The sequence below is a fragment of the Dermacentor albipictus genome, chromosome 2 (assembly GCF_038994185.2).
Source record: "Dermacentor albipictus isolate Rhodes 1998 colony chromosome 2, USDA_Dalb.pri_finalv2, whole genome shotgun sequence".
NCBI classification, from domain to species: Eukaryota; Metazoa; Arthropoda; class Arachnida; order Ixodida; family Ixodidae; genus Dermacentor; species Dermacentor albipictus.
Window position 1 is genome coordinate 194,488,574 of NC_091822.1, and position 223,296 is coordinate 194,711,869.

The 223,296-nt window shown below is 47.2% G+C and overlaps 1 protein-coding gene and 1 long non-coding RNA gene across 7 annotated transcripts; one reads left to right on the forward strand and one right to left on the reverse strand.

Moving 5' to 3' along the window:
* Positions 1-23,782: 23,782 nt before the first annotated feature.
* LOC135898533 (protein gooseberry-like) lies at positions 23,783-207,607 on the reverse strand. 6 transcript variants are annotated; one of them, XM_065427534.1, is made up of 8 exons: positions 207,473-207,607; positions 150,624-150,747; positions 44,592-44,764; positions 40,544-40,838; positions 34,625-34,863; positions 29,717-29,975; positions 27,996-28,111; positions 23,783-24,521 (listed from the first exon to the last, which is right to left on the reverse strand). In XM_065427534.1, exons 3-8 carry the CDS (start codon positions 44,679-44,681, stop codon positions 24,255-24,257), a joined length of 1,266 nt encoding a protein of 421 aa, XP_065283606.1. In that variant the 5' UTR covers positions 44,682-44,764; positions 150,624-150,747; positions 207,473-207,607; the 3' UTR covers positions 23,783-24,254. The 6 variants fall into 6 exon arrangements, with proteins under 6 accessions (XP_065283606.1, XP_065283607.1, XP_065283602.1 ...); XM_065427535.1 differs by lacking the exon at positions 207,473-207,607 and adding an exon at positions 203,019-203,034; XM_065427530.2 differs by lacking the exons at positions 150,624-150,747; positions 207,473-207,607 and adding an exon at positions 99,915-100,223.
* LOC135898534 (uncharacterized) lies at positions 31,006-34,758 on the forward strand. Its single transcript, XR_010563360.1, has 2 exons — positions 31,006-31,341; positions 34,599-34,758. It is a non-coding gene; the product is annotated as an uncharacterized lncRNA (long non-coding RNA).
* Positions 207,608-223,296: the final 15,689 nt, after the last annotated feature.

Below are 223,296 nucleotides of genomic sequence, written 5' to 3' on the forward strand. Positions count from 1 at the left end.
CCATCACAGTTGGCCGTAGAGTTTTCGCTGCGAGGCTTTCGCAAGATTCCGGATGTTTTGGCTAAGTTTCGTGGCTAACCGCGTCATTGAAGAACTCCGTTTTTGGTTTGTTTTATGTTAGGGATTGATTTTAAGAGTACTGGAGAGAGGTATTTATTATGATAGAAAAGCTGAGAGGTCAGCCTGAATCAATGTTCTAACCTTACTCGGCGTTGGGGGAAGGGGAAAGGGTGTAAACAGAAATAATAGAGAAGACGTTGATTACGAGGGTGAACATGGTGGGGAAATTCTTTCACGTGTATGAACGGAGCTTTTTTCTTCGTTGACGGGGTACGGAGCTCGGGAATGGGCGAGGTTATGCACCGGTGCTATTCTCGGTGCTCGTTCAGATCTGTTTTCCCGATTGCGCTATTGTCAACAGGTGTATGAAGCTATGGAGTGCGTAGGCTGTGTTCTGTCATATATCGCGCTAGAAATGTAACATGTGTTGTTGTAGTGCTGAGAGTGCGTAGCTTTGTCAGTCCATGCTTTTGTTAGGCGCTGCAATTAAATATAGTGCGGCCACAGCTGCAAGGTGTGTGATAGACTGTGGTTTGATCACAACCTCACGCAACTGAAGAGTGTGCACCATTCGGAACAGAAGCTCGAATCTTACAAAACGACGACAACGAGACATGCAGTTGTCAAGAGTCGTTAAAATTGCGCTAAACACGAGTTCAAACTTGAGTACACGACCACCAGCTTCGCTGTTTTGACAGCTTTCACTGCGTGGAACTGGTTTTACTTTTTTTTTAATTACGTACAAGTAGGCCTGTCACCTCATTATTACGAGCCTGTATTTTACGCTACGCGCCATATTATCTAATGCGCATGGTGGCAACGCGTATGGGAGCCTTTCCGATTTCTATGCAAAGCGTCGAATACAAAAATAAGTTACAATTATTATTAGGTATGTATGTGACCACGGCTCGCGACAGCTGAAAGACATGGATGCGCGTATTTAAGAAACAGTGCTATCGCGTCAAGCATTCCTTGCGTGTAAAGTAAGGAAGCTAAATACGATTCAGGTGAATGACGCGGGGAATTGCATGTACTCACACACTGTCTGCATTGACCCCGGCAATTCTATGTTGGTTCTAGCGATGACAGCATATCATTGTCGTGTTTTGCACTTCACGGACCAATTTAGCCGTGTTATGAGTCTCATGTAGCAGATACACACGCTGAATAAGGTTGCATGTCTTATGTGTTTATTATGCAAGTGAAGCTCACATGGGTCAATCAAATTGTGAAACTTTTGCAGCGCCGTGCTTAGATATTAAAAAAAGATAGCTTTCTTTTGCACCTCGTCATACTTCAAGAGCTGCCAGTGCGTCGTGTGACATTGATTGCGAAATTTAACCGAGATCATACCGGCGAACACGTATCTTCCGACCAGCAGCATCGAGGAAAAAGCAACACGAATAATAACAGTACCGATGTCAATTGCGCTTGTTCGGTCGGTTCCTGCGGATTGCTGGAGTTTCCGCAGCGCAATGGAACCTGTTTTGACTACGTGGTGAAGCGAATATCGGCGCTAGAATTGCTGCAGGCGGTGCGAGCAGCGCGCGGAAAACAGTGGCGCAGCTCTGGATCTCTGAAGCATGGTGTACTGGAAGAACACTGTACCTAAAGGGAGCTTATGCAGTAACTCTACTGATGCGTGCGCCATCCGGTGGGGCCTCAAGGAACCCAGCGGCGCACGTTGGGGGGGGGGGGGGGGTGCCTTCCGCTGTGATTGGTTTAATTGTCTGGCGACGGAGACGAAGAAATCCCGGGATCCTAGTCATATACACATTTGCTGTTAAAGGGACGCTAAAGGCAAATGCTAAGTCGACGTGCACTGTTTAAATATCATTCCAGAAACCTCGCAACGCTTGTTTCGCCAAGAAAAGATTAGTTTACGAGAAAACTGCATCAGATATGCCCGTACACCTTTTTCGAAATTCAAATCTCCCGCCACCCGATTGGGGGGAGTGGTGACGTTGCACATGCCATCACCACCCTTTGCTGCCGTCGGCATGGCAACTCTATGGCTGTCGGTGAGTAAAACGGCGTCCGACAGACGGCGGTGCCGAGCCAAGACTTTTAGCGTTGGATTCGCCGCTGCTGCTGCTTTTTGGTCAAGTGGCGTAGACCGATCGGGCATCCCGCGACATCACATGGAGTTGAATTCTCTGCCACTTGCAGTTTGTGCGAGTTTCGCGAGCCAGCAAAACCAGCGCAGCACGACGCGATAACGAAACTACTAGAACGCGAAAGCGTGGGCGGTGCAGAGTCGAGCGAAAACGAAACATTTCGACCGTCCGCGTCGTTGTCAATCAATCAGTTCTTTTTTCTGAAAATAAAATAGAACTGGGCAAGTAGCATTTTATCTCGTCTTATAATACAATACAAGTATGTTTTTTGGAACGAGTGGATGAGTAGTAGTGACAAAATTTAACTGAGGAGTGCTTTCGCCGTCGGGCAAGTACTTGAATGTCCCAGGGGAGTCTCTAATCACGTCCTGCATTTACCTCAATTTCTCAGTTATTAAGGCTCTGTTCGCGATAATATTGACGACTTTGAGATTCTCGAGCACTAATCTATCACTCTAGCTTGACTTAATATTTGCCTTTAGTGTCCCTTAAAACACGTCACAAATGCTTGGGTTGATTTCAAATTTCTCAGGGATCATTCCTGTAAACAAGCAAATTAATGGCTTTGAAAAGGCAATTTGGTAATCCTCGGTCTGGGTGCAATCCGGGCCTTCGGAGCGCGAGATGAGCACGGTTCCCCGACGCCACGGCGGCTGCACGTTTCTCTTTGACTAAAGGATTGCTTAGTGCGTGCGTCATTGATCACGTGACGTCACAGCCAATGGGGAGCAGGTGGCGCCACGTCATGAGTGTATAAAACGAGTGTGTGAAAAAGAAGCATTAATGACCAATTGAACGGCGCTGGGCGGTCCTTCGTGTTGGGAACTCCTCGCGGGCACTCGAGCGCGTTGAGACGTTTGGTGCGTTTCGATGACGCCTTTTTATACCAAGGCGCAGATGAAACGCGGGCGAGATCTTGCGCGGGCAAGGAACGCATGGTAAAAAAAATACTTCGCCAAAGGGACTATTGAATGCTTTCGCATTTCAACACGTAAGCTGTTTAGCACGAGCAAACTACCCTCCTCCCCCCATTTATATATATATATATATATATATATATATATATATATATACACACACACACACACACACATATATATATATATATATATATATATATATATATATATATATATATATATATATATATATGTGTGTGTGTGTATATATATATATATATATATATATATAAGTGAAACCTTGAATCGCAAGATCTGGCAGTGAAACAGAGGTGAAAAAATGGACGTAGGAAAAATACTAGGACTTTATTGACATTTCGGCCGGGGACTGGCCAGAACGTCCATAAAGTCCTGGAATTTTTCCTACGTCCTTCTATTTGAGCGTGTTACCATTTTTAAGTTTTACAGAATTTTAAAAAAATATCCAGTTGCGTATAACATAATTCACATTATGTTAATTGCCACATGATGGATTATTCACAAAGGCGGACATTACTTGCACGAGAAACCGAAACACATGTTCAAGCAATTAACAAACATCCGCTAACTAAGTCAGTCTGCTAATTATCTTTTGATATAATTAGTTTACGGCAGATATTGCAATTTACGAATTGTAGCGGGTGAGTGTGCAAAGCGTTCACCCCGCAATAAAATTTCAATGTGGACGTAAATGTGGCCATGCATCAACTCGGAAGAGCTGTCAGAATAAACTGAGATTTGGCGCTCGCGGAGAGAATGTCGGATAGGTTACGTTAGCGAAGCGACTTGAATACATGAAGTGTTGATCATGATGGTAATCATAATAAAGGTAACGCTGCCACATCGGCGAGGTCACTTGACGTTAACAAATTACGGGGTTTTAAGTTTCTAATCCATGATCTGATCCTGAGGCACGCCGTAGTGGGGAACTCCGAAATTATTTGGACCACCGGGGTTCTTTAACGTGAACCTAAATGTAAGTACACGGGTGTTCTGTCATTTCGCGCCCATAGAAACGCGGCCGCCTTCGCCGGGATTCGATCCCTGCCGCAACCGCGTGCTTAGCGGCTCAACACCGTAGCCACTAAGCAACCACGGCGGTTGTCGCTGAACGTCTAACGTCTGTCTGCGTCGGAGATTTTCAGCTACGGGGATGGGTTCAGGTGACGCAGGGCATGGGGAAATCGGTGATCTCTGGAGAGTGCTTCATCTTGCGATGAACTTTTGTTACTAATATTTCATTTTATTTGATTTGTTGCTTGACGATAATCGGGGTTATTATCATCAAAAGATCGTGAGCTCGCGTCAGGTAAGTTTCTGGCCGACCTTTAGGAGAAAACCGGGAGTGTTTGCAGCCTCGACTTTTGTTCTGTCATCCTAAGGAACAACGAGGCGGTGGTCTCCGTGCAGCCGATTTGCGCACAGTAAGGTGACGTCCGCACTGACTGCAAGCTGGATGTCGTAGTGTAAATACGCGAGCATCGTGTTCTCCACACACGCGCGGTGTTGGATAGCGCACGCGCGCGGCACTCATCCGGAGCAGGGTGCGCACGCATGCCGGGCAGCCGAATGTCCGGCGGCAGTAATTGGACGCATCGAAGTCCGGCGGCGGGCGTCATTTGCGGGCAGCTTTTTCCCACCGCGGGCATCGCCGAGTCCCTTTGAAGGCGCCGCCGCCCGAGAGCGGTGCGCGTCGTCGCCGAAGCCAAGGACCTCGCGGCCGCTTCGCAAACCGGCCGCCCCGAGGATGCTGTCAGGCGCCCGTTGTCCGAGTGCGCTTCGCTTCGTGCATTCTGGCAGTTGCCGAATGCATGGCGTCGCCGCCGACTCTGCATAGTGTTGTGATTGCTGCCCATCTACTGCCTTCCGAGCGTACGGGGCCAGTATGGAAGGGAAAGTAGGATTCACCGTCCTTGCTTTCACTCGGAAATAATAAACGAAGGTGCCACAAGGCAGCTAAAACTGCTCGGCAAGTACAAGCAAGCCAGGTTCGAACTTGCGCAGCGATTTGCAATCAGGGCTCGAATGTGCATTCCCTTTCAAATTGAACTTCATACGTGTAGTGCAGGCGCCAAGATCGCTTCTGTGAGTTTTTCTTTCATTTTTTCTACTTCTTTTTTTTTCGTGTACTTCAAGACAAGACAGGTAACAGACTTTTGCCGTGTGCGCGCTTCATGCAAGATGGTTGCACATTTTGAGACAGTTGCTTGTTTGCCGATGTGCTCATCGCAAACAAACACAAAAGACGAGAGAAGAAGCACGCAGAACAACGCCATGCCAGGCGTGTTTATTCTCTTGTATTTCGTTCTTGTTGGCACCAACTTCTTTTTTTTCCATGTGTATAGTTACCCGCTTGATTCCCTGCATTGTTGTCGAGTTACCCGCAGTATATAACTTAGCTTTCTAATTAGGGTGAGCGTGTGTGAGTGTCCTATATGCAGCCCGTACTTTATATACACTTTGCTGCATTCAAGGAACTTCAAATTTTGTGGCCATCCGTCCCGCATGTATTGTAGCAATCGCAGTACGTGGTCATTTTCTTAGCGACCTCGCCTATTCTTGGTGGTTCAAGTGGGTGAGTCGAACAGCGAGTGTGAGACGGTGAGTGAAAGGAATACGTTTTTTTTTTGTTTTTTTTTGGTTTCAGCGGTACAGTGAGAGCAGTACATGCAAATGGCGTCTGAAATACCGTTGCGGAAACTGTACCTCCGACGCATTTTGCTGAAGCCTATGTATGTTTATTTATATTGAAGGAAATAGCAAAGCGACAAAAGCAATTGTGTGCGTTAGCGTAGCGACCTAAATAGCCGACCTTTTGTTCTATCACAGAAACGCAGCGAAGCGTGTTGCTGTCACAAATATCATCCGTCGCTCTCTCTCTCTCTCTCTCTCTCTCTCTCTCTCTCTCTCTCTCTCTCTCTCTCACCCCTAATGTAGTAATAATTGATAAGTGCACGATAATTGGCTCCAGGCTTTGAACAGCAATGTTTGCCGTTATGTCGGCATCTACGCACGAGAAAAGCGGGCCGTGCCTTCTGAGAATCGTATTGAAGAGCTTCTTGGTAAAGAATGCGGCATCCGCTATGTAAAGCGTATGTCTCACTCTCACTGCAGCCACGTGCACTAGACCGTGCGGGAAGGGCTGGAGCGGTGAGGAACTCCCTGCTGCGGGCACTGTCTCGCTGAACTGTTTAGCGGCAGGAAGCCTTTTTCTCCATAAAGCATTGTTCTTTACTGATCAATCTCACTTTTTTGGTTGTTTGGGTAGCCACATACATGAAAACTATGGGGAACGTGCAATGAGCCGGTGGCGCCGCAGTGCTGCAGGAGCAAGCGAACGCGTCTCGCGTGCTCAGTGCAGCAGCTACGAGTCGACCCTGTCAGGTTGTTAGTGGAGCATATGCAATGTCGAGCGTATGAATTGCTGCGTCGTAAACTGTGCTAATAACTACAAGAGCTGCCCACCTGCAACAAAGTTTTTTCAATTTTCCGGCGCGACCATGCTTCAGAGACCAGCGGGAACGCTTCATTCGCAATGCACGCCGTGTGAAGTAAATGATCGCGTACGTCTACAGACTGCATGCTGTCGCTTGTCCGCTGTGAATTGACGCTCCACGCAAGTTAATCGATATTTTTACAGTGCAGAAGGAACCGAATGGAAGCCGGCAAAGTAGTCACGAGTCTGCAGTCTACATTTCTTTTGCGGAAATAAAACAATCGATGGATCCAACTTCTCCCTCGAGCGTACGCTCCTGCTGTTTTTCCGCCGACCTACCGCAAAACTGCACGTGTGTTGCTACGCATGGACCGATGACTACATATGGGTCATCATCATCATCATCAGCCTGGTTATGCTCATCAGCCTGGTTAGTTCGTAAACGCGAACAGTAAGTAAGGAGCCTCAGAAACGTGGTAAATGCATCAGGGACCGCGCGGATTTTAGCATTTACACCAGGCCCCTTGACACCTCTGTGCTAGCAAGCGAAGTCGCGACGTGACGGCTTAGATACCACATGCAAAGCTGACACGTAACGTTAACGTAATGGTAGCCGTGTGCTAAAAAACATCGGCGTAACGTTACGGTTTCAGCTGCTAAACAGCTAAACGAGCGTCGAATCCGTTCGGTAGCCACACAGATGACCCTTTACGGGGCCAGGGCGAGACCGAAACAGGAAATCGGAAACAGCATGCTTCACCTCTATTGCTCAAGCACTCACGTCGCCCAAGCAACGCCCACAAACGAAACTAAACTACAGAACAGAAAACTTCGCTCCACTGCTACGGCATCATTAATTGCAACCCCATTAGGAGATCGTACGTTTTACTTGCACCTATCGCACTCAGATGTCAGATACCTTTAAAAACAGGTTACACCGCATGTCGGGCGCAAGTGTCATTGTTTACTGGGTAATAAGCAGGAAAAATAGGAATACATACTAACCTCGATTGTGACGTCCCTTACAAAAATCACTGCAGACTTGCTTCAGAAATTCTGCATACCCCGAGTCACCCGGGATGCAGAATATCTGAAGACAGGTGACAGACTTTCTGTCACCCCCTGTCACCTCCCAGCGCCCAATTGGTACACCCTTTCTGCAGAAAGTCTGCTCAATCTGTGTAGCTGCAGGATACAGCATTTCTGCAGAAAGTCTGTCGAGATTGTGGTCACAGGATTACAGCATATAGGCAGACATTAGAAAGAATTTCTGTAGCCCCACTATGGGGAACTGGCATGCATGCATGCAATAAAATAACAGACACAATAGTATTCTTTGCACATTTTATTTGTCTCCGATTTCTTCCGGGCTGCTTGGTTGGGACCAAGAATATCGTTTCCAAGGAATGAAGTAGTGAGTACCGACATCTCATGTGAGTGGCAGTGACCGTCTTGCACACACCTTGTCGCAGCATGCAAATCAAATGCTTTGACGCGCTGTTCAGCCTGCAGAAGTGCCGCAGGCTCCCAAGTGGTGTAGATTCCTCTGGCTCACAAAATCGTGACATCCCTAAACAAGAAGAAATGTTCAGTTTACTGTAAACCCTGCTGAAACTGTAAACTTATGACATAGTGAAAAGTCTCGTACAAACAGCTACATGAAGCTGCATGGTTGCACAAATACCCGATTATTACATCACAGGCAGTTAACATGTAAATGGAACTGGAGCAAACATGAATCTACTATAAAAAACTTCACACAAACGCACTTCTGTACCAAGTCAAATGCGAATTGCACAAGCAGAAAACTCCTTAACACATGATAAGCGTTCGAAAACCTCAAACATCATACATCGTACAACGATGTAATATACGAAAACAAAGCGCCGCTTTAGCGGTGGTCTATTTGCAGTTGCTGCTGTGAATCGCGCCCACGTGTCACCGACGCGCTGTCTCTCGCGATTTCCAGATTAGCGAGGCAGTCGCGCCTCATTTCGCCCCACTTGCAACGTGCCGCACGACACAGATTGTCGCGCCAGCCAATATACCACTCATTGAAAACACGGTTAGAGCTGCGCTCAAATTTCACATTAGGGGATATCGTAATCGTCGATGATTTTTTTTACCACTTTTCCGTGCGGGTCGCTGCTTTTGATGAGCTTCCCCCACATTGATTACGTTGTCCACTGGTTACTTAGCCCTTTGCCGTTGATACTTTCCTCAATGCTTACATCGCATAATAAGTGCCGGTAACCCCTTAGGCATGTACTCTATCCCTATCTTTTCATCCCTGTATTGGGGGTATTGGGGGTCTGCATTGGGGGTAACCCAATGCAGAGTAGCAAACCGGGCGTGCGTCCGGTTAACTTCCCTGCATTTCCGCTCTTCTGCTTCCCCTTTCGGGACACAGGAGTCAGCCGCTATTCCTTTCTTCTTAGTATGGTTCCTCTAGTAATAGTACAAATTGTTAATTAGCGATTATTATCAATGAACGCAGTCTATTAGCAGCCTATGGTCATAACAGCATTTCTGCAATGGAGCGTACAGTCACTGCATGCCTTTGGAACCGCGTCGTATACATTCAAGAACGATATAGTAAAGTCCTTTTTTTTTTTTACTGGATTGCGATGTTCAAACGAGATAGCGGGTTCACAGGAAGATGATGACTTGAACAGATAGTGTCCAAAATATGGCGGCCATGACGTGTTTATGGCTCCCACGATTGTTTCCAGCGCTTGCAGTGCATAAAAGCATGGGCTTGGAAATTGGCATTGCGACTATCCTCCTGATGCCCCTTTCATACATTACATGGCCCATGTAACAGATGCCTTCAACCCTATTCAAAATGAACTCAGAAATGATTATGTAAGTCATTTATCCTAGATATGATACCAGGTACATACACAACTGACATGATAGTTTAATAATGTTCTTCCCACCAGATTTCGAGAAGATCGGTACTACTTCCGAAACCGCCGTGTCGTAGACGACGAAAAGCAACCGTGAAATGCGTTTCGAATACCCCGAAAGAGTGGGAAAATCCGGAACGCACCATTAACATCCCTACCCACCACACGGTGCTACAACTTCAGCTGTGTGTTTAGGCAACGAACAGCAGTGTTCACCGTCACAAGCATCACAAGGTGGTTACTTTGTACACGTACATTTAGACGCTGCTTTTGGCATTTAACCATGAAGTTTAAACAGAAAACATGTTTTTAGTGTTCGTAACATACCGCATGAATAATCGACATGAACAATCAACGAATGGAACTCCCTGCCGGGCGATGTATTTCTGTCCAACAATGTACCTTATGATATAGAAAAACTGCATATGTGGTAATCGGGCGTGCGTACATTCATGCTTTAACGCGTGTTAGCCATCGCGTAAAAATGATGTGTCTATCCTCGCTGCGTAAACTTGATAAGACAGGATTACTTGTGTTGCAACTCCTCCTCCTCCTCCTCCTCCTCCTCCTCCTCCTCCTCCTCCTCCTCCTCCTCCTTTCTTAGCTCTTCTTTTTTTTTTCACAAAAAAATTCTAATTTATATTATATTGTACCTTACACAATCGCTTGCATTGTACATCGATCTTTTTATTATGACGACGTTTTATTTTCCTATTATTATTTTGTTCTCCTTGAATGTTTCTATTTCGTATCAATACTGTATAAAGAAATCCCTTCCTGCCTGGGCCACATGTTGCCCTGCAGTATTCTGTAAATATAAAAATAAAAATGATAAGTGATTTTTTTCCTTTAGCTTTCTTCAGTTCTCAGCGGATTTGTTAAAGGGCCACTCACCAGGCCCCATAGCAAATTTTTGTCATACACTGGAAGTTGTTATTTGTTGTCATGGCTTGTCACCCGTTCGTCGTCGGTGCGAAGTCGTCGACGGGGTATACAAGCCGGTTGGTCGTTCCGTACTCAAGCGAACACAGCGAAGGAGTCAGAATCGGGACAAAGAAAGAAAAAAATATATTTATAGACTGACAACGACGCACAATTTAAACGAAACACAAAGAACACAACACTAACACACATGCACTTAATCTAGATAAATGATGAAAACAAAAGAAATAGAACGAACAGTAACAGTAAATATAGATATTAACACTACACAAAACACACTTAATGGTGGTAAGCTAAACAGAGTTCAAAAGAAAGCAAAAGATTGCATACGCATGGCGGGGCAGCTGCAGCAAGTCCATAAAGCGTGGTTTCGACGGCAGAGCTTTCCCGAAGAACGCCGGCAAGCCGATATCGTTGCGATGGACGCGATTGCTGGGCTGCGTTTCCCGGGAGTCTAGGTCTGACGTCTTCCCCCGAGCAGGTTGAGCTAACTTGAGGGGAACTACTGAGATCTTCGTTGCACACGTTGGTTTGTCGTCTCTTACGCTAACTAGTAACTCTCAGTTCAGACGCGGCTATAGGCGGCCCAGGCGATACTGGACGGCACTAGCTCCTTGACGCTTTTAAGCAGATTGTAGGCTTATCTGGTGGACTGCTTATATATAGTGAGTCGGAGGAAGAAGGAAATTACGCTATTTTCTGCTACCCGTGAGGGAGCACGGCTCAGCATCAGGGGGGAGGGGGAGAGAGGGCCAAAAAAGAGAAATAAGGAAGGGAAGAAAGTAGGATGTGGGAAGGGTCAGCTGTCGCAACGTGTTATAGCAGGACAGCGCACGTACTGGCCGGGGGATCGGCTACAAGGCGGCAAGTCCGGCCGCAGCAGCAAACTGGAAGTTGTAACTGGAAGCTGGAAGTTGTTACGTGTTCTCTAGGGAGTGTTCTGCCGCAAAAGTTTTTCAAATCGGCTGATTAATAGCCGAGATAGAAATATTTCAATTCCGCGAACCCATGATTTTAGCAGGCGGGCTCCACTGCCAATCGAGACACTCTCTCCACTCGCGCCGTCTAGCCTCCGCAAGGGAAATTCCTTCCCTGCGTTCTCCCATGGGCTCCCTGCAAGGCGGCGCAGCGATGGATGGATGGACGGATGTTATGAGCGTCCCCTTCGGAACAGGGCGGTGGGTTGCGCCACCAAGCTCATGCTATTAAACTGCCTAATGTCCTACCTAAGTTAAGAAAGAAAACAAAACAAAACAAAAAACAATATGAACTCCCACAACCAAATTTTCTGACCCCCTTTTGCGAACATTTCTTTTGTACGTCTCCGCTTTTTGTCGTTTCCCTACTTCCCCCAATCTTCCAATCGCCCCATACTAATCTCTATTGCGGACATGTTTACTTTTACCCTGCTCTCGCTGAACCCAAGGTCTTCAAGGAGGCCAGTGGTGCCTAAATCGACCGCTGGGCAGATGTCTTCACATTCTAATAAAACATGTTCCATCGTTTCCCTAGCTTTACCACAGCAGGCACATGCTTCTTCTTTCTTCTTATATCTCGCTTTATAGGTGCGGGTTCTAAGGCATCCTGATCTCGCTTCGAAAAGTAATGAGCTTCCCTTTGAGTTACCACAAATTGTTTTTTTCCTGATTTCGTTTTTTCCTCTTAAGTAGTCTGCTCAGCCGTCAGCGCCACCGTGTCAGTTGCGCGAAACACCGAGGCGGCCACTGCTACGGAGGCATGCTTTTGCAGCGCTCGTTCGAAACCTGTCGGAGGTTCTAAATTGCGGTTTTAAGGCAACCGAAAACATCGAGGCCCATTTTGGACCACCGACGCTTGAAAAAGGACGTCAAATTTACGACTACAACCATGTATGTCGTGTCAAAGAAGTAAACAGCACGGACATCACAGCGAGGCGCTTAAATTAAATTACGGTGTTTTAGGTGCCAAAACCACGATCCGATAAGGAGGCACGCCGTGGTGGGGGTCTCCGGACTACGTAGTGGGGAACTCCTCGCATTTTAAAATTTTTATTTATTATTATTACTATCATTTTTGCATCGCTGCGCACTTCCGCTGACGGCGTCGCGCGCGAGCTGTTTCGTTTCGCGCAGCGCACGGTTTTGCGTGCTGTGCCCAAGGACTAGCGGTATAATTCAGTGCTACGAATATATTCGCGTCGCATTGAATTATTCTGCCTCAGTACACTGAGGCAGAACAAGGGGATCGCAGAGCATGATCGCGCGCTGGAACACGGTAGAAAATGGCATAGTTTCCGTACCTGCGCACGGGACTGCACCACCTTGGGAACAAGCAGACAAAATGGAAGTAAACCAGTCTTGCTGTAGTGCGAAGTAAAACAAACATGCAGACATTCGGTTCGTGTGCTTTATTATTTCTCGGAACAATTCGAGCAACAGATCACACTAATAACAGATGTTGCCTTGGATAATTCTCGAAGTCACGTGTCACCACGAGCCACGTCTCACTGCGGACACGAGTATACGCGTCCCTGCGCCTCCGTGTCTCGATCGCCACGAGTGAAAGGGCAAACGGCGTTCGGATTGAAATTTCATAGCTTTCCGCGGCGCGTAGCGATGAAATTCTTTGCAAACACGATCGTTAGCGAGCATTGTATGCTCTGCGCTTGTCAGCTCAAGACGACCAGACTTGGTGAGGGGCCCTTTAAATGGTCAAATACAGCCCCCTCGTGGAAACATGTAAAAAACGTTCGCTCCAGGCGGAGGCTTCCGTTCTTCATCCTCTGTGTTTTTTTATTAAACAGGTATGTTGTTCCACACAGAGTGTTCCAGCTAACTTTAGCCAGAGTTTTAAAATATGCGAATGCCACGTAGCTGGACAGAACCAAGCTAATATAGTTTGCCGTCGCTTGGAGATACTAGTATTTTTCATTCCGCGTAATTAGAGATCTAGTCTTAATTAATTAATTAATTAACTCATTAAGCATCATAATTAGATGAAAAGTACCAACGAGAAAATTGTAGAAGGACATGAGCAATTCCAGATGCGCCATCCTGTTGCTCAATACGTGCTACATAAAAGTGTTTTTCCGAGCGTGAAAGAAGTCCGCGAATACAAGCAAAGTGCTTCGAGCAACCAGTCGCACAGCAATTACTCTTACTTTTTCCTTACCCTACGAACTTTACATTTGAAAACATGTGAGCGCATGAACACTTGTTACAATGTCCCGCTAAAAGGCTTCGATATTTGCTCTTTAAGTTAGTGCAGCGCGCACGAGCTCTGTTGAAACACTGTCCCATTTGTAAAATATGTGTTTTAACACAGCTCATCGATATCTGATAGATAACGTTGCGCATGCATTAAGTGAAACAAGTTTTTTGACTAGTAGTGCACCGGGGCCGTTGCAATCGTATGCAATCATACGATTGCATACCGAGGAAAGCTTGGACGGTGCACTGGAAAGTATATTGGAAACTTTCTTTAGATTGAGCGACAACTTGTGCAGCCACCACGTGCACTCTTTTTTCATCCACTTTCATTGCCATTAGTTTGACATTTCTTTAATTCAATTAGTAAGTACATGTAACTTCCCCTGTTTTCCTTGGCGTCTTTGTTTGCTGGTTTCTCATGATATGATTAATAAAATATCGGGCCTATCAGTTAACCCCTTTTATTCTCGTTTACTGCATAATGAGGGTCTTGAATCCGGCAACATTGATGCCTTCAGGTAGCATGTGTGGGTTTATTGACCAGCTGCATTCACCCAAAAAGATCACGTTCTCGTGACGCCTGCGGCAGAAAGGATGCTCCACATCCGCTGCCAAGGTTTGAGCCGTGGTAGCTCACTTGGTAGAGAATCGCACGCGTATATAATGAGAAGATGTGGGATCATTCCCCACCTGCGGCAAGTTGTTTTTTCATCCACTTTCATTGCCATTAATTTATCGTTTCTTTAATTCAACTTGTGTGTATACATGTAATTTCCCCTATGTTTTCCTTGGGGTTTCTGTTGGCTTCTCATTATATGATTAATAAAAAAATCGGGTACCTCGGTTAACCCCCTTCTCGTTTACCACGTGCACTGGTCTCTTGTCTTTATTCTTTTCTTTGTGTGCTGGCTCCAGACTTCTTTCTTTCTGCAAAATGGCTTCGCATGCTGAAGTGACAACAAAACGTGGAAACCCTGCGTTCTGTAATCGTGCTGTCTGATTTAATAAACTTCGCTCACGCTTGTGCTCACATGACCTACTCCGTGATGCCTTGAGGCATGTGGGCGCTCTTAATCAATTTCGAGTGTGCGCTGTCGTGGGGCAGCAAGGTTTTCTTAGATCTGGAATGACGTACCCAGCACCACATGCTCACCAAAAAAAAGACCCAGAACAATATTAAGGAACCGAATGCGGTTATTAAACGGCAATGCGTACGTGAACTGAAGTCATCCATGGTGAGTTGATGAACATGCCAAAAATTTCTTCGACTGCGTCCTGAAAATGCATGCACACATTTTTCTTCATAACATTGTACCGAAACGCTCGCGTTACAGACAGGCGTGTCCATCAACTTCGCACGAGTTACATTGTTAACAGAAGATAAAAATATATCGCACAAAATGGGGCTATGGCTGAGCCTGTATACATATGCCTGTACGTTGGATGTAGAACTAGCCATCATAATTGATGGTGGCCGCATGAAGATAAAAATTTCAAAGCGTTAAACAATTGTCACTGGTAAGACCCACTAAATTCCGAAAGTTCAGTTCTCTCATATCTTCTATCCTTTCACGCACAGCTTACGTCAAACCATCACGCGGCACAGAATAACATAAGTCCTCTACATCTCTTGAAAATGCGGTTAGTGCAGTCCGCTGTCTTCATTAATTGCCACAAAAACTTCTTCGGGACTTCTTACCAGAGAAGAGTCCTTTATCTGCAACTTCTTGAAATCGTTTTGTAGAACTTTCCGTATATGGCACTGTCACGACGTCTTCTCGGAAACAAAAGCCCTAAAGGGTAATCGGGCATGTGGGTGTTGCAAATGAAGAAAGCTTGAAGAAACTGTACATTGGTTTTGTTAACAGGCTGCCGCAACAAGTCTATATATGTAAGTCGTTGATAAGCTTTAAGCCTTCTTTGGCTTTTTTGGTTCGAAAGAAACATCTTCCGGGGACGAAATTCCGGGGGGAATTCCGGGGAGGGGGGGAAGCGCCCCTCTCCCCTGGCCCCTAAGGTGTAGTTAGTGGCGTTCTGTTACGCACATCATTTGAGGCTTCTTTCGAGTTGCCTCTACCTTTACAGTTAAAATTTTATTGTGGCTGAAAACTTACTGCATCATCGTTGGCAAGGTCCTGCATGTCTCTTAATTTATACTTTCGCTTTTCTTTCTTCAAATCCTGACAATAGAACAAGCGCATTAGAAGCACGAGCGGCGGCTGTAGATACCTCATCCTTACTTTTTCACCTCAGCATTTTATAAAATTCCCACTGTGAGCACCATGCACAGACAAAATATATTTAAATATATGTACCGGACAATGTTTATTATATATTTAAAGAGAAGGAGGTAGCCAAATAACAATTATTCTTAATGGTATGGATAGACTATACCTAGAGAATGAATATGTTGCTGTATGTTCTCCTCACTTCAGATTGCCTTGAATGCTTTTTTGACCTAGAAAAAAAAAAAACTGAATTCTTCACTGACCGCTTCGGCAGAGTCTTTTATCAACGGCGTGTGAAATGAACGCGAATGATATCTGTCTCAGTATTGCTTTTCTTTCCAGTAAGCAATGTTAACGACTCACGAAAAAAAAGCTCCTCTAATAATTTACAAGATTTATTAGGGATGGAAACATCGCCACTTGCATGGGAAGGTCATACGAAGTTTCTTCAAGTGCAACTGTTATCTAAGGTAATATGCACATGTATGCGCGCCCCAACCTACCTGCGAAACAAAGGAAACTTTACAAGTAACACCGCCAATATGCTTTACCTTTAGAATGCATTCTGCTTATAACCGACAGTATATCGGTCAGACAGACATCCTTTCAGGATACGATTTAATAACCACAGGTCGCACGCAAAATCTCTTTTGAACCTTCCCGGTCACCCTTTCAATGGTCTAAAAGCGGCAATATTGGAATCGGGCTTTCGCTCACACCACAACCGGGAAATTCGCGAGTCCTACCTTATTTATAAGTTTAATACCGCCGCCTCGGGCATTAATGAAAGCACCGGGAAACTCGCGTGCTCGTCCTCCGATTACAACAATGTGGATATAGCCGAAAGGAAATTTCTTGCAGTATAACCACGACGCATGTAAAACGATATTGCTTCATGCTGACAGGTCTGCATGTCCCACCTCGTTTACTCTGGAGCTGCTATTATGTCGCATGCCCCATTCGCACGGCAGGTCTGTGGTAGAGCGGTGTCTTCCGGTGTTCTACGAGACCAAAAAGGGCTGCGACTTCAATGAGGATAGCAATAGGGGCTTGTTGGCACGGCATATCTTATTTTGTTATAGCGCAAGCTTGACACGGACAACAGAAGGCACATCTGGCACACACAGCGCTGCGACTTCAGGCGGCGCGATAGGTAGAAGCCCAAAGAATGCGACTGGCAAGTAATAATAATAATATTTGGGGTTTTACGTGCCAAAACCACTTTCTGATTATGAGGCACGCCGTAGTGGAGGACTCCGGAAATTTTGACCACCTGGGGTTCTTTAACGTGCACCTAAATCTAAGTACACGGGTGTTTTCGCATTTCGCCCCCATCGAAATGCGGCCGCCGTGGCCGGGATTCGATCCCGCGACCTCGTGCTCAGCAGCCCAACACCATAGCCACTGAGCAACCACGGCGGGTACTGGCAAGTAGTTATGGCGATGGGGTTGACACAACCGCATGCTGGTTCTTGCAAGGCTCGCGATGAAAGGAAAGAGCCTATTGTAGAAAAATTTTGCATTAGTAACATCTTGATGAGGGCTAGTTGACTCATATTTAGAATTGATCTTTAACAACGCGAATAAAACAACGCCCCGAGTTTCTTCCGTGTCTCTTGTTTTACTCGCACTATTAAATCAAAGTTCTAAATATGAACCAGCTAGCCTGCATCAATATGTTACCGCTATAACGCTCGTATACGCCAGTTCAGATATACTTCTTCCACAGCTGCAGCCCCTGAGGCGCTTCCACGACAAGCTTTGTATTGCCCGCGCAAGTGCTGCCTGCATGCTTGCTTCATGTAACTGAAGAATTTGGTGCACGCAGCCGAACGAAACCATTTTGCTTGACTTGCGGTGTGACACGGGGCGCGGCTAATCTTTCTTGGAAGATTGGTGAAAGAAATACTCGAGTAACATACTCACCTTCGCAGCTTGAGTAAAATATGGGGCGTAGAAAAAAAAAAAAACGAGTTTGCTGTAATAAAGCCGCGATTTATTTGTTCACTGTATGTTTAATGCATAATTTGCTCCTGTACTATTTGCGCGGCGACAATCTGAGACGTCGTGTCGCAGTGGCGGAAAGTATATACACGAGGCCGATGCTTTAAGGAATTGAAACAAGCACTGACGATGACTACGGAGACTATGACGTTGTCGCGGCAGGTGCCACGAGGCAAGGATTCTGGACCTTCTCGTGACCTCCTATAGATCACACGCGCGCTGCCCATCTCCAAGACAACGCTGATGTGTTTCCAGTTCCCTAAGTTGCCACCACGTGCCGCATAAATGTGAAGTCGTGCTCTCACGCCTTTATTTTTCTCTTTCTTGCGGAAAGGCAATGGAGCCCAATTTGCCTATACCCATCTTGGTGGAAAAGCACCCCAGAGGACAGACAGACAGACAGTGAACTTTCATTGAAGTCCTGAGGGACTAGCCGGTGGAGACCCGTTGGGGCCCCCGGCTCACCGCTGGCTGCTCCCATGTCGGAATCGGGAGGCCAAGCCTCTCCGCTCTTTCACGGGCCCTCTGGACGGCCATGGACTGGAACCCCAGAGGAGCCGTAGAAGGTGCCGTAGAAATTTTCTACGTTGCGAAGTATATGAAGTCTTCCTGATAAGAATTTAATAAAGTACTGAACCCAGAGCGCAATTTGACATGCTCCAGCACAGCACATAAGCGAGTGAGAAATATTGTTTACAAACTCTTCTTGGGGACGACTACGTGCCTCCAGTTGTCGCCAATTTTAATCTTGAAAAGTTAAAATTCGCCACATCTATTTAGAATGATGATGCAACCAAAAAATTGCGCAGGTCCCATGCACTATGGGAATCGATGTTGCGTAAAGCATTTTTCGGATAGCTGGCCATACAACATCGTCTGGAGTTCCGCAAAGCGTTACCAGGTGGACCAACGTCTGTGTTCGAAGTGCATGGTGGTCTCATGCACGCACAAGTGTGTGTGCGTGTTTGCGCGTGTGCGTGTGCGTGACGACAGAAGCAAGACGACGATGACGATCGCGTGACGGTGATGGCGTGACGAAAGTTTTGTTTTTACTCCTGTAAAGGAAACATTACAACCTGTTCCGTTACGACCTGGACCTATCCCGAAGGATGTATACAGCTTCGCGCAGCGTCTTCGTATATATGACGTTGTCGGCCACGAGGGAAGAGCTGGGGAATGTGGGCCGGTCTCGAAGGGGACGCCGTCTGTACGCTCTCGGCGCACCGGAAAGACAGAAAAGTGGCGCACGCCCATCGCTCGTGCTAAGTGTCATGGCGCACGCTCCCGTCGTCTCAAAGAGCGGGCGTTGGCACGAGAGACATGTTTTGACATGTCAAAACAATGTTTGTACCACCAGGCGTGAATCCATTATTCTTCAAATTACATACTGGCACGTTACTTCTAAAAATGGGTGGAATCGCAGCATCTCTTTGTTCATTGGAGTATGAACTGCCTATTATGTCAAAAACCAGGTACTATTGAGCGTGTTTTTCTCGACTATAGGGATGCGGTCTTCCAGATAGACATCATTTAACGAACCTTGAAGATATACTTGTCATTGGACGCCCATGGAATAATGTTTGTAGCAGTAGAGAATGATTGCGGTGTACCGTTTGGCGTTCTAAAGTTGTACGGCCGTGGCTTGCATTGTGTACCATACGGAGATCTCGGTTGCCTATTCGCCACAATCGTGTTGGTGCGAAACCTGTCTGCGAGCACTTTCGCGAGGTGCACAAGTGGTCACCTGTTCCCGAGTTGGTGCCACGTTTAGAAACTGTGCCGCATGTGAAAAATATCTAATTCAACAAGGTCATCCCATGTTAGATTGGCACATGGCAATTCCGCTTATGTATACCTATGTGTATTGAATTTTTTCGGCTAACCTTTGTGTGCATTGAGTTGCGCCGAGGAGAAGTTGTAGAGCGCAGCTCTGTTTATGTATAGAAATCGTCTGTCACATGCGTTCAACGTGGTTGAGGTTGAGCGCATTAGAGAAGGCGATTGGCATGTTCATCTTCTATGAGAAAAGGCGGGGATGAGCTGCAAAAAGAGGTAAAGTCATCCGTGGTGTTAACTTTGCCGAAAATGCACGGGTAATATTCTGCGCAGTTTTCACTTCAAGTCTTCACAATACTTGGAACGATGCCTCCGAATGGGAAGCCAGGAGTGTTATTTACAGGCATCTGTAGTCTAAACCTTGAGGTTGCGTGATTTTATTCGACAGCGTGTCTGTCAGAAGGTTGAGTGCGATATAACATGGAGGTGCCTCTTGCTAGAAAGAGTCGGGGCGCACGCACAGAACGGCGGGTTGTGTATCCGAGTAACCCGTAAAACAGCGACCGCGGCATGCAACTAATAACCACGAAAAGGCCAATGTGTAGCCAAGAAAGGGGGGGCATCCGTTGTCTTTTTGTCCCAACCCGCCTCTTCCTTGTTGGGAACCGCTCTCGGAGCTCCTGGACTTCCTCGTGTTCCTTGCGCGCCTTGCCGGCCCGGCGCGCAGAGGAACGGTGTGACCAAGGAGGTTGATTTAATGCTAGGCCACCGGGCTGGCTGTGTTCGATCCCGTGTAAGGGGACGCCGCGCTGCAGCCGTGCCTCGTCGTGCGCGCGGTGCACACCGTGTTGGACCTGCCAGGGCACCACCGGCGGAGTCGCCCGGCGACAGGCTGCTATTTGGGACGCGCATGTCGCGCGCGCCGATTGTGGTGGCACGGCGCGCAGACAGGTGCCAATGAGGCGGCCCGGTAATGACCGGGCCCCGCGGAGGTCCTCTCGCGTTTTGGCAAGTGGCCATTAGCGGGCGCGCGGCGGCGGTAGGTCGACGCGCGCCGTCGACGACAGTCCCGCCGCGGGCTTGTTTTGCGCGCCCGCGAAGATGCTCGGCCTGTCACGGCGCGGACCGGCCTCCTCGTCACGGGGGCACGCCGCTCCCGTTGCACGCCGCCGATGACGGGGCCCGCGTATCACTCTGCGTGATCGGCGCGAGCGAGGCGAGGGGCGGGAGATAGCCCCCGCATGGCTGCCACCCGCACCCACCGAACGACCCAAAACAACGCCCCGACAACAGCAGCAGCAAAAGGGAGCGAGCTCCGCGGCTCGGTCCCTGCAGTCGGCGCAGTTCTGCGTGCGAGGGTCAGTCCAGCGACACGCGGATGCGGCGGATCGTCGTTGCCTTTTGGTCCGCTCGCGGGTGGCAGGGCAGAAGAAGCGAAAGTGAGTTCTGCTGATGCTGCCGCTTGCGTGGTGCTCGCCGTCCAGCCTGGGTGCAAATCTCCCCGCGCCTGACAGCGCGGCCGTGGCGAGGGGGGGCGCACGCGCCGGTCTCGGCTGCGGCGGCGGCTGCTTTGAAGCGGCCGCCCGCGGGGCGGGGCGCCGTCGTCCGGCGTGTGATAATTGCGGGCCCCGTTGGCAGCCTTTGAGGCGCCGCCTGTCAGGTCCGTGACGGCCCCGTGGGTGGCCGAAACAGACCGCGCGCGCGCCGCCGATATTCGAAAATCCCGCGCGCGCTCGCCCACCTCCTCGCGCGCAGTGCAGCCGCGGGCACGTCTTCCGCTACGCCACGATGCAGTGCGGATGGCGCGGATGCCAAGAACACCTCGATTATATTTGTGGCTTCTTGCGAACAACCATTCTAAGCAGGCTCTCCACGGTCCGTGCAGTTATAAGTGGTAGGCCGTCTGGTGAGCGGTACTCGCAAAGTGTCACTATGGTAAGGGCTGTGGGGTGTGATCGTGTTTTTGACGGTAAATTCGTTATTGTTCACCCTAGAGAGACTGGCAAAACGTTGTGCCCCCGAAAATGGATAGATGAACGCTGTATTTTGACCAAATAATGTATACTTTGGTGAGAATCTCGCGACAGCCATGGAATCCTGTCTCCTATCAAGGGGACAGCATTTCACCAACTCCAGCCCAACAGCATACCCTCGTACGTCGCCTTTCGAGCGTGCAAGTTCGCTTTAGGCGCGTAGGAGCGAGCTAGCGCGCGCTGGCAAGCGACCGTGCGGTCTGGGATGTAGAGTGATAGTCATAGGTTGCCTTCGCAGTGACACTGTTCCTTTTGCACAGAATCATCGGCGGTGCGGGCACTCCTCGAACCTGAAAGAAATCTTGAGCAAGAGTGACAAGAGTAATTCTCACAACTGTCTCATTCTTTCTTTATTATCATTGCTATTATTATTTATCATATCATCACCACCATTGAATGTGTGAAACGCGTCGTGGTGCAATAGAATACACAGATAGCAATGAATTGCGCAGGCAAAGGTTCTTTGGTTTACGGCTTAGTAGCTCTTACAGTCGTGCATCTACCTCTGTCACCTTCCGTGAGGTGTTCTTTACAATGTCGACAAACAATGTTCGCAGCCGCGAGAGAGCTCGGTCATCACGGCCCTCGAATACGGTGGCCTGCGCTGTCCAATGACTATACCTCTCCCAACTTTCTTTTTTCCGTGAAATGTATCAGCTTTCGACCTTCCCACATGTTATTGTGGCTCAAAGTGCGCAGGCTTTCTGTCGTCCAGGAGGCGTTGGACCGAGTCGACCGCAATGCGAACACTGTGTGGTGTCCATAGTCGCTGTACAACTTCGCCCAGGCGTGCGTTATGACCGAGCTACAGCCGCGATTCGCGAGTGCACGAACTCGTCCGCTGACTCCTGTCTCAGACGCTCCGTGCACCGAAGTTGGCGCTGAAGCCAGTGGCGAGCCGATCAGATGAAGGAGGATCGAAGCTTTGTGCCCAAAAACAAAACATTTAGCGGACTTCATTGTCGTGGAGGGCTTCTACGCGGAGAGAGCATCTGCTGGTACGAAAACGTCATATCGAAGTCTTTGCGATCACTGCGGCTTCAACACAATCGTCAAGGCCAAAATCTACTAACGCATCGTGATCTCACGTGGCAAACTTTTTTGTGACCGTGTACAGCGTCAGCTCCGAGAGGGCTTGTTTCGAAGCTGCCCCCATTGCAGCTGCCAATTCAAAGGCTCGTGGACGCGGCTGAGGATAGCTAGCGCATAACATTAATTGTGGGCTCACAATTTCTATTTGCAAGCTCGAACATTTAACTTGCGCACTAGAAGTAGTGCATTAATGTAGTCGCTGCCGAATTTCGGTCGTTATACTAAACGCGGACATTCATGCTCCTGGAGAACACTTCCCGTTGCCTGCGTTGCCGTGAATTGAAAACATAGCTCGTGAACGTTGTTAATGATGCAGCACACAGAGTTACATACATGCATCAGCTTTGCTTAACGATCTAAAAAGCGAATTCCACCGCGTGGAAAGCAACGTTTCGCCGCACTGGCTGCACGCCTTCAACGAACGCTCGACTTCGCTGCACGATTCTGCTGAGGAGTTAGGCGAATTCCCTTGATCGATACGAAGCAAGCTTTTCCGCCCCGCGGGGGGAGCATTTGTAATTGACCGCTCGATTAAGGTCACATTCGCGTTCCCCAGTGGTTGTTCCCGACCGAATCCGCTACAGATCGCTATTTTAACGCGATAGTGTTAAGGATCCCGTGTCACAGAAAATCCAGCAGCCGGCGTCGGACATGGCCTCGAGAAAAATAATTTTCAAACGAATTCTGAACTACTGCATACCCAACCACTTCTCTACCACCAAAGTTGCCCGAACTTTGTCTTTCATTCTTTACAAATTTATTCCTCGGAATTTTGAGAACGGCAGCCCACAAACTAATGTAAGGGAAAAGAAAAGCGACAGCGCATGTCCTTCATCTTAGCTCTTCTCAGAGTGAAATATTAAAAGTGCGAAACAGTAACAAAAGATCAACTCACGCAAGAGAGTACGTCTCTACCTGTAAGCTCGCCTTCGTGCATAGCGTTCGCAGCCAGCCGTTTCCCGGTAAACGTTACGGATACATAAGCTGAAGTTGCCGGGAAGCATGGAAAGCAGTAAGGGGTCTTCGAACGCTATCGGCGTTCCACTCTTAAAGGCGCAGCTTAAACGTCCTCCAAAGTGTTGCTCCACCATGGAGTCACGCATTCAATCTAAAAATTTCCGACTGCTTGCTACGCTTGGCAGTTTGTTTCCGCCGTAATCCAGCGCGTAGCATTAAAAACGTCGCCCTCTGGCACGTTTGAATCAGCGATATACGTAGAGAGCTCCTCCAGAACGACGACTGGAATTCTCCGCAAGTGTCTTGAGTGAAGCGAAGGCGAAACTGCCGCGCGCGATGGTTTCCGTTTCGAGCGCAGCCGTTCACACAGCGACACCTGACGCGCGAGGGCTTCCGTCGGAAGTGGACCACCTGCAGGCGAGCACTGGCCTGAGCACAACGTCCTCACTGTTGGAGGAGTCTGTCGGTTCATTCAGCGCGGTGCCTGACAAGACGGAGCACTGGGCCGTGTTTGTGATGACAAGAGGCGTCACTGCCTGCGATGCGCTTTGTACAAGAGTGGTCGGCAGTGGGGTCAGAGCGGCAGTCCACGAAGTGCCGGGTAGTAGAAGGACGGCTTGAGGTCCAGTCCCGTCGCATTGAAGGGCGGCGACACGAACGCGTCCGCGCCGAACGACGATGGGTCCGTGGCCGCAGCGGTGCTCGGCGCCGTCGGGGCGGGGGACGGCGCCGCCGATGGCCAACAGCTCCCTTGGCTGACCGCTGCCGCCGCCTGCGTGCGCCAGTCGTCCTGCTGCTGGAGGCTGCCGTAGTCCACAGGGCTCGGGAGCATGTTCAGCATCTGCGTACGGCACCGACCGTTGCTCTCCGTAAGCAGTTGGTCTGTCTAGACTATTTCAACACCCTGGGCGTCCGGCCTCTGGTATATATATTGCCCACTGGCTCCCCCATACAAAAACATTGCAGACGATGCCGCGCGTGCCTTTGTACTCCTGCGCCTCTGTACAGGGAGGAGGTTTCAAGTTTGTTTAGGGAAAGTTGATACAAATTGCGTGCAAACACTGTATGGCCCTATAGTCAAAGGCTAATAGTAGTGGGGTCATTACGAATATGTAATTGACAGTAGACTTGTTAATGAAACATCAATGCACTGAAGAAATATCGGGAAAGCAGCATTTAAACAAACAGCATAGACTGAATGGTACACTTGTTTAGTAGTTACTACGAAACAAAATCTCGTTTACAACTTAACAAAAAAAAAAACTTTTATGTACATAGAAAACACGGGGAAGGCGGGAAATGGAAATTCAAGAATATGGGCGAAACGAGAACATGCAAGCTAAAGGCGGGGGCCAACGATTCGACAAGTGGACTTGTCTTTTTCAAAGCGACATATGCTTTCCTCGGCACAGTATATATATATATGTGCAGAAGAACCCTACCTATATTGAAATTGTTGAGGAAAGCATATGTCGCTTTGACAAAGACAAGTCCACTTGTCGAAACGTCGACTCCAGGTTTTACCGTGCTCTCGTTTTGCTCATGTTTATATACAAGTATATATACGTACATGGGATGAACATATTCCGATAGGTTACGCTGCCATTTGCTATATATAGGATTTTTTTTATTAATGTGATACATTTTTGTTCTGTTTTACCTCAAATGGTAAGTCGTTTCATTTATTTATGCCGATAAGTTCCACTAATCTCTGTCCATAGATATTTCTTGTCAGTGGTATATTTTGCAGTTGCCCATAGTATAACTTTGTATTGGACGAGCTGGCATACGTAATAGTCTACGTTCTCTCTCTCCTACAAATCTATATAAATCTATAACCTAGGAGGTGCTGGATAAATTCTCAATATGCGCCTTTTCTAGTTGATGAACCAACCTTCAAAACAAAGGCGATCCGCGAGAGGGGAAAGTCTTTCTCGTGATTCCATCTGTGGTGACGACTGTACTGAACACTATCGTTTGAACAGTGACTATATATAGTGCCTTCATACTGAACGTTATCATTCCAGCAATAGTTATAGTGTCTTCATTGCAAAAGTGGAACGTGAAGCGAACCTATCGTAACGAAAGAAAAGATCGGTTGCGCCATAGCATCAGTGATGATGTACGAGATATATAAGGATGTCCTTGCTAACGCTAGGCAAGCTGTTGACCTAAAAAAAATACAAAAGTGAGCTGGAGCAAGATACGATTTTAAGACCAATCGTGTTCGGTCGACAGACCTCCGACGACGTAAGACCTTAGGTCTTATAATCGTATCACGCACCCTATCTCCTTTATATATATATATATATATATATATATATATATATATATATATATATATATATATATATATATATATATATATATATATATATATATATATATATATTTAGACAGCTTGACTAACGTTAGCAGGGACACATGGCATAGTAATGAAGGAATGAAGCCTCCGGCATTCAACGGGCAGACTAAAGGCGTGCCTGTATTTTGTTACGTATGTGTTGAAAAAAAAAATGCTACAGAAATTCTGAGAATTGCCTACGAAAGCGTAAACATCGTTTGGCTCTGTTGCGACTTCGTTTTTGCTTAGTGTTGCTTACTTGCCTTTCCTAGCTTATGCACGTCTGCCCATGGGATTTCCGATGGCACACAATACTTACGCTTTAGTGGACGATTGTCAGATTTTTCTCGCCGCATCCGACCCGTTCAATGTAATCGTACCAATTGAGCCGGAACGCCGGGCACGAGCACGCCTCTACAGAGCGAAGCGGTCGAAGGCGAACACCAGTAGCTGCCGCAGTATACCGCGTGAGGGGAAGGTGCATCGCCACGATGCCATGTCACCCTCGCTGTCGCAAGCATGCGCGCGTTTCCTTGCCCACACATGCACGGCCGCTCAACGCACTACGTTTCCATTGAGCGGCCGAGACACAAGCTCCGTCTTCGATCTGACTGATGATGATAATGATCTAAAGAAAGGAAAGACGCGCCTCGGTAAGGCCCAATGAAAACGCGCCAAGCGTCTCAACGCACTCGCTTGCCCGCGAGGACGCTCAGCAGCGTTCAATTGGACATTTGGCTACACCCAAATTTCAAGTTGGCCCAACCCCAAATTTTCGTACCACTGTTCGCGCGTTTGTCGTCGTCTTCCACAGCTGGCTGGCTCTATTTTGAAAGCGATCGTCTTACGCGAGGAGGGATGCACGCACGCACGGTCAGTTTTCTCGTTGGGTAGCCGTAGAAATGCTTAAGCATTAAAAAAAATGGCTGTGGCTTAGCTAAGGTTAAGCCCAGGATGCGAAGCATACTAGCCTTTATTTTAGTTGTTGAACCACTGTTTAGCCTGGTGAACTGCTGTCGCTTAACTATATTTGGTTCGGCTAGACGAAGAAACAACTCATGCAGGCGAGCGCACGAGCTGAGACCCGGCTATGTAGCTACGCGGCCGCAAGCGAGCGCACGAGTTGAGCCTCCGCTTTTGCAGCTGTTATGACGTCATATGGTAGCTACGCGGCCGCGCGCGGCGCAGCAAGGAAGAGCGTGGTTGTGCGGCTAGTATGCTTCGCATAAAAAAGCGCACGGTGGTTAATAAACAGCACAAGGAACAGACGCCGACGCAGGAACGCGAGTTGTTGGCTTAGTTGATCCAATGACGTTCCTTGCTTTCGAATGGCGACTATAGCGTACTACACTTTCATTGACTAGCTTAACTCTGTCAACATCAAACCTATTGTCATTCGGCACCTGTCGCTTAGATGGAAGCCATATTTCAATTATAGCTGCTCTGCCTAAATTTTTTTCAGGCGTTCGGAAGGTTACGCAGCTAGAGGCGCCGACTGTTGTGGGTACATCACCCTCCCCCTTTCTTTTTTCTTCTTTTTGTGAGTAAGCCCTATTAAAGTTTCGTTATGCTTCCATTGCACAATGTCCTTTCCCTGATTTTTCTTCTTTAGTTTGTCTTTTGTTGACCATTTTCAATTACTTCCAATCTGTTGAGGCCATAACAACAACACAACCGCCGTTCAATATTCACTCAAGTATACTCACAAGTGCTCGTATAGAGCAGCTGCCTTCAAAAAGCGCATTAGCGTTTTGGTGGCCTTGCGCACTTGTAGTGTTGTTCGGCAGAGTGATAGTTACCTAAATGTAAGTTGTTTCAACAGCTCTAGAAAAGTGGCAGTTTCCGAAGCACGGTGGCCAGAACAACGTACACATGTATCAGGCGAAGCCAAGCGTATACTGCCATTGCTCCGGCCGTTCCCGTGAGGCAGCAAGTGTGAAAAGTTAGTTTTTCGTCGTAACGAAGTCTCACCTGCGGCTTGAGCGGCTGCTGGGCCGCGCTGTAGTGCTGGTCAGCGCCGTATGCACTCGTACGCGGGTCCGATGAACCGTGACCCATGGTGGTTACCACCGGCGGGGGAACGGACTCTGCGACGACGAGAAGAATGACAAAGTCGGGTGGTCACATCGCCGTTCACTATTTGGCTAGGTGCGTGCTTGTAACAGGCATTTTTCATGAGGGACAAAAGAGAAAGGAGAATTAGACGGAAATGCGTGCTGCTTTCTTGCACTCCCCTGCACAGGAAATGTGGTGGTATAGTTAGTGTTCGTGCCAGTTAAAGAACAAGTTGTTTGGCCACAGACACACGCGCGCGCGCGCGCAACCGGACCATGTTTCTAGCTATTGTTTGGCAGATGACACACGCTTTAGTGACATCTTCACAACTCGCAGTGGCGCCCGCTTTGCCTGAGGAAGCGCCCTTGTTGCTCCTCGAACGCTGCTATATGGCCGCAGATGATCATATATAGTCGTTAAGTGTAAACTGCACCTTCCCGCAGTGACTCTACATAGTACAATCTAGTTCCGCATCCACATAAAACGCGTGTACCGGTGTTATAGCTGCATGGCGTTGGGTCGTGCGGGGGTGTCACCGGTGTTTGGGGGCTTATTCGGCGTTTCGGGATTTAAAAAGTTATTTCTTCAGATTTAAAAAGTATATTTAGTTTTTTCCTCTCGGAGGGAGGGATGAGAACGTGGTGCACATTACGTGGAGCGAGGGTTGGATACACACTCGAGATCCACTGAGAAAACGACATATAGCGACTGTCCGCTCTAACAGAGCATGTACGGGTCTTACAGGCGTGCAGACTGCAGTCTTATATACGGTGGACATTGCACGCTACAGGTTGGTGCATGGGCTGCGAGTCAGGAGCCTTGAATACTTTTTACAGCAAAGCTGTTTATGGCTAGGTTCTGGCGGATTTTGTCTCCGTGGACATAGACCAACAATTTTTCATACGTGGGCCGATCCCGAAGAAAGTGCAACACCGGGCCGACCCGCCGCGGAGGTGAAGCATGCTTTAAGCCCTTCCTCTATACGTGGGCCGATTCCCCAAGATAGTGCAATACCGGGCCGACTCGCGGCGGAGGTGGAGTTCGCCATTAAGGGATCCACATTCACAGCTTCGCTGTCATCCTTCTTCACAGAGTGGAAGGGCACTGGATTTTTTTTGTGTGTGCTAAAGGACTCTGGAATATCCACCGCTGGCTTTATGTAAGGCGCCAACAGGCAATAGCATTCGCGGAACTATCTGGTGACTTTGCACATACGATTACGGCAATAATCGTAGGCACCCGAAATGATTTATGTAAGCACGAAATGGACCAAAATTGCTTTTTTACACGCTCATGATTCTTTTTCTCAGAAACGAAAACGTCCGTAGCTGTAGCCTCAGGGATCTTTCTTGCAATGTCACTCACTCGCACGCACGCACACAACACAGCGTCGCGGCTAGCCTTTCGATTTTGCGACTTTCCTGGCTTACCAAGTTTGCCCTCACTGTGCGAGTGTCCGCTTTTCTATTGCAGAAGAGCAATTTATTAATACACCAAACTATATTTTTCATAAAAGTCCCTTTAAGAGCCGCGAGGATGATCAAGAATGGGCTGAAAGCGGCTTGGCTAGGAGCCATTGTGCCGAGGCTGGTTCATATAGCCTGGACGATGGCACGAAGTTGAGCACGTATACGCACCGCTTTTACCGAGTTCCGAGTCCAGAGAGAAGGAATCAGCGTGGAATCTCCACTGACCTTGCGGCGCCTGGGTTGCGTGGTGCGGCTGCGCGTAGGGCTGGGGCGGTGGCTCGGTGGGCTGCAGCAGATACGGGTTGGCAGCGGCTGCAGCGGCTGCCGCGGCGGCCGGGTACACGGGAAGGCTGAGCGCCGAGAAGCCGTTCATCTGCTGGCTGCCCATCTGCTTGCGCCAGCGCGCGCGCCGATTGCTGAACCATACCTGCGCGCAAACAAGCACGACGAGCGCTGCACCGTGAACAAAGGGGGCCTTGCAGTCAACCATCATGCTGCAGACGGTAAGTAGCGCGGGCAGACGGCCTAAAGTTGCGTGCAGTACGATGCCGAACCAGCGCCTCCCTCGCCAAACAAGGCTGGCCACGCTAGAGAACGGAAGCCAGGGAGCGGCATGGGTGGGGCGCTTGCTTGGTCTTGTACGAAATAACTGCCGTGACCGAATCGCATATCGAGCTCCCAGAAGCTGTATACATACGCAGCGTTACGAGCGAGTCGAGCAACATGAATATTTGTAGGCAAGAATGAAACGACGCATGTTTAAGCATTCAATATTATTATTCTTTTGGTATAATAGCGACACAAGAGGATCAGCGGGAGAAGGCGATGAAGAAGAAAGAGCCCCGACGATGAATGAATGAATGAAACCTCGTTTATTCCACATTAAAATGCGCCGAAGACGCTGCGGTGGAAAGAGGAGGGGTGTTATTGCAAAAGGGGAAGAACAAAAGGCAAAAGGGGAAGACGATGAATAAGAACTAGGAAGCCGCGGAGGAATTCATGGTTGTTTTAGGGCGATTCTCTTAAATGCTTCGAACGTTATTTTTATTCACCTCCTCCAGACAAGTTTACCAATTTTAATATTAGCAGCAACTTCCTAATACCATCCAAATCTTGGCCAACCTCCCGCTATGCCATATGCGCCATCATAAAATGAAAACCAAACCAAATGAGAAGTGTTTCATTAGGCTTCCCATGATGATGTCTCTTTGGACGTCGGCACTAGGACGCTGAAATAGGAACTTATGCGATTCCAGACTGCCATGTTAATTTTGTCGTCTTACTTTCCTCAATATGAACACAAAATATTAACTTTAAATTTAAAAATAATATTGCCTGAAAATTGATGTTAACGATTAACGTTCAGTTAATGCCATTCTTAAATTACAAAATTACATTTAAGTATTCTTCTTTTTTTTTTTACCTACTGCCGCCCGATTCATGGCCGATCCCTCGTAGTAGATTGAGCCATATCCGTAGGCACCAAACCAAAGCAAACCGAACGAAGCCATGTTTAGTGGCAACAACAGCGACAACGAGATGGACGAGTCCTAATAAATGGCTGAAGGCGTACTGCTTTCACCGTACATTATATTTGGCGCAGCCGGTAACAGTAACCAGAAGATGTGCGTAACCTTTTACCTCACACGGCGAGACGGCCATCTACTGATCGCAAGCTACGAACTAGACGGTGAGAACTTCATTTGCCGCACCGAATGAGATTACTACCCCTGATCGCCTCGAAGCCATCACTGCCAATGACAAACAGCCGATCAGCGACGTCATCACTAGAGGTAATCTGAAGATCAACATACCGCTCTCGGATTTTGAAACCTGGAACAAACGAAACTTCGATAAGCAGCATGTATCAAGCCATACTGATGCAAGCGCAGGAATGTGAAGCTTTTCAAATGCGTTAATCCAGTAGGCTCAGTTGCAAAAGCAATAACTAGAACAGCAACAAGCACTGCTTACGGCACTTGCATCGGGTAGAGCTAATCGCGTAGCACTAAGCCCGGATATGTTCGACGGTATAATTCGTTCAGTGTAGACAGTTGGGTGAACGTATTTGAATACGCATGTGAGCGGAACCGTTGGTACAGAGACACCGACAACATGCGAGCCTACCAGTCTGGAAATGACAAAAAGTGATTCGACTTTCGTTTCGCCCAGCACAAGGAAGAGTCATGGAAGAACAGCGTTGTAATTGCCTTCAGAAAGAACCCACAACTGTGGAACACACATTGAAGTGATTATATCACGCAGTAGAAGTGAGAAACATGCATTATCTTAAAAGTGCTCCCGTAATTGTTCGCAGGGGCATATAATTAAATAACAAGGGACTGTATTTATTGTAAGCCCAAACATACTTTTCGCGACCGCGGCTGTAAACGGTTCCAACGTCTCAGCACTGATTGACACTGGTGCTTCAATTTGCCTAATAAATGAGAAGATTGTTGATAACCATGAAATCTGTCCAGAGAAACCGATCAGCGTCTGCAGCTATGATGGAACTTGCAGGGAGTTCATGCAATGGACGGAGACAGAAGTTAGCTTGAAAGACTAGGCAGTTCGTGCGAGGAGCCTCGTAATGACTGGTGTCGATTTTAACGCGATAGCGTTAAGGAGCCCGTGTTACAGGAAATCCTGCGTCGGCGTCTCGCGTCGCACGTGGACCCGGGCCTTCCATGTGACACAAGCAATTGACTAAACTAATTGAATTTCTCAATCTAGAATATGTGGAAAAATCGTAAACTACGACTTACACACAAACCAAAGACATGATAGCTCTCGGATTGTAATTTGAATATACGAGAAAACATAATTTTGTTACGCGAAAACTCAAATTCTTTTTTTCCAGCGTTTCTACCGGAGACGGCGTCCGCCATTTGCGCACGCCGGCGCGTAAATCTAGGAGCCCGCGGAGCGACGCGCCCGCTCCCTTGAAACACTTCCAGATGGCGCTCGCCTCCGCCGCATCGCGGCCCATACAAGAGGCCGTGTTTCTACCAGAAAACCCGCCTTCGTGCATAGCATTCGCCGCGAGCGCTTCCCGGTAAACATTACGGTTACATACGATGCAGTTGCCGGGCAGCGTGAGAAGCAGTCGGGTATGTTTGAATGCTATCGTGTTCCACTCTTAAAGGCGAAGCATAAGCGTCCTCCAAATTCTTGCTTTTCTTATACCCCGACCCGACATGAAACTTCACAAAATGAACATACTTTGCGCTGGTGTCATCACAACTGATAACACGGAAAATTCTCTCATATTAGGGAAAAGGAACCCAAAATGATCACGTGCGCCGACGAAGTGACTTTGAAGTATCCGGAACTCATCTCTATTGGCACCTATCCAACAGCTCACACAACGATCGAAGTGCCCTTTGATCTGCGAGACAAAAGTCTCGCCAGAAAGAAGCCATATGTCATGAGCCATGAGAAGAAGACATGGTTGAAACAGGAGCTTCAAGGAATGCTGGACGCTGGCATCCACAGACTTCCCCACCGAAGACTCTACTTGTCAGTTACCACGAGGTCACCGAATCAAATCCCGGCCGTGGCGGCCGCATTTCCATGGGGGCAGAATGCAAAAACGCCCGTGTCCCAAGCGATGCGGACACGGTAAAGAATCTCTGATGATCAAAATTAATCCGGAGACCCCCACAACGACGTGCCTTATAATCAAATTGTGGTTTTGGAGCGTGAAACCCTAGAATTCACCTCTCAGTCACTCCGACGAGGCTGCGGCGAAGAATACTGCACGCGCCTTGAGACTATGTCAGCTTCTCGAGCGCTCGTTAAAATGATTGGGCGACGCTATATTTCCGCAGCTTATCTGCAAACCAGCACCGCGGTGAAAGAATATAAACGAATTTACCGGCGAAGGCAGGACAGGAAACGGAAGGAAGCCAGAGTCGGCGTTGTGCACCGCTCCAGCACCGGGGAGCGTCTCGTATAGAAACGAAGATCGACACGGACTTCAGGCATCGCTGATCAGTCTCATTTTTCTTCTCCAGAAAAGATTGTCCGAACACGTCATCGAATGCTTACTTCAACTGATATCACCAAAATATAGTGGAAGAATTACTATGCACAATGTTGTGCCAGTTATTGCGTCACGCTTCGCATTATGAGTGAAATCAACTTTTTTCTCAAATCTTGCAGTCCGTAATATGTTGCAGTTGACCGTACGTACGAGTCACCCAATAACTGCGTTACAAGTGAGGCGAGCAGCTTCGTGGCGCTTAGCGCGTTGTTATGGCAAGAACTATTCACATCGAACTCGTGGCTCACGTTGATCGTCGACGCTGCTGTGTATTACTATCTAAAGGCGCGTCGTCGTGAACTCTTGACGCTTTGAAGCACGCGCCATAGGAAAAAGAAATAATCTCGAATACACTAATGCATGGCACTTTAGGCAGCATACACGTGACACGTCTTGCACGGAACTGATGACGCGGGCGGAGCATCGCTCTGACTAACTGACGAAGCACGAAAAGGAGCAGCATTGGAAAATTTATCGATATAAAATCGCGGACTTGAGTTTTGCGCTTGAGATGCCCGTCTGAAGGGCTACACTGCAATGTCAGCCGCACTTTCGCTAGATGGTGCCACTAGACGGTGCCATTGAATTGTAATCAATTTCCGGTCGCGTTGCGGTGCTCCTGGGGCATTCCTACAGACCTGTGCATAGAAAGAACGACTGTGGTACTTTCGTACCTGGTGAGCTAAAGCGCTCATCGCTCTGTGGCTTCGCAGTACCAATAGCTTAGAAGAACCACCCGCAATGGCCAGGAGACAGTTGCGGGCAAACGAGCCGCGGCCTGAGCGCTATTGACAAGATCTACAGAGACAGCTGTATCCGGGCGTCTGCGTGTGCTGCTATGCTTTGCCATTCCTTAAACGACTGCCAGTTTAGCAAGTGCCGCCCATAACACAGAATTTCAAAAGACTGCGCCGCTCCCCTCTTACGGCCGCCGTTAGCGAAGTTGAACGCGCAGCTAGCTCATCAAGCATCCACATTACAGGCCTTCCCGCACATGCACTGCAGGTGCCGCCCGCTGCGTGTGGGTGTACCTGGACCCTTGCCTCGGTGAGGCGCGTCCTCTGTGCCAGCTCCTCGCGGGTGTAGATGTCCGGGTACTGGGTTCGCTCGAACGCCTTCTCCAGTTCGTCGAGCTGAGCCGCCGAGAAGGTGGTGCGCGAGCGGCGCTGCTTCCGCTTCAGCGTCAGCCCCGGTTCGGCCGTCGAGTCGCCTCCGCACTCGCCGTCCGAGAACGAGTCCAGGCTGCACTCGCCGCCGGACAGACGGGAGCCTGCGACGAGACGGCAGCGGTGCTATACTGTGATCGCGGCAGCGAGGGTGGAGAAATGGGAAGGCTAATATATATGCAGTGAAGTAGATGCGCGTATGAAGCGGTTTATTTACTCGTGCATCTCAATCGGATCAAGATATGTTTACATGAAAAAGGAAGAAAATGGGCGAACAAAATGGGTGTCAGTCATTCTGAAGAACAGCTGATACATGTCCAAACAGACGGCGTTTGCAAACACATAATTTGAAGATGCGCACAAAAAAAATCAACTTTGAAAGGCAATTGCCAGGTGACAGCAGAAAACGCCATCGAATTTGTGCTATGTCACCAAGTAGCAGCAACAAATGAAGAAATAAAGATAAATAAATAAACAGTGACGTGCTAGTAGAAAGAAGAGAAACGAGGGAAGATGTGACGGGCCATGAAAACAGGCAGCTCAATTTTCCTACACTTTCATTCAAACCAGACGCGACGGTATCAAACTTATAAATAAAAAAGGATTCACGGGTTTCTCCATCATAATTTGAACGAAATCCCGATTCAAACAACGTGACTTTCATCTTATCAAATGAGTGGTCAGGGAAGTGCACGTGCTTTGAGATGGACAGGTTTGGCAACGTGTTAGCGTGGGAATTGTGATTGTTAAAGCTCTATCTAAAAGGCCCTTCTGTCTGTCCAATGTAGTTTTTTTTTTTCATAGCGTACATTCAAGAAACTATATTACGTTTTTAGTATCACAGTTGAAATCGCCTTTGATTTTTAAGCGACCGTTTGAAGCCGTACTAGGCGCCTGCTGCGATGTGCACGTGTAGGGGCATATACTTTACATCGTGGTATTCGGCAAGGATGGCTTCCGATGGCGTCAGGGCAGTCATTCTTAGATGATGATAGCACGAAGGAATTACGGTCACTGAACAAGTCTGATGAATAATCTGACACTTCGGAACCGCGTACGGGTTCCTTGTTCACTCAGTGAACAAGGAACCCGTACGCGGTTCCTAAGCGTCAGATTATTCATCAGAGTTGGTCAGTGACCGCAATTCCTTCATTTCCATGCCTGGCCAGACAAACTTTCGTCAAACCCTTAATTATGATGATAGCATATCTCGAATAATTCTAGCTTGACGGTATACTACTTTAGGTGTTTCAGCGAAAATGTTTTTGAGGCGTTCACTTTGCATTAGAATATTGTGGTGCTTTTTTAGTACATCTGAAACACTCGGGACTGACGCAGAATGTTAGGACAAGGTTTGTCTTAGGTGAGGGAGTCGGTTTCTTCGCCGTGGATAGTAGCGTCCGACGGTCATGCACGTCTGCAAGTCTTATTGCCTCGTGAATTAGTTATGGTGAATAACCTTGTTTGACTAAAGCGTTCTTTAGGGCTCCGAATTTTTTCGGAAACCCAGATTGTTCAGAACAGATTCTTTTGAAACGTAGCCTGACTATAAATAATGCTAGTCTTGCAATGTTTACCGTGGTTACTACCGAAGTGAGCTATACCACGGCGCAGTTTTCCTCTTCACTTTCTGAGGTATTTATGTTTTACTACTAGAACCAACACTGGGAGTGTTAGCCAGCGCCACCACTCACAAACCTTGGTGTGGATGTGGAACATCCTTTCTGCCCCAGAGGTCACGAGAACGTGGTCTTTTTGGGTGAAGGCAACTGATCAATAAACCTACACAAGCTTCATGAAGGCGTCAGTATTACTGGATTCGGGACCCTCGTAATGTAATGAACGAGAAGAAAGAGAACCGAGGGGCCCGATTTTTTATTAATCATATCCTAAGAAACCAACAATCAATGACACAAAGGACAACATAGAGGGAATTCTTTGCACTTGAGTCAAAGAAATGATAAAGTGACTGAAAAAAACAACTGGCCGCAGGTGGGATACGAACCCACGTCTTGGGGTGGTGCTAATAAGTGAAACGATATTGTTGGTCCACATGCGGAATGAGCCATCTCTCAAGAAACGCAAGGACACCGAACGCCGAACAAATATGTAGATTGCGAAGTGAACGCCCGAGCCATGACACGCAAGTTGTCCTGTATACCTGCTATTGGTTGGACTTCTTGCGACTTCGACACTTTTGCAGCACAATAAAACGGTAGCAAGAAAGCAGGGTCACAAATGACGGCAATGTGAAGTCAATTTTGTCAGTCAGTTGCTCAGTTAATCGCACAGGATACACATATTTCTAACGCTTTCCTGTCTCACTTCACCGCAAGAACCGCGAGGCACTCTTCGAAGTGAGCCGCGGCGGTTCTTGTCATTTTCTTTGAAGGAATACGTATACATAAAGTCACATTTAGAATTTTAGTGATGCTAAATAACCAATTACTCACTGACCTAAGGGCTTCGCAAACTACATTTTCTCCATGAGGAGGTCGTTTCGCATTGCTGCATGTGGATTGGTTGCCTCCGCAAGGGATATATTAAGGTCGCATAGTTGACATCTATGTGACAATTTCTATATCGTCTTCAGGTAGCCATGGAGATCGCGAGGTAAAGACAGCTAGCACACGCTCAAACTGTCAGGCACAGATCCCGGGAGCAGACAGAAAGCTCGTTTCGCTCGCACAACACCAGATCGGGCGATCGAGGGATCCAGCTGTTGGAGCGGGCGGATCTCTCTCTCTCTTTACTACGGTGGTCATTTAATTACGCGCACGCGGCGGGAAGAGGAACCAGTTAAGAATAAAAGTCTGCGGTCGAGTGTCCTTCCTGAAGTTGCAGCCGCCGCCCCGAGCGCGCGCGTCGCGATTAATGACGGCCCCCGCGGCGGGGGCGTCACGAGTTGACCCCGCCGGCGGCCTCTGCCGCTCGCTTCCCCCTCCCCACCCCCATTGGTGCCCCCCTCTTCCGCGCCTTTCTTTCCATACCACACAACAGACTAGTGCGTGATACAACCGCAGGGATACACCCTTCCTTCTCCGCTGCTTTTCCGTCGCGCCGCTGCCTACGGATGCTCCGAGTCGGCCCGTGGCGAGCGGCTTCCTTTGCTTGACGCGGACGATGCTGGACCAGTTCCGTTCTAGAACATCCATAGCATGAGCGAGCACGACAGAGCGTACGACCAAAGGAGAGATAGCCATAGACTAGAATTGAACGTTAGAATTGAACGTTAGAATTGAACAATATTCGCTAACTCGCAAATAGTATACGGCAGTTTAGAAGTGTGCATGCTGACAAAATACATACTTAGCAAGTAAGCCAACTGACGTCGCACGAAATAGTACAAAACGTAACAGTATTCGTGCTGCAGGTTACCGTTAACATGTGCGTTGGTAACCCTGTGCAACATTCTGTCGCATATAGCATTTTCATTCACTGATCATTTCTTTCTGATGTGTATGACCACATTCTCTATTAAAATTTCTTAATGAGGCAGTAATTTTTCGGTCACGTCATTCAGCTCACGCCGCGATTTTTTTTTTTGTTTCCTTCTAAATTAGTCAAGGACTCAGCTTTTCTCACGCTACTATAGGACACCTTATCTCACAACTCGCGGCGCGGCGCATGAAAAATAAACTAGCGTCGTGGAGCAGTAAATGTCACTAAATACGACGTGCAAGCTGGTTTTTAGACGAACAAAAATGTAAATGAATAAAACGACTAGACAGACATAGCTCTATCAGAGCGCACAGGAAGGATCAATTCAGCTCACTCTAAATGTTAACGCGACTTTCAATTCACTCTGCCTGCTTCCCTGACACGTTAACTGAAGGTGGATTAGCCTTCGTGCAAGCTTTGTCAGACAGCAAAGGTCGTTGGTTAGAATTTCGCTGCACCGGAAACAGCAAGGGGCTACGTCTTGCACGACTTACCTATTTCTTCCGCCAAGCTCGATGTTGTCCATGTTATGCTAAGAAAAATTATGCACGTTCGTGAAAATAAGGCGAGCTACTGCTATGCCACTTCTGAGTTGTCTACAAAGAGCCTATTATGGCTGTTTGGCACCAGGATGATATGCAGCACCACATGCGAACTCTCCTGTACCGAAGACAATTAATTCACTTAGAAGAGAGTCAGAGTACAGTGGTGATGCCGTGAGCACGGTGAAAGTAAGAAAGGAAAGAAAGGCGTCAGGAATAAACGGAGACTGACCTTGCCTATAGGTTTAAGCACTCAACAAAAACGTCGTCTACATACACGCTAGTCAAATGATGCCTCTCGTTAGCTTCTAATCGCGTACACGGGAAGATTGCTGCACAAAACAGCGACGACGACGCCCGTCGCCGTAGGCGGACACTGTTCCCGTCAGCGCCTATATATGCGAGTGCTGTCATGTTTGCGTTCTTGATCGCGATTTAACGCTTCTGTCAGACTTCAGTGATGTTTTGAGACAACTGTTGCATAGTAGGGTGCTTTAAAACGTACAAAAACTCGGCGGGCAAGAATACACACAAAAACACGCACAGTTTCCGGTGCTGCTTCACGGGCAAGAGCGACGGCGGCGGTGGATCGCGTCTGCTCGACGAAGATAAGCAATCGCGCTTTGTTTACTGCAGTTTTAGAGCGATTACTACGTATTTATTTTCTGCTTGATGTCGCTGCGCCCTTAGTGAACTCTTCCACGTTTAAACTTGGATTAAATTGTGCAAACTCTCTCTGTGTCGTCGTCCCTTAGCATGCTATGGCCGAAGCTGCTCGCAATATTACGTCACATTTACTGGCCACCGTGCCAGGTACACATTTGGGTATGACATACATAGTACTTGCAGTTAGTTCCCAAAGTAGGCTCTTGTTACGGTTACCCACGTGCGTGAAGGAAGACCGCTCTTTAAAATTATTGTGCAGTAATATATGCAGAATTTGTCTGTTTTCCATATTGTCTACCATGTTGCCGTTCCGCCTTTATAATATAGCCGCAATGTAGACTAGTAGATACCGAACGCCATAAAGGCTACCCAAATACTCAATGACCTCGAGCACAGCTCCTGACACTTACTTATATTCAAGAGTTGTGAGACTGCCAAGGAGATCCTTAACGAATGCTACATAAATTATGGTGCATTACGTACCAACACCGCGATCTGGTTATGAGGCACGCCGTAGGGGGGGGGGGGGGGGGGGGACTCCGGAAATTTGGACCACCTGGGGTTCTTTAACGTGCACCTAAATCTAAGTACACGGGTGCTTTCGCATTTCGCCTCCATTAAAATGCGGCCGCCGTGGCCGGGATTCGATCCCGCGAACTCGGGCTTAGCAGCCCAACACCATATCCACTATGCCACCAGGCGGGTCGTTTAAACCTGGTCGCCTCGTCTACAGTCTAGAAGACACAATAAACATTAGGTTGTTGTGACTGATGAGACGGGATGCCCCCCTTTGAAGAAAAAGAAAATGCGAAAAGCTGAACCAGAGAATGCGGAGCGAAGCTGAATGCGGAGCTGATCGTCCAACTGGTTCATGCACGACGGAAAGCGATTGTCTCTGCACGCTGTACTGAGTGCACTGGCATAGAACATGACCAATGGCGAACGCGGCGAAGCGAATCAAAATTCTGCTTCGTACGGTGACGAGAATTTAACTTTGTCTCAACTGCAACACACTTCGTTCATATCGGTCCAGGGGATGCCTCGTGAAAGCATTTATGCGTTTGACATGTATTTGAATAGGCGGCATCGGAGTTGGCCCCGAGCTAAGGCTTCCACACCCGGGCGAGCCACTCACCGGGGTTCATCTCCTTGGCGGCGAGTATGCCGTCGATGGAGTGCTTGTGCTGCAGCAGCATCGCCTTGGGGTCCTCGTCGTCGTCGCGCGGCCCGCGCAGCAGCCGGCTGATGGACGAGACCGAGGGGGCGCTGGCGCGCTCGCACACGCCGTCCTTGATGAGCCGGTCGCGGATCTCCCACGAGAAGATGCCCGGGTTCTCGCGCTTGTAGTCCTCGATGCGTTTCTCCACCTCGGGGGTCGCCACCCGGGGCTTGCTGCCGCCGATCACGCCCGGCCGGATGCTGCCGGTCTCCTGCGAACGGGCGAGGCGCGAACGCCGTCACTTTAACAGTGTATTCACATCCGATACGTGGTGTGAAACGTTTTCAGAAAAGCGTATACGCGACCAACACATGTAAGACATTAGCGATCTTTAGTGCAGTTTGCGTGTGTGCATCAGCTGCAGTTTCTATAGCGCAAAAAGCTTCGACGGGGACACAAGGCAGCGCACAAAAGCGTGATATACCTATTGTAATAAAAACAATAGTTAACAGACACCAACAAGGCCGAACCGACATTCGTACATGTATTGCTGTTCGCCACTATAGCATAATAATGCTTAAGCCACTAGCGACACTTTACGCTAGTTAGCAGCTAATTATTGCAATGATCCGTTATTGCAATAATTACTCTGTGTTCTGATTCTGATCTGCATCACAAGATAAAGAAAATGAAAGATTAATGGATGAGTTCCCGAGTAACACGTTGTACAATATAAAAAACTTAAACGACTACCTAAGGTATAATGTACGCCTTCATGTCAATGTGCCAAATGCACTATACTTGTCACCAGGTATACCAGGTACAGTACGATGTTGCTTGTGAAGATGTCTAGTTGGCGACGCCGGCGCTGCTGCAGTCTACGTCTCCGTTTTCCGTTAATGGATATACGCATAAGGAAAGAGTGAAGCTATATATTAATTGGCAATATTTCGTCTGTTTGCATACTGTGATCGTGCACGGAATACCAGAAAACCGGACAAGCGGACAGCAGCGCTGGCAGTGTGGTGCCTTGTGATGCTTTGTTCAGACACAATGCGCTATAGAAACGTTTTTGCGTTGCAAGAGCGTCGCCGCCGAAAAAGCAAAAGTTATTTCTGCTTTATGACTGTTGTTGATGAGGCATTTACACCAGCAGCTGATTATTTAACGCCTTTAAAAGGACAGACTGATTTGGTATGACATTATGCGTAATGTAGTGCAAGCGAAACACGCAGGACAACAGAAATTTGCGTCCGTGTGTTAGGCGCTACACTGTGCATAATTAACATACTCGTTGAAAACATTATTCCACGCGGCCTGGTTGAACTCGGCGTAAAAAAAAAAAAGAAATGGCGCCACCAGCACTGTTGCTTCTGCCGTCCACGTAGAAACTACCTGGACAGGCTCATACTTTTTAATTCTGAGAGAAAATAAAAATATTTAATAGCGCCGATTTATGAGCGCGATCGCAGGAGCAGTGGTAAGGGAACCAGAGTGCGTATAGTGCATTGAATATTGGACCCTCGCAAAGAATGTGTTGGTACTGTGGATATATGCAGAGTGGATGTGAGAAGCCTCAGCAAAATTGTGTGATGGAGGAGAAATATTGGTTATAAGAAAGCAACCGCCACCTATTTCTAGATTTTCGTTTCAATCAGCCAACTCACCGTGCCGCTTTCGTTCATTGTGGCGGAGATGCAATTGTCGACACGCCGTACAGTCAACAACAATCGTAAAAGGAGAGGTACAACGCGAATTCGAGCTTTGGGCTCCCTTCATTTGGTCCTGACGGGCGTGCTTACCAAGGCGGGGTTCTGACACCCCTGAACCGCCGCTCTCACCTGGCTTTAACACCATTGACTCGGCGTCACCCGACCGCAAGGCAGACATCCTAATCGCCCGTGCCGCATAAAAGCCGCAAAGCCGCCGCAAACGCGACTCGCGCCGAGCCATTGACGCCATTGTGTCACGAGCCGCATTCAGACAACACCGCCTAGACTGATTCGGAACCCCTGCGTCGGCCCGCGGCGCCCGTTCCCTGCGAATTCGGCCGCCGTGCAGTTATGTGCAGTACTGCGGGAGCATCGCTGCCCTGTGGCGCTGGGCTCGGAACGAAATACGTGGGGAAGACGGCTCCGCAGTTCTCGTGCCGTAGGACGCACAGAGAGTTCATCAAGGCGCTAGTTGGTGCAGGCGCGCTGAGGGCGTGTATAGTACAACGCGCGTGTGTGGCTGGGCAAACATGGAGACTCGACTGCGAGAACTCGAGACGCAGGCCACCATTGTGGCGCGTCGGTGCGTGACCCGCGGAGTCATCGAGCTTCCCCTCCTTCGTCGCCTTCCGCTTGCTCCCCGCAACCGCGTGTGTGTTCTACGGAGGCGTGCGAGCTGCGCAGCAGCACGAAGCAAAACGGCGGACTGGAACTGATCAGCTTCCATGCGCGGGCGCTAACATGGCCATTTGCTTGGCCGCTGGACGCAGCGAAGACACGGGGGCACGCGTGAAGACGAGGGGGCCAGCGCTCCATCTACCATATAATATTGAGCAAGCGAAACGCCTCCCAAACTCCCGCGCTACGTTCTGGCAATCCCTCTGCGGCGATAGTGGTGATCACGTGATGGCTGCTGTTCCCCGTGTCCTGGGTCGGCATGCGAGTTTTTCCCACTTCTTGCTGCTGCTTCACCAGTTAGTCGGCAGACAAGTGTTGTGTAATTGAAGCAAGTTGAGACGACTTTGCTCTTGTCTCCGCTCTTCCTGTCTGGCCGCTTCAAGGAAAACAATGAAGATATTTGTCCACGCATATAGTTTAAACGCCTGTATAAGAACATGATTAGATCTTGTTCCCCCCCAAAGGGAATTCGCAAAGGGTAGACACGTGGGCACTGACGCAGAAAGGAGGGGAGCAACGAAATAGAATTTGAATCAGTAAAATAAATTGTCTTGTAACTCCGCGCACATACGCAGTTAAAATATAATTTTACTAATTAAATCTCAACGCAGTTACGAGACAAATTATTTTAGTAATTGAGTCTCCATGTAGTTGCCCTTATTTTGTTTGTATATGCTGCATGCGTGATAGTTTCGAAACGTACTTGTCATTTGATGCACTCCTAGGTGCTATAGAGATATAGCTGAGCTACTGCTGCGCATGTGGTAAACAAGAATGCTTATGACGAATTATGACGACGAAAAACGTGGCGCACGGCAGAGCATCATCGAAGACGGCCTTCGGCGTCGTATAAGTCACGCACAATGTGAAAGTGATCACTTTCATTTTTACCGAGACAGTATAAAACGTCCGGATGCAGCAGCCTGTTTCTGTGAGGAGGTTTACACCGGGCACCAGTGTAATTTCTCGATCAGTTTCTACACATTGCGCTGTCGCTTCCCGAAGACGAAGTCAGCGCCGCGGCTTAGTCGACACGAACACGATCATCAATTCATATCGCGTGACCGCGCACGTTCGCAACGCACTCGCTTGCGCGGTATGGCTCATTACGTGGGCGAGCTACAGTTACTCGAACGTCGCTCACGTGACGCGCGGTGCAGATTAATTTATTAATTATGGGGTTTTACGTGCCAAAACCACGATCTGATTATGAGGCACGCCGTAGTGGGGGACCACCGGAAATTTGGACCATCTGGGGTTCTTTAACGTGTATCTAAATTAAGCACACGGGTGTTTTCGCATTTCGGTCCCCATCGAAATGCGACCGCCGCGGCCGGGATTCGATCCCGCTGACGCGCGGTGCAGATACAGCTGCCAATTCTCAGAAAATGTGGCTCGAGCAGCGGCAGCTTGCCGAACGAGCCACTGTATCCAACTGCGGTGGTCGGAGCACAATGCCGGCGCGCAGATCCTGGGGGATCAGCCGGCGCGGTTCCTCTGACTGTTGTGAGCCGAAATCGGATTATCCTGTTGGGGGCCTGACTTTTTCCGGCCGGCCGCGGAGATTATCGCGGCGTGACATTCGCGCAGGCAGCCCGGACGGCACGCCCGTGGCAAGAGGGGAAGAGGCGTACCTGGTAGCGGTTGAGGATCTTGGAGACGCATCCGTGCGACACCCTGAGCTGGCGGGAGATGACGCAGGGCCGGACGCCGGCGGCCGCCATCTCGACGATCCTCAGTCGAATGTGGTTGGGCAGCGGCCGGCCGTTGATGAACACGCCGCCCAGCTGGTTAACGCGACCCTGGCCTGCGAATCGGGGACGAAACAGAAAGGAATTGTGTGTTTTGCAAGTACGTCGGTTTAAAGACTACAAAAAAAAAAAAGGTTTAGCGCTCGGTTATCTCGGCGTCTAACACATCACGAGAAGGGTATGTGCAAAGCCGGCATAAAGTTCGTGAACCAGTTTTGCTGAGAAGCAACTCACCTTGTTCGAAGCCTAAACGCGGGCAATACATTATTGTGCTCACGCACGAGTCCTGTCGGGGTTATATATCGCAACTCCCGGCTGCGCATGCCTTAACCAGGAAGAAATTTTGCCTCTGTTTTGTTGCACCGTTTGCTCAAATATTTTTGTTCCCGACACAAGGTGAATTTTGATGTCACACGAAAGTCCATCTGATTTGAAAGTTTCAGCCCAGCTGAAACGAAAGTTGTAAAAAAAAAGAGAGAGAGAGATAAGTAATCTAACTAATAGCAAACATACACACAACAAAAGAAATTCAAAGCAGTGCGACGCCATACTCTGTGCCTGAGAATGCAGCTTTGACGTTTTCTCGACGTCATTCATGTTGTGCATACCGGTACTTCTTACAGTCGTGTACCAAACTGTGCAACTTTTAATCTTTGAGTCCTGGCAACAGAATCAACTAACAGAAATGGCACGCAAATGCACTTGAATAGCACGTAAGGCATGCGCTGCACACATTCCTTATGATTAAAGATTCGCTCAGGTAATAAAAAAAAAAGAAACCAAGAACAGTACGAATTCCGTTAACTATCATGCTTTCAACTGAGCTTGAACAGATTTCGTCATCGCCAGCCTATCTGATGCCCACTGCAGGGTGATGCATCTCCCATTGATCTTTAATTACGCATTTATTGCGTCATTTGACCCTCACCTTACGCCTGCAAATTTCCTAATTTCACCACACCACCTGGTTTTATGTATATGACTAACCTACCGTAGTTTTTTCGGCGTCCGGCAACAGAAACGGACTTGGCGATTCCTAACAAATCCATACGGTTGCAATGCGGCGGCGCAGTGTTCAAAATGTGGAACAGATTAGAACGCTCGCCGTGAACAATAGCGTGACGTCAAGGTTATCTCAGTATATAAGCAGGAGAGGTATCGGCGCTAAAAACAGCTCCGTTATCGATGGGGCGGACACGTATAGTTCGTACACCCGAAGAACAACATGCGTACGAGGAGCGCCAGAGGGAACAGCAACGAGAATGTAAATGGCGCCGGCGCGAAACGACCACCACGAAAAACGTTCCCACGATCGGGCACCTCCGAACGAGCAATGGCGCCATACTAGCAACGCAAAAAAATGACCATTCCATTTCTCAGAGTGGAATGGTTGTCATTTTTCGTTATTCTCCAAGTTTCTTTCACATAGGTGACTGTACTAATATAGAATGCTCTTAATTTTATACTCTCCTTTTAAAGAATAACGGCAGGTGTCGCTTATGACTTGAGGTTCATCGATGTATGCGCACCGACTCATTTCTGTTCGTCTATAGAGATTCTCGTGATCCAGATCCTCTGCGACCGATTGACCGATAGATAAACGCACTACCGCGTATAGCTTCAAAAGGATGATTGTATGAACTCCTGTTCCAGACCACTGACAACTACATTGGTCCTTTGTATATTAATACTCGACCATTACCTTAGACATTTACATCAGGCTTTAGACCATTGTATCAGACTTTACATTAGGGATTTTACATTGGACTTTATACCATTGCATTATACTTTGAACCCTTTGTGTGAGTTTAACTTACTGCAAATATCCTTACGGGTTTCTCGGAACACCATGGCTTATCATTTCCCCACGCTTCGATACCGATGTGACTCGGCGAGCACCGGACTGAGCATTCTCTCCGTGTGCATTTGTGCGAGAATAAGTCAGTGTTCAATAAATATATAACAAGTTGTCATCATCACCTGCCAGTGACATTCTTACGTAATGTTGCGATGAAGACTAGAAGCAGCTGGCGCATTAGCAAATATAGGGACGGGCAGCTGTAATTGCGCCACCTTCTCTGCATTGTCTATATGTAACAAGATAATAATATAATATTTGGGGTTTTACGTGCCAAAACCACTTTCTGATTATGAGGCACGCCGTAGTGGAGGACTCTGGAAATTTTGACCACCTGGGGTTCTTTAACGTGCACCTAAATCTAAGCACACGGGTGTTTTCGCATTTCGCCCCCATCGAAATGCGGCCGCCGTGGCCGGGATTCGATCCCGCGACCTCGTGCTCAGCAGCCCAACACCATAGCCACTGAGCAACCACGGCGGGTATGTAACAAGATGACAGAAGTATTATCTCCAGGGTAAAATATTTCATTCGTGGCCTTTCTCTGAAGACAACGTGCGTGCCCTATTTAAAGATTACATATGTTACCCCATAACCGTATCATCATATGGGTTTGTATGGGGATGTGCAGGTTTTTATATAGGATTCGATAACACGGTATGCGATTATGCATATGGGATATATCGTCTTTTTCAAGTAAAGTCAAATAAACAAAACCAAAATTTGTCTAATCGTCTTGACCTATGCGCCCAGCCGTATTGAATAGGTTTGTGTCAACTGTCTTATTTCGCCCACAGATATACTTTTGAGTGGTACTCTATCACAGTTCGCATTGTACCGGCCATGTGTTCTTTTTTAGAGTAGAACAGACATGCATATTGAAATGCTGAGTTCTTGTACATCATAACTTCACGCGTCAAGATAATTTCTCCGCAACTCAATGAAAAAAAAACAGAAAAAACAAAGAAACTGATATAAACAAGTGCACATGCACGGTGCACTATTCTGTGTTACACCGCTACGCACCGACGAATAAAATGAACAGCGTACTACGAGACAGCTCTGTACTTCGATAACTGTACCAGCAACTGCGTATTGCAATACGTTGCCATCGTCATAACTGCCCGCAAAAAAAAATAATAATAATCCGGCCACTTCGTGTAGGCCATGCCGACAGCACGATAAACAGAGCTTCGAGGTCGAGTGTAAGGAAAACTCCTCCCAATCCATCATTTTCTACAAAACAGCTCAGGAAGATTGAAGGGAAAAAGGACTGCAGCTGCACCGAATCGTATAGGCTTCGACGTCTGACAAAATTACGTTTCGGGTACGCACGTCCCCATCGCGAATCGCTTACAATGACAAGCATTGTTTGGCGAAGGCGGCGTTTCGTTCCAGTTGCGTTGTGCAGAACTTGTAGAGTTAGCGGTGTCCGTGTCGGTGAGGACGATGCTTATGCGAGCGAAAAACACGCCTGGGCTGGATGCGACTCGCAGCATTATCGAAAAACGAGCGTTCTCCTTTTAGTACTCGCTACCATCGCGTATAAGATTCATTCCTCCGATGCCCGAAACATATTACGCACGGCACCGATTCGGAGGAATTGGAAAGCATAAAAGTTATAGCTGTATCGTCAACAGATAGTTCCATTTTATTATTTAGGAGAATAACACTACATGCTGCCTGACGCAAATACTTACGTATACCAGATGCATGTTTTTTTTTAATTTAGCAGAGTTTTTAAGAATCGCCTGAGGAATCCAGAAAAAATCCATTCATTGAGCTGGTTTACACTCGAAAACGGCGACGCCACTTTGGCGCGAGAAAGCCATATGTATAATTGAAAATTTAACGTTACTTTCGTGCGCATATTGCAATTTACGATATGTACCGAAGGTGGTGCACTCCAACATAGCGTCTCAAAGCGCTGTCACGAGGGCAGACTGCGAGCACGTGACGCGCGCGTCAAACGTCGTGAAACGCTATAGCCCGAGAGAAGTGTGCACGTGAGTGCGCGTGAGCCGAGGAGAGATCTTCTGAGCGAGTGTCAAAGAGAGAGAAACCGTGGTCTATATAATGGTTAGAGCATCGGGCTCGAAGTCAGAGGTTCAATGCTGCGGCAGTCACACATTATTTTTTTTATTGAAGGTGTCGGTGCTAATCTACTCGATACACGAAGCTACCTTTACCTACCTGCCTATAACTACTGCAGATTGCATGGAATGAGGCAGAAAATACTTTGCATGAAAAGACGCCTTGCATTATATGTTGTATTTAGTTCGTTGTTTGTCTCCGACTCTTGCTTGAATGGTGGCGCAAACAACGTTCCGTTTTCTTTTCGCGCGATTAATCTCGCTCCCTCCATTTCCGTGGAGCAATGTCCTGCCTTCTATATTTTGGTTTCCTTTTCTTTTTAAGTTAGAAGCGGTCCCCACGGCGGCTCAGAAGAGACGCGAGCGCTGATGCGATAATCGCAAAGCGACACTAGTCGCATTTTCACGGAGAATTAATGTGGCGACCGTGAAAGCCGATGGCGACCTCCCTTCTTCGAAAGAAAGGAAGGAAGGAAGGAACCGCTTAAATATTCGCGTATACTTGTCGACGCCCCAGCTGCGTTTTTACGTTGGGTTTTACGCTTTACAGCGCACAGATTCCCTATAAGCGCCATGAGGTCTCCTTTCAGCTATACATGCTCTGGGACCTCCTTCTGTGTACTTTGTATACCACTTATGAAAGAAATAAACTTAAAGTGCGTTTTCTTACGGCCTCTTCTGGCTGGTCGTTTCAGAGCTCCTCGGCGGTGCTGCAACCTTGTGTATACGAAAGCATGCCAACAAGCGGACTCCAAGCAGTGAATAAGGCCCCATAATACATTTATAGTCTCGTTGCTTCGCTACTGTCTTACACGGCATTTATATACAGTTCTGACGTATAGCACCAGCCACGCACATAGTCATTTGGCATTAATATCCCTTTCATAGATTCACTTTCAGTGACCAGTGAAGCCAGCGACCGTTGAAGTACTCGAGCTCGAGCCGCTGGTTATCTCGATGTATAGGCGAAAATACCTGGGTATCTGTGAAGTCACAGAGTCGCTGTTGGCACTGCTGTTTAAGTGCGAAATTCAAGAAACGGAACGTTGGCCCTCAATTTCTTAACAAGGCATCCTCTTGGGCAGGGGGAAAAACAGCTTAGACAAAGTATAATATAGCAGCCTAGCGTGATTAACTTTTTTTTCTCTCCGAAATATGCATTTAAAGTTAACGTGGTATGTCCTTACACTCAACGCAAAGAGTGCCTGAAGCAGCATATGCGCTTGAAAACATTGTTGGCAGCAACGAGCAAAAATATATCCAGGTTGCTTTAAGCTTGGCGCACACCTCGCCGTAAGTTACGAATTAGTTTATGAATGTCAGACAAGGGAGGCGTTGTCTGAGTGTATAAAACGACGATGTTTGAGTCAAACACGTTCTACAGTCAAACACGTATCGCCTACAGAATACAATCTCGTCTTTCTGTTACGGTTGGAGTATTCCCGGCCGGCTTCCATTTGCCATGTCTTACGTATTTTAGTACGAAAGCTATAGCGTCCGCTTATGTATATATAGCGTTACTCATACACGGGTGCGGTACGCGTAGCTGCGGCGTCAGCGACAATGCGGGGTGCAGTACAAGTATAGCATGCTTTGTCGACCAGCAACAAAATTTGGCAAGGCAGATTAATTGATTGAACGGGATTAGATACACCGACCTGGAACTTATTGTTCACCCGCATTCCTCTCAATTTCTCTACCTTTTCTTACTTTTAATTCCACCGACACCGCATTGCGACTGCTGAGGCCGGAGAAAAACCAATACCGACAGTCTCTTGTAATCGCCATTTGGTGCGGTCTCTCTTTGTTTTGGCGCGTCACGTCTCGATGTCGCCTACGCGCCCCGCGTTTTTAATATCGCATACACAGGCGCTATCTACTGACTGCGCTCACTGTGGCGCCCCAGGTGCATCTACGTGGAGCACATCCTCATGTAATTATTACTATCTAACCAGCATCGAGACACACTTCGTGGTCGTCTTGGTGACGTCCCTTATCGGTTATGAAAGTTCTTGGACGCTGTTCCTGCCCATATAAAGAGAAGCTGTGAAACTTCTGGGCGAGCTTTGCAATATGTGCGACAAAATTATTTGTGAATAGTGCTGTATAAATTGTGCGACGTATTGTCTATCCCGCTGTAACGCCACGGTAACATTTTCACGTCTGTGCCATTTTATGAGTTTTACTGCGAAATCAACTAATTTCGGCGTGATTAAAGGCTTATAATGATTACCACATGATATGTATACAGGGTGTCTAAGCTAACACTCAAAATTTTTTAAAAAGTTTTCTGTGGCAGAATTTATTCGGCTGGAAATTGAAAATTGCGTTTTGTGCCATAAGGTAATTAAATAAAACATAATTAGCCATCTTTAATTGGTCTGTTATGCATTTCAATTTCTTCGTGCGTGTCCGCATCTTCGAGTAGACCAGCTCATGACCTGGAATTGTGCTATCCACCACAGGCAATGTTAATTTAATTTTTTTTGAGTGCTCGCTGAAACACGCGGGTGTTTTTTAGTAGCGAAGCTTTCTATATTGTTGCACGGTTAAGAAATAGCAACTAGGCACGGTACAGCGGAAATGATATTCGTGGAATGAGCGGTTCAAGTATTCCGATTATACAGGCCCAAGAGCTGCCGGACAGTTCGTGCAGGCACATTGAAGCGTGTGTAACGCAGAACCAAGGTGATCCAGCGCGTCTGGTAAGCGCGTTAGGAGCCGTTTATTGTGCAAGTATTTCAAGAACCCGTCTAACAGGGACATGACTTACGGGCTGAAATGGCTCCTAAGGCATGTGGACGGCAGTTGCGAGGACGAGAGCAGCATTATGATTGCGGAAGTCACCCAGTGTGCGGTGGAAACTAAAACTCGCATGAATCATTATTACGAGATATTGCATAAACCACAGGCTGGCCTCTCGCGCTCTTCTTTTTTTTTTTGTCTCCATTACCTTCTTGCCGTCTCTGTACCTCAATCGTTCTCCTCCACAAAATGGGCTCTGCTGCACGCATATATGGCGTGAAGATGCGCAGTTGGACTCCTGGGGCGAGACGAACGGTTCCTTTCCCGTCCGCGTTATACTTTTCAGTTTCATCTTCTCTCTTTGACCGTGGGCATACTTAGCCAGCCTGCTGCTACCCTCAAAACACGAGCATAAGGTGCCATCTCGGGCTTTCCTGGTGAGCTTGTGGAGGGACCAAACCAGCCTGTGCGGCCCCGCCATGTGCGCCGAGTACGTCAAAAGGTGGGCTTTATTTCTCGAATGAAAGGTGCATATAAAGGATATTTAATACGTTTGTCTATAACGTTCATTTCACCATTAATTAGGGCTATATTGCGAATGTTCCTCATCGTGCAGAATGCCGGCGCCGTGATACGAACGCTATTGCGGTCTCCTTTTGCTTCTCAACTGAACACTGAAGTGCTGCGCCGGAAGTGCAGTTCACCAGCTTGTTCCCAGCTTAAAGAAGCGACTTTTGCCTGCGCACCACAATGCAGCGGTCTCGCGCGTCCCGCATTAAAGCGCAACCTGGCAATCCCATTTGCCCCGATTGCGCCACAAACGCGTAGCGCTTACGAAGAAAAAACGCTTCTGGAACACCGAACAGCGACAGCGATTTGGCTGCGCGTGTCAACACGACGCCTCGTCTACGAGGCGCGAAGCCGCAGCGGCGCCGATGGGACAACTTTGGGCCGGAGTCGCGTACACCACCCGACACCCGCGCTGCACCGCGGCCGCTGAGTCATGCAGCGGCGAGGCGATAAATGGCCGTCGCCTTCCCCGTCGTCCCCTGGGGCAGCAGCGGCTGCGGAGGAATTAAGCGCCGCGCTGCCCCTGGGCCAGTCGTCATTAGAGAGCGGCGCCGGATCAAGGTGCGAGCGGCGAACATCAAAGGCGGCCGCCCGCGCTGGGGGAGCGAGGGGGTCCGAAGACGCTCCCCCCTCCTCGCGCGACGGGGGCAGCGGCGGCGGCGCGTGAATGACGAAACAAGAATGCGGACGACCCGGCGGTGCGCGCGGGCAGACCCGGCACGTTACGTCACGCCGCGGGGGCTTTTAATGTCGCCGCTGCTGCTGTTGTTGTTGCTGCCCGGCCGACAACAGTCGTCGACGTGGCAGGAGAGAGTCCACGCGGCGGCGATCGGCCCAAGTGCACCGGGCAAGTGTCACACGCTGTGGGAGCGAACAGGGTCCTCCTTTCCGATAAAGGCGCCGCCAAATTAACCCCGCCGGTCGAAAGCGACCGCAGTTTAGCGCTATACTGGCTGCGTAGAGGCCCGCGCAGCCAGGAACAGAGCAGTCCGTCCGGGGATTCTATTAGCGAGGCGGTTGCGGAACGCTCAGTGAGTGTCCTCTCGAAATTCGCCAAGCTACGCGTGTTGGCCCTGCGCGCAACAGAGCACCGTCCCTATACCACCTGCCGTAGCTCCTAGTCAAAATTCACACGTAATGAAATTAGGGGGGTGGAGGTAGGGGGCTGTATGGAGATTCTTTCGCCTTGCGGGATAAAGTGATTTGCTTGCCTAGCTGCACACACGAGGTTCGGCGAACGTTGCACGAACGTGGCACTCCGCCCGTAATTGCCCCTCATTTATATTCTGTTTACATTTGCCCGGTAATGGACCGTGTAGTCATTTCATTGGCGTTTCAATCACTGTGGCGCCAGAGAAAACGGCCCACCATCGAGAAGGCTGCAAAGGCTGTCCGTGGAGACCGTTACATACATGATACGTGGGAAGTACTCGCAGAGATCGGGATGGAGCTAGATCAATCTTCTTTTCACTCGCGTGCTCGAGTCTGTCTTTCTCTGGGAAGTGAAACGCTCGAAAAGGGGGAGTGGTTTGCGCGTACCGCTACACACGTGCCACAAGTCTTTTGTTCACTTACGTGTTCTATAGTACAAAGCTGGTCAATACGAAAAGACACGTTGCCAGCTGTTGTAACAATACCGACGAGAAAGATAATTGAGCAGACTCAGCGCCGCTCATCGTACTGTGTCTCGGTTTTCTTTACGCAGGTCACCCTTAGCAAAGGCACGTCGTCCGTCGTGGTGACATCTAACAAGACTTGCGAACACCGCCGTGCACTGCAGTTCGTGCACTGCAGTTCACTTTACTATGTTACGGCTGAAGAGCTAAAGGAATGAATGGGTTTGCGCGCGTGCTTGTATGTACAGTGTCTCTCGCTTAGCGCTCTGTCTCTCCATCACATTTTGGTGCTCGCTACAGTGCTCTAACGTTGATCGCTTTCAAATTAAGATCGCATTATGATATAACCAGGGGCGTAGCCAGGGGGGGGGCTTATGGGGCTTCAGCCCCCCCCCCCCCCCCCGAAATTTTTTCGTGCTGTCCATGCACCGCCGACCAAAGCGACCCCCGGCGCCGGAAATCACTCTGGATTTTGTCTAGAATGTCTTTTTGACGCTCGAAAAGACATTTAACCGCGAAGATTGCAAACTCGGGCTGGATTTCGTGGCAACGCCCATATACCGGGAGTCACATAACGCCAAGCAGTCCCATCCGAGCACAAAGTTTCAAGGGCGCTTTGACGGAAAGCGGGCTCGCCGCGGCATCTCACTAAGGCCACGGAATCTATGGAGCGCATGGATAACAATTGCGAAATTTTATGGGTATAAATCTCATAAGCTTTTGATGTGAAAGGTGCATTGACATTTCCAAAGCTGTGCTTTAGATTTTCAATTGCGGAACTTTGTGGGTTTAATGTTGTTATAAACATTTGACGCCAAAGGTCTATTGACTTTTCTAAAGTCTTACATCGGAACATACAACGAGACAATTAAGCCAAATCAACACACTAGCAGACGAGTTGACAAGCAGGCAGCGAGGTCCTATGAGACGAAGCGTTGGGGTGGTTCATTTGTGCCGCCATGTCACATAAAACAATATCAACATTTTTTTTAACCTACGCCAGAACATTCATGTCAAGACACTAAAGCCAGCCAAAGTAACTACGTTCTCATTTATTTTTTCTACTTTGACTTTTATTCGCGAGGACACATTGAGCCTCTTCAATTTTTTTTTTTTTTTTTTTTGTTCTCGCTACCCTGCCCGCGGGCTGCCCGAGCCAGCCAGAGCGCATACGTTTTTCTCGTATGGCCCCGACCACCATGCGGTGCGACTCGGTGCGCGTTCGGTTTGCTCTGGCCGACTGTATTTTCACCTGACAGAGTTTTGGACGCTTTCTGGCTAGCAGACGACAAAAAAAAAAAATGGTCGCTCGCCGCCATCACTGTGGGGACTCGAAGGATTGCACCACATTCCTTCAGCGGAACCTTTCCGGAAAGTCTTGTTTCGCCGCTGTAGGATACTGAGCAGTATGCGTATGGTCCTCAGTGGACCAAGCGTCTCATGTTTTCTACGGCATTCCTCCCATAGCCCCATTAGGTGCCCGAAGTAGGCATTACATTCTGGCCAACATACTTTCCTATGCGTTTTTTTTTTCATTTCGGTGCCTCCGCCTCACAGAAAAAAAAATACATTGTTGCGGCGCAGCGAATTGTCGCATGGTCAAAGTTCGATTTTGATACTTCTTTTGCGGAAAGTAATGGGCGACGGGACGCTTCAGTTGCCGGATACGTTTATTATATTATTGCGAAAGCAATTATATGGACATTCCAGGCGCATTCCTGCCATCGCCGTCGCCCTCATGTTTCGTATAAAGTCCAAGGGTGATAACATCGTGACCACGCGCTGCATGCTGTATGTGCGAATGAAAGCGTAGGAGGGGAGGTCAAATGGATGAGCCGACGATGGTGGCTCAGTCTTGTGTGCGCGAAGGAGAAAAGCGGGGAGCAAGCGCACCGCCTTCCGTCGCGCGCAATACATCGGCGGGAGTGGATGGAATGGGGGCGGAATCTAGGATTCTGTGAATCTATGATTGTGCAACATGTTTATTTGCCTTGTTTGACGCATTATATACAGTTACTTCTTCTTACATACATAGACTCATTGGAGACTTATACGTATACTTAAATATCTTGTTGCGAGGTTTTGTGTATACATGTAGTGAACTTTGTTTCCAGTGACACTTTTTTGGCCTTTATCAAGCCGTGTTTTCGCATTTGTATATCCCATTGTACATTTGCATTTCTAATGTTCGAGGGCGAGTCAAATGAAAGTGAGCCCACCCTAACCGCGCAATAATGGTTCGGTTCATTATCTGCAAGGCATGCGCGTAGGAGAACGGCATGTCTCATTTACAAAAGTGACACGCAAGTGTGAAGATAAATGTTCTTTAATGACCTCATACACTGGGTTGAATATGGTTGCGTCACGTAATGGACACTTCAAAAGTTGAACAGATCGGTGTCGCGAAGTTTTTGACAGCTGAAGGTGTTTCCAAAACAGAAATTAATCACCATATGACTGCCGTGTACGTTGAACACTTCATTTCATTGATCACTGTAAAGCGTTGGAGCAAACGGTTCAAAGGACGTTGCAAAGACATTCCAAGACCGGGCCAAAACCATCGTGCAATCACCCCCCCCCCCTACACACACACACAATTTCAAAAGTTCAGGAGCTGCTGAAACAAGAACGGAAGATAAGCATCGATGAACTGGCAGACCGTCTGAACATCAGTCACGGTTCGGTTCACGCCATAATTCATGAGCTTCTCGGTTATCGGCTCTTTGGTGCGCAATGGATCCCCAAGATTTTGATCCATCGCGAGAAGACGGAGAAGTTTCGCACCACCTTGACTTATCTGATCGGGTATCACAATGAGGATGACGCTTCTTGTTTGCAACTGTGATCGGGGATGAACCTTGTTGCCACTACTACGAGCCTGAAGCATGACGGCAAAGATTACAGTGGAAACATTCGAATTTACCACGCCCAAAGAACGTAAAGGCCATCATTTCCGCTGGAAAAGTGTTGTTGACTTCTTTTTTTCGATCGACAGGGTCCATTACTGATAGAATTTGCTAAATCTTGAGAGGCTATGAATTGTTTTCGATATTGTGAAACGCCAGAACGGCAGCGTGTCGCAATCAAGAACGAACAACGTGGAAAATTGACGAATGGGGTCATCTTGTTCTAGGACAACGCCTGTCCCCACGTCGCTTATGTGGTTAATACAAAACTGGCAAAGTTCAAGTGGGAAACGCTGCAACATCCGCCATACAGCTCAGACCTGTCACCTTGCGACTTCTACATTTTGGGGCAACCGAAAAAACAGCTAAAGGAAACCAGATACAGACTTTTTGAAGCAGCTACCCAAGGAGTTTTATAAGACGGGAATCACGCGACTCGTTAGTCAATAGGACAAATGTCTAAATTCTCATGAAGACTACTTTTAAATAAAGTAGCCCGTTGTTGGCTCATTCATTTGACTTGCCCTCATATATCTTGCAGAACTTCTGCTTTTTATACGTGCTCTCTGTTACGACTATAACTTCGGTGCAATTACTCACGATACACGACAAGGGACAGCTACTCCTGCGTAATACATTGGAACAAACGACAGCGTCATTGAAATTTTTCACTGGCCATTGCATATATACAAGAATGTAAGCACGGTTCTCGAATGACAAAGTTTCATTAACATATTTGTCCTCAACTTGTTCAGTTCATTGCCTTTTAATTTTTCATATCAGCGGCATGCACTGCTTTCCTGGTTTCGAACTGACATAGTTCTAATGTTCGTGTGATATTTTCTTTACTTAATAAATAGACAAAAAACATGGAAGCATTGACGTCAGTTATGTTGGGCACAATTTTTGGCACATACAAGTATAATATTTTATGAAAAAATACATATTTTACTTGTATTTACAGTGCGTAGCTTTCAAGAATTCGTTTGCAGCATTTTTGGCAATGACAATGCAGTTATTATTCATGTATTTGATCCCTCGATAAATTGTTTAAGAGGAAGCTTTAGCTCAGGCCCAATCCGACGCGGCCTATTCATATACTTGTAAAACGCAGAAACGCTTTTCTGAGATAATCCTGCTAATCGCTTTTATTGAAATTGGTTGCATTTGAGAAAGTTAAATCCTAGTGTCTGTTGGAAACAGAACTTCGATTTAGGGCCTGAATTTTGTTTAAAATATTTTGAAAAATTCGAAAGTTTGAAAAAATAGAAGCACGACGTTTACAAACTAATAGCTATGCATGAAGAACAAATATTGTGGTTCTGTGAACGGCATTTATTATAACAGTCAAAGCGGACAAGTTTGCTGTGTCAATTTGTATCTTACATGAATTGGTTACGTTGTGTACAAGGGTTCTGCAAGAGCTGTATTTCCACAATACTAAATTTTTTTGAGATTCATGTGTAGTATATCTATTTTGTCCGATGTAGATGTACTATTAGATGCAAGTCACATAATTGTGATATCATTTTTCATTGTTGAGTCACGGAGTTTTAAACTTGATAGTTTGGTTGTCTGAAAATGTTCAATGTTGGCCAATTTTTAATAAATAATTGACCACCTAAATGAAAAATTAGAAACCATTAGTCACTAGAATTAAACTTTTTCTTTTAATTGCAACAAACCTCCTCAAATTTGGTGAAGTGGTTGCAGGGAAAAACTAAAACTAAAGCTTCCTCTAAGGAGGAGGCTGAGCTGCAACGTGCAGCTATATATATATATATATATATATATATATATATATATATATATATATATATATATATATATATATATATATATATATATATATATATATATATATATATATATAGGGCCAGTGGCGTAGCCCCCCCCGAACAAAATTTCTGGCTACGCCACTGGATATAACCACAGATAAAGAAAAACTAGTAGAATTATATTAGTCAGAATTTTGCCCCGGCTGGTGAGATGCCATTGTGAGTGGCTCAGGTTTCGTTCTCAACGTTTATGGTTCTTTAAAGCACACCGAAATCTTAGTTCGCGGGAGTTTTCGCATTCCGCCTGCATCTGAACGGGGTCACCGCAGGCGAGGAGCGAGTCCCGCGACCTTGCGCGCTCAGCCGCGGAATGACACAGCGGCTGGCAGACGACGACGACGACGGTGCTGCAGTCACGCTGTCTGGAAGAATTGGGCGGAATATACAACAAACTGCACTGTACAACGAGACTCGCTCTGTGTGTACAACTTGTTTCCGCCTACGCCAAAATGTCCCGCCGACTGACCCGTCCGTGTGTACACAGGGTGGATGGAGAGAGCGCGTGTGATGAGGGCGAAAGGGCAGGCCGCCGCCGGAAGAGAGGGGGTCGGCGATGTCGTCTTCGGCGCCCTCCTCGGTCCATTCTTCTCGGCGCCGAGTGCGCGCGATGATTTGACGCGGACGGCGGCCGATTGTGTTGCGCCGCCGCCGGCCGACGTCAAAGGAAGAAGCCACGTCCACCGCTCCGCGCCAGAATTGGTCCGGGCGCCCGGATGGCGGATTGCTCGCCCGCTTGCTGCATTTTGCTTGGCGGCCGGCGCGGAATATCCTGCCGCCGGCGTCCGCATCCAAAGGTCCGTGCACAGCCAAATGCAGTGCTTCTTCGATGGCCGCGGTGCACCGCCATACGCAAGTTGGGAAAAAGTAAAATGGAAAATCCGTGCGTTAGGTTAGTGATTCCCGATTACCAGAACGGCCCGCTTCGTTTCGTCGCTCTTTCAAATAACGCAAACATTTTTTTTCCTCATCACCTATGACTCGAATGAAGTTTGCTGCGTTGTATCTTGCTGTAGAAGACTGCATCTAACTAATGGCCGGGAAAGGTTTCTTCAAAAGTATGGAAAAGAGAACTTTACAATATGAGGGCATGGGGAGCGACACAAAATGAGAACTAGGTCGTCTTGTGTGTGTCTTGCACGGTGTTATTCTGTTTCCACTACAAGCCGGCGCCTAAGAGAATAAAAGAATAAACGGACCTTATCCAGATAAACAAAATAAATGTAACACCCCCGGACGTACGAAGCCTCCTCCGTATCTTCTTATGAAGCAGAGCTACTTATGCATTAATAGTGCGCCTCGTGTCAGATCTGAAAACTAAAATTATTCTCTTACTTCGCGCACCAATTGATTGCTCTAGATGAAAAAAAAAAGAAAAATGGGAATCTGCATTTGATTTCACGCCTGTCGTTTGGCCCGCGGCCTCTCGAAAATGTAATACCTGTGCAATACATGTTGCAATCGCAATATCCACAATGTCGCAGTGACGTACGACATCGGCGATGCACTCCTCGGATAATTCTTTTTCCTCTACGCCTTACACGTATGCACTGCCCAGTCAAACCAAGACAGAATATGGCACAAAAGAACCGCCAAGGTGGCTGAGCGGCTATGGTGTTGCGCTGCTAAGCACGAGGTCGCGGTATCGAATCTCGGCCCCAGCGGCCGCATTTCGATGGAGGCGAAATGCAAAAACGTCCGTGTCCGGTGCATTGGGGGCACGTTAAATATCCCCAGGTGGTTAAAATTATTCCGAAGTCCCTTCACTACTGCGGGCCTCACAATCAAATCATTGTTTTGGCACGTAAAACCCCAGAATTCAACATGGCACATGAGAGGAAATTTCGTACATTAAGATCGTTTTGGAATCAACAAACTATCTTTAGTCTGGTGCTGCACCTTCTTCTGGAACAACTGCCTCTACTTGGAATAAATGCAGCTGTCTTCCTTTTAGAGCAGAGAAAAAAATCACTAGGAACAGCTTGGCAACATTATTCGGGCTAATGGAGGATTGATGAACATGAGGCCAGATCAGTCCCAATTTGTTCATCTCCTTATGTTTATTAATTTTTATTCACGGAGATATGTCATGTCGTTCAGTTGATGGCGACCTTCCACTGCAAGAGATGGCATAGCCTTCTCCAGTAGTTTGATGCCCGCTTAGGAAACATTCAGGCATATGTCGACTAAACAGACTGAACGCACTCGGACTCGCTCACAGAATGCCTTCGGCATAAAGCTCACTCAGACCTACCCAAATCAAGCTCGATTGACCCGGGCTCGCTCACTATCAGAGTTGCCGAGGTAAGATAGCGTGGCTCACTCGAACCCGTACACTCACCAAAACTCGGACCACGTCGAACTCGCTCGGACTCAGTCACCAAGATAAGCTAGATTGGGGCAGGCTCACTCGGACTACACTACGTACTCATCTTACGCGGGCTCAACCAAATTCACGGAATAGGAAGAATGTCAGGCACGTACTCTGCAGACTGCCAAATTCACGAAATAACCGGGTGACACAAACGCATGGAATCATGGCAACCCAGCTCGCGGACAGTGAAATTCACTTGTGATCATGTTGAATCAGTCTAACATAAGGTTTGGCATCATAGTCAATGATTACATATGGTGCTACACACGCAGGTAGAATGCGCGCAGCGTACAGCCAAGCAATCGCATGTAAAGAAATAATTCGCTCACGTGGAATTATAATTCATGTCCTTGGGCAATGTTCACTTAGGAACTGGACGCAAGTTCGTTGGTGCGCTATCGCGTAATATTTGGGCTTTATGTGTTGTGCCTCACACAGACTTTGAGAGTGGCGGTGCTTGTGCAAGTATTTTGGAGGCCGCAACAGGCTACATAGCGATGTATCAGACGAGGACGACGTGTCCATCGAAAAACATCAAAAACGTTGTCCTTCAGAAGGTGGCAGTTTCAGCTGTCAGAGCCTGCTGCTGTCGCGGTAAACGAGTTCGACGCCAAGAAATAACTGAAGTCAAAAGACTTAAAGCGAAGCTTTTGTTTGCCTGTATACCCTGCCGGGGTCTGGGGTGTCTGTTGGTGCTGCGTCCTGATGCTGATTACGAGCAATAAAAACAGCGCTAAACGACGGGACGAGTGAAGGGACACAGACAACTGCGCTTCACTCGTCCCTTCACTCGTCCCGTCGTTTAGCGCTGTTTTTATTGCTCGTAATCATGAACCAACCAGCCCAAATGCGTACTCTCCTGATGCTGGGTCGGTCTGTGTCATCGCGTCTCGTACTGTGCATCCGCTTGATTTGGTGCTAGCGTTTCGGCATAGCTGGTGAGCGGTGTAAACATAAACAGTGCGTGCGATTGAAGTTGTGACCCTTTGTGATGGATCGCGTGAGGGTGCCCGCTGCAGAGGATGGAAGTAAACACAATTGTACGGGGGCATCGCCGTTAGTTGCATAAGATTTAATACACAACGCCTGACTAAAGCTTCGCTTTATAAAGAATCCAACACATGTGTTGGATACGCACATTTTTTTTTTTATTTTTTGCCTCTAGGAATGAGAAGAACGCTTACTGCTCACATTACTTGACGTGGATAGTAAAGGGAAGGTAATGGCGCTCCGAAATGGACTCAGGTCGATTGCGTAGGTTAAAAATGGAGAACAAGTAGAACATCACTTCGATGTGTGCGGTCATGACAAAATACAATGAGAAAAATTATCCATGCTTAACATAGTTAATACAAGCGCGCTACATTGCTAGGGACACAAACATGGCGAATCGATATAATCTCAGTGTGCTTGGCTGTTGCTGCTCCTTGTGTATATCAACGACTTACCTAACTGTATTTCGTCCCGCATTTTATATTTACCGATCATTGTGCACTTTATCGTAACATGCTGGAGGCAACCAGGTATACTGCACGTTTCCTTGCTGCAACTTCAAGTAGAAAGAAAGAAAATAAGAAAGGAATAACAAACTGTCGCATCGTGTTTTCAGTAAGACTTCCTTGCGTGCAGCGGCGGTGCCTCCAACAGTAATGTTTTCGCCCAGGCGATCCATCGCACGAAGAACTACCAAATTTAGACGGCGAACCTATATCCACTATCTGAAAGCCACAACTTGCATGATTCTTCTGCCATTGAACCTGCATTTTTCGCAGTCATCCGGCCCATTACGTCCTTCGCGAAAATTCAAATATGTCAGTTATGAACGCGACCATAACTTTATAACTTGGTTTAGAATTCTTAACCCTTTCAGACTCCACTTTATACCGTTGATTTAAAACTTGCTTTCACCATATCTATCCCATATTCAGAATCATGGAAAGTGTACAGCTGCAGAAGAGACTAAGAATGTTCAATAGTTTAGTGAGTTTTGTCAAGTTTCCAGAATTTCGACTCCATGCGAGAACTCGCTACATGAACATCAAATATAAGAACATACAGAATTTCGTGTCTTGGAAAGCTGGAAAAGCACTTATTGAGCCACTTGAAAATTATGCCTGCTGCATGACATCGTGAAAAACAATGAAAGAAGTGGACCCACTACATAAAACATACTGACACAGAGAAAAAACACCCAACCGTCTCTCATCCCACTCATTTTGCTAAAAGATTCTGCACGTTATTCATAATTGCAGCACAGAGTGAGTGCTTCAAGATGTATGCTTCATCCTTTAAATATCATTACTTTCATCAGTGCTTTAGCTGTTGATGCACTATATTGCTCTACACAATTGTGTAGACAGCGTCTTAAAGGGTTAAATATTCACGCAGATCTAGCGTTTTTTTCCCCCATACTACAGAAAAAATCCCAAGTAACGTTCTCGGTATAAATTTTCATCTTCAGTCATTGGAGAAAAAAAAGAAAGAGAGAAAGAAAGGGGAAAAAAATCCCTGCGGCTAAGCGCGTAACTAACGCGATATAGTAAGCCCTCGTGGCACACTTGTTTTTCTTCGAGTTCGGGCACACCCCGTCGTTCCGCACGCGGGGGTAGCCACGGACGCACTGCGCCCTTCATCATTGCAAACTCTATGCGGGTGGTCGAGCGGCAGTTGTGGCGCCAGCTCTCGCAGCACCGCTCGCGCGCCTCGACCAAGGCCGCGAGCCACCGAGCGAGGCGCGATCGAATAGCCGTGTTTTTACCCTTCGCAAGCGTTGTCACGTCGAATGAGACGGCTACCACACAGTAATTTTGCCCAGTGAGTTATCGAAAGAACACACCCGCGATTAGCCACAGCTACTTTGTAGATAGATAGATAGATAGATAGATAGATAGATAGATAGATAGATAGATAGATAGATAGATAGATAGATAGATAGATAGATAGATAGATAGATAGATAGATAGATAGATAGATAGATAGATAGATAGATAGATAGATCTTTATCGGGTGATCGCGTTTCACCGTCGAACAAATGTTATCGCTCAGCACAGGACGCTCCTGCATGTATCGGAAGTTTCTCGAATGTTATCGATGGCTCTTTCTGTTGCCACCGAACCTTGTGTAATTTGATTGCGTGTGCGCGCGACGCGAATTGTGTAGTACTTTCTGGAAGACACGCTGGTGCCAGCGATTATTCTGGAACCTTCGATGACTCATCTATAAAAGCCGACGCGCTTGCCCCACAGATCAGATTTTTTTTTTTTTTAATGAATGACGCAAGTTTCGTCATTCACAGCTTTGCTGCTTTCTTCACCGTCTTTACTACGCGACACTATCGTAACATTTTCTGTGATACTGACCCTGCAATTCCCCAAAATGATTCAGACGCAATTAACAAATGGTGTAAATCCTGCCTAATGTCTCTAAATCTCAAGAAAACTAAATTTATGTATTTTACCAACCGAACCACTCGAGTCCCCACGTACTTCGCATCGTTTACGCAATAGTGTGGAACTCGTTTCAGTCATGTAGGTATTTAGGCGATCTAGGCGTTCATTTGTTTACAACTTCACATGGAATCATCCCATTTACTCCATACTTGCAGCTGCTAATCGTTCTCATCGCATCATCAAACGCAACCTAAAGCATGGTCCTGTTTACATAGTCAAGGAATACTTTGTTTAGCGCAAAACAACAGACACAAGAAAGACGACAAACGTCTTTCTTGTGTCTGTTGTTTTGCGCTAAACAAAGTATTCATGGATTCGCACCAACTAGCCCGCCAACACATTGTGCTTACATAGTCAAGTTTGCTTACACTACAATAATACGCCAAAGCTCGAGTACGGATCGGCAATATCGCATGCGGGCCAGGCATGTATCATCAATTACATTGAATCCGTGCAAAAACTAAGCAGCTCGTTTCGTTTTCCCTGATTATTCATCTTACTCTAGATTTTATTAAAAGCACTCACTAGAGATATCGATTCGCCACAATTCAGCGCGTCTTCGCTTGCTCCAGAAACTTTCTCATCATGCTTCTCTTCATGACTATTTCTTTCAGTGTCTGTCTGCGCCTATCCATGCTGGGATCATTGCTTTAAAACATCAAGCCAATACAACCTCCACACGCTATTTTACCCCCAACAGAATTATTAGAGATTTTTAGACTGTCCGCTATTCCGGCAAACGGGGGTGGTTTGGGCGGATTGCCGGATTTGTGGGGGAGTAAACGTGAGCGACCAGAGCGGTGCAGCAATCTGGTGGCGTATAGTTCAACCAGACAAAACAGAGCTAAAACTGCAGTGACCCACTATATCCTGCTTTGCTGCTGGTGCAAATTTTCTACAGCGGCGTAATTGTGAACACGATTACGCCGCCGTGGAAAATTTACCCCTGCAGCTAAGCAGAATGTAGTAATTAACTTTGTGTTTGTGTGGTTGAGCTTTGCGCCACTAGCTGGCGCCACCGATCTGGCCGCTCACGTTTATGCCCCCGCTAAACCGGCAAACCGCCCGCGCTTGCCGGAATACCGGACGCACTAAAATGCTCTATTAAATTGAACAGCTTGACATCTAGACATTAGCCTGGCTGTTCGTCTGACGTGCTGCTCCAGGCGCTGGGTGATGATTATGATCTAAAGCGATAAGCACTTAACAGCGCGCGCACACACTATAGAGATATTTACACAATTTCGTTAAGCCTCGTCGCCCGCAAGAGCGTCAGCAGCCCTTTCGCGGCGCGTAACGCGCAGGTGGCGTTTTGCCGTGGGCCGAGAATGTGGCGCAGTTCCAAGCTCGAGTCCCGTTGCAAGTGTAGTGCCGCCTTCAACGAATATCTCTCTCTGACGCGTATACCGGCAGCAGTCGCACAGAACATGTTGCAGGTCTTCAGGGGCGCTGCAGCGCATTCAACGCACATTGGCGAGTCCGTAAGTTAAATCTTGCACTTGAAGTAGTTTGTGTAGGCCACGTTCAGGTCTTATGCTGTGTAGGCATGTTTGGTTTTGTCTATTGAGGCCTCGCGGCATGCAGAAGTCATACGAATGCTCAATTTTATGTAGTGGTCCGTACTGATGGCTTGTATCTGTCCAGAGGGATCATTGGAAACATCAAGCGTGTGCAGATACCAGTGTCGCCGCGTCTTCTAATACTGTCACTGTACCTGATCCATTGAAAATTGACATGCTATGTACTCTTAATGAGTTGCCGCTTTGATTTTTGTTTGTTTGTTTGCTATGGATAGCTATCAATTACTTCACTTAGTACTGTAGACTCTGCGAGCTTGTATATATTCATTATGCGATTGTGTTCTGTGAATTACCCCCACCCCCTTTCTTCATACTATTATTGTTTCTTACTCTATGCACACTACTAGCATACTTTTGTTCTGCATTTCACCTCATTCTTTTTGCAACTACTAGGTTGTGACCTTTTATGTTTCTAATGCTTGAAGAAAGAACTACAGGACAGAGCGCTGTCTAAAAACCAAATGTTGAATTTGCGAAATCGTTTGGTTGTTACGGTATAAGTGCTCTGTCCTGTGGTTCTTTTTCGATGTTCTGTGTTGCGCTGTTCAAAGATCTGGAAACGAATTCACAATGCGTTTCGTTCTTAAGCGCATGCCATTGGGCGGTGGCCTTCACTACTCTGCCAAGCGTTAAAAGTTAAAATTGGCTGGAATTTGCTTACGAACAAATATAGCGCATATAGTTTTTAGTGAATACGGCCCCTGGTGTTCAACAAGATGTACCAACCAGCTCACTTTCAACACCCGCATCACTTCGCCTGTATCACCTCGAGTGCAAGCGCGCAGGGCTGAGGACACTCCTGGTCATGTATACGGAGGCCTATAGCGGTGACATCCTTCCACAACCACGTGGAAGGACGGCCACGGGCTAACGTTAGACAGACATATTCAGCTCAACTTACCGTGTTTTCATATAGTCGCTGGCATTGTTGCCACGAACCTTAGTTTGCAGCTGCTATAAAAGCTAGGTTAAGGAGGCGACGGTAATCACATGTTTCGATACGAGTTTTGAAAAGTGCCACGCACGTCCATAAGTAATTAATAAAAAAAAACAGATACTGAGATGCGCGCTGGCGGTTCGAACCCGTTGGAGCGACCCGTGTATATAGTCCCGTTTCACATCACGTCAGCGGCTCGAAACAGTCTGTTAGTCCACAGCATATCTCGGGAGCCATCGCAGTCTTCGGTACGTGATTTATAATTTATAGCATATACACCTGATAATATTTTTACTGCATTTACGCTACGTTTCTTTAAATATCTTGCTGTAGTTGCTACGCTCGCGTTCGTCAACAATGCTCGAAAATTGCAATACCTCCTTCACTTTTCGACGCAAGATCCTCCAGACTGGCTTTATTTGCCTTTCTTCGCTGTACTTTGAATTAATCTCAGCATTTCAGCCCACGTGAGTGCATTAGGCTTTTCCCCTTCCTAAATGACGTCATAGAAGTAGAAAGGGGCCACCTTGTTCTGAACGACAGGTGTAACGCTGAGATGGAACGGAATTTTAGGATTATTACACCGAAAGCGATGAAGACAACGGCACTATAGTTATGCGGTGCGAGTGACCAGCGCCTTTGTTCTTTCGTTTTCCCCCTAACGAGCGCAACAAAAGAAAAAGAATATAAGCGCCCACAGATATGTAGCCGATGCGCGCTCCTGGCAAATAGAAATGTCTAACATTCGAGTGCGAAGAGCGCATGCAAGAGTTCAGTCTCAGAAACAATTCGTGCCCTATTTAGTCTGCTTGATGAAGTTTGAATCCAGTTCAGTTAATTTACGGAGCTTACACGTCTGTAAGTAAATAAGTTCACGAGCGCCTACATACATTTCCGGCTTTGCATGGCATAAAGTACAGACGCTCGTGGGTTAGCTAAACGCCTATAGGTAAAAAGCTCGCACGTTGTCACTCGTTGCAAGCGCAAGCTATCTCCAATGACACAAAAGCGATGCTGATCGTGTTAAATTCAAACAAGTCTTGCACGTACTATATACAGTTAAAGCTCGATTTAACGAAACCCGATTTTACGAAGTTCCCTATATAACGGAGAAATTTACATTCCCCGGCAAGTACCCGTAAGGTTCAATGCTGTCATCAACCCGAATTAAAGAAACGAGCTTGCAATAAACCTGATTTACCGAAGCTTTTCCAGAAATAAATGAGTAAAAAAGCCGAGTTCTTTCTCATTTGGACGCAGACTTGTTTTTCTTCGAGCGTGCGCCCTGACTTTACCGCGTTAAAACATCTAGGCACCCTAGCCACGGCCCTATAGTTTTATTTTGACGAGGCTGCACGCTGCGCCCATGCACGGAACAACGGTCTCAGCAGTCGCTGGCGTTCTTATATATATATATATATATATATATATATATATATATATATATATATATGTATACGTACCAGGTGGCGCTAGGGGCGGCGGTAGTTGGGCCGCGCTCGCGGGCCCTCTACACGCGCAGGCGTGGGTCAGCGGCAAATAGAATGCCGCGGTATCTTCTGGGCGTCGCTACGTTACAATTTTAGACTGCGAAGGACCGAAAAATCCCTTACTCGGTTTTCCGAACTTCCAAATATAACGAAGTAATTCGAGCGTGGTCATCACTTCGTTAAATCGAGTTTCAACTGTCATACAGAGTATTTTTAGCTCCATCTAATTTTATAATCATTGCCTGTGGCAGATGGCACAATTATAACCCTTGATCTCTCAATAACACTCGATGGGGCGGCCTTTATTTCTACGAAAAACTAAAATGCTTAATTGAATAAAATGGCATAATTACAGTAATTAACCCTTTTTTTCCTGAATTACGTTGCGGCGCATATTTGAATCTACAACTTCTCGCTAGTGAGTGCGCAAGACACATCGGCTGAGGAAAAATTCTAAGAATGGCACCGGTTTTTAGATATGTCCCGCCAAACTTGCGGTAAAACCGCACTATTGTTCCACTCACTTTTTTTTCAGTGGAACGCTGTTCTACGAATTGAAGGACAAAAGTAACTGGAACGCCAATGCATATTGTCGCACAAGTTCAAAATTTTATATCTCGAAACTGGCGTAGTTCAGAGAATTCCTTCCAAATGGATGCGCCTTGCCAACTCAGTGGCTACAATTGGTAAATTGGTATATATGCCGTAAAGTATTTAAAGATAATTTGCGTGATTATGCTAATTACTCAATTAAACATTTTCATTTCTCGTAGAACTAGTGGCGGCCTCATCGAGTAATTCAATTCAATGGTTAGGTTAGTGCTGTCTGCCAGGGGCAATTTTTAAAAATTTGGAGCAGCCAAAGAAAAAAGCCCCCTATAAAGTTATGTCGGTACAAATTTTTTTCCCCCCGGCTATGAAGGGTGCTGTTGCCATAAAATCCCGTTGTAGTTCATTTTATGTGTTCCAACGATGATCGTAATTGATTTTGTATAATCACACTGACTCACAAACACAAACAGTCGCGCACGGGCTATATTTAGGGTGCGCCGCATGGTGCCTCTCAGCGATCGATAAGAAGTTATTTAACGAAGCAGGTCCTTCACATATATACTGCTTGCGCCAACAGGTGGCAGCTGACGGCGCGTTCTCTCTATCCAGTGTGGTTCCACGTTGCTTTTGGTCAACTATACTGAACGCCGCACCTTTAGAATGAGAAACACCGTTGTCTCAGAAGAACACCTCGACGAGATCGCGATACAGGCGTTGGAAGCCGGCCAACGCACCTGACCCTCCCACCGCCGACACAAATGGTTCCCGATCACTAGCAGAAACGGATTATTACACACCAGCCCGGCCCTGTAGATCAATGTGTTTCTATTAGCGCTGTCGATCGAAAGCGCACATCGATCGCAGCCATTATCGTTGCTGTATATCTATACAGCAGCCAGGATTTTCCCAGACAAGGGCGTGTCTTTGACCGCTCGAAAACAGTTAGGACGCACCGGTCGCTACACGTATCGTGCGCACATACCGCCGCAATTGCTGGCCCTTCTAAAATTCGAAATTGACTTTTATTAAATCAGTGCCCCGTGGAGCCTGAGCCGGTTCTGTGTCCGTCCGACACGCGCTAGCTATGTACTTTAGTAGGTGAGACATGAAAAATAAAACCACTTGTGCATCAAACATGTCCTATTCTCGATCACATGCCTGTCCTGTATCACGAGATCACCCTTCGCTAAGTACGGCGGCTGTATTTTGAACGGCCGGTACGGTGAAACGATATTTCTGTACGGGAGTGGTTCAGAAGAATAAGCCGCATCGTACTAGCTCAAAAAGCGTATCTGTGTCCTTCGAATGGCTTCTGCTAGGCTCATAATAACTCTCAGAATAAAGCGGGTCATAGTATTTCCTACATAGTAGTTCCAAGATTCGGTGCACTTAATTCGCCATCTACAATGTTCGTTTTGTAGTTGGCAGTATCCTATGCCGTTGTGATATGCACACAGTCCACGATCATGAACGGCCGAATGCAATCAGCTCCTACTTCTACAGCACGCACAAGTGCCTTTAGCATGTGGCAGAAAGCAAGGAACGAGCGCTGTGTGATATGCAGACATTATGCAGAGAGCTCTTATTCAAATCGCGCCGCGCAAGGAACTGCGCTGGCAGAATACGTTCCGACGATTTCCTAGAACACCATATAATGCGGCATCGCTTTCTCGGACTCGCACGTGCAGGTTAGGAGCAAAAAAAAGACGTGCCCGCACCCACAGTGACCCCCATCGACTCGCTGGGCCCCTTCCCGCACAGTCGGTAGCGCACACGCTCGTCTGGCGCTCTCAAAGCCTTCCGCGCGCAGAGGTCACTCGCTTCTTGTGCGACGCGCCGTGTGTTTCCCATGGGGCGGCGGCGCAGCACTCGAGAACCGCGCGTTCTTCCTCCGGTGCCGGATCAAATGATAGGCTGCCCAGAGCTCGCGTGATTAACCGGGCGCGCGGAGCCGGCGTTGAACTGGGGGCCGACAGAAGAGCTCCTGGTTGGCCGTCTCTTCCGGCCCCACGGGGCACAAAACTTTAATCAGCCGCCGTCCTCCCGACAGGCAGCGCTGCTCTCGTCCTGTCGAGTATAAATTTGGCCATCTAGCAAAAGCTGGGAGAGGGGTACACAGTTGTAATCGGCGCTGTTGTCCCACACCTGCTGCCACGAGCAACGATTTGGTCGGCTCGCAATGTTCGCCGAAGAGCGGCCGAGTGCGAGAGAAGGGGCGCGCCCGAAGTGGCCGCACTTGCGCTCGGCGCGCCCCGCTCGGCCGCACCTGGCGGCGTGCGCTACCGTGCGCGCGCGCGCGCCGCCAATTGCTGTGCGCGAAGACTCCGTTTCACGCGCCCCATCGTGGACCCCCATTATCGCCCCGGAGGGTGCAATCTTTTTTCACGCGCGGCTCCCATTCACCAAGGTCTGTGTGCGCGCGAGCGCACATACGCATCGCTCCGGGCTTCGGTGCGACGCGTGCACTTCCCCCTGGCGTTGGTTCGATTGGCCAAGGCCCTCGGGTCGCCGTCCTGCCGCTGCTTCAGGCGACCGGCCGAGAAGAGCGGTAATCCGTGTCATGTTTTGCCTAAACTGAGGTCGAAATCGGAGCATTAACGAGCGCGGAGCGGCTCTCCGTGGGAGCGGGGCGCGGTGGCGACACGTTCCTCAACGGGAAGCGGCCGACGTCCACAGAAAAGTACTCCGTGTGCATTCGCAGCTTGTGATGTAGGAGGCGAGGTGCCTGCGGGCACAGAAGCTCCGGAGCTTGCACTGAGCCAGTGATCTTTATTTGATCGTCCAAGAAACTTAGTCAAGAACAAAACAAAAAAGAGTTGGAACGACTTTTTTTTTTCCTTTTTGGCGACGAAATAGCTTCAGTTTCCAGGTTCTTGAATTAGGCGTTATATGCCAGTGATGGATAACAGTGGAAAAAGTTTGCGGAGAAAGAAAAGGAAGTGGGAGAAGATGACAAAGGATAACGCCGTTTTCTGCGGCATATGCGCCCACGTTGTGGGGGTGCCAGCAGGGGAATCGAAGGCGTCATGCATACCGCGTAGCTGCCCAGGCTCTCCAATTTTGATTAGTCTCGCAGATTGGCCTTCTTCAGAGCTGGAGTTGCTGTACGGAGCCTATACAGTAACTCTTGTCAAACCCACACACTCGGCGATTTGTTGCGTTGGCGACGCATGTTAACGCGAGAACAGCGCCCGTGCCACCGTGGTCCGTGTCATTTATGGCAGTCCAAAGAAAATAAGCCGAACAACATAGCTGTTCGTTGCAAGTATTGAGGAACGTGACGCAAACTTAGACTGCACGAAGCAACTGCATAGGTACACGTAGAACTTGAGACTTCGACTAGTCTTCATGATGCAACGATACTCGCGGCATGCACGAAAAGCAGTTCTTACACGCGGGGAGCGTACATTAACCACTTCGCGCTATTGGGGTCCAAGAAGATCATATAGCGGCTTTAGCCATCGAACCTGCGAACAAGGTGTCAATTTGAGTATATGTCAACCTCTTCTTTGTTTGGCAATACCGCAAGCATGTTGCTGTTCAAATACCACCTCCTTTCTTGATGCTAGCGCAGGGTTCTCTTCACTGTGAGCGCCGGTGGAACTTACCTACCACCGCTCCGGATGTCCGGTCAAACGTATTTTTTTTTATTCAGGTAGGGAAATACTATAAAGAAATGTTACGTAAAGGTTGAGAAAATTGCCCTTTTCTAACGCGCTGTCGACGGGCGGTGCCGTCGTACGGCGGAGCACGTGACTATGCTTTCAGCCACTGTAGCATGACTTTTCCTTAGAGTGTACTAGACAACTTTACTTTTCCTTGACGCAATGCCGCCATTTGGGAAAGATCGTGAAGAGGACAGATCTGAGCTTCAGGTAGCCGCAGCGCCGTATTTTAGCGTGCAAAAATAAAGGCAATGAAAGCGAACGAAAACAGGAAAATCTAGCGGCGCGATTTGCTACTTCTGCCATGTGGACACAGGAGCGCTCCTGTTGACTGACGCGCATTTGAATCACGAGCACGTGTTTCGCGCTCATTCTGACGGAGGAGAGTTCTGCAAACTGCGTCAAAAATGAAAAAAAAAATGAAAAAAAAATTGGTGAGTCTTCAAAATGGTGGCGTGGTCGTATCGGGAAGGGGAAAATACAGAGAGAGAAGAGAGAGAGAGAGAGAGGTTTAGTTACAAGTTCACTCTGAAAATTAAACGGTGCCAACAGTTCTGGTGCGAGTATACTGTGTGGTATATTGCATATCTTTGAGCTTGGTAACAAGTCAAAGGACTGCGCAAAGAGCGCTGGAACGAAGAATGTTAGGCATAACTTTAAGAGACAGAAAGACAGCGGTTTGGATCAGTAGGCAAACGGGTATAAACGGCATTCTAATAGACTTGAAGAGAAAAAAATGGCGCTAGGCAGGTCATGTAATGCGTAGAGTAGATAGCCGTCGGACCATTAGGGTGACAGAATGGGTACCAAGAGAAGGGAAGCGCAGTAGAGGACGACAGAAGACTACGTGGTGCGACGAAATTAGGAAATTTGCTGGCTCTATAGTTGGAATCGGTTGGCCCAGGACAGGGGTAATTGGAGATCGCGGGGAGAGGCCTTCGCCCTGCAGCGGACATAAAATAGTATGATGATGATGATAATTATATTGCATGTCTTTAGATTTAAGAGAGTTACTGCTGCCAGCGCAGTAGCTGTTATATGCACTCGTCGCGAAAAACGTGTGTCCCCGGTATGCAGTATAGATATACGCAAACGCACACAGTTCTCGGAGGCGGCTTTCAGCACGCACTGTGGCCTGGAGCCCGCAGCGGGCTCTGTATACAAATTAGTGCTCGCTTCCTCCGCATCGTGTACGAAGCGCGTTCTGCACCCGCGGACTTTCCCGCCCCCCGCCTCTCGTCACTGTCTCATCCGCTTCCACTTCAGGCGTGTCGCAACAGGCCTCTTCGCATATCCCATAACGCAGCCACCGCGTATACAGTGGCGCCTCCTCAAACTGTCCACGGCGTCCTTCGGCCATGTCCAGCCGCAATCGACGTTTCGTCGGCACGCAGAGGCCATCGCGTTTTCCCGATGGCACGTGACATTGAACGCCGCTGACCACACACGCGGGTCTGGCTGCGCGGCGACAAAAAGGGGCGAGAATAGGCGTCGCATCGCGTGGCGCGCGCGATGACGAGCCGCGACAGGCTTTCGCGCGCGGCACAGGCCTTGGGCGGTCAGGCGGGCGCCGGCGTGCAAACCGATTGGCCGCAGCCAATCCTCCCCGAAGAAGCCGCTGTCCGTCTGTTCCCGGCGGCGAGTGACGCGCAGACGACGCCCCAAGGTCCGGCGATGACCACAAGGGTCAGTCTGCACCGAAGGCGTTGTATGGCACTTCGTCCAGTGAAATATTGAATCTCCGTCCCTCGGTACACTTTCGGTTTTCTTAGTGATGCCGCCCTGAGCTGGTCTTTTCGCCAACCATTCTGTGGGTGTACGGTCGACCGGGGAAGGTTTACGGGACATGAGATTTGCGAAAAGCCTGAATTCCCAGGGAGCGTGAATACACAGCTTCGAATTCAAGGACCATCACGCCGCTTCGATGAACAAGGCGACTCGTTAAATTAGTAACGTCATGCCCTTAGCAGAGCAGAAATCAACGTCTGTCGTAGACCCAGTGTCTGTAAACAATTATGGCCGATCGTATATATTTCCTGCATGTCCTTCTTCGCATTCATTTATGTTCTTTTTCGTAATGGATATGCTTCTAAATTAAGAAGTCCTTTTTAACTATAGGTCTGAATAGGTTCCTGTTAACACACACACACACACACACACACACACACACACACACACACACACACACGCACACGCACACGCACACGCACACACGCACGCACGCACGCACGCACGCACACACACACACACACACACACACACACACACACACACACACACACACACACACACACACACACACACACACACACACGCGCGCGCCTATGAATCGCCGTGAGCTAAGACAACTGCAACAAATGAAATAATGTATTTACCGGTCAGCATGAGTTGCGTGAATACACCGCGGTCTAAGCACTTTCTTCAACCGAAACACACTTCCTCTACAAAAGTTGCATTGAATTAAATGTCAGTGCATACACGTCGACAATAGACCCGTCTGAAGGTGAGTTACAGTGGCGTAGCCAGAAATTTTGTTCGGGGGGGGCTACGCCACTGGCCCAATATATATATATATATATATATATATATATATATATATATATATATATATATATATATATATATATATATATATATATATATATATATATATATATATATAAAAGAAAAAAGGAAAAAAAAGAAAAAAATTTAAAGAAAAATTAAAAAATTTAAAAGAAAAAGTTTAATTCTAGTGACTACTGGCTTCCAATTTTTCATTTAGGAGGTCAATTATTTATTAAAAATTGGCCAAAATTGAAAATTTTCGGCAAACGAAACTATCAAGTTTAAAACTCTGTGACTCAACAATGAAAAATGATATCACAATTCTGTGAATTGCATCTAATAGTACATCTACAGCGGACAAAATAAATATGTTACACATGAATCTCAAAAAATTTAGTATTGTGGAAATACGGCTTTTGCAGAACCCTTGTACACAACGTAACCAATTAACGTAAGATACAAATTGACACAGCAAACTTGTCCGCTTTGACTGTTATAATAAATGCCGTTTACAGAACCACAATATCTGTTCTTCATGCATAGCTATTAGTTTGTAAACGCCGTGCTTCTATTTTTTCAAACTTTTGAATTTTCCAAAATATTTTAAACAAAATTCAGGCCCTAAATCGAAGTTCTGTTTCCAACAGACACTAGGATTTAACTTTCTCTCTCAAATGCAACCAATTTCAATAAAAGCGATTAGCAGGATTATCTCAGAAAAGCGTTTCTGCGTTTTACAAGTATTTGAATAGGCCGCGTCGGATTGGGCCCGAGCTAAAGCTTCCTCTTAAACAATTTATCGAGGGATCAAATACATGAATAATAACTGCATTGTCATTGCCAAAGATGCTGCAAACGAATTCTTGAAAGCTACGCTCTGTAAATACAAATAAAATATGTATTTTTTTCATAAAATATTATACTCGTATGTGCCAAAAATTGTGCCCAACATAACTGACGTCAATGCTTCCATGTTTTTTGTCTATTTATTAAGTAAAGAAAATATCACAAGAACTTTAGAACAATATCAGTTCGAAACCAGGAAAGCAGTGCATGCCGCTGATATGAAAAATTAAAAGGCAATGAACTGAACAAGTTGAGGACAAATATCTTAATGAAACTTTGTCATTCAAGAACCGTGCTTACATTCTTGTATATATGCAATGGCCAGTGAAAAATCTGAATGACGCTGTCGTTTGTTCCATTGTATTACGCAGGAGTAGCTGTCCCTTGTCGTGTATCGTGAGTAATTGCACCGAAGTTATAGTCGCGACAGAGAGCACGTATAAAAAGCAGGAGTTCTGCAAGATATATGAGGGCAAGTGAAATGAATGAGCCAACAACGGGGTATTTTATTTAAAAGTAGTCTTCATGAGTATTTAGACATTTGTCCTGTTGACTAACGAGTAGCGTGATTCCCGTCTTATAAAACTCCTTGGGTTGCTGCTTCAAAAAGTCTGTATCTGGTTCTCTTGAGCTGTTTTTTCGGTTGCCCCAAAATGTAGAAGTCGCAAGGTGACAGGTCTGAGCTGTATGGCGGATGTTGCAGCGTTTCCCACTTGAACTTTGCCAGTTTTGTATTAACCACATAAGCGACGTGGGGACAGGCATTGTCGTGGAGCAAGATGACCCCATTCGTCAATTTTCCACGTTGTTCGTTCTTGATTGCGACACGCTGCCGTTCTGGCGTTTCACAATATCGGAAACAACTTATAGCCTCTCAAGATTTAGCAAATTCTATCAGTAATGGACCCTGTCGATCGAAAAAAAAAAGTCAACAACATTCCTGCGGAAATGATGGCCTTTACGTTCTTTGGGCGTGGTAAATTCGAATGTTTCCGCTGTAAGCGTTGCCGTCGTGTTTCAGGCTCGTATTAGTGGCACCAAGGTTCGTCCCCGATCACAGTTGCAAACAAGAAGTCGCTATACTCATTGTGATACCCGATCAGATGAGTCAAGGCAGCGCGAAACTTCTTCGTCTTCTCGCGATGGATAAAAATCTTGGGGATCCATTGCGCACCAAAGAGCCGATAGCCGAGAAGCTCATGAATTATGGCGTGAACCGAACCGTGACTGATGTTCAGACGGTCTGCCAGTTCATCGATGCTTATCCTCCGTTCTTGTTTCAGCAGCTCATGAACCTTTGAAATTGTGTGGGGGGTGATTGCACGATGGTTTTGGCCCGGTCTTGGAATGTCTTTGCAACGTCCTTTGAACTGCTTGCTCCAACGATTCACAGTGGTCAATGAAATGCAGTGTTCAACGTACACGGCAGTCATATGGTGATTAATTTCTGTTTTGGAAACACCTTCAGCTGTCAAAAACTTCGCGACACCGAGTTGTTCAACTTTTGAAGTGTCCATTATGTGACGCAACCATATTCAACCCAGTGTATGAGAGCATTAAGGAACATTTATCTTCACACCTGCGTGTCAAGTTGTAAATGAGAAATGCCGTTCTCCTACGCGCATGCCTCGCAGATAATGAACCGAACCATTATTGCGCGGTTAGGGTAGGCTCACTTTCATTTGACTCGCCCTCGTACATTAGAAATGCAAAGATACAATGGGATATGCAAATGCGAAAATACTGCTTGATAAATGACAAAAAAGTGTCACTGGAAACAAAGTTCACTGCATGTATACACAAAACCTCGCAACAAGATATTTAAGTATGCGTATAAGTCTCCAATGAGTCTATGTATGTAACTGTATAAGTTAACTGTATATAATGCGTGTAATAACTGTATAACTGTAATAACTGTATAATGCGTATATAATACTGTCATAAAGAAGTAACTGTATATAATGCATCAAACAAGGCAAATAAACATGTTGCACAATCATAGATTCACAGAATCCTAGATTCCGCCCCCATTCCATCCACTCCCCCCGATGTATTGCGCGCGACGGAAGGCGGCGCGCTTGCTCCCCGCTTTTCTCCTTTGCGCACACAAGGCTGAGCCACCATCGTCGGCTCACCCATTCCACCTCCCCTCCTACGCTTTCATTCGCACATACAGCATGCAGCGCGTGGTCACGATGTTATCACCCTTGGACTTTATACGAAACATCAGGGCGATGGCAGGAATGCGCCTGGAGTGTCCATATAATTGCTTTCGCAATAATATAATAAACGTATCCGGCAACTGAAGCGTCCCGTCGCCCATTACTTTCCGCAAAAGAAGTATCAAAATCGAACTTTCACCATGCGACAATTCGCTGCGCCGCAACAATGTATTTTTTTTTCTGTGAGGCGGAGGCACCGAAAGGAAAAAGAAACCCATAGGAAAGTATCTTGGCCAGAATCTAATGCCTACTTCGGGCACCTAATGGGGCTACGGAAGGAATACCGAAGAAAACATGAGACGCTTGGTCCACTGAGAACCATACGCATACTGCTCAGTATCCTACAGCGGCGAAAGAAGACTTTCCGTAAAGGTTCCGCTCAAGGAATGCGGTGCAATCCTTCGAGTCCCCACAGTGATGGTGGCGAGCGACCATTGTTTTTTTTTTTTTTTCTCGTCTGCTAGCCAGAAAACGTCCAAAACTCTGTCTGGTGAAAATCCACTCGGCCAGAGCAAACCGAACGCGCACCGAAGTGTACCGCACGGTGGTCGGGGCCATACGAGAAAAACGTATGCGCTCTGGTTGGCTCTGGCAGCCGGCGGTTAGGATAGCGAGAACAAAAAAAAAAAAAAAAAACAATCGAAGAGGCTCAATGTGTCCTCGCGAATAAAATTCAAAGTAGAAAAAATAAATAAGAACGTATTTACTTTGGCTGGCTTGAGTGTCTTGACACGGATGTTCTGGCGTAGGTTAAAAAAAATGTTTATATTTTTTTTATGTGACATGACGGCACAAATGAACCACCCCAACGCTTCGTCTCATTCGACCTCGCTGCCTGCTTTGTCAACTCGTCTGCTAGTGTGTTGATTTGGCTTGTCTCGTTGTATGTTCCGATGTAAGACTTTAGAAAAATCAGTAGACATTTGGCGTCAAATGTTTATAACAACATTAAACCCACAAAGTTCCGCAATTGAAAATATAAAGCACAACTTTGGAAATGTCAATGCACCTTTCACATCAAGAGCTTATGAGATTTATACCCATAAAGTTTTGCAATTGATATCCATGCGCTCCATAGATTCCGTGGCCTCAGTGAGATGCCGCGGCGAGCCCGCTCACCATCAAAGCGCCCTTGAAACTTTGTGCTCGGATGGGACTGCTTGGCGTTATGTGACTCCCGGTGTATGGGCGTTGCCACGAAATCCAGCCCGAGTTTGCAATCTTCGCGGTTAAATGTCTTTTCCAGCGTCAAAAAGACATTCTAGACAAAATCCAGAGTGATTTCCGGCGCCGGAGGTCACTTTGGTCGGCGGTGCATGGACAACACGAAAAAATTTCGGGGGGGGCTGAAGCCCCATAAGCCCCCCCCCCCCCCCCCGGCTACGCCCCTGGTGAGTTACAAAGCGCTTGTTACCAAAATTTTGTTTGTGTTTTTCCGAAGTATTATGTGAATATGTGTGCCACAAAAATACGTGAAAGATAAGTTATCCCACAGGTTTTCCATTACCCGATGTGATTACGTGCAGCTGGTGCGGCACCATCGATTAAAATAAGTTGCTAGAAGCGTTTTTGGCCTGCTCGTCTCTATTATTTTGACTTAACGTAAGTCAAAATAATAGACACGTTGCTTCTTTGCCACGCTAGAAAATCCTTGATTTTCCAGATAACTCGACCTATATTCTTTGCCTTCCACTTGATATCCCCTGATTACGTGCCTCTCTTCGCGATACCTTTAATATTGAGGATAATCTTCATTCACGGATTCTAGTTGCTGGCTGAGCCAATTTAATGGTCATAATCATCACCCAGCACCTGCAGGAGTAGCTTGTCAGGTGAACAGCCAGGCTAACGTCTCCGGCGTACCATTAAAGCTTGTATCACTCTCTTGGCGAGAGCGTAGTAGTTTTTAGCCGCGTGCTGTTGGCTTATGAAACATTCGAATATTTACCCATGATCTGCGATCAGCCAGTTTATACGTCTGTATAAGCTGCAAATTCCTGCTAAAAGACGGAATGGGCGGAGAAAGGAAACATGGCAAACCTTATCGGTGGAATAATCTAATAATAAATCAGTTAATAATGGTGAAGTGTTATTTCGCACCAAAGCTACCTGCAGCTCTAATATGTCAATGTGACGTGACGGATTCCAGAGTATTCCCTGGTTTGGACAATTATGGCGAAAAAGACGTTCTCTCAGAACCTTTCTAGTTGAGTCTTTATTTCACTTGCTATGTTCCCTTTAATTCACTTCGAAAGGAATGTAGTTTTTCTTTATCGACAGACAATTAACTAGGCGGGAGGAGAAGCTGTCAAGGTTTCTGACGTCGCGGAAGCTATGGCATGCAACTTCAAAGGGGCATCGCATCGGTGTTTTGTTCTTGCGTATTTTCTGACTTGCCTTGCCTGTGCTGACGTGTAACATAGATGTTTTTTTTTTTTTGGTGGGGGATTCGAGAAGATATCACGTAAGCTAATGTTCATGTTTGGGGCCCCTTAAATAGACACACTATACCATACTACTCCAGGTGAATAAAATGATAAGTGAAATATATGGCCGAGGGACGCAGAACATATGGCAGCCTCCGGCACCGACGATGGTGTATTGCAAAGACAGATATTTCATAAACATACCAAGAACAATGACATAGCATAGCTGCTTTCATCTGCAGGAGAGAGAATGGCAGGAGAGAGAGAAATAAGAAAAAAATCAAAGAAAAGAGGGAAGGCAGAGAGGTTAACCAGATTTAAGTAACTGGAGCATGACTATTTGCGGCATAGGAAAGTTCGAAGTAAACCTTCCTTTCAGAAGCAAACCATCATCAGAAGAGCAAGAAATGTTCAAAATCTGCACGTGAATCACGTGTAAAAATATTCGATTAAGCAAACATATACATGCGGAATAATTAAACACGTTTTCATCTGAACATTTTCTCTACAACTACATTTCCCCGGGCACCGCGAATTGGCCTATAATAAATTATAATAAACCATTTCCGTTGCGATTTCACGCTTTGCTGTTCCGAGCTTTCAACAACGCTTCCCCTCCGATGCGCCTATACGGTATATATTCTTCCTGCGTCTCCGAAATTACGTCTAACGGCCTCCAACAGCGACAACTTTCTTTTCCTCTATCGGGTCGGAGCTTACCGACCCCACCGCGCTGAAGTCAATCACAGAAGGCGAAGTCTTCGCCGCTGAATGCTGCAGCCGTGGAGGGTGCTGCTGCGGCTCCCCGCGCGCGCGTTCTCGTTCCCACGCGCCACATCGCGACGCGGCCAGTCCCGTTGGTCACTCGTCCACGCGCCCACAGGCATCGACAGGGAAATACAGATCCGCGCTTCCTGCGCTCTTCGCTTGCCTTTGTGTTTGCCTATGGTGAACACGCGGAAGCGCGAAAGGTTGAAGCAGGCCTGTGTGTGTGTGGGAAAGTTTAAAAAAATGTAAGAAAAACAAACAAATAATGGCGCTTGTTTGGTCTGCAAGGCGAATATAGTGCTTCGACAGCAGAAGCCTTTTTTGAATAAAACAGGAGACGCTTAGGGGGACAGGCACATCTCGATGCAATTATACGCGCCTTTACATGCAAAAAAAGGAAAAGAAAATAAAGAAAGAAATCAGAGGAAAACTGGAATGATATACAGCAGTATTCCGTTGATAGTTTCTTGGGGCACAAGAAATGAAGTGCATTATACGGGTAAGCGTAGCATCCGATAACTTTGCGACAGCCCTACAGATGAAGAAGAAATCATGTTGTGTCGTTTTTGTGTTCTCTTCCGCTGTTCCTGTCTTTATTTGCGGTCAATATGATATGCAGATGAAGGAAAAAGCATCTCTCACACAAAACTTAATTTGAAGTTGTATGAAAATTCGACTAAACAGGAAAAACCCGCTAAATTAAGCTTTCTATCGCTGCCTGCCGATGAGATTCCACGTTAATCCTTTTGTCTGGAGCGGTCATGTTGAAATCGAAACTTATGGGAACGAAATTGTACTGATCTTCCAGATCGTATGAGCCGGGAAAACGTAAAAAACAGGCAGATATAAACGATGTGCTACTGTACTCGGATCACTCGTGGCAGGTAACGCAATATTGCCAAGTCAGCTGGATTCAGACGTTACTTGCGCAACAAATCACAATGCGTAATTGCTGATTGGCAGAGTCGCTAGTTAATATTAATATTAAGTTATTATTAAAGGCACGTGTTGCACATGCGGAACTGAAGTCAGGAAGTGTTGAAGTCATGTAAAATTCGTAGGAATCATGAGCCCATCAGCAGTTTAGAGATGTATAGGTATGCTAAAAACATTAAAATCCGATCTACTGTTTTCTCAGAAAGGCTCTACCGCACACTGCAGTAAGAAAAACTAAGGTATTTGCTGCGACGTGCACGTTGTGGCACCTAACACTGGATGCTTTCCTTAATTTAAAAATGAGATTGTGATTATTTTGTACACTGATGAAGCAGCTGTTGTGTTTACGACCTTAGTCTTTCCCCATCAAGTTGTTTCAAACAGAAAGCGGATGTGTTTACAGGCTGATTCTGGTTTGCTGTGCCCGTTAGGTCAGAAGCGTGGCACCGAATGGGGAGGATGGGAAGCAGAGCCTGGATCTATTTTAGGAAGAGTAAATACATTTAGGAGGAATTAATCGCGATAAGGCTATTCCTCTGCGGTCGCCTTGTGTGCACGGACGACTGGGCGAGGGCATGGGGGGTTGCTTATTCCAACCTTTAACTGTGACATACGCGTGAATCGTGCTTTTTCGCGTGCTGCGGACAGCGCCATAAGGCCTCTTGACTTCCGAACGTCGGATAGTTTCGTGTGCATGTGCGAAAGGACCTCGCGATAAGCTTCAGCGACCAAGGAAGTGGCCACTGTAGTTGCTGAAGGAAAGGTAACGAGGAGAGAGATAGAGGACCGAGAGAGAAAACCAGGGAAGGTGACGAGTTGTGGATATCCGCTTCGCTACCCTGCACTGGGGCGTGGGAAAAGGCTGGGCGAGCACAAGCACAGGTGCGAAATCATGAACACGCTCAAGTTAAGTCGTTCGTAATTTGCACAGTTGTTCGGTGGAAACGCACCGTCTGCGCTGCTGACGTTCGGCGAGGCCATTTTTGGACTGCCTATGTTTCGCGCACGAAACGTTCCTCTATCAACGGTTGCCAGCAATGCGCCCAGTGTGCTGAAAACATGCAAGAACAAAGATGGGACTAAAAGTACACGAGGACAGGAACATATACAACAACGACAGCTAAAACGAGCACTGCCGGCGCAGTTTCATCTCCGTCAGTTTCCGTGTAGCTATAACCGTTCCCGATAACACCTTCTTGAACGGTCGTTGCCATATGTTCCCTTAATGCTGGCGTATGCAGGCTTTATACCCTGCTCTGGTTACCGGTCAAGCTGGCCCCGAAACCTTCGCCAGAAGGATGCACGGGCGCTCTCCAACGCATTGCAGCAAGAGACAGCAGGAAAGGGGGGCTTGTCACGGCACGGTTCAAGTTGCGTTCCGTCGAAACGCTCGTCCTCCGAACATTGCATGCGCAGTGCACGTTGTGTGCCGGACAGCCGCTGGCCTGGGCGGGATGACTCGGTGTCTGCGACGGCCGCGGTGCAGAGCCGTGGGCGAGGAGGAGGCACACACGAGTCGGGGAGGAGCCCGTAATTGGCGGGAGTAATTGGCCCGTCGGCCCGTGGGAGCGTCGGCGCGGATCCCTTTCAAAGCGGCCGCCGCCAAAGCGGGTCTCCTCGCCGTCGGCTGAGTGATTCGCTTAACTCGATTAGCGAGAGGGAGCTCGCGCGCGCACGCGTGTGTGCGCAGTGTGTGCTACACATGCGCCGCGTGCAGCCGCAGCGGAGACCGCGTCTTTCCGTCCTCGGGAAAAATAAGCATTAAAAAAGCGGGCCACTTGCCGACGCTGAACTTTTCTTCTTTTCTTTTATTCCAACCAACACCCGGGCCTATAACGGAGCCTTTTGCATTGTCTTCCATAACAGTCTGGTCCCAACTTCCGCATACGCTTCGATCGCTCTTCAAAAACGTGCTCTTGCCGGCGCGCATAAAGAGTGTGCTGCACGTCGGCTGTGTCCTCGAGCACGAATTGTGGACCTTGTTATGAAGGCAACCTTCAAATTGCCAGCGAAACTTCCATCTCGACCTGTGCGAAAAAATTGTGAATGCGCTTCTCAAGTTTTTGTTTGTTTACGCGTTCAACGGCGCAGGCGCGGGAGGCATCGTATAGACGTTGCTCGCATAGAGACCTGCATGATGTGATGTCAGCGCGACCATCGAACACTGACATCCGCTACAGAATGTGACACGTCTGTCGATGTCGTTCAAGCCAACGTTGCTGAGGCGTCGCGCTCTGACGGAATGCGCGCAAAGGAAACATTCACAGACCTTGCGACTTAGTGATGGAAGCGGACAGGTGAACTAAACGGCCCAAGAGTGGGGGAAACTCTCTCTCTCTCTCTCTCTCTCTCTCTATATATATATATATATATATATATATATATATATATATATATATATATATATATATATATATATATATATATATAAGTTACGGGGTTATGCCAAAACCGCGATCTGATTGTGAGGCACGCCGTAGTGGGGAACTTCGGATTAATTTCGACCAGCTGGGATTCTTTACCCTGCTCCTAAATCTAAGTGCACGGCTGTTTTTGCATTTCGCCCCTAGATACGGCCCGCGTGGCCAGAATTTGATCCCGCGACCTCGTGCTTAGCAGTGCATCACCAAAGCCACTGAGCAACCATGGCAGGTCTCTAAATATTACCCTGCTTATCTTTCAGTACATACATCTTGGATTGTCCTATGCCAAGTTACTTTTTCACGGATTTAAGGCTGCGTCCATGTTTTACGGATTCTTCAGTATTTCTCACGTTATAGTTTCGAATATCCCATAGCTTCGCCTTGTTGATCAGTTTTGACAGTTCCGGAAATTGTATCCTATCTCTTGAGTTGGACACTCTCATTTTTTGTCGTTTCTTCATTAGGTCCTTTGTTACTTGGGTGAGCTTGCCTACTGGTTGCCTTGGTGCCTTGCCTCCCACTTCAATTGCTGCCTCTGAAGCCACCCTAGTTACTGTTTCATTCATTAGCCCTATGTCATCATCACCTATCTGTTCTAAGGCTACATATTTGTTTGCAAGTACCAGCCTGAATTTGCCTGCTTTTACCCTTACTGCCTCTAGGTTGACCTGTTCCTTCTTTACATTTTTAGCTCTTTCTCTCTTCCAATTGAGGTGAATCCTAGCCCTCACTAACCTATGATCACTGCACTTTACCCTACATATCACTTCTACATCCTGCACTATGCTGGGATCAGCAACCCGTGAAATACACCATTAAGTTGTGAATAGGGAGCTTGCAAAACTCTCGGTAAACATTGTAACAAATGCACGTAAGCTGTATATACTCTAACCAATCTACTTTACAGAACTGCGATATGTTTTGATGAGAGCTACGAATTTGTAAGTTTCGTGTTTCTATGTTTTTGAAGCTTGCGAATTTTTGGCAATTATCATAAAGAAGTGGGGCTGTAAATCAAAATTACGCTTCCTACAGTAATAATAATAATATTTGGGGTTTTACGTGCCAAAACCACGCTTCCTACAGTCATCAGAACTAAACTTTCTCTGTGAAATACAACAAATTTCATTAAAATCGGTTCAGGGGTTACCTCACGAAAGCATTTCTGCGTTTTTACACGTGTTTCAATAGGCCGCATCGGAATTGGGCTCCAGCCAATGCTTCCACGCACCTGACCAAAGCCTACATGCGTGTGAACGGATTATACCGTCGGGCAATGCGGCGTAGCATCCACAATTCAGTTACAGCGCTCTAAAACTTCGGGGGAGTGAACGTGAGCTCTGGCTTTCACACGCCACCGCTCCCGTCGGCCAAGAGCATGATCCGGTTTATACTGCCAGCTGGGAGTCGCGTCACTACATATAGCCATATGGTCATACGCCGAAGGAAAAAAATAAAGGGGGGGGGGGTGAGTGGAGAGGGCTACAACCTCGCTTCTGTGCTTGGCTGCCAGTGAGCAATGCCAGTGCTTGGTTGAGAACTCGCGACAGCTCGAAATAAATTGCGCAGAAATCAAGCGTCATTTCTTGGTTTTGCTGAACATCGCTAAAGTTACGGCGCGAGGATAACAGACGCAAGAAGAGAAAGTTGACTGAGCATTTGCACCGACTCGCTCCACTTGCTATACGGTTGTGAAGGCTTTTTGGAGGTCAAGAAGATGTGTCATGCAAAAGCAAGTCACGGCTGAATGCAAGCTAGCCCTTCAATTATTATTATTATTATTATTATTATTACTGCTACTCCTCCTTCTTCTTCTTCTACTACTACTACTACTACTACTACTACTACATCATATTTGTTTCCCTTTCGCGTCCATCCATTTACCATACCAGACCACCGCCGGGTACTTGTTCTGGCGAGAATCACGTGACCTGTCCGGTTGTCTCAAACGCCTGGCAACGGTTCGACGCGACGGTCGGCCAGTGTTGTCTACAGTATTTAGCTCACGCTGTGCCTTCACTCCAGTGCGATTCGAATCGTGACGTCTACGTGCGAGTGGACGGTCGTTAAGGGCGGCGCCGTCAGAGGCGATCGCCCACTCGGCGCGTGCACCCAGTCACGCTCCCATCGCGCACCTGCTGGAGGGCGGGTGGGTCTAATCCGTAATGGACGAGGCGCCGGGTTGATTTTAATACCTTGCACTGCCTTCCGTTCTTTTCATTTTGTAGATTGCTAATGTCTAAATCACGACGCTCATGTTGCAAATGCGTACGCTGAAGGGTATCTGGGTACGTGTATACTGAAGGCGTTTGGACATGCGCTCGAGTATGCTTCACCGGCTGCGTAGATGAACAGTCCCTTTCAACGCGGAAAGAAAAAAAGAAGAAGAAAAAAAGTCATCTTCACGAGAAACAAAAAAAATAAGAAAACAAGACAGTAAAGTAGAAATCAGCAATCGTGGAAGTAACCCCACTCCACGAAAAGTCATTTCCGAAAACCAAATACACGTGCAGGCGGCATGTTTCACCCCACGTCAGTTCTGGTAAAAGAGCGCATTTGAAGGTATTTGTCTTAGCGAAAATTGCGATTCTATTGCTATTGTCATTGCTATTGTAGAAGCGTAATTTACTAACACGGTTCAACCTATTAAAAAAAAGGAGAAACAAGAATGAAAGAAGCAGAAGAAAAAAGAATCGTTGAGACACTCCAAAAGTCAATGCACTGCATGGGTTTGCAGTGAATGGAAAGAATAATTGTATGTCTGGCCTTCGGTGGAGACAGCTGCATAGAGACATACCTAAAAGAAGAATGCTCCCAGTGGTCACCCACGCATGAAAAGCTTGCGTGGTAATATCGTAATGAACACTGCTTGGAAACTTGTTCACCAGGAGCTGTACACACTCGGCGCTCACTATTCATGTGCTTTAACTATGAAGTTGTTCTGCGTTCGCATGGGGCAGTTCACATCTGCATTCACATTGTTTTTTTTTTTCTCTTTCAGCTTGCGCTGGAAACGGGCGCCGCCTAATTAAGAATGTGCGGCAGCGCACGATGACAAGATTTATAGCTCGTGTCATTGCCGTAAGACATGCGGGAGAAGCGACTGATTTCGAAGAAAGACGGAAATACGTTTCTCTGACAGCGTCGGGAAGGGCCAGTGGGATGGCGGAGGCGAGGCGGAGGGACGGGTGCGGTCATGGCACGCGTGAACTCTGTTCGTGTGTCATCAAAATCTTTGGGCAACAGGCGCTGCATTGTGAGACGACCAGCGCTTGGCTCGAAAGGAAAAACGACGCAAGGCGATAACAGGCACCAGTCCACTGTTGATGCGTGCCATTTGATGCGTGACATGACGCGTATTTACTTGGCAGCGAATGTTATTTTTACTGCAAGTTCACTCAAATTCACTGCAATTTCAGGTCACACCGAATTCACATTTGGCGGAAATGGAGGGCGTGTTCATTGCGAGGTGTGGCTGAACCTGAACGTTTCGGGCTTTATGAGCTTTGCAAATAATTATTGAACTATCGTTTTCTTCCTCCTTCTCGTATACGAGGCGCCGGCGTTGTCCACGCTTGGCTCAACAAATGAGCGACCTTGCTTACCTATTGTGAAAGTAAGGGACATATTATGGATGATGCGTAAACAAAGTTCGAAAAGGGTTGGTTAATTAGGACCTTTGAAGGAAATCACTAATATAGCTGCTGCAAAGCGTCACGTATAAGTGTTTTAAGAACTGCGATGAATTTAGATCAAATTTGGTGAAAAGGGGGAAACATTATGATTGACGCGCATGCGAAGCTAAATAAAAATATTTAGATTATGGGGTTTTACGTGCCAAAACCACTTTCTGATTATGAGGGACGCCGTATTGGGGGACTCCGGAAATTTGGACCACCTGGGGTCCCTTAACGTGCACCTAAATCTAAGTACACGGGTGTTTTCGCACTTCTCCCCGATCGAAATGTGGCCGCCGTGGCTGCGAAGTGAAAGGTGTGTGGTTGAAGTACGGCCTTTGCGAAAGAGAGAGAAAATGGTAATTGAAAGGCAGGGAAATTAACAAGGACTGAGCCCATTTGGCTAACCTACACTGGGGGAAAGGGAAGGGGGACAGAAAGATTAAGAGAAGAGAAAGTCTACTGTGGGTATCGCCGACCCGTGGTAAAGTTTTCTGCTCTATATCCACGGTAACTCAGTCCGGATCACAGAAGGTCGCTCAATCCGGTAGCTTTCAAATATCTCAGAAGCGCTTTTGTGGCCTTTTCTAGGTATGATATGCGAGGCCACGGCCCCAAGATCTTGTTCAAGGTGAGCGGTTTTCTATATAATTGACTTAGAGCTGTGCAGGCTGTGCAAACTGCTTATTTGTTCGTAATGCTCCATTTGCGCTTTTAATAAACTTGCCGTGCACTGTGATGACAGAAACTTGCCAATGTAATGAATATTCAGATGGGAACGTCGTTTTGTAGAAGTTATAAAAACGACCGTTCGCTATTCGCAAAGTATTCGGTAGTCGTTTCGATTCGCTTCTGGCATTATTCGATTCGCATTTGATTCAGTCCCGAAAATTACTGTTTGCACACCGGTCCCTGTGCATTAATCATCGCATAGGCGAGCTGCGAAGCACAGCGCGGCTAAGGCTTGTCGATCGTTACTGCAAAACGTTTGTTCCCAGCCCCACACCCCTGTTTTCCGACGCATTCCTCGTGCCACGCTGCGCCGTGTGCAGCGCCAGCCTCTCTTGTGGTGCACGAGATCGACCCGAATAAAAAGAACACCAGCAGGCCACGGGGCTTCGGGTATCGCAAAGTTGCTTGGGTGCGCTATTTCTAAAACTCCTTGTTGCTAAACGCGAGTGTTGCTCAATGGCTCCGTGTTTACCGTGACAGGCTCCCTACGGCATAATGCAGCAGGGGCATGAGTATCTATCTGCTGTGGCGACAGTGCGAAAAGTTTCGTTTTTACTCGCCACCCAGTGACGGTTAAACTAAGGATTCGGTGAAGAGTTGAAGATGGTAACAGAGTTTCAGCGCCTCCGGTCACGGAGTACCTCCGGTGTTCCAGTAAACGCAAGCGGACTGGGCGTTTTACTGGATGAACCGAGGCGAGAACGGGGGCGTCCTGCACGGTGCAGCCACCTGGTGTCGCAGAGCTTAACCAGATGAACACAAATCGAATATTGAAGTGACCAAGTATATTTTACTTCGCTGCTGGGGTAATTTTTCGGCAGCAACACGTTTACGCCGCCACCGAAAAGTTACACCAGCAGCGAAGTAGTGTTTACCTGATTACTGAAATATTAGCTCTGTGTTTGTCTAGCTCAGCGTCGCACCAGCATGTGGCTGCACCCTGCAGAACATTCACTTTTGCGCCTCCACTCGGTAAAACGTCCAGTCCACTAGCGTTTACCGGAATACGGAACACGCTAAAACTATATTAGAGACTTTTAGCGTGTCCGGTATTTGGGCAAGCGCGGGCGGTTTTCCGGTTTAGCGGGGGTGTCAACGTGAGCGGCCAGATTGGTGGCGCCAGCTGGTGGCGCAAAGCTCAACCACACAAACACAGAGCTAATTACTATATTCTGCTTAGCTGCTGGCGTAAGTTTTCGACAGTGGCGTAATCGTGTTCACAATTACGCCGCTGCCAAAAATTTGCACGAGTGGCGAAGCAGGATATGGTGAGTTACTGCAGTTTTAGCTATGCGTTTGTCTGGTTGAGCTCTACAACACCAGGCGGCTTCACCGCTCCGGCCGCTCACGTTTACGCCCCGACCATCCGGTAATCCGTCCAAACCACTCCCGTTTACCGGAATAGCGTACAAGCTAAAAGTCTCTATTGACGATAGTGGCTGCATGAAGGCAGCGGAAAAGACCGACACAATGAGCTCTGCTGAGAGAACTTAAAAGAATAAGGGAAACGGTATAAGATATTAACAATAGCCAAACCTTATTACCATTAGAGACTTTTAGCCTGTCCGCTATTCCGGTCAACGGGAGTGCTTTGGACGGATTGCTGGATTTGCGGGGGCGTAAACGTGAGCGGCCAGAGCCGTGCAGCCGCCTGGTAGCGTAGAGTTCAACCAGACAAACACAGAGCTAAAACTGCAGTAACCCACAATATCCTGCTACACTAGTGGTGCAAATTTTTGGCAGTGGCGTAATTGTGAACACGATTAGGCCACTGTCGAAAATTTACACTAGCAGCTAAACAGAATATAGTAATTAGCTTTGTGCTTGTGTGGTTAAGCTTTGCGCCACCAATCTGGCCGCTCACGTTTACGCCCCCGCTAAACCGGCAAACCGCCCGCGCTTACCGGAATACCGGACACGCTAAAAGTCTCTATTGACGGTAATATAGCTCCAACATGGGACAGTTTCAACACACTGGTTCCATTTACTTTTACTGCCGCTGCCAAGTGCCGTCTGCGCTCTTGCTAGCCAGCACTCGCCGCGCAAGCACCGACCGGAGCCGTTAAGGTACGCACCAGCAATCCTGTAAGTTAGTCTCCTGGGTCTTCAGCGCCGTTGAAAGATCGCATGATAAACTCCCTGTCGGAAATTTGACTTGTATTGCACTGCACTAAGTGGACACGAATAGTTGCGCATTGCATAAAGAAGAAAATTTACGCACACAGTCCAATAAATAATCTACGTATCTCGTAAACAGCGGTAACCTCCTGCCGTACTTAATCACAGGAGGGTTCAGGCAACACCACCTAGACAAGAGAAGGCCTGAGCGCTCGTCGAGTGACGTCACGAAGAAGAGGCCCGCGCCGTGCTCGGGGATAAGGGTTGAATGAACGGATCGCGCCCTTATGGGCAACGTTAACCAGAGCGCAGTTATTGTTCTTTTTTTTAGGCATAGTTCAGAAGATGGCCCGCAGAGAACACAACAAAATGTTAGCACTGCACCATAACATGCACATATCTCATGACAACTTCACTGGTGTGCCCTTCTTCACATTCGGGACACATGTATTTCCTAGATTAGGCTCTAAACGAATAATTTCGTTTTCCAAGCATTATTACATACAGTACCGCAGTTCACATAGTTACAACACCTCAAATGAGTTTAGCAATGGAGATGCAAAACATTCGTGCACCTATTTACAAAGAAACAGCTGCCTTATTCCGCAGAATTTCAGCTTTTCTCTTCTTTTTTAGCATTGGCACCCAATATTCTGTCATAGATGTTGGGGAAACATGAACGCATGATTTTTCGGCCCCGATTTCTAACTACTCCAGCAATTGGGCACGCAGCACTTATTAAGCATATCCTGACATGAACGTAATTCACATTCCGCGGCAACGAAGGCTTGCCGGACACGCAGCTGCAATCGCAGCACAAGTGCAAAGACTAAATGCACGGTTCACGTCCAGAAAAGAAGTGCGCTCGGAAGCATGTCGCAGCATGCCAGGACTTTTCTAACCCCGAAGCTATCCAAGGAGCGGCAGGGTTCCCGGAACTTATCGAATTGTTAGCGCCGTCGTCAGCCACTCGGTCTTTTGCGGCTCATTTTCAACACAGGTGCGGCGCTCGTAGCTTCGTAGCACGCAGCACGGAACGTCTATGCGGGCCTCTTATGCGTGACGTAGCTCAAGGGGAGAGGGTACAAACAGAAGGCCTTAAGTTCTCCAGAGGGTGTTGGTTCAGTGTCATTTCTGTAAATGCGTAAGCAAAATCACGTGTGCTAAGAAGAAAATCCGATCAAACAAAATGCCTTAGATTACACACAAAATAAATAAAGGTAACTGTTCCGCCTACGACTCTATCAGTGACGATTGTTTTGTTACGGAGGAGCCACAGCACGTGCGCTTCCTTGAAGAAAGAAATTAAATGATTTTCCTGGGGTACAAGTAGTTTCCGGCTAATAATTTTCTTCGATCACGTTATTTGCAACGCGCTATAGTGTACCAGGCTGCGAACGTGGTCACGTATTATCGGTGTTAAGACCCGTGGTTCGTGTTAACAGGTTACCGAATCTTAAAGCCCAAGTATGTATAGTATATACTGTAGCCCAAGGCATCGGTCACGGCTAGACGTCTTTACTGACCTCCTAATTAAAGCACTGTACGGGCCCGGGGTTAACCAAAAGCCCGGGCCTAATGCCCTCGTGCTTGACGCCGCGGGTCCGGGACGGGTCCGTTCACTGCCGGTCCTAGCTAGGTCGCGCCTTCGAGCACCCGCGGGCGTTTTGCATAGACCCAGGACATCCTGTGCGAAGATAAAGTGACAAGTTGCAAAAAAAAAATGCCTCTAAATTACCTCAGGAATCAAATAAATAAATGTTGAAGATGTTACTCTTTTTTGTTTCTACAGAGGGAAACTTTGTTCCCGAAAAACAAAGAAGACGAAAATATATCATAATAAAAACTTCGCATCCCAGTCACGAGAGCCATCGGCAAACGAAATTTTCGTGAAGCAGGAGATTGCGGGTAACCTGCTTTTCTTGCTCATGAATATGCAGATCCTTGCTTTTACTGCGCTTGTCTGCTTGTGTTGCTGAGGCTTGGTTTTCGGAGGAAATCTTGCGTCACCGTCTGTTGTTTTAAGCAAATTTATGAACAGAAAACGAGAGAATTCTGCTATGTGTGAGAACCTGATCGTACTACACTAATCATACTGCACTTTCATTGCCTCCATTATTCTTGTGCCTAAGCTGGAATATGCGTGTTTGAAATTTCAGCTGCTTTTGTTTACTCTTCACCTAATCCAAAAATATTTTTCTTGCTGTGAGAACTATTTATTAATCGAGAGCTGTCTTTAGAAACGTGCATAATCCTTGCTGATTTCAACAAGAGCTTTAAGTAAGATGCCATGCCAGATAGGGCGTCACGCCGCAGCTAATAATAATAATAATAATAATAATAATAATAATAATAATAATAATAATAATAATAATAATAATAAGCGTCTTTCTATTTAGTCGCGGCACGACACACAGGATTGCCGCTGCGTAGTGCTTTTTATGTTGCGCGTTTTCTCTGATAACGTGGATCACTAGAAAAATAATTTTTATGAGGACACAAAAGTAATGGTCCGCGACTTTTGAATGCTCATTCATTTTTTGCGAAGGCGCATTTTGTTTCTGGGGCATGCACGGCGGAGAACCAGGCAGCACGGAAGTACTGCGATTGTTTTCCGCGCTATACACATGAGCATTTCACAAGAAAACTAAGCAATGTCCCCTTCAACTTAATAATGCCACTTCGAAGGTCTCGCCTGAGATATGCAAACATGAAAGACCTCTGCGGTCGACAAATATATATGTCAACCTTCTTTTATATATATATATATATATATATATATATATATATATATATATATATATATATATATATATATATATATATATATATATATATATATATATATATATATATATATAAGATGCATGCCTATACATTTTAATAATATAACTTTCAAGATAAATCATATCAATATTCATTTTTTTTTAGCCTGCGGCTGCTTAAAGTTGCGCTTATGACCCGACATCCATTCAGTCAAGGAAAACCTTTGTAGGAGTTATTGCTGCAAAGTCAATAAAAGACATTGCTAGCGATCAGCGTTAGGCACATTCTGCGCCATGAAACTTTAGTTTAACGGGTGTTTTATTTTAACGTGAACAGAATTTTTAAAAATCGCTGTTGGCATTTACGCACAATCTACTTATTGAGCTGAAGTACTCGAAGTGATATAGGTTACTTTCACTAAAAAGCAATGCGCATAATTGACTAATTAAGAGAATTTCACTAATTAACTTTTCAGCGATTTACTTTAGTGCACCTATTGCAACGCACAAGTTGAAGCCAGTGATTTCACAATGCATATCCACTTGGAACGAATTTTTAATATAGCACTAGTTTTGAGATAAGCGCAGTAGGTGTTGCCGTAAATATGCACTGTTGTTCCACTTAATTTTTTTTAGCAAAACTCATTTTTGTGCATTGAAGCTCAAAAGTTACAGGAACACCAATGCATTTCGTCGTAAACTTCGGGAGCACATATATTATCGAAGCTGGTGTTATCCTCGGAATTCGTTCGAAGTGGATATGAGTTTAAAGTCACCCTCTACAATTCGTAAATTGCAACATGTGGCGTGAAGTAATTCATTTAAAAGTTAATTAGCAAAAAATTGTTTGTTAGTCAAATACATTCACTTTCGTTTTCCGTGAAAATAATGTCTGCTTCTGTGAGTAATCTAGCTCAAGAAGTAGAAGTGTACTAGATGTCATGGGTGATTTTTAAAAATTCTGCCAACGATAAAATAAAACGCCCCGTATATGTATATGCATGGTATGAACAGTGACAGAAACATAAAGTGCGACATCAAGCAATTTGTTATTGGCCAGAATGTGCTAAGGTCTCGATCTCGCTTTATTAATTTCTGACTGTACAAGGACACATATCATGGCTATATGAATAATTAACTGCAACACAATAGAGTTGTAATGATACACCGGTGACTAATGCTAAATTGCGTTCCACACGATTCCGTAAACAAGTGTGCCGGCGTATATTCTGGGAATAATAATGTCATTCACTGAAAGCGACATAACCAACTTTTGAATTAGCTATAAAGCGCGAAATGTGCAGAAATGGCTCCAGCAGCCTACTTACGTAAAATGAGACACATTGCGCACTTAACCGCGTATTGCAGATCTTCAACGCATTAAAAAGTCTCTGAAAGCTTTTGCAGTTTTTTCGTTGCCTTCATTTGTATTGTAAATCACTACGTTAATTTCTTTCTTTCTATTTGTGATAAGGAACGGCCATGATCATTTACCTTTTAGCCCCCGTTTAAGTTGCGCAGAATGACACGGCACCCAATCATCGCAGTGAGTTGAAGAAAAATCCGCATGCCGCTGGAAGACTGCGTATAGCCTGAGCGAGGAAACACGGCGGGAATGGTAAGAACGATGTCCACTGCTGCGTACGGAGGGCCTTTAGCACGACGCACCTCGGCTGCAACGCAAATATTTCGTCTTCTAAGGCTTGGAAGATGCGGTCGACATAGTCTCTCTGTCACTGCCTCTTCAACGGGAGTCGCAATGTGGGCTTGTCGGCATGACGTGTATTGACAAGTACCGGAACCATAAAAGCATTCTGCGTGGTAAGTACTTGTGAGGGTCAGTGCCGGGGAACGGCAGGTACCCGTAGCTCTCTTTCTCACGGTGCCGTGGTCGCGATAGATATCTCCCCCACGTCACAGCCCCCACCAGACCATTTCTTTCTTTCTTCAGTTTGTTTCTGTGTTGTAAGTTGTTTGAATCCTCAGACCCGCCGAGCTTGGAGGCTTGTGCGTGCGTGTGGTGCGGGAAAGCGCGAATTTCCAGTCATTCGAGTCGCTTAGCGCAAATCTATGCGTACTTCCTGAGCTCTAGCATGCTGCACAAGTGTCCGTCAATTGACATGCTTTGGTGGAAAACTTGCTGAAGCTCAATAAGAAGAAAAATTATGAGGGAGAGGTAGGAAGGTTAACCATGGCTGAGGCGGGTTGGCTACCTGTCATTTGATCTGTGGTGTGTGCTTCTAAAGAGTGCTAGATCTGGACACTCGTTGATCACCCGATACAAAGGGGAAAGTCCCTTAGATAATCATCATCATGTCTCGGCAGAGAGAGAGAGAGAGAGAGAGAAAGTCGCAAGAAAAAGGCAGGCAGGTTAACCAGGCTGAGCCCGGTAGGCTACCCTGCGCTGGGGAAGCGGTAAAGGGGATTGAAAGAGAAGAAGGAAGAAAGAAGGTCGCAGTGTCCCCTGTTACGCACACAAGCATTTACCACTGAGTCTGTCACAAGCGGTCATACAGGCTGGTGCATTTCAAGAAATGCACCAGCGCCTTGCACATAGCAGACGCACGAGGCCACGAGCCCAAGATCTTCCCCTCTGTGAGAGGACGGTCGTATAAGTGCTCCCAAGCTGTACGAAGGGCACTCCTCTCGTCTTCGTATGTAGGGCAGTACCACAGGATATGTTTGGTCGTTTCCTCGACATCGCATCTGCTGCAATTCGGACTGTCCGCCATTCCAATTAGGAATGAGCAGGCGTTTGTGAAAGAAACACCAACTCGTAAGCGGCACAGTAGCATTTCTTCCCGTCGGTTACAACCACGTAAAGGTTGCAACGTCATATGCGGGTGCATGTAGGCGCCGGTTGGTGAACTATACGGTGTGTTCCATTTTCGTACAGTAATAACATGGGCAATACCGCTGAGGTCCCGCGCTGCATCCGTTCTCGACAATGGTATCGAGGTGCTTTCACACACATCATAAGCCTCACGAGAAGCTTTGTCAGCACTTTCATCGCCAGCAATGATACAGTGCCCGGGTAGCCAATGAAATACAATGTCGTGGCCTCCGTCCACCGCTTTATGTGAGTTTGTGGATTTATAGGCACTCACTGACGAGAACTGATATACACTCGTTCCATACTCGTTTCACTGACGTGAGACAGCGTTAGTGGGTGACGAAGGATGTGCGTGGACGCGAGTATGAACTGCAGGAGCGACCGGAGGGTGAGATTAAGATGGACGGGAGTATACGAACAGAAGTGTATGCCGGATAACGCGAGAACGAACGAACACCAATGACTGTGCTTTTCCGGTCAGTGGTGGTTGACGCGAGTATGCGAACATGAGTGGGTGCCGCTCAATGTAAATAGGAGCGATTATGAAACGATAGTGAATGTTGGTGAGAAGAACATAGGCACGTGATTGAGCGCCAACGAGTGTTAGTGTGCGTGAGCATGCAGGGAGTACATAGCCTGCAGGGCAGGCACTCACCCAGGGGGAAGGGGGGGGGGACGCCCGCGCCCCCAAAATTATTCGGCATATTCCCCTCTCCCCGCTATCACTACTCTCACACATTCCTAAAGCGCCACCAAATCAATCTTCAGACTTGAGAGCTATTCAGCGGTCAACATTTTGCTGCCTTTTTCACTTCTTTTGGATGGCGGTAGTTTCGGCATCTCCGTGGGGGGTGAAGGCCAATTTTCTCATCGATTCGGTGCCCGCGCGATTAGGTCGAGATGCGTCCCGATGTTACCATGTATTCAACGGTCGCGCGCATCGCTTTTGCTTCGTTAGTTCAACCTTCTTTGTTTAGACTGATCTATGGTCTAGGAAAGGGATTCGGTTCGTAGACAGCCGGTCTGTATGCTAGTGGAACGAGCTGCGGCCGGAGAAAACGCCACTTGTATTGAACTTGTCCTTTTGCTTCATTATTTCCTTGAGTGACTGCTCGCCGCGACGGCAGATCATCGAAACCATATACCCGCGATATGGGTTAGATAAGGTGGGAAATAAAATAATGCGAAACAGCGTCCATCATGAAACTCTGCAATAACCGTTAAAACCATAAGCGAGCAATATGAATGTCACCCGTTACCTTGTCTATTTTTCCCTAATTGTACCCTTCGTGGAAAATTGGCAACGGGAAACAAGAGTCGCAAAGAGTTGAGGAATTAAGTGATCTACTAAGGGAGAGAGCAGAGGCAATAGCCAAACACGAATGAAAAGCGAGAATTAACCAATTTAACAATTGTCTGTGAAAATAATTACGGACCAACAACTTTTTATTTAGAAAGGAAGTAGGGAAAACGGCACCGGTAGTGGAGAATAATTACGTGGATTTTGAATGACGCTTCTACAGTTATCAGTCGAGCCGCCTGACGTAGCCACTTCTCTGCTGTGCTTATGTGGGTGTTTTTCTAACCTTCCGCGGTGGGCGCAGTGCGTCTAAAACCGCAGCGTCCTGCGCTCTACGCAGTTGTATTCGGCGGCCACACATAGTTACGCAGCTTTCCAAATAACAATACGAGTCTGTTTTCGCACTTAACTTGGTAGAGCAGTAAACGTGGGGTCCAAACGAACTGTGATTGTTCCGCAATAATATATAATTCCATAATTCGCTATATAATTAATTGTCTATAAGTCTTCCAAGCTAATTAAAAAACACTATACTAGAAATGTTTATTTTACGCTTTCGCTTGTTTACTAGTTCTTGGCAGTGTTCTTCCTGCGCTTCTTTCTTGCGCGATTCCATTTGATGTGGTTACTTGTTTGCCAAGTAAAGGTGAGGTGTATCTCACAGGTGAGATACACCTTATTTCATTTTCCTGTGGGTGGGCAGCGCAACCCGGACGAAGGACGAAAGGAAGTACACAACACGCTCGTGTTGTGTACTTCCTTTCGTCCTTCGTCCGGGTTGCGCTGCCCACCCACAGGAACATGTTCAATCACCAACTCGCCCAGCTTGCCGTCTTAATTCAGTTTATTTCATTTCTTTTGCAGGTTTACGCGTCTTTATGGCGAGTGGTGGGCATTATTCACATTTGTACTAGTAAAGGTACCCCCCCCCCCCCCCCCCTTCCTTAGTTGCATAGAAATGTTGCCTTTGGTTGGGCCCCTACTGAAAAAAAATCCCTGGTACGTGCCTGCCTGCAGGAAAGATATTAGTGAGTGCGTACGACGGATGGGGTATTCGCTTATTCTGCAGACCTATGGATCCCGACAACTGCTCTGGCGAATTAATTTCCACACATTCGAATAAAAAGTGCTGATGTACGTATCTAAAGTATACCCGTGTCAATGCACTCACTACAAGTGCGCAGACGTTGCCACTTTAAGACAGGTTCACTTACTATTTCAGACAATTCGAAAAGTGTGATATTTTTTCATTCGTTCTGAGGCTCCTGTTCTGTACACAGGTGAATTACCAAAGCACTTCCGGCGTGTAGGACGCCTGCTGTGTTCAAAGACTAAGTGAGGCTCGTGGGACTCCTTTGATACAGAACATGCTGCGTCATTGTCGAGTCTACTTCGTAAAGTGGCTGATCGTATACCGCTTATACGTCCGCATGCGTCTCTTGGAACACCTTGATGATCACATATATCGTTCATTTGACCACTTTTAAGGTGAATATTGTTCAAAAGGTCCGTACAACCGTCCAGGACACAACGGTGACAACTATCGGATTTTCCTACTTTGTCTTCATCATTACAAGAAAGGAAAGCATTTCTATAAGACGTCCGTGCCGTTGGATGACTGCGATCTGAGGGCAGACAGGACCCGGCGATACGAGAAAACCGTACGTCGCCAAGGTGCTAGAAAAGGCGTGCAAATAGAGAGAGAGAGAGAGAGATAAGAAAAAAAAAAAAACCGGCGGTGACACTTCAGACTGCTTACGTGTAGGAATGCGAAAGCATTATAGTGCTACGGGTCAAAAATGTTTTCTGTCTGCGCCGTGGGAGTGCTCGATGAACGACACCGACGGTTTTTCTCACAATGGGACACACAAGGAATGCTCTCGCCCTAATATATGTCCGCATTTAGGCGAACGCGGGGCTGAAAAGGCGGGTGGTTCTCTCACCTTGGAAGGGGTAGCCGGCGAAGATGGGTCTGATGGTGCTGAGCGCCATGCCGGGCGCCGAGTGGGGCGTCTGCACCCAGCAGCGCCCCGCGCCCGGCGGCCAGTCTGCTCCGCCCAGCCCTGGGAACGAGTTGCCCTCCAGGACAGCGCCGTCGCCGCCGCCGCACAGCGAACCTTCGAAACCGCGCGCCAGCGGTCCCGACCCGTCGCCGCCGCCCGCCGAGGGCACGTGCACGCCGAACTCCGGGAGCGGCACGTCGACTCCTTTCTTCGACCGAACTCCCCGAACCAACTCACACGCGGTGAACAGTCGGCCGGTTGGACGTCGCGGCCCACCGGTTGCTCACAGCGTTCCTCGGTCTGCAGACGCTGTAGCTGACGTCCAGTGCTTCTGGCGCGATGCGCCACAGCCAACGGCCAGCTCTTTCTTTTTTTCTGCGGCAGGCAGAAACCGTTTTTCGTGTTTTGGAATAACAGCACCAATCGGCGGGCAGCTTTCGCGACGCGTGGAGTAACGGAACACGTCTGTCACACTTTTTGTCAGCACTTCGTCGAACGGGGAAGAAAAGCAACTCCGAGGAACCGTCGCCGTTGGGCCGAGCCGCTGCTGCTTTCTTCGCTCTTTTGTTCCTGTCGGGGGCGACACCCTTGGTTGCGGAGAGATCCGTGTCTACTACACCGTGGCACTTATGTCGATCACACACACGCGCACGACACCATCGAGGAGCAGGTGCTAGCTTGCAGGAACGCACAGGCGTAGCGCTGGAGGTACGCGGCCTTCTGCCGAGGGAATCCGGCCGCGCGTTCGGTCGTGCAGCGCACCGCCGTCGGAGAGGGGGACGCGCGGGGGTTGGCGGCGCGGCGGAGGCGGGGCTTTGGCGGCTCGGGGGCGGTCCATACGCGCTTCCCTGGCGGCCGCGTTAAAGTGACGCATCTGGGATCACCTCCCGCCCCCCTGTCTCCATCGGTTCCTTGCAAGAGAACTCTACGTGCGCCGGCACGATCGCTGTGCGTTGTGTTTTGTACGCGTTTGCGACCGTTGCCGCTGTTCCTTCAGCCATTGGTGCGTAAGCGCGGCTGAGTTGCGCGAGTGCCGAGAAGTGCCGCTGTTCAAGAACCGCCAGCATTGCCGCCGAGCTTCGCCTTGCTTTTTCTGCGCGCAGGACTTGCCGCCCAGTTTTTCCGATACATCTCTGCCGTCGTTGGTGTGAGATGTGAATGGGCGCCTAGGAGTGGTCGCGACAATAAAATAAAACAAACAAATAAATATATTCGACGTTTTTCATTTAGGATTCAGTTGCAACGCCTCAGCGCAGCCGATTGTGAACGCATGACCACCACTGTACTCCAGCAGTTGACGTCGTGCAGGTGGAATCTCTGCGCATCACTTATGGACACCCGAGAAGCCGCTGCTTTAGGAACGCAGGCATTGCAAACTCACTGTACCAGACAGCATGGCGCCGGCAGTAGCTGCGAAAAGAAAAGCGTTTTGCGTGGTATAAAGGTTAGAAACATGGATAAGGCGCCTCGAAAGGCTGGCCAACGTTTCGATAAGAGGATCTCTCTTCGCTTTAATCTTTCTGAGGCACCTTATTCCTCTTTATAACTTTTATACCACGTGTGCTACTCCATCTATCAGCCCCCCCTTTTGATTTTCGATTAAACTATAGTATAAGCAGTCCATGAGGAAGGCTGATGGTGAGTCACAATTTCGCTGTCCGTCTCCTGAACCGCGTTGTCCGTGCTCGATGTTGTACGTGTGGCTGTCGTAGTTAACATTAAAAATCTATATTTCGCTTGATGCAGGTAAAATGGTAAGAAAGGGCGAATCCTGACACTCCTGTTCTAAATTGCACTAATGGCTGGATGACAGGCACATACCCAGGGGGAAGGGATGGGGGGTTGTCGCCTAATTTCGGAGCCCCCCCCCCTAGGTACATACCTGTCATCCAACCATAGTCAATTGGTGCACTTTAGCCCCCCGCAACCACTCCTCACACACATTCCCAAAGTGCCGCCTAATCCATCTTGGACTTGACAGCTATTTGGCTGTCAACATTTTGCTGCCTTTTAAAGCGAAGCTTTCTTTTCCTTCGACTTTCCCACTGCTGTTGCTGCTGCTGTCCGGCATACGGGAGGGAGTTCAGAGCGTGTATGTACATGTAAGGAGCCTGGTAGGGAAAATAAGACATGCGAGCAACTCTTTTGGACCGCGTCAAATGTGCACAATGCTCCCGATAGCCGCAAAGCTATCGCGGCTGGCACAGAAATGTTGATTTGACGTACGACCGCTTCCGTTGTGTCTTCTAGACCCTGGTGCGCTTTAATGAATGCGGCTCTACTTCGGCACGCGTTGCGTAAGTTGTCCGCTAGACATATTTGCATGGTTTTATTTTTCAGAAATAGCAGAAACCCACCGTACCCTACTTTGAACGTAAGTTTATCGAGCGTTCTTCGCCTTCTCACGTCACCCCCCATCTTGTACTTGGTACCAGATACTTGGTATGGTATAGGGGAAGTGCGAACGAAGTGTGGCAAGGCTGTTATTTACTCGTTTCGCGACTGCCTGGTTTCGACCCATTGTCTGCCTCCTCTCCCCCTCCTCTCTTCCATTCTATATAGTTTCCCTCTGGAAACTATATAGCGCTTGAGGGGGGTCACGGATAATTATAGCTGTCAAGAGGCTAATTTGGCGATGACCGGAGAGCTCCTGGGAGCATTGTGCACATTCGATGCGGTGTGGTCCAAACGAATTCCTCACGTGTCTTTTTTTGTATATACACACTCTGACCCCCATGCCGTGTGCTGGATAGCAGCAGCAGCAGTGGGACAGTGGAAGCAAAAGGCAAAGAAATCTTCGCGTTAATAACAAAACGCTCGCACACTTTGATTTATGGACACGTTAAAGAACACCACGGTACTAAATTCGGAGTGCGCCACTATAGGCCTGTCTCGTAAACCGATTGTGGTTTTGGCACGTACAGCCCCATAATCCAATTCAAGCTTAATGCTTCTGCTACCATGCGAATGTGCCATGTGAAGCAATGACAATGCTCAACCTCTTGGAGGTTATGAAGTATGGCGCACAACAACGCCTCAAGCGAACACCTCTCCCTTTGTGTTTTGTGTACTACATAGCCAAACAGCAGTGGTGCACGCAAGGTCCCGTTTAACACCCACTCACCACTTTTGTGTTGCACAAAACCTTGAAGAAGTTAAACATTCGCCGTCAACATCACCGCCAATTACCTTCAATCAAAGCAAACAGCACAGAGAGCTTCGCTCACAGCGATTCCCACAGTGCGTGGGATCCGCATAACTTCTTCCCTCCTTTTGGATGGTGGTATTTATCGGCATCTCCTGGGGTGAGAAAGATAGTTTTGTCATCGATTAGGTGCTGTCGTGCCTGGCGATCTCCCAGAACAAAGGATGCTCCACCCCCGAAATGCAGCTATCACGCTGCATGGTCACGCCTCAACATTCACTTCGCTTCAAGACAGCAAAGTCGCCCTCCTGACCCTCACAAAGAGGCCCCTGCTCGACGGAAGGGTCATCGTCGAGACCTCCCGGGGAAAGAGTCGACGACAGGTTCAGTTTGCCACGTGGTTGCCTCGTATTGTGCCACGTTGGAGACAGGTCAACACCCTCCAGAGAACTTAACCCTTTCAGAGGCCACTTTATCCTGTTGGTTGAAAACTTGCTTTTAGCGCACCTCCTGCATCTTCAGAATCACAGAAAGTGTACAGCTGCAGAAATGATTAAGAATGTTCAATTGTTTAGCGAGTTTTGTCAAGTTTACAAAATTTCGACCATGCGAAAACTCACTACAGGAACACAAAATATGAGAACATACACTATATCGTATTTGAAAAGCCTGAAAAGCACTTATCCAGCCATTTGAAAATTATGCCTGGTGCATGACATTGTGAAAATAATGAAAGAAGTTCAACCTGCTACATACAACATACTGACACAGAGTAAAAACACTCAGCCGTGTTCCTCCCCACTCATTTTGCTAAAACATTCTGCGCGCTATTCAAAGTTGGAGCAGTTCCAATAATAAGTGTTTCAGATTGTATGAAACACATTTTAAACACCATTACTTTAATGAGGGCTTTTGCTATTGATGCACTCTCCTGCTGTGCACATTTGCGTAGACAGCGCCTCAAACAGTTAAGGCCCTCTGGCCGTACCCTCTCCCCTTGAGCTACGTCACGCAAAAAAGGCCCACATAGAAGTACCGTGCAGCGTGCTACGAAGCTACGAGCGGCGCACCTGTGTCGAAAATGAGACGCGGACGACCGAGTGGGCGATGACGACGATAACAATTCGATTAGTTCCTGGAACCCTGCCGCTCCTTGGACATCTTTGGGGTTAGAAAAGTCCTGGCATGCTGCGATATGCTTCCAAGCGCACTTTTTTTTCTGGACGTTGTCAGGATTGGGGGCTCAATCCCATCGCTCGTGGTCCTTTGTCAAGATTGGAGTCCGGCATGAATTCGAAGGTAGCTGGCCCATGCCGTCGTCCAACTTATCCACGCTGAGGACGTTGATGAAGGGAAGAACTGCTTCTCATCGAGAACGAGGAATATGGGTTTATTTACGGTATTTAAATCAGTCTAACATGACTGTTCAAGAGAAGTGTCAGTCGAACATGACTGCTCAAGAGAAGTGTATCAGCATTCGCACCACAGCAGTTTTTATACACTCGGTCCTCCCGCGATACAAGGTGACGCGAACGTTCGTTTACTCATTGTCAACTTGCCGCCGCCCCGCAGAACAGTTTACGCACACATAGGCACACACATTCCGATGTCCGGCGCCGACGTCCGAGGGGCGCCGTTCCGGGAAACTCGGAGCCAATGGTGGGTAGCTCGTTGTCTTGCGTCCCGATCGGGGCGTGGGAAGCAACAAAAAACGGCTTTCCCGCGGCAGCCCGTTCACGCGTAGCAGATCAGGTCCGCGCTGGAGAGCTCGGGCACAGTAGTTCGCCCGCCGAACTCGTTTCGTCACAACGGCGATGGGGCTGGAGGATCAGCCGGCAGTGTCAGCTCAAAGCCCGCTTCATCGAACGCATCCTATAGCTGAAGCGACGGAGAGTGGGGGATGCGTGTCTTGTTCCCCGGTCGTAACTGGGTGGCAATCTTGCAATGCAACTCGCCATTCTTAACAGCGCCTCCATGGCCCGAAAAATCTCGACTGTCTAGCGCTGACAACCGCTATAGGCAGGAAGAGAACGGCTGGTGGTCAGGGGGGGATTGATGTCCTGGCTCGCAGCGTCCACTTGTGTATTGACGTCACCGCCCCAAAACATCCAACAAGGAAAGGCAACTGCAAAATGAACCCCACAACACGGCTCTGCGCCGAGATGACGTGCATTGGCTCTCACTTTAGACCCACTAGGCCTCAAAAAAAAAAAAGAAGAACAACATAAGTGCAGAAACAAAAAAAAATGCTGCATTTCGCTATGCCAATTTCTGAAGCAAATTCCTGCTGACAAATTCAGCAATCATGGAGGGAATCCTGCTAAACGAGAGGGGATCTTCTTCGCTTAATAAAATTAACACTAGTAACCCTAAAACTTAGGCGGGACCCTCAAACGCAGAATTCAAATTAGCCTGCTCAAACCATCCGCATTGCTATGCAACTTTCCCTTCTTATATCTAACGGAGAAGTTGTACTCTTAGAGAGTGAGGCTCCTTCGGAGCAAGCGGCCATTTTTGTGTGACATTTGATTGAGCCACGTCAGAGGACAGTGGTCGGTCTCGAAGATGAACTTCGCTCCGTACAAGTAACACGACAACTTCTGGGCGGCCCAAACTAAACAAGCACATTCCTTCTCTGAAGCGCTGTAGGCTTCCTCCCTTACATTTAGTTTACGGCTGGCATAGAGGATAGGATGCTTCTCGTTATCGTCACCGACCTGACTAAGTACCACGCTCATACCTCTGTCGCTTGCGTCGCATTGAACTATGAATTTCTTTGTGTAGTCTGGCGCGCGAAGCACAGGACGAGAAACCAATAGCGTTTTCAAACTTTGGAAAGCGCTCTCTTTGCCCTTATCCCAGTGTACGTTACTCGGTGCTCCCTTTCGGAGGGCGTCTGTTAATGGACTTGCCAATTGCGAGTAATTGGGAATGTACCGTTGATGTACCCCACAAGTCCCAAAAATGAACGAAGGTCCGTTTTCGTGCGCGGCTGAGAAAATTCTCCAATCGTAGCTATGTTCAGCTCAGCCGGCCCTCTCATGCCCTGACCGACAACATGGCCTTAGAAATTGGGTATTTACGACTGAAGTACATTACTTTGCATTGAGATAACTCTAGAGTCATTAACGAAGTGTTACACCAATACAAAATAAGGTGGAGGTTGCTTTCAAGAAGGAGGTGGTCGTGGAGGCAGGTTATAAGGCGGCAAATAATGCAGTCGTCTGCGAAAATTTGCACTATGGATGCTAAGCTATTCGGAACATCATTAATGTGCGCTAAAAATAGTAGCGGCCCAGGAACGCTACCTTGGGATACGCCGGAGGTGACACAGAAAAGGGGCGAATAAAGATTGTTAACGATTGTAAGCTGTCTGTGATTAGAAAGAAAGTTCCTGAGCTAAGTTAGTGTCATTGAATCTACTCTTAGTGCGGTTAACTTTGAAATCAGGCAGCAATGCTCCTTGAACTCCTAAACGACCATAAGAAACTGGCTCTGGATATTGCTGAAATCAAAGTGTTTCAGTCATCTGTCAACACGAGGTTTGAGACCTTGGCAGCTCGTGTATCTTCTCTAGAGTCGACCTCCACGTCTAGTGGTGCGCAGTCTTCTAATGACAACCTACACACTGAAAGCCAGCAAATAAAAAACGCTATCTCAACTCTCTCTTGCAGAAAACAGGTCGCGTAGAAATAACATAATTATATACGGTCCCAGTGAGGGCCCTATCGAGGACTATGAGGAACTTTCTTCCAGCATTGCTAAGTGGTTCCAGCAAGACACTCTTAAGATCACATGTCCGCGTATCGAAAGGCGTCATAGACCGGGTAATAATTTTAGGGGCTGGTGACGTCGAAGCTCCTTGATTTTCAGGATAAGGTGGCGGTGCTGAAGTATTGCTATAAACTTAAAAACACCAGCTTACGTGTTTCAGAAGACTTCTCGCCTCAGGTTCTCAGTATTCGCAAGAAGCTCCGGGAAACGCCCTGCTCTCATAGTGATAGTGGCTCATCTGTCCAACTCCGATTTGATCACGTATTTATTGAGAGGGTACAATATGATTGGGATAGCACATCCAATACTCGTCAGGTCATTTGCTGGCTAAACTAAACTCGCCGACACATTTCCTAGAGCCAAATCTCCTTGACTTCACGGTATTGGCAATAAAGTTTCCATTTTAAACGTTAATGCCAAAAGCCTTGTCAGCAATTTCTTTAAACTTCTTTCCTTGGTCTCGTCTTACTCGCCACATATTATCGGTGTTACTGAGACCTGGTTATATGATGGTTGTATGATTCTGACGTAACCCTCCCTGGCTACACAGTGGTTCGGGGAGACAGAAAATTCGGGAGAGGAGGTGCTGTTGCTCTAATTTTTCAGTCTCACCTCCACTTTTCTGCACTCCCTGCCCCGCCTGATACTGAGTCTTTGTGGCGTAAAGTCCAACTTGAAAATATATCTTGGATTAAAGGGGTAGTTTATCGTCCGCCTGGTTTTAATATTGAGTATTTACATATACTAAGTGAATTTTTCATAGTTATAACACTTTTTCATCCAACATTATCTGCATTGGCGATTTTAATGCTTCTGGTGTTGATTTGTCTTCTATGAAAGTGAGCGGACACGAAGTAGCTATCGGGCGGGAGTTGGTCCACATTTCATGGTCCTGTGGCCTGCACCTGATCGTTCAGGATTTCACTCGGCAAACTTCCGTCCTTGGTCTTGTTTTTCTTACTATACATCACTTTTTAATGCCGTTTATGAATGCGATGTTATTGATGGAGTATCTGACCACAATACTGTGTTGATTTCAGTTCCAGGCATCGTTTCTAAATACCGCTATGTCTAATGCATATTTCCTGACCTGAACCACGCTGATGAGTTGGCAATAACAGATGCACTATGCGATTCTTTTGATGACATTTAACTAATACGTACCACTAGTGATACTAACACCTTGACAAGTTTCTTCGAAAATCTTGTCAGTAAGTGTATCAACCTTTTCATTCCTTTAAATACAAAGAAAACAAACACTGAAATTCCTTGAATAACTAGGGACCTTTTGCATTTATCACGTCGTGTGGCCAGATTACGTCGATCAAAACGCTCTGGCGACTCAACAAAACTCATGCAGTTCCATAGCGCTAAAAAAGAACTTTGTTCTAAAATACTTGCTCCAAAAAAAAACGTTATTACAAGGCAACCTTGCCGAAATTATTGAAGACTAATCCCCGTAAATTTTGGGAAGCTATTCTACCACCTGGGTCATCCTCGGGCACGTGGATAGTTAACAATGTTGCAATTTCTGATACGCAGACAATAACTTCTTTTAACACCTACTTCCAATCTGTCTTTACGACTGATAACTCTGTAACCCCTGTTTTTGATTACGAACCATACCCTCTGATCGAGGATCGCTACATGCAGTGCAAGCAACCTACATGCACCCGCATATGAATGGTCACATATTACAGATGTATTAGAGAGGTCTGTGTCTGATTTACATGATTTATGTATTTTAAGTGTCGCTACGGTTGAGCAATTGCCGGCAGCTACTGCAAGGTTAATCCCACCAGTAGCCTACACTCACTCACTCACTCACTCACTCACTCACTCACTCACTCACTCACTCACTCACTCACTCACTCACTCACTCACTCACTCACTCACTCACTCACTCACTCACTCACTCACTCACTCACTCACTCACTCACTCACTCACTCACTCACTCACTCACTCACTCACTCACTCACTCACTCACTCACTCACTCACTCACTAGAGCGGTTTCATATATACCAGCGATTTCTTCCTGCTCGCTGAGCTCGGCTCCCCCTTCATTTATTTAAGCGACTAAGCGCTTTACTACTACATAGCTTGCTCACTTGAACGTATTCAATCATACATGCAGTTTACTTTCCTCGTGCTTACACTTCTTCTTAGTATTCAAACTCTCCAGAATGCCATAATTTTCTGTAGGGCACTGCAGCGCTGGAAGGGTACTTCGGAAAGCAGCGCGCCCGTCGTGACAACTGTCTCTTCATTACGGCGTTGTTTCCCTCCGGGAAGACATCCGAGCGTGAACAACCCCGGCCGGAAGTGCGTGACTGCTTCATGTGACGGTGTTACGCGTGTGGCTCGCATGTCTTACGTCGTCAGTCGCGGAGCGCGGATCCGTATGCTTTCTTCTGGAGCCCTTAGAGCTAATGCGCGTGCTCTCGTCCGTACGTATCAAGCCCAATAAGGACGTGCATGGCTGCTTAACGTCATCTCTGCGCTAAACGAGGCGTCCCGCAGCACACCGAATGCGATTCGTGGTGATCGTGGAAGCCAATCTCGGGAGGCCTGTGCATGTTCGGCCTTGGCGACTCGTACTCTCCATTTTGTTGTTCGGAAAGGACTCTTTTTTTTTTACACATTCGTGTGCGTAAACAAACATAACGGTGTATGTCTATGTATGTAATTACGTGTGTAATTATGAACAGTTGTCTGTTCGGGCACATGCTTAGTGACACGTATCGTGATCCAAGCTGTCTTGTCACAAAAGTTGTCAGTTCAAGGAACTGACAGTGTCTTTGCGTTGAACTTGTTGAAGGTCAGTCTGTTCGTGCCTGTCTGCTATATATAAGAGATGTACTTACATGTTTTGAATTACGGCGTCAGTTCGTCCCGTCAAGGGGGGAAGACAAAGAGAAGGAAAGACAGGGAGGTTAGCCATCCTGCTAGTAACAGCGCAAAATGCAGACAAGAGACGAGACAAGAAGACACCACAAGCGCATCAGCGCTTGTGGTGTCTTCTTGTCTCGTCTCTTGTCTACATTTTGCGCTGTTACTAGCAGGATGGAAAACCAACAAGCCCAAGCTGCTATTCTAGCGAAGGGAGGTTAGCCAGTGTAAGTACCGGCTGGCTACCCTGTGCTGGGGAAAGGTGTAAAGGGAATAAAAGGAGAAAGAAGAAGAAAAAAAAGGAAATCGGAAAATTCACGCAGTAACGCGATACTATATACGCACTACAACACTCAAAGACGGTCGCACAATTCGCGTGTCCTTAAAAACTTCAGCAAAGCCCTTAAGGCCTTGAGTCCCGTCAAGGTGGCTCCTTGACGCAAACCATTGCAATGCATACAAGAAACATGGGTACACTTGTCTCGCATCAAAGGTGATTGCATTTAAAGTGAGTATGTCTTAGTCCTGCAGAATTATTCTTGCCCCGGACAAGAAGGAGCACACGATCTGGTGAAGAATGAGCACCTCTGCGTTATGCGACTGCGTCAAAGGATTTGTGGTGGTGGTGTTGCAGCAGACGGGGTTCGCCCACACGGTGGTCTTGGTCGGCAATTGTTTCACCTGAGCATCTCTACTCTATTATAGTATGTACGGGTGTTTCATCAAACGACCATCAATTGTCTCTGAGGAACGTTCGAAGAAGCGCTCATATCACGTAACTTAAAGCGAGTGGGAAAATGTGGCCAAATATTGAAATGTCCAACTGGATAAGTCTGAAAATTCAGCGTCGTATATGCGTAGTTTTGTAGTAACTGTGATTTTCATCGAAAGCTATTATACAATTGCACCTCCATATTGGGAAATTTCAGAGGGATGCGCGGGCACTCGCCGCGGCGTGCCAACTTCGTAGGAAGAAAACGGAAGTGTACCTATGGCACTGCGTGGCGCTAACGGCAGCAGTGCTCAAGATTAACGGCTAGCGTTTAGTGTATGTGTATATGCCCACCCAGGTGTGAGCGCACGGAGACGCTTTTCTCATGAAACTCATGTGCCTTCGCGCGATGCGTGTAATGCACCATACTTACGCTATATATACACATAACCGCGCACGCTGCGCTCGTTTGCTCGGCATGCGTGTACGGGCACTTTGAATGCGACCCGCAGTGTCCCCTCCTTCGCCATCTCCAGCACACACGCACTATATAGCAGCGCGCGTATCGGCCGACGCAGTGCCTCTCTTTTTTTGTTCCCCCGTGCCCGGCCCGGCCGCGTGGCGCGCGACGAATGGCGCCGGGCGATGGGCGCACGCGTGGCTCGCGCAAATAGAAAGCCGGCCTGCAGGAAAACAATGCGCCGCGCCGAGAGCGCGCGCACAAAAGCGCATCCGGAAGCGTCGAGGCGCCTCGCACGACGGCGAATAACGCTGAACCGTGCTGCGCCCCCTCGCAGCGTTTAAGCGACCGCGACGGCGTCTCCGGCGCGCTGCGTGTCCTGCACCGTCGTCACCGCGCGCCCGACGGCGAGGCGCGAGGAAAAGAAACTGTGCCCGCGGAGTCCGATGCTCACGAGCTCATCCCGAGGGCCGGTCACGTTGTCGCACCCCTTTTTCTCTCTCTTCTGTAACACACAGCACAACGCAAACACACAACACAACGCAAACACATAACACAACGCAAACACACACACACACACACACACACACAGACACACACACACACACACACACACACACACACACACACACACACACACACACACACACACACACACGCCGGATGTATAGTATGGCCGGTCGCCAAATGGACGGAGACATCTGCGGTGTCAGATCCTAAGAGGAGTATCAGCGGTGGATCGGGAGAAAAATCGGTAGTTTCACACGCTGCTTCTGATCCGTGGACAAACGCCGCTCATTGCCTTACCAGGTTGTGCGTAGACGTGCGTAAAGCTTGACGTTGGTTATTGTTGGGGGTCAGTCCTGGGTGGGAAGTATCCTCTTCGGAGGACTGTGCGTTCTCTAATCTGCTCTGAAACAAGACTTCTTAATTATTGAGTGCGCACTATGTATCCCTAAGAAACAAAAATGCAGAAGCTCTGTTACGATAAGCCGGTACAGCTGGCAATCCACCATCGTTCCGTTTCTTCGACCCGCCGTGGTTGCTCAATGGCTTCGGTGTCGCGCTGCCAAGCACGAGGTAGCGGGATCGAATCCTGGCACTGCGGCCGCATTTCGATGAGGGCGAAATGCAAAAAACACCCGTGTACTTAGATTTAGCTGCATGTTAAAGAACACCAGATGGTCAAAAATAATCCGGAGTCCCCCACTACGACGTGCCTCATGAGGCACTATGCCTCATAATGCATAGTGCCTCAGCTACACGGACCCATTGTGTAAGCCAAGCAAGTATAACGCTTGTGTAACGACAATTGCAAGATGGCGGCGTCGACTATATCATATATAGAATGGCAAAAGCTCATAGAGTTTTCTAAATTTATTATTCGATCCGAAGAAGAAAGTTGAAACCTGTTCCGTCTGTACGTGGGCCGATCCCACAGGCTGTGCAATGTTGCACAACGTATTAATCGCGTTATCTGCAACAGTCACTGTAACGAAACATCGGGTTCAACATGCATATGGTTTGCACTTAGCGCCATTGCAACTCATCCAGCGTCAGGGTGTTCGAATCATCACGTGCACAGTACCCACAATGCTGCTGCCTCCCATATTTTCAGAAGGCTGAAACTTTTTCCATTGACTAATGTCATTTCATTTAACTCGTCTTATTCATGATCCTAACGCTTTGGCCATTATTGGCACCGTAGAGATCAATAAATCAAATACATATAAACTTGCCAATCAAAATAATTTTCTTCGAAGGGTTCGAACTAATTATGGCAAACAAACATTCTGATTCTCCACCACAATATTTGTGAATTATTTACCAGTTCATATCAAAACTTCCGGATGCCTAACAAGTTTGAAACCGCTATTAAAACACATATCTCATAACTTAATATTAATTGTACTATCGTCGTTTTTCCATGTTTCGCTTTTGCTGATGCTTCTTCTGTTCTGATTAAGCTTTGTCGTGCTTCTGATGATAATTGTTTACGTTCACTTTGTTTAACTGCTACTCTATGTTCTAAGATTCATTTAGCAGGGCCTCTCCTTACAGTGCTTCTCTCCGGGACCTCTTTCTGTAAACTTCTCGTTCATTACATGGCGAGACCTCGAATCCGGCAGCATTGATGCCTTCGTATAGTGTGGGTTTAATAACCAGTTGCCTACATCCAAAAAGATGGCGTACAAGCGACGCCTGCGACAAAAGGGATGTTCCACATCCGCCGTCAACGCCGTTAGATGTAGCGCTGGCTAGCACTCCTAGGTTTAGTTTCAGTGCGTAAGCATACATACCCCCGGGTAGTGGATGGGAAAACTGCGCCGCGGTAGATCACTTGGTAAGAGCATCGCCCGCGCAATGCGAAGACGCCGTTTCGTGAATCGTGCCCCACCTACGGCAAGTTGTCTTTTCATGATAGAATGTGTAAGCGCGACTGAACGAGGACGTAGAAAGAAACAGCAGTGCTCTATCATGAATTCAAACCAACTAGTCCGCCAACATGTTTTCATTAACTTTCATTTCCATTCATTTATAATTTCTTTAATTAAATCAATAAGTCGATGTAATTTGCTTGTGTTGTCCTTGGTGTCTGTTGGCCTCTTATGATACGACTAATAAAGATCGGGCCATCGTCTTCTCGCATGGAAGACGACTATGGCTGTGATGATGATGATCACTGGCGACGATGAGGTACGACACGGCGCTTTCCTGCGGCAAGGAAGTCCGCCGGCAGCATCAGCAGCTGCCGGGAAGTGACGTGCCCACGCGCTCTCTGGTCCGCGCAGTGGGGCGGGCGTCGCAGCGCTCTCTTTCGGCCACGGCTCATTACCGGGCCCCGAACTGCTGGCTTGTACGCGCGCACCGCTCGGCGGATCGGCGACCATGGCGCCCTGCCAAATCGCGCGTGCGACAGCGGCTGACAAACGACGCGGCGGACGTTGGCCGACTCTGAGGGATGGAGGCGCTGCAGCGAGCCCGGTCTGAAGACGCGCTCGTCTCGGCTTCCGCGCGTTGTACGGGCACGTTTCGGGTTAAGCGTATCCTCTGTCCGTTCCTGTCTCGGGGCGAGCGGTGTGGTGAGCGAGCACCAAATTGACGAAAGTGCGCGTGCTCGTCCTCTCCGCACGCGGTGGACGACGGCCACACCTTTTTGCGTGGGCCGCTCTGCGAGGGACCCGCATTATGTATGTATGTATGTATGTATGTATGTATGTATGTATGTATGTATGTATGTATGTATGTATGTATGTATGTATGTATGTATGTATGTATGTATGTATGTATGTATGTATGTATGTATGTATGTATGTATGTATGTATGTATGTATGTATGTATGTATGTATGTATGTATGTATGTATGTATGTATGTATGTATGTATGTATGTATGTATGTATGTATGTATGTATGTATGTATGTATGTATGTATGTATGTATGTATGTATGTATGTATGTATGTATGTATGTATGTATGTATGTATGCACGTATGTATGTATGTATGCACGTATGTATGCACGTATGCACGTATGTATGTATGTATGTATGTATGTATGTATGTATGTATGTATGTATGTATGTATGTATGTATGTATGTATGTATGTATGTATGTATGTATGTATGTATGTACGTACGCATGTATGTATGTACGCATGTATGTACGTGCGAATGTATGCATGCATTATTGCGAAAAGCGCAAACGGACAAGGACAAACGCTCACAAAGGATTGAAAAGTTTATTTTACTTGAAAGTGACATGTATATATTTCAGGACCTGAATGCGTGCGCGTGTCAAACAACAGCTTCTTGGCACGCGTATGCGTGCGTATACGTCTGTCTACATGGAGAAACACCGGTGATGTTGCTTGTACCGCGCAATGTAGGCTCACTGTAAACGCTTTCATTCGTAGAAGCCAACTTTCCACAATTATAGTCGATGTTTAGGTGCGCATATATGTAAAGCGTGATCATGTTTAAGTGCTACGGAATTTTCAGAAATTGCCTGTGGCAGATAGCACTATTTTCTTGTCCATGTGCACGATTACTCGAAGAAGTGGGCGTTACTGGCCGAAATATCTAAATGCATTTTCAACTAATTAACAAAAAATCTATAATTACTTTACGGCACATAATGCAATTGCATATTGCGCCACAAATGTGTACCAAAATCCCAAAAATCCGTTCGTCACTTGTCAACGGGGTTTAATTATTGTATCCCTCTTTTTTGTAGTAAACATCATACAGGTTAAACGGGACGCTGCACGAATGATCGGCTAAGAGAATGCTCAAACAATTTCAAGAAAATGGCGCGCTGTCGTTGGCTTGCACGTCAGCACAGTTTGTGTGGCTGTGAATTACTGTTTGCTCAATGTACTGTTGTCAGCAGAAGCGGTGATCAAATAATACGTGAAATAAGTGAGGCTGGAATGATTTCGCTACTAAGCTCTGGGTGTGTGAGCACACAATTTATGCATTTATCAGATAAGGAGTTAAACTTCCTAAGGTTCTGAATTGCGCATGTGAAATGTGATTACTGTCCGGTATAAACACGGGTCACTGGAGATAAAACTTTATATTTTGCATTGAAAGTTAGCACTCGTGTGTCGTCTCGTTTGCTCTGTCCTTGCGTATATATCTGCTTTGCAATTCTCAAATCCTGTCATGAGGCTAGTTTCTTTTTTTATTGAAATGAAAATAAAAGGAAGACATGTAGTCACCTTATGATAGTGACATGCACTCCTTTCCGCACAGCAGAAACAACAATATAAAAATATATATAGTAAAACAATGAAAAGAAACGACGTCATATATCCACAGCAGACAGTCCCATGCGCCCATGAACATTAAAGACAAATGCAAGTGGTTCCAGAATGAGTTTGCAAACAAAGTCACAAGCACACACAAGCGGCTAGTAATTTTCTTTGCTCTAGAGAAGGAGTGATCTATTTTCTTCGGATAATTGAAGCGGACCTAACGAAGAATGGGTACTCCAAGCATTTTATTAGGAGGACGACGAAGTTCCTGATGAGTAATCAGCAGACTGACAGACAAGCCATGGGCGCTTCAGCATCGAGACAGAAGCGCGCTGCGGTACCGTATATTTGAGATGTTAGCAAAGCCCTAACTCGTGTTTTAAAGAAGCACGGTGTACAAATCGCGCACGTGCCAGCAAGCAAGCTTAAAGATGACTTGATGAACGTGAAGGATCCTCTCCCTCGGGAACGTTTTCCTGGCATGATATACAAGATTCCATGCGTCGATTGCGAATCATTGTACATTGACGAAAGCGGAAATTATCGCACGCGTCTCAAAGAGCACAAGAATGGTGTCGCCAAAAGCCACACAGTGACAAATGCCTTCGCAGAGCATGCCGAGAAGACGGGTCTCGAGATAAACTGGGACAACGCGAGTATCGTGGCCACAGAGGAAAACTTGACGATGTGGCTCAATTTCGTATCGCTAATAATTCAAACGACAAATAGCATAATCAATAGATCATCTGGCACTCTAAACCACGTGTACTACCGAACTTTGCGTCATGTGCTGAACATTATTTAAGAACCTTCTTCTTGGCCGACATTCCATTGTGAACAAGGGATCCGTATGGATCCCGAAAGGTCACTTTATTATTATTTTGACCTTGGTCAGTGAGCTGCTTCGTTTTATAACGAAGTATTTTCTTGCAAAATATTTTTCTGAAATAAATGGGGAAACCATCAATAGATTATTTTCGTGAAACTACACAAGGAAGTGGGAAACAGGACATATGAGAAATCAGAAAACATTATTATTGTCAAACTTTTCCTGTTTCTGTTTTTTTTTACGCATTAATTTCTCCGGTGCAATCTTTTCAAAAGTCACTTTTCATCTAGCGGAGGTTGGATTGTCAGTGAACGTACCACATTCGAAGTTTGACAACGAAGCCCACGGCCTCGCAGTGATGCAGGCTGATCGCTAAGCCATGGAGCGAACGTTGCCTTGCTTCGGCCTTGCTTCGGTCGAAGCGACTGGTTCGTCGCAGGCCTGTTGCGTGGCCGAGAGAAGTTTTACGTCTTTTCTTAGAACGTTCCATTCAGCGAAGAGCGCCCGCAGTTCACAAGCAATTCTCTTATTGTGCACCTTTCGCCACGCGACATAAAAGAGACATTGCGAAGGCAGCGACGGCTTTTCGGAAACGGCCCTCCGTCTTCCGTTATGCTGCAGTGTATACCATATTGACTCGTGTAAAAGCCGAATGTTTCTTTCTTGCTGTATCTTGCCAAGGCCGACGATGTCTCACGCGTCTCACCCATGCACAGAACTCCTGTGGGTCTCTTGTGTCTTAAACACGATAAATCTTTTATTTTTTTTCTCTCTCTCTATCTCTGTCTGGCATTTGACAACCCGCTAGAACCACGGATGACGTCGTGACTGATGAAGAGGATAATGCAAACGTATGGCTACAGGCTACGCACACATTTATTTATAATTCAGCGCCGCTGATCAAGTTCCACCTCATTCTTCGTCGTTGCCACTTTTGGTGTAGCTTTCGTCGTCACCACAATCCGCACCTGTGCGACTCATTGGCGTCTCCCAAAGATGGTCGTCCGGGTGCGTCCATCCTGTTAGATATTCCAGCAGCGTTTAACGGCAGCATCGACTGATACTGACCGTGGTAAAAATGCAATATTTGGCCAACTGCGGTGTAAATATTGTACAAATTTTGCGCTCCGAAACTCGGAAGTGCGGGTCGAGCGCGAGTAAATGCGGTATGCAGGAACCGCCACCAGCGGCCCTGCGAAACGCCCACGCAGAGCACAAAACACCCAAGCGGGGGAAACCGCTTGGATCACCGAAGAAGGACCGTGCTAATAAGCTCCGCGCTCTCCGTGGGACTTGTTTAGAGACCGAGGTTGATCAGTAACCGAGCCGTGCACCTGAAGTGCGCGCACACACAGCGGAACGGGGTGCACGGGGCATCCCACTGTGCCGTAGCACAATGGGGGCTCGTGGGGCGCCCTGCCCACGCCATAACAGAACCCGGGGAGAAGTACTGCGCTCCGCTTCGCAAAACGTGTCCGCGAGCCTTTGACGACAGCTCGTTAGCCGCGGTTCGCGGAAAAGGGAAACCGCCGCCCCTCGTCGCACGAAGGAGGAGGTTCCGCGAATGTGCGACCGGACGACGACGACGGAGACGCGCCTGCCCCGCTCGCCGGTGCGCGAGCCAGTTCCCGGGTTTTCTCTCGCAGACACGCTCGGTCTCGCTTGCGGGGGACCGCGAGAACACCGGAAAGATCCTCGCTGCTAAGCTCTGTGTAAAACGCCTTCGTGACGCCTCGTCTACCGTGTCTCCCGACCTTTTCTACAGCGCGCGCCCATTCCGTTACTTCAGTTGTGTTCAGATGTCGGCCGACGATGTATAAGCTTGCTCTGAAAGCTGGGAAGAAAGACAAGTATACATTTGGCGGATGCGAGGCGCGGTTTCCGCGAGACCAGACAAGTGTTACAATTAACACGGTCCTTTTGGCTTTGGAAGCTTTATCTGTTAACAAGTCACAGCCACTGGATAAAAAAAAAAAAAGAAAGAGTGTTGCCGGCCACGTCAGGCGAGCTGCAAATAGAGCGGATGTCTCAGCCGTAGTTGCATTCTCGGCCGCTAAGCTGGGCCGAACGGCGCTAACTCTCGCGGGGGCTACGTGTTGCGACGTTCTCACAGGAGCCGGCGTTCGAAGCGCGTTCCTCACGCATTTTCTATGCCGATTACAGGGAACAGTCCCGACTGGTGGCGTCGAGGTGGATCACAGAGTTTTCGATGCATGCGGCAGGCCGCACCTTTTTTTCTTTTTATCCAGTGACTGCGAACAAGAATCCCATTATATCTATAAGGGTGGCGTCAACTGCGTTGCACAAGGACAAGCTTGCGCTTTTGAATGCTTGTATCACACGGGCGCTGCAGTTCTTGATCATATGACTTCGTTTCTTCGTATGAAAGGAGGGCGTGACGCATGTGTTTGGACGAGCCTATAGATTGGTGTTGCAAAATATGGCGTACCAGTAGCCGCAGGCAAAATCGATCCCATCGACAGGTTAAACAAAAGACACTTCAATTGCACTGACTCGGGCTGCATAGCCCTGCTATTAGTCAACAGTCTCTGTTCTTTTGTCGCGCTCGACCACACGATTCTTCTTTTCTTGGCTCGCCCACGGCGCTTGCGATAAATACAACTTTCCCGTCCGCGTGGTGCAGTTAATTATGGAGTTCAAGCGGGTAGAGTTTTTGTACAGGCCTTTTTTGCAATAAGACGTCATTGCTTCAGCTTACAGGAGCGGACGTGACCGTCTGAACTTCTGAAAACATCTATGACCCTTGCGAGCTCCCATAGTTGTCGGGTGGTGGGGTCTCAGAATGTACGATTAAGACGTCGCCTTCCTTCAACTCAGTGGCTGGTATCGTGGCTGCGAAATGAGCAGATTGGAGTTGCAGCCGATATTCCTTTCACCATCGCTTCCAGCAGTTGTCTGTTAGGAACTTCCGGTAGGCATGTCGATGAATGGCATATGCTCGCCTCGAGTTACCGATGACTTCAATCGCCGTGTCGTGTGGTATGGTAATGAGCCGACGGCCAAGTAATGTATCGGCAGGCCTCCTGCCGATACATTACTTACATCCATTCAGTAATGTATCATACACGATACGATACATGTACGATACATTACGGCATCCATTACTCCTGCTTCGTCAGTCGCAACGAAAGTTAGATGCCTGAAGTTGATGATAGCTTCGACCTCTGTTAGCACTGGCGTAATTTCTTCAAAGTTGAGGTAGATTTCGCCGAGAATCTTACGCAGCGGGGGCCTTTACTGATCGGACTAGCCGCTCTCACCATCCAGCCCACTGTGGGGCATTCGGCGCGATAAATTTCCATGAGATCCCGTTGTCCCCCTGCCCCGCGGGGAAACCTTGCTCACGTTCAATGATGTTACCACACACTACTATCTGTCAAGACGGGTATTCCGCCTCCTGCACCCCGCCTTATGCAGGGCGCAGGCGGTAACCCTTTGACCTTTACAAGCCCGTGCGTATCCTAACCTTGCGGTTCTTCGTGCAATATACCCTGAAAAGTATCCCAGTGTGGACTGCCCTGCCTGTCGACTAAGGGCAACATTGGATCATGTGTTGTGGGAGTGTGAAGACATCGGCTCCTCCTTCAGCGAGGATAGGTGGGCTGCGCTCTTGGGCAGCCCCTAACTCAACGACCAAACCCTGCAGCCGTCCAGAGTGCCCGCGATCAGGCCATCAAGCTCGGCTTGGCGGTCCCTATATACGTGGGACTAGCCGGGTGGCGCGGGATCTCTCCTGCGTCTTCTCTGGACTTAATAAAGTTATTTCACTCACTCAGATCCCGCTGTCGCTGAGATGTCTAGCGACGTCCTTTTCTCCGACCATGTGGAAGAGCCACTTTAGGACTGCTGATATTCTTTTTGTTATTTATTTTTCCAAAAGTCCGTGCATTGTCCGAATAGATAATGTTAGGCAGTCCTCTTGGGCTGACAAAACGCCGCACGCACAATAGGAATGCCTCAGACGTCATGCAGGAAACGAGCTCGAGGCGAATTGCTCGTGAAACAGCACAAGTGAAAAGTGCAACATAACACTTGGCGTCTACGTCTTGTGTCCGTGCTAAGAGAAGGCTGGCGAAGTCCACACCAACAACTTCCAAAGTGTTTGTGGGCGTTATCCGGTGACTTCGTAAATGTGTGGTTGGAACACTTCTTGCGGCGGTTGCGAAACGTTTGCACACATAGCAGCTATGTATCACCTCTTGATTATGATACGCGCCTAGGAAATGCAGTAAAACTATCTCAGCTGCGTAAGCGTGTCGGGCACTCCATCATGCAAGATCTTGTCGTGATCTCTCAAGACCGCCAGAGTTGAGTAAGAATGATTTGCTTGGAGTATTATTGGGTGCTTCACTCTTTGCGGTGAATTCATAAGCGACCACCGTCCGCCGATTCTGAGAATGGCGTCGGTGTCTATATATGAATGTTGCGGAGATTGGTGATGCGTCAGGTGGATTCCACTGGTCGTCCTTGTGCTATGCAGCTGAGATCTGTAGAAAAGTCGTGCTTCCGGACGTACTTAGCCTAGCAGTATCTAGCATGAAGGACTTCTGTCGTCGTCAGATGGCCAATCTCTCCTGTCTTGTGTCTGCAACGGTCCGTAAATCTTAACACCCAAGCTGTGATCCTCAACAGGTGTTGAAGCTTACTGAAACGATCATTGGCATGCGATTGGACTGAAGACTTTTGCTGCCGTCGCTACATGAACTGATGCGACGTCACTTCTGACAGCATCGTGAACGTCCAACAAAATGAAGTGCTGCAAAGGCCACTTGTCCATTGCTCCGTGTAGCCAGTCAGGACTATGCCACCATTTGGAACTGGAAGTCACTTTGCGAAGTGCTACACCACGCGTACATCAGCAGATGAGAATGAGATGGATTCTCTGATCCGGGGCAATATCATCACTGGAATGGCTCTGTTCTGCCCATAATCTCTGTAATCCGATTTGCCACGCACTTCCATATTGCGCAGTCTCCTTGAATCAACGAGAACACCATAATAGAGTCGGCCCACATGATACATACGTACTCAAGATCAATGCTAGTAAGTGCACTGTTCACGTAGGCCAGAAGTCCTTGTGGAGCTCACCTCACAAGCCATGTGTGACCAAGGGTCTCAAAAAAAACCAAGCCACTTTACTGCTCCGCATTCGCACGGGCTCTGCTCGTACCCCTGCGTGGATGTACAAGACTGGCCTGGCGTTGTCTCCATTATGTTCAACGAATGGTGTGTGGTGACATAGAACATTACCTTATGTGCTGTACTCTGTATAACGCGGAAAGGAGTGTGTTATTCGGGTCCCTCAAGAAGACAGGGATTCCTCACAGTTCTATTCAGGACATTGTTTTCCCGCGTGGGAACCAGTTAGATAGGAAGGAGGTTTCTCGCCTTCTTTTAAATTACCTGCAGGACACGGATTTGGCCTCCACATGGTGACCTTAGGAGTGACTATGTGTAGTTGTGAGGTCTGTGTCTGATTTACATGATTTATGTATTTTAAGTGTCGCTACAGTGGAGCAATTGCCGGCAGCAACTGCAAGGCTAATCCCACCAGTAGCCTACAACAACTCAACTCTTGCGTCAACCAATGCCCTCAAAAGTTCCAAACGTGGTAGATTCGTCCTCGCTATAGGAGCAACACGGGACTTGGCGATAAGCAATAAGCGATAAGCGATATATGTCGTTCAGCCACGTCCTTCACGGCGTAAATCGTGGCTCCGTACGCAGCTGGGCTGGCGTCCCCGAAGGCATGCAAGTGCCACTGGCTGGGTAAATTCTCTGATCTGCCCAGATAGCGAGGAACCGCTATTTCCTGAAGTTGCGGAAGCTGTCGGACCGAGCCTTGCCATTCTTCACTCAAGTCTTCGGGCAATGTCTCATCCCAGCTTATAATACTCACGTCCACAGTTATTGGAATAATATCCGTATGGCGATCGTGTACGGTGCAAGTCCCAGTGGACCGAATATTCTCAACGCCGCTAGCTTGATGCCCACGAAGTCAGGTATACTTGACTTCATCTACTGCACACATAATAACTGAATTTGTCCGTGGCCGGATTCCAAGCTACGCCAATAACTTTAACGTATTTCTCGTGTAGTATATAATTTCCTGACTGGCACATTATTTCTGGCGTTCCAAGGCACACATCAGATTGGCGAAATTAGTAGTTTATTTTCTCAACATCATCCCGCTGCCTTCATAATTTCGTTCGCTTTTCGACAAAGTTCTTTCACCACTTCTTCCGTGTCAGCATCTGTAACCAGGTCATCCACGTAAAATAACTCAACCAGTGTGTTCGCTATTTGTGCCATGGCACTATAAGTGCCCACTTCACATGGTTAAGGATCGTCGCTGTGCGCAGGAATAGGATGCACGTAGCTACAAAGGGGACACGCGTCTTCCTTCATTCTTGAAGCTGACTGTCCATTAGGTTGCCTTCGGCGAACCACAAGAAGCGACAGGCATCTATGTCACGCTTCCGTACAGACTCCTGCAAGAACGCATTTTCTATATCGGCGGTTACCGCAGTGGAGTGTGTCCTGAAGCGCAGGGGTATTTTTCCGAGGTCTTGATATTGTCACGATGTAATGGCGGCGAAGAGCACAGTAGCGACAACTGTGAATCACGTAACTAACTCTTTATTGGGTGAACTTGTGCCCAGCGAGATAAATATCTCAGACACAACGAAAGCGACGAGCAAGATCTGCGATCGCCGAAAATCTGATCAACGGGTCAAGCACGTCGGCTTTTGTATACATGAATCGTCGAAGGTTCCAGCGTAGTCGCCGGTGCCCGCGTGCCTTCCAGAAAGTACTACACGATTCGCGCCGCGCATACAATCAGTCGAGACAAGGGTCGGCCACAACAGACACAACAGATAGAATCAACAATAACCTTCCAGTAAGTTCCAAGTCATGCATGATCGAAACACTAAATCATGCGTGAGCTACATGGTCCGGTAGCTGCACGAAATGGTGCGACGAAGTCGGGAGAACGTTCATCTGCTGTGCGGTCGCGGCCGTCGTTTCTGGCGAATATTCTCCTGCGTTATGCAGAGACATATTTAGGCTGATGGTGATAACAATGAAAGAAGATATAGCAGATTTTTGACAACAAATCGTCAGCGGTGGCAGCGGACGTCGACAACGGCGCAATGAGACCAGGGCTCATGTTTTAATGACTGAATTGCTCAAAGGCGATGCGTCTAGTGAATCGCCCTGTTGATTCCGGCTCGCACATGTTCATGCAGTTTTTCATTTCAAATACAAGTGATCTTCACCAGCCCTGTATAAATGTGTACGTAGCCTAGTATATATTTTCCAACTCTCGTTTATCGCATATCGCAAGCTAGCTGCGACGGGGGCTAGTTTGTGAATGTGCGCTGCGTAGTTTTAATATGTGTTTTATTTCATTTTTCTCTACGGTTTACTCCTCGGTTATATCTTGGTGTTCCAAACCTTTACATAAACATGTTGTGAGTTCGCGCTTAACTTTGTCTGCCTTGCTGTGTCAACCCTAACCTGTGCTTTGGTTCGCCCTCAGCCATGGTATACCTCTCACCGCAGGGTCAAACGTGGGCTCATGTGTTTACTAACATTGAGATGGGACAAGCTTTGTGGTATGTACTCACCATAAAATGAACTGTGAAATTCATTGCCGTGCCTGGAGAACATCACGAAGTTCACGTTTGGCTGCGGTGCAGAGGCCGAAAGAAAAACGCAAGAATAGCTGAAAGCAAAAGCAATAGCGACGCATGTGGGGAGAAATGAGGCATCAGAATTCTGCGTGACGAGTCTTGCCGACGCATTCCCGGTACAGATGTCTAAGCTCGCTGGTGCTGCCAGCACACCAACACTTTTCAAGTGGTGTCCCGTTTCGTTTGCAAAGAGTACCTGTTTCGAGAACCTTGAAACCACTTGTATGTACACAGCCGAGTGGACATTCTGACGCCGTTCGTGGTAGCATAGCAGAACGCACGTGGACGCTTGTGTATACGTATGTGCGCGCCGTGTAGGGGTCAGCTATCTCCGAGACTGCCTCCAGGCTTTTTTGTTGTCCTTTGACCCTATACTGTCCGAGCGGCGAAAGTACCGTCTACTGTATACCAACCGCATACTTTAGCTGAGCCGTGCGCCTGCGAAACCTCAGCTCATTATTTGCGCGCAGCAGGCGCCAAGCTTCGGAAGTGCGAAAGAAGGACGGCGGCTGTGAAAGCCTTCGCTGAAAGCGCTACTTTTCTCGTTGTGAAAGAAGTAAAGCTACTGCTCTGGTAGAATGGCGCAAAGATTCGCGTAATGCAAAACGCAGGCGACGCTGGCATCGCAACGAGTGAAACGCTCGACGCCGCCGTTTATCGTCGCTTCTGGATCCATGGCGTGTCCTCCACAGCCTTCTGCCTCGCTGCGTGCAACTTCACATTCTCGGCTTCGCCCTTAGCCAGTGTTGACAATACGCGGCGATCCCGCCGGTGGCGCTGATGGATGGGACCGCGCGCACTGCGGAGGGCGCCCCGCACTTAAACGGGGGATTAGCGCACCGAGCGCCCAGGGCGCCGGGTAGATTAATGCCCCGGATTATCGAAGCTTAAGAGGGAGCGCTCGGCGGGGCACCCCCCTAATTGATTCGCGCTTCCTCCTCGCAGCACCGCTTCCACACAGCGGGAGACGACCTTGGCGGGGGGCGCTGTCGCCTGGCCTCTTGTGTCGTTCCCGCGGAGACGACGGGCACTGATCTTGCGGCCACCCCCGTTGAACATTTGCCGGAATCTTTTCTTTTTTTTCTGTCTCTCTCTCTTTAGTTTCAGTTTGGCGCTGTCTGGATGTTCTTTTACCCAGCTTTGGGTCCTGAGGCCTGATGGTCGCTTTCATGTGGGCTGCCATTGCACCTAGGGAGGCCTACGTACGGTTTAGCTCGGGCCCAACTCCGACGCGGCCTGTTCGAACACATGTAAAATGCAGAAACGCTTAGTCTGAGATAACCTCTGGAGCGATTTGAATGATATTTGTTGCATTTGAGGCAGTAAGGTAAATTCTAGTGACTGTTGGAAGCGGAATTACTATTTAGGGCCTGCATATTCTTAAAAGAACTTTAAAACAATTCGAAAGTTCGAAAAAAATAGAAGCACGGAGTTTACAAGTTAATAGTTCTGCAAAAAGAACAGATATCGCGGTTCTGTAAACGGCATCCATTAGACCATTCAAAGCGGGAAAAATCTATATGATAATTTATAGCTTACGTGAATTAGTTACTTTGTGTAGATGGGTTCTGTAAAAGCTGTATTTCCGTACTACTAATTTGTTTCAGATTCATGTGTAACATAAATTTTGTCCACTACAGGTGTACTATTAGCTGCAATCCTCGTAATTGTGATATCATTTTTCATTGCTGAGTTACAGTTGTAAACTTAATAATTTCGTTTTCTGAAAATTGCGATTTTCGCCAACTTTTAATAAACAATTGACGACTTAAAAAAAAATTGTTAGCAGCAATCACTAGATTTTAAGTTTTTCTTTCAAATGCAGCAAACCTCGTCAAATTTGGTGCAGTGGTTGCTGAAAAAGAAAAGCGAATTCTGCTTTTACATGTATTTAGATTGGAGCACCCGAGCTAAAAAAGCTTCCTCTTATCTCTCATATTGAACTGGAGAAGTGCATTCTCAGATCAATTGAAATCTCTTCATATGGAAATGACATGTGTATATGGAGCTGTGGGTGCACCAGACGTGTCCTACCACCAATATTGCAGAAAACTATCAATTCTATTGAAATATTCCTATTCGCGCGAGATCTACTGATGTCACCATAAAAGTGTGCCGCCATGGCGTGATGCCGCGCGCTACACGTTAAAGGTTGCGCACTCTTCAGTTCAGTTTGTGCCAAGTCTAAATTTCTGGACGTGACAATCTACAGTCTAATGACGTGGACATCCCATGTTCGAATATTAAACGGAAAAAATGGGGTCATACGCGAGCGTCTTCCGTGTGATATCAAGCTCTGCTACGCATGTTTACGGCTCTCTGTGGAGGTCTCTTGCCATATAGCCTTCGTATAGGCTTACCGGCACTTTCCAAACCAACATAGAGGTCCTCACTGGTAAGCAAGCAAAAGCGCTGAGGGTTTGCCTCGGCCAACCGAAAAGCGCATCAAGTGTAGGAACTCTTGCAGAAAACAGACGACTATTGGTTCCAGTGCCTCTGCAACACGAGTTTTTTCGAGTCCATATGCGCTTTGCTGCCAGAGTGCTGGGTCATCCGCCGGCTTCAGACAGTGGTCCTGTGGCGCGGAGCTTGCTCTTGGCGGATTGTCAAGTCCCTTCCATTTATTTTCACACTCTCAATCGTCCGAGGGCTTTACAGAGAGGTAATGTGCCGACGGAGCCACCGTTGAAATTTACTTTGTGTGTCAATTGTCACTTTTGTGCCTAGGTTTTAAGAGCAAGAGAAATACTCTCGGTCCAGAGCTGACATATTTTGCTCTATAGAGCATATTATAGAGCATATTAAGAGCATATAGAGTATATTCACGGCAGCTACAGTGGCCACCGTCATATTTACACCGATGGCTCAGTTCCGCCTACGTCATCGGCCATTGGTGCGTGGATTCCGTTTGTGAGTGTTCTATCTGCGAGTGCGGCCACTCTCAGTCACCTTCAGCTACAGTCACTGAACTAGCTGCACTGCGGGCAGCTTTTACTTACATCGTAGACCAGAGAACATAGTGTTGGATCATCGTCACCGACTAAGAGCGGGCCTGCAGTCCCTGAAGTTGCCACACACGCAGGAACAACCCGTCATCAGGAACGACACATTAGACGCCCGTGCAATAAATCCAGTGAACTGCATCACAGTGTTGTTTAGCAGTGGTCACCGGACCACTGCGGAATACAAGACAACGTCCAGGCTGACCATGCTGCCAAAACTAAACACGACACTTCGAGGGAAATGGTCCAGATACCTTTCTCTAGAAAAGACGCGGCCACGCTGCTGTCTGCACACGCCTGGCGTTTCCAGCTATCCCTCTGGACAGACGCAAGTCATCAGTACGGACATGTATACAAAATTGATCCATCATGTGACTTCTGCGTACCGGAAGGCCTCAGTAGACAAGACCAAACATGCCTTCACCGCATCAGACTCAACGTGGCCTACATTAACTACTTCAAGTGGAAAATTCAACTGACGGATTCGCCAATGTGCTCTGAATGTAATGACTGCTGCCGCTACGCGTCAGAGAGACAGTCTTTGAAGTCAACACTACGCCTGCAACAAGACTCGAGCTTGGGACTGCGGCACATTCTCGGCCCATGACAAAACACCACCTGCGCGTTGCGCGCCGCGAAAGCGCAGCTGACATTCTTGCTGGCCATGAGCCTTAACGAAAGCTTGTAAATATGTCTGTAGTGTATATGTGTGTGACTGCATGTACAGTTAAGTGTTTATCTCTGTATAGGTCATAATCATCACCCAGCATTGGAGTAGCATGTCAGGCGAACCGTAAAGCTAACCTCTCCAGCACATCATTAAAGCTTGTATCCTTCTCAAAACCACTGGGGCTGCCTTTTATTATATGTGCATATTTTTTTTAACAATTCATGAACATATTTTTCTCTCTCAACTCGCACGACATTCTCGAAGAACAGGACAAGCGGAGGTCGCAGATCTCCGGCATAGCTGGCGTGCCTATGTGCTGTGCCTTCACGCTGTTCTGCGCATTGCACTGTAGGCTACAAAGCCAGAATCGACACAGTTTCAAATGAGTGCCGAAGACGTTCAGCCTTAGCATTAATTTCATCATTCCTGCTCGGACGAAAAAAGCTGGTATACTCCATTTTCTATTGTGACATTGTATATGAGTATCATCAAAATGTGCATGTCTGTGAATGAATGTGCGATAAGGGAAAGGCAGGGTGGCTAGCCAGACTGAGCTCGGTTTGCTACGCTTTTCTGGGCAAGTATGCTGGAAAAGGAGAAGACTGAGAAGAAATATTAAATCGTTATTGGGGAGGTGAAATAATAGTAAACCATTGCGTTTGGCGGGTAAATGTTCCAATTTGCGACTAAACCATGAACTGTGAGCCCGAGCTAAGTACTAAGGGCTCGCGATCTTGAGAATTTAAGCTTTTCGGTGCTGCACACTACTATGGATGCATGTTGTCGCTGTGCATCCCTGCCGCACAAGTGCAGGTGCGGCGCGTGTATACACTGGGCGCAGGGTCGCCTTCGTTCCCCGCCAAGTGGAGAGGGGAGCGCGTTCTTCCCCATGTTTCCGCGAAGGTGATTTCCTGCCGCAGCGGTCATCGCCGATTTGTAAGCTGTGGTCGTGGCTTCGCGACTTTGAGGACAGTGTTCTTGAAGTTGTCCACAAGAGGATAAAGTTCCCTGGCTTTTGGAAAACCAATTTTGCGGAACGAATCGCACGTCGAGAGCACGTCCCAGCCTGAGTTTGCCTGAGTACGTGGCGGAGTTTTGCGAGTCCATTCATGCTGCAGGCATGTCGACATCCGTGACGGGTGCATTTCACGCGAAAAAAATAAAGAAAGAGAAGACCCGTTGCAAGCCCTTGTTGCAAAGCATGGTCGTTCCCGTCTTCCACTTCCTTGCTACCCGTTTTTGTGACTTGGTTTCCTGAGTAGTTAACTTGTAGGGCCCGGTTGTTTTATCTACTCATGCAATCTGAAGCATGACAAGGAGCAATATGTATAGATATCTATATATAAGGAGATGATGGAAGAACGAATACGCAGGAAGAGCGGGATCATGTGGTAGGGTTCGACGCATTGTGAGGAAGAGGTCAACGAACCCAAGAAAATTCTAGTGATGATTTTATAAAGCCTGATGTAAGCTGTGTTGGCCGTGAGAAAAGTAAAGAAGCATTCGCAGCCTAAAGTGTCACATATATGGTGTTCGCAAGTTCAGTAGACTGTCACGCTACACCGCGTTCATCGGCGAATATTTTTCAAAGCAGGCGGCAGCGCATTTGCTTTCTTTATTGGTGGCGGCCAGTATATGCTTGGTTATCTGTTGTTACGCATCGTTTGTGCAAGGTTAAATTCAAAAGCGATCCCACGTGCTGCGTGCCGCAATGCACCAACAGAAGTGCGGCAAGTGAAGTGAGCCTCCACTCGTTCCCCAAAGATGCGGCAAAGAAGAAATAATGGGCTGTCAAGTTGCGATTTCGCGAGCCGGTTGCACCGCCGATGAAAGTGTGCAGTGTGCATTTCGTCGGCAATGACTTTTGCTGGAGCCACGTAGTTAAGGAAACGAAAGTTATTTGCTTACGCGCATTATTTTATTTCTTTTTCTATGAAGAGGACGCCGCTTTATTTAGATGCCCTATATTCCCTTTAGCCTTACAGGCTACTGACTTTCTTTAAGTATTTATTTAATTTTTACGGCAAGTGCACCTTTTCAATCTTTTTAAAAATGTCCATTTCGTTTAGACATACACGCTGTCCGGCAGAATGAGGCTAAAGGCAAGGGAAGACCAAGCTCTGTCTGACCAGGACCCCGCCACATTGAGGGAAGCAAAAACTGAAATTACGAAATTAATAAAATAAATCTATCACAACATATAATTAACAATTGAGGGGATTTTCATGGGCAAGCTGGTAGGTCACTGTTAATTTAGAGGGAGCAAGGCACTTGCATAGTAATGCGCGGACACTTCGTGTTTTTCTCTTTCTGTGTTCGTATCTACACATGCCTAAGCAAGTCACAGGTATTGCACAAATTAAACGTGTTCTGCACCGACTTCAGGCATGTCAGTGTCTCTACGTGATGGCGTGGCGTTTCTGACATTCAGTGAGGTACAGGGCGTTTCAGCGAACACTTAAGAACAAAAATTTACATTCGCCTGTTGCAGATGACCGAATTACATAAGCTGGTCTCCTCGAAGAGGCGAACATTATACTTGCACAATAATTTCATATGCTTAATAGGCTTACTAACAAAAACTTGCTAATTAAGTTTTGAACTAATTACCGTATGGCACATATTGCAATTTACAAGCTCTAGCGGGTGAGACTGCGAGGCATGTCCACTTGAATATAATTGTGTGAATGATACTATTTACTAGATATGCGCCGTCAAAATTACGGTAAGAATGCACTGTTGTTCCATTTACTTTCTTTACAAAACGTCGTTTCATGCATTGAAACACAAAAGTAACTGGAACACCAGTGCATTTCTTCGCAAAGTTCTGGAATTAATATATCCAAACTGGTGTCATCCTGAGAATTCGTTCGAAGTGGGTCCGCGTTGCCAAGTTCCCGGCTAGAATTTACAAATTGCAATACGTGCAATAAAGTAACCAGCTAAAAACTTAATTAACGAATTTTTGTTAATTAGTGGAATATGCATTGCAATTTCCTGTGCAGATAATGTCCGCCTCTTCGACTAGACCAGCTCATGAAATAGAACTGTGCTGTCTGCCACAGGCAATTTCTAACCATTTTTGAAATTGTTCGCTGAAAGACCCGGTATATTGAGCGGTGCATTTAGCGACTATGGATGTGAAAAGTCCTGTCCGTTTATTCTTCATCTTTGCGTCGTGTTTCGGTGCGCTGCTTCACACGTTAAGATGATTGGTGACCAACTCGCCCACCTGTCGACATTGGTGAACGCTCTCAAAGCGCTTGCAAACTGCCTTGACGCCCTGAGCAGAGAGAAGATACCAGGCTCGGCCTATCTCACTGCGACTCAAGCTACCCAGATCATGTACATCGCCGAACTCACTCAGGCTCACCAAAAGCAGATTCACGGTAAATGGCCCATTTAGAACCATGAACCAGCTTGTTCAAAAACTGAGTCTCTGTAGGCCCAGCTTCACGGAAGCACCGACTTATCCAAGCTCATGGAGCTCAACACGAGCTCAACACGACTCGTGGTCCACAAAGTCGGAATCATCCGGATTCATATGGACTCAGCCTTGCATCGTGGACTAGAAAGCAATTTGGACAATGTGGTTCAGGTTTACTTTAGCTCACTCAGACTCATAGAAGCTCCGATTCACAGAGGGCCATCTCACAGACTCACGCCCACTTCAGTTGATCTCGGCTCCCTCCAATTCAGACTCACTGTGCAGGCTTAATTACGTGCAGTAATTTCGACTCACTCGCAGTGTATGCTTGCTCTGGTTCACTTCGGCTTACCCTGACTCGTCGGTGCCTCGGAGTCTGAGTGAGACGACTCATGAGTAGGTTCCTCGATGCATAACATCCCCACCTTTGCCCACTTCCATATGCTTCACGTGTATACCCCCCACGATCACGAGCGATCAGTTGTCCCCGAACTGCATAACGAAACGCCTCTCCTCGTCGGGCACGCCATCTATGAAGATCAGGTGCCTTGGCTACACTCGCGAGGCTTATGATTGTAATCGCTCCCATGAGCGTGGACGTGACGGTCAGGGGCGTAGCCAGAGGGGGGGGGGGGGGAGGGCTTATGGGGCTTGAGCCCCCCCCGAAATTTTTTCGTGCTGTCCATGCACCGCCGACCAAAGCGACCCCCGGCGCCGGAAATCACTCTGGATTTTGTCTAGAATGTCTTTTTGACGCTCGAAAAGACATTTAACCGCGAAGATTGCGAACTCGGGCTGGATTTCGTGGCAACGCCCATACACCGGCAGTCACATAACGCCAAGCAGTGCCATCCGAACACAAAGATTCAAGGGCGCTTTGATGGTGAGCGGGCTCGCCGCGGCATCTCACTGAGGCCACGGAATCTATGGAGCGCATGGATATCAATTGCGAAACTTTATTGGTATAAATCTCATAAGCTCTTGATGTGAAACGTGCATTGACATTTCCAAAGTTGTGCTTTAAATTTTCTGTTGCGGAACTTTGTGGGTTTAATGTTGTTATAAACATTTGACGCCAAAGGCCCACTGACTTTTCTAAAGTCTTAGATCGGAACATACAACGAGACAAGCCAAATCAACACACTAGCAGACGAGTTGACATAGCACGCAGCGAGGTCCAATGAGACGATGCGTTGGGGTGGTTCATTTGTGCCGTCATGTCACATAAAAAATATCAACATGTTCTTTTTAACCTACGCCACAACATCCATGTCAAGACACTAAAGCCAGCCAAAGTAACTACGTTCTTATTTATTTTTTCTACTTTGACTTTTATTCGCGGAGGACACATTGAGCCTCTTCATTTTTTTTTTTCTCGCTACCCTACTCGCGTTCTGCCAGAGCGAGCCAGAGCGCATATGTTTTTCTCGTATGGCCCCGACCACCGCGCGGTGCACTTCGGTGGGCGTTCGGTTTGCTTTGGCCGAGTGGATTTTCACCTGACAGAGTTTTGGAAGCTTTCTGGCCAGCAGACAAGAAAAAAAAAAGAATGGTCGCTCGCCGCCATCACTGTAGGGACTCGAAGGATTGCACCGCGTTCCTTGAGCGGAACCTTTCCGGAAAGTCTTGTTTCGCCGGGGTAGGATACTGAGCAGTATGCGTATGGTTCTCAGTGGGCCAAGCGTCTCATGTTTTCTTCGGTATTAATTCGTAGCCCCATTAGGTGCTCGATGCAGGCATTCGATTCTGGCCAACATACTTTCCTATGCGTTTTTTTTTTTCATTTGGGTGCCTCCGCCCCACAGAAAAAAAATTCATTGTTGCGGCGCAGCGAATTGTCGCATGGCGAAAATTCGATTTTGATACTTCTTTTGCGGAAAGTAATGGGCGACGGGACGCTTCAGTTGCCGGATACGTTTATTATATTATTACGAAAGCAATTATATGGACACTCCAGGCGCATTCCTGCCGTCGCCGTCGCCCTCATGTTTCGAATAAAGTCCAATGGTGATGCTGTATGTGCGAGTGAAAGCGTAGGAGTAGAGGTGGAATGGGTGAGCCTGCGATGGTGGCTCAGTCTTGTGTGCTCAAAGGAAAAAAGCGGGCAGGAAGCGCGCCGCCTTCCGTCGCGCGCAATACATCGGGGGGAGTGGATGGAATGGAGGCGGAATCTAGGATTCTGTGAATCTATGATTGTGCAACATGTTTATTTGCCTTGTTTGACGCATTATATACAGTTACTTTTTCTTACATACATAGACTCATCGGAGACTTATACGTATACTTAAATATCTTGTTGCGAGGTTTTGTGTACACATGCTGTGAACTTTGTTTCCAGTGACACTTTTTGTCCTTTATCAAGCCGTATTTTCGCATTTGTATATCCCACTGTATCTTTGCATTTCTAATGTACGAGGGCGAGTCAAATGAAAGTGGGCCTACCCTAACCGCGCAATAATGGTTCGGTTCATTATCTGCGAGGCATGCGCGTAGGAGAACGGCATGTCTCATTTAAAAAAGTGACACGCAGGTGTGAAGATAAATGTTCTTTAATGCTCTCATACACTGGGTTGAATATGGTTGCGTCACATAATGGACACTTCAAAAGTTGAACAGCTCGGTGTCGCGGAGTTTTTGACAGCTAAAGGTGTTTCCAAAACAGAAATTATTCGCCGTGTGGCTGCCGTTTACGTTGAACACGGCATCTCATTGACCACTGTGAAGCGTTGGAGCAAACGGGACGTTGTAAAGGCATTCCAAGACCGGGCCAAAACCATCGTGCAATCACCCCCCACACAATTTCAAAGGTTCATGAGCTGATGAAACAAGAACGGAGGATAAGCATCGATGAACTGGCAGACGGTCTGAACATCAGTCACGGTTCGGTTCAAGCCATAATTCATTAGCTTCTCGGTTATCGGCTCTTTGGTGCGCAATGGATCCCCAAGATTTTGATCCATCGCGAGAAGACGGAGAAGTTTCGCGCTGCCTTGACTCATCTGATCAGGTATCACAGTGAGGATGACGACCTCTTTGCAATTGTGATCGGGGACGAACCTTGGTGCCACTACTACGAGCCTGAAACACGACGGCAAAGCTTACAGGGGAAACATTCGAATTCACCACGCCCAAAGAACGCAAAGGCCATCATTTCCACTGGAAAGGTGTTGTTGACTTTTTTTTCGGCCGCCAGGTTCCATTACTGATAGAATTTGCTAAATCTTGAGAGGCTATCAATTGTTTCCGATATTGTGAAACGCCAGAACGGCAGCGTGTCGCAATCAAGAACGAACAACGTGGAAAATTGACGAATGGGGTCATCTTGTTCCACGACAATGCCTGTCCCCACGTCGCTTATGTGCTTAATACAAAACTGGCAAAGTTCAAGTGGGAAACGCTGCAGCATCCGCCATACAGCTAAGACCTGTCACCTTGCGACTTCTACATTTTGGGGCAACCAAAAAAACAGCTCAAGGGAACCAGATACGGACTTTTTGAAGCAGCAACCCAAGGAGTTTTATAAGACGGGAATCACGCGACTCGTTAGTCAATGGGAGAAATGTCTAAATTCTCATGAAGACTACTTTTAAATGAAGTACCCCGTTGTTGGCTCATATTCATTTGACTTGCCCTCGTATATCTTACATAATTCCTGCTTTTTATACGTGCCCTCTGTTGCGACTATAATTTCGGTGCAATTACTCACGATACACGACCGGTGACAGCTGCTCCTGCGTAATACATTAAAACAAATTACAGCGTCATTGAGATTTTTCACTGGCCATTGCATATATACAAGAATGTAAGCGCGGTTCTTGAATGACAAAGTTTCATTAACATATTTGTCCTCAACTTGTTCTGTTCATTGCCTTTTAATTTTTCATATCAACGGCATGCACTGCTTTCCTGGTTTCGAACTGATATAGTTCTGAAGTTCATGTGATATTTTCTTTACTTAATAAATAGACAAAAATATGGAAGAATTGATATCAGTTATTTTGGGCCAAATTTTTGGCACATACGAGTATATTCTTTTATGAAAAAATACATATTTTGTTGTTTTGACTGTGCGTAGGGTTCATTAATTCGTTTACAGCATCTCTGGCAATGACACTGCAGTTATTATTCATGGATTTGGTCCCTTGACTAATTGTCTAAAAAAAAGCTTTAGCTCGGGCCCAATCCGACGCGGACTATTCAAATACTCGTAAAACGCAGAAACGCTTTTCTTAGATAATCCTGCTAATCGCTTTTACTGAAATTGGTAGCATTTGAGAGAGAAAGTTAAATCCTAGTTCTGTTGGAAACACAACTTCGATTTAGGGCCTGAATTTTGTTTAAAATATTTTGAAAAATTCGAAAGCCTAAAAAAAAATAGAAGCACGACGTTTACAAACTAATAGCTATGCACGAAGAACAGACATTGTGGTTCTGTAAGCGGCATCTATTATAACAGTCAAATTGGACAAGTTTGCAATGTCAATTTGTATCTTACATGAATTGGTTACGTTGTGTACAAGGGTTCTGCACAAGCTGTATTTCCACAATACTAAATTTTTTTGAGATTGATGTGTAACATATCTATTTTGTCCGTTGTAGATGTACTATTAGGTGCAATTCACAGAATTGTGATATCATTTTTCATTGTTGAGTCACGGAGTTTGAAACTTGATAGTTTCGTTTTCTGAAAATTTTCGATTTGGGCAATTTTTAATAAATAATTGACCACTTAAATGAAAAATTCGAAACCAGAAGTCACTAGAATTAAGCTTTTTCTTTTAAATGCACCAAACCTCCTCAAATTTGGTGAAGTGGTTGCAGGGAAAAACGAATTCCCCTTCTACATGTATTTAAATAGGAGCACCCGAGCTAAAGCTTCCTCCAACAAAATTTGTGGCTACGGCACTGGCCCCATGTGTATATATATATATATATATATATATATATATATATATATATATATATATATATATATTTATACACACATGGGGCCAGTGGCGTAGCCCCCCCCCGAACAAAATTTCTGGCTACGCCACTGGTGACGGTTATGCCAGTCCTTGCCCAACTGGCGATTACGGGTTGCGCTTGAAACCACATTCACCTTGAAGAAGCCGCCCTTTGCGCAGTTACTATATGGTTCAAGAAGAGTTGACTGTTGGGCTAGTTGATCGTCCATATTCGAAGTAGTAGCTTAGCGCGAATAAAACAACGGAAACAAGAAGGACGTACAAGGACAAGCGCTTGTCCTTGTCCGTCTTTCTTGTTTCCGTGGTTTTATTCGTGCTAAGCTACTACTTCAACAATGGTTCAAAATTGAAATAGCTTTTTTTTTGTTTTTGCCGCGACAGCAGTATAGAACCTTGTTGTGTCCGTTCCAGATGCTACTACTTCTCGCTCATTCGTCAGTTATCCGAGTGATGCTCCACCCACGTTACCATCCGGATCATCCGGACGTATACGAGTGGGTGATAAAAAAGATATTGTAGCGGCGCGACTATTGCCTCCAAAGGTGAAGAAGAAGGGCTCACGTGCAGATAGCGCGAGAATAGAAGACGCCAGCGCGCTCGACCGGTGCGGCCGCGGCGTCGGCCGCTTCTGAGATCCCGCTGAACCATGGCTGGCCGGCCTAAATAAACCTTGGCTACGGCGGCTTCCTCTTCGCGCCACCCTCCCACAAATTAGTGACTCCGACGACCGAGCACAGCCATGCCAGCATCAACCCACAACTTGGTGACCCGGGCGACTGCGCCCATCCACGCCAACATCATCGCCATGACTCTAACTGGGTGGCACGTCAGCTCGGGCCAATGTTCGATACGTATCGGCAGTTCCTGGCCCAATGATGGCGTAGGGTTAACAGCGTAGTTCCAATATGCGCTGTGCCATTCTGATTCCTTGTCCAGTGATGGCCTAAGATAAACAGCGTGAACCGAATATTGGCTGGACCACTGTTATATAGATGCAAGGCTGGCCCTGTCTGCACATGCAACAAACAATATTAGCGCTGGCGTTCTAAAAGGCGGGAATTGTGGATCGACATTTATTTATTTATTTATTTATTTATTTATTTATTTATTTATTTATTTATTTATTTATTTATTTATTTATTTATTTATTTATTTATTTATTTATTTATTTATTTCAAATACATACTCGAAGGCATTATTGCAAGGGGGAATACACAGGGTTACACATGCTCGGACAAAATACATAACTGATCAAACAAAAATAACACAATAGAAAGGTTCTCGCCGCTATAAATTCAACAGCAATGCTCTGAAAGATGTTTCAGTGCGACAACCAGCAATTTCCTTAGGTAGCTGATTCCACTGGGATATTGTGTGTGGGAAAAATGAGTGCTGGAAGACGTATGTTGTACAAATAATTTCCTTTATTTTAAAAGAGTGGTCACTTCTGGGAGATAAGAAATGAGGAGGTAAAAGGCAAGTTTCTTTATATATTTCAACCATACCGAAATAAATATGGATTTGTCATGTGGATTGGTCAACATGGTTTGCTAAGCTGGCTTTAATGGAACAACACAGGGCTTGAAGTAAGCAAATGTGTTGTTTAAAATGTTAAACGTTTAAAGATGGGAATACAAATTTCAAATATGGGGTTTTGCCTGCCTAAAGCACAACGTGAGTATGAGGTGCGTCGTAGGGCGAGGGGGTGGGGGGAATTATCCTAACCACCTGTGGTTCTTCCACGTGAACCTCATGCATGGTACACGGCCGTTTTTGCACTTCGTCTTCACCGGAATGCGACCCCCCCCCCCCCCCCCCTGAAGAGAAAAGCCAATGCCCAACGTAGCAAGCAGAGGGAACATGAGCTTTTCATTAGAAACTACGGTATTGCGCATTTGCCTGCGTATTGTATATCTTGCATGTATGCTCCGCGGTTTTGGAGGATCGGGATTCTGAGGAGGATGGAGCATTGCAGTGCCACAGAGCTGATCGAACCGTTTTATATTGCCTCGAGATGGAACGCATATTTATTAGGGATTTGTTGTTTAGCATGCATGGCATGTTGCAGTGACGTAATCAACATACTCCTATTCCAATAGATTTGCTTGTTTCTGCATGTGTAGTAAGCTTCTTGTATGGATGTTCCTGACAGAAAGAAAAGAATTGTTGAAAGTTTCTTCTTTCTCGTGGTTTGGGAGAGGGAAAGTACGCTTAATTGTGCAGCCCATATGGGAGCACGGCACAGCGTATTGGGGATAGGGGCGGGGGATGAAAGATGAGGGGATAGAGGAGGAAAGGGAGAGTAGATGCGCTTGTCTGTGTCAACACCCTGTCGTCCTTGCCCGTCTTTAGCACAACGCATTCTTGCTTCTTTTTTCGGCCTCACTTCCCGTTCTTCAACCCCGCCCCCCTCCCTGTCCCCCACGCACCCACATGACCCTGGTCAGTGCTATCAATCAAGCGCTCAGACAGCTACATGCTGCTGTGTCGAATTGGCTGCGCTTGCAGGCACGGGGGATTGCGGCGGGGTCCCTATTGTCTCCCTCCGTCGCTGCCATCCGAAGAACGCGGTTGGGCCAGTTGCTGCGGGGGACAGTGTGGCGTTTACGCTGTTTTCCTCATTCAACCTTTCCTTGTAGCCTTTCCTGCCTCCCTCCTGCATGAGGACCACAGATGACACCTGCAGTTCTACGTTGACGGCTCGGTGATGCCGGACACAGGCTCGTCGACTGCGGCCTGCGTTGTGCCCGCCCTGCGGAAGAGCAGGCAGTGTCGCCTCCCCGACCGTGTGACGTCAACAGCAGCAGAGGTAGCAGGCCTCCACCTGGCTGTGGACGTACTCGCGGAGGAGCTGCCAGCGACCCCAGTGATTACACCACCTACTGCAACTCCAAAGCGGTACTTCTCAGCCTCCAGAGGCCAGAAAGGGCCAGCCCTGGGGTCGCCTTGCTCTCGACCAGGCTGATGGCGCTCCAGGAGGCGGGCTGCTCGGTGTACTTGCACTGGCTTCCAGCCCACGTGGGGATACCGGGCAACGAGGAGGCTGATGCACTGGCAAAGCATGCCCACCAGTGCGTGGTCCCGCCCAGCGTGGCAGTGACAGCCAGTGACTTCACAAGCCACAGGCTGCGACGTCATCTGCTGGCCTGTCACCCGGACAAGCGAATGTCCTTGGGCCGCCCTCTACGACCACTTCCGCAGCGTGGCCTCCCACGCAGATAGACCTCCCTCCTACTGCGACTGAGGATTGGCTGCTGCTGGCCGGGGCTCGCCGCCCCCGGCACGGCCTCATCGCCTCTCCAGCCTGCGCCTCCTGTGGGGACCCCGAGACCCTGGAGCACCTGCTGCTGGCCTGCCCTGCTTACCTGCAGCAGCGTGGCCGCCTCCTGCTGGAGTTACGCCTCCTGGAGCTTCCTTCAGCATGGCAGGAAGACATCCTCTTCCCTGGTCGCAACGAGCTACCTGCCCTCCTAAGTGTCGTCGAGTACTTCGACTCGTCGGGGCTCTCGGCGAAACTCTAGGATTTTCTGCAAAGAAACCAATCTAGGCTACTCGACCTGCCCCAACCATCTGGCTCCTGGTGGATTACCGCCCCCTGGCCTTTCACCAGATTACCATTCCTGCCGGACCCACTAGGTCCTTCCTGCCGGTCTGCTCAGCCGCTGCCATGGAGACACTTTAACCCCCTACTCTCATATCTGCTTTGCTCCCACTATCTCCCCCCACCCCTGTTGGCGCTGAGCCGTGCTCTCGCAAGGGTTGCAGAAAATAGCGTCAACCTTTCCTTTTCCCCTCAAAAACCATTTCTCTGCATAGCTAGCACACCGACCAGGTGGCGTGAGTGCTTGCAGTATTGTCCGTTCTTGTCAACGCAATGCTATCGTGAAAAATGCTCTCTTGCGGTTGTCATTCCTACTCATCATCATCATCAGCCTGGTTACGCCCACTGCAGGGCAAAGGCCTCTCCAATACTTCTCCAACAACCCCGGTCATGTACTAATTGTGGCTATGCTGTCCCTGCAAACTTCTTAATCTCATCCGCCCACCTAACTTTCTGCCGCCCCCTGCTACGCTTCCCTTCCCTTGGGATCCAGTCCGTAACCCTTATCACCTCTCCAGCGCTTGATCCTGAAATGCCTTGATCCTGAAATACGCGGCAAAGTGGCCACGGATTTTCGTGATTGTTAGAATTAACTATAGGAAAAGCAACAAGCAGAAAAAAGTCGGCACTGGTGGCCACCGTCTTCGATTTGGGATGAACTCGGATACACAGAAGCGCGGATCTTACAAAGGTGAATATATTTGTTTTGCGCATGTTCTACGTTATGTAAGTAGCCAGACAGAATGAATGAGGAAACTGTATACGCATCAAGTTGTGTTTTAGAAGCAAGTTTGTTTCAATGGGCTAAATTTCAGGATACTATTGACTTAAAAATTCTGTCCAAATACAGCTAGCTGTGCAGTACATTCCAGTACAGCTGTCCAGCTGTCTTGCTGAAGGATCTGTCCAGCTACTCAAGCGCTCTTCCTTTTTGTTTTAATTACACGATTTCTGTGTACATTACTGCTGAAGTTCTAACATTTCTCATAGTTTCGCTGCATCCTTAACGTTGAATTTTTTTTCCATTCATGTTGCTCAGCATTGCATCGATTTGAGATGGCCTAAAGCACAGTGTGTGGTGGCGATTGCAACGTTATATTGCTTTTACCTGCTGTAGTCTTGGGGCATTGATGTGCCTAAGAAGAAGCCCCCAGATAAACCAGCGCCAGGTATTTGCTTCTTATCCCTCGTAATACTTCCCAGCCAAACTTGAGCAAACGATGGCTGAAGAACTTGCTGAAAGAAATAAAAACGTAAAGTGGTGTATGTAATCTCCATGGCCTCTAGTGAAAAGATGGTTGTGGTCTTTGCGCAGTCACACATTTTAGGAATATTTGCGCCAAAGGTGAGAGCTGATAGGCCGTCTTCTCTGTGGTGCTGGCTTTCTCGATGGAGACACTGTCCTGAGTGCAGATCATCGTATAAAGTCATTCACTAATTGGTACATCAGCGAAGAGCCAACAGAGAAATGGGTCGTATTTTGTTACTCTAAGGCAGCCCTTCACAGCATCAAGTCTGGAATACGTCACAGAACTTACGAGCAGATGACATCTGACATCAGGGAAGTGCACCACCATGCTCTGGAAAGAGGGCACACCATCATATTTCGGTGGATTCCTGCTCACTGGCATCGTCGGCAACAACCTAGCTGACAAGGCTGCCCGGTCTGCCCACGAAGATATGCAGACGCGTTCAATACCTTTGGCGAGGTCGGACGCTGCCAGGGAACTTCGCCTACATGCACGCAAAAAGTCGCAAGATCTCTGGAATTAGAGGGCTTTAAATTGCCGATTATATAAACTGAACCCCACGCTACAGCTACAACTGCCATCTAGCATTTACCGCGGCGAAGCAACCTTGGTGTACCGCTTGTGGCTGGGAGTAGCGTTCACGAACTCAGGAATGGCTGAAAGCCCGATGTGCGATTCCTGTGTGTGCGAGGAGACCATCGAGCACCTATTGTGCACCTGCTCCCGCTACGATGTACAACGCCTCTCTCTGCGGGAAACTTTACACCAACTGGACTGTTCACCGTTCACCGTTCACCGATTCAAAGATACTCGGACCGTGGCCACACCCGTCACTGGCACGAAAAGCGAATCGTGCATTAGTGCAATACTTGAAGTGCACCGGTTTAATAGGCCGTTTATAGTGTCCATGTGCATAGTGTCCCGTCCACACGCACTCATTGCTCACTTTCTCCTCTTTTCCTCTTTCTATTCCCCTCCCCCCAGTGGAGGGTAGCAAACCGGATGCTCTTCTGGTTGACCCCCTGCCTCTCCTGTCCTTGATTTCTCTCTCTCTCTTTCTCTCTCTGGGAAGCTTCCTTGCTATTTTACCAAATTATTTCAGCCTGGCGCACACTAACTTGAAATATTCGCTGCATAAGGCGTTGACTGAGACTTCACACTCGTACCACACATGCCGCTCTCAAGTCTTGTCGAATGTCATGCGCTGTCGACAAAAAAATCAGGAGCTCTCGAATTCGCCTCGTGGGAATCTTCGGGAACGTATCTGTGGTGATCAGCTCTTGCAGGCCCAGTGCACAGTGCCATCTTAAGCTGAATTTGCAGCTTTTTCTATAGAGTGGAATTTATGTCCGTATAAGAAAAAGCCAAGGCGATGTGCAGGCCCATTTCTTTATTTGATCGACCACTCTAGCATACGTCAGCAGAGACTTCAACAATGAGGACAGAAGTCATGTTTTGCTTCGACGAGAGAGCTTCAAAAAGTTTGTACGGGCAACAATTCCCAGCAAGGAATACGGATGAATGGCTAGCCTGACTTCAGTATCGCCGTCTGCGCTGTCAAAGCAGACCAATGCCTTCATGATCACAAGCGGTCAATACGCGTCCTTCGTTATTAGCGTGGACAGCCCTTTTCTGGAAACGACAGAGCACAGCGACATTTTTTTGTCGCCTGCCGCCAATGGCTAATGACTTCCAGAGGAAGAAGATTGTATAGTGGCGTCACAACGATTTGCGAAGAGTGACATTACACGAGATTCGGTCCGACCGACACTGGCTCGCCGTTACCACGAGATTCATCACAATACTCTCACGTAGAGCGTACGTTCAGTGCATCACTGAACACAGACGTGGGTTTCCGCGTGTATACCCGGACCGCAGGTTGTCACGTAATACTTCTCCCATGCCCAATCCACCTAAACGTAAGCAGCGGAAGCGACGTCGCATGCAGATCGGAGTAGCCCATGCGGAGTGTACACGGCCTGGGACCAGGGGACAGAACCCGTCGTCTCGGATGGCTGGCCGCGATGATGGGGCGACCCGCAATTGCTCGGCCGGTCCCGCCGATGACTGCGGAGCAGACGAGAGCACGCCGAAGACGCGCTCCGATTCTAGCACCTCGACTGCGTCGGTGTGGGGCACTTGTCAGGCGCGGCCGGCGTGATGCATCGGCAGCGCTCTTTGAAAACTCACTTTCGCGCGCGCGCGGTCTCCTTTGTGCGGGCCGCCTCTGTGGGCGCCGACGGCCAGCCTCGATCCGTTCCGAATGAGCAGTGGCTCACAATGGGCGCTTCCCTTTGAAGGCGGCCGCCGCTCTCGTGCTGTCGCGCGCGCGCGCGCGCTCAGCTTTGGTCGTTGCCGCGTGTGTGTACGCGTTGCTGACGCCGCTGCTCTCTTCTTCCTCGGGCCGGTGTTGCCTGCCTCCGGCGCGGCCTCCGCTCGCACCCTTTCTTTTTCTTTCTTATCGCGCCGAAGGGGAAGCTCCCCTGGCTACTGCTTCGGCCGAGGACCGAGCGTGGCTAGCAAGTGCCACTGTAGTAACACAACGGCACGCACTCAGCGACATAACGGAGACACGGCGCCAGCAGTCGTGGGCAGGTGGACAAAACTACGGTGGAAACCCGAATATGAGTTGGGGAACAGCGAAAGCGAAGATTTTTGAAGAGGCAAACGCGCTCGAGCACGCGTGCACATGCAAACACGCACGCGCGCTTGCCCTATTAAACATACTGTATTCGATCGTCTGCACCTATTTATAGAGTTCACGTAAACTGCAACCACCGTATTATTTCGCTAACATGCATAAGTGCCAGAAAATGTGCAATAAAGATGGAACGTAATATAGGCTAGCAAATAACAACAAAAAGTGAGTGGTTGTTTTGGAAACGCCCACCTTATGTTCCACACCTGCCGATTTCAATTGCATTGTGTGCCGGGTATGATGATAAAACTAATCATACTCAATGTGTCTGTTTCGGCCCGATAAGCGCGACTTCTTGGATGAGAACCAAATTTGAAACAATTTGCCCGTTGGACATTACTTGTTATGACCATATTTCCTTTTTTCTCTGGCGTGCATATAGTTGCTTTCTATTGCATAATCGCTTGCTCTGATTAAAGCTCACTGGCAGACGGTCGGATTAACCCTGATCAGTAGCCAGGATAGCACCTATTCATTACCAGCTTTGTGCTGCCGAGCACTAAGTCTCGCAACGAGATTACCATGATTGTCGAGATTATCAGTGCACGTCAAATCAACCCAAGATGCTCAAAAATGAATCTGGAACCGTAGACTTTATACTGCGTCACCCATCCCTCTCCCATGTGTAGGGTAGCAAACCGGTTAAGCTAAACTGGTTAACCTCCCTACCTTTCCTTCTCCACTTTTTCCTTCCTTCCTTCCTTCGTACAGATATATCTTAGGAGGCTAAACTCCATCCGTTATTGTTATTATAACGTTAGATCATCGGGTTCAGCTCTCTTTCGCTTTGTACTTGTGTACAGCCCTCTTGCAGAGCAGTCAACAGGGTAGTAAATCTGGTTAACTTCTCTTCCACCCCCTTTTTTTTTCTCTATCTCTTTGTGCAAAACAAAGTAATTAAGTATATAACAGGAAAAGTTCGTGTAGTTCTCTCTCTCTTTTCTTCGAGCATTTCGGAAGGCAGGGGTGTGGTCGGGCTCCGTTAGTGTGATGAACAGGCTCGTCATACATGCCTCGCCAACAACTCTGCGCGCGTGTGAAAGCTTCTTGAAGGTCTGGAATTGTTCTGAGAACCAACTGGCGGCCCATTGTGTCGGCCCTGGACGCGTTCGTGAAGAACTTTCGCGTTTTCTTTCCACATGTGCCCCCTCTGTTCCCACCCGCACGTCACGTTTCCCAAGCATTTTCGCATTCGCTGCAATGCTAGGGTAAACGGTAGCAACTAAACGCGTCCGCGAGAAAGTATGTAGCAACGCTGGCTATTGACTGTTCAGAAGAACGTTGGACTTCAAAAAACGCTTCACGTATGACCACTGCTTTTACGCAGAAGTCGACACCTCAGACTCTTTAAAGCCGAGCAGTCTTGGGACCCCTTTTAGCACGTGCACCGTGTTGCAGCATGCATTGCACGTGTCTGTACATACAGCTCTCTCACTGAATGTTTTTAGCCGTTAAAGTAATACATTTAGATATGCCGTAGTTTCTGAAATCTAGGCATCTGCCTGTGAAGATACGCGAAATTACCATGCGCAACCCAAGATGTCACGATGATGTGACTGTATGTTGTCAAGTTTGTAGCCGGGCATGAAATAGATGGTGGCTGGCCCATGCCGTCGTCCAACTTATCCACGCTGAGGACGTTGTTGAAGGAAAGGACTGCTTCACATAGAGAACGAGGAATATGGGTTTATTTACAGAATCTACATAAGGACGTTGTAGTTCATCACTCTAGCATGACTGCGAGAGAAATCACACTCAGGAGTCGCACAACAGCTGCTTATAAACACTCTGTCCTCCCTAGATCCTTAGGTGAGGGAAAAACGGCAGTTCATCGCCAATTCGTAGCGTCCAACGTCATCGTAGTTGACCCAACCCACCTTTTAGGGGGAGGGTTACACATTCTTCCACACAGGTTTTACTGACCACGCCGATGTGAGTGGGTTCTTGGAGACACGGGGCTTGGCCCGGGCAGGCGCCTCTTCATCCCAGTGTTGACCCCGCAGACAATGGCCAACACGTCCGTCCATGACTTCTAAGCCCCGTGAGACGGCCGCGCAAAATAACTTCCAGGGGCTCCCCTGCTTCAAACAGCGGACACGGCGAATCCACGAACAATGCTTGGTCCGCCGACCGCGTTTAGTCATAGCGGCGTTGAGGGGGTGCTGACGCGGCACATCATCGTCCCTACGAAACGAGTCATTGCAGCAGGTGGTGAAGGCTTCTATGGTCTCATCGGGGAAGCTCGCCACGCTCGCTGCTGGCTCAGAAAACTTTGCATGTCGGCACTTCTGCAGACCGTTCCTAAATATGTGACCTCTTAGACTGGATTTCATAGACTCCACTGTTCGGGCACGATATTGAGAAGCTCTGTTATGATGAGCGCTTGTATCTCATATAGTTGCAATATACATATTTCTAGGGGTGTGCGAATAGGTATGTTTGACACTAAATCGAATACGAACCGATTAGTGCCAGAATCGAATCGAATAGCTTTGGAATAGTTTTCGTATAATGAACAGCCGTTATCACAATTAATATAGAACGATGTTTACATGATATTATTCTTAAAGTAACAACTTTCTGTCATTACATAGTACGTTATAAAGCGTTGTCTATTAAAAAACAAAAACAAATGGGGCATTAATAGCAAACAAGTAGTTTCTTGGCATGCACAGGGCTCTTCAGAAAGTGCGAAAGATCGCTGCACTGCCTGCAAAGTATGGCTACCCAAGCGATGTAGGCTGCTCCATAATAGGTAAGTTCTCATATCTTACGTCTATACTATGCTCGCGGGAGTGAAAATTTGCCGTACTTTTGCTCCAATTTTATGTTTATTTGGACGCAGTTGACGCTACGAAATATTCGAAAAATATTCGCATTTACAAATATACCATGTAAAGATCGAATCGAAAAGGACGCTATTCGACTCGTTATTCAAAATTTTCGAATATTCGCACACCCATACACATTTATTTATTTTCGGTTTCTACCATTCTGAGGACAGAAAAAGGGACCCGACTCCATGGCCATTGGCCCAGGTACAGTGCTGTTCCCATAGTTCCCTTGCATGTCTTCAGTATGTGAAAGTCCCTAGCCGTCTGCATGCGGAACAGTGACTTAATAGGATTTTCGGGCTGCCACGTTTCCGTATCCGTATACGAACTGGGCCAAATTGTTCTTTCTTTCCTTCTTTCTTTTTCAATGTGAATTTATCAGAGATAACGATGGTGATATCAGGCTTCCCGGCAGCTCCTTTTCCGACGAGGCTTTCTTCACTTAATAATAGGGAAACGTGGCGCAGCCTAATGTCACGTTTCCCTATCAGCCGCATGCAGTAATACAGTTAGCCTTTTCCTCGTGTCTGGCTCCTTTTGCCGAATGGAAAGACTTGCCGTATATAGTCTAGCACGGCATAGCTAAAATTATCTAATAAGTAAGCGTTGCAGTATGAAGGCGTTCATTCCTGTCATGTGCTGCCGCCGCATGAAAAAAGCGTGTGAAAATAGCCTCTAGTTTTGTCTTTATTCAACGAGAGGTATATAACTCTTTCCTTTTTATTTTCGTTACACGTATACGAGACCGGGCGAGCTGTCCCGAAAACACATAGGAAAGCTTTAGCCCTTTGCAATTTATCCACCAGCGGGACAATGTGACGTCCCACGTACACCCCGCGCTTGCGTCATTTTGAAAGATACGTGGAGCTGACCTCTCGAATGTTTCTCTCGTTAGGCTTCGACTCCTTCGAAACGAGAAGCGATCTTGAAAACTCCTCAACATTGTCCATAATACTCTGTCATCGAAGCTGCCTGAGACTAAGCGAAAGCCGTTTGCACAGTCATTTGCTACGAGCGAAGTGAATTTTACAAAAGCAATGCCAAATTCAATTCGAATCGGGTAGCTGGGTCCGCCGCCATGTATCAAGTAAACTACGTAAGCCACGCCAGGACGTCAACGCTAAATCTGAGAACTAGCGTGCGTACGCTATACCCTATATACGGGTCGTTTAGCGTTCCGCGCATTGGAACCACCTTGCTCGCTTCAGGACGCTGAGCGCCTGCGCACGAGCGTCGCAGCTGGTTCACGTGCTATCGCCAGCATTTCGAATAGGCAATGTACGGTAACGGCAGTAGTTAAGGCTCTGATAAACTGTGATGAAACATTACAATGGAAATACTGGCTTCACTTGTTCTTTGTAATGTAGAGTGTAATATTCTCTATAGTCGCTCTGCGAAGAACTGACAACGTCGAGTATGCGTCTGTGGTCGTGAAGAGGTGGCAATTACTGCGAGCAAGCGAACGTGTTCCCCTCACGGTGCGGTCTGCAGGTGCACGGTGCACTGTGAGCGTTATCGGCCACCTTTTTTCGGTCATTAAAATGTCTCGCAGAAGGGGAGTGGCGGTTACGCGAAGCGAAGTGACGATTACGCTGCCATGCCAAGTACTGGGCCTTAAGAGCCTGGTCTCATGCGCATGCAAACGCAACACTGCAAGAAGAAGAATGACACCCCTAACCAGAACTCAAACGTCGCTCATTTATCATGTCCGCCTTTTTGTGAGACAATAATTGGATCAACGGCGAAGGCACGGCTGTATGCCGCCCCGATGCTATCGCCGGGGCGTGTTGTCCTGCGGCAGCCGAGGCCGGAGAGGCGTCGCGTGGCTCTTTCGCAGATGCAAGCTGGAGCGTATAGCGTATCAGCAAAGCGGCTGACGAGCCGAAGCGGAATTACTTTGCGGCGGTGTTTAGCGCGCGCTCCCTAGACTCGTCGTGTGCTGGGTGTGTAACGATTTGCCGCTCTGCCGCGGCCAACGGCGCAACAAAATACACAACCGAGCGAGGCCTGGAAAAAAACCGATGGAAGGCCGACGCGCCGCTGGCGGGCGACAAATTTGGGCGCGACGTGCCGACCGCCTCCGGGGAAAGAGGCGAGACGAGCGCGCGCTTATTATGCGCGCCTGGAGGGGACGCCCCGGGCGGGCACCGCCTCCTTGGCCGCCATTGGCTGGCCGGATCGTCTGCCATCCGAGACGCAAAAGGGGGGGCCTCAGCGACTGGTCGCCATGACAACAGGACGGAATTCACCTGGCGTTCACGTAGCGGCGCCAACGGGAGAACTACCGACCCCCACCATCTACCTCCTCGAGTAGCGAACTTTCAGAACGTGCACGAGATGCGAAAGCGCGAAGCGCAATTCGCTCTAAATGAACGCCGCTAGCTCTTCCTACGTGTTGGAGGAGCGTTCCCGCGTTAGTGCAACGTCATCCTTCGACAAGCCCTTAGAGGCACAGAATCGGACTTCATTAAAGACAGTCTTTAGTTCCCGTAAATATAATCTTTATTAGATGGTAGTGGTGCAACGTTGTTTATTGTGATAATGTACATGACAGTAAGCAGAGCTTGAAAAGGGTCTAGTTGCCGTAGCCTCATCGTTCTGTAGCGCTTTTCGAAAAATAAACTTATGGAGAATTCGCCAAATTGCGCCGTTTCATAAGTTTTGCGTGAACGGGGCGGCGGGGCTAGTGAAGCTGCAGATATGCAGCTCTACCCTGCTATTCTCACCACAAATGGTACATTCTGTTGTGATACAAATGTACGGATTTGCTGAAATACACCAAATCTCAATCATCGTCGTCCCACCGGTGCGATTTACGCTTCAATGTTCGTGTATTTCTTGCTTTCTACTACCTTCGTGTGTGACCGTGCCTGCCAGAGCGCAACAGAACGATGAAAATAAATGACAATTATTAGTTAATTAGTGACAGACAGGCAGACGGACAGAAAGGAAGGACGGAAGGAAGGAAAGGACGAGTGTGTGTGACTTCCCTGGGGATAATATCATTATACATACAGTCCTAGCTCTTGCGTCTTCCAGCATAGTACGTCATATTAGGCAGTACCTACCTAAACGTTGTTGGTTAAGCTGGTTAAGCCATCGGCGCACACGGTCACATTGCACTAATGCACTAACACCACCATAAAAAGCGGAGTAAAAATATGTCACGTCCTTTTCATACTCATGCGTACTCCCGCAGTAAACACACCGGTAATTTTGTGTGGGTCTCGCTAAGCCTTTCATTTATCAGGTCTCTTTGTCTCGTTACATGTTTGTGCATGCCATAGCTTCTTGCAGCGATTACTGCAGACGGAAGTCTGGCGCTGCAATCGCTAAGGTATACCATGGAAATGATGGGTGTGGTACTTGGACTTGTGTGATCTTCCTGCGTGCGGCTTCAGGCGTGCTTGCGGCATGATCATTTCGCGTTACTTTTCTAAACATCCAAGGAATCATGGTTTTCTAAACACAGCAAAGCAACAAGTATCTGCACACTTACACTGCCATTGCCAATTGTGTATCACTTGTAATGCAAGCTTTAGTTGAGAATAACCAATTTGAAAATTCATAAAAGCGGTCGAAACCTCAGGAAGAACTTTAGGCAAATACAAGAACTATTCATCATTCTCGGTTAGATGCCAATCGATGGCACGGTTAGATGTCAATAGCTAACTATCTCCTCACGTTTGCTATGGTGAAAACGGCATTTCATTTTCTAAACGCTGAGATGAATAAAAAATTACGTGTAGTACGTTGCAATGGCGTTCGCTGCATCATGGTGTACACTTCGTTAGTGGCTGTGGTTGCCACATATCCAGTGGTATACTATAGCTCGCGCCCTGTCATCGGCAGACTATACGTATACTCTGGTTGCCGCGCGTGATCTGCCAGGCAAAGAAGTTGAAGCACTTACATTAATATACGCGCCGCCCATCCGAAGAGGAGGAAGTCATCGAATTCCATCGTCACCGAAAGGGAACGTGTAGGCTTGCATTTCCTGTCACCAGCCTTGCCGAATCATCGCCTCTTGGCGCCACCTGTATAGGCAGGGGTCTGCCGTTTATATACATGGTCGTTGTTCCTGGAAACATTCGCGTTCTACTTTCCTAGTGAAATTAGCAATGACTACATATATATATATATATATATATATATATATATATATATATATATATATATATATATATATATATATATATATATATATATATATATATATGTATATATATATATATATATATATATATATATATATATCGTTATACATTCACACGACTTTGTACTTATACAGGGTATAGCGGTGTAGCCTGTCAAGTTATATTCCGTTATTAAACGTTCCCACCCCTACATTACTCCGGTCGTGAACGAAGTTCTCCGCCATACTGTTTTGCACTCTTGGTAGAACCTGCGCAGTAGACACATCCCACTTAGCGATCGAGTAATTGACCAAATGCTCGGCGAGCATTTGGTCCATTATACTCAATTGCTGAGTGGGTTGTGTTTCCTGCATAGGTTTTGCCAAGAGTGCAAAGCAGCAACGGTGATAGCGTAGATAAAGAAAAAGGGCGCTTGTGATTATTTATTTATTTATTTACTTATTTATTTAATATTTCACTTCGTGCTTCGACAGGTGCCGAAGCAGCAGCTTTTGGCGCTTTTCATCCCTTTCTTTCTCTCTCAGCTGACGTCGTCGTTGTTACTGCTGTTGCTGTTTGACTAATATGACTTCACTGCTGCAGCCTTCTTCACATTCTGTGTTGTCTAGGAATAATTTTGCCATATGGCCTGAATAAATTGCAATCTGTTACTTTTTGCAAAACAGATGACTTTTCTTTTTTCATTTCATTTGTCCTGACACCGCGATTACTTTTTTTTATGTGACATACGAAGAACTATTATTCATATAGCAGGGCTTATCTGCTTAACGTTAGCATTCTCAACCATGGGATTTGTGTTCCTGTCCCGCAGTGGCAATGACATTTCCTTTATTTGAAGCTGTTTTTCTCGTAACAATGTCACCGTCAACGTTGCGCCATGCCGATGTCACTTCACTTCAATGCCGCTCGCACATGCACCCTTCCCTGTAAACAAACATGTGATCGACACATAGCATGTCAGACAATTAAGCAACTTGGCGATCGGTATTGGAGAAAACATAGTGGCATTTACAAAATAGCCTTCTCCTTGTCTTGCTTTCTTGATATTGCAGCCAGCAATGTTTTTCGGGCAGGGCTAGCACTTCACTCAGGAAAGTGGGGCGGTCTTGTGTTGCCGCACGTAGTTTTGTCTGCTTATTGACGTATTCGGGTTCACAGTAATTTCAAAACATGTCGGTTGTGCTTCCGCACACCCGCCGTTCTTCTCACGTGCCAACCCCTCTTCCCTCCGTGTCAGGAGGAACCCCGCTACCACGCTTTCCCCGAATCATCATGCACTTCCTCGTACACATCTAGGGTGACGGCCACCGTCTGGACGGCGAAAGCACAAGATGGTTGCCCTTTTCGGTGAAGGGGAGCTACCTGTTCAGAGGTTCCTAAGAATTTATTCCTTTTCTTTCTTTCGTTTTTTTTTGAAATGATAATAAAAGGAGAAGCTAGTCATCTGAAAGCAGTCCCTACTACTCCTTTTCACATATTTCTACGCTACCCAGAGGGCTCAACACTAGGAAATCGGTGAGCCCCCAAATCGGCGCGCACGTGTATCACAGGTGTCAAACCGCCAAACGTGGCCGAGGTTCCGGGAATAAGTTTTACAGGGAAACACCGGGCGGCCACTGCTGCGGAGGCATGCTTTTGCGGCACTCGTTTGAAACCTTTCGGACGTCCTAAATTCCGGTTTTAAGGCAATCGAAAACGTCGAGGCCTATTTTTGACCACCGACGCTTGAGAAAGGACATCAAATTTACGACTACAACCATGTATATCGTGTAAAAGAAGTAAACAGCACGGACATCACAATGAGGTGCTTAAATTAAATTGTGGTGTTTTAGGGGCCAAAACCACGATCTGATTAGGAGGCATGCCGCGGTGGGAGACTCCGGAATAATTTGGACCACCTGGGGTTCATTTAATGTGGACCTAAATCTAATTACACGGGTGTTTTGGTATTTCGACACCATCGAGATTCGGCCGCCATGGCCGGGATTTATTCTCGCGACCTCGCGCTCAGCAGCCCAACACCGTAGCCACTAAGCAACCACCGCAGGTCGCGAAGTATTTGTCACGACAAAGCAAGCATGCTTACGACGTCGACCTCAAAGTGCATTAACAAATCATTATTTTATGCCACTTAAGTGAGCAAATACCGCCGTGGACGTCTTTGAACTGTCATTTGTCGCTTTCTTACTTGGAGCGTGCCTTGCACCTCACATTGTAGAGGTTTTGGTGAATTGGCAGGTAAGTGCTTTTTTCTCCGTTGAGAAAGAGCCTCGAGCATATTCTGGCTCGAATGTGAGAGGGCATTATCGCTGAAACATATTAGAGAGCAATCAGCTGAGACTAAACAACGTGAAGACTGAACAAATATGCGCTTGTGTGCGCGAGGGAAATGCTAATTTTCGAATGCAGTGTACTCCAGCTTTAGTTCTGTTGTTCTAAGCGCGAGAAGACATCGGCACGAATGAGCTCGGTTCCAGCATTCGCGTCTTGATCTTGGCGCAGGAAGAAGCACAGCGCATACAAAGCTCCAGCACGGAGCGCTTACGAAGCTAGATTTGACACCTAACAACCACTGCGCGTTTGTATTGGAGCAAGACGAGCTAAACAACTATCAAAACTGATTTACAACAGCCGGAATCAGTTCACGCGTTTTTATGCAGTTGACGCTTTATTGTGTGTTTTTACGGATGCCGCTGCTGGCACTTTTTCATGTCTTTTTTTCTTGTTTTTGTACTTACGTCTTAGTTGTTTCACAGCAATTCGCGAGACCGACACGAACCGCAACGATCCACTTCAACCGCCGGGTTGCTTCCCCCGGTTTTAAAGGGAAGCGGTACAGTTTGATGCCGACATCCCCTTCGCGGTTGTGACAGTCCTAAACGCAGCAGTACCTGCGCTTGTTCTTTTTGCTCACAATTTTCATGAAGGAGCTGCGAAGAGGTCGCGGGGAATCCATTGGAAAATTGGAAAAGCAGGCTTGCAGGTGGGTCAGAGCGGTGAGGGCCTACCCACGGGTGCTCACCGCCGCTGCCAGGTGGCGGGACATGTACAGGCAAACTGCATTGCAGGTTGCCCTGTGGACCGAGAATTTTCACGTGGGCCTATCCAGAAGATGCGCCGACCCGCGGCGGAGGTGAAGCAGGCTTAAGCACTCTGCCAACTTGCAAAAAATAAGTTTAATATCTTATAATACATCGAGTACTGCGAGTTGGAAAACACAAGGCGTCGACGTGGCTACAACCCATCGGAACGTTTCCCCGGGCCGACGGCGAGGTTCGAGCGGGAGTTTGTGGGCAAGCCGTTTGACGCCACGTGTGTGGTGTGATCGACATGTGGCTTGCCGGGGACTTGAACACCATCGGCGGCGAGCGTGATCAGCGCCAGCGTGAATGTGCGGCGGTGGCGTTGGGGCAGTGTGTGCTGTCTGATTCTCACTTCTACCGGAAATTTCGATTTCTTGGAAACATGGTTGACACATGTGCCGGCCTTGCAGTGCGCTGGCAAACGCGCCCCACCATGTTTCATTATACGTTCTCTTGAAACTGTTCCTTTACTCTGGGCTGTTAGTGAAAGTTCTTACAATGCATTGACGAGGCTGTCTACGTGAGCTAACAGCATAGAAACTGAAAGTAAGCTCAGTCTCAAAGAGAGATACTTATTGCCCCGAGGCATTTGTGCAATTAAGTTGTAAATTAATTTCAATCTTCGAGCAACCTCACCAGCTCTGTACCGTATTTTCACCGGGATGATTTTTTTTATTGAAATGAAAATAAAAGAAAAAGACGTAGTCACCTTATAATGGTGATGGCTACTCCTTTTCTCATAGCCGAAACAACAATATAAAAAATATGTAGGGAAATGAAAAGAAATCACTTTATATGGTCAGAAATCCACAGCACAGTCATATATACCCATGAACATAACAGTATAAAAGTCAAATGCAAGTTTCACCACAATGAGTTCGTAAACAAAGTCACAAACACACACAAACGGCCGTAATGTAGACTTCGATGGACATATAAACAGATGAGGAATTACAGTGTTTAAATATTGCACGCACAGAAGAAAAAAATGTATAACACCTAATATACAAGCACTAAGAGTGCTGATCATATTGGGATAACTACAATGTTCTCCCGTAAAGTAACAATGCGTATCGTTAGTCTATTAGAAACTGAATGAACGAACGAAGACGTAGTGTGCAGGAATTGCAGAAACTTCAACCTCACCACTGTGACACATGCGCTTATCTTAGTTCCCCATTAAAACATGGGATACATATACAGCAAAACACAATTCATGCACTGCGTGTTGAACGTTGGTAATGGTTGCGGCGGGCAGTGGCGGAAATGCAGCCACGTGTTGGATAAGGTTCGTAAAAATTACCGTCGTTTACCAAATTGCCAATATGTGAGGTTTACACACTGCGTTAATGAGGGACGAGCTAAAGACACACAACATTCGCTCACAATGCGTCATCGTCTGCAGCATTTCAGCTCAAAGTTATGGTAATGTGGCCATCCCAGAGTATTCAATAAATATTTACTTTTCGCCCAGTTTTCTTTTCATAATTTACACCTGCATATCAATGCCTGGTTCAGCGGTAAAATGTTCAGAACTTCTTCGTCATTGTTTTTAGCGGCTGTTTTCATAATAATGCGCTTGCCATTCCGATCGCCTATATATTACGAAACTCGCTAGTAGACGAGCTGGCTTGGAAATCCATGCCATGTTCCTATTTTAAGCTTTTTGTCTGTGCTTTCTCTACTTGTATAGTTCGCTGTTCCAGGTAACATTGTATGAACGCAATTATCTATGTGATGGAGCGTCCGCAGCAGCGTACGATGATCAAGATTCTTAGTCGAGTTAAACATCGTGATGTGTATACCTTGCGACTGTTTTGAAAGCAGCCGTTCGCTGGGTTGAAGTCGTGAATAAATAGTAAGTCTTAATAATGTAGATTTGACACACGCTAAAACGGTTTGTTTTTGTTTCTTTTATACATCGTCGTTTTTTAACGCAGTCATGATTCCTTTCATAGTTCAGTAACACGTACTCTGTCGTCCTCAAATTTCTGAAAAAGTTTCAGTTATTGGTTGCTCCGTGGATATTGCCGTGGCATTATCAGGTTATTCCCATTAATTTTACGAGCATAAGGTTTTTTTCCTTTCGTTCTTTCTTTCCTTTTTGAGAAAACGGAAGTCCACCTGAATGAAGCGCGAAGCTGCAATGTAAGTTAATCTTCCTTAAAAAAAAAAAAGAACGAAGGAAGGAAGCAAAAATGTAGGATTTAAAAAAAAAAAAGATCCTCCTTCTTTGGATCATACCCGCGGGGCGGCGGGGTGGTTTCTATGCGAACTTAGCTGATCCAGGGGCCAAACTAGCAGTGTTGCTTCTAGGAGCTGTTTGCTAGTGGACAGCCCCTTTCGCCTATATGGTCTTATGATTAATCGCTCAGCATTGCGAGTTGATAGCCCCCCTTCTTCCGCGAACAGTTTCAACATAAGAACTTTGTTATATATATATATATATATATATATATATATATATATATATATATATATATATATATATATATATATATATATATATATATATGCTAATAGCGGCCCTGGAGTCTATATAGAATAGCGTGAAGACCATTTTGTCATTAATTTCGAGTGCAGTGCTACATATTTCAGACGACCAGTTCTGCAGAGGCCACCAGGGGGAAAGTATATCCATGGAAAGTAATGTCACCATGCGCCATGGGACACTGAGAGATTATCCTAGTGGATGCCATGTTCTTGCGGATGTGCCCATGCTCACAGCGAATTCCTGCGGAGCTGTTCGCTTAGACCATGGTGTTTCGTACTAATACACAAATGGCTATAAGTCACTGTGATACTTTACCCTTTCCCCAGTGCAGGGTGGCAAACTGGATACACATCTTCCGGTGAACCTCCCTGCCTTTCGCATCTCGTTTAAATCTATCTATCTATCTATCTATCTATCTATCTATCTATCTATCTATCTATCTATCTATCTATCTATCTATCTATCTATCTATCTATCTATCTATCTATCTATCTATCTATCTATCTATCTATCTATCTATCTATCTATCTATCTATCTATCTATCTATCTATCTATCTATCTATCTATCTATCTATCTATCTATCTATCTATCTATCTATCTATCTATCTATCTATCTATCTATCTATCTATCTATCTATCTATCTATCTATCTATCTATCTATCTATCTATCTATCTATCTATCTATCTATCTATCTATCTATCTATCTATCTATCTATCTATCTATCTATCTATCTATCTATCTATCTATCTATCTATCTATCTATCTATCTATCTATCTATCTATCTATCTATCTATCTATCTATCTATCTATCTATCTATCTATCTATCTATCTATCTATCTATCTATCCATCCATCCATCCATCCATCCATCCATCCATCCATCCATCCATCCATCCATCCATCCATCCATCCATCCATCTATCTATCTATCTATCTATCTATCTATCTATCTATCTATCTATCTATCTATCTATCTATCTATCTATCTATCTATGTAATATATATATATATATATATATATATATATATATATATATATATGAAGTGCTAACGAGATTCACGGGTATATAGCACACATTATTTTATGCTGATTGGACATGACGTTACTGCTAAAACATTTAGCGCTTTCTTAATCTAAAGTTTCAACTGAACGTCTATTTCATTTCGTCATCGCAGCGCGCCTTCAGAGCAGCCTCTCAATCAGTATACTACCGCAGCTATTGCGGAAATTTATGCGTCATAATTTAAATGGTGATCGTGTAGCGCATGTCTGTCCTCAAACCTGCGTAACGTTCGCGGAGTAAGCTTCACCACGTCTAAAATGTGCTTGATAATCCGAATGATATCTTTTCTCGAAAAATTCTGAGTGGAGTCTAATCGGTGCACTGTCAGGTCACATTATAGGTGCATTGACGCCGTAAGGTGAATCCGCGGCGAAAAATTGACAAACGCAGGAACCCTTGAAGCAGTAAGGACGAAGTACAAACACAATAGTTTGTTGTAAGAGAGCTTGACGGTCGGCGCCATGACCACCTGTCAGCTTCGTGCGCGGGCACGACTTATGAGTGCTGAAGCATGACTCGCCGTGGTGTCTGCCGTTGCACTGCTGCGACTCGAGGTCGCGGGTTCGACCTCGGCAGCGGCGGCCGCATTTTCGATGGGAGCTCGTGTACTTGGATTTAGGTGCATGTTAAAGAGCCACAGGTGGACAAAATTAGGTGTATAGGTCACGCCTGTATAGGTCTCCCGGCGTGACCCGTAATCATATCGTGGGTTTTGCACGTAAAACCATAGAACTTATTCATTTATTTATATATTTTTAGGTTGAAGCATGAAGCTTCAACTTTCTTCAAAGGCTGCAGATCCTGCAGATGAATGCGCCATGCATGGTGGCGAGTGCCCGCCATCTCTGTGTTTGTCAGTACATAGAGCCATATTTCCAGTAGTCCAAGCTACGCTGGCAAAGTGTATATAAGCCATTGATCTGCACGTGATGTTTCCCTCACTCTTGGCCGTCTTGAGGTGCTCGCGAAGCCCTTTAACGACTGGTGATGACGCTTTTACTGGCGTCCATAACTTCTCGAAAGGTTATACGCATCAAGCGCTCCGTGCCGTTTGCTTTGTTGTTTCTTTTCTCGCGAGCTGCGGGAGTTCACTGCTTTAGAACACGCGCCGCTTTCGGAACAGAAAAGCAAAAGGGCCGGCTATACCTTTCGTGAGCTGGACCGTCGTGACTGTTAGCGGACAAGTACATAGTGCGCCTGAGGCCGCCCTCTTATGCTGCGCATGTATACCGTCACCTCGCGCGTACCTCGGGGCTGCGCCGCTGAGCCACGGCAAATGCAGCGGCGCTTCTCGGTGCCCTCGCCGAGTAGTCTCGAGCCAGCTGCGCACAATCTGGGCACCTCTCCTCCTGCGCCCCTCTTTGCTGCTGCTTTCTTGTTTCCCTGGCTCTTATTTCTGTCCCGTTTAGAGCGCGCCGTCCCCGCACCGTCCTGCGCTGCGACGCGTCGCCTAGCTCGCTCCTCCTCGCACAGCTTCGCCGTCCTCTTCGTCGTCGGGGCCGTGGAGAAGCGGTTGCGGCGCGTCAGAACGATTCGCGAACGCATCAGTCGCAGCGCGCGCGCCAGTGCCCGGGCTCGCCTCGTTCGCCGGCAATTAGCGGACGCGCTCTCCTCGCTCACGCACACACAACACGTGCGCGCGAACACGGGGCACAAAACACACCGCCGCCGGCGCGGCTCGTCTTCCGCCGAAGCCTGCGCACAAGCACGTGCACCGAGGCAGGGAGTCGGCGGCAGTGAGCGCAGTCGTGCGCATGCAGAGACCGGGAAAGCAAAGAAATAAAGAACAGGGTGCATACACTTGAGCGCGGAGCTAAATGTGGCGCAAGACGGAACGTATAGCGTTGGTGTATGTTGCTGCCGGACAAGATAAATGCGTGCTCGTCCAAATTTTGATGTCAAGTCCCGCTGTGCGCAGTCACAAATAAATTGGGAAAAGCAGCAGGGACCATCAACGCTCGACGACGAAGCAGTGTCGCGAAATTCGAGAAGCACATGTACGCTGCCTTGCAGAAGCAAGAAGGAAAATTCGGGGAACAAGACTAATTTGTTATGTGACGCTGAAGCAAAAAGTCGAGCTGAGACCAGAGGTTACTTGTCATTGAAGTAGAGTACTGCGAGTAGATGACCTCCGTCGTCTCAAACGACCCTCGACTCGGAAGCTCTTTCTCCACTCCACGGAGTAGAGCACAGCGCCATCCCTCGACTGAACGAAATGCTACGCTTCTCAACAACTGCCCCGGAGTGTCAATGAAGCGCAGTGACCACTTATGTGTAGGGGCGGCGCTGCCGCCCTCTTTCTTGAGTCGAGGCGTAGAGCTGAGTCAAGAAACGTTCGAGAGAATAATAGGCCGTGTAGTGCGACGTTGTGCCGTTTCTTCAATGGGTGTTGGTCCACGACGTCTGATGGAGGAGCCTATAAGAGCTGGTGCCACATCCCCCCAAGGCAGTGATGGCCCTGCCACGACACCAGCTGCCGCTAGAGATTCATTTACAAATGCAGCGGCTCAATCAGAGGCGCGCACCGGCATGCGAACTACAGCAGGCAGCTGCGGCCAAGATTCATGACCAGCAGAGAGGCCACCTCGTAGTATTTAGGATGGATCTGCCAACCAGAATCCTAGAGCGGCTACGGCTGCTTGCGTGGTCCCAACAACTGGAGCAAGAATTCAGTGCCGTCTTCCGTTCCCGGCAAGATGAACTGGCAGGACTGCACCTGGTAGCTGACTACCTGGCTGCCCACATGCCTCAGGCACCGGTGGCGATCGTCACCGACTCAAAGCCGGCGCTCCAGGCACTCCTTCAACCTGACCGGGCAGGCATCACTATGACCCTGCTATTGGCCAAACTGACAGCCGTCAGGGCGACCGGCGTCTCCCTGTACCTGCATTGACTGCTATCCCATGTAGGGATATGAGGCAATGAGGAGACAGATGCAGCTGCCAAATTCGCACACCATGATACTGTCTTAGTCACGACGGCAGTGGAGGTGTGCGGCTACCACTGGCAACGACTGCTGCAACTGCTGACAGCAGCTCACCCGGACCAACGTGTGGCTAAAGGACACCCCCCGGGGCCAATGCCGGTGTCGAGGTTTTGCAGGCAGGATATGACGGTGCAACGTTTGGCCTGCCGCAAGAATGTTCAAAGTGGGCCGCTGCCCTTCCCCAGCCTAGAGCAGAGGCGGGTTACCAGATACGCTGGAGCAGATCAAGTGTTTCTGCCCCTCACCTGCGACACAGCGATAAACCATGGTGAGCACCTACCACCGACTAGGCCTTCCGGCTTCAACGGTGGAAGACCTGCTGTTCCCAAAACAGGCACCAGCCCATGGCTCTGCGGGATCTCTTGGAGTTTGCTGACCCGGCTGGACTCGACTTGCTTTAGCCGGATTCCATAGCCACTAGCGTAGTCACGCGTCACGGACGTGTTGATGCACCCCCTTCTCCTCTCTCACCCCTTAACCTTACCCCCGCATGGGTGGCAGATAAGAGTGACTCTTCTACTTCCATAAAGCCACTATATAGGTAGCCCAAGGGCCATGAAAAGCTCTGTTGTCGTGGCCACCTTTCTTGATGCTCGATCGGTCGACTTGGCCACAGAAAACATTACGAAAGGCATGGCAACGTGGCGTATACAGAACTATTCATTGTAATTGTAGATATAGCCAGGCATTAACTGAATTGTTGAATCGGAACATTCAGAAACTCGTGTCGAGCCTTTTACTTATACCCCATTCAGACAGGCACACCAAAGGTCCTTTGAAGTTAAGGATCATAGAGCTATCAAGGGAACATTATAGTTCAAAGGATATGTGTCAGTGCTAGACGGTCTGCAGGTGGTTTCTTTTTTTCGTTGCTCGACACTTATGCGTTTTAGAACACCTCGCCGTTTCTTTTAAGAGAGAGAGAGATAAAACTGTATTGTCAAGGACACAATAATATTTTGTCCCTCTCTCTTCTTTAACAGAAATGGCAAGTTGTTCTAAAACGCAAAAGTGTCGAGGAACGAAAAAAGAGCTACGAAAGAACGAAAAAGAAAGAAAGAAAGACGAGAACACTTCGATGGGGGGGGGGGGGGGGAGCGTCGCTGCATATAACCGAATCGCACATGGCACCCATGTTGCATCGATGTTGCTGATGGCGACAGGCCGTTCCAGCGCTACATCATCATTAGAATGAATTTTAGTGCGTCTGGTAATCCGGCAAGCGCGGCCGGTTTGCCGGATGAGCGGGGCATAAACGTGAGCGGCCTAAAGCCCCTTAAACTTTGTAAAGTAGTGCCACGCTTTGAAGAATGCCGCCTCCTCCTCGTTCGCTCTGGGCGACGCCGCGTCGCTATTGGCCTAATAGCATCACGTGGGCCCTCGCGCCGTGCATCAGCGCCATGCGTGCATGTTGGCACCGTTGCCACGCTCGAGCAGTGTAGGCGGCGCCATGGTCGAGGAGGGAGTGCGAAAGAGGAGAAACGAGGAGGAGTGAAGGCGGAGGAGAAGAGTGTCGCTATTTTACGAAGTTTAAGGGGTTTTAGAGCGGCCAGATTGGTGGCGCCAGCGGGTGGCGCAAAGCTCAACCACCAAAACACAGATACAATTACTATATTCTTCTTAGCTGGGGCGTAAATTTTCGACAGCGGCGTAAATGTCAACCCGATTACGCTGTTGCTGAAAATCTGCGCCAGCAGCAAAGCGGAATAAAGTAGCTTACGGCAATTTTAGCTCTGTGTTTAGCTAGTTGAACACCAAGTGGCTGCACTGCTCCAGCCGCTTACGTTTACGCCCCGGACCGTCCGGCAATCCGGCCAAACTGCCCCCCTTGCCGCAATAGCGGACACGCTAAATGTCTCTATTAGCAGAGAGGTTTAGCTTGTCCGGTGTTCGGGTAAACGCAGGCGGACGCCCCATCCGCCTGCGTTTGGGGCGTTGGGGCGGAGGCGTAAACGTGAGTGGTCTGCATGGTGCAGCCACCTGGTGGCGCAGAGTTCAAACAGGCAGAAACAGGTAATATCGCATTATCAAAGTGAATTTTACTTTGATACGGGTGTAAATTTTTGGCAGCAACAGGATTACGCCAGTACCAAAAATTTACACCAGCAGCGAAGTATAATACGCTTGGTGAATGCAATAATAGCTGTTTTTGTCTCTTTGAGCTCTGCGCCGCCAGGTGGCTGCACCATGCAGACCGCTCACATTTACGCCTCCGCCCCAACGCCCCATCCCCCGTCTGCCTGCGTTTACCGGAATGCCGGACAAGCTCAACTTCTCTAGCGTTTTAGTTGAGCGTCACTACGCTCCGCTCCGCACCATATTGCCTCGCTAAGCCACAGCGGGCGATTTTCACGTTTTGGTTATGTGTTTGGCGTAGTGGAGAGGATAGATGGATGGATGCCATGAGCGTCCCCTTTGGAACAGGGTGGTGGGTTGCGCCACCAAGCTTTCATAGCTGCAGCGTCCTCTGGCCAAATTCAAGGTAATAAATCAAAATAAAAACACCTATTGATCACTTTTATAAAGTAAAACGAATACATATAATTTATTTGTCCAGGAAGTACCTAGACGTGCGCTTGTAATGCGTTACCGGTCCATGTTATCCAGTGGAAAATAAAGCGCCGTTTGGGGAACTCTACGTGATGGCTAGCGAGCTTGCATTCCGCATCCGATCCAAACGTTTCTGACGCCAACGCGCTCCACAGCGCGCACCACACCCTCCCACTATACAGTGTGCTAGAATATTCTAGTACACTGCACTCCCACGCTGCAAGGTTTTCAAATGGGTCAGCACTTACAATTTCTTTTAGCAAACATAAATCTTCGTCTATGCGAAATCGTGTTTGTGGCTTGAGCTGCGCAAACGAACATAAAGGCGTGGTTGAGGTGCACAGCATGGTCGAGAATATAGTGTACACTATAGTCGAGAATATGTCTCTCGAACATGTCACTGTCACCGCATCGCGCATCGACCACCCTCGCTGGTGAAAGACGGCAGCGATGCTCCGCTCAGGCAGCTTGTAAGCGGAGCGCGTTTCTCGCTCCGCTAGCCTGCTTGCGGCCAAGCGGAGAGCGCATGCGCATCCGCGCTTCCGCTCTGCTCAGCTGTTGAGCAGAGCGTAAAAACGTTAAACTAAGACACTCTGTTGAGATTGTGGGTGTCACGAAATTGTTTAGTGCTTCTGAAGCTGAAACTTGTTTTTAACCGGTAAGAAATTGAACATCCGTATTTATACCGAATTATTTTTCTGCCTCAGACGCCCTCTAGGCTCAACGGTATTCCTTTGAACGCGGACTCCTTTGACTGAAAGCTCGCTTGGCGGTGGTAGTAGATCACCAGGGCAATTGCACAAACTGCGCCACGGTCTACACTAACAAACCTGAAGACGCCGAACAAGTTGCCATTGCATTGGCACTAACAGACGATAGATTCATCGAAATATATAGCGACTCGAAAACGGCTATTAGAGCTTTCAATAGGGGAAAGATTGCCCCGCAGGCTGCGAGAATAATTAACAAAAGGCAAACAAATGTTACACGTTACATTTATTGGTTCCCGGCGCACCTTGGTTCACTTGATGGCATTCCCGTCAATCCAAATGAATCGGCCAACAGCGTCGCCCGCGACCTTACAGACCGGGCCGCTTTTACATATGGTTTTGATTCTGCTGGATTGGAGAACTTACATAGAGATACGCTCATTACATACAATGAAATTACAAAACATTACTACATGGGAAGGAGGGAGTTTCCACCCCCTCACTATAGGCTAAACAGAGCACAAGCAGTTACACTTAGACAATTACAGACAGAGTCTTATTATTCACCTGCACAAATAAAGAAATGGTATAACATTGCAGACATGAATATTATATGCAAAGCATGCAAACAGGAGATATGCACGCTTGAACATCTGCTCTGGGAGTGTGGGTCGCTCGGCCCTGGCATTTCCCGGAATCGGTTTTTAGGAATGATCAGATCTCCTGATCATATCCCTCAAGTCCTGGCTGTCCAGTACGCCCGTGATAGGGCTAGGAGGCTTGACCTCCCGGTCCCAACATGGAACTAGCCAGGCAGGTGGCAACACCTTGTACAGGACCAGATTAAAGTTTTTTCTCCTCCTCCTCCCTCCTTGTGATAGCGCGCGTCTTCCCTCGCTGCTGCCGGAGAGGTCGCGATCGCGCAAGCCATCGCGGATCCTCGTTCTCAGTGACTCTAAACAAGCCATCCAAAATTTCTCGGAAAACTCATTTTGTCTCCCCGCCGCACACATCCTCCGTGATTGCGCTCTCGACAGAACTGTAAGCTTAATGTGCGTACCTGCTCACGCGGGGAACTCTGGGAACGAAGGGGTCGACCCTTTAGCCCGAGGCCTCCGAGGCCTAACTAACCGGGAGGCCGGCCCCTCGAACCGGGATGCTTTCGCAGAGGCCCCCAAATCCTATGCTGACATTACTAACTTCTACAAGTAGACAAGACGCGTGTATACCCACCTCCAAACCCCCACCTCGACCGAGCGCAAGCCAGCATGCTTTGCAAACTGCAGACCGATTCCATTCTCAGACATTCTAGGCTTTATTTAATCACTGGCGGGGATTACGACCCCTTCTGTACTAAGTGCGACCACGGAGTGTTCGCCACTCGGGCACTAATTCTCTGGGGATGTGAGGGTAACCCTGCCCCACAATCGTTACTAACAGCTTCCTCCGAGGAGGGTCGGAACCAGCTGCTGACAAGAGCAGACAAGAAAACACAACTCGCACTCGTCTCGTGGGCCCAAGACGTCGCCGCCAACTGGGAGCCACATGGCCTACCTGCCCAAACTTCCAACCCTGCAATGGCAAAGAAAGTTGTTTCTCTCTCTCTCCCTCGAAGAAAAGGATCGCTGGTTCAAAGGATTTTGAAAGTTCCCTATTAATCCGGCTTGTGAGCACAATCTTAGGCGTTAGGTCAAGAGATATTGTAGGTATATCGTTATCATGTTTGCGACCATCATGTTCCTTTGGCAGTAGAAAAAGGCGCCGGAATGCGCCGATGGTCCCCGACTGAAATATCTGTTATCTATCTGCTGCTGTCTTTAAATTAATGAAATATCGAAGGGATCGCCTTCTTTGCTAATGCAGGCGTCAGTGCAAAATATTAAAAATATTACAAAGAAATGGGTTTTAAATTATATATATAGACTAGTTTCACTTTATTTTCATTTGCTTTGCTTAATTACCGATGTCAATGTCTATAAAGTAGCCGGACGGTGGAAGCTAAATTGAGTAGCTATATATTCAAGCACTATGCATCAGAATTATGTCTGATGGTTAGGTGAGCAATGGCGGACACTGTATGGCGATCGATACTGCGCCAGACCTCGCGATACTGACAGATTGCTGGCGTCGCTTAGGAATAATTAGTGCTTCAGATAAAGAAGCGCTCTGAACTCAGCACGCAACACAGAACGACAAATTCAGCGTGACTAATGCTGTCGCTGGCACCGCTACTATATTACTGCTCGCGTAGCAAGAAATACATAAAAAAAAAATGAACGGGATGGCGAAGCAGCGACTTTCATCCGTTTCCTCAACCTCGCTCTGGTTTCAACTTAAACGTTCGCGAACGAGGCCACAAAGTGGCGGCCACCAATTTGTGCCACCTACGGGGGGCCTGGCGAGGTTCTGCGCCTTGGCCGGCGTTCGGGTGAAAAGAACGATGTCATGACAGGACACGTCGGGCAGTGGGCGTGCCAGGATGAGACACAGCCGCCGACGTTGCAACGTTTTCTGTCAACGCGCCTTCCGAGTGAAGAGTGCTATCGGGAAGTCCTTGCAAATGAGCCGCCATCGCAGTCTCGCCGGGTGGTGTTGTCGCAACAGCCGCTCCTGCCGTGCGTGTGCTCCAGCTTTATTTCCGTGCAGAACAACCGACGCTAAGCCGTGTGAAATGGGCGTTGGAGAGTACGCGTGAAAAAATGCGTTCTACTGCCAGGCGTATGCCTTCGCAGATTTACCCTTTTGCATTCAGTCCTGCGGGGAGCAGGCGAGTACATTGCCCTTAGAGTCGGTCCTGCCATCTTCTCGGGCTTTATCGATTGCTGCTACCTGGCTATACGACAGGAACAAATTTGGGAAGCCACCTAGACGGAGTGACATACGGCTTGATTGCCGTCGCGCTCCTCAATCCGTTCGTTCACGCTGGCTATAGCTGGCAGTATGCTGCACACAATTCTCTCTCGGAGGCGCCTCTTTGGGTGCATGTGTTACTATAGCGGTGGGGATGCTAGGGGCGCGCGCCGCAAATAGTGCGGCGTGTCGGCTCGTTAGTGTGACACCGGCGGCTCGGTGGCCATCGATCACGCCTCTGCATTTGTCCGTCCAGCTCGGGGAACGCTAAATTTACACCGGCTCGCGGTGCCCGAGGAGCGCCGCTTCGGAGATGAGAGGGGCGATGGCGAAGTGCACGTCCAGGTATTTCGATGCTCAACCCACTAGGCGCCATATCTCACCAGGGAGCTATTTCACCTACCCCCTCACCCCAGCCGCTCGCAGCAAAGGGGAATGGGAGAACGGGGTGCTATACCGGTAAAATTAGCGTTTACGAGGTCAGTTTCTCCGCGAGAGGCACGCTGCCGACGTGAAAAGAGATTGAAAAGAGCCGAAATGTAGGGACACATAGATTAATGAAACAGGGAAAGCTGTTTACAGGATATGTACAAAAGAAAGAACAGGCAAACCTTTAACGTCATCATCTTCAGCTTCAAGTTCGTGCTCTCCTTCAGCCTTGCGTTCAGCGTTGTAACATATGTCCGTGTGGCGTCCTCCGAGCGAACCTCGATACTTTTCTTTTTTACGCCAGCGCCAATGAGATCATTAATCTTTGTTCGTCCTCATCTGAGTATTACTACAGTGGCTAAAACACTGCGGCAATTGCAACTCAAACATTCGTAAAGGGAGAAAAGGAGGGAGGAAAAGAGGAAAGGTAGGGAAGTCAACTAGACACACATCCGGTTTGCTACCCTACACTGGAGCAGGGGCCCCTGACGAAGACGAGTCACATCAAAAATCTATCTTCGTTTAAACATCTGTATTAATAAGCCAGGCACATTATGTAGGACCTTGCGACTATTGCAATGAGTTGTCATCGCGCGGCTTGAAACAAACTCCGCGTGCGCAAGCGACTGTGGTCACGCATGCGTACTACCCCTGACTGGTCGTCTCCTCCTGTGAAATAAAAGGTGCCACGATCAGACAGGACATCTTCGTGAAGAAGCACAGCAGTACGGCGACATGAAAAGGTGAACGAAGGACACTTAGCTCAGTTGCGCTTGTCGATAGCTGCTCATAGCACATTCCTGTCGGAGCTAGACATCGTTTTTAACACGAAGGTGTTTTATGCCAACTTCGTGTAACGGATGTGACGTCGGCGCGAACGTGTAAATTAGGGTCTCTCTTGAAAGGGGTGACGCCGCAATCTAGGAGCGGTGAAGCGATATACTGCACCACGACACTAACGAGCGTCGACAGTGAGCACTTCGGCAGTCTGAGAGCAGCGGCGGCTTAGAAGCGGTAAAACTCTAAGCACCGCCTTTACCTACTTCAAGCATGAACCAACTAGCCCAAGCAAGAGTTTTACTTGAGCATATTTCTTCTACATTGGGCCCTTTCTTTCATCAAAGCTTTCGCACCGATCCTGCCATTTTGTGCGTCAACTTGATCGCCGTCTCAGCTTGCCAGTCTCGAGTGGCGCCCGTCTTGTCGTTTGTGTTCTTCTTCCTAAGTCCTGGTCTTCTGCGCCTTGCCTTTACCTACTAGAAGCGGTGTAGCCTGGTGTAGGTGGTGTAGGACTCCTGCTGAGGGGCGACGCAGTTTTTTTTTTTTTGCTTCCGATTAGCCCGTGACGCCTCGGCGCCTACGGAATGCCACTTCAACATGCCTCAGCAGTGCTTGCATGCCACCTACTGTTTCGCTTGCGATGGCACCAAGAAAACTGCCGCGCTATATATAAGCGGTGTAGAAAGGAAACGATGTTGCCTTTCTACGAAAAGAACGGATCCTCAGCAAGGAAGCGTTGGGAAAGCGATGTCGCATACGTGCCGCAAGGGCTCGATAACGTTATATATTGCCACGGAAAAATGGATATCATGCGCAAATCATGTTCAGCGACCGCTTCCAGTAGCAAGTGCCACAGCAATCGGTGGGCACTTCTATCTTCTATTCCTCTCGGAACGGGGCAGCCTCCGGCTATTCAGAAAAAAAAAAGTCAGTCTTGTTCGGCATATTAATGCGTCTTTAACGCATACACGTCATTTTGGCGCTGTGAGTTTTCGCGGTTTTGTGACGTCGCGTGAGAGACAGGCGAAGTGGGCGCCGCCCGAAAACGTTAGATCAATGGCAGTACATTAGGGCGGAAAAGGCGTCGAATAAGCAATATTTTTGCTTCCTTCGGTTTAATCATGCATAGTCAGTGTGCACACATCATATTTGTGGTGCGTTCTGGCGGTTTTCGTGACGTCGCGTCAGAGGCAGGCGAAGTGGGGTGGCCCGAAACTTTTTTGACCAATCACGGAGTGCTGATTGCAGAATTAATTGGAATAGTAAAGTGTGGAATAGCTTTACGTTATGGCGCCCCAAGGATGCCGCTCGCCAAGCAAACCTGCAACACGGTCGCAGCTCGCAAATCGCGTTCCTTTCGCTTCGGCGGACCGCGAGTTGAAGCAAAAATGCAGCAGCTTGTTTGAAGACATGCGCATCAATTACATATGTCAAGCGTATGTAAACACTAAATTCGGAAAGGTTCAAACGGTCCAAAGGCCATCATTTTGCTTCCCAAGAAACTCAATAGAAAAATTCACGCAGGAACTGCGCCGTTATCGCTCTTTAGCGCCTTATCTTTCGCCTTATCCCTTTAGCGCCTTTCGCCTTATCGCTCTTTAGCGCCTTATCTTAATCCCGGGGCAACCCCCCATAGGGGGGGGGGGGGTTGCCCCGGGATTACAATATGTTCTTCAGACACCAACAGAACCTCTTCTCGTGCTCCCTTCTTGTCGTTCGGGACATGGAGCAGTTCTCTAATGCAACCCAACCACAAGAATTCGGTTGCTTGGGATGCCTGGCGCTTGAGAGTCCTGAAACGCTGCTCAGCAATTCAGGTGGGGCACGAAACGCAGCAAAGGACACGCAAGAAGTCTCAGCTAACACTGACTGGAGTCTACAACTCCAAGTGGAGAATCTTGCAAAGGCGCTTAACATATGAACTGTTGACACCTTGAAAGAACCAAAAAGGGAACTGACCTCAGCTGGCACAAGTCCCTCCCGTAGGTAGAAAGCGATGAACCTTGACCGGCACACTGACTGCGCATTACAGGCGTATGACAAAAGTCGTTTATGTAGCTTGAATCAGACATGCTAAAGAAGGGGCCCAATGTGCCAGAAATGTAGTTGAGTAGAACTTGTTGCTGGGCGACTTGGTTGAGATGTGGATACATTGTTATGCTAACAGGAAATAAAGTCTTATGAAGAAAATAGGAAACAACAGGTCGAGTGCTGTACTTCAAACTGTTCTGTTCTATAAGACTGTTCTATAGTTCTTCGTGCCACGTAGACATCCAGAAAAAAAAAATGTATGTACAGATGCCACGCACTGTGGGAATTGATGTGAGCGAAGCTTTCTGTACTGTTTGCTTTGACTGACGATAATTAGCGGTGATGTTGACGGCGAATGCTTCATTTCTTTAATGATTAGGTAGGGCAACGTTCTGGCAACAAAGTGTCCACGGCGCCAAATAAACTTTTGAATCTGTGCAAGATGAGCTGCCCTGCGAGAATGCGCAAACCAGAATGTACCATCAAGTACAAAGATGACTACGTCGACACCTGCAAAAAAGGAGTTGTTTACAGAATTACAATCTCTTCTGAAAGACGCTCGTTTGGTCAGACCGGCAGGTGCTTGAATGCGTTTGCGAGAGCACAACAAAAAGTCAGCAGTATTGCTACAAATGGCCAAATGGCGGCCCATTGTAGAAAAATGTGACGCACAGTCACCGTGCCGCCCTTTTTTTTTATCAGTCTGTTGTCGTGTATCGCCATCGCAATAACTTAACCAGGGAAATCGTAGAAGCTACCGAGATTGCACAGGCAGGCGATGGTTGTGCCAGTTGGCAGTCAGTGGCTTTATCAAAAAAAAAAAGGCGCTTGAATTCTTGACATAGTCTGCACGTGGAGTGTATACGTTCGTCTTCTCTGCGGATTCAGATAGGTGTATATATATGCTTAGCATCAGCAATAAAATCTGTTTTGAAAGTTAGCCCTTGTCCTGTCTCGACTTGTCTCTCGTCCTTACTGCATTCTATTACTCACATTACTATCTAGCTACCCTGTGGATTGCAATGTGGGCTTGTTGGTAATGCATCATCAAGGGAAGTATGGTAGCGCGATTCAAAGACGGGACAAGAGAAGACACAAAGGGACACACACAGCGCTGTGTGTGTCCCTTTGTGTCTTCTCTTGTCCCGTCTTTGAATCGCGCTACCATACTCCCCTTGAAGATACCCTGTGGACTTGCAAGTTAGTAGAAAGGTTAGCGCTGCAATTTCTGCAACGCTTTTGCGGGGGGTCACGGATATTTACAGCTGTCAAGAGGCTAATGTTGTGACGCTCAGGGAGCTGCAGAATACACTGTGCGGTCCAAACGAGTTTCTCTTGTCTCCTTTTCTCTCTGCCACGCTTCTTCCATGTATATGCACGCTCTGAACGACTTCCATTGGACGTGCAAGACAGCCACAGCAGCAGCAGTAGTGTAGGAAAGTCGCAGCAAAGACACAGAAATATTTGCTTTAATAAATTGCGAACCATGGCTTTGATAGACTACCGTTTTTAAAGCTAATACCCCTATCAAGCGGTCAAGTTAAGTGCGCTTACGGAGAAGTGCACATTCGGTTTAAGTGCATTTTCTCATATCGAAACGTCGCAAGCAGTGTATTCGCAGGAGGGTGCGCTCCGGTCAGAGGGCGTTCACGGAACGCACTTTGCTGGCCGAGTGCGTAGCCTCGCCGCCAATGGTTTAATTGATACAAAATGTAATGCATAAAAAAGGCCACGAAAGTTCATTTTAGTTGTTGAACAGCTTTTAAAAAAACAATCAGAACATAACTCGCTCACATTCTGTTCTAGCAGGGTCAAATGCCACCTCGCCGCACACCGCCATGTTGTTCTGGATTGGCTAGGCATTCGTCTTGGCCGGCAATGACTTGCAACACTCTTATAATAAAAAATCAATCTTGTCGAGAAAAATTCTTCGTCGAGAAAAATGTAGATAAAGTTTCTTTTATCTATAATACAACGTAAAACAGCCACTTTTTAGAAGTTTTTCTTTTGAACATACATTTAAAAAAAAAACACGCTCTTCTGTCGCCTTCCTTCTTTTTTTTCTTTTTTTTATACTGTGAGCGCGCTGTTTCCCCGTTTAGCACCGCGTAGCCTAAAGTGTCACTCAAGGTCTCGGAGTGCACTCCCCATTAGTGCACTTGCCTGCTTGACAGGGGCATAAGTCATTGTGCTCGTTGGACTCGTTGGTGCTTGTTTGAAGGCTGTCTGGGAGTCGTGGGGCTCACAAACGCGAGCCTTTGTTTGCTGTGCGTGTCATCACTCGAGAAGAGGCAGCTGTCAGCTCGGTGCTCTATCACGGAGGCTGCCGGTATCGCCGAGAATATGAAAACCGTCAATCACGCCGAGAGTCTGCGCTCGCCGATTTCTTGTGACAGATAGGTTAACCATAGAGGGAGAGAAAGCGAGAGAGAGAGAGCAAAGGCAGGGAGGTTTACCAGAGGCGAGTTTTCAGTTTGCTACCCTGCACTGGAATGGGGGATGTTGCAAAATTCTTTCTTCCAACAAAGGCTGGTAGTCCAAATGGATGTCAAACTCTCCGGGAAAGTCCAGGGTGTATAAATGGGCATGCGTAAAATGTGGTTCATTTAACACTGATTTGGTGCATTGCGTGCAAGTAGGCCAAGAATCCTTGCAGCATCTGTCCTAAACAGCGGGATTGATAGGCGGTTGTCTTCTACATGAACTGAACAAGTAGCTTTATCGGAACGTTCATTGCTGGTAATGCCACAGTGACTTGGTAGCCACCGAAAAATTATTTCGTGTTCTTTTTGAGTCAGATGGTGTATGACCTCTGTAATTTCGTACACAAACTGTTCATGCTGACTGCGCCGTAAGACTGACAGTAAACATTGCTGTGCCGTTTTCGAGTCGCACAAAATGGAGCATTTGTGTGTTGGTTCGTCATTAATAAAGTGCAGTGCGACTCGAAGTGCTGCGAGTTCTACTGCCGTCGACTTTTCCAAGTGAGACCTTTTCAACTTGATAGTGGAAGCTTTTGCTTGAATGACGACAGCTGCGTTAGCTGTTCGGCAGGACGGAGTCGTTGGTGGATATGTGTGTGTAATTTCGGTACTTTCTCAAATAATAGGAGTAACGTAAGCTGTATAAGAGCCAGCGATGACATATCTGCATTTTCCATGAGCCAGGTATTGTCAGGTTTGTCTTTGGCTGAATGAGGGCACCAAGGAGGAGTCGAAGGTCTCGCGGCATGTGTGAAGGAAGATGGTTTAGCCTCACGATGTGCGGATACCATTTGACAGAACGAGACACGTGGTGTCTCCGCAGGTAGAGGGGCTGGATAGTGGCAAGGAGCTCGTGCGAGGTGACTTACGTGCACTCTTAAGCGGCAACCACATGCGCACGATTTTCAGTCGACGCGACCGGCACACCTTGTCGCGTCGCGGCGTGGAGGAGCCACATGAACGCGACATCGCGAAAAATAGTAGCGACAGATTTACATTGTTGTGCGAATAAATGCTGTCGTGCACTCGTAAAGAATCTCCACTATACCAAAAGGTCAAGGTTTTACTAATTTATTTACGAGTTATAGTTAGTTAGTTTAATAGTCTTACTAGTTATTTTTAAGAACCTAGTTTTTTTTTATGGCGCAACGCAAAACGCTCCCTCGGTAGTGTTTACACCTGCATCGGTTACTTCCAAAAGCGCGTGGATATTTTTCCATCTCAGCAGCGTCTAAAAAATGTTAGAATCCTTCGTCCAGCAACGCTGAGAAGTGAGAGCGATGTTGATAGCCCTCCTCGCAAACTGTCAAAGGCACCCACCGTTCTGCTTTCAAAGGAGTAAGTGTAAGTGCGGTGAACGACCTACATTTTGGCATTTTCAACTAATTGTGAAATTATAAAGCCTGTACAACAAGTTCGCGTTGTTGTACAGACCTTCTTTGTATTTGTACCGCGTTTTTCCCCAAGTACACGCCCACGTCGACCATGGCTATCTGGCCTCCGTCGTCGTTGTTCTGTCGATAGAAGAGCCAGGCCAATTCATCGAAAACGAAGGGGATGGCAGCGCCACTTTTCTACTCACTGCAAACGAAGACCCATCTGCACCATTGTGAGTTAGAAAAAAATTTATAACAGAAAAAAGTGTACTGCATTTCTATACTAATAAAAAGACCGGGAACGGCGTACACTCATAGAAGGTCATGTGATAGTCCTCTTATGCATCTTCATGTTCTTGCCACGTGGGGAGCGAAATGTCATCTTTTGCGACTTTTAGTGAAGAATTAAAAATATAAATTAACGTTTAATGAGAATAACATGGCTCGTTTTAGCCACTACGACAGGCAATCTTTCCATCAGCGGGGTTATCTCGATTCGTGTTCTGATCGGTTGTCTGTTTCTTCTATATGCTATCATCCCCATAGAGTTATACTATACTAACTCTGGAGGACAAGCTACCCATAGGGCCCAGGCATTGAAATCAGGAACAGCAAGAGCGCCGTTATGTTGCTACACTGAGGTTGCCAGCTCCCCAGACGCTTGCTAGACTTGCTGACAGTAGTCGGTTTAACCTGGCAACCGATAGCTTCTGGCAGTGGTAGCAGCGTCTCGCTTGCAGTGGTGTGATGTGGCATGTGGTGTGCGTGCAGCCATGTGTGTGGGCTTTATGAGTGGGTTATTTATTCTATGGCTTTATTCTATGGTGTGTGGGTGCAGTCGATGTTGGCCGCGCACGTGGTTGTTATGCAACCGAAGGATGATCCTGTTAAATGTTTCCGGCGGTAAGCGGTTTTCAACGGTCACGCACTGTTTTCTGTTGCAAGTGTCACTCGAAGAGGTTATGAGTTAGGAGTTGGAAGCTGTGGTCGGCAGATTCGTTGTTGACGTTCTGTAATTCTCCTCGTATGGGCGAGTTATGTTGCAGAGGCGGCGGGGCTCTTTTTTCGTTGCGGGGTGCTTTTCTCCTCGCGACTATAGTACTCCTCCAGCTGGAGGGCACATGTAACCGACAAACGGAGGCCTCAGGCGAGCACTTGATATTATAATAAAGCAGTCGGCACAGGATCTCCAGGGCACCCAAGGGGCAGTGGGGGGATCAAAGCTCGAAGCAGGGTGGCCCGTAGGTTGGGGCCGCCGAAACCGGTGCGTGCCGGAGGGAGTCTTCGAACGGACAGCTCCCCTGGCACGCGCAGCGGTGTCTCGCGGGATTGAGATACTTTAAAGGCACCTGCGCCCATGATCTTTCTATTGCCTCGGTGCAATGAGCACTATTAACCAGAAGAATATGGAGGGCATCTGGTGCAGTCGCGAATGCGAGTGATGACCTATGTAGCTCGCGTCTCCGGGCGTTTGTAGTAATACCAGAGTTAGTTGTATCAACTGTATGCTTAATACGATTTGTTACGGTACCCTAAATGAATGGGTCTAGAGGACGAGCTTGAAATGAGATGAAGCGATGGCTGATTTTACTATTTATTTTTTGCTGTCACAACAGAGACCAAGTTGCAAGAGCGAATTCCGATCGAAGCGGGCGGACTGGTTGCTGCCATGTTGTTGCGCAATCGCTGTTCCAAGCTCACGTCACCGCGCTGATTTTCGGACAACAAGCGACAATAGAGACTTTTAGCGTGTCCGCTATTCCGGCAAACGGGGTGGATCCCATGATGTGTATTTACAGGAGCGGGTCAGAAGGGTCTGTAGACATTGTGGTACAGGCGTTCACATAAGTATACAAAAGGGTAACTAGAAAGTGTAAAAGATAATGGACATATCTTAACAGCATTGAGTAGGGCAAAAGGATAGCACATAATCAACTTACTTCAGTCACATATGATGTACTCCCTCCCAAAAAAGAAAAGCGATCACATGATAACAAATCGATAACATCGTCCGCAATTTCACATCATAGATTTACCTTAAACCTGCTAAGTAAAACAATGATAAACATAACAGTGATAGCATCACTTACTCGTTGCTGGCAGCACAGTTTGGCCAGCAAGTTCAATAAATTTGCCAACAGTGGGCTGTGCGACCACCGTCTAAAGCATTCCAGTCACGAATGGCTCGCGGGAAGAGCGAAAAAACAAATGTATCGTTAGCGCAAAAATATTCTTGGAGAGTAAAGTGATGCTTATGACGGGTTTCTCTAAAACGGTTGTAGGAAATTTAGGTGTCATAATCCACTGTAACCTTGTCATGGAGGATGAGTTACAAAAATTTAAGACGGTACAGCATCGCACGACTGGTTACTGAATGAAGGCCGATGTCGGACAGCATCTGCGTAGGTGAGTCGGTGGGCCCATATATCGGTTAAGGCTCATTCACACTATGGGCCAATACGACACCGATTTCAGTCTGCCGACTGTCGGCGACAGCGTTTTTTTCTTCGTGTCGGCGCCTGTCACGCAGTACCGACGCCAAGCACTCCACCAACCGTCGGCAGACTGTCGGCGTCGGGACAGTGTGACAGAGGTGCCGACACGAACGAAAACACGTTGTCGCCGACAGTCGGCAGACAGAAATTGGTGTCGTGTTGGTCTAGTGTGAATGAGCTTTCACAGATAAAACGCGTAGCCTTTCGCTGGGCATCCTCAAGAGTAGCTATTTGATTTGGGGCAGACGGAGGTCATGCCATGTTCGCATATTCTAACATGTATGATCGTCACATAGACCAAGAGCTTGGCTTCCTTCGTAAAGTATCGCAGGGCCCGCTTTGAAAACATTTGCTTTCGCACCAATTTGCTTGCCACGTGCTCTACATGAGGTGACTATCCTAGATAAGACGATATGACGACGCCCAAGAACTTATACTGAGTGACAGTGTTAAGGATGGCACTAATATAGCCATTCGGAAAACTAAGTCTGGATTTCTTTGTTTGTTACTGACATTGAAGCTGTTTTAACAAAATTGATGGCCATATGCCAGTTTTCACACTATTGGGCTATCAAAGCCAAATCCTTGTTAAGACTAATTTGATCTTGTCGGTTTAGTACTTCTCTATACAGGACGAAGTCGTCTAAAAATAATTTAATCTTGGATTCAACCTGACTATAGATACGTTGTTTATAAACAAAAGGAACAGCACGGGAACCAAAGTGGGACTCTGGGGAAAGCCAGAAATAACTGGAACAATTTCAGAAGTGTGGGACTCTAGCGGAACAAAATGGTGGTGGTCAGATAAGTAAGAGTTAATCCAACGAAAAATTGGCCCATCTCCTAGTATATGTTTAAGCTTTAGAAGTAATTTAGTATGGCAGACACGGTCAAAGCATTTTGAAAAGTCTAAGTAAATTACGTTATTTGTGTTTGATCGTTAATTGCTTTGGCGAAATCGCGTAGGATCTCAACAAGTCTGGTAACGGTAGACAGACCAGTCCTGAAGGCACGTTGATAGGGATGGGGAACATTATTTACGTCAACGAACTCTGTAACGGATTTTAAGAATATGTTCCAAGATTTTACAGCAAGTACATGTGAGAGTAATAGTCCTATCATTTGACTGACAAGAGGTATCAGTCGATTTGTAGACTGCCACTATTTTTGCAATTGATTTATTGTACTCAAAGCATAAGTATTTGCTTACAGGCTCGGCATAATGTTTGAGGAAGCAGTTCGGGATTCCATCTGGACTGCTACATTTTTAATCGTCTAAATTGAATAATAGTGAGAACACAGGTGCTTCGGCTACCACTGGTGCGCTCAGCGGCTCGTTTTGCTCTATATTTTCTGGCCTGTAAGCATGTGTAATGACACCGTCAGGGGTAAAAACGGAATGGAAGAATGCACTAAACGCTTCTGCTTGTTTCTTCGGAGGGCAGAAACGGTTTTGGAGGGTTATCTTTCTGTCTGACATAACGCCAGAACTTCTAGGCAGAGCCTTTGATAGAATTGTTAAGCGTTGTACTGCAGAAGCGCTGTTGGTCTACTTTTTTTTGTTTTTAGCAGCCTGTTTAACGAATTTATTTTTTTTGGTTGCAGTTTGGAACTGGAAATAATTTGTTAGATTTCCTCAACCTTTTTATTCTGCGTTTTACATGAATTACATCACGTGTTACTCATGGGTTTGGCTTATTAGCGTTCTTTTGTATTTGGGGGGCAAATTTCCCCAGGTAGTGCATAGCATGCACTATGAACAGCAACCAAATTTTATCAATGCTTGCCGAGCCCTTTGAGGCTGACCCGTGGAAGTCGCAGTACGTACTCGTGGGCAAGGTAGGTTATAATAGCGTCATCATCTGCGTTGTTAGATGCGTACACGCGCTTTCTGGTGCTAAGTGGCGGATTTGATTTGTAATATTTTGCGTGCAAAGAACCATGTCATGATCAGATAATCCTTTGTCGCAAGATGAAGCGGTTGCCAGTTATACCGCAGTTGGTAATGCGATCTATTCCGACTGTATGGAATATCGTAAACACTTCAGGTTCGCACCCTGGAAGTCTCTGGCTGCTGGCATATTTGGTAGCTCGTGACATGTGAGCGAACCCTACTTTTCATTCTCGGCAAACAAAATCGTTCTTCGGCCTTTTATATAACGGCTTGCTGACCGACGTGTCCTCCCTCAGCTGTGTCGTCTACAGCGCGCAAAATTTGCCACCGCAAAGAGAGGGAAACAAACATTAAACGGCAACTCTGGCGATTTTTCCATGTCCACGGACAGCAATAAAATTTTCAATATACGTTACCTTTCGCACTCAGATTTGTGTCAAACGCTATGACTGCAAGTCATTTAGTTTTTATGTCTACAAATGTATGTCTCATGCCTACAAATGCAGGGCATTCTACTGGCCACCCTGTGTTTGTGACGTCTGAGACTACACCGTCACTTCGTGAAGCTGGCTCCTTTTCCTACGAGACAACGGTCGACAACCATCGTTTTGGTAGACGCGATAACTGGTGCTTCTCTCTCTCCCTTGCCGCATCACAATGCGTCAAGCTTGAGCACATCAGCTTCCCCGCGCGGTGACGGTGGGTCAAAAGCAAACGGCGGTTCGTCAGCGCTCATATCGTCGCTGAAATCACTGCTGTCTAGTTCGAAAGAGCTGGAAAAGCTCCCCGTGTCGCCAGAAAACATCGTCAGCTTTGCTGTTTTGGCATTATCACTACGTGTACTGCGTGTTTAGCACGCATTGTGAATGTTTACGTTACGATAGTGTAGGATCTGACATCGTCGACTCATCCTGACGTCACACGAAGCAGCTACCCGTTTCGGTACTTTGTTTATTAGTTATACTTAAAATTATTGGTGAGTTTATAAGCAAATTGAACCTCCCTACCAGTGACAGGACTGTCAACGCAATTTGAAAATGATCATGTCCTAATATGGTTAGAAAAACGCGGTTGACTGTCTGGCTAGTTGGTTATGCATTGCGAACATTGCGCTAAGCATTGTTTTTTTTTGTGAGAAAAGAATGTAGGCAAGGCGGGCAAGACATTTACGCTCGATTATATCCGTGGACGGCAGAAGAATAGGCGGGGTGCTGAAATGAGTAAATTCGCAGACACTAGTTGGAATCTGTTGGCGCAGGGCAGGGGTAATCGGAGATCGCCTTCGCCCTGCAGTGGACATAAAATAGGCTGCTGCTGCTGATTATTATTATTATTATTATTATTATTATTATTATTATTATTATTATTATTATTATTATTATTATTATTATTATTAATATTAATATTAATATTAATATTAATATTATTATTATTATTATTATTATTATTATTATTATTATTATTATTATTATTATTATTATTATTATTATTCATATCGGTGGTTTTATTGAAACCTTCGTTAGCATCAGCCGAGGAACGCATGCCCTAGCAAACACTGATATGGGCTTAAGAGCAAAGCAGTGGTCGGTCACAAAAAGTAAGGACAGCACTCACCATCATATTAGAGATTATTTTGACGGTTGTGAGAGCGTGGTAAACAGGGGTGAAATCTGGACAGGCCCGAGGGATATCGCGAACATTAAATACGTTTTCATCTGTTCACAAAACGCATTCCCAAGATGTTCTTCACTTGTGCCGACAACTAAGATATCATCTAAGTACACGACGTAGGCTCCATTTCTGAGCGAGCCGAGAAGTTTGTTCATAGACCGCTGTGAACGTCAATGTAAAGCCAGCACAGCTTCGTATTCGTATAGCGCCAGTCCTGTCGTATGCGTTCTTTAAACTTCGTCTTCGTCTTTAGAACTTTTCTATGAAAACCGTCAAGATTCGTATTCTGTCGATTGCGCCATTGTAAGGTGATATGGCCTAGTGGCCACAAAGCAAGAACACCTTTATTCACAAGCGTATACATTTTATATATAGGCATGTGCGACGTCACGCAAGTAGATGGTATCGGCGCAGTTTGCGTGCGCCGCACGTTATCACATAAGGGAGAAGACCATTTTGTCACCTCGTTTACTTCTTTTCGCATCGACCGTGTTTCTAACCAGTTCCCTCCTTCAGCTTCTGTCATTGTTAGGCAGTGGATAGCTGAAAAGAAGAGACAGAACACTTTGGCTCCCGTTATTCATCCCTTCGATACTCGCTACTTTGAACCGTAACTTTTTGAAATAAAGCTTTCGTTAAGTTGCTTTCTTGTACTCGGGGAAAATTCATGCAGGCAGGTATTCGTAACTGCGTTAATCATTCCTGCAAACTTTTCCATCTATATCTCACTCGATGGGGACGGTCTCATATTTTTCACACTGCGCCAGTAAGGCATCGTCGACGCACATTCGCGACACCACGCTGTACATTTCGCGCTTATTCTGTGAAACGTGCATGTCGTTGTGAGCTCGAGCTTTTTAGATGCTCTACGAAAATAATTGTTTCCGTGAGCCGACGTTGAAGAATGCACGATGCGGACCAAGTTCCAACTTCTAAAACAACGTCGAGGGGCACTTTGCACATTACGGGCCGCCATATAAACGCCTCCCCTATAACCCTCTCTCGTATATAGTACCACCACCATCACAATATAATGAAAGTGTGTGGGGCTCCATCGCCTCGTGACGTACTCCCTCGCCCCTCCTTCGTGCGCACCATTTTTGCCGCAATCCAGAGAAACGACGGTGCAAGTCCGCATGCGCAAGGTCCTACAGTGCGGTCTGCTCCGTGTACGACCGCGCGGATCGTCGCCTGCGACGTGTGCGGCCTGCGGCGCAGCTCGACGGCGCGGGACTCGAGGCCGGGCGTGCTTCACGCGGCGCGCTGCCTCCCTGCGGTCTTCATGCGCGCGGCCGGGTGGTCCACGCGTGGTCGGCGCCGCAGCTGGCGTCGAGCTACCTTCCCTCTCGCCACTTTCCACCGCAGGCGATGCTCGGGAAGAGGACGGGCCGATTCGCCGTCATCATCGCGCGTCCGCCTTCATTACCGCGCACGCATACGACGGTGTTGGCACGGAAGTTGCTCCCCGTAATCGAGCGTGCTAAACTAGACAAACTCGGTGTACATCTGAGCGCCGTTTAATAGCCGCCGTGTCGGTGCGAAAACGTTCTATCAGGGGATGTTCTATATAGCGTGCCTTATATTTTTATTTTGTAATTTGTTTCTTTTTTTTTTGCGCGCAGCACAGCCGAATGGGTACGGTAGAACGATCAAGAGTTGGCGAGGCGAAGTTGGCCTTCAGTCTTGCTAAGATCATTTTTTTTTAACCATGCGTTTCAGATGTATGATTAGAGAAGCCGGATCGATCGTTTTCCGCTTTTTCAAACCACGAGCTTGTTATTCGTCTTGGTTATCGTGGAGTTCGCAGCCACAGTATTTCGTCTTTCTCTATGGGTGAAGAAACAAACGGCATCGTGGACACCGTTCTTGTCGGATAATACGCAACGCAAAGTAAGGGGAAGTTTGCTAAGAAAACAAACGTTTCGGGTGCCTTTTCCACGGTAGCATTGACGGGTTGCAATCTAGGTGTAAAAACACAATCACCCAAATATCAAAATGGTATGTGTGCGTAGACGTATTCAATCTTTTATGTTTGTCCTGAAAATTGTGGTGAAACGGGCTTGTTGTATGCATCCGTTGAAAAGGCGGGCTCGAGAACAAAAGACAGCTAGAGAACCTGTTGCGTAGGTACGACACACTCTCTATTATTGCACGCTTTTCTTTTTGATCTCTGCCTGCACTACTAAGAATTTCTTTGTTTTTATCAGACAGAGTGGGACTAAGCAGAAAACAAAATATACCTTTATTGACGCGACCATCTCCTCCATTAATGGTGGTGATTTCCCGCAGTCATGATGAAACTGATAAGATAAGCGACTGTAGCTACACTTAGGCATTGACGGCCGACTAGTCAAAATACCTCAAGTAGCGTGCATTACTTCACTTTTGTGCTCACGCACCATTGTGTGCAATGATTGACGATTATACTTAAAAAACGTATAATCTGTAATATACGGTGTACAATTGTGAAGCTCAAGCTGGCTTATAGGGGAATGAAACGGTTGGAAGAACAAATATTAAACTGGAAGATTACGTCTGCACACTCTCTTGCAGTGGGACTTCGTTGCAACAGAACAACTGATTACATTGGAAATAAGCGCATTCTAGTAGTTTGAATGCAACGGCTTTCTACATCACCAAACAGCCATGGTGGTGACTTGCAACCATGCGACCTTTGGCGGGCAGTACGGTCTTTCACTTTTCTCGTGGTCGCTATATAGGCCTTATCAAAGAAAAGAAAGCAATTTCATGTGTGGACATACCCGACGAGAGAACATAACCTGCACCCAGCATGTAAGCATTATAGCAATAAACAATGCTGGCAGCTCAGCGTGCAGCCTATGGCTTGTAACAGTGGGGTGTGTTGTTAAAATCGTATTATTGTAGCACTCTATGGAAGAAAAAGAAGGGGTAATCATGGGGTCAAGACCTGAGAAATGTTCAAGATGATGAGCAGTGAAGAAGGGAATATTGGAACCAAGATTTCGTGAAGGGCACTTGTCTTCGTCAGAGCAGCAACTGCTTTCCTTAGCAGCATTCTTCTGTACTCAAGTACTTTGACACGGATATAAAGAATTTCACCAACTATTATAATACTCCCTAATGAGAAATTTGAGCGCAGCTCTATATGTGTTTTCATATTGCGATATATTGGCTTGCACGGACAATTTATCTCGCGCGGCACGATGCAAACGGAGCGAAATGGGCCGCGACTGCGTCGCTAATCGGGAGATCGCGAGAGGCAGCGCTTGGGCGACGCGTGTGCGTGATTCACAGCAGCCGCCACAGACAGACCTCTCCTGATGCAACGCTTTGTTTTCTTATATGGTATCGGTGGCGTTATCGGTGAATAAACGACGCACGCTACGCTGGCGCCATAGCGTAGCCATCGTCGCTGCATAGCCCGTCTTGCGCGGCACTACGCTTTTCTTCTCACTCTTTTGCCATACTCTCCTCCTCCAGTTTTCTCCTCGCATTGTCGTCGCTATGGAGGTCTTTCATCCGACGCTGCACTCCGTGTTCGCTCTTCCATCCTTCGCTGTGCTCTTTCGCTCGGTTATGCCGATGGACGACGCCGAGGGGCGACGCCGAGGGACGACGCCGAGGGACGCCGATGCTAAACGCAGGAACGGGCGCCAAGAGCTGTGCTCTAAAACTGTATTCTCAGATTTTATTTGTGTCCTGCGCGTACGGGGACTGCCGCCATCTAAAGTACTAATGCGTACCCAATTTGCCGGCAATTGTCATTTTCATAGATTAACAGGCAGATAGACTTTAGTAACACTTCAGTGAGGACAATGAGAATAAGACTGAACAAAGTGGGGCTTAAGATTCCGCCCTAAGGCTCGCCGCAGTACGCGTAATGTTCAGCTGTTGGGTCCTCTTCGGTTTGCACATAAAAAGACCGGCGGGTTATATAATCGTTTATCCACCCAAACGTACGCGTCCACCAATTCCGATTGTCTAGAGGCAGATGGAGCCATGAGCAACATTGTCACAGGCACCCTTTACGTCGAGAAAGAACGTAACTGCTATTCATTTGCAACTTTTCTCTTCTTGAACAAAGGTTGCGAGATCAATAACGCTGTCGATATAGAAACGGCCCCGAAAAAAGCCTGACATCGAGGCAGGGTAGTTGTTGTACCGTTCGAGGAACCATTCCAGGCGTGATATAGAACCATCGTTTCCGTCACTTTTCCAATGCAACTTGCCAGAGCAATATGACGATATGCCTTTAAGTCCAATGAAAATCTTCGCGGCTTCAGCAATGTTATCAGTCTACTTTTCTTCCATTGCCGAGGAAAATTACCGCTGTGCCATCAGTCACTGAATCATGTTAGTAGCCCCTTTTTCGTCTTGTCCGAGATGTCCCAAAGTGGCATAGCTGATGCCACCAGGGTCTGGAGAAGATGAGTACTTAGAGGCAGCTGGGGCAACTTCAAGTACTTCCATGTAAAAGGTACGCTGACTTCTGGTGCCCTAGTCTCAGGGATGACAATGGCGCCGTTGCCTGTGGCGACAGGCTTGCCAGCGATTCTCGCGCAATATTCTTCCACCGTATCCAGTTCTGTTAGGCCAAATTGAAGTGCCAAAGCTCTAAAAGGGTGCCACCACTTACTGTCATTCAAACATGTGACGGTGTCTTCCGAGGATCTAGTGGCTCACAGCACGCGTTCCACCGCTCAGCCTCCAGTTTATCAATGGGACGTTGAATTTTCTTGTGAAGGCGTCCTGCTTTTCAAAGGTCGTAAATTGACTTACTGCGTCTAGATATAACTTCGTACAGCGCGCTGCCGTATATGGTACACAGTTTTTCAAGTTCCTTGTCGAAGCCTGTTCTGCTGGACTACAGTGATAACGTGCACTTGGCGGCTTTCATCACATCTGCGATGGCATTGTCCAGGCTGCAGGCGAGGCCTCCCTGGCCAGCGTCTTAAATACGTAATTTAAACGTAGTCCATTAAGTTCTCTTCAGTGCAGACGGAAAAGACTTACTGAACATTTTATATTTAAATAAGTGTGTATGCAATCACTGCCACGAGTCTCCATGTCACAAAGCCATTTAACTTTAGCGGTGACGCATCGAGACACCAAAGCCAAGTCCAGGCAGCTGATCTATGTAAGGGCCCGTAAGTATGTCGGGGTACCATCATTTATTAAACACATATCATAATCAGAAGCGAATAGCACACTGTTTCTGTCCCTGGCGTTTATCCTTGTGCTTTACCGAAGCAAGTGACGCTTGTTGAAGTCGCCGGCCTTTGATGATTCATGGCCCATTGGTTCCCATGAATACGTCTCTCAGTCGAATAGCCCTGATGGATATATATACCTGCCAGTAAGTGTGAAAGAGACGGGTTTCCCTTTCATACGAAGGCACACGTACTGATTATCGTCATTAGGCTGAACGTTGTGTAAAACATAAGCCAAGTTCGTACGGATGCACACGATAACTTTGCTCTGTCCTTCGCAAGTTGAAGAAACAAGTACTTCATAACTGGACAATCTGTAAGGTGTTGACATCTTGGGTTCGCATATAGCAAGTATATAGGGAACCATTTCTTCATAATTAATTGACAACGACCTGAGATGTAAGACTTTTGCATTCCATTAGAAGATCGACGCACTCTAAACTTCAGTGCGGAAGGAAACTATTGGGCGCGCCATGGTACTTTACGATGCTAACGAGCACTTTATTTAGTGCTTCCAGTATTTGCAGCGCGCTTTGAGCTGATGGTGTCTGTAGCCTGTTCAGAATCATGTGGATCCCATTAATTAGCGATTGCAGTATTACAGTCACTTGCCCGTCGTGATCGGACAAATCGCCGGCTGTATAGACGCTGGGGGTTGTCCATCAGAAGTTTGCTCAGATTATGTTGGTTGTTGTTGATGTTTTGGTAGTGCCAGCCAAGCTTCGGCAGATGTGCTCTTCTCAGCGGCCTTGTCCTTCCGATACTTTTTCTTCTTAAGTGCATGGCCTGGACAGCAGATTATTTAGGATGTGACAGGCGTGTCGCAGAGGCAGCAAGGTTCCTTGAAGAACGTCGGCGAGGGGAACGTCTCTTCCCAACTTTAGTGACGGCTTTTCCATGAGATTAATGAGCATTCGCCATCTATTTTAATATGGCTATTTAATTCCTAATATATGGGCAATTCTTCAATGAAGCCTCATGTAACCCGCTGTAGTTCTTACATTTCATGGCTGTGGAACCAGCGCAGAGGAAAATACTGCTTGGTTCTCGCAGACGCAGTTCCTATGTTCAAGTTTCGTGCACTTTTTGCATTGCAGAGGCTTCGGGATGAAGAGCCACACAACATGTCTGCAGTGTCTCACCTTAATGTGCGAGAGGAGATATTTACAATTGAATACAATCTTCACGCAGCGTGATTTGCCCAGTCGGGTAACATCTACGATGACAATCGATTTGCTGGCTCGACAAGAATCGGCAAGTCATTGTTAAGTATGGCGACGTCTACGTCGTAGACTACACCAGCGACAACATCACATTACGGGCGGACGCAGGGTACCTGAATGGGGACCATCTAGGTCTGTTACACTGCGTAGATTGATCAGAGCACTCATAAGCAGAACAACAATCGCCAGCAGATTTTTCTGGTGTTCGCTCGAGCGTCAGTTATTTCGTTTAGCTCCAGAGCTTCTAGTGAAATCGACGCAGATTGAATGCCAAATCGCTTCATGTTGACTGTGGGAAGCACGGGCATAAATATGTTTGTACAGGCGGCGTCCGGCCTCTGCATGTGCCTTACTGTTTGCGTACTTGACGATGAAGATGTCCTGCTATTCTTTCTCCTCGCTTTGCAGCTCCGCACAAGTTTTAAGTCGTCGTCGAAAGTATCCTCATTGCTGAAAGAGTAGATATGGGTGTCCTTGCTGTCGCTCTGTTCACCGATCCGCTTCCTGGAGGCGGACGCCGCTGACGCCGCCGGCAGATGCCCGGGGTGGTCCATTTTCATGACTACCGAGCAAAAATCAAAGACCGACAGGTACACTTAGATATCCACAAAATAAACCGGAGTTAGAAAGAACAGCACTGTGTGAAAGGACACTTCGTCGTCGTCTTACTGTGAGAATGCGCATCATCATGTAACTGATACCACGTTGCGGGGGAAGTTCTCGGCCATACTACAAGCGCTGCAAAAGTCCTACAGAAACTTAAAAAGCCAATCCTCAAGAGAGAGAGAGAGAGAGAGAGAAGCGGGTTTTGTTCTGTTCGGCAGCTAACAATCGTGTGTGCTACTCTACTGCATGCCTCGTCGTATATGTGGAGAAGCAAGCTTGGCGTGGCGCTTTTGCAGCCCGTGCTTGCTCCCGTGATGGACAGCGCCGCCGGTGCGCGGCTCAGAGCACGCTCCGCCCGCTACTCGAGCGCATCAAGAACGTAACGAGAAGAGATCGGCAATCAGCAGTTAGAACAGGCCAGGGCTGCACACTGGCCTGTCAGTGCGGTGCTGACATCCCAGGGAGCTAACGGCGCGGGCACCGCTAACGTGCTCTTGGTGGATACGAATACGAAAAGAAGGTATGGACCACGCACACGATTTATGGACTTTTTATGGAGTTATTCTAGCGGAATAAGTGCGTGATTACTTACTTACATGCATTAGGCATGATTATTTGCATGTATATGTGAATCGCCGAACTTGCTTTCATAAATGTGCCTGAATAGCCGACCGGAACTACCTCTGGTTAACTTCCCTATCATTCTATACACCATTCCACTGTCTCTTCCTCTTGCAAAAATTGACAGCAAGTTTTGGTTCATACAAATTGTTCAATATTATTTTTTTCGGTAGCTCTCCAGGGACGTTGGAGGCTCTTTTGTCTCAATTCTGAGGCTATAGTCTGAATTCGAAAACGTAGATTGTGTACATATATGTAAGAAAGTTTGTCGATATTGCTCTTTCTGTGCATGACGCTGTGCAAGCTTTCTCTTTCGAAGTCTTAATGTCAACCTCCACACCGGACCCCTCTTCACCCCTTGATGCACTGCACTGTTTTTAAAGCTGTTTTCCGTAGTCGTTTCAGAACAAAGTGTAGCTGCGTTGCAGGAAAACTTAATACATTGAAGCAACTCATTCGGCATTGTTCAGAAAACATGCATGCATTTCATTCGAGCAAGTTAAGGAGGGAAGCGTTTGATGCTGTCAATGGGGGCCACCAGAGATTAGTTACTATGGTTTTTAACTTAAACGATCTAGGTGGACCGCTTTCTTTGGCTCGGCGCCTTTATGGATGGACGATAAGACAGAATAAACGGAGAAAATATATACTCCTTGCACGGACTAAACGTCGCAGCGTCGCAGGAAGTCATGCGCCAAGCCAGAAGTACCGCGTCACAGTCCACATTACCGCTGCTGAAAACAAGTTTGGTTTACGAACATGTACGTACACACAGTGCGAGTCACGTGCGACGGGCCAGTTTACTACCAGTCGAGCACGGTATTGTTCGACCCACCGTGGAGGCTCCATGTCTCCGCATGGCGTTCTGCTGCTGAGCAACAGGCCGCGGGTTCAATCCTCTGCCGTGGAAGCCACAATAGGAAGGGGCGCAATGCAAAAAAGGGTCGTGCACGGTGCTACGGGTGCACGTTGAATAACCCTGAGTTGGAAAAGTTAACCCAGAGCCCTGCGCCATACCGCGCCACTTATATACCCAGCGGGCAGTTCTGGGAAGTTAAACCCTGGCATTTACTATCAAATTATAAATCGGGGCATTTATTTTAATGCCTCCTTTTGATGCGCATTTCCTTTGCCATTTTGTCACTGCGAACAGCCTACTTCGTCATATGTCGAGAGAGAGAGAGAGATTTACAGGACAGGCAGACAGGTGGATCTGAGCTGGCGTGCTATAGTCTGCTACTCTGCAAGAGAGAAGTGCAGTGAAAGTATTGGGATGGATGACAATGAGGTGAAGAGAAGCGAATGCGTATGTACATCAAACAGCCGCCACTTAAGCCGCTCGCCTAGTTTTATGTAATGCAGGAGCTTGAACAGCGCTTTCGTTGTCCGCCTTGCATGCACTTGTAGCATCATGGGCATCAGTTGTAGCATCATCATCACATAATATGTGTTGCGGCGTTTCAGGTGTCTGGGCAGTTGTTCAACGAGGTGTGCGTAGCGGCAGGTGAAAGAGACGCCTGGCCAGTCGAATCCTGGTTGTACATATAGCTGTGAGGCATGGCTCTGCGTAACATTTTCAGGGGAAAAGGTAATTTTCCATCTAGGTCTATTATACATGCAGGCGTCTGTGGATGTTGTCAATATGAGCTCAGTATGTCTTCGCAAGGTCTTCTGTGAGTGCCTTGATCAATGAGTTAGTGAGTAGTCGCGAGTAGGCAATGCGTACTTCATCATAAGTAAAGCATGCTTCACTGTTCGCGAGTTCATTGCCAATAAGCCCACGGCGACTAGGCACCCACTGAAAGCTGATAAAATACGCACCTCGCTGGGCACTGCCATGAAGTTCGGCGATTTCTAGCAAGCGCATGCAGTAGGGTCCTATCTTTCAAAAACATTTCATTGTCTTCAACGCTGATTCGGCATCGGAGAAAAGCATTTATTTCTGAGGTATCTGAGCTCTGATAAGTAGTGCTCACTGCGACCGACGAATCTCTAGCCTGAGAAAAACTTTATGGTGGCGTGGTGCTTCGCTTCGCGTCATTCCTCCCGTCCCATTGGCTCAGAGAAGCGCGCCGACATGCATATCGCTGCCCTCGTGCGCTACATCCGTTTCTCGATGCTTCTGTGAGCACTAACGTTTACACATCCGTAGTCGTAACTGACTCCCTCCGACAGTTGTCATCGACGTTGTTGTGTCATCGTCAGGCCGCTTTATCCCAACCTTTACCATTGCCATAGGCCGTAGAGAAAAACTTTCTCCGCGACTGCCACCAATGGGATCATATAACCAATGTCGCGGCAGCAGGACACCATATGATTCAGACGTACGGACCACTGCGCTATCCCAACAGGCAAATAATGCAATGTTTTGCGCTTCACGCAGTCTCTGAGAACAGTGACGTCTGTGCACTTATTTCAGAGGGAATTCTGCCGTCGGAGTGAATAAGTTCAGACTCGAAGGAATCGCTGAACTGTGTTGGCTTTTTTATATGCTTCGTGAAAGTCGTTCGCTTTTCGCGCAGCGGTCACCATCAACTGTCGATGATTGTTGGCGACGTTTCGCGCTTTTATATATTTTTATACAGTTCGCGCACGCAAAGAGCCGTGTGCGCAAAATTTTCGAGGAAGGAGAGGAAAGCGGGTGGCAAATAATAAAAAGAATGCAGAGTTTGCGCGAGGCTGTTTCCGCATGCGAACATCCAGCGGCCACGTAATGCATGCGCGGATAGCCGGCTGCTTTGCGCCACCATGCCTTGGCCCATTCGTGGCCACGTATGCCGTCGAGGGCGTGTGTTTTTACGAATCTCCCCCCCCCCCCCCACCCCTACCCTCCTCGCCTCCTTGATTTCTCTGGCTGCACGAACGGTGCCGTACGGCGCGGGGATGCGGCCAGCCGCGGATGCGGGGAGGCCCAGCTGTGTCTTCTTTCCGCCGGCGCACTTGTGTGCATTGCGCGGGTGCAGCTGGGCAACAACGGCGAGTCCGAGACGTAAATGAAGACGTATGCGTGTAGCGCGGCGCCGGTTTGCCTTGCTACCATAGCTGCCGTTTCCTTTAGAGTGATCTCAGCGCTCGCGAAAGAGGTTTCGACTTCGGCGATGAAAATGGTCCGTGTGTGGTTGACCCAAAATAATGAAAGTAAAGTCCGTTCACTGTAATAACAAAGCTTTCCATATTTCGTGTGCTACCAAACGGTGAGACTGCCCAGCAAAACATGAACAAAACTCACGTCCAGTATTATTTTTAAAAATGTAAGCGGTAGTCTGCTGGCGAAAAGCGCCGCCCGCGCTGTCGTGGACGCCATGGACCTGCGCACAAACGCGCGGCAAGCAAATGCCGTCAGTGCAAAGCGAAATGCTCCGCACTTTTACTGCCAATTAGGTGACCCGCTTTTCCCGTCTTTTAAGGCATTCTAGAGTCCAATGTATTTTACTTCGGGCTCCAGTCACCTGCACTTCTACGCCACTATAATTGGAACTGAGCGCCAACAAGGAACAACGGCTGTGGCCGAGATATTGCTCGCATCGCGCGCTCGCTCAGTCAACTGTCGGAAACGGCGCTGGCAAAGGGCACCTGCGCTTTCTGCAAATTTAAGCTCCTGGAACACGAGATGCCTTTCGGGACCGAAGCCTTCTGCGCCGCGACGCTGCACGCAACTCGGCAGGCGGGCGGTGTGCGTGTGCGTACACACACAGCGGACCACCGACGGCGGCGAAGGGGTCAGCCGGGCCGCGACCCCGGCTCATTAGCTCCTCGCGCGCGCCTCCCGGGCGGCCTGTCCCTCTTCTTCTGCGAGCTGCAAAGAACGGGAAGGGGGTTCCGCGCGGGGGTTAATTAAGCCGCACGACGCCCACCGCGCCGGCGTTGTCGCCGAGCGATCGCGCGTCACCCGGCGCCTCCACAACCGGCGCTGCGCACACGCGCGTGTGAAGTGTGTTGTACGCATGTGCGCGCGTGTTGCCAAGTGACGCCGCGGCGGCGTCGGCCGCGTGTGGCAGCGCGCCACCCCGGCGCGAGACTGCGCAGCAGCCCTGGGGCCGGCGTGACTGCGCCGCGGGGCCGCAATGGCGAAACGTGAGAGGCCTTGTAACACTTTCAAGTTCAGCGCCGCTGCAGAAAAGAAGGCGAGGGAGGCCGAGATGACCAAGTGCCGTTTCGCAAGCTGGCTGCTGCAACAGATTAACGAAATATGGCGAGGGTATTCTGGAAAATGATTTCTACCTCCCGTCCTAACTGCGAGTGTATACGCTAGGCGTGAAGGTTGCGGATCGCATCGTCGTTCAATGCGGATAATGCTATCTGTATGCGCGCAGCGTGTCTCATAGTGGAGAAATGATCAGGTGTACTAAAGCATATGCCAAGAAAAGAAAAAAACAACAGGGCACGAAAGCGGGCACCGTCGGTGGCTACGATATCTTTCAGGTAGAGCTGCAATATGCTGCCATGGGACACATATTGACTGGCTCGGTTGGTTAATGCTGTGAGGCGTGTGGGTGCTGTGACGTTAAGCAGCCACCACGTTACTAATTTGATGGCCTGTGGGATCGGCGCAGCGTTGGTTACAATGTCTCAGGGATCGGCCCAGTTCACCGTGCGAGACAACCATCCATCCAGGGGAAGAGTCAAAGAAAGTTTAACATTTCCCGTGTACACATCAACAGACAGCACAGAGCTGTCATTAACTTTTTCAACGTGATTGCTACGATTGCATCGTGCGCCGTGGCGTTGCGTGGTATGCCAACGGATGCTATTGTGCTTGCGCTTTTGCTTCGAACCGGTCTTATACCTTCCTAGATTGGCCTTTAGCCTGACGTGCGACTCCTGTAGGAGCAAGGAAACCACTGAGCACCTGTTATGTGCGTGGCTTCGGTGCGACGCCCGTTGTATCTTTCTCTCCAGACAACTTTAAACCGGCTGGACTTGCGGCTATGTTCTCGGTCAAAGATGCTGGGACCGTGGCCACATCTGTCGATGGCGCAGAAAGCTATTCGCACACTAGTGCATTTCTTGAAATACGCTTAGTGATCGTTTATAGACTTCCTCTGCATTCTCCCACGTGCATGCAGTGCTACCTGGTCCCCTCATTTCCTTTTTGTATTCACGTACCACGCAAGAGTGATGGACTCTAACGGACGATGTGTGTGCTGTACTATGTGCTCTCTCTCTTTCTCCCTTCCCCATCTTTCATGCCCCCCATCCCGCACCCATGTGTACGGTAGCAAACCGGCTAAACTAAACTGGTTAACTTCCCTGCACTTCCTTCTCCACTTTTTCCTTCCTTTCTTCCTTCCTTCCTCCCTTTCCCTGAGCCCATGTGCAGGGTACCAAAATGGTCTGATTGACTTCCCTGCTTTTCCCCTCCTTTTGTTTTTACTGTATCTTTCAATCTATAGAAGAGCTTTGTATTTCGCTGGCACCCGCGTAATTCTCGCGCATGACTTACTACAGTACCAGGCACGAAAAAAGAAATGTCGTGGCAAAGTTTTCTAGAGCGCTAACTATCAGAGTGGTATGTTCGAGATTCGATATCAATTGTAGTGCTTCACTTTCTTCGGCTTAACCGCCTACAAACCAATACTTCGTTAGTTTGTTCTTTTGACAGGACAGTGATTGTTGACGTACATGACACCTTGCCGCGCACTACGGCCGCTAACAGATGCTCGCTGTAAAGAAAAATGACAATGAAGAATAAATATAACAGCTACCTGGTTCTGCAAGCAAAGGTAATACGAAAATGGTCGGCCGCATGAGCACGCCACGTCGAAACATTCGCCTACAACTAAAGAGTCCCAAAGATTTTGAAGTCCAGTCGGTGGGCGAGCAGGTGACACAGGCCCTTGCAGGACGCTCCTGCGCAAGGCGCCTGCGGACACCCTGCGCGTATAAAAGCGAACATGACGCGTCGAATTAATTTGCCTCGAATAAGCGTGCACGCGAAGAGAAACAAGTCCAAGCGTGGTGCGAGCAGGGGCCGGCGCAACGTCTCGGCCCTCGGGGGAACTTGACCGCGTAATGGACTGCGACAAAATGGTTGTGCGCGGATCCGCCCGCGTCAGGGGGGCGAACGAGCCCGGCGGTTTCGTGACACCCGGCAGCAAGGTCGATGCACGCCGCGACAAGCGCGCAGACAGGGCCGCGAACAACCGATGACATGCCGACACCGCTTCGGCGAGGCACGCTGCGCCTCCGCTCTCGCCCCCCGTGCAACCGGCCGCCATCGGCGATGCGCCGGGCGCGTTGCTTTCCCACCGGTCGCTCCGATTTCTCGTTCTTGGCGCACGGCTGTGAATTCGCGTGCCTCACGGGGTTCTCCTCCATGCTCGTTGCCTGTATTGCTGCTTATCTTCAACACAGGACGCAGTCTGTGGAGATTGGCGGTTCGTGTTCTTCGCCACGCCTGTAGCTTCCGGGGTCCCTCATGGAGGTGTGCCTGGACCCTTGCTCTTCCTGATTTATATAAATGATTTAGTTTCTGTTATTAATCCAACTGTCAAAATTGGTCTGTTTGCCGATGATTGCATGATGTATACCAAGGTATCTCCCGTTTCCGACCGGCAACATTTATACCGTGCTCTGCTCGGTGTCGTTTCTTGGAGTGAAAAATGGGGCATGAAAATAAATGCCCAGAAAACCATGCTCTTACGAATAACCAGAAAGAAAAATTAGTTTCACTTCAACTACTTTATTGATGACATTTTGGTAATGGAAGTGACAAAGTACAAATATATCGGGGTTGTGTTAAGCTCACAAAAATTATCAACCCTACGCAAACTTGGTTTTCTTCGCCTGGAACATAGGAGTGCGCAAAACAGCTGTAAATTACTAGTCTATAATACATTCACAAGACTGAAACTCGAATATGCCGGTATCATTTGGACGCCCAAATAAAGAAGGATATAACAGAATTGGGAAAAGTGACGTGCAGTACGCGTGATACATAATAAATACGAGAGAACCCATTCCCCACCTTTATTAATAATGACAACCAACCAAAGCCGACCTCTCCATATATAGGACGTAGGATAGCCCGCTTTTCCTTCCTGCGCAAACTAGTTCATGCCAAACCAGGCATTTCTCCCTCCCCTTACGTACTGTCTTTAGAAACCCGCGGAACCTTCACCACCACGAACATATAGCTTAACGCTATACTTCGCGCATATATACTATAACGCTTCTAAGTTCTCTTTTCTTTTCTCTCGAAAACTACTAGTGAATGGCATAGCTTACCTGTGAGCGTGCTATTGGCTGATGATTTCGAAAAGGCACTTCATAATCTATGTTAGATAATGTGCTTGGAATATTGTGCAAACTTTATTATATGTTTGTTCTAAGGATGTCTGGCTGCCTTTGTATTGAGTTTGATGACTATATATTCTGCCGCCCCTACCTAAACCTAAAGAAATGTCTGCCGTATTGTGTGAATAACTAACTAACTATAACTAACTAACTAACTAACTAACTAACTAACTAACTAACTAACTAACTAACTAACTAACTAACTAACTAACTAACTAACTAACTAACTAACTAACTAACTAACTAACTATTCTCTCAGCTTTAGTTTCTCTGTCAAAGAAAGCTCCTTTATACGATAAACGTAGTAGGGAAATTTGGCATGCAGAGACGTGGAGAACTACCTATGGACAGCAAATGATGAAAAGAAAACTGCCAGAATTATTGAATTTTTGTCACAGACACATTACAGACACTATACAGCTAGAAAATACATCAAAACAGCAATTAAAATTGTTTTTTTCTGCCTTAGTTGTACTTCCCTGAACATTGTTCTCGTTTCTGTAAATTGGTATGCATATCATAGATTTCTGTTTGTCTTCTGACGTGCTTCTTGAACTCATTTTTCCTTGTGAAATTTAGTGATGAATGTTCGTGATATTCCATTATATGCAGATGTTAGTGAGCCGTTGTTGTGTTTATGGTGTTTACAAATGTCTTCCAGCAGTGTCCTGTAAACGTAACACATTCCCAAACACATTTGGGAATGTGCATATTTATATGCCACAATGATGCTTGTAGTTATCAAAAAATATGCTTTCATTTCTTGTAGGCAGCTGAGCTGTCCGCCTTTATGGAATGTAATTTTTTTCTTTGGGGGGGCAGGAAGTATTCAAGCTGTCTGTTTCAGTTTTTTTCCCTTTCCTCCCCCATCACGTTGATGGAAAAAATAAAGGTTATTATTATTATTATTATTATTATTATTATTATTATTATTATTATTATTATTATTATTATTATTATTATTATTATTATTATTATTATTATTATTATTATTATTATTATTATTATTATTATTATTATCATTATCATTATCATTATCATTATCATTATTATTATTATTATTATTATTATTATTATTATTATTATTATTATTATTTTATACGCGCCATACTCGTTCAGCCACAAGGTATGGCGCGGCCAGACCCTGTGCTTATGTGCCTGGCATATTTAACAAATTACCAGAAGAAATTTTTAACGCCACATCAGAAAGCACGCTCAAACACTTCTTAAAGCAGCTACAGTAAAATGAACCTCTTGAACATTTTTTTTTTGCATGGCTATATTTACCTCTTCAACTTTTGTTATATGTAGATAACCAAATGTTATCTTGTTCTTTTCAATTTTTCGCCTTTCGTTTAATTTCTTAATTTTTTTCTTCGTGTCTCATCAATTTATGTATATTTTTTCCCTTGCCTATCATATTCATTGGCACGGTCCTACAAGCCAACTGAGGCTTAGACCGTCCTGCTTGTGTTGTTTTGTATATTTTGTGGCAATAATAATAATAATAATAATAATAATAATAATAATAATAATAATAATAATAATAACAATAACATATGTCGATAGTATTTCATGTCATCCCTTCACCCTCCTTTAAAAAGCGGTTTCGCAATTGCGGTCTGAAGCTCTTTTGGGATAAGCGCGGTATCAAGGAAGTTGTTCAACAGGAAGAGTAGTATATCGGATAAGGCTGTAAAGTTCCTTTGTAGTAAATTCGCTGATAAACTGTCGATCCCAGTAGGCTTACTGCGTTTAAAGCTGAAAATTATTTCATGGAGTTCCCTTTTTGAAATTCTAGGTGAAAGGGATTCTTTAAGCTCGTATTGGACGGTCTGACATGAACATGCGTTCTCGAAAGCCAGTGCAAACAAATGGTTGAATTTATCTGTGACCTCGACTGATGTAATACTACTACTACTACTACTACTACTACTACTACTACTACGACTACTACTACTACTAGTACTACTAATAATAATAATAATGATGATGATGATGATGCTGATGAAATATTTGTTTGTTGACGATGGGAAGCGTCGTAGTATTGGACTTTGTGTAAATTTCTGATTTCGGCTTCTGTTATTTTTTTTTTCAAATCGCCTACGCATTGTTTTGACGTGTTTCTGTTCAATCGTCAAATCCGGCCTCCACCACGAATTGCTGCCGCCTGGTAGCGGAGCAGCTGGTTGTAATTATGCAAGCATTTGACGATAACACATAATTAGTAATGACGAATCCTATATATTTTCTTTTTTGAATAATAGAAAGATTATTGTACCACATGGAAGCAATTAAAATGAGAGAGCGATTCCAGAATTTTCGTGTACCAAATTTCGTAAGGCGTTTTAGTTTATGCTTGTTTTGACAGAAAAAAGGGAATGAACATTTTGATCGTCATCGTTTCGGTATCCCTAAAGCATCAGTCGTAGCAATAAGAGGCGAGAGCAAGAGCTGATAACTTGCCACCAATCCAACTCTGAGCACCCTGCGGTTCAAATGTAGTTTGGTATCGAAGGTTATTGAGTACTACGAGATTTTTGGCGGGCGCCAATTGTGATAATTGTGTGGCTCGCGCATCTCCGGCAACCGTGCCCCCCAAAATTAAGTGGTCCTGGCAGACTCTCACGTTGTATATGTATATATATATATATATGTATATATATATATATATATATATATATGTATATATATATATATATATATATATATATATATATATATATATATATATATCACATAAGAAGCCAATAAACACAGATACCAAGGACAGCACACGGGAACTTACTTGTACTTACCAAGGGGAATAAAGAAATTATAAATGAAATTGAAAGTGGATGATAAAACAACTTGCCGCAGGTGGTGAACGATCCCACATCTTCGCATTACCCGTGCGATTATCTGCGGCAAGTTGCTTTTTCATCCACTTTCAATTCTATTAATTAATGATTTCTTTATTTCAATTAGCAAGTACAAGTAATTTCCCTTGTGCTGTCCTTGGTTCATTTGTTTGTTGGATTCTTATGATATTATTAATAAAAATTGGACTCATTTGTTCCCGGCACACTCCTCGCTAAGTAGACGGCAAGCGATGGCATGGCCCCTCTTACAAACAGAACCCGGCGGCCTACCACCGCTACTACCCGGACCTTTGCACGGATAGATGTACATTCTGTCAAGAAAGTGTGGACCTACAGCATATGGTTTGGGCTTGTCCTCTGCCACTCACACAGGATAAAATACACAAGACCAGAGAGCAGTGGGAGACCGCGTTGCTCAGCTGTGCACAGGAAGACCAACTTAGGGCAATCCAGCAGACCAAAGATGCCGCCAGGGCCCAAGGGCTCGAGGCCGTCATCTGGGTAGAGAGTGAGTGAGTGAGTGAAGCCTAGGTCTCAAATCTTCTGCCCTAAAATAAAGTATTCCTCCTCGGTTAACCCCCATTCTTCTCGTTCATTATACACATATATACAGTGACAGCCTGCCGGGGTTCAGTAGTTGAACAGGCGCTTGTACGTTGAGGACGCATGTACGAGAAAAACGATGCTTTATCTCCTACGTTTCGGTCGGGGTTACGGGCTTCGTACGCACACACACGCGCGCACACACACACGCACACAGAGACAGCCAATGAGATCGTTGTGGCGATACTTATGACTGTTCCCGAGTTAAAACTCCACGTACTGCTACGACGAACTGATGCAAGAGGTGCTTTCGAGTCTCGCCGTCGCAGCCGCCTGCATGGGCACGGCGTAGAACTTCAGCAGAAAAAAAGAAATTGACCTTGGGCTGAATCTGCGGCTGAAGATGGTAGAAAACATATCGGTTCGGTTCTCTTCCGGTTCGGCTGAAAATAACTTCGGGCTTGAGGTTCAGCTCCGGTTTTCGATTCAGTACCGTTTGATTCGACTCCCAGATCGTCGTCGTCGTCGTCGTCGCTGCTGCTGCTGCTGCTGCTCGCCACATCTTTCACTTGATCGCACCAAAGACTTTCCTTTAAGTGGCCTTGTATGTTTATTTCATTTTCTTTATTTTTGTAAGTGACTGGCTGCCACATGTGCCTAAATAAACGTTCCTCTGCGATTGTACTTAGATCGGCTGACTCTTACTAATTTGTTGTCATTCCATCGACACTTCGACCGTCCCCAAGCGTCGGTTTGCCAACCTGGTGCAGTCATAGCTAATCTCTCTGCCTTTCCTTCTTGTTCCTCTCTTTCCGTGTACATCATCTATCGAAATAATGCGCCTTGGGAAAAACATTCAGTAAGGGAAGCAAAATAAAAGAAACCTGTGTAAATAAAGAAGTGAAGTTAAGGGCGAGGGGGTGGGGGAGGAAGGTGCGACATGAGGGGATGCGATCCATCACGAAGCAGTTTGGAAGCAGTTTGGAAGGCGACCTCAGAATGCTCAGCCACGCGGAAGTGCGAGGGAAAAGCACTCCGCATCCGGTGCAACGCGTTGGGCGCGGAAAGATGCCCGCTCTGACAGAAACTGTTGGGAGCACGTTGGATGCGGTTGAATTAGTATGACTAGCCGCGCGTCAGATTGCACACAGGACCGCACCACGTGTGTTGCCGGCTTTTAAACGCAGCGCTTGAAGCCTGTCACTACAGCACAGTGGGATGGGTAGCCGTGGAAGAATGTTGCATGGGAGATGACACGCGCAGTTCACTTCTGCGTTCACTTCTGACTCACTTCTGCCACGCAGTCACGAATCCTGATACAGTGGTACCCTATACATAGCGTGGTCATTAAGCCGGGAACGAAATATATATTCAGGAACGATGGCGCTATAGTGGCGATGTCTTGTGACACTGTATATTTGTCTTGTGAATTATTGCTAGAAATGTTTCTTTGTATCACAGTTCCTCTCTTCGAAAAATGAAGTACACAAACATACGTACACACGCGATAAATATGTTACTGCCAGCAGGTACATGAAATACAGTCAATCGTCGACAATTTCAATTCGGAAATGCTCGCATGTATCGCCCGCTGTACGACGCTACATGCTATAAAACACCATAGCCTCGGAAGCGTTGGTTCCGACATCCTTTCGCGTATTCACAATATCAGGTCCAGCAACCAAATCTAAATTGCGAACTAGATATACAAGTCCATGCCGGAATCGCGATATTGGAGGTGACATAGCGTTATTTAGTATCAATGGGCCATGGCACGGTCAGCGTGCAGAACTAGCAAGTAAGAATGCACTTCAAACAAGCAGTCATGTTATCTCTTGGTTTTATATCCGAAATTCTCCACGAACTGATGACGCGATACACACGTGACGAAGCGCGTCGCTTTACTATGTGTCGTAAACGTGGTACATTTACCAGGATGGTGGCCCACCAACGTTTGTCTCCTTCTCAGCTTCGCTAATGAAGTGCTGATTGGTACGTTTATCTAAACGTTGCTTGACCGACTTGATCGGCATAGCGAATTTGGGCCGTCATTGAGCTCTTCACAACTGATGGACACCTTGTCGGCGTAGGCACAGATTACTGTGCGTACACATGTGGTAAATAATTTTACTAACGCAACTCCGATTCGTTGCAGTAGAGGCAAGGATCCGCTGTGTCGAATGCATCGGACACAATCATAACGAATGGCCGCAGCGGACTTCAGATGCGGCGACGGCGCCGCCTACAATGGTGGGCTAGGACTGACGCGGTGTCCGCGTGTATGTGCGTTTGGAATCCGGCAGCTATTTCCGCGTGTTTCACACTGATGGGCAGCTTTGCGCGCTTTCTCCCGCGCGGAATCGGGATGGCCCGTTTGCAGGGCAGCCTGTTTTTACCGCCCCGATGGGGAAGCAGTGCTCGCCGAGAGGTGGGACATGATTACACGTCTCGCGGCGGCGGCGTGTTAGGACGTTTACCCGCTCGGCCTGTGGCGTGCGTAGTAGTGACACGCGGGTTCCGTGGGTGCCCCGAAGTGTGTATACTGCGGGGGTCCGGTGCAGCAGGATGTGCGGCGGGGAAGCGCGGGTGGGCCGTCGCCGGAGAGAGACCACCCATGCAACGGCCGGACCGCCGCGGTGCGGCCGCTTCGCCCTGCGGCGCTAATGGCTGCCACCGCGGGCGTCCGCCATGACCTCCGGGGCTGGCCTCCGGGCACGACGTCGAAGACGACGACAAAACGGCGATTCACGCCGCAGTCGTCGAGGCGGAGGAGGCGGAGGAGAGGGCCGAGATGTGCCGCTGCGTCCATTCCGAAGGGCGTCGCGCTCTCGGCGCCGTCACCGAGCTGAAGCCGTGCTGTCGTAATGGCCGAATCTCAACACCAAAATTACCAGATTATGAGATAGAAAGAAATAAACAACAAGAGAGAAAGAGAGGGAGATAATGAAAGCAAGGGATGTTAAATGAGGTAATTACGACTGGCTGATTAAGTTTGGCGATGTGCCCTTGAGTGAATGGCGCCTACCCATGGCGAGTCCATGTGATGGGCGCCTCAATGAAAACCTTCGTATGAAAGCGCTCCGAACGATGAGTAGACAAAAAGAAAGAGTAAACAACTGACACGGAGGTAGGAAAATGAGAGCGAAATAACGAGAATCATACCCTGCTGATTGATAGGAAAACAACTGCCCTGGAAAACAAAGGATCTTTCCTTCAGTGAGAAAATATGTCGTTCCTTCTACTTGAGGACGTTCCTCAGAGGTATAACTATTGTCTGACTAAAAAGAGAAGCGAGGAAAAATATTTTCGAGTCATACAAATTATTATTTTCGAGTGGGTGATAGAAATGATAGAAATTAGAAGACCATACAGAATTTTCTGGTGAAGTAAACTTTGATTGATTGATCGATTGATCGATCGATTCGTAAGCTTTCCTCAAGAGTAGAATACGCCGCGGCCAAAACGTTGCGTTAGAATGCCCAAACCACCAAATTTGTCCCTATATTGTATTTCCCTGTCCACTGTGGCCGCTGTGCTCGTCTATTGAAGGGATGCGCTCTGAAACCCTTGTTCGATATGTTAAATTAAGACTCATACGTGGGTGAAATGAATCCACTCGAATAGCCTTTAGGCCATTGCAGCAGCGTCTGGAAAAAAAAAAGGTTATTCACCAGTCGTTTTCTCTTTCTTGACGATGATCGCACATATTACCTGAGCTATGCCAGTCGCTTTGAAAGAAAATAAGAGGCAAGTGCTCTCACCGTAAGCTCCGATTGTTCCCATCGCGTTTCAGTGGGGCGTCATGCTCGTTCGACCGCACAAATGGCGATCCTCATGACACTTAGGATGCAGATGAGCCGTAGAGCGTCAAGGCATGCTCTTGCTATGCGTAGTGGGCTTCAGAATCTCTAGCCACAGCGCACACGCACGCACACGCACGAACGCACGCACACGCGCGCACGCACACGCACACACACGCACACACTGGGCCTTCTTTTTATGGACTGTTTATGGTTTCATTACTTTTGTTTATTAAGTGTCCTTTTGTGTTTCGCGCTCTTATGTTTGTAGCATCGGGATGATGTTTAAAAGGGGGTATTGCCACGTTTATTTCTTTGTCTTTATCGGGTATCCACGTTTCACCGCTTAACAAATGTTATCGCCCTGCGCAGGACGCACCTGCATGTATCGGAAGTTGCTCCAAAGTTATCGATGGTTCTATATCGGCTGTCTGTTGCCATCGCACCTTCTGTAATCCGATTTCACTGCGTGACGCAAGTGGTGTAGAACTTTCTGGAAGACACGCCGGCACCAGCGATTACTCCGGAACCTTCGAAGACTGACGTATAAAAGCCGACGCGCTTGACCCACTGATCAGATTTTCGACAATCGCCGACTGTGTTCGCCGCTGTCGCCATTCTTTGAGTTTAGCCTGTTTGTGACGGCACAAGTTCGCCCAATAAAGATTTTCTCCATTGACAATTTTGCTACTGTTTTCGTCACAATCAGTACCACGTGACATCATATATCACGAGAAGCCAACAAACAACGACACCAAGTACAAGACAGAGTAAATTACTGCTACTTACTAATTGAATGAAAGAAATGATAAATGAATGGCAATAAAAGTGGATGAAAAAAGAACTTGCCGCAGGTGGGGAACTATCGCACGTCCTCGCAATACGCGTGCGATGCTCTCTCTCTCTCTCTCCACACACTATATATATATATATATATATATATATATATATAATGTTCACGCCATTGACTGCATCCTCGCTACTTTATGTATTGGTTACTGATCGCTCTCCAGTAGAGCAATGCATTTAACACATGGTTTGTTAGCATGCACGAAGAGGTCATGCAAGCAAAGTGACATAATACTTTGTTTCGATCGCATCGCTTACAGTGAGCGGAAGCGATGACATAACCACAGCAAGGGTCGAGGGCGAGGCTTGGCGAACCAGTGGCTTCTCCAATTTACAAATCCTTTGGCGTCCCGCGAACTTCTCGCGAGCGAAAAAAACGTCACCGTGTCGTCGCAGATGCGTCGGTCAATAGCCCCGAGAAGTTTGAATGGACGAATGAAGCTTTATTTTCTATTGAGCATGGAGGAGGGGGAGAAAAAAAGCAGTGAAGAGACGGCTTGAAAAAACTCTCAACCACCTGACAACACATGGCAGGTCAGAAAAACAAGCAATAAAGAAAACTAATAGTAAAAAGAAAAGACAGCAAAGGCATAAATTATGTTTAGCGTGTCAGAACACACAGAAAACACCGCTGGCAGGTGTACATTGACAAATACGTGAAATCTATAAGGTACGCTGTGAAATTTGTCAACAAAAATGCAATGGTAATAGAAAACAGTATGTCACGTAGAAGTACCTTGACGAAAGCATGCAACAACAATTTGTGTAAGCAGAAGTAAGTAATTTACATAATGAATACCGCAGCCAAATCACATTGTTTAACTAGCGAAATATCTATGCCTAATATATAAAATTCATTTAATAAGCGCGGCAAATTATTGCTCAGTGATTGCAAGCCCTACGTGGAACGGCAAGTCGGAACTTTCCAAAGTTCGGTGCTCCGAGTGTCATGGGGGGCAGTACTTCTTTCTAAATTTCCGATTCCCGTAAACAAGAAATTACTTTGCTTAATTAACACCCAAAGAATACGCTCGCGCTAGCCTATGCTGGTAAGGATAGTTAACTTTAACATTCTGTATCTCTTGAACAAGTGCGACGCAGGCTCACAATAGGCGAGGTTTGAAATAAACCGCAAATCTCTTTTTTGAGCTTTTATGAGCCTCATAGAATTTTTGTTTGTGTGGTTTTGCCCCGTACTAAACTACAGTAATTTAAATAGGAAAGGAAAATACATTTATACGTTAATAACTTCACGGATTGCGGTAGCAAATAGCGATTTATGTTGAATATGCCTGTAATATGGCCTAATTTCTGCAATATGTAATGTACGTGGTCTTCACATGTTTACGTCTCAGAAAAGTAAACACCAAGAACCTTTATAGATTTAACAATTTCAATTTTTGAAGAACAAGAAGTGATGTTATATTGTGCGGGAATTCGTGTGTTTCTAGCTATAAAAATGACTGCTTTTGTTTTATTTGTATCTATATCTAGCTTGTTTCTTTTCGTCCACGAATCTAATTCTTCCATAACCTTATTCACCTTTAAAAATGCCTCGTCTGGAGACGAAGAGGCTACAAAGATAGTCGTGTCACCAGCATATATTACATATTTAGAAACGGCACAAATATACACTATGTCATTTATGTACAAGTTGAAAAGCAAGGGACCAAGATGACTTTCTTGGGGAACCCCAGAAATTAGTTTAATTTTCGCTGACGTTTTATCACCTATGGAAACGAATTGGAATCCATTTGATAGATAATTCCTTAAGAGCTCGAAAGGCAGACCGGGTATACCATCATGGCTTAATTTTGTCAAAAGGATACCATGATCTAGACAGTCAAACACCTGAGTGAAATCGTTAAAAACACCAACAACTACTTTTTTTATCCTCAAGATTTCTGAGCAAGTATTCTTTGTAAAGCAAAGCAAGCTCAGTGGAACGCTGTTCTTGGAAGGTATATTGAGCTTTTGTTATGATGTTGTTATTATTGTAGAAACTCAAGAGTACCTTTAAAATTATTCGTCCCTAACCCTTCAAAAAGGCTGGAAGAATCGATATTGTTCTATAACTTGTCACACTATTTTTGCTACCTTTTTTATAGAACGGAATCACCCGTGCAATCTACATCTTAAATGGAAAGACACCTGTTGGTACACAAGGATTGAAGATGTGTACTAAGATCAGCACAATAATGTCAATTACATACTTTGTGGGCTTAATCTGTACATCGTTGGCGTCACAACGCTGCGACTTCTTCAAACCCACAAATTAAGAGCACACCTCGAAATTATCTGTGGGTTCTAAAGATATGCAGTTGGCATTCCCAAGACCCAACGCACCATTAAACGTACTTGGAGCTAAATCACTGTATTTACGCACAAAGTACGAATGGAAGGTATTTTTCATGCCCACACCAGTAAGGATCACTCCATAATCTAAAATCTTACTGATGGGCGCACTCCTTTCGTGCTTATTTAACAGATTATTAATTGATTCCATAAGAGATCCGGCCGTCCAGAGCGCCTAGAAGATGATTCTAAGTAATAACTGTCCTTGACCTTTCGTAGTTCCTTGTTAAGTGCGTGTCTAAATTTCTTAAATGAAATACGGTCAAGCTCATCGCGCGTACGAATAAATTTTTGAAACATTCGATCTTTCTTTTTAATATTTCACAGTAGGTCAAGTGTAACCCACCACTTATGGGGACCGCTACAAATTTTAGTAATTTAGTAATTGTAAACAGAAAAAAATACCTCTAAGAAGACCTCATATGCTACATTAACGTGAGTTTCATTGATAATGCCATCTCGAAAACGTTGGCAAACATGTGAACGGAAGGGCTCCAAGGCTGTCTGCGTCACAACTTCGTGACTAAACACAGCCCTGGCGTCCGACAGAACAGGTGAACGTGTTCCGATGGAGCAGCAGGTGGCCATATGACCCATTATCAAGTACCTGAGAACACAACTGATAACACGCGACATATCATAATTTGTTATAAGTAAATAAAGTATTGTTTCCGTGGATGATGTTAGCCGAGTTGGTGAAGTTATAGAACTTGTGCAGCCACTGCTACTCAAAATAGTTTCAAGTTCAAACTCTTTCGCTCTGTCAGTGCACATATCAATATTGTAGTCACCTCCAAGTACCAAATATTACTGATTTTAATTGGTAAAATCAAAAATACCCTCAAGAAGATCAAGCAAAATAGGTATGGAACTGTTTGAAGGGCGATAACAAGCGACAGTAATATAGCATCACCTACATGAACACATACTGCTTCATAATGAGCAGTCGCACAAAAAGGTTCAGTCATGAGACTAGCTTCTAAAGAATTCTTAACCAGCTAGGGAACACCACCTACCTCCTCGGCGATTTAACCTATGTGCAAAAAAAAAAAGTTTGCATTTCTGAGAGCTTGAAGGTGTCAAATGTACTACGCTGCCATGTTTCTGTGAGCATTATCTCATCAGGACAGTTATAGAGTTTAGAAAGGAAACGTTCAAGCTCGGCGACCTTACTACGGATTTACTGGGCATAAAAGTGAAGAAATCGCAAAAAGGTATTTTTTTTTTTACGAAGCTGGAAAACGCGAGAAAATTCTTGTGTTATATGACCTAGGTGCACCATATTTCAAGTAATGTATCGATGGAAAAGAAGATCACTCGTCTAAGGCGGTTAATTCGGTCTCACGTCTGAGAACGTGCACAGCTTCCCGGCTTCTTCTGCGAACGAGAACCTTCCCTTTTTGGTGCCAGACGAGCTGAAAACGTAATTTATTTGAGCATTCCTTTGCGATTGCCATCGGAGTCCTAGAGCGCTTTGTCATGTTCTCACTTATAAAAATGCCTTCTTGTAGTTGTCTTAGAGTCTTACTTTTTCCTAGCCAGGCATCTCTAGTTTCATGCCTCGCGAACCGCAATCTAAGTCCCGGTACTATTGCTGCTCTCGCAGCTATAGCCTCTGGAGGGCCATCACGTCGCTTAAGTTTGAGCAAACTTTTCCACGCCAAGCTTTCCCGCTACATCATTAACTTTACTTAAGAGATCTTCCCCTCCCGAGTGGGCTACTCCATGAATCTCAATGTTTAGACGCCTGCTGCGCCATTGCAAATCGTCAAGATCCAAACTCAACTTAGCCATATTACTTAGCTGCATCCTGTTCTTTCTCAATTTTGTCAAGTCTGTGTTTGATACCTTGTATATCTTTTCCGTGTGCATTAAAACGTTCTTGTATGCGATCAAATTGATCCCAAATTGATCGCACATCACCTGAGTTTATTGCTCGATACCATGCACTTCCTGGTTTAGAAGGAAGAGAGCCGTCAGCCCGAGGTTTAGTTCAGTGATCAAAGCTAACACACCAGCATATCCTTTCTGTTTCTGGCTTTCAAGGTTTCCTTTCGTACCGCCGGGACGATACATCTCGCACTTCCAGTTCTTTTTGTTTTGTGGTCTCTTATTAGGTTAAAGCTTTATTGTTTAGCCCAGAGCAAGTAACACCATGAAAAGTGAATTCACAAAAAGTGCATACAATCGCATTTCCGTCATCACGGATGGCAGAGCGGCAAGCATAGCAGCGGGCCATGTTTTAAATTGTAATAGAACAGCTACACGTTTCATGCAAAAAAAGGCGAAAATGGCAAAAATTACAGCAGCGGCAGTAAAAAAAAAAAAGGCTTATTAATACAACCGATGAGACCAACCTGCAGTATACCAGAAGAACAGTTTGGCAAGGCGCTGCTGCCTTTGCCGCCGCTTCCAAAATACGAAGCCAGGAAAACACGCCCTCCACAGCGTTGGATCTAACACGCTTATGTTGCCAGCAGCGGATTCCCGGCGTCCGTAGAAAGCAGCATTTTTCCTCGTGCTTGACAGGCGCAGAGACAGGCAAGGTGCGGTTATCCGGTTGAAATAACAGGCGTCCAGTAGCAGCTGATAGAAGTCAAGCGCGGCAGCTAAGGTATATCTGTCGCGGCGTCAGCATCTGCAGTATATCAGAAAAACGGTTTAGCAAGGTGCTGCGGCCTCTGGCGCCGCTTCCGAAATGCGAAGCCAGAAAAACACGCCCTCTAGAGTGGTTTTAGGGGAGTGCCGACTCGCGTGTAAATCAGGTGCTTGCCCGGCTTCGTCCTGCTGTCTCGTCTTCTCTTGTGCCATGCGCTGTATACAGATTTCGTCACCTTCACCACACTTTCCGCTGGCTTTATGGCGTGCGCCTATCCAGGTATGCAACTTTTCTGAAGCGGAAGGCAGATTTCAGCGATGATGGTTATCATATAGATGTATGTTACCTCGGTGCGCAGTGGGCAATGTATACTTTTGCTGAGAAGCTTGGTGTACGACGTAGCTATAGACTATATAGCGCGCAAACGGATGAGGAGCGAGCTTGAGAAACCGCGTGCGAGAAAACCAACGAGACCGCGATAGCCGGCCAGAAATGTCCCGAAACTTAAGACGGCTACACGTGCAATCAATTTTGTCGTGGTCCATTGCCCTGGCCCACTGGGTAGGACGCCCAGCTGCGCCGCGGGAGGTGCGTGGTTCAATCCTCACTGTCGGACACCACCGCGTTACAAGGTGGGCGCAAGTGGCCCGCGGTTAGCCGTCCGGGTTTCCAGGGGTGCTTGCCTGAGAGAGGTACGCGCAGACCCTATGTTTTCTGTGTAAGAACGTAGACAAAAAAGCACAATCCTTAAAAGGATGCCTGCCGATACCTTACCGGCAATTTCCTATCATGTGGGTGCCCTTCCAAAGCGTTGAGGTCCAATAATGGCCGAGTACCTGGCCGGCAGCGCGCTTGTACTAATTTTACCGTAGGTATCCACGGCGGTACTTCTCGTCTGCCTCCCACGGCCGCGGCGCATGCTCTACCGAAAAGCCCTGTGTGGTTGGGCAAGGGGTTCCCACAGACCACGCAGCCTCTATATGACCCCCTTTCTTGATGAGAACTCTCACAAGTAGCCGGCACCAGGCCAGGGGACATATCAATCATCATAGAAAAACCGGTGGGTTTCAGGTGGCGCGGGGATTCGAACTCACTGCCTGCCGCATACGTCTGCTCCAGTCTGTGACCAGAACGACAGCGTTCCGGCAGGTACTTTGTGTTGGCCGACAATCAAGGCGAAAAACGAACACGCTTCGAGCAGCTTTCGACCAAGTGGGCGGAACTTCCGGGAGGTCCCCGGATAAATCGAATGCTGTGCGGGCGTCCAGGACCGTCCCGGGACCTGCGGGACCTGTAAGTCGAAGAAGCCCGGTGACAGGTAAGCGGCAGGTTGGCAACGTTATCCGAGACCGTGAATAGAGTGGTTGTCGCGACCTAAATGTCAGCTATTTTTGTATTCTGCCCCGTTCGCCGTAGATCTAATAAGAAGCCTATAGTCTGAGAAGTGGAGGAGGTGGGCACGTCACTCGGAAGTGACATGCCTTTTGATACCCGGCTTAACCTGACGCACTATGACAATCAATGTTGCAGAAAATATTTTGCATGTATCTGGCTATCCAGCATCATTTGCGGTACCCTAAAGTGCTGCCAGACTGCTCAACGTGTCCGTGTAGGGCAAATGCATATACAGCGCTATAGTCTATGTGCAAGTAAATGTGTCCGGAACGCAGATCTGCGTATTATGACAACGGCAAGGCGCCGGCACAACGACAACGATGGCGACGAGAGGGGCACGAGGACTGAGCTATCGCACTCCCACGATGAAAGCTTGCAAGCTGTTCCATTACAACCTGCAGGGGTCGATCTCGAAGGCACGGCAATGTTGCGTAGCGTCTCAAAGCGCTAGCTGCCATACAAGCGAAGGATGGGGGAAATCGGCTCGCTCTCCAATGAAGGAAGCAAATTGCCCCTATGCAACACGACGCCGACACGAACCGTCTCAAAGCACTATAGCTTGCGCATGGGAGGGAGTGTGATAAGGTTATTATTCCATCGAGCATTGCGCGGCCTCTATGACCTGATGGACAGAGGATCGCGGGTTAGCGCTGGGAGTCCCTGGTTCAAATACCACCTTCGGACACGTAATGTTCTTTATTGAAGTGGCCCGAACGAGTAGAGATAGGAATCAACAAAATGCAAAGTACTCGGTAAGAGAGATGGAATACTTCACACTAATCTTCTGTTGCTGTGCACAGACACGTCATCTGGTGCATACGAGAGAAGATAATGTATGACGTCACGGTGAAAGAGCAGCTCACAGCAAAATTAGCTGCAGCGCAGATGTTGATGCACCATGGAGGTGACACCGGTGCAGAAAGCCTGGAGAGGTTCAGCTAAAGAATGCTTCGCATTATAGTTATCAAGCTTTATCTGCTTCAAACTCCGCGTTTTTATACGGGCGCTGTATTACTGCTTGACTACACCATTGCATCGCTCGAAAGAAAGAGTAGCTTATAACCTTGCTCCCCTAGTCCACAAAAGTTTGTTTGGAGGCGTTAAAGATATGCAGGCATCGGAAAATGTAAAATTTCTTCCTACAATAGGAGTATTTCAATATTGAAACTTCCAAATCGAATTTATATTCGAAAAAAGCTACGTTCGAATATGAAATCCAATACCGAACATTTTCTCATTTCTGAAGAAACCGAAACATAAAGGTAGTGTGAAGTCAGTTTGACAAATAAAATGAAAAAGGTTTATTTTCATTATTTGATACCATTAATGCCGTACATAACTGAACTGTACAAGGTACAAGAAATGCACTTTAGCGGGGAAGAAGTTTGGGCGTGTTGGTGGGATACATACAAACTGGGATACGTAGCGCAAGAATGACACAAGGACGAAGCAGGAGCACGGGACGTGCGCTAGGGTAACCCTCAACTTGGTAGGTATCCCTCAAAGATGCACAAGTTAGGAGGGTATTCCTAACTTGTGCATCCGATGCGCCGGCGAACTAGGAATTCCAGCGTGTGACCGACAACCTGGCGGATGAAATTGCCCGGTTGCAGGGGCATACATAGAAAACAGTTACTGAGCAGTGCACAGTGGTATCTAAGCGAGGCGTTGCTTCTGTATGCATTCGTTCGGTTGTATAAACTGGAAAGAGAGAGAGAGAGAGGAGGGGAGGGGGCGGAGGACGAGGGAAGGAGGGGAAGATGGAGAGAGAGGGGAGAGAGAGAGAGAGGGTGAGAGAGATAGAACATACATATTTATTGCGCTGTTTAGCATATGTGGCGAATCGTATGTGCGGCGGATCTATAGCTATGTGCCGTCTTGGCTCGGTATACGTCATGCGAAGGGGTTAATGACATTAGGGCTGCTTAGCAATGGCATTTACTTGGCGCTGCGGAGTCTGTGTAACGTTTTAAACTGTGATAGGAATTGCACCACCGAACATTTGTTATGATGTTTGACCCATGGCCATCAATTTGCTGCTGTGCGGAAGATCGTATGAAAACACGATGGTTCCTTGATTGAATTATCGAAGAGGTTGTCTGCGAAACCCCATAATTGTATGAACAGGCATTTTATATGGCTGACAGACATGCTGTAGTACTTTGTGATTGACTCAAAGCGCGGGCTGCCTTTCTTATATTAAGCCAAGAGGGGCTACTACTTGGCTGACACGATTTTAGGCGTCGATGACCCCCCCCCCCCCCCCATCTTCGACTCACCACGCCTGATTTATAAAATTTCGAGACAGTTCCAGTCACGGACACTGCGTACTTGGAACACGATGAGGGAAACACGTACCCGTTCTGCTGATGCTTGTTAACAGCTGGTTACGCATTACCACGTTCGTGATACTAGGCGTAAAGGAGGCAAACTAAGCGCGTCTCATTGCATCGTAAGTCTATAGATTTCAGCTACGTTTTCCTTACACAATTATTGCACCCAACAAGTGTTAATGAAACAAGTAATGCCTAGTGCACCCCCCCCCCCCCCTAAAAAAAAAAGCACAAGAAATATTTGTCAAAGAAGGTAAATTCTGAAGGTATGCAATTTCAGTCAAATATTGGTTGATGACGCTGCATTATTCCCTACTTTTCCGCCTTGCACCTTTTTCACCCATGAAAATGTTTGACGGAACTAGTGATTGATTTATATTCATTTTTTAGCAAGAAGCAGTTGCATCTCGAATAATTTTCAGTAGCTTTCAATGCAAGTAGTCTTGGAAACAACCCAATCCACGTTTAGTTGCATTCATACATCCTGTAAGGGTACTAGAAGCGACCTGCATAAACCAATTGGTGTCGTGATGAAAATGTATTTCTCTGAAGCGCAGCCAGGTCTGAAACTTTCGCGCTAACCAAGAGTGTAATGTCATACGTAGCATCGTTATGTCAGTGACTGTTGTCACGTGACCCCCTTAAACTTTTTGACTAGCCTGCATGAAACAGGCCGACAACTCTTGTCCCGCTGGGCTTCGCTTTGCTTCGTTTTGGTGCCCGCATATGCTGCGAAAAATGACCAGTAATCAAAGTGCTCCATCCAGTCATATTTCTTTTTCTCTTGCGTGCACGACTATGGCAGTATGCAAACAAAAATGACGCAGCCCCAGAATTCCATTCACTTTACTGCTTCTTGAACTACGGATGCGACGCGGCGCAACTCTCGAATAATCCCGGCTCCTTTCTGCACCGCCCACGTTTGTTCAATGCGCATTCCATCACCGCCCCGACTCCTCCTGAATTCACTTGCCCGCACCACGCGTCTTCCGGACGCCGTGGAGGAGGATGGCCGCGCGAAGAAGAGGCGATGTGCGAGCAGCAGTCGTCGTGCGCGAAGCGCGATTGCCACCCGGGAAAGGGAAGTCGGGCAGCGCCGTGGGAGCCGCTTTGTCTCAGCGTGTGCTGCTTTTTCTTTGATCCGGACCGCTGCATGAGGTGGCGGTGGCCGCGCTCCATGAATGAAACGGCGAGGCGCCATTGATGACGCAGCTGCGTGGAGAACGATTGTCCGTGCGCGCAGTCGCCCGGCCACAGTCGGACCGGCCGGCGCGATCGCACAAAAGGCCGCTCGCGCGGGTTTAATTCGACCGGTAGTTCGATCCGAGCGGAACGAATCGGTACAACGGAGACCGCGCGGGCCGACTCGATGACTGCAGCCTCGCGGCGCGGAAGCGTGACTTGGAAGCCGACGCTCCCTCAGCCCTCGGGAAAGGGGGGGATACTTTCGCAAACTCATGCGCTTCACGAACTGCCTCCTCGTGTGTGTTCCTGCGCGGCGACGGCCAAACGGACAGCGGCAGCACGGGTTATGCGCGCACCTAATGAGGGCGATTCGAACGTTCGACGCGCACCGAATGAATCGTTTGCGTCTGCTCCGAGCTCTCTGCCCCTTTCTTGGTCCCGCCATAATGGCCGTTCCCTAGGATGGCCGCATCGCGGAGCGTTACGGTGATCAGCGAACGTAGTACGTACGCGACAGGCACATGCGACGTCGTAGTAGCAGCGAGCACGCGCCTGATTGTCGGAGCCTATGTGCTTTGCTTTCGAAATGAAGTCGGCGACTGTACGCGCAAAGAGCTGTCGCGAGGATGGGAGCATCTATTTGCGGGCGAACAGCTGCAAGCAACGGGGACGACTTCACCACTATGCAAGGGCGTTTCCCGTGATATCAGTTTACGTGTACGTGCGTACAACTGAAGTCTGCAATAGAAACTAAACTGGCATGGAGTAATCGGTGGATGTGTTCGCGTTCGCTCTACGACACGCCAAAGTAATGCGTTAAGTAGCGCCAGGGAAGAAAGTGGCGAAGGCACGTGGCCAAGCCAAGATCACAGTCCAGGTGGCATTCATACGCCTTCCTTTCAGTTCAGGGGAGCAGAGCCATGACGAAATCTGAAAACAAAATCGGTGATTGCTCAACGCAGCGATCGTATACGCCCAATAATTTTACGACTGTAGCCCATAAAAATGGTTCGCCTCTACATTCATATTGTATGTACATCGTCATGGTATGACGTAATAGTTCTGCGGAAACGCGCAAGGTGGAGAGAAGTAATTAATAAAAGAAAAATGAGGCATTCACCTAGATGTTTCATTTTTCCTTCATTAATTGTCATGGTATTATCGAAAAGAGAGCACCATGTGTCTCTTTTAAAGATCTAGTGCATTTTTCCTCCGAAAAATGATGCTGTGACCAACTGCATGTGGCATAGGGGAACATATTTGCATTTGCTGCGAGTGGTCTTCAGCGGTCGAGAAAAAAAAAAGATAGAGAGGGAGAGAGAACATCTTTTCAAAGGAGGGGATGATCGAATCGTGAAATTTCTCGATCGAATACGAATACGAATATTTTAGAAGGATGACCACCGAGTATCGCATATTTTTTCACTTGTCAAGTAACATGAAATACGAGACCGTTTTGTTAAAAGGGAATCTGGCTTAAATACACTGTCTCAACTATCATACACCAGGATTTAAAAATATGCAAATCGAACTTAGCTGCGTGGACAGAACCAAGGTAATGTTGTTTGCCGCAGCTTGGAGATACTTAGAGCATTGTTTTCATTCCACTTAATTACATAATTAGTCCTACTTAATTCAACAACTTTTCAAATGTTACAATTAGGTCAAAAGCGACAATGAGAAAATTGTAGAGAAACATGAAAAGCTTCCGATGCAATTTTCTGTTTCTCGATACGTGTTACATAAAATTGTTTTTCGGATCGGGAAAGAAGCCCGCGAATACACGCAAAATTGACGGATGACTGACCACTCGAAGCATGTTAGTATGACCACTCGAAGCATGTTAGTATGTACCCGTAAAGTGTTGTGTTCACTGAAGGAGGGAAATGTGCATATACAGTGCCGCACGTTGTTTTAAAGGGATCCAAACATGGTGACACGGCCAATCTCCCCCGTTTGCCAGTCATTCTTATATTGGAAACAAACGAGTATTCGACAACTCGGAACAGTGAATCCTCGAATCGATTATGAATCGAATAGCAGGTACTATTCGATAATATATTTCTTGTTCTTTTCTTGTTGTAACGCAACAAGAAACCCGCAATATGGAGAGAAAGAAAAAAAGAAAGAAAGAGAAAAGATATGTGTCGCCGCATACGAGTATGCAGGTTTAACAAGCGTCTAGCTTAAGACAAGACGAGAACAGGCACACGAACACTATAAGGCGCCTTCTTTTGTCCTGTCTTATTAGTTAGCATTACCTAAGAGATCATATCTATATAGATGGGAACGGAACAACTATTTTCCTCTGCTTTCACTGCACCGAATTTGATTACGTTGTCATCAAAAGAACGAATAACTTGAAGCCTATTGACCGTAGGGAATTTTCTTTTTTATTTTGGCTATCAGTTCTTCAATACAGTTTGTTAAATATAGCAAAATCTAGGAATACTAAAGCATGAACTTTACAACTATGTAACTCTGCAATAAAAGCGATATCAACATTCTACAAACTGCACCAACTGAGAAATCTAATCCGTACAAAATTGATGCATTGCACATCGCTCTGTAACAAAACTGAGTCGTCAGTAGAATTTCAGTGAAACGCTCGTAAACGTCGTAACAATTTCGCATAAGCTTTGAACTTCTATCCTATTCGTCCGCTTTAAGTGCTCTAACGATTAAGTTTGCACAGCTGCGATGTCTATTCTTGGTGAAAAGTTACGGATTTGTTAACTTCATGCTTCAATTTCTTCGAAACATTATGATTTTGGCAAATTGAAAAAAAAAATTAAGACCGTAAATAAAAGTTATTCTTGCTACGTATATTGTAAAATTTAATTTTATCTCTTGAATGCAACAAATTCCAATGAAATTGTCTCACATGATTTGAATAGGGAATGCAGCATTGGTCTCAAGGTACAAGCTTCCTGAAAGTGTGGAGCAGTTATATTAGAGGGGAAACTTGGTTGAGTTGGTGGTAATTCATGCTTCGAAAGGTAACAGCGCTATACAGACAAGGATTATTATTATTATTATTTGTTGTGAACACATATACACAATTAACAGAAAATGGAAAGCGAGGGGCAAGGCTGGCAACGACACAGGCAAAGAAGAACACGACAATGGCGCTGACTCACAACTATCATCCACCAGGATGTAAAAATATTGTGTAGAAACAAGTTGTGAGTTAGCGTGATAACCGTGTTCTTTGCATGTGTCCTTGCCTGTGTAGTGTGGTTACTTTTGCGAAGCAGCTAGTTCAGCAACAGGTCCTTTCATTATGCCAGCAAGTCATGAAGTTGGGTTAGCTCATGTTAGGCTTTGAATAAAATACGAAGGAACATAATTTACCAGGGTGTCTTATGAAGGAGGATATCAAGGTGAACATTGTTGCAAAAGTGCGCGAACAGCTCCAGCGCAGTTCTTGAAGTGCTCAGGCCTCAGTGACCGCCCGTATAGTCCTAGATATAGTGCACCTTCCCTTGTGCGCGAATTGCCCACTCTAGCGTCTCTTTATGTGGGCCACTGTCGCCAGCCTTCGTGACATGCAATAAAGAACATTTTCTCAGCCGTGTAAGTGAAGCTTTAGATTTTGCAACAAACCGAATTTAATAAAATTAGTTTTACTATTGGAGCATCTTGTTCAGTAAGCGAAAAGTATGGCGTCCCGCAATGGTACGAATGAGGCGGCGACTGAAGTTGGAAGCTGGAAGTACTCTGCCATTTCCAAATGAAATACGCACTTAATTTTTCTGTTTGTCTTGCCGCAAAAATATGATACCCAGAATTTATCGACGTACTTGCCCAACTCAATGGCTAAGACGGAAGTTACGAGCGCCATATGGGATCCATATATTTAAGCACTTCTGCAATACTTTGAGACCATCCTTCTACTTCTCCTTTTAAGAGAACTCACTCTTACTGAAAAAAACACTGTAAATATCTGGGCAATGTTAAGACGTCCATTTCGGTCTGTGGAAGCCTATAACTTCTATGCAACAGCAGACGCTGATGATGATGACGATTTATTGCTATCCCCTTTGGAAGAACGAGGTGGTGACAAATAGTCACCATACCTGCTTGAGAGAGAGAGATAGGGGAAAGGGGAAAGGCAGGGAGGTTAACCAGAGGGGAAGATCCGGTTTGCTACCCTATGCTGGGGAAAGAGGGGAGGGGGTAAAGTGATAACAAAGTAGAGATAAAGAAAGGAAGGAGCACGGACATACAATCACAGTTGGTCACTGTCGCCGCACACTGTCACTGCACAGCACAGTAGCACTTGCAGCATTGTGAACATCGGTTCATGCTACAGCATGCTTCATGCTATACCTGCTTGAGCTAATCAGGTATGCTACATATGCTTATCGTTCAAGCATTCTGCCTGCATATCTTTCATCTTATCTCTCTTATTTAAGACTTCTATCTTGTACAGTTGCCTATGCCTGTAACTGATACGGCCCTACCTATCTCTTCCCGACTTTTTTTGCCACCACTAACGTCTCTTGCTTACTTCGACTGCCTTGCCGGCTAATGGTTTCACCTGCTTCAGATTAGAGTCAGATTTTTTACAGTAATGGGGTACATTATAAGAGGTACCGAATAAGTAGCCCGATAGGGTGTCCCAAAGTTAAAAACTGTCGGGGGGGGGGGGGAGGGGGGGGGACACACCCTAATGAGAGATAAAGGCGCAAGTTGGAATCAGTTGGGGCATGACAGGGGTAATTGGAGATTGCCAGGAGAGGCCTTCGTCCAGCAGTGGACCTAATGAGATGACGATGATGATTAGTGTTAAATTTTAACATGCAGCAGTCAGTTGCTTGCAGATATTGTACATAACTTGGACAGAACACATTATAACACGAAGTATCGGACTCTACAACATTAGCAAAAGAAAAAGATAGCTAAAAGAAAGGACAAGAGAAAGATAAAAAAAAAGAAACCAATAAACTTAACTAGAAAAGCAATAAGGTGGTCACAATAAACCGGGTATATTTTCTAGCAATGATATTTTTTTAGTAAAAAAGAAAACAAATTCAATGAAGGAGGAGGAGGAATGAGGAGGAATGAACGTTTATTGCAAGAAACAGCGAGAAAGTGTCCTTTCTTCGCCCTAGGTGGGCGGCTCTCTCAGTCCAGAAAGCCGTTGGCTAATGCTGCAGCCCGGGCCCGGTCCACCAGACGTCGCTGATCTTCCAGGCTCTGTGCCTTTAACATTGCCTCCCACGTTTCTTCGATCGCTTGTAGTGGTTCTGAGGCATCATCATCACTGTTTTTCTCGCGGTGCGGGCACACCAACACCATGTGTGGGAGCGTGTCTGGAACGTCACAATACCGGCATAGGTATGAGAATTTGGTGGGGTGCATTCGGTGCATGATAATTCCATGTACATACGTATTTGTTTGTAGTCTGCGGAGGGCGGTGGCTTCTTCCTTGCTTAATTTTGGATCAGGTGGAGGATATTGTCTTCTTTCCAGTCGGTAATGTTGCAATATTACGGCGTAGTTGATGGGAATGTCCTCCACCCTCGTCGCTTTCCGGAGACCATGCGGCAGGAAATCCCGGCTGGTATGCTCTCGGGCAGCAGCATGTGCTGCTTCGTTTCCTGCCAGGTGTTCGTGGCCTGGGGTCCATGCGACGTAGGTGTCGGGCAGTTCTTGGCGTCTTGTTATTTCTTTTAGAATCTTCACTGCTACGGCAGAAATTCGGCCTTTTCGTAGGTTTCTACATGCCGTTTGCGAGTCGCTCAAGATGATTGCTGTATCTTTGCATGTGGCGATGCCGAGGACGATAGCCACTTCCTCCGCCGTTTCTGGATTTCTGGCCGGTATGGTGGCAGCGATTAGCTCCTGCCCTTGATTGTTGGTCACGGTAATTGCGTAAGCTCTTCTACCTGGGTATTTTGCCGCATCTGTATATCTCGTGTTCGGGTTCTTTGAGTATTTCTTGCTCAGCGCTCTCACTCTTGCTTGTCTTCTGTCTTTGTGGTATGTTGCATGCATGTTGTGAGTATTCTATCTCAATGAAGGACGTGGATTAATTTCACATAAAATGCTGTTCCAGTTTGATATTCCGGAAAAAAAGCGGTTTGCTTCCCACAGTTCTAGTTTTTGGGAATAGTACGGTTTGTCGCTCTGCAGATCTGGTTTTGTTAGTATGGGTAAGATTTTCAACAGTGAAACCTTCAACAGTTACGTCTTTGTGTAGAAGACGAAAATGAAGATTGATAGCTAATGACAAAACGACTGACAGAGAGGAAGGATATTTAAATGTCTATATATGGGAGGAGAATCACATGCCAAATGGGCTAAATTTCATGAGTCTTACAGCCTGATTTTGTAAATGTTGAGGGGGTTTGAGGTGTGTGTTATGTGTTGCCCGAGGATGGCACGCATTAAAAAAGATGACTAGGAACGTAAGCGTAATATAGTGATAAAATAATGTGGGGTGGAAGTGGAAACGTATTTAAATAATTACGTTAATTGCAAAAGAAACCTTTAGTAGCAGCGATGTGACATGAAGATCAAATCTGAGCCGCCTATCAAGGGTTACACCGAGGAACTTGGTACTGTTAGACAGAGGTAGAGTGTGATTACCAAGCGTCCGCCCTGTCCACTTCGTTTCTCTCCCGCACCCTTTACCCCGTTCTTCCGCTCAACGACACTACATGATGTACCAACTGGTCCAACAGTCTACGTTGTTAAGCTAGAGCTTATGCCTAACTGAGGAGAATGGCATAGCATAAACGTGGTCTTAGAAATATTAATCTGCAACAAGTTTGCTTTACACTAGGAATGCACGTTGCGAAGGTCGACGTTAAGATTTTCTTGAATATGATTGTGGGATTTATCGACAGCAAAAATGGTAGTATTATCAGCCTATAAAATACAATGAGAATGACAATGTAGTGTAGGTAGATCATTAATGAATAAAAGGAAGGGTGGAGGTCTATAGACCCTTGGGTTACCCCTCGATTAATTATTTTTGCTGAAGATCAATGATTGTTAATTTCAACAATTTTTGATCGATTACTAATGCAGTTGCTAATTAACTACAAAGGTGGGCCATATATACCAAAGTATCTAAGTTTGTGTAACAAAATTACTTGGTTAATGGCGTCAAATGTCTTATGAAGGTCAATCAATACGGCTCCGACCGACATACTGCTGTCTATTACTAGTTTGATGTGGTCCATAAAAAAAAAAGAAAAAGAATAAGTTCAGTTCGGATCCCAGCGATTCTGGATGTTCAATGTTATCTATGGGTCTCGTTGAGTGAATACTTTCGCATTCCATTACGATATTTTGAGTTGCCTCCCGATTATTGTTGCAACAGACACGCCTCATACTGTTGCGAATACTTGCGCTGGTATGTTTTTCTCCTCAAGCAACCAGTACGGGCTTTAAATAGTAAGGCACTGCCATATGTGTTTATCGCACAGATTTTCCTTTCAAATTTTCTTTCTTGCCATTCTGGTAAATCTCCATGGCATTTTAATGCGAAACATTCTCTAGGTCATTCTCGGTACTTTGTGATAGGTAGGTTCCTGTCTCGCCTCGCTTTACGAAAAATTGAGGACTGCGTCACCCAATGTGGGAGTCGAACCGCTACCCTAGAGCACAGCAACAGAGGGCTCTAATCTTTAGGTCACGATCGCACGTGCACGCTTCTCGCGTTCTAGAGTCAACCAGTCTCTGAAATACTCGGCGCGTGCACGCCGTGCGACCTTGTCGTCTTCTTTCTTTGTGACGTAGAGAGAGGGAGAACATTTATTTCTAATGAGGGGGGGGGGGGGAGAGACTTCCTCGTAGGGTGGAGCCCTTAGTTCAGGGCCCAATTGGCTCGCGCCCCTCCGCGTGGCCGCCGGATCAGCCGCCGCTGTTCTGGCGGGTCTAAGCTGGTCAACGCAACCTCCCAGGAGAAAGCGGACCAGTAATCATTCTGACAGCCTTGGGCGCGCAGAAATATCCGACAGGAGAACTTCACAGGGATAGATATGCAACTATCCTGTCGGACATTTCTGTGCGCCCAAGGCTGTCAAAATGATTACATAGTTTTCAACTACGTCTTTTGTCATCGCACGTCTAGTTAGAGCTCCGTTGCCATCCTCATTAAATTTTTGTAAGGCCCTAACGGAAGGGATGCTACCCTTGCGACAAGAAAAGACCATTAAGGGTGTAAACATGTTTACAGTGTACCAGGTATATTTTACCTTGGAAACGTTGTACGGACTTCATGATCGCCGAAATTAATCAAGCTTTAACATTTCTCCGCCTAAGTACAAGTCTTTTTAACATACACCACAGAAATTGTATAACACGTACTCGCTGATGACGTCACAGTACGTGTTTCTCTAGCTTGTGGTCGTCCACTACCTATGTAAAACGCAACAATCGCCATCTCGTAGGCTCGCGTCGAATGATCGCTGTAGAAATCATGCCATTGCTACCATACGAGTGTCTACAACGTGGTTAGCGTAGTGCTGCTGTCGTCACATGCACGTATGCTCGCGACCACACACACAACTACCCAGTTTGCAGGAACTCGCTTGTCCACCTGGCATATCGTTTGCATCATCATCATCATCATCATCTTTTATGTACACTGCAGGGCGAAGGACTCTCCCTGCAATCTCCAATTACCCCTGTCCTGCGCCAACCGATTCCTCTGCCGTCCTCTACTGCGCTTCCCTTCTGCTGGTACCCATTCTGTCACCCGAATGGTCCAGCGGTTATCTAATTTGTGCATTACAAGACCTGCCCAGCGCCATTTCTTTTCTTAATTTCAATTAGAATATCGTCTATACCCGTTTGCGCTCTGATCCATACCTCTCTCTTTCTGTCTCTTAAAGTTATTCCTAGCATTCTTCGTTCCATGCTTGTTCTCAAGCTTCTTTGTCAGTTTCAAAGTCTCTGCCACATATGTCAGCACCGGCAAAATGCACTGATTGTATACCTTCATTTTCAATGATAACGGTAAGCTTCCAGTCAGGAGCTCATGTTGTCTGCCGTTTGCGATCCAACCCATCTTTATTCTTCTGCGAATTTCCTTCTCATGGTCAGGGCTCCCTGTGATTAGTTGACTTAGGTAAACGTACTCCTTCACAGACTCTACAGGCTGACTTGCGATCCTGAACTCTTGTTCCCTTGCCCGGTTATTCGTCATTCTCTTTGTTTTCTGCATATTAATCTTCAGCCCCGCTCTTACACTCTACCTGCTAAGGTCCTCAATCATTTGTTGTAACTTGTCTCCAGTGTTGCTGAATAAAACAATGCCATCGGCAAAGCGAAGGTTGCTGAAGTATTCGCCGTCGATCCTTATTCCTAAACCTTCCCAGTTTAATAGCTTGAATACTTCTTCCAGGCGCGGAGTGAATAGCATTAGAGAGATTGTGTCGCCTTGTCTGACCCTTTTCTTTATAGGTACCTTCCTACTTTTCTTGTGGAGAATTAAGCTAGCTGTGGAATCTCTGTAGATATTTTCAAAAGTACTTACGTAAGCCGTCTGTACTCCTTGATTACGCATGCGCGCAATACCTACATGACTGCTGGTATCTCTACTGAATCAAATGCTTTTTCGTAATCTATGAAAGCCATATAGAGAGGCCTATTGCGATAACTTGATTAATGATATGGATGTGATACATCGTAGAATATCCCTTCCTGAAGCCTGCCTGTTCCCTTGGATGACTAAAGTCCAGTGTTACCCTTATTCTATTGGATATTATTTTGGTAAATATTTTATATAATACTGGGAGTGAGCTAATAATGGACCTATAATAGTTTAGTTCCTTAGCGTCTCCCTTTTTGTGGTTTAGTATAATGTTTGCATTTTTCCAGTTTTCTTGGACCCTTGCAATCGGGTCGTTTTGAGGAACCCGAAAAGAATGCTTCGCATAACATAGATTTCCACAGTGCGTGGGTTCTGCACAATTCCTTTTTCAATGATGTCATCAAGTTTATGTTCACTAAGTGGGATTATGCGTGTCTATTGACCTTTCGCATTCGAAAGCGGTGTTGACATATATACAGTAAAGGGTTGGTGACGTCGCTACGTAGCCACGCGGAACCGTCGCAAAACGGTGGTTGTGAGTATAGAATGAAGTAAAGTGGTAGGGAGCACCACGTGAGACCGGCGCGGAGCAGTTAGGGATTATACACTTTGACGATATACTTATTGGAAAAAAATTGGAGTAGCAGCTGTGGAGAGGGTCCTTCAGTCCAGAATCTCGCCGGTCACGCCTTTCATCGCTTCAGCGATGAAGGTTGCCAGTTACTGTTGAGCCAGCGATGATGCTGCGAGAGTCAACTAAGCAGCCATAGGAGCAGGGGATAGGTTGGTGCATGTTGGGGGGGGGGGGAAGGGCGGAGAGGAGGGCAGGTCTGTAGCATGTGAGAGGCGTTGGGATGCCCGCCGTACCTGTGACATCGCGAAGGTGGTTCTTCCGCGAATGCGCGAAGGAGATGAACATGTGTGGGAGAAAGAAGAGAACCCGTCTGGGCTTGTCGGATAAGGACGCCGCGTACGCGAGATAGACCGAGTTGCATAGGCGGAAACGCGCGGCAGGCAAGTCGAAAGTGCTGGAGAGAAATGGGAAGAGGTCAGTAATCATGTGAGCTTGGCTCGGGGAAGTCGGGAGCCTGTCGAAGAGTGCCAAAGGTGAGCCGA

What these genes read in the sequence shown, in the direction of transcription:
- LOC135898533 (XM_065427530.2), bottom strand. Translation starts at nt 99,963, where the DNA reads ATGGCGCTCAGCACCATCAGACCCATCTTCGCCGGCTACCCCTTCCAA. An exon ending in CGCCGGCTACCCCTTCCAAG is followed by an intron (nt 44,765 to 99,914) that starts GTGAGAGAACCA and finishes CCCGATTCGCAG; the next exon opens with GCCAGGGTCGCGTTAACCAG. An exon ending in AGATCCTCAACCGCTACCAG is followed by an intron (nt 40,839 to 44,591) that starts GTACGCCTCTTC and finishes GCCCGTTCGCAG; the next exon opens with GAGACCGGCAGCATCCGGCC.